The following is a 248,868-nucleotide window of genomic DNA, read 5'->3' on the forward strand; positions in this document are numbered from 1 at the left end:
CCAGGGCGTGGCGGGAGCCGCTTTCCCACCCCGGCTCCGGGGCACCGGGCACTGCCAGCCCCGGGCTGGGAAAGGAGAACCATCCTGCCTTGGCTCTGGGCATGCGGGGCATGTCTCACAAGGATCGTGGGGACAGTGCTGCCCCTGTGCTCTGGTGACCCCAAAAAGGCCCTGGGGAGACTCCCAGGAGGGTCAGCAGGCTGGGTGGAGATCCGCCTGGATGATCCCAAGACAGACAAACTCCCAGGGAAGTGCTGCTTTCCTGGTGGCGCATCCACCCCCAGCCCCCCGGGAAGCACATGGATGTGGGGAGCAGAGGAGAGCCGGGCTTGGGGTGAGGTGTTCAACCTGACCAAATCTCCCCGCGGGCTGAGGGCAGGTGGCTGCTGTTTTCCAGGCTCCATGAGCTGCCCTCAAATGCTTCCTGAGGGATGCTGAATCCTTGGTCTGCAGGAGGGATGCAAAACCAGCCCAAGACGACTTTGAGAGTGCCCGAGGGACTTTGCCAAAATGCAGATTAGAAGGGAATTTAGAATCATGGAATTACAGACTGGTTTGGGATGGACCTGCCCATCCCCTGCTGGTGCTTCCACCTTCCCAGCAGGACTTTTCCTGGGTGCTTCATCTCCCTGCGCTCTCCCAGCCGGAGGATGAAGCTGGAGCACTGCAGAGGATGCTCTTGGTGAGGAGGTGACCTTGCCAGGCCGGGAGGGGCCGTGCCCTCCCTGCGGAGCCCAGGGCACCCTGGGCACACCCCGGTGCCCACGGCACACACCACGGGGCGCGGTGGCAGTGCCGGCGGCTCTCGGTGCTCAGCAGGCCGTGCCAGCGTTGGTTCCTTGGCCCTGCCAAGGCCCGTGTGGCAGTCCCGGCGGGAGAAGCCGGTAATTTTCCACGATCCCAGCACGGGGAGGCACAGAGCAGGCACTGCAAACCTGGCCGGGCTCCACGGCAGGTTCACACCTCTCGCTTTCGCAAGACGCGCGATGATAAAACCCCGAAAGGCAAAGAAAGGCCATTGCTCTGATTCACTCGGCGTGCTGCAAGCTGTCCTGCTTTGTTCCCTCTCCTCTCGTCTGCCTCTCTGCCCCCACGCTGGGACAGGAGAGGGGGTAGTTCACATTCCCAGGCTGTTTTGGGCAGTGGCTCAGATGGCTCAGGGACAGTGGCTCAGGTAGCCCGACACTGCCACCCTGCTCCTCTCCCAGCGAGCCCAGGAGCTGCACATTGCCTGTGACACCTCCTAACTGCTCAAGATAGATCACTTAAGAAAAAATCTTCCATATGGTCCACGGGATTTAAATTTTTTTTTTTAATGTATTTTTTTCTCCCCCTTGCTTCTACAACTGTTACAGGGAGAGATATTTTCCCCCCTGTTTGACATAGATATAATCTTCTTCTGATACACAAATGCCAGATGGCATGGCAAAAAAAGATAATAAATGTGTCTGCAGCCTCGACAGTTAAGTCTGGGAACCTGGAAAATGGCTGTGGAGGAGCTGGGAGTGGCTGGGCTCAGGGCTGGATTTTTTGAGTGGGTGGAGGGGAAGGGGAGGTGGAGCATTTAATGGAAGGTGGTTTGAGGAACCTGGGAATGCTCTGTGACCATCTCATGCCCAGTCCCTGCCAGCCATCCCGGTCTGGGATTTGAGCTGCTGCCAGTGATGAGCAAACCCCAGAAACCTGGGTGGTGGAGGGAGGTTTTTCTTAAATTTACCTCTAGGAAGACACTGTGGCATGCAATGAGAAGCAGGGAAGGCAAATTCCAGAAACCTGGTGACCTGATGCAGGACTGTGAGCACAGTCCTGCCTGCTGCATGGTGCTGAGAAGGGTGAGAGAGAAAGCCCTCCATTTGGTTAGGACAAGATCACAGTATGTAAATGTTGCTTAATGCTAATCTGCTAATGTGCTCTCTCTAATTACGGGGATGAAAAATGGCTCTTGTCTTGCCTCGTGCTCTGGGATAACCTTGGAAACATGGCCTGTCACCACAGTGAGGCATTTCCTCCCCAAACCTGTGTTTAATAAACAAATACAAGAGCAGTCAGGTTGGAAAAGGGCAGATGGTTTTTTCCCTCTGCTCCAGCTGCTTGGATTTCTCCACACTGAGCTTTGCTTCTTCCCTACTGTCCAAGGGGGATGCACGCAGGGATCATGCAGGACCTGGAATGGAGTCACCATTCCTTGCAGGAGTTCAAAAGAGGAGTAGATGTGGCGCCTGGGGACATGGTTTATTGGTGAACCTGGTGGTGATCATTCATGGTGGGACTCAAGGCCTTTTCCAACATCAATGATTCCATGATTCTGAGGAAGCACACCCACCATGAACCTGCAGTGTGCACAAACTGGGGACCCCTGAGCCAAAATATCCCCATTGGTGACCTCAAATCCATTGTGGAGGGTGGCTCCATGTGTGGTGGGAAAACCTGTGTGGCTCTGTGTCCATCCTCCACCCATCCATCCAGGAATTGTCCACTGTATGGATAAGCAGCCACACCATCCCCAAGCCAGCTGGGGGCTTGTGCTTGAGGTTGTGCAACCGTTTTTTTTTAAAAGCTTTACCATAATAATGCAAACTCCATGGGAGGCCAAAGGGCAGGGGAACCTGCTCATGCACGAGGAAATAGAGCTGGAATTGCTTTTATGGTGCCTCGTCCAGAATAACTGCCCGTGCTGGCACGTCTCCTTCAGAGCAAGGGCTCGGCCCACCGTGTCCCAGGGGATCTCTGTGATGGGCACCTGTCCTTGCACCCCAGTGCTGGATTTCCACCTTGGAGGCTCTTGCCCAACACATGTGAGGAGAAATGGAAACAGGAGTGAAGCACCAGAAGGACACTGCCTGCCTCCCTCCACATTCTTGGTGCCACTGTTTTCCTGATTGTTTTTCAGAAAGCCCTGAGCAGCGCTCAAGCTTTATTTTTAACAGAAAAGGTGGGAGATGGCCACAAATAGCATTTTTCAAGCCTCTGGGCACATAAGCCAGGGAGGAAATATTTTCTGGTTGACCCACAGCCAACAGTGTCTGGGCTTTTCCAGAGGCAGCTGCTGAGGTTTGCCAAGGAGACCTTGGGCAGATGCGCTGCTGACTCAGGACACGTCGGAGCGTGGGTGTTTTATGGGAGCTCTCACAGGGTTAAAGAACAGTGGACATGCAGTGAAAAATGAGTGTCTCTTCTATCAGCTAAGGAGCTGTTGAGACAGCAAAGCGATTATTAGATTTCCCCCCCAAGGTTTATTAGGTTTGTGCGTGTCTCCGAGATGTTCCTGCTGCTCCTCGCTGTATCTCTGGACATGTCAGCTCCACCAGGGCACTTCCAATTATCCCCTCACCTGCAAGATAAGGGGGTCTCAAAGAGGACTTTTAATTTCTTGGGAGAAAAAAAAGAAAAAAGCAAAAGGAGAAAGGAAGCAGCTCAGCCATTCTGTATTTTAAATTACTTTTAGATAGAAAGTGGACAGGAGAGCAGGTGATGCTCCCTCACACCTCGCTGCTCTATCCTGGACATTTCCTCCTGCAGAAAAACAGGGATCAGGTACACCTGGGACCCTTGCAGGGCTGGGTTTTTTCAGCAATTCTGACAATCTGGAGAAATTCCCTTCAAAATACACAGGCAGTGGCTCAACAAGTGGGCACCAGCAGTGGGGTTTTGGGGGGAATTCCACTGGGATTTCTCCAGTGTGTGCTCTCCACGCTTTCCCGGGCTCAGAGGCTTTGCCATGTGCAGAAGTGAGCACGGGAAGGTGTGTGCAGCTCTGTTTTGCTGACCTGTGTCTGGGGTGACCCGGGCTCTCAGGAGGAGCTCGGAAGTGCCCGAGGCTGGATTTCACACGGCATCTCATTCCTCACAGGTGGGTTCGGTGCTTAACTTCCAGGGCAGATCTCCCTAACTGGCCTTGAGTGCCTCTGCAGCCTCTCTGAGCAATCTGGGGGAAAGTTGGCTTTTAACAACGTGAGTCCTGGGGAAACTTTGCTGCCGGGAAGCTGTGGCTGCTGAGGAGACAGATCCAGTGACTTCCAAACGCTCCCACCCCTCTAGGCAACTTCCAAACATTATCACCCCTCCAGCCACGCATCCGGGACCAGCCCTGGCAACCTGTTCTGCTCCCACAGCATCAGCGTTTGCTCTCCCGGTGAATGGGCACTCCCCAGGAAAGCTGGGATGGACTCTGGATGTGCAGTGCCATGGGGGTGGGGGGAGCTGGGAGCTGCTGGGGACAAATATTCATCTGACCACGCATGACAAGAATGAGAGGGGTTTAAATTACAGCAGGAAGGGACTTGGGCAAACACCAGGAAGGGTTTTTCCCTGGTAGGAAAAGTGAAGCACCAGCTACAGCTTGGAGCACACTGCTGAAACCAGCAGGCTCTAGAAGGGATGGAGTTGGGGAAGGAGATGGGGATGGATGAGGATGGACAGGGGGATGGGGATGGAGGAAAGTTTGGGGATGGAGATAGGGGTGGAGACAGGAAGAGAAAGGGGATGAAGACAGGGTTGAAAATGGAGTTGGGTATGGGTGGGGAAGGGGATGAAGATGAAGATGGGAACAGAGATGGAGTTAGGGATGGAGATGGATGGGGTTGGGGATGGGAATGGGAAAGGGGATGGGGATGGAGATGAGGATGGAGCTGGGCGTGGGGCTTGATACAGGCCTGGCAGTGGAGATGGGAATAGATGGGGAATGGGGATGTACGGGCCTGGAGCTGGAACTGGGCTGGCCGTGGGACGCTGAAGGGTAGCTGTTGGCCCTGGGGGGAGCCCAGCTCCGTTCCAGCCCCACTGCTCTTCCCACACGGCCCAAGGCAGCCCCTTCCCTGTCTGGCCAGCCTGGGCCAGCCCCGCAGTGACGCTGGCAGCGCTGCCCTCCCCTGCAGCGCTGCCGTACACGGGCTGAGCTGTTCAGAGCCTGCAGCCAACAAGCCTTACAGAGATATTTGCTATTATTCCTGATTGCGTGGACTCCGGGGCGAGCGATTATCATATTTCCCTGTGATCAAAATGTTAGTGATTATCATAAAGGATGCTTTAGGCTTTGAGACAGATACAGACTCTTTCAACAGCATTTATTTCTGAAGAACCTTCATCTTTACTCTCTCTCATGACAGCTGGGTTTTGAGTCATGAGCTGGTTGCAATTACTTTGCCTCTGTAATTCCATCTTTCCCACACTCTTCCTGGCTTCAGAGCCGCTGGAGGACGGTCACCTGTGTGGAGCCGTGCATGAAAATTGAATCCCAGCTGCAAGCAAGGCTAGGAGGAAGTGAACGTGGAATATTTCAATTTAAAGTGTGTTTATTGTGCATTCTGTCACTGATTTGATGTAAAAAAAATTTGCATGCAAATGACAGCAGATTTGCGTCTCTCCTTTCATTGACTGCAGATGTTGAAAAAAAATATATTTGAGGGTTTTGGGGTTTTTTTTTAGTTTTTTTTTCAAGCTTTCAAAACATCTTAGAGGAGATTTTGGCGGCTGCTCTATTGAAGCATCTATGTAAATGTGCTGACCTCTCCTGAAAAGAGCAGGCTGGTGCCAGGGCATGTGCACAGAGATGTTTGCTGCAGCACTCTGAGGGCTCTGCCTTTCCAAGATTTCCAGCAGCATTTTGGAGAGATGTGGTGCTGACACGCTTGGACACGGAACTGCGTCTCTCGTAAAAAGGGAATTTTTGCATGGAAACATGTGGAAGGATTTTTCTGAGTGGTGTGAGGATTCTGGTTGGGTTTTAGAGCAGCTATAATGGGTTGGATAAAACTCTGAGCCAGGGTCCAAGGAGCAAGGAGGCATCCAGAGAGATTGGGAGGCTTCTTCTTCCATCAGCTGGAGCAGGCACCAAGGTCAAGGCAGCCTTGGGAAGCTTTGACTGAAGTTGTTAATTTTCCCCTTGAACTAGGCAGGTGCTCGAGCACAACTTTGGCAGGGCAGGGGTGGGATGGGATGGGATGGGTCCTGCCCACAGGGACCCCAGCTCTGCAGAGCTCCCCTGCCGAGAGCAAATGTGCAGCCCCAGCGGGTAGACAGGGCATGATGTAGGTCCTGAAAACCATCCAAGCAGGAGCTGGATGATCAGCTCATGATCTCCTGAGAGATGAGAATTCAGCCTCTTGCTTGACTTGATTTGTTCCACTCCTTCTTCTGTGCTCCAGGGCATCAAGGACTTGGTTTTTTCCCTCATCAAGGTATTTTCTGGAGCACGAAAGCCAGAAAAATGACCTGAGGAAAGAGAAACAAACAACACAAGCAGCAAACTCAAACAGGAATCAGGCAGCTAATGAACCAAGCTCTGCTGAGGTTGCTGCGACTCCACAAAAAATTGGCAAAAAAGTTGCTCTTCCAAAGCTGCCAGATTTAAATAAGATGCTATCTCTGTATAGGGATTTTTTTTTCTTTTTTAAACATTAGCTCTGCATCTGCCTTCAGCTAAGGGCTATAAATAGATTTATACCTCTCTCTGTGTATGTATCTGGTGTTTTATATAGGTGTGAGTGTCCACTAAGTGTCTGCACGTGCGTGTGTGTATAAAATATGCACACGGGCTGGATGGAGCCATCCATCTATCAAGTTATTGGCCTGTCTTGTGCTCATTCGGGAGAGGATTTAAAAGGAATTGCCTAAATACATAATACATGCTGGCTTTTTTTTCCTTTTTAAGAGACGAGTCAAGTCAAATGCTACGATATAAATTTTTAATACCCCTATGACCTGATTTTTTTCCCGTCTTGTGCAAGGAAGTTAACAATATGAAATGTCTTTCTGTTGTCTCTAATCATGGGCTGATTTGATAAGCTGTAATTATTATTCATGTTCGAGATCTGCATCTAGGGAGATGCAGGAGGTGTGGGGACCATTGGGATGTTTAGGTTTATTATTATTTATTACTGCTATGAATAAAAGAATAATGATTTCAGAGATTCTGCCAAGTAGTTCAGGCTGCAAATTTAACTCCTTTAAAAACCATTGCAATCCATTTGCATCAATGAGAGACTCTTCAGCAGGTTTTTTTGGTTCCTTACTCCGCTGGAGGGGTTGGAACACCAGAAAAAATGGAAGGAATTATTTCTATGGGCCCTACCAGAATGCATTGTGTTTGATGTTTGACCTTGGGCATCCCCCTGCCATCCTGCTCACCTCGGCTGGACCCCTTTTGAAATCCCAGCTCATGAATAGAGATGGAGTGCTGGGTACTGGTTTGAACATAAGGGTGTGGAGATAAGTTCTCCTGCACATCCTCCACACACAAAATGGGATTTAGCTTGAAGGAGGGAAGGGAAGGGCACTGTGCAGAGAGCTTTGTTGTTTTCAGACCCAGAACCAGTGTGCCACTGTCCATAGAATACAGAAAATGTGTCTGTGGGCTCCTGATTCATCTTTCCAGTGAGGTAAGGGCTTTGGGCCTTTGGCATCTGTGGGTGGATGGGAGAAAACGCATTGCTTATTTGTTCCTACTTCCCTCCTGGAATCTGAATTACCTTCAGCCATAACTCTCGCTGCTGTCTCCATAAGTATAGTCTGCCCTTGAAGGAGGAGTGAACACATTTAAGTAACATCCCTTCAGAAAAGAAAAAAAAAAATTAAAAGTGGGTGTAGGTTTTCATGTCGGAACCCAGAGCATCTCTCTGGATGCCCTGGATGTCTCAATGCCCTGGGAGGGGCTCGGAGACCCTGGCAGGAAGCCAAAGACACCTGGAAATTTGATCTTAACTCATGGAGCAAATTGCCAACCTTATATGAAGAATTACAGGCCACAAAAGTTTAAGTAGCATAGTAGTAGCAATCACAGGGTGAAGGGAAAAACTTTGGAACCTTGTACAGGGGGGTTTGAAATTCTGTACATGGGGGTCAGGAGTCCCAAGATGGAGGGATTTGGGAGTGCCCTGTCCTTCTTCTTTCTTCTCCCTGGCATCCATGTTCAGGATGATGTTGGCACGTGTGGATTGGTTCATGGTGAAGGTGCAATTGCCAACAAGGGCGAAAAGTATTGGAAATAGAAGGTAAATATCTTATATGTAGTTTTTACTATAAAAGAGACAACCACCCCGTGGGTGGGAGAGAGTGCCCTTGGCTGTCTTGCTGATCAGACCTTGGCTGGACAGACAGAAAAACTTTGTAGATAAGGAACAATAAACCCAACTGAAGACCGAAAAGCAAGAGTCCAGACTCCTTCTTCAAAGCGCAGCCTGCCCAGAACCACCTTTTCCCGTGCTGGGGCAGAGACAAGTGACAGCCGACCCCGGCAGTTTCAGGAAAAGATGCTTTCATAAAGCTCATAGTTGTGGGAGCCTCAACTATGTGATAGCCAGAAATCCCAGAAGGAAGAGTTCTGGAGGCCATGGCTTGAAAAACACCTGATCAGGAGCCTGGAATGTCAGGGGTGAAGGAGAAGGTCAAGAGCAGCTGCCCATGGCTCCCTGCTGGAGCAAACTGCTGAGCACAGGCCCTGGCAGGGGCTGGTGTCCTTTGCAGGAACCCTGGTGGCCACGTCCTGTCCAGAGGTTGGTGGGAATTTTGAAGGTGGGAATAAGAGGCTGGGAGGGGCAGTGAGGTTTTAGGGAGTGTGTTGCAGGGGGTGAGGACAGTGGTGGTGTTTCAGTGCCATTTTCCCTGCTCTCTGTTTCCTGGAGTTGCATCTTCTTCGTAACATACTCAGAGGCGAGGAATTAATCTGCGAACATAAAATACACAGATCCCTTCCAAGCAACCACACAGAGCCCAGGATGCTGCAGCTTTACATCTCCCTGTCTTCAGCAGCTTTGCACATTAAAGGAGGACTGGAATTTGAGATTGTCCACACCAGCACCAAATCCAAAAACCAGTATGGCCTGGATCTCTCCTTTCCAGCGACGGCAGTGCCAGATTTCACATCTGCCAGCTCTCCAGTCCTCCCACATTTTGCCATCCACCTTCTTTTCTGTAACCAGGGCAGAAGTTTGAAGACATGAGCCACAACATATGCCATTGTGTCCTCCCAGAGATGAACAAAGTATATTGTTATGCTCCAAATGTGATGGTTTTTTCCCCCGTTAAATGTTTTCTAGCTGCATAGACCAACCATCTGTTTCTCTTTCTCCCTTCCATCATTCAATTCTTTGCACATTATTCAAATTAATTATCAATTAAGAACCAGAACGTCTGGATAATCAAATTACAGAATGGTAAGATGGTCAGAGTAACACAGCACCTTATTAAAAGCCTCCAGACAGTTAACAAGACAATAAATTCGTGATCCTTTGTTCTGGAGATGGACCTTCAGCCCAGTAAATGAAAACAAAGTGACACGTATCTCTTTTTGGTCATTTATTTATGAATGCAGGGAAGGACGAACACCCTTTTCATTGCAGATTTCAGATCACAATCTTCTCCTCTCAGATGTCAAACTAACCCAGATAATAAACCAGCTCCAGTCTCGAGACATTCCCCAGGGAGATAAGAAAGTTCTCTGTTATTTTTCCTTTTGTGCTGAAGAGAATCTGGTTTAAAAGGCATGAAATCAGCTGTCCTTTAGGTCTGTGGTCCCTCCAGGGGAGTGGTCCAGTTCTGGGGGTGCAGTGTAGCTGCTGTGCCCTTGGGCAGCTGCAGGAGCAGTTGGACCATGGTTCCCCACCCTCTGTGGAGCGGTGCTCGGAGAGCTGAGGGATAATTTATGAGGCTTGGCAGCAGGGTTGGCACGCAGCGTGAGCAGGGGAAGAGGAGGTGGAGGAGAGCTGATTGTGCCCTGTGTGATACCTGAGAGACTCTGGCTCTGGCCATCTGTACAGTCTGATGTGCCGAAGCCTTGCCCGCAGAAATCCCTGCGGCTGCTTGGCCTCCTCTGGCAGGCTGAACCGCGTCGCAAAGGGGGTGGCGCATCCTCAGCCAGGAAAGCAGAGATTGCCTGGAATTTAGGCCTGGAAAGCACTGGGAGAATCTGGTTACGAGTCCCAGGGGATGAAGCCCACCTAGCCCACTCCTGGTGACCAGGCTGCCACCTCCAGTCGTTGGGTACCTTTTGTTTTCAGCCACAGTTTCACTCGAGGGTGGATTTGCGACAGTGCCAAGAGCACAGATGCCCCATCAGCCCTGTTTCTCTGGAGGAGCATCCTCAGGGGGCTGCAGCCTGTCTTAGTTGGGCCCCTGGGGCTGCAGCAACCCAAAGTTGTGTCATTAACACAGACGGGACGGCGCAGTTCCTGCTGTGACAACTCCTTTTCCTCAATGCCATCCCCGTCCCTTCTCCTCCCTCCCCCAAGGCCCCTCGAGCCCCGTGGCCCCGGCAGAGCTTTGTCCCCACGTTGTCCTCACACGGTCACAAGTAGAGAGGTGGCACATTTCCATGTCAGACAAAACCCCACTGTCCAAGCTGCTGCATCCAGGGAGGGATGCAAATCACGGCGCCGAAAACATATTCCGAGTGGCACGCAAGATCTGTGCCCGCTTTGCCCATTGTGTCAGGAAAACAGAAATGCTTGTCAAAATACCAGCTCGAGTCGGAGCTCGCGGCTTCTGGAGGAATAAAAGAACCATGTTGGCAAGCACAGGACTAGACAGGCAGATGTCCTCCTCTCCACCCACTAGAGTTTTATTGGCAATTGAGTTAACAACCTCTTTGCATATGAAAGTAGAGGAGAGGCGCTGCTGCGGCCTCGCTGGCAGGAGACTTGGCTGCAAAACCAGTGAGACATTTGACAAGGAAGCAATATGTTAGCAACATCCCTCCATCCGTGTTATTGGGGCCAAATTGCCATGGCACTTGCAGCCATGTGGAGGCATTAGATGCAAAGTGTTAGACGCCCTGCCATTCTTCCCTGTAATTTTCTCCTTTCTCTTCTCCCTTTTTTCAGAGCAGCCTGGTCCTGACACTCCCCTTCAAGTGGCTCTGGAGCCAATCCTGCCTTGTGCTGCTGTATATCCTTGGAAAATAGGCTGCCATGTGCTGAACACCCACATTTTGAAGGGATGGCTCATGGTAATAAATGGTTCCGTGGGGTTTTTTTTGTTTGGTTTCTCTTTGGTTTTTTTCTTCTCCCCCCCCCCCCTTTTGTTTCCTCCCCTTTTTTAAAATGTAGAAGCAATTGCATTTCCAAGTTTTCCTTTAAGAGGTCATGTTTCCAAGTTGATGAATGGGAGGAATATACAGACTGGCAAATCTCCTCCCCATATTGAGCACTTGGAATTTGTACCCCACAGCAGTTGTCCCCACTCTCTTTAGATTTACAGGCTCCCAATCTATCCACAATGGAAAAACCCTGTTTCATGAATCTCTGGTGAAATGTGCCATCACAATTCCACATTCTCTCTGCTCAGTGCACTACTCAGCAGAGCACATATGTATTTATGTATTTGCTGCTGTGTTTGTCTTGTGTTGTCATGGACATTTCCAGCCTGGGATCCAGGAGCACAGGACCAGACATGCACAGCTTGAGCCTCCTTTTCTCTGCTGTATAAACTGCAGGCACTGCCTGGAATCCTCTGTAACCCTTCAGCAAGGGGACAACAAGCAGCTCACTGGGAGGTTTCACCTCTGGAGGACCTAGCCTAAAGTGTTGTGCCCACTGTCTCCATGTGTTGATTGTTTAAAAGGCCTTTGGAAGCCAGATTGCAGCTCCAAAGTCACACGGGTGGTTTTCAAAATGGCACCTTCCCACTATCCCAGTGTTTTGGAAAAGCTGTGTTAAGAGAAGCTTGTTGCCTCTCTGCGAAGGGGCTTAAACAGTGAGCAACCAAATTCGGGGAATACCAAAAGGTCACTTGGAGCAAGTCTGGTCTAGGAAAAGCATCACCCAGCTGTGCTGCCTCCTGTCATGACCTCAGTTGTCTGCCGTGCTGCCTCTCCCAGCATGGAGCACATAAAACACTGGAGTGTTGGGAAGTTTGTGGCTTCCCATGGACAGACAAACCTCAGACAAGTTAGGGAACCTCATTTCCCACTTCCCAACCCTGTATCACAAGCCTGCACACCCCCTCACAGCCTGCATTCAACCAGAGCCTCCCAGCATCTCCTGGCAAGAGGGTGGCAGCTCGTGGAGGGCTGGGCATTGCCGCACACCAGAAAAAAGCATTCTGCCCTTTGCTCTCCCTGAGCTTCTCTGCATTCGATTTTCTGCATGACAATTTATTCCAAGTATCAAAAGCCCAAGCCTCTCCTGGTAATTCCTTCTGGCCAGGGAATAGGCATCTGCTCCCTTTGATTTTGGGTCGCTCCTCTCATGCAATGCTCCATTGGGATGTGCACATCAAGGTCAGAAAAGAGGCTGAGCTCATATTGTTCACCTGAAAAAAAAAAAAAAGACAGAAAACAGCAGAAAAAGAGATAGTAACCTGCCTTTTATATGAACAGGGCAATGTGCCTTTTGTAGTGAGTGATTTAATGTAAAGCAGAGTCAACTGCAGCTTTCAATGAGAGTTAATTGCTCATTAGTTGTTGGGTTGATACATTTTTGGGTGGAAGGGATGGAGATACTTGAGGTGAAAGCACCTTATTTGGAAGGATGGGAAGATTAAACGTGTGGAAAGAGAAGGGTGAATATGGTGTGATTGGAACACCAAAAGAGATCATTCCACCCAAAATAAAGCACCTGATTATCAACACGCTTTGCACAGATTGTTGCTCGAGAGCAGCTTTGCACAAACATCCGCTGCCTTCAAAATGCTCTGAGGGGACACAGCAAAGTCCTGTGGCTTTTGGGGCATGGAAACTTGAAGAATCATTGCCTGCTCTGGAAATCATCCCATCCTGATGTGTTCCCTAGGCCGAGAGCAGTGAGCCGCTCCAATCGCCTGACGCGGCGGGCAGGCCCGTCCCCGCATCTCAGGCAGGGGAAGGCATTTCTGGAATCATTCTCTTCTCTTTTGAATGAACTTTCCTTCTTTTTCTGACACACAATGATGGCTCTGATGAACTCTGAGCAGAGCATGGGCCGAGCTCCGTCCCCTTCCCTCGGGATCCTGGAGGCACTGTCACTGCCATGGCTCTTTCCAGGCACATGGGGAACACCCTCCAACCTGGAGCATGCACCCAGCACGCTCCAGAGGCTGCTCAGGAGCTGCCCCAGTGCTTCCCTCTCCTTCCTGACCAGCACTGGAGGCTCCAGCTCCCTGTGCCAGCCAAGATTCAAGAGGAAGAACAGGCCAGGCCTGCACTGGTCTCTCCCGTGTACAGAGAATTCCCCAGGAGTTTGGGGCAATCCCTGGAATCAGTGGGAGATGGGCGAGGAAGGGATTGAGAGCAGCCCTGCCAGCAAGGATCTGGGGGTGAATGGGAGGCTGGACATGCCCTGGTCACAAGCGCTGACCTCCAGAAAGAAACCATGCCCTGGGCCTGAAGGGGCTCCAGGAGAGCTGGACAGGGACTGGGGACAAGGCATGGAGGGACAGGACACAGGGAATGGCTGCCACTGCCAGAGGGCAGGGATGGATGGGATATTGGGAAGGAATTGTTCCCTGGGAGGGTGGGCAGGACTGGCACAGGGTGCCCAGAGCAGCTGTGGCTGCCCCTGGATCCCTGGAAGTGCCCAAGGCCAGGCTGGACACTGGGGCTTGGAGCAGCCTGGGATAGTGGAAGGTGTCCCTGCCCACGGCAGGGGTAGAATGGGATGGGCTTTTAAGGTCCCTTCCAACCCAAACCATTCTGTGTTTTTGTGATTCAGCCTCCATCCATGCTTTTGGTCCCCCAAGTGTTTTAAGGCTGAAGCAACCTCTGGCTTGTGAAGTCAGCTTTGCATGTCCTGGATGCTGCAGGGGCGAGAAAGGAGAAAACTCCTTCTCCAATTGTGTCATCCCAGCTCTGGGGCAGCAGCCAGCTGGAGAGACAGGTAATAGATCCTCTCTGGTCAAACAGCCAGCACAGATAAAACATTAAATGCATGGCTGGGAGCCTCAGCCACGGCGGCTGCCATGCATTTTTCATCAGAGGAGCACGTGTGCCCCTGCAGCAGGGGGGTGCAGGCTGCTGGGGAGGGGCTGCTCTGCACCCCAGCCTTGGGATCACCCCCTGGAAGCAGAGGCACCCCGGAGCACGGCCAGGCTGCAGAGCTGCCACTGCCACCCCTCCCTGGGGCCAGATCTCCTGCTGCTTTGATCTCCCCCTGACCTCTGCTGTTGCAGCTGGGAAAGCTGATCCTATCGATCTGAGGTGGATTATGATTTTCTCTAGATTGCCCCAAAAGCTGCTAATTGTGCATACAGCTATTTATAGCATCCCAGAGCGGGAGTCAGAAGGCTTTGATGGCGTGAGAGGTTATCTGCACACCCAGCCATGGAGCTGACACTTCAGCATTTTCTTTTAAGTGATGGCAAGAGGCATTTCAAAGTAGACATTTTCTGCTTGCTTTGAAAGGCCTCTGAAATTTCCCACCTCCTTTCAAAAGGAAAGACCTCATTTGCTGCTGACCTTCTGGAATTTCTTGCTGCGTGTTTGGGGGGGTGGGGGCTGAAGGATAATTTGGGGTCAGACCTGCTCCCAGCTGGGGTTCAAGACACCACATGTTCGGTCCCTCTCCTCATCATGAGCAGATAGGAAAAGGTGTCAGGTCTGAAAGGGGAGGTTTAGCAGCTGCTGTGTGACCAATCCCACCCCTCTGCATCCCCACCCCGGCTTTGGGACATCTGTGTCTGCAGCAGGTGCTAAAGCAGTCGGGGATCAATGGAGAGAGCACTGGATGGGATGCTCCTGCAGCCTGGGCTCATTTGGTGGCACAGCGGTGGCCTCACCATCTCTGCTGGGTCCCAGCAGTGTGGCTGGAATGCAGGTGTTAAACCAACCAGCTAATGCTGCATCTTCTGCTAAAAAAGCCATTTGTGCCTATGCATTTGTTCCTTGCTTGTCCTGTGCGGGGTCGTGTGTCTCCTTGCCTTTGCTGGGAGAGGAAATCCGTGATTTTAGCTGCTTGGAAAATTAAAAACCAGTGTTTATTGGAGCTGTTGCTGCAGGATTCTGCACCTCCCCAGTCTGGCCCTGGCTGCCTTGAGCTATTTGTTCCTTTCCTGGCTCTTTTTATGCCTCTGCTGTAGGTGAAATTAAAAAGGAGCATCATCACTTGACTGGTTCAGTGTAGCCCTGAGCTGTGCAGTGTCAGTGGATGCTGCTCCAGCAGCACCAATCCCTCGTGCTGAGCCCCTTGTTCCAGCCCTGGTGCTGTGCTGGATCAGCTCCTGCCTCATCACAGATGCAGCCCACTGACTCCTTCAGTGAAAAGAGAGATTTATTTTTTCCCCGTGCATTGTATTAAGTGCCTGATCGCAACAGCCTGGAGCAGTCATTCAGAATATTTTAAGAGTGTCTTTCATGCTGTCTGAAATACCTGGCAGTGCACAAAGGCCGAAAGTGGGAGTAATTGACTGCAGGATTATTCTCTGCTGCCTGAAATAAAAGTACAGTGTCTGCGAGTGTGACACGGAGTCAGAGCCACACTGAGAGGTTCGTGGAGGCTTTGGGTGTAATTAGACACAATTATCCTGGTGCCACATGGTGCTTCTTCCAGAAATCCCACGTTGGCTGGGACATCAGGGGCTAGCAGACAGCAGGCAGGGTCCTGGAGGCTGGAGCTTGGGAGATTGACAGCACCATGGCATTGGTCCCCAGGCAGGGGCTCTGGGAGGGGGATCTTCAGGGAGCAGAAAACCTCCTGGGAGGATCTTACAGGAGTTCCCATGAACTTCAAAGGCTGCTCTGCCTGTGCCACTCCATTGGTTGCTGCAGCTGGGGAGCTGTGCTTGCATGTCATAACCCACATCCTTTGGGACAGTCACCTGGGGTCTTCCTGACCCCTGGAATCTGGATCCCAGAGCCCTGATGGCGTCAGGCCATGCCTGTGTTGAGGGTACTCAGCCCAGCTTCTCAAACAGCCAGAAGTTGTTTTACAGGACTTTTTCCTCTCCCAGCCAGATGCCTGTCTCCATCCCTCAGTCATCTCTGAGAATCCTGTTAAATCAGCCCAGGCTCATAAAGGATTACAAAACCCTGCTGAAAGCCAGAGCTCCTTGTAAAATGGGGACAGGTGTGTGAAAAGGGGTGGGTGTGGTGAGAAAATGAAAAGAGGAGTGTCTGGAGGGGAGAAACCAACACCTCCTCAGCAGCAGAGGTGTGTCCTTAACCAGGAATCATGGACTGGGTTGAGTTGGAAGGGACAAAAAAGCTCATCTTGTTCCACCCCCGGCCATGGGTAGGGACAACTTCCACTGGGCCAGGTTGCTCCAAGCCCTGTCCAGTCTGACCTTGTTACAGCAAAGGGTGCCTTTGAATAGTGAAGGGTCAGAGCTGGAGCTGGTGCAGCTGGGCATCCACAGGCTCTGCCATTTCACAGCCTCCCAGCCGCATTTTTTGGGCTCTGCCAGGTTCAGTGACAGATCCAAGGCTCCCCAGGATAATATCCACCAGCAGTAATGCAATTAGGACAAGTAAAGAGTGGAATGAGGGTAAAGAGGGGGGACAATATGGAAGCAGGCATGCAAACCATCCATGGAGACGTTTCCAAGGACAACTCCTTGGGAACAATCTCCACAAGGCACTCTGGAGTTAAAAGTGCATCTGTCAGGTAGAACACCCTTCAGCCTAAGATATTTCTTCTCTTCTCTTCTCTTCTCTTCTCTTCTCTTCTCTTCTCTTCTCTTCTCTTCTCTTCTCTTCTCTTCTCTTCTCTTCTCCTTTCATTATGTGACTTTAGGGGAGGAGAAATGTGTAAATAAGCCAGATGTGACTTATGTGGCTTGGAAGGAGCCAATACTTGGCCCTGCCGCTTAATCAAAATGCTTTCACTGATTTTTATTCTGTTCTAGAGGTAGACACTGATTGGTGCTGCTGACAGATGTGCACAGAGGCTTTCAGCTTTCCTCAGAGCTCCGAGCTCTCCTGAAAGCAGCCCATGAATTATTAAGGCAGGAGATTACCTTAACTGGAATGGATGTGGCTCTTTCCCCCACAGTGAAGTTGGGGCTCACTCCGAGGGGCAGGCAGGCTCCCTGTGGAGGGTTAGAAACCCAAAATGGGAAAGGCTCTCCTTGCTTTTACGGGAACTTTGCAGCAGTTTACAGGAGCTTCGGCTCCAGAGTGGAGATGGAGTCTTCATGTTGCATGTTTACTTTTTGTGTTTTAAAAAATTCCTCCTTGGTGCTGCTTCTACTTATTTATTTATTTTACCTTTCATTTTGATTCAGAGATAAAAGGTTCTGGATTGCCTCTTAATGGATTCCTCCTGGCCATGGCTTTGGGGTTCCTGGGGCAGCACAGCCCCAAGCATTGCTCTTCCTTGCTCTCCCTGTGTCACAAATTCCCAGTCAGAGCAGGGCTTTGATCCTTCTGGCCTCCCTGATGGATGCCCTCACCAGGGACCCCTGGAATGAAAGGGCTTGGGGGCGAGCAGGGAGGATGGAACAGCAGCAAACCCCTGCCAGGGCAGAGCCCAAAATGCAGCTCAGAGCTCCCCAGGGCAGCAAAGCCCTCCCTGCTGGGACAGGCAAGGCTCAGCCCAGCTGTGCAGAGAGGGACCCACGTGGCTTTGAGGGGTGGCTCAGACCCTGCTGCCCACTTGCCCCATGCCCAGCCTCCCCCTGGCCAGGGGTGGGGGACATTCACTGCCCCCCATCAGCTGGACAGGCTCTGGGGAAATCAGAACCTGGCAGCCCAGAGGCTCCTCTGGGAGCTCTGGAGCTCCCTGCTCACCTTCCCAATCCAAATCCATCACCAGGACAAACATCCGACTGCATTAGGGCAAAGCTGTCCCTTGGGCCTCGTAGGTGGTGATAGGAACATCTCAGCTCCGAGTTTATATTCTCATAAATCTTGAAGAAGGTGATTTTTCTGGTTGGTTTTTTTTTTTTTTTTTAATCTTCTCTCTCGTTGCCTGCTTTAATTACCAGCCGCAGGCACTGAGCTAACGAGCCGGGCACACTCTCCTCGCCACGGATCTGCCAGCAGAGCCCAGGCTTAGGGAACTGCTGCAATTCCTGACATCCACTGCACAGCGTCCCTGGTTCTAAGCTGCAGGAAGAGCTGAGGGGACGCTGGGCACACCTGGGTTGTTCCCTTCCTGCTCCTTCATAGAGGATTCCTGGGATGTGCAGGGCCAGCACTTGGGCTCGATGATCCCTGTGTGGCCCTTCCAGCCCAGGATGTTCCATGATTCTGTGGTTTTACATCCCCTGATGCAGGTGCCTCCTGGGAATTCAGCCTCTGGATGCTCCCAGGGATGCAGCTGCTTCCCAAAGCCTGCTGAGGATTTGCCCTGCTCAGGGAGCACTGGCAGACTGAGAAGCACTCTGTGCTGCTTTGCTCTCCACCTTGCAGGGATCCATTTAGAGAGGGGGATGTTTGATTGCAAACCCATTTAGGATTTGTTTTCATGGTTTCAGGCTCTTCCTTCGCATTAAAGTGCTCCAAGACTGCAGCCAACCACTAAAATGCAAAACCACCCATAAGAAAATATACATTAAATGGAGCAAAACAAAAAAACCCCTAAACCCACGACTTGGATAAATTAAGTGAAACACACCATAAAACAATAGGAACTATTATAAATCACACCTAACCAACAAAATCAACATACCAATATCTGGTTTGCCAGCACATACTTCTCTGATAAAAATAAACTGTTCTTGGAATGAACCCCTGCTTTGATTTATATCTCACAGTCCAAGTACACACAAGGAGGATGTAAAATCTGCTAATATAAATACCACTGGTCTCAGGCTTTTATCAGATGCCTTCTACCAGGAAAAAAAAAGGCTCTTTTCTTTTCCTGCTCAGGCAATTAGCGTGTTCCTTTGAGCCAAGCTCCCGTGTTTCCTCCTTTTTCAAAGCCATAATCCTGGGTGTGGGCCCCACTGAAAATTACCCCAGCTCTCCGTGCCAGGGAACATCTCTGAGCCCTGAGCCCAGCCAGGCTTGCAGAAAGGGTGGGCAGCTCCTGGGGAAATGAAACACATCCACAGCCCGAGGCACAAAGCAGCTGCAGAGGCCCCAGAGTGGGCTTAGGCCCCCCTTGAACAGGCTGAACCCCCCCAGGGCCACGCTCAGTGTGTGCCAGCTGGATTTTTGGGGAGATGCTTGGGAGGCACCTGCTCTCTCCACAGCCATGGTGTGACCATGCTGGTCACCGTGGAATGGTTTAGGTGGGAGGGGACATCAAAGCCCATCCCATCCCACCCCTGCCATGGGTAGGAACACCTCCCACTGTCCCAGGCTGCTCCAAGCCCTGCCCAGCCTGGCCTTGGGCACTGCCAGGGATCCAGGGGCAGCCACAGCTGCTCTGGGCACCCTGTGCCAGGGCCTGCCCACCCTCACAGGGAACAATTCCTCATTCCCAATATCAAACCTTAACCTCCCTTCAGCTTAGAGCTGTTCCCCTTGTCCTGTCCCTCCATCCTCTGCCATGTGGGCGTGTGAACACATTGCACCTGAAGGAAACATCTCCCCATCCCAGTTTTAACCCAGGGCAGGGAATGAGGAGAATATCCTGAAGCCGTGGGTGCCCGTGCCTGCACCTCACCTTTTGGTGATGCAGCACAAACGCTGCCTCCTGTAGCTTTCAGAATGCTCCCTCCTTTCCCACTGATCCTGGGCAAACAACCTGTGATTAATAATTTATTCTGTGAGTTTTACCTTTGTGGCTTAAATCTAATTATCCCAGCTGTGGACTGGCCAGGCTTTGGAAACAGCACATGGAATAAATGGGGTTTGATCCCAGAGTTGCCATTTTCCCTTTTCCATTTGCGTTTTCCTTGGAGAGGCAGCTTGGGTGATGGGGCTTTTACCTGTACTGCGCAGAGCCAAGCTTCAACTTCCATCCTCTCTCTGTGTTCACAGTTCTGAGCTATTTGTGGAGGGGCCTCGGGGAATAATCTCTGTCTCTGCTCCCAATGGGAGTTCAGTGGTCAGAAAGGGCTTTGGGCAGGAGCAGTGCTGGAGACCAGGAGAGCATGGTCTCACAGATCCCTCCTGGGTGGGATAATTCAGTCTGCTGGGCTGTGCAGAGGGCTGCAGTCAGCACGGGATCTGGGAAACCACATACCTGCAGTGCACTAAAAACCACAGCCCAAAACTTGGGGGAGCTGATAAAAAATCCAGCTTTGCCTTCTGCTGTCTGGTTTTGCCTTTGAAGGCTGCACTGCCAGGACATTCAGCATTCCCTTGTCCCCTGCCCCCTCAGCTTTCCTCATCCTCCTGCAATTTTGCTTTCCTCTGAAACAAACCAAAAATATTAATTTTATTCTCTTCCAGTGACTATATTTATTATTCTTATCTATTTTAAAGAACACGGGCCACTTGGGGTACACAGGATTCATTTCTCTTTCACCCCTTGCTCACTCTTGCCATTTCCCCCATGGATTTATGCTCACGATCCAGTTGTTCCTGGAGCCAGGGGAAGGGCTGCGTTGCCTCAGGTTTTACAGCCTCAGGTTTTCCAGCGATGCTCCAGTGACGGCGCTGGAAGGACAAACTCGGGAGCAGCAGGGCGTGCCCAGCCCGGCCGGAGGAGGACGAGGAGGAGGAGGAGGAGGAGGATGATCTCCATGGGCCGTGGGGAGGGATGCCTCGCTGGGGTCAGGTTGTTCTGACATTCCCGGGGCAGCGCTCATCCCGCAGCTCCTGTGATTTGCTGCCAGCCGCCCGTGCCTCCTTCGTGGGCTGAGCAGAAGGAGCTCCAGAAATGGCAGATCTCCATTTCCCCAGATTTTAATCGCTGGACATTGGTTGCCTGGAGATTTTAATGCTCCAGGCAACGATGTCCTGGGACACACATCTATTTATTTATTTGTTCTGCTGATTTTTTTTTTTGGTGTCTCTCCCTTTTTTGGGGATATTTTGGAGCCCCGTGGTTTTCTGCACAAAGGGAGCTAAAGAGGTACCTCCCATGCCTGAGTTTGCCAGCACAAACCACCGTGGCTCTGTGTCCAAAACGAGGAGATGGAGCACACAAACCCAAACTTCCTGCCACTGCAAAGCTATCAAGAGCCCTTGACTGCTTTGAATCCTGTCCTGATTAGTAATGATGTTTTTAATTGAAATTTCAAGGTTCATTACTGAATGCAGATTAATTAAATTGCGAGGGAAGATAATGAGAAACGTTCCCTTTGGAGCCATAAAGGAGCACACGTGTCCTAGCAGGACTTTCCCAGCCCGACCTGCTGCCCATGTCCCCAGAGAGCCTCTCCTGGGGGGGAAAGAGGGGCTGCATCCCCCTGGGCTGGTCACAGCCCTGCTGAGAACCAGGCACGGGGGCAAGCTTGGCACCCTCTGAAACCAGGCCAGCAGCAGCTCTAAGTCAGGCTTTTTCCCAGTCCCTGCTGGAGGAGAAGCTGGAAACCTCTGGGTTTCCCTATGGGAAAGGTTAATTGAAAGCTGAGGCTGGGAGATTTCCTGCTCTGGGCTCGGGGGACTGGGTGATGTGCTGGGCTGGCTGGGATGTCCCTGGGCTGGTGCCACCCTCCTGCACACCCCAGTGGGGCAGGAGGGCAGCAAGTGTCCCCATGGCTTCACTCCCCCTCTCACAAAGTCACCTCCGTACCCTCAGCAAGCTGTGGGCTCAAAGCGAGTTGGGCTGGGGTTCTTTTGGGGTTTTTAGCCAGCCCTTCTTGCCCTGAGGCAAAGCTCTCCCTGGTGTGCCTTTGCACTCTGGAAATAGGGCTGGGAAGGAGCTGATGGCAAACACCCCCCAGACGTCTGCCCTGCAAAGGCACCCTGCCTGTCTGTGTCCTCTGCAGAGCTCAGATGTGCTGGGATGGGCCTTCAGAACACCTGGGGGGAACCAGGACTGTGGGTGCTGGCAGCCCTCAGGTCACCAGGGAGGTGACTCTGCCCCCAGTTCCATGGAAGGGGATTTGTTTTGGGGTTTTCCCTTCTGCCCCCTTGGTGAAAAAACCTCGGTGAGCCATGCTGGGCCTTGGAGAGCTGGATGTCCACAGTGTGCTTGCTTTCTCAGCCCAAAAATTCCCAAAAATTCTCCCCTCCCTACTCTGCAAACCTGGCAGGAAAGGTCTGCTGTCCCTCCCTAAAGAACTGCAGAGAGCTGAGGAATTTCTTGCAGATGTTTGGTGGTCGGGTGGACACCTCCATGTTCCTGAGGGCAATGTGGGGCCTGGAACACACCCCCAGATCACAGCCAGGCTTGTCAGCCTTGCCTGAGGAGGGAGTGAGCACCAACAGAGTCTGCACAAGGTCCCCGTGACTTAGGTACACCACAGATTTTCTGGAGAGGTCCCTGAAACTTATCAAGTTTTAATTGGGCTCATCTGGACCCTGCTGAAATTACTCTCCTGACTGCAGGATGATGGAGCAGATAAAATAGCACTGAAGATATTATTTCCTGGAAGCTTTTCTATTTCTGTCAGCTCTTACTTGCTAGCTCTGCCCTCCCTGGGGGATGAGCTCTGCTTTCACACACTAGTGGGTTTTTATTTTGGCAAAAAAAAAATGTGGGTTTTGGCAGAAAAAAGAGACAGTACATCAATGAAAAGGGGAAACCAATTTTTTTCCAAATTCTTCAAAGCTACCAGTTAAGGGTTTCCAAAAAGCTTTGGCGTGGAAAGTAAGTGGATGCTAAAAGAGATGGGAATTGGCTCCCATCCTGCACAACTTTCATGATTGCTTGAAAAAGCACCCGAGTTTTGTCAGTGTGTTTGTGTAGACCACTCTGCTGAAGACTCCCTGCTGAGCCACAGGGTTGTTTTATCCAGATTTGAACCCAGCAGCTCCTCAGCACTCCTGGGTTCCACTGGCAGCAGCTTTTGGGGGGAAAAGGCAGGAATCTGTGTGGTTTTGGATGAGTGAGCAGCAGGGTGACTCCATCAGGCCCACGGGCTTTAGGGGATCTCCACACCCAGCCAGTGATGTTATCTGGCCAAAAAGATTTCCCTCCTTCATGCCACATATTGATTTCTTTTTCTGCAGGCTGACTGAGCTCGGGATTCCACGGGGCTGAACTCATCCACTGTGCCCAGGCAAAGCCGGGGATGCTGCTGCACCTCCTGCCTGTAGGGCCAGCAGGGACACCCCCTCCAGGAACCTGCTTCTGGAAAACCAAATTCCCAATTTTTCCTGGGTTTTTTCAGCCCCTTCCAAGCAGCATTTCTTACCTTGCAGGGTTCTCCAGCTCATTAGTCAATATTCTAGTGGGAGGGGAATTGGGAGGGCTGGGGTTTGCCAGCCTGGAGGGGAGGCTGATGCCTGCCCTGGGAAATCTTGGTGTAAGGCTCCACCTTCTCCACCCAGAAGGAAATTAGGATGGACCTGTGGCCTGGAAAGGCTGTTCCCAAACCCTGTCTGGGGATAAACAACTGCACAGGTGTCACTGCCCACTGCCACTGGGGGAAAAACCCAAAAGCACCTGGAGCACAGGTGCCAAGGTGTTTTTTCTGTGTGTTGCCTGAAAAGCTGCAGAGCATCCCTGAGTCCTGGAATGCTGCTGAAGATCCTGGAATGCAGGATGTAGCAGGAGCACAGCCTGGGCCTGCACTTTGCAAACAGCCAGCCCAGTCCATAACACTTCAGCTGAACAGGAAACATGTAAAGATGAACTGGACACTGATGCTCCTGTTTGCATTGGGAAAGGTCTTGAGTCTCTTTTAGCTGCCTTGTCCAGGATAAATCCTGAGTGAAGGTGCTGCCTCACCAAACCCTGGGCAGTTTTTCTCCCCAAGTTTGCCTTGTTTCCAGTAGAGTTCCAAATTACAGGGAATAAGACATTAAATGAGAGGATGGCAGCGAGCAGTGGGTTGGATTTGTCAATAACTGGCTGTGATGTGGGCTATAGGACCCGGGGCATTGCTCCAGAAATCCTATTTACACTGAAATAAGGAGAGGTATAAACTGGAGATAGGGCAAAACCTTATCTAGTTTGTGTTTTCTTCACCCCAGTTTTATCAGCCAAGTCTCTTGCTGTTTAAGCAAAGTGGAGTCTTTTCCTGGGGAGGTATTATTGGGATGAAATCCTACTTTATTGGCAAATAGAGTGAAACACTGCAGTCCTTCCTTCCACGGGAATTTGGGGTTTGCTTTCTTTAGAAACCCCTGACCTAAATGGTAATTACAGAATTTTGAGAATTGGCTGGAAAAAAAAAAAAAAAAAGAAAAAAGGGAGAATGTTCTTGCTTGTCCCAGCACATTTTATTTTCCTCCTGAATGCAAGGAAAATGAACGTGGAAAGCCCAAGTCTGGGTTTTGCCTTTTCCCTGTGCCGACATCTGGAATGAGATGCAAATGCACATAAACAGTCGATCTCCAAAACCCACAAAACTAGGGCAAATCCCTCACAAATCAACACAGAATGTCCTCAGCCTCCGAGAGAAGGGGTTTGGCTTTGAGGGGAGACCCATCCAGCTCCTTTGCAAAGCCTCTTCTTCCCCCTCTGCCCATGGAAAAGCACTGGCACAGGGAGATGTACATAAATGGAGAGAGCAGAGCAATTGCCAATTAAATGCTGTTTAAAATTTAATCTGAGCACTAAAGCTAGCAGAGAGCTGCACTGAGGGCTCTGCCCACTGTGGACCCCGTTGTCTGTGGGGCACAGAGGGTTCTAGGGAAGGGCTGCTGTCCCTGGTTTGTAGGGAGCACAGCTGGCTGGGAACAGGGGTCCATGAACAGATACTGGGAAAAATTCCTCCCTGGGAGGGTGGGCAGTCCTGGCACAGGGTGCCCAGAGCAGCTGTGGCTGCCCCTGGATCCCTGGAAGTGCCCAAGGCCAGGTTGGACATTGGAGCTTGGAGCACCTTGGGACAGTGGAAGGTGTTCCTGCCATGGCAGGGGTGGGATGGGATGGTTTCCAAGGTCCCTTCCCACCCAAACCACGCTGTGATTCCATGGTTCTATGGAAGCTGCTTTGTGATAGCCCAAACACGCCAGGAGGGCTGTCTGGAGACTCAAGCTGGCAGGGAGTAGCTGTGGATATAAAAATAAAGGCTTTTTGGAAGCGACAAATCTTCCTTTACGTGAACGTTCGGGGCAGCGACCTCTCGTTCCACAGCTATTCCCAGGAGCTGGGAGCTGGAGGGGTGCGGGCCAGGACACAGCCCCAGCTCGAGCCTGGGAATTCGCGGTTTTCACCCAATTTTTTCACTTCTGCCTCCGTGGTTTTTAAGCTGCGCGGTTCGCAGTGTTGTTCTCCTGCCATTAGATGTCCCTGTGTCCTACACGGAGCTCAGGCAGGAGGTCACTCCTGGCAGAAAAAGGTCACCGAGCCGGGGCAATGCAGAGATCTGTTTTAATTGGGGTTTGCAGCTTTTGCCTGCAGGAAACGCCTTTCCAGCGGGAGAGGCTGCGGGGCGCGGGTACCTTCGGGTGGCTCCGCATCCCTGGCACACCCAGCGGCAGGAAGGATGGATATCCCGAGCTGCACGTCCTGCCAGCCCTCCGAGAGAGGGCCGTGCCCTGACAGCTGCCCAGGGGACACCGGGAGCAGCACAGGGCTTTTTTATCCACATTTGTAATTGCATCTTTCCCCCCTTTTGCTCGTTATTAATGTCGTTCGTTTCCTCAAAAATTGCATCTGTTCAGATGTTAATTGAGTTAATTGTTAGCATTCAGCAGCTGGAGCGGCAATTTAGCACCTGCTAATAAAGATGCCGGGTTTGGAGCTGGGTGCCAATGGCCACGCCGGAGGGCGGCGGCGGTGCCGGGGATGCGCCGGGCACGGGGGCAAACCCGGCACCCAGGGATCGGTGAGAAGCGCTGGAATCACGAGAAAAACCCACTGACAATACAGGTGGCCGGCAATAAACACCGTCCCTCTCTTAGGGGAGGGAATGCAGCAGCTTCCCTGTGCCGGGCTGGTTTGGTGGAGTGGGATAAAGACGGACTGACAGCACCCGTGACACCTCTGGCAGCTCCGGCACCACTCCCCGGTGTTCTGCACTCCATCCCTCAGCTCTGGTGGCCCGGGAGCCGCCCAGCAGCTGCCGGAGCACGGCCCCATCCCTCCACGTGGGGCTGCTCTGTTGGCACGGATGGATTTACCACAGGGCAGGGAAAACCCTCTCACCCCGGGCAGGAGGGTGAGCACATCCCACCTCGCTCCTGCCTGGAAGGGGTTAATTAGGTGCCTCATTACTGACCCAGGCTGTAATCGAGTGCCGATGAAAAACTGTTGAATAAAGGTTTAAAAGGAAGGGCAGGGTGCAGCAAGGCTTTGGGGAGTATTTTGGGGGGCTGTTAATGCTCCTGGAGCTGCAGGAGCCAGAGGTGAGGAGCTCTGCGGGGGTTTTTGGGATGGTATGAGGGGAACAGCTCCCTGAGAAAGATGGGACCTGCTGGGAGGGAGGTGGAGATGGGCTGATCCAGGGGCTTGCTGGGAGAGTGAGGTTTGGGGAGCACAGTGGGGGGTGTTTGCTGCTCGGTGTCTCTGAGGGTGTTTGCCTGGATCTGGTGATTGGGTGCAGTGCTTCTGGGTTGTGATTTTTATTTTTTTTTAATTCCAATTAGCTTATTTCTTGGGGATCTGGACTCTGGATCCCCGTACTGTTGCCTGAAGATAGGTGTGGATGAAATGTGGCTTTCTTGAGACTTCCAGGAGGCCAAGGAGAGCCAAAGGGCAAGCTCAGCCCTGGGCCACCATGGTACAACCTCAGCAGGCTTAGGGGAGTTTTTGGTGTCAAAGAGGTGACCCTACAGCCCAATGGGGTTTGGGTTTTGCTTCCAGGAGCAGCTGACCTGCCACGTCTGTGTTTTCCCACTGAGGGGAAGGTGCTGGGCTCCATCTCCGGGCTGGAAGAGCGATGGTTTGGGTGCTGGGCATGCTGAGGGTGAGATGGTGGATTTTAATGCTCTCCAGCCCCTGGCATTCTGAAACCCGGCATGAAATCCCTGCTTATGTTTAAATAATCTGTATGTTTGAGGGAAGGATTATGAGTCAGTGGAGGAGGCAGAGCTCTCTGTGCTTCCTGCAGGGAGATGCAGAAGGGAGTCCTTGGGAAAAGCAGCTTGCTGGAGAGTAGGAAGGGCAATCCAGGGATGCTTCCAGCAAGCTCCAATGTGAGAGAGAGCCAGGAGACAGCTGCTCACAGAGGCAGGGGAAGCAATAATAGCGAGAAATAACATTTAATTACTTCTCATTCCCACCAGTCTGGAGAGGAGAGCTCTGATGTCTGGTGGAAAAGTGCTCTGGCTGTGGCTGGGTGTTCTCGCCCAGGTGCAGAACCAGCCTGAGGAGAGAGGGCTGGAGCATCCCTGCGGCTGCAGGATGGTCACTCGGGTCCTGCTGCTGGGGTTGGTGCCTGTGGGCAAAGATGTGGCAAGGGGGAGGCTGTGCCCGAGCCGAGCTCCTGCCCTCCCTCCGGTGGGCGCTGGCACCGGGGGCTGTGGCTCTGCAGCCGGGCACTCCCTGGTGTCAGCTGCCACTTTCCGAGGTGGAAGTTTTCCGTGTAATTACCGCCTGGTAATCGCCCTGCCATCAAGTGGTCAGCAGGTGCTGTTTTAAGAGACATCCCGTCCTGGGGCTTAAAATATTCCGGTGTGGTAAAGGCGGGGAGGGGGGAACGGAGGTGGGAAAGTATTGATGGAAGTGTGACGGGTGTGACAACTCTGGCTCCCCTGAGTGCGACGGGGAAACATCCCATTTGTAGGTGCCACCCTGGAGGGCAAGGGGCCGGTGTTTAGCACAGAGATTTTAAACTCCGCGCAGGCTGGATTGATGTGGAATCACGGAATATCCTGGGCTGGGAAGGACACGTAAGGAGCACGGGATATCCTGGGCTGGGAAGGACACATAAGGAGCACGGAGGGGACACGCACTCAGAGGTCCTCAGCGTGTGAGCCTGAGGATGCTCTTCTCGGGCATCCCTCCCGGCTCAGCCCGGTTCCCGCTCCTGTCCCTGCCCGGGGCTGCGGAGGAGCCTTTGGAAGGATCCCGCTCCCGGCTGCGCCTTGTCCTCGCCTGACTCCTGCTACAGCTCATTAGCACCTTGACATTTGCGCAGCCTCGACGCTGGGAGGAACAGAAGGCACATCTGTCTGCGTGCGCCGCTCCGAGGGGAGGAACGCGGCTCCGCGCTGTTTAGAGCCGGCACTTGGGGGAGGAATTAATTTACGAAATTTTTTGAATGAAAACAATTCCAATAGCTCGAGTGCCCTCTCCCTCCCACGTCAGCTGTTTACAAACTGTCGAGTGGAATCTGTCCCACATGTCCCTTGAACCTACCCGGTAACACAGGGAAACAGAATTGAAATGCATCATGAAAAACAAATTTTGGGGGGTGGGGGGGGTAGAAAAAAGAGAAATAATCCTGCCCACGGAGTTCAAACAACTTGTCTTGCTTCAGCGTATACCAATTTTCATGTGCTTAGACAAATGTCACCAGCGGCAGACTTAATTGACTTCATTTTGATCTTTATCCTCATTAAAGAGGAGCGCTGTTGTTCCTCGCTGTTTCTGCACCCGCCCCGTGAAGGTGCTTTGTGTGAGGCAGTGATTAACTCGATTTGTTAAAGACCTGCCGAGTCTGAGGGCATCCAAATGTCACGGTGGGGAGGGGGCTGGGGAATCTCCTCCTGCCCGGGGCAGCACACTTGGGATCGTGGAATGGTTTGGGTTGGAAGCGACCCCACAGTTCATCCAGTTCCATCCCCTGCCATCGGCAGGGACACCCTCCACTATCCCAGGATGCTCCAAGCCCCGTTTCAGTTGCTGTGGAACACCCATCTTCTTAGGCTTGCCTGGAATTTCTGATCTCTCATTCCTTCTTTTAAATGGAGGGAAGCTAATTGAAGGGAAAGGGCTGCAATTAACATGGTTTCTTGTATTTTTTTTTTAATCTTGAGGACATCTCTGCCTCATTAGGGTTGTGTAAGTGTCTCTTGCACGATGTCCCTTGAAGCTTTCCAGACTCAGAGTTAACTCTGCCCTCTGGAATTTGGAGATCTGCTGTAGCCAAGCCACATGGTGAAGCGCGGGGGAAAAATTGACTTCCCCAGCCCTCCATGCAAGGAGGACAAAGGAAAGGCAAACCACTACCCCTGCCCAAAAAACAAATGGGCCAAACTGATGGGGAACCATTTCTATAGGGAGCTGAGGGCTTGCATGTGATGAGCACAAACCCTTCTGAACATGGCAGCATGGCAGGGATACCTGTGACATCCAAGGATCCAGGTTCAGGATGCTGGACAACCTTGAAGAGCCTTTGATGGGTTTTGAATGTGTTTGAGGTGGAGCCCATGAAGGCTTCGTGGCAGTGACAGGTCCAGGCCACCCCACATGCAGAACAAGTCTTCTCTGAAAGCAGACCCTGGGTGACAAAGCTGCTCCTGTGTCCCTGGGGCAGCTTCAAAGGCTCTTTTCACCCCAGGATGTTCCCGGGTCATGGGAAAATGCCCAGCTCTGAAGGTCTCCCTGCATCCTGTGGAATGGCAGCCCAGGGATGGAGGCATGGGCAGGGCTGCTCACAGATCCATAGTGAGCTTTTCCCCCTGCCCCAGCACTCCACAGCACAGCTGCCAGCGGGGCTTGGCTGAGCAGAATGCTTTAATCCCTGGTGAAGGGTGCCCTGATGTTGATGTGTTTGCAGGTCCCAGGACAAGCAAAGATGAATCTGACTCCATATGTCTTAGAAGGCTGGTGTATTGTATAATGATATATTATATTATATTATATTATATTATATTATATTATATTATATTTAAAAGTGCTATACTAAACTACAGAGAGAAAGGAATACATCAGAAGCCTAGGAAAGGAATGAATAATAACTTGTGACAGACCAGAGTCCCAACACAGCTGAACTGTGATTGGTCATCAAGTACAGACAATTCACATGGAACCAATCAAAGATGCACCTGCCACGTTCCAAAGCATCAGATAATTACTGTTTACATTTATTTTCTGAGGCTTCTCAGGAGAAAAATCCTGGTGAAGGGATTTTTCATAAAAATACCATGGTGACATCCTGAAAGGTGCAGGAGGAGCAGAGCTCCTCTTGCCTTCCCCCAAAAGTTGTCTGAGCAGCGCTGGTGCCGAGCATCCCGCCGGGAGGAGGTGAGGGAACTTTCATCCAGCAGGGATGCTGAATGAGAGCCACACCTCTCCTGCCTGTGAATGCAGCAGATTTACAAACCTTCCCCCTTTTTTTATTAGCAGCTTCTCCCCATGTAACCACGTTCCTGTGGGCCGGGGTTGAATGAAGAGAAGCTCCTGTTTTAATTTTTTGCTGTCAGGAGTAACGGGTAAGTGTAGGAGGAGGAATATTAATCATCCCCAGCAGGCATTCTTCAAACTTAGAAACAGCATAAGGAAGGAGCCCAAATGGTTTAAACATTGCGGGGACCATTTGTATGGGAGTCTCATGCTTGGAAACGTGCACGGCACTCTTTTCATTTTTTGCTTTCACCCTGATTTAGTTTAAAGGGGAAGCTGTTGCTTTCCCACCTGCTTCCTGCAGCAGGGACCAGGGCCTGATATGCCTGCAGAGACCAGGGAGGTGGGCAAGGGTCATCAGTGCTGTTGTTAAATTCTCTGTGGCATCAATTAGCTGTTGCTGTTCCAAATTAATTAGCTATCTGGATGCAAGAAGAAAAGGAGAGGGAGTATTCTGGGGCTTGCTGCTCTGAATTTTTGCACTGATGTTGTAGCAGGTGTAGCACTGCATAGGAAAATGGAGATTTTTCCTTCTTTGGGGTGATTTGAGGCACCACTGGAGGTTCAGAAGGAACCGGAGTTATGCACTATGAGTTTTTATGGTTCCACCACTTGAAGACAGGGTGGCTTTAATCCCCTTATAGGGCTTTGGAAGGCCCTCAGACCTCATCCCCTGCCACACAGGTGTGCAGGCTTCCTCACATCTTATCTGTGACTGAGGAGCTGTTCTCACCAGGAGAAATGGAGAACTGCAACATCCTTATGTGACTCTTTCCCTTCTCTTTTTGCTTTTCTCTACCTTTTTTTTTTTTTTTTTTTTTTTTTTTTTTTAGTAATACAAGAAGCCCCTGGAGAAGGGCACAGGGTGAGTTTTTGCTTCCCTGGAGGCTGCCTGTGTTTTCTACCAGAGCTGGAGCCTTTGCACCTCCAGCTGAAGGGTGAGAGCTGCCTGAGTGGCCCCACCACGCTGCTCTGGGGCTGGCAGCCACTAAGGACAAAACCCCCTCAGGCAGGTTGAGGGGCTCTTCCCTGGGGCAAGATAGGAGGCTTTGGGCCTCAGCTGCTCTGCTGTGTTTTGTTCATCCCTTCCAGAAGCCTCTCTGGGGTCGGCAGGAGGCTGCAGGAACGTCCCTGCACCGCTGTGTGAAATTGTTTCTCTCTTGCGCTGCGCCACGGCTGAAATTGGTTAAGAGCCTCTGACTGGGAACCAGATTTCCTCTCCATCTCCTTGAGTACACAGGAAAGATTGCTTGGCAGCCTTTAGCATGCCTCAAACGTGGGTAAAGAAAGGAGGGATGAGTTGCTCATCGCAGGGCTGAGATCCTGTGATGAATCTTCCCAAACAAAGCGCAGCGGTGCCGGTGCTGAGCCAGCTTGTCTCGTGGGGCTCCCCCAGGGCACACCTCAGGATGCTGGGCTTTCCCAGCACGTGCATTCCTGCTCCTTGTCGGGGGTCATCCAAACAGACGTGGATTTGGGGCAAAACTGCATTCTCCCTGACTAACCAGCTTCCCTGCAGCCCTTTCTGGTAAGGCATCCTGAGCGCGGTGCCTGCGGGAGGCTGCAGCATTCCTTGCTTGCAGAGGTTTGGGGCCTGGTTCCACATGTGCAGAATGAGTTTATTCTTCTGCAGCAGCCCGTGTTCCCTTCCAGCCACACAGGGTTTGTTTGGGTAGGGAGCACATCCACCGAGGATGCCGGAGTCGGAGAGCAGGGCAAAGGGAAGAAAAAGCCCTTGTGTGACTGTGGTCAGGCACGGCCTGGCACTGAGAGCTGAAAGAATTGTGGCACCTGGAGCTGGCAAAACCCCCAGGTCCTGTTGTCTTTCCCCAAACCACCCTGCAGGGGGATGTGGGCCCCCCTGCCCCATGTTTGGCCCCCCCCCCCCCCCCGACAGCATCATTCAGTGCAGCAGCACGAGGAGCAGCAAGCTGTAATTTGCCAATGGGGCCGTGTCCCTCAATGAAAGCTTCCTACGTGTCTCTTGGAAGATTATCCTATCAAATCCCCTCCTGCTCTGAAAGGTACGCATTTAAAGCATGACTAACGCCCAGAGATGCTATTATTCCATTTTATTCCGCAGCTTGTGAGTAATGTCTCATTATAGCTGGGGATGCATTCAGAAAAACATCATCTGCCTGCCGGAGCGTGGGCTGCGCGGCACGGGCGCCTCGTGCCACGGGAGCCGGCACGTGCACGGCTACGGGAGGGGTGGCAGCACCCCGGGAGCCCCGAGCCAGCCTCGGGCTCTGCCTGCTGCCCAGGCTGGGCTGGGGCTCTGCTTTGGAGCCCACAGCATCCCAATTCCAGCTGGAACAGTGAGTCACAAGCCCAGGCTGTGGAGCTGGTGCTGCTGGGCAACGAGGGGCAGCGGCAAAGCCAGCAGTGTCTGGCTGTGGAGGGGTTTTATGACCTCCACAAGGTCTGTGCTTCTCTGCTGAGTGCTGTTCTAAAAGCACAGCTTTTCCTGTGGCTGAATATCCCCAAATTCTGGGGAAGTTCATCATAATGGGATGAATGGGCTCCTGCCAGAGTTCCTGGCTCCCTAGCTGGGGCTGTGGGTCTGTCCAGGCTGTGCTACTCCTCTTGAGGTGTAAAAGCTCCTTGTCTAGGTATGGTCACCATTATCCTGCTCTGAAGGAATCCTGTGTATGTGGGAGCTGGCATCCTCTCCTCCATCCCATGGGAAATGTCTGCTGCCCTCTACTTCCTGTATTCCTCCTCCCGCGGTGCAAACCACCAGCATTTTTGGGATGTCCATCACAAGATCAATGGCTGGTTCTACTGTTGTATGTTTTCATGTGGCACACATGTGGAGTGTGGTGGCACTGACCTTCCCCCAGGACTGGTGCAGCCCAATCCCCTTTTCCTGTGCTTCTGCTCGGCATCCCTGCTCCAGCGTCCTCACCGTCAACCATCCATCCTTAATTATTCTCTTTTTTAGGAAGAAATCCTTCCCTGTGAGGGGGTCAGGCCCTGGCATAGGTTGGCCCACCCCTGGCAGTGTCCAAGGCCAGGTTGGACATGGGGCTTGGAGCAGCCTGGGATAGTGGAAGGTGTTCCTGTCCATGGCAGGGGGTGGAACGGGATGAGCTTTCAGATCCCTCCCAATCCAAACCATTCTGAGATTTATCTGCCTCGTGCCAAAGAAAATGAGATTCAATTATTTATTGATGTATTTTTTTCCAGGCGTTGTTTTTTTCTTCACCTCCTGCTGCAGAGGCTTTGGGGTGGTGTTTGTTTTTTTTTTCCCCCTTCCTTTTTGGTTTATATCGACGGATCATTTCTTTCCCCTGCTGTTTTCCTCTGTGCCAGGGGAAGCGGCCCGCGCCCCCTGAGGTGTCATTAAGCTGGGATTTGACTGAGGCACGCTTGCACCTCCCACACCCGTGCAGCCGCTGACGCACGCCCATCAATGGAGAGGGGATGAATAAACCCAGCTCTGCCATCCCCTCAAAGAAGGGCATGAATAAACCCAGCTCTGCCATCCCCACAGAGAAAGGGATGAATAAACCCAGTTCTGCCATCCCCTCAAAGAAGGGGATGAATAAACCCAGCTCTGCCATCCCCTCAAAGGAGGGCATGAATAAACCCAGCTCTGCCATCCCCACAGACAAGGGGATGAATAAACCCAGCTCTGCCATCCCCTCAAAGAAGGGGATGAATAAACCCAGCTCTGCCATCCCCACAGACAAGGGGATGAATAAACCCAGCTCTGCCATCTCCTCAAAGGAGGGCATGAATAATGCCAGCTCTGCCATCCCCACAGAGAAGGGGATGAATAAACCCAGCTCTGCCATCCCCTCAAAGGACGGGATGAATAAACCCAGCTCTGCCATCCCCTCAAAGAAGGGCATGAATAAACCCAGCTCTGCCATCCCCTCAAAGGAGGGGATGAATAAACCCAGCTCTGCCATCCCCTCAGAGAAGGGGATGGGGGAAAGATGGAATGCTGCTCTGGGCATGCAGTTTTCAGAGCTGTTTTATCTACAGCCCCGGGGTGCCAGAGCACTCCCATCCCTTTCTAGGTTCTCTGGCTGGTGGAGCTGCTGCAGGTGTGGCTTTGGTGTCCCTCATCCCACCAGGCTTGGACTCCAAGCCATGCTGGCCTGGTCTAGGAGGTTGTGGCTCTCCTCCACTTCTCGCAGAGGCTGGAAGGATGGGAAAGAGGCCTCCACCTGCTGCATGGCTCCTCGTGGTTCCACTGCTGAGTTCAGTAACTCATTTTTTTGGCTGTAGTGGTCCTCAACAGCATATCCCAGAATGGAGGATTCCTCCTTCCCTCCGTGGCATGCCAGCTGACGTGTATGATCCTGCCCATGAAGTGTGGATGTGCTTAGGCTCAACAGGGTGCAGGTGATGGTCCCACTGACCTGAGGGACAGGAGGTCGGGAATGCTGAACTCCAGGACTTGTGCACCTCCTGCCTGCCTGAAAGCAGACCCCAAAAACAGAACAGAGGACAGGAACCCACCTGGGACCCTCCATGCCTTGAAAGGGCTGGGCTGGAATCAGGTGCTGGGCTCCAGAGACTTCCCACAGCACTGACAGGATCAGGCCCTCCTCCGGCTCCTTGGAGTGTTCTCCAGCCCCAGGAATTCCTCTTTTCTGAGGAGAAAGTAACTGAAACACCGAACAATTAACCACTGCCACTTAGTTTTAAATTTTTTTTTTTTTTAATTCTTTTCCTGCCCTGCTCCTGCCTTCCTGCATGTGCATCATTTCTCTGTGGGACCTCGAGCTGTTCCCTGTGGTGCTGGGAGCTGATGTCCCACAGAGTTATGGGCCTGGAGTAGGACGAGGGGGCAGGAGACCTTCTGCTTCTGGTTCAGATCATGCAATCCACTGTTCAACAGGGCAGCTCTTTGAAAGACAGCAGTCCTTTTTTCCGTTCTCAAGTTCACGGGGATCTGGGCCTAAGGAGGGACGGTGGGATCATCCTCCAGCTGTCCTGGATTATGGGCAGGTGATCCAAGAGATTTCCATTTGCAGGAATTCTACCTCAAAGCCAACATTTTCAAAGGAATTGTTCCGTATTCAGGATTAACCATAAGTGTTTCTGTCTTGCTAACCCCTTTCCCACACGGGCCTGGTAAAGCTCAGTACCCCTGCAGCCCACTCCAGGCTGTTCTTACCGTGTTGGCTGCTTCAGGTGTGTAACCCTGGCAATATTATCCCTTCTCACCCCATTCCCTTTGGAAAATCCTGCCTTTCCATCCTTCTCCTGCTTGTAGCCAGTTCTGTGTCTGCTTTGTGCTCACTCCCTTTTGCAGCAAGAGCTTCTGTGGGAATTCTGTGGTGCTGGGGAGCTGGGCTCTCTCTGCTGTTCTTTTTTTTCTGGTCCTTTAGCCCACAGAATTTATAGGTGTGTAAAAGAGGAGCAGAAACTTCATAGGCCACTCTTTGTAGAACCACAGAATCGTTAAGGCTGGAAAAGGCTCCTGGGACCGAGCCCAAACATTAAGCTAACACTGCATGTTTTTACAGCTAGAACTGGTGTGCTCTTGGAGAGAAGAGCATCCTGAAGATCTGTCTGGGACAGGGATGTCTCCGGGGACATGTGGAGACAACCTCTGCTCAATCAGCTTGTGAGGAACTCTTCAGGTGAATAGTAATTCTGATGGGGCTGAGGGGGAACACCCTTGTGCTGACATGGAAATGTTTTGTGGGCTCATTCTGGCTTCGAGGAACCCAAGGAGGTTTCCCTGGATGCCCACCTGCTTTCTCCCTGCTTTTCTTCTCCTGGCTGCCTGCTGGGCAGAGAGGAGGGAATGGTCCCAGTTGATCTAGGTGTCCATAAAGACCCCATTTCTACTATCTAGTTCTGAGAATACCACCATTACCTGCTGGAAGGTGCTGTGGCTCCCAGTGGTCTGACTGACTGAACTTGTTTTAAACCATTACAGATGGTTTAACCCCATGTGGTGTCCTAAATACACCCTGAAATGTCAGCATCACTGATGGCAGCCCCCATCTCCAGGATGGCTTCATGGCAGACCCCTGGATGTGTTATTTTTCCAAGTGGTTTCAGGTAATAACAGTGTAGGAAGTGTTCTGCTGTCAGTGAAACATCAACACAGGCAGCTCTCAGCAGGTAGCTGGTAATAAAAGAATCAATTGCTGGTGGTTCTAACAATCTATGGATTCACTGCTGAACTGCTAAAACCAAAATGCTAATGTGAAATCTGATTTTTTTTCCCCTCCATATTTTTAGATAGCAGTGTATCTCGTTATAGTTTTAATTAATTTTTGTGGGGAGGGAGTTTTCAGCAGTAAATTGAATCTTACCAAATTCATCTCTTTATCCTTAGGAGGGGTGTCCAAGTACATCAGTATCCATACAGATTGTGTGTGTTTTCTGCTGCTGGGGTGATCTGGAAATGACTTTTTTTTTTTTGAGGTCACAAGTTTTTGTGGCCAGAAGCTCCAGTAAGAAATAGTCAGGGCTGGTGGCTGTGGGTTAAAGAGCTCTGCTGAACGGGGAGCCAATGCTCCCTCGTGAATCCCCTGATTTATCCTTCTGTTCTTCCCAACTGCTGTGGCCAAGCTTCCCGTGCTGGCTGCCAGAGGAAGGAGATGAGCAGCCCCAGCCCTCCACTGTAATTGCCTTGCAGGGAAAGGCTGAGCCTCAGCTGGGACTGCTGAAGGAGCCTGGTTTCCCATGGAAAGCGGGGAACTGTCAAGGAATAACTGATCACAGGAGAATCCCTCTTAAAGAAAGCAAAAGCTGGAAATAAATTAACTGGGAGGGAAGTGCTGCTCTGCAGCTTTCAGCTTCTGAAGAGGTTTCTCTGCCTCAGAGCTCCTGTAACAACTGTGATTGCTGCAGCTCTGAGCGGGGATTAATTTCCAACCTGGCCTTGGGCACTGCCAGGATCCAGGGGCAGCCACAGCTGCTCTGGGCACCCTGTGCCAGCCCCTCCCCACCCTTCCAGGGGACAATTCCTTCCCAATATCCCATCCAGCCCTGCTCTCTGGCAGTGGAAACCATTCCCTGTGTCCTGCCCCTCCATCCCTTGTCCCCAGTCCCTCTCCAGCTCTCCTGGAGCCCCTTCAGGCACTGGAAGGGGCTCTGAGCTCTCCTTGGAGCCTTCTTCTCTCCAGGTGAGCACCCCCAGCTCTCCCAGCCTGCCAAGTTAAAGTCTTGCAGCTCCTTAGTTCGGTCTCAATCCCATACAAGGGATTGATTTGACTCCCTGTCACCCAATTTCCAAGCCCTCTCCCTTCCAGCATAATTTCCTGAATTTCCACAGGCAGTCAGCTGCAGCCACTCTGTGAGGGAATTCTGACTTGAATTGAATTCAGTTTGCTGTCTTGTTGAGGATAGAAGGGAGCAATTCCCTCAAGGGTGGACAGGCTCATTTTTAATTTCTTGGCTCCTGTGGTGTGTCCAGCAGCATCTCATCCTGTGGGCAGGGATCACAGGGCTCCCTGATAACAGCAATCATCCCATCAGAGGAAAAAGGGGTGGTTTTGGTGTTGGTGTAATGGTATCACCTTTCCATCACAATGAAATATAGCCCTGGGATTCCCAGCAGAGCCTCCTGGTTAGGAATAACTCAGCTGAGTGCAAACAAATCTGCACAGCACCCCCCAGTACGAGTCAGCTCTTCAAACAGAACCCAAGGCGCAGCAGTACATCACCAAAATGTATTACAGGTATTACAGCAGCTTCTCACAGGACTAAAATCATCTTCTGGGGGCATTTGGCTCTCTTTGGTTTTTGGGGGAAGTACTCCCCTAGCTGGGATAATTCCAGCTCTCTGATCACTACAGAGAAATGAAGAAATTGGGTTGTGTGGTAAAACATGGAAGGAAAATAATCCAAATGTTATAGTCTAAGGGGGCAGAATCTGATCTCACTCCAGGAAGCTGTGATACCCCAAAAAAGGTTTTTTAGGCAAGGACCTATCCTCTGACCCCTCAGAGCCTCCAGTGAAAAAGACTGGAAATGTTTTTGGAAGTCCAGGAAGATCAGAACAACTGATCCAGGTGTCGACTCCGTCACGGAACCCCATGGTTTGGTGAGGCCAAACCTCCCTTGACAGGAATGATGCTGATTCTCCAGGGCTGTGTCCCTGCTCCTCCATGTGCCCTTTCTTTTTAAATGCAAAATTTGGGAAGAAGAACCAAGCTTAGGGTGACTGCTTACAAGGTCAATAATTTCATCTCTCATTTCCTTTACAGGGCACAAATTACTTTGTTAATGAGAAGTAATTGATTCCAGTGACTTTATTGTTTGTTCTATCTGTCTAAACTATTTTCCAGAACATTTTAACACATAAGGTTCTCTCCAAGATTGTCCTCCAGCAAGAAAGTTGTGTGGGGGGGGGGAAAAAATCCCTTTTCTCCACCGACTCCTTTTCCCTCCCCCAGCAGCATGCCTTGGAGGTTCCACCCCTGTGAAACCCTCTTGCCATCAGGGTGGTTTTGGGAGCTCTGTTTGGAGGAGCTGTTTTGGAAGCCCTGGCTGCATTAGGGATGCATGCTGGACATTCTCTGCCAGCCTCCTGTCCAAGTTTCCCTTCCTGCTCCAATTGGATCCAGAGCTAATCTGTGCAAATGGGAGCAGCTGCCTGGGAGCTCTGCTCCCTGACACTGCCTGCAAGGGATGCTCGGGGACAGAGGATGTTCGGTGGGATAAAAACAGGCTTTATGCTGGCTCCCAGCAAGCTACAGCCTCACAGCCTCTCTTTTAACTGGGCTTTCCCCCTCTCTTTTTCTTTTCTAGGTGATTTTGTTTGGTTCACCTTCCATTATTCTCACTGCCTTTAGAGAGTGCTCACTTTTCTGGCTTCCACAAGTATACATGCAAGCAAAGTCCACAATTTGTATGGGAAAAGGGCTTTCTTTGGGTTTGTAATCTGCATAATTTCAGTAATGTGCAGTGGAGGTGCTGTGGTGCTGTGAGAAGGAGCCACCACCTCACACCTCCTGATTCCCAAGGGCCTGGAGTGCCAGGACACAGGGAATGGCTCCCACTGCCAGAGGGCAGGGATGGATGGGATACTGGGAATTAGGAATTGTTCCCTGTGAGGGTGGGCAGGCCCTGGCACAGGGTGCCCAGAGCAGCTGTGGCTGCCCCTGGATCCCTGGCAGTGCCCAAGGCCAGGTTGGACACTGGGGCTTGGAGCAGCCTGGGGCAGTGGGAGGTGTCCCTACTATGGCAGGGGTGGCATTAGACAATTTTAGGGTCCCTTCTGGCCCAAACCATTCCATAATTCTATGAATTCCTTATGCTGTCCATTCCTTTGCTCACTGTTTGGGCGTGAACTGAGGGTTCCTTTGGATTCTCTTACTGCTGCAGGGCAATAACAAAGGGAGGGGCTCTGGTGAGCTCAGCCTGGTTTTGTGTTACTGCACCTGGGGCTCTTTTATTGCCAGGTCACACAGTCCTCTGAAGTTTTTTTCTAGTTCTCACTAATTTCTGCTACTTTAAGTAATTTTTTTTCTTTATCTTTTGCAAATGGCTCCAAATACCCCCTTTCCAGATCCTTTAGGCTCTGAGAACAACACATGCCACAACCCAAATTGCCTGGGGATTCCCCTGGGATTCCCTCTGCTGTGAAAAATAACCATTTTATTCCCACCTGTCCCTTCCTGTTTCCTACCAGTGTGGAATTCACTTGAGAACTTTTCTTCTAATCCCAGGGGAGATTAATTTCCAAGGTGCCCCTGGTGAGGGAGCTTTTGAGGAACCAGAGTACCTGGTACCAAGTAAATTGCCCCTTTTCTGCATGCATTTATGGCCACAAAGGATTCCCCAGGAACCACAATTCCAGCTTCCAAAAGAACAGTTTCCTTCCATCCCAGTTTTCTAATTATCTGTAATGCTGTTACACAGCCTCCACTGCTTTGCTCGGTGTTAAACTCAGTGATAAGTAGCTCAGTTAATTCCTATTTGGACTTCAAAAAATTTGTTTTATTGTTGTTGTTTTATTTTTTAAACTGGCCACTTCCTTCATTCCGAGGCTGACAGCCCCAGAGCTGATGTCTCCTTTTTCCTGGATCATCCCTCATTTGCCCTGGTGATGGAAAAGGTGACACTTGGATGTGAAATTATGCTTTCTGCAATACCGAGGGAGAATATTTGACCTGTGAATGCTTCAGATTTATGAGAATCACAGAAACAAGTGCTGGAGACACTTCGTAGGCTTCCAGTTTTTGGTGTGAGGTGCTGAGGGTGAGCGCCACATAGCCCTGTCCCTTTCTGTCTGATGCTGCCAAATAATTTTTGATTTTTAGGGCTGCCTTTGCAGAAAATCTGCTGCCACTGGAACCAAAGCTCCCTTTGCAGGCTCCAGGAGCTGCACAAAGGTGCTGTCCCTGGATCGTTCCTGCTGCAGCCTGGGACCCTGCTCCTCTCCCACCAGGAATGGGTTTTCAGAACACACTCTGGCCTGGCTCTGCAAATTCAAATAAGCTGGTCCTGTTTAGAGGTGATTTTTTTTTTTTTTCCCAAGGCAGTGTAGGAATGCTGTTAAGGTTGCTGAGCTATCTCAGCTTGAGGAGCTGAGTTCTCCTTCAGTCTGCAACAGGCAGCCCGCCAGGCATTTTTCTTATAAATATTTTCAGCATTTCTTTGAAGCCACATATTTTGGGGTCGTTTCCACCCCCCTCTCCTCATTCCCATTGTGTCCACCCCACCTCTTTTTTTTCTCTTTCTCCCCCATGGAGGACATCTTTTGGTTTCAGGAGAGATCCCACCGAGGGCTGTAGCCTAGGAATTCCTGCAATCCTGAGCCACTCTCTGAGTGTTCCCAGGGCTGGATTCAATTGACAAGAGGCTCTGCAGCCAACCCCCTTGGACTGCACATGTGTTTATTTAAATGTCAGTGGCCCACACAAGCTGAATACCTATTAGCTGCAGCATGCCTCAAATCCAAAGCAGAGCTCCAGTTCATATTTATTGTTCAAAGTACAGATCCCTTTATTGTTGTCATTTCAGTCCCTTCGTATTTATGGAATTATTCAGCAGCTCTGAGAAGTTAACTAGCACTTTGCAGTGTTTCTTTACTGCCAGGGTATAATATCTGTCTGTAATAAATATATAGGTAAGGGATTTCAGAAACAAAACAAAACAGCAACAACATATTGCATGTGAAAACTTTACTAAGCAAATAAAACATTCCCTGCCAGAGATGCAGAACAAACACCAGCAAGCTGGTACCATCTGAAGTCAGTTAATGAGCAGGAGATGGGTAATTCCACTCTATTCTTTTAACTGTTGTTTTCTGCCATTCTCCAGGGTTCCTCTGCAAAGCACCCAGACAGAATGGAAATAAATTGCTAAGGGTTGCAACAAGAGGTTTTTTAAGGGCTGGTGTGAACTGAGGGTTCTACAAATCCCTGACAGGAGGGAGCAGCCAGGTGGGAGTCAGGTTACAAGAGACAGGACAAGTGGGAACGACCTCAAGCTGTGCCAGGGGAGGTTTGGACTGGATATAAGGGAATGTTTCTTTATGGGAAGGGTTGCAAAGAGTTGGCTCAGGCTGCCCAGGTCAGTGATGCAGCCACAACACTTGGAAGTGTTCAGCAGCTGTGTGGATGTGTTCTAGTGGAGAAGCTGGTGGTGGTGCTGGGTTGACAGCTGGACTCTGATCCCAAATATCTTTTACAAATTTAATGGTTTGTGACCTTAAGGCAGCCGGGCTGGGTGTAAGGGCTACTCTTCTGGTGTTGGGACTTTCTGGGCATGAATGACACTGGAAATGCAGTACCTGGTATGAGCAAAGCAGCCTAGCAGTGACAGGGAGGGTTTCTGCCAGCAAAGCTCATGGGGGCCCTGGGAACAACGGGAGCAGCTGTGGATAATGGGTGTGTTTTGGGCATGGTCACCCCTCCACGACACGAGGAGCTTCAGCATCCTCAATTCTCTAGGCTTAGTTTATCTCTTATGAAGGAGGAATGCAGACAGAAAACATTGTTTGCACTCGATAGCCTAAAAACCTGCCCCACTTCAATTCTAACAGTTGGCTCAGTGAAGAGGCATCCAGCAAAAAAAAAAAAAAAAAAATTCTCTGTTAAAAGCAAAGCTGTCTTAAGTCAGTTTTTAATTTCACTGGCAGCATTCACCTGTGATCTTTCTTAGTTTGAGGAACATTACATTTGATTTGAGAGAATAACAGTTTAATTAAGGGGGAAGAAAAAAAAAAGGACCTTTCTGTTTGGCTGGGGTAGTTGTGCTGACGTGAATGTGAGTTACTCCAAGCGGGATTTTGGGCTCAAGTCCAGAAGAGCAAAAATGCTTCTTTAAACCCAACTGTAAGGCTGCTGTTCTGTCAGGGGGCTGTCCTGCTGGCTCAGTAAAACCCAGGGAAGATGGGATGCCTCGGGAGCAGGGATCCTTTCCCTGCTGGTCTCAGTCCCATCCAGGCTGGCAGCGAGGGGAAGCTGCCAAGCTCCTGTGGCTCCCCGGTGGCCTGGCCCCTGCTCCCGGTGCTCAGATGTGTGCATCCCAAAACCAGCCCTTCACCTGGCACCACCCCAGCACACAGAGCCCACTGGCTCCACAGAACAGCCCCACAATTTTGGGATTCAGCCTTGAAGGCTGCTGCTGAGAAGGGCTGGTGAGGCAGGCGGCTTTGCCCCTGGGGCAGCAGAGGAAATCCAATACCCAGGGCTGTGGGTTTTGCACCTTGGATGAGTGAGGGATTCATGGCTTGGAAATCCATTTCCAAGGGTAAGTTGCCTTGCAGACATGTCAGGAAGTGGTGGGACCACTGTCCCTGGAAGTTTAAAACAATGTGTGGCACCTGGTGGGCTGGTGGTGGGCTTAGCAGTGCTGGGTTCAGGGCTGGACTTGATGATCCTGGGGCTCTTCTCCAACCTTCTTGATTCCATCATTCCAGGAGCTGCAGGTATGTATCCTGTCAAAGGTGTGACCTCACACTCTGTATGGTTGCATGCTAAAGACTGAGGATGCCTTTGAAGAGGTTTCCAGGTCTGACTTCAGTTTCTGTATGAAGAGAAGCCCTAGGAGAGGTTTTTGAGGTGTGACTTCAGAGATGGATTTTTAGACAGTCAGTAACTGAGGCTCTCTGAACTGATGGATGCTTTGGGAATATGTGGGAGCTCATCAGAGAACTTCTTTCATGATGGCACGGGAGTCCACCTTCCAAAATCCTCAGCCTTGTGGCAAGATCCCTATGGCCAAGCACGAGAGAATGTATCACTGCAGATCCCTGTCACATCCAAACTGTATTCTTGTACCTGTGTTGGATACAGCTCCTTCCTCTGGCCTGATAATTGCAGTTCCATTCATTTTCCAGCCTCAGAAATCCTTCTTTTGTTCTTTTAAGGCTATCCAGCTCCATTTTATTTTTGGCTGGCTGTAGAGCACCAGCCTCCAAGCCAAAACTCGATGGTAAATCTGTGACAGTCTCTATCAGGGAAAAGGATAATGATGGCACCCAGGAGTTTTATCAGCCACAGCTGTTGCACTGTTTGCTGGAGAAATTGTTCTTTGAAATATACAACCAAAATAAAGAGCAGAGCATCTGCAGCACTGTGGATAATTTAACAAGTAATCTCCCCTGAAAGAGTTGTCTGGCTTTACCAACAGCAAGGTGATAAAAAGTGTTCTTTTCTACGGAGACAGGCTGGGAGTGTTCACCCTGGAGAGAAGGGAGAAGGCTCTGGAGAGAGCTTAGAGCCCATTTTAGCTTGAAGAGGATCCCAGAGCAGGAGAGGGCCTTGGGACAAGGGCCTGCAGTGCCGGGACAAGGGCCTGCAGTGCCGGGACAAGGGGAAATGCTTCCCACTGAAGTAGGATAGATTTTGATTAGACATGAGGAAGAAATTCTTCCCTGTGAGGGTGGGCAGGCCCTGGCACTGGGTGCCCAGAGAAGCTGTGGCTGCCCCTGGATCCCTGGAAGTGCCAAGGCCAGGCTTGGAGCAGCCTGGGATAGTGGAAGGTGTCCCTGCCCATGGCAGGGGCTGGAATGAGATTCTGTGATTCCTTTGACCAGCAGGGAAAAATAGCCCAAACACTTTCTGTCTCCTCTGCAGTTACTCACAAGCAAATCCCAGTTCTGGACCACCACATGATTTCTGCTCCTTGGTCTCTGTGTATGCGCAAAATATGTCCTGCCCCTCGTCCTGATACAACCTCTGCTGATAACTCAGCCTTTAATGTGCAACAGGCCACCTGACAAGCAGCTCCTGATAAGGATGAATGAAGGACCATGTGCCTCATCTCCTCAGATCACAGTGTGAACATCCTAAACCAATCCCACTACCAGGCTGCACACACAACGCACTGCAGCATCACCTCTAGGGGAGCCTATGGAAACCCTTCCATTCCCAAAAGATGGGGTACACAGCCCTCATTCTGCAGTGGGGGTGTTATTCATCCGTGTATCAGCTCCTCACATTCCAGCTCTGGGCTGGTCCCCATGGCCTCCCTGCTTTTTTAAATCAACTCTTCCATTTGAGTTTCCATCCTGTGCTTGTCAGTCCTGTCCTTGGATCTAGTCCAGGAAACCATGGGGTTTCTGTGATCTGCTCTTTTGCAGAATGGGAAGTCTGCCTTTTTTTCTTTTTCTTTTTTTTTTTTTTCCTTGTGGAATAAAGCTAGAGGGATCTCCTGGTCTTTTGCAGGCCTTGTGACCCTGGAAGAGGGAAGTAGCTCTCCTTTCAGCCTGTGTTTCATAGTCACACAGACATTTCTAGGGCTGCAGAGGTTTTTGACTCCTCTGACCTCTCATCCTCATACATTCTAAACTTTATTTTTGTCATTAATGGGCCAGCACTCACTTCTTGCATTTCTACTAAACAACATATCAGGGCCAGATTCCAGAGTCCACCCAGCTGTTTAACAGGCTCTGAGTGTAACCCTTCAGACTTTTCAGACATTCCTCTCATTATTTTGATGCCACTGTTGCTATTCCTACACTTCTGCTGGCACATCTTGCCCTGCTCTGATGCTTTTTAAGAACTGAGTGAAGGTGCTCATAAGGAACACAAATTTTTAAGATATCACATTTAAGGAGCTTGCATTAGGAAAAGACTCCTTGCTCCTTGATAAGCAGATAGAGAAAATGTGAGGTGTTTTAGTGCTTTAGTGGATTCCAATCCAAAACTGTGGTTTTGGTCTTGCCATAGGAAAGGGAAAACGGGTCAACTGAGGTTTTGTCAAATGCAAAGCACAGGTGCTTTTTAATAGATACTGGTATTAAGGAAATGCTGTGACTCACATGAAATGAGATTAAACAACCCTTAGAGCAGCAAAACAGAGGAGGGAATAATTGGGAATGTGAAAGGTCCATGCAATTTTGTTCGCACACATAATCTATCAGTGCTACTTTAGTGTCAAGTGCTTAAAACCAGGAGATCATCTTGGTACGTTATTATGAAAGCAGCAATCCAGTGGCTTCTGGACTGCCTAACTCCAAAACACCTTGGTGCTCTGCTGCTGGTTCCTTCAAAACCCATCTAAGCTCAGATCATGGGAAGATGATTTAGAAGGAAATTCTTTAGTATGAGGGCAGTGAGGCCCTGGCGCAGGGTGCCCAGAGCAGCTGTGGCTCCCTCTGGATCTCAGAAGTGTCCAAGGCCAGGTTGGACATCGGGGCTTGGAGCAGCCTGGGGCAGTGCAAGGTGTCCCTGCCCATGGAGGAGGAACTCGCCAGGCAGAAGAGGATGTGCACTTGGATCCCCCATACAGTGGTTGTGTGCTCTGGACTCCAATGTGCTGCAAGCTCTGAGCACCTCCACAAACACTCCAGGGCCTCTGATTCAGAACAGGAGAGTGAGCTGTGGGTCCCTGGTGGGCAGCAGAACCTCCCTGCAGGCTCACTGAGAAGCTGTGTTTAAGGCTTGCCCCTGTGCTCAGGGTTCCCTGTGGAGCAGCCCCAGGCAGCTGCATCCAGAGCATGCTGAATCACGGCCACTCCCCATGCTGGCCACTGTGGGTCCCATCCTGCCACATCCTGAAGGTGTTTGCATGCTCCCACAGAGCCCTGGCTTCCCTTCCAGGGGCTGCAATTGTCGGCTTGGCTTTTTATTCCAGATCTGTCCCAAAGTAGATTGGATCCGCGACAGGAAAGACTCCAAGCACGAGCTCTGCCAGCTGCTCCTCGTCTGCAAAATCTAAAAGTTGCTGCTCCTGAAGCCAGGCATTTTTATTTGCATGAGAAAGCTGTAGCTGACTGTAAGATAGTCTGTGATCTGATTTTAAAAGAAAAGGATAAAAATAAGTCTAATTGTGTTCTCGTTCTGCCTCAATTTAGCTGCTGGCCGTTCTCTTTTGTGCTCCCCACATTTCTGGAAAGCTGGTTGACACTTATTTAGGTTGGCACAAACTAAATATAACCAAGTGTGTGTGAAAGAGCATGGACTGGGTCACAGCTTCCAGAGCAGCAGAAAGAAGCACTTTGCTTTAAAATACAAAAAATCCAGCTCTTTCCGAGACAGCTCAATGAAACACACACAACCTGAACAAAAAGTGAGTGCTCCATTCAGCTCCTGAATCCTGCTGAAATTTTTATTTTATTTTTTTGCCAGCTTTTACAGTCCACAGCCTTCTCGTTCAATCCTGAATAATAGCTTTGAATCGGGCTGTAAAAGCTTCCGAAGTTTGAAGTCTTTTGACAAGTTAATTTAGCTGTATGGTAAAAAGTTTTTCCCCCAGATAGAATAAAGCCATCATCTCATGAATGTAGTAGTCAGCCAAGGGAAAGAAAACACCATTAGGATTAGAAATGATGGGCTTTCTGGAGATAGTTTGTGGTTTAGTGTAATCTACTATCAATATTTCAGTAGAAAAATATCCTACTCGTCATTCAGCTGCAAGTCAGTCTCTTCACGTAAAACCAACACCCAGGGGCCAGGCTGCAAATGTTTTTATTCCTATTTTTCTTCCTTCTTTCTTTTTTTTTTTTTTTCCTGGTCATATTTTTGTTAAATTTACTTAGATTTTAATTGTTTTTCATCCTGGACAATGCCCTTTTTTTTTTTTTTTGCCTGGTTGAAAGAGACAGAACAGAAAAATGGATCAATATTTCCTTGAAGGTTCCCATTCTAGAGAGACACACCCCACATTTTTCTCTCAGCAGCTGCCGTGGATGAAAAGAAATATAATGAATTGATACACATTTCTCTTATTTTTAATATTAAGAATTGGAAAATGAGTGCTGATAAATTAAGCATATCCAACAGTTATTCTGGCCTTGACTTCACAAAGATTCCATGTTCATTTTAGACTTATTTCTGCTTTTTATCGCAATTTAAGCCTAAATGTGTTACTGAAATTGACTGAACCAAAAAACCCCAAAAACCAGTTGAGAGGGAAAAGAGATTTCTTTCATACTCTTAATTCTTCAGTTTAATTTGGAGGGATGATGACACACTAAGAACCTTTGGGCAATGGTTTGTAATGGCCACAGAATAATTTTTCTCTCTGCAGCAGGAATGATGATCCTTGTGGATCCCTTCAAAGTCAGGATATTCCATAACATATTTGAGAGCCTAGCTGCTAAATAAATAGGAAGTTTATAGAAATCTAGAAAAATAATGAAAACAAACTTCAGCAAGCGGTTTTATTTTAAAGGTGTATTTTACTCAGTCATTGTAAAGTGACTGCCATAACAATCCAATGTATCTCCATCAGCAAAAATATAGTGTAAATATGGAGAAGAAAGCCAACTTTACATTTGTGACCTCCATTTTGAACTTCACTTGCTTGTTTTTCCCCCCAGGCAGGGGACAGGGACTTGATTTTGCCCAAAACAACAGCAATAACTGTTTCTAAGAGTCTGGCTCTTACTGCTTCAGGATTCCAGCTCTCCAGGCCCTGAGTGCTGCAGGCTTGATGAAGTGTTGGGTGTGCAGACAAGCTGGGAAGCGGCTCCTGCAGCCAGACACAGGCGTGGGGGGCTCAGGAGTGGAGGAGAGCTACCTTGCTCTGGCTCAGAGCGAGCTGTGAGGCCACGAGAGAACGAGGAGTTCCTGCTGAAGCAAGGCTCCCCAGGATTAAAAAGCCAGTAACAACAGAAGAAAACTCCACAATAAGAGGTATGTTGGAGGAAAACACAGGAGGGGGTAACGTAAATTTAACATTCCCTGTCCCATCAGAGCTGTTCTGTGAGCTGTGTGGGTTTGATGGGGTTTTCCTTTTGATGGCAAAAAGGAGTAAACCAGTGTACTGTGGGACAGATGGAGAACAGGGAATGGGAGATAAAGCACAGAAGGGTGATGGGGGGGACAGGAAAACCAAGGGAGGTCAGACTGAATGATCAGGAGGAAGAAGAGGGAGCCATCACCAGGTTGGAAATTGTGTCTAGGCTTGACTTTTCTCCAAGGACCCAAGTGGCACTGTGACTTGGAGTAGATCTTTGGTGTCTAAGCTCCAGAGGAAGTTCCTGCTGGCTCTCTTCCTAACTCTATCCTCCTCTTTTTTAGCCTGTGGCAGGGTTGGAGTGGAAAGCCGAAGCATCCTCTTTTACTTTCAGCAGCTCCCTGTGACTAGCGAGGGAAATTAGCTGGAGTGTTGTGATGGCTGTTTCCTGCTTGAGAACATAAAAAATGGAATAATTCCTGACAAACAAGGAGTTCAGCTAAAGATGAGGTGGAGGTAGGCGGGAAGTTCTGTAATTGCTTTTTATTTAAATCTTTATGAATTAGCTCTGCCAGGGTGTTGGTTTTTATTTTAGATTTTTATTTTTTGCTTCAACAGGCTTCTGAGTAAGTTTTTCAGCTGCAAATACAGTAAAAACAGACTATATACAGCTATAGCCAATATGTTTGATTTAACATATAGCAATAAGCCTTTCCCTTGTGAATCTCTGAGGGCTAATTTCCACGAGCAACGACAAAGGTTTAATTTTCTACCATTATGCACAGGTTAGCCTAGACTGGGTATTAATAGAGACACGTACTCACACCCACAGCCACAGGTACAGCATCAATCAAAACCTGAAGGTAGAACTTTCACTCCATGGCAACTTCCAGGGCACAGTTCTCTCCTCTCATTTCCTGTTTCCAAACTGCTCCAGCAGTGCAGCCAGGGAAGGCAGCTGGGCTGGTTGTAACCCATGTTTAAAGGGTTTGGGACCAAATCCCCCCCTGGCTGGAGCAGAAATGGGGACCACAGGGGAGGACAGACCCCCACCTGGTGCCCTGCTCCAGCCACCAGCAAGCAGACCTGTTGCCTTGGCAAATACTGCCCTGCCTTGGAAACCCTCTGGCCCTGGAGGCCTTCACCCACAGGTCTCTTGGCACTCAGAAATAATTCCTGAGGGTATTGATACACACACTCCCCCCTCCATCCCAGCGCAGGGCTGGCCCCAGAAAGGAGGGCAGAACAACTCTGCAAAACCTCAGCAGCCAAAGAGCAACAAACGAGCCCAAAGAGGCTGCAAATGAACAAAAAAGGGCTTCGGCTTCAGGCAGAAGAGGTGCTCTTAATGCCAGTGGTGCTCTCAGGCGTGCATTCCAGGGAAATGGCACCATTTCCTGGGAGCCTGTGGACAGCGTGGAAAAAAAAACTCCGAGACTTTAAAAGGATGGGATCAATGTGCCAAGGATTTTTTGTAAGGGTGGCCCTTTCAAATGAAAACACAGGTGGTAAATAGGTCCCAAAAAGTAAAAGAGAAAAGGAGCAGTGTTTATATACTACCAGGTACATACAGAATTTGAGATAGGGACAAAGTTGTTAGCAATTCCCATCAGGTCCCAGAATTTATGTAAATCCAGATGGCTGAACGACATGAGGTTTTTTTTTTTTTGTTTTTGTTTTTTCTTTTTTTTTTTTTTTTTTTTTGCTATAAGGGAAATCTGGAAGTTTTAAAAACAATTTAGCAAGAGCCAATTAATCAAACCCACCAGAAGCACGCTGGGATGGCTGCCTGCGAATAAGGAATGTCATGCTTCAGCTTGCCTTAGGCAAGGATGGGAAGAAACTCCTTGCAAGCTTAGCAGGAAATCTCCTTTCCACTGTCCCAGGGCGCTCCAAGCCCTGTCCAGCCTGGCCTTGGACACTTGCAGGGATCCAGGGGCTCTGGAAAACAGAAATAATGGGATGATCCATTGCTGGTGGGGCGTTCCCACCGGATTGTGTCCCACAGGATGAACTTCTTGCACCCAACACTGCAGTATTTTCCTTGCCATCATGTGGAATGTTTGGGAGCAGGACTTGGGGGAGTTTTGGGCGCTGCGTGGACCAACAAAACACGGGTGGAGCGAGACGTGCCAGCTCAACGCGGTAATTCCGCGTACAACTCAAAACCCAGCCGCTCTGCGAGAACGGGGGGAGAGGGAAGCACTGCCGGACAACTCCTTTTCATTTTTTTTACACCCTCCCGGTAATTCGGGCAAATGTGCCCTGCCCTTTCTGTCGTTTTCCCCCCGCTTCAGCTGTCTGCGGCTACAGGCGGTACCCGGCGGAAAACACAGACCGGCCCATGAGGGAGCGGGACCGCGGCTGCGGAAAACCGGGCCGCAAAAAACACCCGAAGCTCCACGTATTTATGGCAAAACCGCCTACACGGCACGGATCGCAGCTGCTGTGGGCTCTGGGGGCGGGGGGAAAGGAACCCGCTCCCGCGATCCCCGATCCCGATCCCTCATCCCCGGTCCCGGTGGGGCTCGGGGCCAACATGGCGGCCCCTGCCCCGCCCCCCGGTCGCCATGGCGACGGGCCGCGCGCCACGGGGCGTGGCCGGGGGCGCGCGGGGCGGGGCCCGATTGGTCCCCCTTCCCCCGCGCGGCTATAAATAACCCGCGCCCGCTGATTGGCCGCGGGGAAAAAATGGTTGCACCACGTGACTCCCGCATCTAAAAAAAATTTCCAAGATGGCGGAACCCGTCACGGGCTGAGTCCGTCGGTGGCGCGCTCCGCGCCGGGGGGGCCATCGCCGCGCAGCGTCCCCGCCTCGCCCGCAGCCCAGGTCAGTACGCGGCGCTCCGTCCCCTCCGAGCCGGGCCGCCCCCGCCGCCGCGCGCGGGCTGCCCGCGGCGCGGGCCCTTTAAGGCCGCTCGCCTCCCCGCCTGGCGGGCTAGCGGCGCGGCGGGGCCGCTCCCGGGGGCCGCTGGTCGCCGCTGCGCCGCGGCCGCGGGAGGGGGCGGTGACGGGCAGCCCGCGCGGCCAATCGCAGGCGGCCTCGCGCTGGTGGCGGGCGGATTTGAGCCGCGCGGCGCCGCAGGCCGCGCGCTGATTGGGCGGCGCGCCGGGCGGGGCGGGGCCGCCGCGCGCCATCGGCCCGGCCCGGCCCGGGCGCGGCGGGCGGGGTGGGCGGGGCGCGGGGGGCGTGACGGGCAGCGCCGCCGCCCACTCAGCGAGCGGGGCCCGGTTTTTTGTGAATGGGGCGGGCGGGGCCGCCGCGGCCTGCGGCCCCGCCCCCCCCCGCGCGCTCGCCCCGCCCCTCCCGGGCGGCCGCGGCTCCGCCTCGTCCCCCCGGCGGCGGCGGCGGCGGCGGCGGCGGCGGCGCTCGGTCCGTGCAGGGCGAGGCGAGGCGATGCGGGCGGCGGTGAGTGACCGGCGCGGCGAGCGAGCGGCGGCCCGCGGGCAGCGCCGCACGGGGGCTCGGCCCCGCGGTTCGGCGGGGCGGGCGCGGCCCTGCGGCGGGGGCGACGCCCGCGGCGGGGCCCTGCAGCGCCGGGCGGGCCGCGGCCCGGGGTCGGTCCTTCCATCCTCTCCCCCCGCGCCTCCTTCCCTTATCCTGCGGATAACGCGGGACTTGGGGAAAGTTTGCGTCCTCTCGCCCCGCTCCCCGCAGCTGCCGGGCTCGGGCCCCGCGGCGCTCACCTCCTCCTGGAGAAAAAGCCCCAAAATGGCTTATTTTGTGCCCGCCGGGAGCGAACGGGGAGCGCTGCCCTCGCTCGCGGGGAGCCCGGCGCTGGCAGCCGCAGGTCGGAGGCCTCGGGCTGCAGCCTCGCCGCCAGAACTCCGCTTTTGGGGTTCCGGGGGGCACGGAGCACGTGTGCCGGCGGCGAGCCCCGAGCCGCGGCCGAATTGAGGCAGCGGGAGCCGGGCTGGGGGCCGGCGCAGGGAGCTGCTGCCCGGCAGCCGCCGTGGGCTGTGCTGCAGCGATCCGTCAGGGGGGATGCTCCGCGCTGCCCCGAAATGGTGCCCAGACCGTGCTGGTGGCAGCTCGGCGGAGCAGATGGATTTACATAACAATAATTCGGCGCTGTCAGTGCTCGGCGCTGGGCAGCGGCTGGAGGGGAAGGGAAAGCAGCACCTTCCCCTGCCTTTCGCTGGGAGCCCTTGCGTAATGGTGTGCGGTGCGCCCACTCCGCGGCAGGGGAAGGTGCCGCTTTCCGTGGGGTTTTTGCCTGTCCATAGGCTGTTTTGGCAGCTTTGCATAAATCGGGCTCGCCGCCGCGAACGCCCGTACGGGAGGATTTCGTGTTCCAGCCTTGCCTCATATTCCGGGCTGGATTACAGCTCTGAAAGCGCTCCCAAGGAGTGGGGATCCGTGTCGGGAAGGTGTGGGTGGATTCAGGGTGTGAAAACGCCTTGTAAAACCCTGGGATGGGGCGTGCGGCGAGGCACTGGCTCTCTCCCGTCTTGCCGCTTCTTTCCCACCAGGCAGCTCGGAGCCGTGCTCGTTCCCTGCAGCTGCATCCCCTGGTCCTCACAGCGCTGCTTGGAGGCCGGGGAGATGGAGCAAGCCTTATCCTGGCCCCGGGAGCCACAGCCAGTGAATAATCCCCTGGCCAAGGCGTTTCGGTTTGCTGGTGTTTTGCCCTGCCAATAAATGGGGCTCGTGCTGCATTTATTCCCTGCCCTCAAAGTGCTTCGCTCGTTGCCAAATCTACCTGGAGTTAATTATCTGAATTGTGCTTTTCTTTCTTGCTTGTTGTTGTTGTTGTCGTTGCAACGGCAACATTTTTAAAAGCTAAGGAGCTCTGAAGTTTATATAATAATCTGGTTCTTGGCCGGGTTTCCTGGTGGGGTGTTTTTTGTGTGTGTGTGTGTAATGCGGTCGGTCGCGGCGCTGAGTTTTAATTGTTTCTGATGTTTCCAGCACCGCTGTTCGGAGTTCTCAGCCTAAAAAGCTGCCGCCGTCGCTCCGCAGCCTCGCTGGAAGAGTTGAGGGCATTGAATTAAAGAAAGCTCAGCTGCTTGTATACAAATATACAGCAATTACAAGGCAACAAAGTTATTGCAGAACCCTGCTGTCGCCATGGCAACACGCTCACTCAATTACATTTGGAAATGTAAAATGCCACCCAGTTAGAGTAAGTTTTAGTGACTGCAGATTTTCTGGGTAAAGTGAAATGTGGAAGATGCAGCTTTCCAGGATTCTCTGCTTTTTCCCTCTGTCCTTGGATGGCATGTGCATCTGACAGATTCCCGGTGTTGGTATTAAGCTCTGCCCTTGGTGGTCTAAACTTAGGAAAAAAATATCTTTAAATCTTCACAATTTTAACTTTTCCACCCTTTTGTTTGTTTTGCTTCAGGACTTAGTTTTAGAAGGGAGACAGATTAGAGAAAGCATTTTGAAAACCAGCTCAGAACACCAGAAGATTTTGTCATTTGCTCAGCGGGATGGAGGCGTGGAAGGAAGGCACACGTGTGGCATGAAAAGCTTGTATTCCCCTGGGAGGAGATGTTGGGTGGGCAGCCTGTGTCTGTGTGCTGCCACCTCCTAAAATTTCCTAAAGGGACTATCCTAAACAGAGGAGAACTGCCTGATGTGTTACCAGGTTCTTGAGGAGCCCAGGGAGTGTCCAGGGCGGGACATAACAGGTCCTGATGTGGGATGCCAGTGGCCTCCATAGTGGAAATTAGTTTCACTTTCTTGCTTGCCTTTTGATGGTGAATCACCAGGAAAATAAAGAAAGGCCAGGTTGGAGAGGGCTTGGAGCAACCTGGGATAGGGGAAGTTGTCCCTGCCCATAGCAGGGCCTTTAAGGTTCCTTTTCACCCAAACCATTCCAAGAGTAAATGAAAACAGTAAGGATAGTTTCTTGCATAATCTTTGTGCTGGTGAAGATGCAACTCTCTGCTGTGCTTATGTTTCACAGGCAACATCCCAGTAATGCAGAAAAGATCAAAAACAGCAGTGCAGTAACAGCAGGAAAATGCAAGAAAAAAGGTAAATACAAGAATGAGGTGTTTTTCTTAAACTGGTGGTGATATGTTTACAGACACCTGGGGATTGATGAACTCCTGAAGAGGTTACCTGGTAGCAGGACCTGGTAGGAGATATTTGGGTAGGAGCAGATGGCACTGGGTCGTCTTGAAGAAACATGTTTTGCTCAAATCTTTAAGGGCTTGAACTGCAGACTGCTTCTTGAGCCCTTGGAGCATCTGGACTGGGAAGGTTTGCACATCCCATGGACCTGTGTTAGCTGAGGGATGATTTTTGGTGGAGGCTTTGCCCAAGTTGTCAGGTTGTTCTGCTTTCAGCACCAGCTTGTGACGTGCCAGCCTCGTGGTTTGCCCACTCCTGGAGAGCAGCAGCTTGAGCAGAGTGACTGCAGCCCCATGGTCAGTGCCTCTTCTTCTCCTGGCCATACAATCATGGAATGGTTGGGGTTGGGAGGGACCTTAAAGCCCATCCCATCCCACCCCTGCCATGGTCAGGGACACCTTCCACTATCCCAGGTTGCTCCAAGCTCCAGTCCAACCTGGCCTTGGCACAGCCAGGGATCCAGGGGCAGCCCCAGCTGCTCTGGGCACCCTGTGCCAGGGCCTGCCCACCCTTCTCCCATGGGCAGAGGTGGAAGCACGGGAGCTGCCTGTTTATAACCTGCTGAAAAGCTGTTGTTGAGTCTTCAACCTTAAACCCCTCCGTGGGACTGCAGGGGTGAGGAGCAGGACTTGTTCGAAACAAAGGTTGAAATTGCCTGTGGGTTTGGCTCAGTTTGCTCTCTTTATCTCTCTTTCAAATGCTTTGTGCTTTCTTGGGAATAGACCTTTTAAAGCAGCTTAAGGTGTATCTGTGATCCAGAGACTTGCTGTGGTACTTGAAACTTGTCCTCGAGGTTCATTTGCAGGTTTCAAATCAGGGGAAGCTGCAGACTTTCTATACATGAAGTGCCCAAACTCCTTGCAAACAAAGTGTTGAGACTAAAACTTGCCCATAATTACGTAAGATGGGAATAAATCAAATATTTCAGGAGTTTTCCTTCATCTTCCAGCATTCCCTCATGCTGGTATGCCACACTGTGCCTTTGTAAGGTCACTGTAACCAGCTGTCCCCATGTGCTGTTGAGGTTACCCTGGGTCAGCGTGGGCTAAGTGATGCTCCCTTCAGGGTTTGAGAACTTGAGTGCTCACTGCTCAGCTGTGCCAGCTTAATCTTGGGGTTAAAATGCTTCTTTGGTGTCCTTCTCCAGCTAAAGAAGTGTTTGTGCACTCCTTGGCATTGTGTATTTATATTTATATATAAAAAAATATGAACCCCAGCTCTTGGGACTGTATTTCACTCATCTTGTACCCGTGGTTGAGTATACACAAAGAAGTTTGTTTGCTCAGTGGCATCTGTTGCTGGCCTGTTTCAAATGGCAGAGCTTGTCCCAAACCACAAGGAAATATTAATTGAACATTTTATTGGGCCACTGGTAATGACATTTGTTAAATATTTGGCAAGTATTCTTCTTGCTGGCTTCTTCAGTGGTATCACATTCTACTTCGTTGCTCTTCCAGTTCACCTTTAGCTTGTTTTCAGTTTTGCCATCACTTTTCCATCATCTTTTTCAATCCTGCTAACAAGTCTACGTGGGTTTAGATTTTATCAGTCCTGCTGGAACCCCTTGAGTTTGTGCTTTTGTAAGGATGTGTTTCACTGGGCAGAGAAGCCAATGAGATTTGTCTTGTCACTGAATTCACAATTGCTTTTCAGTTTTGAGCCTCGTGGATAGCTTCTCCCTTTCATTTACCTTTGCTTCCAGCTTCCCCAGGTCCAAGCATGCCAATGCTCCAGAGCCATGCAAGGTAACAGAGCAGTGCAAGGTTCCCCTCTCCTGCTGAGCTTGCAGGGAAAAACCTATAAAAATATGTGTGTTTGCCTCAAATAGCTGAAGCTGACAAGCAGCAGAAACACTAATGCTTTAATAATTAGAAATGTAGCAATATTGGTAACCAGTAAAAAGGGTAAACAGTCTTTTAAAATATTAAAGTAAAAGATGGGTGTGATGGGGGAGGAAATGGCTGTTAGCATTTTGGGTCAACTTAGGTTGTCTCAAATACTTATATATATGTGTATATATATATATATGTATGTATATATATAGCCTATATTGGATCCTTGGATGAGGGAACTCCTCAGAGCCCTCCTGTAATTAATGCCACTTGCATTTTGATTGTGTTGTGCACAAGCCCAAAGTGGGCCAGGTTTACTTTCTCCTGCAGTGGACCGTGTTGATAAGGCAATATATAACAGATGATTCATGAAGTGCTGCTTGTCATTGCCAGGGCTGCTTGAATAGTGAGCAGATTTTGGGCAATGCTTCTTCACCGGAAAGATTTGGGCAGTTTAAACTGAGAGGAGGAGGAGGAGGAGAGAAAAATCTGCACTGTATTTCTGGCTGTCTTAAAGGAGCTGCCTCAGAGCATTTAGAAGAAGTTGGTGGGGGGAGAATGGGTGAAATAAAGGGGGGTAGAGAAGCAGGAAAGCACACGGAGGTTGCATAATGATGTTGAAAAAGGGAACAATTAGAAAAGGACTGTAAAATCTCTTGGAAAGCTTCTGTGGTTTTTCCTTTGCAAGGAATTGCAGCTTGGCCTTCCCTTCTGAAAACTCAGGCATTCATTACTGGGCACATCTCGATCAGCTCCATGTTTTTTAGCTCATTTTGTATTGGTTATTACCTCAGAGAAGTTTGATTAAAGTGTGCCTCAAAGAGCCATCTCCCAGTGCAGAGGAATGTGCGTTGGCTCGTGGTCCTGGGCACACTCAGCCCTCTGCCCTCCTCGTCAGTGGCTGAACCTTTGTTCATCACATAAGACGCATTTAAACCCCAAAAAGTTGCAATTTGAAAACTGGATCTTTGGGTCATGAGAATCCTTTTTTTTTTTTAGTTTGGCCAAAATTAGGTTATCTTAATTTAGTTTGGTTTTCTAATAACAAGCCAGTTATTTAATCTATCTGTGTATCTATCTGTCGGTATCTGCTGGAAGAAGAATTGTATTTCAGGGGTTTTAGTTCAGGGGCTGAGCATCTCGGCCTGGGTTTTGGCAGCACAGCAATGTGTTGTTTTAAATGTCTTTTTAAGCATGTCACTCCTTCATTCGGGGAGCAGTGACATCCAGCTGAACTGAACTCCACGTATCTTTCATGAGCAGTGAAAAACCCTGATATTTCACACGTAGGAAATAATTCACTTTATTAATTTTTCTGGAGAAGTGGCGCTTTAATGAGGTGTCTGTCAGTGAGACTTAATTACAGTTAAATTCTGGGAGCATTAGTACACTGTGTCTTGTTCCATGTAAAATGAACTTCCATTTGTCACGTGAGCATTGGTTTGCTGATAGAATTTGTGTTAACTGCACTTTGAGGAATAGCAGTTACTCATAACTGGGCTGTCACATCCTTCTCCTGCCTGGATTTTCCTGATGTGCTCCAACAGCTTATGTTGCATTTGCTCAGGGAAAATAATGCTCAGGTTGGTTTTGGGGTTGTGTTGACAAAATTTCATCTCCAAGGAGAGGGTGCTCAATGTGAGCCTGAAATAAGGAATTAATCCTGGTGTGTGCTGTTCCCAAGAAATTCTCAGGAGTATTTTTCAAAGCATTTGAAAGGTTACATTTTCCCCCGTGGGAGCTACAGTTACCTAGTCCTTGCTACTGTTTGTGGTGGATTCTGGTAAAGTCCTCAATACAGGTACTTCTGCTGGAGAGCCAAAAACATGGGCTGCCTTCTGCTGCAGGTCCATGTGCGTGTGGAGTGGTGAGGTTTGCTCCTCTGCTCAAATAATGTGCACAAGAATGGGGCAAAATTGCATTTTTCACACCTTTATAGCAACGAGGATTGTGCAAACTGGAAGAGTCTGTGAGCTCTGGCCTTGGGAGCTGAGGGCAGGGAGGAGTAGGCAGGTAACTGTGAGCCCTGGTTTGGAAGGAGGGGGGGTGAGATGGATGATGGGCTGTTGGCCTTGACTTTGGATGCAGTGGGTCTAGCTGCAGACAGACAGGGATGCAAAGATCATGGAATTCCCAGGAGCACTGGAAAGGGAAGAGCTATGTGCAGCCTGTCTGTCAGATGGGTCCTGAAGGAAGAATCCCTGGGTAAAACCGAGTTTTCCTGCACGCTGGGTTGTGTTTTACAGCACTGCATGTGTGGGACTCATCTCTTCCAGTGAAAGCAGTCATTTTCTCCAGCCAGCAGAGACTTGCAATAAAAAGAAATTGCTGTCCCCAGTGCTGTGGGTGAGTCAGGAGAGGGGACCTGTCCAGGCACAGCAGGAGCGAGGTCCCCAGGATGGTGACACCGAGCTGGCCTTGTGCAGCACGGCGGGGTGTGCGTCCTGCTGGGAAGCCTGGCTTATTTCTTCAGCCTGCCTGGGGAAAAAGGCAGCGCAGAATGCTTCAGAATAACTCAGAGGAACCTGGATCATGTTTCTTGTGGAAGTCTTGCTGGAGGGGATGAAGGCTGGCATGTTTTTAAGAAAGTGAAGTGCAGCTTCCTGCTGCCGTCCCAGGGAGATGGTGCAGTTTGAGTGTGGTTTGTGCTGTTGGAGCATCTTCAGGGGCAGGGAAAGAAACGGACCTGGCTGAGTTAATGGTTGCACTCTATGGTCCTAGAGGTTTTTTCCAACCTTAATCATTCCATGAATGTGAGCAGGGTGTCTGTTGGGTTGTTGCAAAGCTCAGCCTGTCTTTGCTCCCTGTGCAAAGGGGTTCTTCCTCACTACTTGATGCATGGGAAAAAAATAAATAAAATAAATTACTCTGAGTCAAATAGCAGGGCTTTGGTTGGGAGGAAATGTTCTTTACTTATTTATTTCCACAGCTGATACCTGCTGTCAGAGCCTGGTGGAGGCTGAAGGATACAATTGAGTCAGGACTGCCTCTCACAAGATATTGACCTGGAAGCATGATCAAAGGAGAAGGGAGAGGACTAGAAAGGAGTATTTATTCTAGTTGTACATGGTAGGTACCTAATGCTTCCTTGGGGGCTGTGTTTGCCTCTCCTTGTCAGGCTTCTCTTCATCCCCTTGTTCATCCCTTTTCAGCCTCAGATGGAGGCTTTGAGGATGGGCTTAATCATAACAAGTGAATGAAATATTTAGCATTAGGAAAAACACTTCCTGCTTGAAGCTTTGCAAAAACCATCAGCTTGTGACAGGAAAAAGCAGTCTGAGGTTTTGTGTTATAAATTATCGAACCTGCAGAAAAGCTGGAGACTTCTGGGTCAGTGGGCAAAAAGGCTTGATGTGATTTCAGGGCAGAGTGTGGCTCTGTCCCCGGCTGCTTTATGCCTTGGAGAAGATGGCCTTGTCATTGCAGTCTTGTTCAGGAGGACATTCTGTGAGCTGTTGAGACTAGAAAAGCCTTTTACTGTGCAATTTTCTGAGTCATCCCTGAAGATTTTGGGTGGATTTACACAGATTACATGGTTTTGTTCATTTCAGTTGCTGTGACTGGGTGTCTCTTACTGCTGTTGCCTCTACTAAATTGTGTTCTGTCAACAGAAGAAGGTGGTGGTGGTACCTGCTGGATCTGATTCTGTTATTCTATAATTGCACTGAAACAACAAGCTATAGTCAAAAGAGGGCAAATATTAGTATTTAGAACTTGAAAACCACCTCTGACCCCAGAAAGCTGATGATAAACCCGGGCAGGAGCATCACTTTCTACATTGGGGCACGTCTCCTTGTCTGTATTGGTGGTTAAGGGCTTGATCCAGCACCTGGTAAAGCCAGCAGGGATCTCCCCTTTGCCTTGATCTGGCTGTGAGTGGTGACCTCAAACTGCAAACATTCGTGTGGACCTGCAAGGGGGAGGCTCTGGGCTCTCCTGGGCCAGCACAGTTCTGTGTCCCAGCATTTGGGGTAGACGTCAGGAGGAATTTCTCCCCTGAAAGAGTTGTCAGGCTTTGGAAGGAGCTGCCCGGGGAGTGGCAGAGTCACCATCCTGTGTGGCAGCCCAGGGCCACTGGTGTGTGCAGCTGGGAGAGCCCACAGGGACCAGCAATGGTCCTGGGTGGCAGCCACAGAGTCACCCCAGTGTTGTGTGGCCACCAAAGCCAAGTGTCCTCCTGTCAGCTGACAGCATTAGAGTCACAGCTGAATTCTGTTTGGCACTGAAAGTGTGCTGCTTCTGGGCTTTGCTCTAAAAATGCTGGGCTAAAAATAAACTGCTGTGCAGGGATGCTGGAAGCAGGGGAGCAAATGGAGAACTTGAGCATGGAACATAAGGCTTGGCTGACTGCAGGGATGGGATTGTGGAGCAGCAGCAGCCAGGCCAAGGCAGGACAGTGCTGCCCAGGGGAGTAATTCCCTGGGAAGGGGAGCAGGAAGTGAGGGAACTGAGCGTGGCAGGTAGACATTGAACTCTTCTGGCTGCCCCACTTCAAAGGGAGCGGGCCATAAAAGCCCCAACAGCAGTTGGGTGAGGAAAATTGCACCTCAGATAGGAAATCCTGCTCAGCCAGGCTGGCCTCGTGCAGGTCCTCTCAGAAACTGCTGTTTGGGCTGCTCAGACAGTGCAGAAAAAAAAGCACTCATGTTTAATGAGGTGTTCAGCTCATTTAAAATGGCAGCGAACCTGAGCAACCTGAGCTGGGCAGAAATGAGAGCATCTCCTTCCAGCAGGCTTGTCTCCCTCCTCAGACAGGGATATCCAGCCATTGTGCACTTCCCATGCCTGGATCTTCCCAAGTACCAGTATGAATGACATTCCCCACATTCTTTCCTTAGCTGGAAGGATCCTTCCAACCCAGAGGTTGGGAGTCATGCTGGAACTGCAGGGATAGCTCAGGCTTTAGCTGTTGGCCTTTCTCTTCCCTCTTCCTGAGGGCATTCCTGCTGTGGGATGCCCCAGTGCAAGGAGCTGGATATGGACATCTGATCCTCCTTGCTGCCTTTTTGCTCCAGTAGGAAAAATCTTCAGTGTCTGCATTCGCTGGCGGAATGTCTAAGAGGAGCAACTTAGACTATATTTAAATAAATAAATAAATAAAAGCAGCATATTTTTGGCAATAATTTAGACTTTTGCTGTAAACTGTCTACATTCCCTGGGGGATGAGGTCTCCTTTTGAGAAAATCTGTTCTGGATTCAGCATGTTTGATGATTTCTTTGTGTGACTACCTTCAGGTTTTTGTTTTGGTGGGGTAAATGAGCACAATAATGTGTGTGTGCTTCTAAGTGCTCAGCTTGAGGGTTTATTTCTAATTTTTTTTTCTTTAGAATATCAAAACCCTCTCTTCAGGATACTGGGACTGACAAGGTTTGTGTTCCAGTATTGCAACACAAGGTGTTCTCTGTTTCAGACTGTAAATATTTATCTCTTGTCAAAGCAGAGCAGTTACTATTGGGAACTGATCTGGCATGTGAAAAGGTTTTCCTTAAGGAATTTGTTTCCTTTTATTTACAGTGTTATCGTATATTTAAATTCCAGGGCCTCAGCATATAGCTCTGAGGCTCCTTCCCAGTACTGGCAGCTAAAATGGGAATTATGGCAGCCTCGGGAAAGGGATAAGGGAGTTCTGAGCACATGCTGGAGCCAGCCAGCGAGTGTGGCTGTGAAACCCAGGCAAGCACAGGCCAGGTCCCACTGTTCTGCCAGGGCAGTGCTGGGCTGGAAGGGGCATGGACTGAGCTCAGGAGGGCACAGGTGTTCCCTGGAACAGCTGCTGGGCTGTTCCCTCCTCCCGTGGCTCTTCTCTCCTGCAGCAGGGTCTCTCAGCCCTGTCCATGTCTCTGCTTCTCCTCCTGCCAGCAAACCTGCTTTGTCATAACCTTCCTGCTGCACTGGGAGCCTTCTCCAGCCACCTCCTGTTGGATTGCTCTCTGCTGTGTTTGCCACAGGTCTGAGTATCGTTCCTGCTCCTGGGACTTCCTGCTGCCTCCCTGCTGCCTGCAGGTCCTGCTCCTGGAGAGCTGGAGCTTTCATCTCCCTGGCTTTGCTAGGGAAATTGTTCCTGTTGTATTGTGCCACATGTGGGAGGCTTATTCAGCCCGCAAAGGTCTGGATTTTATTGTTTGCTTGAAGTTCTGGATACTCTTGCCTGTGTGCTGGAGTCTCAGGAGAGCAGCCAAGGGCTGCCGAGGAGGGCTGCAGGTTGTGCTGCTTTCCCTCTCTTAGGGAACAGCCTCATCGAATGGAATTAGTTATTGAGGCTGAGTTCAGCCCCTGCTGTGGCAGGGCAGAGCTGCTATTGCTTTTGTTTAGCAATGTGCAAAATACATACCTCAGACTAGAGCCAGCACTGGCCTTTGAGCTCATCTTGCTGATTCAGAGGTGGTAGGCAGATAAAATGGAGTGAAAATAAGAAATGCTTTCTTTGCCTCTGGTGTTTGAGTATACATCTGTTTATTTCACACGAATATACTTCATGTACATGAGAACAAATCATGTCTGTATTTAATATTTTCATGTGTCCATGTTTCTGCGTGGTGTGTCTGTCCAAACCCCAAGGACAAGCTCTGGGTGGATGTCCAGGGAATGCCTTTATCATCTCCTGAGTTTATCATCGCTATCAGGTCACATCAGCTTCAGTTCTTGCTCTGTAATCTGTCTCCAGGGATGCACACTCAGTGCACCCTTTCTTTTTCTCCTCTCTGACATCTCGTGTGAAATTTGCTGTTTGTGGCTTCGGGGCAGCAAGCCCTGTCCTGGTTTGGGGAAGGGTTTGTCACTGGGACTGGATGGATGCAGCTTTTCCAGGGTGGTTTATGGCTTTATGTAGAGTTTCTAATAGCACTTGCAAATCAGACTACTAAAAGGTAAATGGCCAAAGTTATTCATAAACACTGTGATAGTCGGAGACTCTGAATAGAAAGCTTTGTTCAGGATTTCCTGGAGTGAGAAGTAAAGCTGTCTTGGTCTAAGGGAGCTGCTCTGTGTGGATTCAGTGCCGGGCTTATCTCCCTTGTTTAATGCGATATGTTTTAGCAGAATCAAAGTTGGTTCTGAGTGTTACTGGCAGAAATGGCAGCCCATTTGCATATTTACTGGCTTCTGGGAGTCTAGATATGTCAGCAGCCTCTGCTCCTTTTCACTCGATCTTATCTCCCCATTCCATTTCAGGAAAAAATTCCTGCAATCTCCTTCCCCCCCCCCCCCCCCCGCCCCAGCCCTGCAGTGTGCTTTGCATGCCGAGTGCTCTGAGGTAATGGGACTCTGTTTGCTCTGCAGCGGCCCTGCCGTTTGCTTGAATGTGAAGCTGGTGCTGAAATGTCAATGTTCAGCGGCCTGACATCCCGAGGAGGTGTTTGTCTGTCAGAGGGTGCTGAGGCCGTGCATGGTTTCCCTCAGGAAGGGGCTGCACTTGGCTGGAGGTGGCTGCAGGCATTGCCTGTCAGGCCATTTTCCCCCTCTGCCATAATGTAACCTATTAATCATTGTGTTCATAGAAGCACAGAATCATTTAGGTTGGAAAAGTTCTGTAAGATCATCAAATCCAGCAGTTTCCCCATCACTGCCATTAACCCAAGTGCCACATCCACATGGCTTTTAAATCCCAGGGATGGGGACTCCGCCGCTGCCCAGGGACTGACAACTCTGTCCACGCAGAAATTTTTCTAAATATCCAGCATGAACCTCCCCTGGCACAACCTGAGGCTTTCCTCCCGTCCTGTCACTTGTTATCAGGAGGAAAAGACCAATCCCAGCTCAGTGCAACCTCCTGTCAGGTACAGGATAGATCCAGATTCACGCTTACACACAGAGTCTTTGGGTTTGTTTTGTTTTCACCTTGTATTCTTTCCCATTCATTTATTTTAGAGTATCCCAAGCAGCAGGTGATAAGGTGAGAGGAGATCCTGCAGAGCTGAGCTTTGGTGGCTAATGGCAGCTTATCTGCCAGCAATCTGCTGGGAAAGCCCAGCAATTTCTCGTGGTGCAGAGGCTGGAGCTGTTAGCCAGAAGTTACAGGAGGAGGTTTAGGAGCAGGCAAAGGTGCAAAATCCGAGCTCCAGGAAAGCAAATAAAAGACCATGAAGGGTAGGCTTTGATGTTTTCAAAGGCTGAAGAGGGACAAAAGCAGGTGTAAATTACTTTGCTTCATTCCCATCCTGACCGAGGAGCCAGTTGCAGGGAGGAGTGTCCTGTCTGTGCTGTTTAGTGTGAAAAGCCATAAAGGGCTTGGAGGTGTTGGTGGATGAGAAACTCAGCATGACCCAGCAAAGTGCTCTGCAGACTAGAAATCCCAAACCCCCAAATCCTGGGCTGCATCCAAAGAACTGAGACCAGCAGGAAAGAGGGGATTCTGCCCCACTCAGGTGTGACCCCAGCTGCAGAGCTGCCCCAGCCCTGGGGCCCAGCACAGGAAGGACCCGGAGCTGCTGGAGAGAGGCCGGAGGAGGCCATGGAGCTGCTCTGAGGGCTGGAGCCCCCCTGCTCTGGAGCCAGGCTGGGAGAGCTGGCAGGGCTCACTCACCTGGACAAGAGAAGACTCCAGGGAGAGCTCAGAGCCCCTTCCAGGGCCTGAAGGGCTCCAGGAGAGCTGGAGAGGGACTGGGGACAAGGGATGGAGGGACAGGACACAGGGAATGGCTCCCACTGCCAGAGGGCAGGGATGGATGGGGTATTGGAAATAAATTGTTCCCTGGGAGGGTGGGCAGGTCCTGGCACAGGGTGCCCAGAGCAGCTGTGGCTGCCCCTGGATCCCTGGCAGTGCCCAAAGCCAGGTTGGACATGGGCACTTGGAGCACCCTGGGATGATGGAAGATGTCCCTGCCCATGGCAGGGGTGGAACAAGATGGGTTTTAAGGTCCCTTCAAATCCAAACCCTGAGTTAGGGCTCTAAGGCTTCCTTGAGGACAGAGAGTTGAAATCCCTTTCTGACTGGTGACTAACGGTATTGTAAAACATACCTTAAAAAGCCCCCATGGCAGGTACTGTGTCAGTCCTTGAAATATGTCCAATGTTTTGTGTGGCTTTACAGTCCAGTTTTCTTATTGCCAAGAACAATTCCAGTTTGCCTTGCTATGTTCACATTGTTCAAACAGGCAAAATGGGCCATATAAAATGTAAATCCTTAAGTAAATGGAGCTCTTCCTTCACACTGAGTTAAATAACCACTGTGATGTTGGGAGCAGTATCTTTGGGAAAATAATTTCCCAAAAGTTTGCTGGCCTTTGTCAAGGTAACCTGTGGATACTTCTTTAAAGGTTTTTGCTCCTCTTTGGTTTTGATGGTGTTATAAACCAGATAAATATATAATAAACCTCCTGAAGCCTGAGAGGTGCCAGTTGCTCCTTCCTTGCCTTTCTTGCTTGTCAGCTTTTAAGACTAAAATATTTGCCTGAAGATTCTAGTTTTTATTATAGGGTGATGCTGGTCATGAGAAATGTAACCCTGTTCAGAGGGGTACAGCAGAGGAACTTACAGGTTTGTGGTGACTTACTTGGTTTCCTATCCTGGCTATGGATGTGGCTGGAAAATGTTAATTGTGATTTTAAACTGGAAATCGTAGAACCCCTGTGAATATAAAATTATACATTTATTTCGGCTTCCTGTGGGGATTCCTGCCCCTTTAGTTATCAGGAGTCTGAGGCTTGGAGTCTCAGCAGCTTTGGCAGAGGAGTCAGGGCTGAGCAGAGTGCCCAGGACTGCCCTGTGAGCATCCCTGAGGGATGATCCCATCAGCAGAGGGATGCTGTGAGTGGTTACATGTTTTCCCAACAAATAAAATTAAATTATATTGCACTTCAAAGGCGAAGTTGTGAGTTCTTGCTTTCTGTTTGGTGCATTATCCTTCATGCTTGTGTGTAAAATTTGGATTTAGGTAAAGATCCTTTGAGTAAGATACACAAGACATTTTTATTGGATGTAGGAGAACAGGGCCTTTAAAAAAAGAAGTGGCAGAGTGGCACCACACATTGGGGTTTGGATGAGATGCTCTTTCCAACTCAAACCATTCTTGTGATTCCATGATCCCATGCAGCTCACTGGGACTGGACTGTGGGAAGGACAGTGTTTTGGTATCATGATCATGGTATCATTTGGTGTCGTGCCAGACAGGAGGGATAAAACGTGCAGAAATGTAAACTTTGGAGCCTGTGAGGAGGTCCCAAAGCTTTTTTGGGTGAGGGTGTGCTGTGCCCAATGTGCTGGGCACCAGCCAGGGTGAGGGTGCTCGCCTGAGCTCCACACACATTCCTGCAGTGTGGGCTGGGAGCACAGCCCGGTGCTGGGGCCCAGAGTTATGGGATACTAGGGGACAGGAGTGACACGGGATGTCCTGAAACAAAATGGTTCTTTGGAGGTGGGCAGCGTTGGAGCCAGTAACTGAGGCAAGGAAAAATGTAATAAACCCTGAGGTGAGGTGGCTCCTCCAGAGGGAGTGTGTGGAGGAGCAGGTGTAGAGGGGGACCCTCTGCTTGGAAGGAAGGTGAGCTCGTGCTGGGGCCACGAGGTGATCCCAGTCAGCCTCTGGAGCAGGGGGACAGTCCAGGGGATGGCGTGGCACCGTGTGGCTCCTGGCTGTTTGATGTGCTGGCAGAGACTCTGCTGCAGAAGATCACTGCTGTGATCTGTGCCTGTGTCACTGTTTTGCAGCTGACAGCAGAGGGCTAAATGTCCACTCCATGGTGATGCAACGTGTTTGTGGAGACCTTGGGGCATTTTTCTTTCCCAGAGCATGCCAAAGGTCAGGACTGCCAAAGCCATGGGGGCAGTAGGTGGGAATGGCAGCGAGGTTAACAGGGGGCACTGGAGAGCAGCACGAAGCTTCTGGATCAAACTGGCCCTTCCAGAAAAAGACTTGAGGAAATGTCTCACCAGACAAAAGAACTGTACGAGCTGGGTGGCAGGCTTGCTTGAGTGTTCAGACCAAATTATTTTCTCTTGGTAATCAGATAGCATTCAATTAAAAGAAAAAAAAAAGAGAGAACTAGTCTGACCTTAAACAATGTTTGTTCTCTAAAAAAAAGTCAATATTCCTTTTCCAAGTTAATGAAAGTAATTAACAGTGATTGATGACACATGTACTCAGCTATTTTATGCTGGGAGACCAGATGGGTTAGGCGCAGCTAGTGACCAGTAATTCTGATTCTTTGTCAGAAGGAACAAGAAGTTCAAATGTGGCTGGAACAGCTCAAGTACGTGAAGAGAAAAGGTAAATGTTTTTCTCTCTGCCTTTGCCTACCTGAGGAGCTGGAAAACAACCCCGGGTAAAGAATTGCTTTCAGCCAATGAGGTGAGCTCCCTATCTGCTGGCCGCACAGCCTCTTCCTGGCACTGAAAATGTTGCTGGGGGGATTCTGGCTAAAAATAATATGGAATTATGGAATTACAGAAGGGTTTGGGTCAGAAGGGACCTGAAAGACCATCTAGTTCCACCCCCCTGCCATGGGCAGGGCTGCCCCTCCCTGGTTCAGGTTCCAACCTGGCCTCGAATATTCCATTTTTAATCACTTCTCAGTCAAGCATGTAAAAGGAGTTTTGATTTTTCTGCTCCTGAGTATGTGTAGTGAGGGTGATCTGCAAGGCAGGGATGAAGAAACGGGATAAACTCCCCGTCTGCATTCACCTTCTGTCAAGCACTACTTCCAGCTATGTGATTTGGACTCCTTCAAATGTGGAAATAGTAGGATGGAGGAAAGGCATGGAATTGGGAAAGAAGAGGGCCTCAGAAAAAGCCAAGACAGTAGATTTTTATAGGTAGCTCTGCCCAATTTGTGCCGACTCCTGCGAGGCTCCGGTAGCAGCTGGAACAGGCTCCCGAGGCAGACTTTTATCCTTTCTCCCTCCCACGCGGATCCATCTGTGAGACTGCTTGTTCTTGCTGCTCTTGCTGAGAAACTGGATTGAGCTCAGAAGCATCCTGCTCTTTCAGACCCTCTGCCAGAGTCTTGCTAGTCAAGGAGGGCTCTGTATTCCTGCAGATTCGCAGTCCCAGGTTTCAAACAGGCGCTGCCATTTCTGAATCTGCAGCTCTTCCTGCTCGACTCCGAAAAAAATAATTTCCAAGCTGTTGGCCACTTTAAATTGGGGCTCCCATGGAGTGAACATGAGGTGCTGTTTCCAGATTTGCTCAGGATCTTTTGTTCAGAGTTTTGGGTGATGCCTGGGAGGATTTAGGTTCACTCCTCATGCCCTTGGTTGTTCCCAAAGTGCTTTATGTATTTGGGATCCCTGCAGTCGTTTCAACATCAGTTCTTGTCGAGGTCTAAAAACTGCTGAGAGATCTGCCCAGTGGTATTGCTGTGAAATCTGTGGAAGTGGAAATTGTGTGGGTACTCCTGTGTGCTCCTAGCAAGGAAGGAGAAAGGGCACAAAACTTTGGTGGTTTTAGGTGTCCACCAGATTTGTCTTTCTAGGCTGTGGAGGCACGTTTGGTTTTCAGAGCAGCTGTAAGTGCTGGTCAGACTGGTGATTTGCAAAAGTGTCTGTGCAAGGTACCACAAGGGATTTCCTCAGTTTGAAACTTAGTGACGAAAATACTGCCAGGGGCAAGCTCAATAATGTCAGGTTTGTGTTAATTTAACTTAGAAATGGGCATAGGGTGTTTTCACTTTGACTGAGGTACCATGTTTTCAGTTTGGTCTGTTGTCTCAGCACTTGGACTTCCACCAGTGATCAGTCTGAGCACCTGACTTTGAGACACAACTGAAAGGAGCCTGGAAAAAGCAGCTTTACTCAGGGAATCTTTGTGATTCCCTGGAAATCAGCTGTGGAGTGTTCCTTGACAATAAGAAGCAAGAGGATGGGAAACTGTAGAAAGCATTTTCCTTGATTATTTTTGTAGACAATTTCTGTTACATGTAATTACATTAATTATTTCCACCTAGGTTTTCCACCCTTCCATAGCTGTGGATTAGCTCCATGTTAATAAAGCAGCTCATAATTAGTTAATAGTGTCTTGCCATTTGTGGCTGTTCATTTTGTTTCTGACGGTGACTTCAGTGCATGTGTAGCACTGCTTATATTGCAGGGACTTGCTTATGGAATAACGGCAGGATTGCTTATGGAACAATGGCAGGATTGCTCCCAGGGACTGTCCAGGAAGGCACTGCAGCTCCTGGGTGAGCTGGGGAAGTTTGGAGCAGGTTGATCCTGGAATCTTGGTACACACACACACTAAAATTTAACGTGTAGGACGAATGTGCCCAGAGATGGAATCCCTGATGGTGTCACCACACAGAACCTCTCAGGAGGTTGCAGTGTTTGGTGTGAGCAGCAAATCTTCACTGTGTGTGTGAGCTGGAGAGTGGAAGTTTCAGGGAGAGGCGGAAGCAGAGTGTTTGTTCGGCTCTGGGCTGTCATGTGAGAGAAAACCTCTTGTGGATGCCTGGCTGGGAAAAGCCAGCATTTGCTAAACAAATGCACTGGGGCTGATTGCTTGAAGTGCTGCTGTGTTTCTGAGGTGCTCTGTGTGTTTGAATCACCATGCTGAGCTTTTGATCTCAGATGCAGGCACCTCTGGTTCTGGTGCTGCAGGGAGACGACGCGTTTGGCACAGATGGGATGTCCTGGCAAAGAGGGCCGGACTGGTCAGTCTGGATCCTCCTTGCCAGGGCATGTTTGTACCTGGCGTTCCCTTGGAGAGGAGCTCGTGGTAACAGCTGGACTAGGTTGGGTTTCCTGTTTAATTGTCACTTACACAGTTCTAACTGTAGTGAAGGCTTCAGTGCTCACACTGTTTGTGCTCCCTGTCCCTCTTCCATGAGAATTCCTGAGTTTTGTGTCAACATTTCCACTTGCCAGTGTTTCCCTTAACTTACTGAGTGCAGGTGTGGAAACTATAAAGAATCTGATACGTGATTTCGGTGCAATATAGGAAGTTTTACAGAGCAAAATTTATATTTTGTGAGGTGGGGCTGTCATGTCGGTGTGGGACAATCCAGAGCTGAGTTGGTTTGATGACTGTAGGTTGGTGTTCAAATGAGATTTTAAGGTTTTTTAAGGTCTTTAAAAGTTCTTCATTGCCACGTTCTCCAGCAGCATCCAAGAGGATGTAATTTGGGAAGCCTTTCATAGCAGTACATGGCCATGGTCTCACTTCTCAAACGTGACTTGTCTCGTGGGTTTCCTGGCCTCGTGCACTTGGTGTTTCTCCTCTTTCATAAGAAATGTGTCCACTTGCTTTTGGAATTCAGGAGAACTTTTGGTTTTTCCAGCATCCCGAGTCAGTTTCTCAGTGCAGCTAAGGAGGAGCAGGTAATGCAGAGAGCACACTTCAAATTGTGCTTTTTCCAAATTGTGGACCCTTCCCTTCCTCCTGGGTGCACCCAGCTTCTCACCCAGCAAAAGTAGGGGAAAAAGTTCTAGCTCTGACAGAAATAGCTGGAAAGCTGAATGATCAGTGATTTATCTGTGTTGACCATGATTCTGCATCACTGTGATATCTTTAAGTCACTTCTGTCTGGGCTTCAGGTTTATTATAATCTGCTTCTCCTGCATGAGAAATTTGTACCACACCTCTGATGGTTTTGTTGCCCTTTTGAAACTCTTACACTGTGTACTTGGAAAAGGAAGGGGAGCCCATATCTGCACAAAATCCATGTGGTCTTGGAGGAACTGGGCTAACACAGCAGCAGATTCGCTTCTTTTTTTTATTTTTCATTATTCCATGGTAATCCAGTTGCTCTTCTGGCCACAGATGAGCATTAAGCGGAGAGCAGATTTTACAGTGTCACCTGCTATTCTCACAGTGTGTGTTTAGAGGCAGAAAACTGCTTAGAGGCTCCAAACTCTTTGAGGGGGGTGTCTGATGGTGTTTGAAGTTTGCAAATACATTTCCTGGAAGAGGTGTGAGTACTGCTGGAACTGTAGGAAAAGCAGCACTTGTGGGCAGTGCTTGTGAAACCTGCTCTCCTGGCAGAGATCCAGTGAAGCTGTGTTCTGCTGGAGAAACAGGAGTTGAGGGGATGTTGTCCAGGGCTGTGGGGGTCCTGGGGACTGCTGACACTCTTTTTGTCACCTTGCAAAGTGGTGGCTGGGAAATGGAGGTCCCTGGAGGGGACGTGAGCTTGGGAGGCTGTTTCACACTGGCTCTGCTCTAAATAAAGCACCGTGGCCTAGTGGAAGGTGTCCCTGCCCATGCCAGGGGTTGGGAGTGAGGTGGGCTTTGAGGTCCCTTCCAGCCCAAGCTGTTCCATCACCCAGTATAAAGATGTAGTAAATCTCCCTGTGGTCACACTGAATTGTTTCCAGGCACTTCTAAGCCTCTTCCTTCCCTCCTCTTTTCGTGTATGGATCCTGTACTGGCAGTATTTTATAAACAAACCCTGAGAAGCAAAGGCAGCTTCCCCCACCCCCGGTTAAAGTGCAGGATCTGTTGTCAAAGGAGAGATTTAATCGATGGAGCTCTGAGAGAGGCTGTGCCTCCCTTCAGGTTGGTGTGTTTGTGTAAACCCAAGGCTGTTTGCTTCTAAATGGAGCCAGGAAGGTAATTTTGGGGAAAAGAAGAACGATCTCGTTGTAATCGATCTGTGCCAAGGCAGAGGGATCAGAGGTGGCACGTTTTGGAAGGTCGTGGTGGTGCTCCCATGGCTTTTGGAGAGCAAACCCCATGGTGTGGGGTTCTGCTAGAGCAGAGCCAGGATGTGGAAGGCCTTCCAACGTGTGCTCCAGGGGATGCTGGCAGCAGTGCTGTTGCTGTCAGGGAGAGCCGGGGCACCAGAGCTCCTGGTCCCCAGTAACCTGCCTGAGTCAGCCTGAAAGCCCAGCCCCAGGCCAAGATTCTTATCGGGGCTGGAGAGCAATTAAAGCTCTGAGAAATGGAGCTCTGTAACGAAAGCTCTGTGGTGACTGTCAGTGGTTGCTGCACATCTGGACTTGTGATGGCACAGAAGCACATCTGGAAGGAGAAAGGTGAACATTCATGCTGCCACAGAATCACAGAACCATAAGGGGTTTGAAGGGACCTTAAAGATCATCTTATTCTACCCCCCTGCACCTTCCACTGTCCCAGGTTGCTGCAAGCCCCATCCAGCCTGGTATTGAACAGTGCTAGCAATGCATCCACAAGCTCCCTGGGCAGCCTGTGCCAGTGTCTCACCACCCTCACAGTGAAACATTCTTCCTGATACCTAAACTCCCACTCTCTTCAGTGTGAACCCATTATTCCGTGTCCCTTCACTGCAGTTCCTGATGCAGAGTCCCTCTTCAGCTTGCTCAGAGCCCCTTCAGATAATGGAATGTTGCTTTGAGGTAACCAACCACGCAACCTTCTCTTCTCCAGGATGGACAGCCCCAGCTTTCTCAGTCTGTCTTTGTAGGGGAGCTGCTCCAGGCCTCCTATCAACAAATCATTATTGGGGCAGAACTGTAAGATTCCTATGTAAAAAAAAAAAAACAAACAACAAAAAACCAAAAAACAAAACAATACAAAAAACCCCAAACCAAACAAACAAAAACAAAACAAACAAAAAAACAACAACAACAAAAAACACCCAAAAACAAAACAAAAAAAAAGCTTTCTGTTGGGGTAAGAGAAGATCTGGAATTACTTTAAATCCAGGGAAGGTGCCTTGCCAGGCTTGGTGGTTTGCTGAGGCTCCAAACGAGGGAGAAATGAGGTGCTGCAACCCCTCAGTTTGTCCTGCAGGAACAGAGGCCCGTGTGGGGCTGTGACAGGGAAGTGACAGCACTCTCAGACCGTGGCCACGCTCTTACCCAGGGATGTGATGAGGGTACAGCTGCTGATGCACCAGCCCCCGTGGTTTGGGGAGCCTGTGCTCTCAGGTGTGCCCTGCTAGAAGCAAGCTGAAATAAACAGGCATTAAGTGGCTCCTTGTGCTCCTGTTCCTGAGATTTTTAAAATCCAGCAGTGACCAGACTCTGAAAATTCTCCTGCAAGGCAGGAAGCCTGGTGCTGCCGGTGCTGGTTAAATGATGTTTGACAAACCTGCTGGTTTGAGCCCAGTTCTGCCGGGCGCTCCCTGCGGTGCCACCCGTGGCTGCTCTCCCTTGTGCAGCCCTTCCTTTGCCCAGTGCCCAGGGACTGCCAGGCCCGTTCCCGTGGCCATCCTGGGGCTGGTGGCATGCTCTGGCTGGCTGTGCCCTGAGGTGCACCCCAGGATCCAGCAGGGAACCTTGCTGGGACCGTGTGGCCATGGCAGCGAGCTGGGGGTGCCTCCTGTGTGCGGGGTGGCAGCGGGCACGTGGCCCCAAGCCAGTCCCTGCCCCTGATGTCCTCTGCAGTGATGCTCGGGGTGGACTCGCTGTTCCTCGGGACAGAGGTGATCGCCCTTGTCCTGGGAGGCACTGGAGCAGAAGTTAAACAAACTTGATTTGTTTTTCTTTTTAATCTTTTTTTTTTTTTCTAAATGAGATAATTTGCTTGGAAAACCCTCTAGAGCTCCCGATAGCCGAGACATAGAGAGAGACAGCATTTCACTTCTTTTAATTTAAGGAGTGTTTTCCTTGAGATGGTGGCAAAAGGACAAATTTACAGAAGAATTTTTGCAGGTGGAGGCCTGGCGTTGGTCTGAATGGAGATCAGTGTGAGGGCTACCTGAAAATTACAGTTTGGGGGGAGGTAATTTGAGACAGGACTGCTGTGTCCTGGAGAGAATCATTGAATCACAGGGTGATTGGAAGGGACCTTAAAACCCATTCCATTCCACCCCCTGCCATGGGTGGGGACACCTCCCACTGTCCCAGGCTGCTCCAAGCCCCTGGCCTTGAACTCTTCCAGGGATGGGGCAGAAGCAGGAATAGATTAAGTTGGTGGTGCTGTTGAGTGGTTTTGGTGCTGTTCATTCAGTCCAGTTTCTTTGGGGAACTTTCACTGTTCTTGTGCTGGGAAAATGAGGACAGGAAGATCTGGTAACTCCACTCCAAATCCTTCTTGTCTGCAGCTGAGATGGCTTATGCTACAACAGTACCTGCTGGTTTTAATGAAAATAAATTATGTTAGTATTTTGCTAATGCCTGGTCTAAGCTGACCCAGCTCTGTTTAACAGGATGTGCTGATTAATGGGACTAGAACATCTTGAACATTCGGGATGGCAGAGACCTGCAGGGATTAGAAATGACATTTAAGTGATTTTCTCTCAAATTTGACGCGTAACATGGAATGCGTTCCAGGTCTCTAAGAATGCAAGATGGGCAGAGAGGAACTTGGAGAGTGGTGATGCTGAGACACTTGGGCTGCAGAGAAACAGCCAATAAAGGGGGTTTTTAATGAAGCACAGCAAGGGACTGTGTTCAGCAGTGCCTGCCCAGGCATTTTCCTGCACATCAGGGAAGTAACTTTAGAAAGCCCGCCCTGAACAACTGTGCTGATGCTGGAAGTCTCAGACCTGGTTTTGTTTCTTGGAAAGGAGCACTCAAATCCGAATGTGCTAAGAGCTCTTCCAGGAATAGCCAGCACTGCCTGAAATGCTGTGGCACACTGTGGCCAAAGGGTCCCTGTGCAAGGCAGGAGCAATCCCCATGGCAGCTGCCAGCAGCTGTCCCTCACCCCAGCGGTGCTGCAGGGCACCACTCCTTGGGAGCTGCTGCCAGAGCAGTTTGGGGTGAGCAGAGTCAGCTGGATCCTTGGGGATGGGCTGGAGCTGGCTGCTGCCAGCAGGGTGACCTCACCCCAGCGCTGGGTGATGCAGGAGGAGCTCCCCTGGGTGCCCAGGAGGGCTGGGCTGCTGGTTCTATGTGTTTTATGGTGCAAGGAAGGGAGATCACCTGTGGCAGTGGGGTGCTCTGCATGAGGACACAGCTGGGTTCAGTCTGGGTCAGTGGTGCTGGCTGGGAGCTCGTGCCAGTGGCACAGCACAATCCCTGAGACAGCCTGCCTGTAAAACAGGGTTGCTCAGGAGTCCCAGAATGGTTTGAGGGGAAAGGAATCTCAAAGCCCATCCCATTCCACCCCCTGCCATGGGTAGGGACACCTTCCACTATGCCAGGTTTCTCCAAGGCCAGTGCAGCCTGGCCTTGGACACTTCCAAGGATGGGAAATACTGGCTGTCACTTGGTATAGTGCCAAAAACCCCCATACCCCCCAGAACTGAACTTGAGCAATTTCTGTCAGTGTATGGGTGGCTGGTTAGGTCACCACGGGTCTCAGGTGGGGTTTTTCCAAACCAGGGTATGGTTTCTGTACTTCCATATTTTGGGGGTCTGGGGTCAGAGGTTGCTGTGGGGTCATTTCCCCTCTGTTCTCTCTCCCTCCCTCTACTACACAGCTTCAAAATAATTGGGAATGGTGGATTTTTTTCCCCTGGGGCAGTATGGAGCTGCTTCTTGGTAATCTGCTGGAGGCTTGGGTAGAGTGGGAGTGGAATTGATTGTGTGGGTTTTTTTCCTTCCTGCTCCAAGACCACTTCTTGGCACTGAGGAATTTTTCTTTAGACTTCTTTGGGGAACAGATGCGTGAAGTACAGTTACCACTCATACATATGGCTTTTAAAATATGGAAGCTGTTGGACTGAAGTGGCTTCATATGGTGCTGTTGGAGGATGAGAATTAACATGGAATTTTGGGTTTCTGAGACGTGAATGTGTCGTTGGAAAGTTGTTTAATTGTTTTTTTTTAAAAATAATGTTAAGTATTAATTTGCATCTTTATGGTTATTAATCAAAGTAACATTTACAACTCTGAAAATTACTCTCTCTGCAGCCCTTAATGCTTAAAATAGCATTGTAGTTTAATCTCAGGGATAAATAGGTTATATAATGTACAATTTAAATGGCTGTTAATCTTCATTTGCTAACGCAGACATCTTTTTCTTTAATTGCAGGTTCCCATTTTAAAAGCTATTGGAAGACACTCTGCCACCCTCTTGGATTACTTCCCATACGACTCAGCATGTCACTGTGCCCTGGATTTTATAAGGTGGCCATGATTTAATCCCCACTTCCCACTCCTATGTATTGGTGAAGCACTGGAGCTCTTTTGAGCTGCTGTTACTCCCGTGGGAACTGATCTGTCTCCAATCCCTTCTCCCAAGGACTAGACATTGCCAGCAATGAGCTCCCAAAGCCATCCAGGTAAGGGGAAGGCCACTTGGAGTCCCAGCAGCGACCCCAGCACACAGTTTGCTGCGTGAACACACCTTTTAATTGTGCTGAAATGGTCATCCAGACCCCCTCCCTTTCCTGCTTCCTCTGAAACTTGGTGTGAAGGTGGAAAGTGCTGTAGGTGTTACCCAAGAGTTACAGGGAAGTTTTACTGTTTCAGACTTCTGATTGTTCTAAAATTTGGGTTTCTAATCGTTGCATCGGTGAAAATTGGTATTTTCTGAGTCATTAACCAGATATTTAATTTGTTAAATCTGTGCTGATGAGCCTTAATGATATGGAGTGTATTTCCAAGGAGCAGGCATGGTTCTGCTGGTGCCTTTGTTGATATTTAGGAAACCTGTTGGACTTTTTAACAGGAAGGAATAGTTTTGCTGGAACAAAAGTCAATTGATCCACCTCAATGCTGTCTGGGGGATTATCCCTAATGTGTCTTGTAATTTGAGGCATGATTCATCACTACCAAATTGTGCATTTCTGTCTGTCAGGAGAATTTGTAGCTGCTCAGTTACCTGCTTTCCAGCTTAAAGGTGCCTCACACATTTGTTTTTAGGGAGTCTGGGGCAACTTTTGTGTTAGTTAGAGCTTTGTTAGAGGAATTTTAATTGTGCTTGGGCTGTTTCAGTTTATGGTACAGAACTGGCTGCTGGGAAGCAAATAATCCAACAACAAGGCACGTGGAAGGACTTATTTCACTCTGCCTCTGAGAGATTACTCTGTGACTTCAGTTTAATCAGGTTGGGGTTAACAATTAAGGCTGAAGTGCTAAAAGCCAGAGAACAGCTCCTAAGATTTAAGGAACCGCTTGTTTGTGGGGGAAGAAATCCTGCAGTAAATAGGGGAGCTGGAGTCTCCAGGCAGCAGGGGGAGATCTGACCTTCTCACAACTGAAATGAGTTTATGAGTCTCTAAAATCATCAGAATTATCAAAAAGAAAAAAAAACAAACCTGGCCTCTGCTTCTATAATGTAGCAGTCTTTAGATTTTGAAATTTGTTGGTACTATGAGGAGTTGAGAAATGTGTGTTTGTATGAATGCAGGTGTTCACTGGAGACACAAATGCAGAATGATGTTTTTCAGAAGCTCTGTTCTTTAGATAACAGGTAATTGTTGTTTCAGTGTTTCCATGACTCAGGAGTGAGGCTGGGCAGCTGTGGCCATCTGCTTTTCTCTCGTTGTGGTGGTGGGACACCTTAAACACCCACCTCAGTCCAAACCCAATTGTGGGCTTCTTAAGGAGTGCTCTCCAGAGGTTTGGGAAGTGGTGATGTCCTTCCTGGTTGGGCTATTATGCAGTGGAAGCCTGATGCAGGTTTGCCTTGCCGCCTTTCATAATTCATCACTGAACACTTGTTTCTCCTGCCTCTTTCTGCTGCTTTGGTGTTCAGCATTCCTGTCAATCCAAAAATCAGCTTGAGCTTTGTTTTTCTAGCAGCCCTGTCTAGAATGGTGCTGAGAAGGGTAGTCTGATCAAAACCCAGGGTGTGGCAGCTGAGCAGGATGCTGTTGGATACCCACCTTGTGCCCTTCCTGGGTGCTGGGTTCTTACTCTGGTTGTACTTCCAAGGGCTGGGTTGGAATTCTACAGTGTTTCGTGGTGGCTTTTCACCCCCGGTGTTCTTACTGCTCATTTCTCTTGCAAGAATCAGTTGTATAATAAGGAGCAGAAATATTTCTCAAGCCTTGCCAAAGATGACATCTGGACTTTTCATGTCAGTTATCATAGCCATGTTGATTATACAGCTACAGGTAATTATTCCTAATGATGGGCATTGTTTAAGGGAAGGCTCTGGCTTAACTCAAGAGCCTATTAAGCCTTGCTTCAGTAGGTTCAAGCTTTCTTCTCTAATCTTCTCCAAGGCCAGCACTAATGGGATGTTTTAGGAGCCGTGCCATGAAATTGTTGCGGCATAGATGAATGGAAGTGCTTTGGGTTGGGTCTTTTCTGTGCTTTTTTTGATTTTTCATTTCACTCTGCAAAGCTTTTCTGAGAAGTGTTGGGCACCGAGGCCCTCTCGCTGAACAAGGTGGAAAAATACGGAGAAGATTTAAGTTAGCTAAGAAAAGTATGACTTCTTCCCCATCGCTGCCTCTTCTTTTGTGGTGTTTTGGACTCAGATTCTGTAGGGAATAAGAAACAGCTTTTGGAGAAGAAGAATACCCAGGTGGGAGGAAACTTCCTGGGAGGCATCACGTGGCCTTTGGCTTTTGGCAGAGGAGTCGCTGCCTCTTCCAGCGCTGGAAGAAAGCTGGAAAAAAAGACGCTGGAACTGTGCTGTGAAGGCTCAAGTTGCTTCGAAGTATAATTAAGACAATTAGGCTAATTAAGATAACATTTAGGATTATGATAAAGCTTGGGGGGGGGGGGGCGGGGGAAAGCATGTTTAGTTTCACTCCTTAACCTGTTCACATTGGCCAAAATTTAAGGTTGCCTTACATAACCCGTGGTGCTCACCTTACCCAGGCTGACTGGGTTGTGAGTAGGTGTGGGGTGTTTTTGTAGGGTTTTTTAATGTTTTAGGGTTTTTCCCCCTCTCTTATTTACCTTAAATGATTCCTTGCAGTTGCCTTCTACCTCCCCCCTTAATTTTCAGTGGCTTGAGTTTCACTATCGTTCGCTTCTTTAATCAGTAAAGATTGTTCTGCTGATACTAGTTATACATAAAGATTAGTTTTAAAAAACCAAAACACTTAAAGTTAATCACTCAACTGATTTGTATTTGTTTAAGGTTCACTTTCCTTTGTAAAAGCTGAAAATCTCCATGTTCAATGAAGCATTTTGTTTATGAAATGTTATCCTGCAGGAATTAACCAGTCTGAATGCAAATGCTCCATCCTTTCTTCAGAGCCACTCTTGCAGAGATGCAAATTTCAGCTACATTTTGCAGTGCTGAATGTTTGATAATTAGGAATATTGAAGTTTGGAGAATGAGCTGCCTGGCTGATAGGGGAAAATCTGCAGCAGGGATCATTAGGGCTGAGAGGAGCTCCTGGAGGAAGCAGAGAGCTCCAGGATCACATGGCACCGGGAGAACGAGTTGGGGAGTCACGTACTGTGATGTGCTGGGCAGATAAGGACTTCTGTACGGGGCTTTATCTGCAGCCAGCCACTCTCCTGCCCTGCTCCACAGCTCAGTGAGGCATGGAAAGCCATTTCATGCAGCACACACAGAAAAGCTCTCCCCATGAGCATCTCCCAATGTTTGCACCGCCCGATAAATATTTGATGCGTTCTCTTTTTAAAGATTAAGAAGTTTCTGTGGAGATGCATTTCAAGGCGGCTTTAAATGACACTGACCTACTTTCTGGCAGCAGTGAGGCTGTCTGGGGAAGTTATCTGGGGGCAGGAGCATAATTTCAAATAAACACAGGGACTGGGGGGGTAAGCTCCAGCCCTCCTCTAGCAGGGCTGGGCCATGGTGGGTACTTGGTGGCTGTGGAAGAACATCTGGACATGGTGTATCACAGAGTCATAGAATGGTTTGGGTGGGAAGGGGCTGTAAAGCCCACTCCATCCACAGGCAGGGACACTTTCCAGTATCCCAAGTTGCTCCAAGCCCCATCCAACCCGGCCTGGGACACTTCCAGGGAGACCTGCTGCTCCTTACCAGTCTGGTGCTCTGGTTTTACTGGATTATTCTAGACTGGGAATTCAGAGGCTGTTCCCCATAGCAACCTGGTCCCCCAGTTTTGCGAGGGACTTTGGGGTTGGCTGTGTGGTAAACTCAGCAATAAGCTCTGGTTAGAAGAGCTAAAAACTCCAGCAGATGGAACTGGCCCTGTCTCCATTCACTTTCCTTTCTCCAGCCCACAACAGGACACCTTTTCCACCTTCGTTCCTGTTCTTACCCATGTGGGAGCTGAGCCTGTCCTGGATTTCCTCTAGGAACGGTGTCATTTTGAGGTCCTTGAAAGTTTTAAGTCTGCTCCCACTAAACCTGTGAAGTTTTCACTTTCTGGAGCATCAAATAGTTGTGACTTTCTGTGCAAGGGTTTGATTGTACCCTCAAAAGAGAAGAATTTTTGCTTCAACTTGGGGTTCAAGCTGAAGTTCCTGCTAGGTCAGTGTCCCTGCCAAGTACATTCCTCTCATTTCTGCTTTTTCTTTAAATGCAGTTCTTGCACTTAGGAATTCTTTAAAAGCCTGTTTCTAAAGTAAGTTTTTTAGCCTGTAATGCTTCCTGCAGTGCGAAAGATGAGAAGCAGGTACTTGTGATGAGAGGCTGAGAACTCTGGATTATTTTGAATGAAGTACAGGGTAGGGAAAGGATATAAAAAAGGCTGGACTTTTAAAGTCAGGTGATTCTGTGATAATGTTTGAGATAGTCCTTGGGATCTTGTGTCCCACTTGAAAAGGAGATAAACCTTTTTCTACATTTTTGTTACTCACTTTTGGTCAACCCCAGTTTGCCCTGTGTCTCATACTTCCCCAAATTCAGTTTGTTACTGGAAGAGTCCAATGATGTTCCTTCCTTTAGTGTAGTGTTTAGTATATCTTTTTCATCCTCTGACATCTGTAGAAATTGCCTTTACAGTCAGAGGATGGCTGGGAGTGAGTGAATGTGGAGTAGCAGGTGCCTGACTGGAGAACGAACAATTGTGGAATTGGTAATTCTCCCATCTTTCAGTAAAGGTTTTGCTGGTCCCTTTCTCCTTGTAGCTTGCCATGTACCAGGAATTCCCCCCCCCTCCACTTTTATTTCTTTATTTTATTATTTCTATTTAGGCCATTAAACAGGGAAGGCTTTGACACCTGCACCCTTTGAGCTGCCAGGTGGAGTGGTCAAACCGCTGAGAAATGGGGCACACAATTTATTCTTCCACTAAGAAAACTAAAATTGATACGTCAGTAGGCCTTTTAAAGGTTTTGTTTCCATAACCAAAATCAAAGTAGTGTTGTTTCATCAGTTACTGGGAAAATCTAAAGATGCTTTACCTGCAGTGCCCTGGCTTGCTTTGGGGTGCTCAGCAGCTCTTGGGACTCCCCCTGGGGATTGCTGTCACCCTTTGGCTTGATGGACTGATTTGCTCAGGTGTGGAAGCAGATTTTTAGCCTTTCAGAAGGATGAAGCTGATATTAAACTTCATACCTATTGAAAAGTGAACTCCATATGGGAATAACCCCAGGTGGGCTTTTCTGAGACCCTCCTGTCTCAGCTGGAAGCAGCAGTGCTTGTGGGAGTTTCCAGGAGCTCCTGAGTGTGTTTGGGGTTCAGTGGGGCACTGCTGGTCCTGCTTTGAACCCTGGCAGCACAGGCTTTGCCAGGGAATCCACAGGCCAAACTTAATCTTCTCCGTGTTTGTAGCTGCCTTGCTCCACTTTGATGTTGCAAGAAATGTTTTGGAAGCTTGAGTTGCCAGGCGTGAGGAGGTTCTGCCAGGATGGCTGGGCAGGGTCAGCCCGGGGAGTAGAAGCCTGACCACAGCTCCCTGTGGATACCTGGGGAAGGGGGGGAGGACAGGTGGGATTGTGACAACAGCCATTAAATGCACCCTCTCAACCTCTGCTCATGTGTGATGTGGATTTTTTGGGGGGTTGGTAGAGTAAATTTTACTTTTATTTGTTGTTTTGTTGTTTCTTTGGGTTTCTTTTCTGTCATTTTGGTTTTACCAAGGGCTGAACAATCCCAGCACTGAAAAACAACTTCTTTTGCTGACTTGCTTGTAAACAGAGCAGAAGCAGAGTGCCTCTCCTCTAGGAGAAACCTCCAACCAATGTAGAGCTGCTTGCAGTGGAGGGGACTGCTGGAAACCCCCCGTGCTCTGTGGGAGGGCTGGGATCTGCCTGTTGGAGAAATTGCAGTTGAATTCAAAGAAATCACTTGTTGTTTTTTTTTTAAAAATAATCAATCCTGACCCTTTCGCTATTCTGGAAGCTGTTGTGCTGCCAAACCACATAAATAGCTTTATGGGGCAAATAGTGATGGGAGCGAGGTCTGCTTTGGGAGCCCTGAGCTGCCAGCCTTGGCCTCAGGTGCCTGTTTTGTCCTCCAAGGCAGCTGCTGAGGCTGTGTGACCCCACCAGGATCAAAACCACGCAGCACAGGGCGAGGGCCCGTGGGCTCTGCGTGCCCCCCGTGGGCTGTGCTGTGGATGTTGGGTTTCTCTAGCAGCTGCTGCTGTCCCTGAACTCCCCTTGGTGGCTCTTTGTGTCGCCTGTGATCAATGGCCCCGGATCAATGCGGGTGCTCGGCCACGTGGATGCCGCCGGGAGATGGGGAACGCGGCCTCGGGTGGGTTATTTGCTCAGAGATCTGAGGGCAGGTGGGTTTTTTGTCTGCTGCTGGAAAGGTGGTTTCAGCAGTTCTGATCAATTGACAATTCTTCAGGCAGGAAACCCTTAAAGCCTGGTGATGTTAAAATAATCCATTGAGAATTGTATTTTGCTCTTCTGTTTCGGCATTCAAAACTTGCACTTTCTACTCAAACAAGGCTTGACCCTCTCTGTTAACTGTGACCTTTATTTTATGCTGCCTATAAAGAGAAACAGTTTTAAATGTTTTTTTTCGCTCCTGATCTAGAAAATGCTTGAGCTGCTCCTGTGGGAAGACATAAAAGCCTGAACTAGACCAACCCTCTCTTCTCTGGTCATAAAATGATCCAAAACAGTAAAAAAGATCATACATCAAACTCCACAAGTCTGTCCAAGTACTGAATCCTTGACGCCTGTCACTTCAGGAAAAATCTCTGAAACTTCCCAGAACTTGCTTTATTCTAACTAAGGTGCCAGTGGTCTCACAGAACCTCTGCCAGGGGAAAGCATGTGATCCTCACAGCTTACCAAACCCAGGAGAAAGGCTCTGGCATCTCTTCCCTGCCAGCAGCAAGAATCTGATTGGCATTAGATGGCTTTTTCCCTTCCTTTTTTTCCTTTCCAGCAGGTGCAAGGCCTGTTCTGCAGGCTCGTAACTCTTGACAGGTTTATCGTGATGTCTTCTTGGCAGGTAGGGCTGATGCTATTCCTTCAGCCTGCATTAAAGATTCTTTTCTTTTTCATTTTTTCCCCTTCAAAGTGGAGCTCTGTGCAGTAGCTCTTTCAAAGAGGTGTTGGGACTGTTGCCCCTGGTTTCCTTCTTTTTATCTTAACTGCAGCAGGTAGAGCCAACCTGAAGGGTCACTACACCTTCACCACCACCACCTCCACCTCCCCCAAATAAACAGGTTGATCTGAGACAAACAGCACCAAGTCGTGTTGACAGAGGTTTGGAAAAGCTCTGATTTATTCCTCTCATGTATTTTCTTTTTCACCAGGAAAGTTACGCAGGCAGGGTCTGTTCAGGCACTGCCTGATTCCTGAATCTTTCTGAAGAAGCTGTTATGTGGAAGTTTTCCTTTTAATTTTTTTCTTCCTTTCCTCTCTTTTCCGCGGTGTTTGTCATGGGAGACCTTAGCCTGTTGTTTTTAGCAGCTCACCAAAGTGCTTAAGAAGAATTCCTCCTCCTCCACTGATTAATTTCTGGCATGGAGCACAAAATAGCTCTTGCGTCAATAAATCGTCACAGCGCTTGCTTGTCTCTGTCAGCGTAAATACAGTTGGACTCTAACGTGCCCCCAAGCAGGCCAGAGGCTGCCAGTTCTGCAGCTGCAGGGTGGTCAAGTCCAAGAGTGCATGGCTGGAGTGTCAGAGCTGCAGTTCACATTGCAAGCCCCTTTTTCCTCACCCCTCCTTAACTTCTGAGCTTCTGGAATTCTGCTTTAGTTGTAAAGATGCTGTTCTGCAGCTTAGAACAGAATGGGTTTGGGTGCATCTGTTTGATTTACTGGGAAAGCAGGAGTGTGTTTGTGGCTGTGGACAAGGTTTCTGCTCAGTGACTCCCAGCCCTCGTTTCACTGCTTCACCTCCCATCACTTGGGAGGCTCCTTTTCAAGGTGCTTTCTCAGACTCTTTTTTTAAATTTCATTTTTTTTACTAGTAGTTCTGGTGTTTGCTTTTGTTGGGGAAACGTGGATAGCAGTTGCACAAAAGAACGTGATGTTTTGGGAGTGATTGCCCAAATCATTGGGCAACAGGGACTTGATCTTTAGATGTTCCAGCCCTCAGATGAAAGAGACTTTCTGCAAAGTCATTTGCTGGAACAACTGTTATGCAAACGGGGTGCTGAATGCTGCTGGAAATGGGGAGGGGGGTGAGAAACCTGGAAAGTGGCTCATCCTTCTGCACTTGGGATTGTTGCAGGGAAGCTTGAGGGAGCTGGAGGAGAGGCTGGGACCATCCATTGGCAGTTTCAGAGTCAGAGAGTGGGATGGAAACTGCTGGCTTTCTACAGAGGTTTCTCCTTGGAGAGTGCTCTCATGGAATTGCTCTCTGGGCTTTCCTGGAGCACGTTCCTCCTCCCCCTGGCAAGGCTGCCCCACAGCTCCCTGCCTCTAAATGGAGCAGTTGAGCAGACTTGGGAATAAGAATGATCTAGAAGTGTTTCTAAAATATAGATTTTTTTTTTTAAATTGTTATTCTCTAATCTACATATAAATACACACACAAACTGCTGGTGTAGGGGTGGGGGAAAATTCCTCAATATCCCACCTGTGGATGGAAACTGTTGGCAGGTATTTTTGCCAGTTTTGAGAAACCAGCTGTAACTGCTCTGAACCAAACTGTTGCATTATAGACTTCTGCATGTATTCCTTCTGTCCTTTGAAAAACAACCAACCTGTGGATGCCAATAGATCAACACTGGAAGGGGGGCCTTGATGGAATTTGTGTTGGGAAGAAATTCCAGAGGTAGAGCACTTATTTTGGGGAGAGAACTGCTCAAAGGTGACTTGCATTGCCAGAAAGGAGAGCATGGCTTGCTCTCAGCCTCATGTAGGGATTTGATAAAATCTGTATTTTCTAGGATTTCTCATCTTGTTCCCTTGGCCTTCCTCCTCCTCTCTGGAGCTGCAAACTAATATTCACTGAGTGATTTATGTGTTTTGGCCAAAATGCAGTGCAAAGAATGTGTGTAAAGAATATCCCCACTGCCCATTTTCCCCATAAGAGCTCGAGGTTTGAGAGTGAAAATGCAGGTTTAAAAGTGCTTTGCTGATCAGTTTGTTCATTCCTTGGTGTGTGATGCCCGGGGTGGTGCTGGGGCAGCCACAAGGGGTTGAGGTTGCAGGAAAAGGCAGTGGGGGTTGTGTCACTGAGGCTCTCTGGCAGCTGCCTGCCCCTGCCTGTGTCAGGGTGCAGGCTGCGTGGGCTTTTCCTGCTTTTCTCTTTCTTCTTGTTGGTGCCAGAGTGGTGTTTTGGCTCTGCAGCGGGCACAGAGCAGCTCCCCTGATGTGGCTGCTGTGTGTCTGTCCAGGCTCCTTCTGTCTGAACTGGCCAGAGTTTATTCCTTAGGGCCATGCTGGGCTGGGGCTGGGCTTTTCCACAGCCTGGCGTTGGAACCTGCTGATCACACACACACACACACACAAACACACACTCTCATTTTCCCATCTCAGCTGTCTGGTGTGCCTCTGAACAGAGCATCACATGGCGTGCTGTGGGCAGTGAGTGATGCTGAGGTAAACACAGAGCTGCAGTTTGCTGAGTGAAGCTGTGTCAGCTCAGGGTGTGCTTGCTTTTCCTCCTCCTCTGGACCTCTGTGCTGGACAGCTGGAGGTCCCCAGTGATCAGGCTGAGATGTAGGGTGCTTGTTGGTTCTGGGAGCTCTCTGAGATGCCCATCCCACACTGAGGAGTCTTTGACTTCCCTTCTGCCTGAGGTCAATCTTTTTTTTTTGTAAAGCACTGGAACAGGCTGCTCGGTGCAGTGGTGGAGTTGCCATCCCTGGAAGTGTTCAAAAAAACATGTGGACTCTAAAATGAAATATTTCCTTCCTATTTCAGCTTGTGTTTCACAGCTGGGGCTGCTTTCTTCGGGAGAGGCAGGCAGGAGAGTCCCTTCAGGAGCCACCAGTCCCCAGAGCTGGGTTCTGTAGCCCAGCTCTGCCATGGGAGGAGCCCTCCCTCCTGGAGAAGGTGAGCTGGGATAAAGGGGTCTGCTTGTGGTGTCCTGTTTGGCTTTTCAGGCTCCTGCAGCCAGAGAGCTCTGCAGAAGGAGATTGTTTTTATTCAGAAATAAGGATGCAGTAGTTGGTTTAGGCATGTAAACATTTGGGGCTTGAGCAGGCAGAGGTATGAGACCCACTTGTGTTGGGAGATGATTCTGTCTCACTAGAAACTCCTTTCTCCTCTTGCAAGAAACAACCGTGGGACTATTTCTTTTGAACATCAGTGGGTTTTTCAGCCCCCAAAATCTTCACCTGGTTTTATTTTGCAGTAAGAAGCAGTAGGTAGTGTTTAGGAACTGTTGTTGGTGAGATTGTATCTTGCAAAGACACCATCGCACTTACAGCTTTCAAAGATTTTGAAAAAGGCAGAATGCTCAGTATTTGCTCCTTTAATATTTTTTCTTACTGTTTCCCACCAAGCCTGTGTTTCCATCGTGTCTGTGAGCTTCACTGGTTTTGTCACATTTGCAAGTTGTTAATAACATCTTGGTTTGTTAATATATTCTGGGTATTGGCAAATTCTACGTGATTTATCTGCTTAGATCTGTGTTATTTACCACTCTGCCTCTTCCAAGTTAATAATTTTCCTGACTAAGGATACCTTTGTGCACAGGGAAAGATGCAGGGAGGAAAAATCTGCCTGGGATGTTTCTCCTCCCTTCTCTTCCTCCTCCCCCTCCCAAAGTCAAACTAGTGGAGGCTGCTGGCCACTTTTCCCTGGTCTTCTGCTGAGTCCTTTAATTAGAATGCTTCTGATTCGGAGCTTCCACATCTCCTGGTTCAGTCCTTGGATGCAGGCAGAGGCATTTGAACTGCGCTGTGATTGTGATTTCAGCTCAAGCCCTTTCTTAGATGTTGGGAAAATGAATTGAAGTGTGTGGGGTGTTTTACCCCTCAGCACTGGGGGGCTCACGAAATGCTGCTGTGGGTGCAGGATGACAAATGCTGCCGCATCTAATGACGGATCACTCTGAGCATCTCATGCCCTGCTGTGTGGCTTCTTGGAGCTGCTGACCTCTGCCAAGTGCCCTTGGCCACGTGCTGGCAGCTGGGAGATGTTTTGTCTGGCAGCAGGGAAGGCTTGGTGCTGGTGGGAAGAGCTGAGAGGGCAGAACGCGCGGTGTGTGCCAGGTTTGGGATGGCCAGTGGTGCCTGGTGCGGCCGTGGCAGCTCTTCCCTGGTTGCCAGAGGTGCCACGAGTGCCAAAAGCTTGGGGGTGCAGCCCAAACGGGACCGGGGCGCTGGCTGAATTGTCCCGTGCTCTAAATGAGTGGTTGTACACAGAGCAGGCACGTGGCACGGCTCTGCTCTCAGCAGGTGAAGCTACAGCGGGAAAACACCTCCGGCTCTGCAAGACACAATAGCAGAGCGCAGGGAGCTGGGCTGAGGCGTGTGAAGGATGTGGGATCTGTGATACCGGAGGCTCAAAGGCAGAAATAGCATCATTTATAATAGTAAAAGCGAAGGCTCCTGCGTGACGCCTTTGCATTCTGCCAGGCTGTAGTGAATGAAGGAGTAGTTTGCTTACAGATGACAAGCAGGGATGAATAAGCACTTAAGATTTTTGGTGCTGGGGAAACAGCTTTTCCATCTTGGCCCCTGAGCTAGTCAGTCTTGCAGTCCCTTTCCTCAGAGTGTTGCTTGCTGCAAAATACAGGTGTTGGGAAGCATGGAATTAAAGCTCTCTCCACATCCCTTGGCCTCCCTGTGGGGTTCCCTGTTCTGCCCTTGGCATGCTCCAGGACGTGTTTTGACTGGGCTGTGTGCTGATTTTGGAGAGGACCCCTTTGCTGCCTGGTTTGCCCCCCAGCAGCAGGAGGAGATATCCGAAGCACAATCCATGAACTCCTTCACCAGCTATAAACATCCCATCACCACAGACTAAATCCCTGATGGGTTGTAGTGGATGGACACCTGAGGATCTCCTGGAGGGGAAATGGAAGAATAAACACATTAATTTGGATGCTTGAAGAAGAGCAGTGAAGTGTGGATAGGTGTAAAGTTACATCCTGGAGTAAAGAACTGCCGTTCCTTGAGGTCTCAGTGCTGGGGCTGTTGCCTATAGCAGCTCTGCCTCTGCCCCTTGCTCTTGTCCTCTCTGCTTAATTTCCATGGGACACCTTAAGTATTTTAGCTGTTTGAGTTTTGTAATGGGAGGTAACATTGTTTGGATGGGTGGGTTTTTTTATGTTTTGTTTTCTTTTTCCCTTCTTTCTTCCCCCAAGCTGCTGCTTTGTGGGCTTTTGAAGGACCTAGTCCAGGGTGGAAACAGAGGGAAAAACACCTTGTGGTAAGGAGTGGAATGCACCTAGTGCTGTGTGTTTCTTCTAAGTCAATACTATTAATTGCTTTCTTGCTGCTTTATGATAAACTTGTTAAGGCGTGGTTCTCTGGCCAGGAAAATGTCCTTTTTGCTGTTGTGTTTGCCTGAGCTGGCAGTGGATAGATACCTGTAGTACCAGAGGAACAGGCCTAATGAAAACTGGTATTTTGGAGCATTTTTCCACTTGCCTGCCCATGACTAATGCCTGCACCATTCCTGATGTCACCCTCAGTCCACGGCGCGTGGATGTGTGCAGATTTGTGTGAGGGCAGCGTGAGGAGAAAAGCCAGCCACAGCCTTTGGGAACCGGCAGGCGTTGCAGCAGTGGCCATCAGGGCTTTTATTATTTTCATATTTGGCTCCAGCTGAAATGTCAGTGACCTCCTGCTCGGAGAGGTCCCATCTGCAGGGAGCCTTGGCAGGTGCTTCCCAAACACAGCGCAGGGATCTTGTACCCTCTTACAGGACACATTTTACACCCTTGCATTGCAGTGGAGAGAGGGTCCCAGGCTTACTTCCTTCAAAAATAACTTGTGGTGGTGATGTTGGCTAGTCCCCATGGGAACTGGTCTCTCCTGAAGGTATGAATCCAGCCCTAGGCTGGGTTGTACCTTAGGAAGCGGAATATTATCCTGAACAAGTGTCCTGCCTGACAATGAGAAGCACGAGGTGTTTTGGCCTCTAAGAAGCAAAACAGAGAGCCCAAAATGAGAACAGAACATAGAATCATGTGTGAGATGAGTTTATACTTCTGGCTATTTTGGTGCTTGCTAATCTGGCACTTTTGCTGGCCCAAAAGGTGAAGGTAAAGAAGGGCAGGCTGGCAATTAAATGTGCAGTGAGAAACTTGGGGGAGACTTAAAGTTTGGGGCTGCTTGCTGTTTGTGTGAACTATGAAAAATATTTTGTGAACAAAATTTTCCATTAATATGGAGTTTGTGAATAATTCAGGATTATTGCAGATCAAATTTCTGAGAGAAGCACCGAAGCATCATGAGCTCCACGATTTTCCAGTTCTTGGTGTGTTCATTCCTCTGTGCTGGTGTTTTGGGGAGGGAAGGGGGATTCTCTGGGACCTGTGCTCAGCTGAGTCAGCTTTATTAGCACTGCATGACTTCCTGAATTGCTGCCGAGGAAGGATGTGCTGTTGACTCAGAAGAAAGTCTGTGATGTCTGGGGACAGGGTCAACGAAGTGGATGCCTGACTTGCAGCATGCTCTTGAGGCTGTGAATCACTGTGACAGCTGAAGTGAGTGAAAAGTGCCATTTTCTTTTTAAAAAAAAAGCCAAAAGAGAAGGTGGAGTAAGGCCCCAGAGGTCATGCTTGGTTAGATAACAGAGCAGGGTGGAATTTGTGGTTTGCATCATTAAATTTGGCACTGGCTTCACCCAGTGTTTTGCCCGGCTGTAAACTCATGTGTTCCCTGTGGCTCGCTCCTGTAAACTCCATCTGCACAGCTGCGAGCGCCGTCGTGTGCAGACTCAATTCCTGAACTGGATCGGGACAGCGGAGGATTTTCTGTATGGAATCTTCTATTAAAAACACGCCCACACTCCCCAATCAGCCTTACTTTTCCTCTGCAAACTGCTCATTTGTCTCCGAGCGCTCTGTCTGCCTCGAACATGCCTGTGTGTGTGGCATAGCTTGAATTTTTATGCCGAGGAATGTAAACACCAAATCCGCACAAGACTTGCTGAAGAACTCTGGGGCTCTGGTGCATCATCTGTTTGTTATGTAACCTGATAGAATGGGAGTGAAATAGAAACCAGATGTCAAGGCAGAGCAATTACAATTTTTCATCTGCGAGTGTTACAGTAAATGCACTTTGTGTTCCTTCCCCCCCTCCCCGAATGTGGGGTTTTATTTGGGAAAGTGCTGCGGGGGACCTTGGAGCTCTCAGCATGGCTCTTGCTTAAAGACTTTGTTATTCTGTACTTGTATTCCTTAATGTAATTAGAGTCTGTGTGCTACTCCAGATCCATGAGCCAGTGTATTCCCAACTGGAAATGAGCTGGACACAAGTGCTGAGTCCCGGGAGAGCCCCTCCGCATGTCCATGTCTGTGGGTTACACGGTCAAGCTGCACTAAATTTAGCATTCCAAGGGAAGCTGCTTTGCTTGTCATGTTTAAATTTGGCAAGAGAATCCCCTCAGAACAGGTTTGGTGCGGGCTCTGCCGGGGATTCCAGAGCTGGAGGAACATCTGGGAGGGGAGCAGATGGGAGCTGCAGTTAGCTCGTTTGCTCCAATTCGCCGTATGACGAGGAGGATAAAAGGGAAAATGGATAATCATTGATTCTCTGTGGTGGGGAAATGGATTCTTCCACTGCTACTTTATTCCAGAGGTTTATCTCTGCTGTCTTCTATTAAATAAGGCAAGCCCTCGGTTGAGAGAGGCATTGGTGCATGTCTCTCTTGGTCTTCATGTGCATCTTCATGAGCTGAGGCGTGCGTGTGATCTCACCGAGTAGGAGCTGATGGGAATGTTCCTCTTCCCTTGTGTTTTTCATCCCCCTGCACTGATATTTGTTCTTTTGCTGCTGAAGATTTATTTCCTTCTGTCCAGGTAAGCTTGGAAGCTCTCGGCAGCTACTCCTTGCCTGTGGAGTTTGGGCTTGGGTAAGACCACAGGGGCTGGAGATCCAGTTTTTCTGTGGGAGCAGAACCTGTTTTGGACATCCCTCTGTTAACTACAGATAACTTCAAGAAACCCTTAAATGAGCTGTACATTCCAGATGAAGGAAGAATTAAAGGTTCTTGCTCCTCCTAAACAGCCAGTTTCTTCCCTTAAAACCAGCAAACAAGGAGAAGAGATCAATGTGAATGCTTGCTGCCAGCCATTCCCAACAGCATCCAATCCGTGCCACCTCTCCTTCCAAGGACAGCATGGAAAGAGGACTTGGGTGCATGATACGTGGTCACTGCTCAACTCTGCCAACACCCAGCAGTGACTTCTGCATGTTGCCCATGGAGTCTGAGCTGAAATTGAAGATTTAACTGTTGGAGACACTTTCCCCTCACATGAAGCGTTTACAGAAAACTTTACAACTGCAAGGAAGCAGCAGAGCCTCTTGCACCCGTGAAGTCCAGAATCAGGTGTTCCCAGTTTGGATTTGCTTCCTTTCCAGCCCTCCTTCTGGAGAAGATGAGACTCAGGGGGGACCTCGTGGCTCTCTACAATACCTGACAAGAGGTTGTGATGAAGTGGGGGTTAGGATTTTCTGCCGTGCCGCAAGTGAAAGGATGAGAGGAGGTGGCCTCTCAGCGGAGCTTCAGTTTGGATATTGAATATCGGATGTAGAAAAAAAAAAAATCACTGAAAGGGTGGTCAGGCATTGCAGTTAGTTGCCCAGGAAGCTAGTGCAATCTCTGGAAACATTCCAGAAGCACCTGGGGCTGTCACTAGGGGTGATTATGGTGGTGCTGTGTTGATGTTTGGACTGGATGAACTTGAAGGCCTCTCTAGCCTTGAGGATTCTGTGATTTTTTTCTAAATGGAGACCCTGGAGAGCCCAGATGTGGCCACCATGGAGAAGATCCCCTCAGGTTAATCCCGGTGGATGTTTGACCAGCTCTCTTGTACAGGTGCTGATGCTCTTCTCACTGAGCTCTGCAAGGCCTGAAGCTGGGGGAGCTCTGTGCCGAGCTCAGCGTAAACACCACTGGGTCATTGACACCGGCTCCTAAAACCATGGCATGGCAGCGCAGCGCGGGAACGTTGGCCAGCAGACAGGAACGGCTCCCTTCGGTGCCAGTCACACAGGACTGGCTTTGAGAAGGACAGCAGGTCCCTCAAGGAAGGGCTGGGCTGAGCTCCTCCGCCGTGCTGGTGCGGAGCAGGCTCTGTGACCACAGCCGTGAGCTGGGATCCCGGCGTGTGCTGGGGAGACAAATGCTGGCAGTGGCAGTCACATGTCCCCGGCAGCTCCTACTATAAAAACAACAGCTCCGCCGACAGTGACCTTCAGCATGGCTCCCAATGTTCCCCGTGTTATTTTTAACCTGTCTGAGTAAATTTCCAATACAAAGGCCAGTGCCAATCTGATGTGCTCGCTTTTCCAAATCCTTATCTTTTGCTTTCTAGTGCACTGACGCATCAGATGGAACAGCAAGTTTCAGGCTCGGGTAAAGCTATGCTTGTATGGCCACAGCACCAGAGAGAAATAAATATTTCATCTCTGTTTTACTGCTAAATACATTTATTTTTCAAGAGGTTTTTTTGTTTTGTTTTTTTTTTTTTTTTTTTTTAAGATGGGTTTTACCTTTTTTTTTTTCTGTTTGAAGAAAAATACTTGAACTGAGGTTTAAAAATAGCTGAAGGCTGTACTTTGATTAGGTTGCTGTGGCACTGACGTCAGCGGGTGACATTTATCTCTGTATGGATTTGTCGCCCTGTTGACTAAGGCTGTATTTACACAAATGGGGATATTTCTGTCCGCTGTGGGGGGAAGCAGCAACAGCTCTGCCCCAGTTGTGTCCTTGCCCTCCGTATTCCTGAACTCTGCCTCTCTCCCATGCTGCTTCATTCTGTGCTGCAGTGGGGATTTTTTGAAGTGTTAGGTATTCAGGCTGCCAGGAAGGTCCAGGCATGATGATGATGGTGGCTCAGTGGAGACGGATGCTGGCAGAGAGATGCTGAACTAGACTTGGACTTGGTAAAGCATCAGGTATGAGCCTGGGTGGGTCCTGGCTGGATGGATCCATGAATAGACAGGTAATGGATGTTCTCCAAATAGGAATTATGGAAAATGGATCCTGAACAAGTGAACTAAGTGTGAAAAAAGAAGGAAAAGAAGTGAGCAATTTTAACCCAGTGTGGCTTTGAGTACAGTGTATTTCTCTGTCACTTATTGAATGTTTTCATCCAGCGTAGTTGCTGTAATTCACCTTTTTTTTTAAGCTTTAATTATAGCTCTTGGGGTTTCCTTGGCCTCAAATCCCACTGTTCCAACTGCATCAGAAAGCACTACTTTTCCTAGAAGCACTTGTCTACGATCCGGTTCCTGGAACATAAGGTTTCCCAAAAGGAAATTTCCATAGAATACCGGAATGGTTTGGGCTGGAAAGGACCTTAAAGCCCATCCAGTTCCATGGGCAGAGACACCTTCCACTATGCCAGATTGCTCCAAGCCCCATCCAGCCTGGCCTTGGGCACTTCCAGGGATCCAGGGGCAGCCACAGCTCCTCTGGTCAAGTTTTTTCAAATCTGTGCCTGTTTTAGGGGGATGCACTTGGAACAACTTCTAATTTATCCCTGACACAGAGACAATAATAAAGGGAAACCTCTAGAAACAAACTTAATTAAAGGCTGATACAAATTAACTTGCAGACTTTCTCAATTTGTCACACTATTCCAGTCTGTTTTCCAAGGAATCGTGGGTTTAAATCCGTGAGCCTTGTCAGCTCTGCAGGGAGGAGGCAACTGATGCCGGCTGGCTTCAGAAAGGCATGAAATGTGTTTGTGTCTTCTGGAGCTGTGAATTAACTGTGGGACTCCTACGTGATGGGCAGCCAATCAAGGATTTGGCAGATTAATCACACTGACTTGTGCAGAGCTTTTACCTGGCCCTCATCCCGTGGCAGGAGGGAAAGGAGCACTAATTAACATCCTGGACACAGAGCCTGCTGACACAGGAGTACATTTTGGTGCTGGTTTCAGGCAGCTGGTAATGTATGTATGGAATAGATTTTCCCCAAATTCCATAATGGATGAAGCCTGCAGAGTGAAATGCTGCTATCTCTGCTGCTAACCCGTCTGTATTTGGGGACTTTTTTCCAAAATAGCAATTCTGTGGGCTGCACTCACCTGCAGGCTCACTGCCACTGCTGCAAACAATGTTTTCTCTGCGAGCTGGAGCATGGCACTGAGCAAGCTGATTGTTTCACATCTCACCCCAAGGCAGCTGCTCCTTTCTAAACCTCTGTAATCTTCCCTTAAAAAGAAAAGGGAGGTGGGAGGAGCTGCTGTCTGGTGGCATCCATGCTGGGAGGGAGGGCTTGCTTTCATCCTCTGCCACCGTCCCCACAAATTCCAGCTTTTCCAGTGTCTTGCCTCAGAAGTGTCTGGATGAAGACTGTAAGGTCAGTCAATAGTGCAGGAGTTTGATAAATGGGAATTTCTACTGGTATTAAATATGCTTGAATGTCCAAAACACATATTGAATGTGGATATTTATACACAAATGTACCAATGCATATGTGCATTTCCCATGCAGAAATCAGCCTCTGGGTGACATCCCTCTCCATGGCAGGGGGGTTGGAATGATAGGATCCTAAAGGTCCCTTCCAACCCACACTATTCTGTGATTCCATGAGCTTGTCTCCATCCCCAGAGAGGGACAGCAGCCAGCAGTGAGGACAGTACTGGTTAAACACAATATTTTGCATTCACTTGGCCAGGGCTGACTTGAGCTTGCCTTTTTTGTATCTAAAGGAATGAAAAAAGGTCTCCTGGGCACTTCTTGTTAGAATGTGAGGAGGAAAATGCCTTTCACAAGCTGAGGCTGCAGCAGGATGTGTGTAAGCCTGCAGGTCGAAGGGTTTATGACTCTTTGGGAAGGCTCTTCCAGGCTCAGAGGGTGTAGTAATGGATACTTAGGGATTTCTGATGGGGTAGATCTGCTGTTTTGGTGCTCTCTGAGCTCCTCTGGGTTTTACAGCAGCTGCTCAGGTGAAACCTTAGGATCCCTAATGCGATACACTGCTGCCTCAACTGGAAGAGATGAGTTTTCTCCAGCAATGCTCAGCATTAACTTCTGCAGTTGCGACAGAGGTCGGAGCATTGCTCAACAGCCCAGCAGCCCTTTAGGTGAGTGCTGGTTTTGCAATGCACAGCCAGCAGAATTAACCTGGCTACATCACTGGGGGGAAAACAAAGGCTTGCTGGTGGTTTTCCCCCTCTTCTCCAGTGGCTTCTGCTGTAGATGAAAGCGAGTTTCAGGGCCCCGAGCTCTGAGTGTACAGTAAGCAGGCTCCAGCCTTGGCTCTCTCCTCCAGTTTGTCATTAAATTTTAAAATGGAAAAGCGATAAGGAATCTCTGTGCAGGGAACATTCCTCATACCGTAGAGTTAAACAGCAGCTTTTGGGTCCTGCTCTGAAAATCTGATTAACCTGAAAGAGATGAGGTGTGCCCTGGATGATGCCAGATAAAGCAAAGTGCTCACATGTGTGGTTATTGCTTCTCTACCTGTTTATAGCAGCTTCCCAGTCTTTATTTGCTCCGATAGAATCGTTGGAGAATGCTGTGGGGCAGGAGCAAATAACTACTGAAGTAGAAGGAATAGTTTTCAGAGAAATTGGACTTTCCCAAAACAGAAGCTGGATACGGAGCTTCCCATAGAAATCATCCAAAATGCTTGTGCAGATAGGCTTAAACAAGGATTTATGGTGAGTGAAACTGAGAGAATTGGCTTTAGGCTTTTTTAAACAGCAGAAGAATAGCGTGGAAGGAGATTATGGCTCTCCTCTGCCTGCATCCAGCTGCACGTGACGGCTTTTGCAGCTGTATTTTTGGAACATCTTTCCCCAGCTCACCTAGAATCCCCAGCTCAAGGCGTCGCAGCTGCTGCCAGCTCTGCTGCCTGCGAGCAGCTGCTGTATTGACAGGCACGTTTTTACCCCGGGAGATGCCGGGGTGTGGAAATGAGCGAGAAACAACTGTTTATATAATCCGCCTGTACAGATCAATTCCTGGGAAAACAAGCTGCTCCCTGTCTGCAGCAGCAGCGGCAGCACACACCTTGAGCTGCTATAAATAGCTCCAGTGCCTCTTCCAAGGGCCAGCTCCAGGGCCTTTGTGTTCTGCTGGGCTGGAAAACTGCTCAGTAAACTGGCAGTGATTCCCACCGTGGGGAAAGCAGGGGCTCAGAGTCTCCCTGCTCCTCAGGGATTTTTTTGAGAAAGTGCCTCTTCGCTGCCTGGATCTCTGCTGTACTGAATTTCAGGGAATTATGGAATAGGCTGGGTGGGAAGGGACATTAAAACTTATCCCATTCCTCACCCTGCCATGGGCAGGGACACCTTTCACTATCCCAAGCTGCTCCAAGCCCCATCCAGCCTGGCCTTGGACACTTGCAGGTATCCAGGCACAGCCACAGCTGCTCTGGGCACCCTGTGCCAGGACCTGCCCACCCTCCCATGGAAGGATTTCTCCCCAGTATCTCATCAAAACCTGCCCTCCTTCAGCTTAAAGCTATCCCCCCCTTGTCCTGTCCCTCCATCCCTTGTCCCAGTCCCTCTCCAGCTCTCCTGGAGCCCCTTTAGGCCCTGGCAGGGGCTCTGAGCTCTCCCTGGAGCCTTCTCCTCTCCAGGTGAGCACCCCCAGCTCTCTCCTTCCCCTAAATGCCAAATTGGTATCCAAGTATGTAAGTGATTGATCAGGCAAAGCTCTTCAGGAATCATATCCCTGACGTATCTGGAAAGTTCTGTGCAATTTTACAGTAAATATTTGGACTTGGTGATTCTTTAAGTCACAGTGAAAGCCCTGTGTACCAGGAACATGACTGGAGTCAGCCCTGCAGACATTTCCTTGGTGATGGCAATATTTGCTTCATTTGGGTGAACGACATGTTTTTAATCAGCCGGAGCAGCACAGGATGAGCAAACAAACTGGTACAGAGCGTTTCAGCCACACAGAGCAGAGCAGAGCTGAGCTACTGCAGCCTTGAGCCACGGCCTTTGTGTGATCCCTGGGCTTCAATGGCTTCACCCCACGTTTCTCTCGTGCTCTGGTCACTCATTACACAGGCAGTAAAGTTCTGTTCCTTAATCATGCCATGAGCTGGAGTTCCAGGAGAAGCTCCTTGGAGCCAGGGGAAAACTCTGCTCCCTGTGTCAAGGACTCTACTTTTGCTGACCTCCTGTAAATTAGGATTTGTGGTTTTCACCATAATGGAGGTTTTTATGTGAGTGTTTCCCTTGGAGGTGGACGGGGGAGTCCTGGGAGGTGTTTGCTGCGCTGCAGGGTCACATTCTTGGGTGACTTCTCTCTGCAGCAGCATGCTGAGAGCTTAGCAAAACCAGATTTTCTTTACACAATCATAATTCCTTACTCTTTCTCTCTTCCCTCTACTTTCTCTTCTCTGATGCTGGACAGAGGGGCTCAAGCAAAATCTTTTAAGGGTTTTGCATTTTTTCCTTTTTTCTGAAGCTTTCTAACCATCACTTCTGCTTAAAATTTCTAAAAGGAAGCAAAAAGCCATCCCATATTTCTGCTGCAGATTGGATAACTGGAAATCACCCACATGAGCTCTTCCAGAGGTGTGAGCACAGTTCCATGGGCCGATGTCTTTCACCTGGTTTGCTGTTCTGAGATGTCCAGTGTGCGATTAGATCCCTTAGTGCTGCCTTTGCTGTTTAACCACCTCTTAATGTCAATTAAGGTGGTGCTGTGGAACACCCTAAAAAAGATCTGCACCCTGAACAGGCTTCTCATATTTACAGAGGACATGATTTATTGTCTGTAATTTTAAAATGTGGCTGTTACCTAGACTGGTCCTGTGGAATCCCAGAATGGTTTGGGTTGGGAGGGACCTTAAAGCTCATCCCATTCCACCCCCTGCCATGGGCAGGGACACCTTCCACTGGACCAGGGTGCTCCAAATCCCATCCAGCCTGGCCTTGGACACTTCCAGAGATCCAGGGGCAGCCACAGTTTCCCTGGGAAGCCTGTGACAGTACCTCACCACCCAATCCCATTGGGCAGCATGGATCCTGAATTTGCTCGATATTTTTAGGATTTCATGCAATCCAAGTTCTATCATTAGAAGAAGCATCTGAATAGATGAAAGATCCTTATAAAAACATTTCTTTAGGGAACATTGTGTGCAGGAAGATTTTAAAAACAATACCAGGATGAAGAGATTCCTGGCAGGATGAAACCTTTGGGAGCTGCTGCTTCCACTTGGAAAATTGTGGAAGGATTATTGGGTACCAAACAGCAAATTAGTCCAGTGGCCTAAAGCCATTTAACTTTTAAAACTTTTGATTTTTTAAAATTCTTTTTAAATGCCTTAATTCTTTTTTTAACAGTTTTATTTGAGCTGATTCTACATAAATTTGAAGTTTTTGAATGCTTACATCACAAAGTTTAACACTGTTTAAGAATATGTAGGATATTAAGGATATGTAAAATATTGATAGGACAAGGGGTAAGGGATTTAAGCTAAAAGAGGATCGATTTAGATCAGATAAAAAAAAGAAGGATTTTTTACTTTGAGGGTGGGCAGGCCCTGGCACAGGGTGCCCAGAGCAGCTGTGGCTGCCCCTGGATCCCTGGCAGTGCCCAAGGCCAGGTTGGACACTGGGGCTTGGAGCAGCCTGGGACAGTGGGAGGTGCCCCTGCCCTGGAATGAGATGAGCTTTCAGGTCCCTTCCAACCCAGTCATTTTGGGATTCCATGCAAACAAGCTGGACAGTGGTTATTCTTGATGAAGAAAAATCTGTGGCTGTGGTTGTGCAAACTGCGAAACTTCTGATGGAAAATACTAGGGAAAAGCTGAAATACAAAGAGGTGATGGAATTGTTTTGAAATAATTTTTTTGGTCTCTTTTCTTGAGGTGTCAGTGTGTGCATTAAGCATTCTGTGCAGCTGGGAAAAATGTTTTGTTTTTAATTTTAGCCCTGCTAATAAAGTCTTGTCATGTATGTCAATGAAGCAGAAAGAAAATTACTCCAGAGCTAACTGTAGGTTGTCATTAAAGCTGATTTCCTGCATTGAGTAAAAAACAAGGCGAGATTTCATTTCTGGACTTCCTAAAGATGTTCATCACGTTGACAGTTTCCTAAGCCCCAAAGCCAGAGAGTTATCGAAATTTATCCTGTATATGAAAGTATTTGCTCTTGTCTGTCACCTTGTCCTGATCTTCACATGTTGATCTCCTGCTGCCCTCTCTATTTTTAAAATAATTTGCTTCAGCTTCCAGCTGTTGACTCTTGCAGGCAGCTGCTTGTAGGGTCCTGCCTGCAGAATCCCTTCCTGAAATAAGAATAAGAAGTGATCTGTTGTTTGGAGAGCACAGCTGAAGGCACATCCTGCCAGATTCCTGGGCAGCAGTGCTGGGGGGGAAAACTCCTGCCATGACTGCATGGGCACTTCTAAACTTCAGGAAGGTTTTGTCTTTGAGTCGTGTTTGGGGTTTTTTTTCAACGATGACTAAGCCAGAACCTGAGGAGGGGTGACAACTGCAGTGCTGTGGGATTAAACTTTGTGTGCTTCACTCTTTCGTGGTAATGTGTTTCTGAGAAATCTCTCCTTGTGTTCTGCTCCCTCTCCCTCTCTATTTTCACCCTCAGGAGTTAGTTCTGAAATGCTGGAGCTGATGGAATGACTTCTCCTTAGGCTGCTCCAGCTGCAGCAGTGCGGAGATGTTGAAGGCATTTTTGAACCAGGTGGAAGGGTTGTGTGGCACGGGAAGAGGCTTTGTCCTTCATTTAGAATCTCTTCCCTGTAGTGGAGTAGCACTGTTTCCTAGGAGCACAGAATCTCCAGAGCTGGGAGGGACCCCCAAGGATCATCCAGCCCAAGGCCTGAGACACAAAGCCGAGCCCAGTGCAGGTACAGTGTCCCAGGAGGGGAGTCTGGAGTGCACGAGATGTTGATGTGGATGTACCCTGCCTGTGGTACTCTCTGCTTGGACTCTGCCTTCCCCCTGGGTCCTGGATGCTGCTGCCAGCTTGGTTTAGGATTTATCTCCAGCTAACCACGAGGCAGAGGTGGGTGGAGGTGAGCCTTGTGGAGCTGGGAGGGAAGACACTTCCATTGCTCATCCCGGACGGAGCTGCTTTCCCTGGGTCACTGTAGGGCAGCTGGGACAAGAGGTGAGGGGCTGGGAAATCCAGGTGGTGCTGGGAGAGGCTCCAAAACACCAGGAGCCAGAGGGCTGTGAGTGATGCACGGATCAGGGCAGCTCTTTGGGAAGCTCGGTGCAAACATGAACTTGTTCCAGCAAAGCCAGCTCAGGATCCGGAGGCTTTGGTCCGGATTGCTGTGCTAGCAGAGCTGAAGGCTGAGGAGCAGAGGTTTGGTGCAAGCCACTGGGCAGATCTTGACACCCTTTGCTGCCCCTAATCCACTGAAATCCAGTTTTCCACCCCAAGGTGTTCCTTGGATTGATGAGTGACCTCAGAAGTCATGGATGTTAGAATTGTCTTACCTACAGTCACATTTGCCTTGAAATGGTTTATGAGAAAATTAGTATGAAACAATGTCTTCAGTTTGTTTTGTGGTGTTGGCAGGATCTTTGTACATTCTCTTTTGTCTCCTAATTGTTTGCAGGAACATAATGGTGTCATTTTCATGAGTTAATTATGGTAGAAGTTTGTTTGCTCTCTTTGTGTGTGGTGCGAGAGCGGCAGCAGCACAGCACCAGGCTGCTGCTGGTGGCGGGGTCCCTCCTGTGGCCCAGCAGCTCTTCCCCCAATTCCCACTCCTTTCCAGCTAGGAGAACTACTGGTTTGTGATCCATGCTGCTTCTCTTGAATTTGTAAGATTTTGAGGTAAGCCGGACTGAGATTCCCAGAGTGAAGTGCAAGGAAAGCAGGGCCAGTTCGGGGTCAGCACAAGAGCTGCAGTTCGGGGCTCTTTCTGAAGGCCCCCTTTTAAAATGGGGGAAAACTTTCTTGTCCCAGCCCCAAACCAGCCTGGCCCTGGTCTCGAGAAGCTCAGGGGTTACGAAAAGAGGAGGGAAAGTGGAGAGAGAGGCAGTGAACTGGGGTTGGTCATGGAAAGGTCAGAGCATGTCGGTCACGCTGACATGAGCTGGGTGGGTTGTGGCCCTGCGTTATCCCCCAGCTCCGCGGGGATTATGCCTTTACTGTATTTGACACACTAATCTTCCCTGCCGAGCTGTGCGGAGGTACAGCGAGCTGCTAACCACACATTTGTGTCCGAAGATTTATTAGAACCTGGGAAAATCCAGAATGTCTTTGGTGGGAGGGGAGGAAGAGGGGGAATAGCCCCTCCCTTCCCTGAGGGGCCTGGTTTGAGCGCGGCCCCGCAGCGCTGAGTGTCGGGGCCCATCGGCGAGTTCGCCCCGTGCTGGTTTTATGCTCTGACAGCGATGAATCACCCGCTCAGCTCCTGATTTGCGTCAATCAAACCACATTTAAGGGCGCCTTTGTTCGCAGCTTGGAACGCCAGGCCGGGGCAGCGCTGCTTCCAGCGCCTCCTCTCCGGCAGCCCGGGCTCAGCTCCGGGGACAGAGCCCGTGCTTTAAGGGAGAGGTGGGGACTGGCTGTTCCTTCCCTTCCAGCCTTCTCCTGCTGGATGCTGGGTGTATAAATTCATCTTGGAGTGCACGGATTTGGGCTTGTCTTCAACAGGCTGATCCATGCGGTCTCGTGTGGAAGCACAGGGCTTCTGCCCAGGGTTGCTGTGATGGGTGTTCTTGTGTGAAGGGATGCAGGTTTATCTTTGCATTTCATTGCTTGTGGGTTTCAGTTTCTTGTTTTTTCTTAGTAAGAATTTCAATCGAATTAAAATTTCTCCAGGAGTGTTTTGACAACACTCTGAGGCACAGAGTGGGATTCTTGGGGTTGTCCTGTGCAGGGTCAGGTGCTGGACTGGATGATCCTGCGGGTGTCTTCCAACTCAGTAAATTCTGTGATTGTTACAAAATTCTCTTTTTGCCCTAGAAACTGTGACTGCCATGGGATCACGAGCCATGCAAAGGCAGCACCTAGCTCCAGGGGAATTCAAGCCTAGAAATAAAGCCCTGAGGTGGGACACAACTTAATGCTGCTGCTGCTGTGCAGGAGGGCTTTTGGAGAGGTGCTGAAAACCCCTAAAAACAGCCAAACCCCACAAGAGTCTTATCTGCTCTTCTCTTCAAATCTCTGGTACCCTAGAGAGGTCTCCAAGCTGGATACAGAGCTGTTCCTGGGAGCTGGCTGAGGTTTTGTGAGGTCCCTTTGAGCCCGCCTGGTGAGGGCTGCCTTGGGCAGATGGTGCTTCTCTTGTGGTGTGCAAAGTCCACTGGAAATCCTTCTCCTTTCTTTTCCACTTCTAAGTATCCTCTTTCACTTGTCAGTGAGTGTGACCACATTGCCTCCTCTCCTCTTTCCTCCCAGCCTTCAGGGCTGGTAGCTGAGGTCCTGCCCCGCTCCCATGTCCCTGTCCAGGCATTCCGTGCTCTCCCTTGTCCTAAATGCACCCCTGACCCAGTTCGTTCCCAAACCACTTCCCTGCCTCTTCCTCTCTCTGTGCTTTCAGCCCATTGAAGTCTCTTCTTCTGCTTCCCGTCCCCCTCTGGCACAAGTCCTTGTGCTCATCAAAACATTGATCTCATGGGCTGTAGCGTTGCCAGCATAATAAGGCCACTGCTCTTCCAAGCACTTTTTTCCCCCTCCTCTTACAAACACAGAAAAAAAAAATTATTTTTATTTTCTTCGTTTGGCTTGCTCTCACTATTTTTCAGGCTGAAATTAGAGGATTAATTCCTGCTTTCCTGCTGACAGTTGTGAAAACGAGCTAATTTCCAAGTGTCAGGATGCTGATCCTTCTCTCATTCAGTTCCCAAAGAAGGTAATAAAAGAACTATAAGAATAAATCGCTGTAGCAGATGCAGCACATGGGCGTATGGTGGTCTATTAATTCCCCATGTTCCACCCAGCTTTTAAAATAAATCAATAAATGTTGATAAAACACTAGAGAGCATGCAGGGTTTTTCCCCTCCACCCATCTTTTCCTGCTCTGGACTCTCTGATCATTAATTTTGGCAGGTTTTTAGACAACCTCAGAGTTTCCCCATGGAAATGAACACTCACAGGCCTGCCTGCCTCATTCTCCACACTTGGGGATCTTGTTCCCAGCTGGTTTTACTCCTTGGATGCAGTTCCTGGCACAGGCTGTCCACAGGGCAGTGGTGGAGTCCCCATGCCTGGAGGGATTTGCAAGACAAGTGGATGTGGCACCTGGGGACATGATTTAGTGGTGGCCTTGGCAATGCTGAGGGAACAGTTGGATTTGGTGGTCACAGAGGGCTTTTGTTGATTTTATGGTTCTATCAAATAGGTCTTTTCTCTGTTTGGAACTTTGTACTGATCCTTGTCCCTGTTTAAAGGTGTGTCAGAGGTGTTTAGGAGCCCCTCAGGGAGCTGCCCTTCCTCAGCCTGCCTGGGGTGGGAGACAGGACAGGAAAGCCCTCTGGAGTCAGGTGGATCCCTAGGGCAGAAGTTCCACTTGGGTTTGTGGATTTTTAACAAGTTCTAGTTGCTTTATGAAGCACCTCAGTGGATTTCTAGCATCTTCTGACTCACCTGGTCAGGCAGGACAAGTGCCTCCTTAATGCCCCAGTGTTTTCATGGATCCTTGGCCACCTAATGCTGCTTTCCAGGCTGCCCAAGGCTCAGGAATACAGTCCAAGCCTAAGGAGAGCTGGGCACCTGCCCAGACTGGTGCTGCTGCTCCCTTGCCCAGAAGTTCAGAGCTCAGCAGTCACAGCTGCAGGGAATGGATTGTTGTGAAGGCCCTGCTGACCTCTGATTTATGAACAGCTGCATTTTCAAATTGGGGATGGCTGCACTTAAGGCTCAGGAGTGAGGGAGAGGGCAGCCTGCACAAAAAGGCAGGGACACCTTCCCCTGTCCCAGGGTGCTCCAAGCCCCAGTGTCCAGCCTGACCTTGGGCACTGCCAGGGATCCAGGGGCAGCCACAGCTGCTCTGGGCACCCTGTGCCAGGGCCTGCCTGCCATCCCAGGGAACAATTCCTTCCCAATATCCCATCCCAACCCTGCCCTCCTCCAGTTTAAGGCTGTTCCCCTGTGTCCTGTCACTCTGTGCCCCTGTGAAAATCTCCTTTCCTTGCTGTGTGTCCTGAATGAGCTGAAAAGGCAGGAGGGAGAATGCTTTTTCCATCCTCAGCTAAAGGAAAGCTTTTGGCAGTAATTCAGTGGAAATTGAAGTTCAATCTTTCTATTAGCTTGACTTAAGTGGAAATTGTTAAATACTGCGGGATGCTGTCATTCTCAAACTTAGGACTACACTTGGAAGTTTTCTGGGGACGTTTCTGCTTTTTATCGCCATTTTCTGGATCCTTGACTTGCTCCTGAACTTTTTTAAGCTCTTCACAACAAAAAAGTCTTCATGTTGGGTTTTTCATTATTCTTTCACTCTTCTAAGTGCTACTTGTGAGCTCTAACCTGTCAATATTAACACAGAATCCATAGGCCAGGACCTTCTGTTTTATGCTGGTTTAGTGAGTGATGTTCCCTTTTATTTGAGAACTGCAGATGCTTCAAGAAGATGCTTTTACCCTTTGGCAGCAGAGCTGCTGGAGTGCTCTTGGTGGGCAGGCTGGAGCCCGACTCCTTGCTCTTCCCTGGGATTAGACAGACAAAAACTGGTGAAAAATCGAATGATAAAATCTCAGGATATCCTGAGTTGATAGGAGCCACAATGATCATCCAGTGCAGCTCCTGGCCCTGCACAGGACACCCAACAATCCCACCCTGTGCCTGAGGGTGTTTCCCAAACGCTCCTTGAACTCTGGATAAGGTATGTATGACTAGAATCTCCAGCTGGGATTTTGACTTGAAATGAAGATGGTTTATTTTTGAGAATCTGTGCAAAGGCTCTCTGTGCTTTGGAAGTATAAAGTCAGCTTTGACTGACTTGTAACTGGTACTTCAAAATATGGGTTTTAATTTGTATCAGATTGTATTAGATTATGTAGAGTGGAGTTGTTTATTATTATTTTGTTTTAATCAGTTTTTTTGCCGGTCTGCAGGCACAGTTGGTTTCACTCAAAAAGTTATCTCAGAGGCAGAAATGAGATATACAGGAGCAAGATGAGGAAGGGAAGGCTTCTGACAAGAAAGCTGGAGAGGGACTTTTCACAAAGCCATGGAGTGATGGGATGAGGGGGATTTGCCTTAAGCTGAAGGTTTTAATGAGATACTGGGGAAAAATCCTTCCCTGGGAGGGTGGGCAGGCCCTGTGAGGGTGCCCAGAGCAGCTGTGGCTGCCCCTGGATCCCTGGAAGTGCCCAGGGCCAGGTTGGACACTGGGGCTTGGAGCAGCCTGGGATAGTGGCAGGGGGTGGAACACCAGCTCCACTGGTGCCGTGTCTCTTTAAGAGGGAAGATCCCTAAACCGTGGGTAAACAAGAGCCCCTTGGATCTTTGTGTTTCCAAACTGCACCTTCAAAGTCCTTTGTGGTGGTTTTTATACAGAGCATCTGCTTCTGAGGAGAGATGATGATTTTGTGTGTGCAGAATAAGACCCACCAGCTTGTGTTTCTAGTGCTGTCCACAGAGTGAAATCAGCTTTGCCTCAGGTGGTTTTGTTCGTGGTTTTTGATATGTGTTTAGGGAACCTGGCCTAAGGTGCTGCCCCAGGTGGGAGCTGGAATCCAAGATTCCACATTGGAATCCTGGGGTCACTTCTGAACCCCTCTGACAAGAGGGACACTGAGGGGCTGGAGCATGTCCAGGGCAGGGAACAGAGCTGGGAAAGGGGCTGGAGACTCAGGAGGGGCTGAGGGAGCTGGGAAGGGGCTCAGCTTGGAGAAAAGGAGGCTCAGGGGGGACCTTGTGGCTCTGCACAACTCCTGGCAGGAGGGGACAGCCAGGGGGGTTGGGCTGTGCTCCAGGGAACAGGGACAGGAGGAGAGGGAACGGCCTCAGGCTGGGCCAGGGGAGGTTTAGGATATTGGATATTAGGAGAAGTTTCTTCCCTGACAGGGTGATCAGGCTTTGGATCAGGTTTCCTAGGGGAGTGATGGAGTCACTGTGCCTGCAAATGAGAAAGTGTGTGGATGTGGCACTTGGGGGGCATGGTCTGGGGCCTGTCCTGAAAACCTTCATTTCTGTGCCCCCATCCTGGTGCCTTTCTGCTCTGCCCTTCCCCCGTGAGCTGAGGCACAGTGCAGGGCTGGTGTCTCCAGCACTTGTGGCCATGGAGCTGCCTGCATGGTCACAGCTTCATGTCCTGCAAAGCCCATCCTACCCATGAATAGCCAGGGTTTGTTTGAGTGGAAATGAAGTGAATCAGGGAGAGACCACGCTGGAGGACACCAAAGAAACTCAAAACAGCCCCCCCAAACACCCCTCTCTTCTACATCTCCTTCCAAACATGGAGGAAATAATTCAAACTGTCTGAACTAATCTGTAATCTCACACATCTCTTTGGAGCTCCACTTAGCCCCAGATGATGAAATTTGTGGTGGTAATCACAATTTAACAAGCAGTACAATAACCTGGCAGCCTGTTGGTAGTTTGTTCTCTTCTTGGCACACTGGAGTTTTTAATTTCTTGGGGTGAAAAAATCAGCCATCCTTTCAAGACTTTAAGGTGCTGCTTCTGCTTCCTGCTGTGTTTTTTCAGGACATGGTGCTCGGACTGAGAGAACTGTGTGCACAGCATATCCCAAACTGCTGGAGAAACCCCATGCCCTGTTCTGCTGCCTTGGAAGGGCAGGGGAGAGTAGGAGCAGCTGGCCCCTGGCTGATCCCCCCCTCTGGCAAGGGGGACAAAGCTCTGCTGATGGCTTTCACTTCTTTGGCTGCTTTGTTCAAAAGCCTGTGGGTACTGTGAAGTCTCCCTTTCCCAGGCAGAGTTTCCCAAGCAAAGCTGAAACCCAGCTCTTACCCCCAAATAGGACTAGGAGGATGGTGTTTTAACCAACTGTGTCCTATTTTCTTTTTTTTTTTCACCTTTCCTAAAGTTTGTGCTGCCCATCTCTCTTCTCACAGTAATTCCATGTCCTCTGCCCCAGGAGCTGCTTCCTTTGCAGTTGGCTCTCAATTCCTTATCCTCTCTTTACCTTTCTGCTGGGTTTTGGTGGCTGACACTGATCAATGGATTTTATTGATGGTGGACAAAGCAGATGGAATGTGCATAGCAGGAGTATTCTAAGAAATAAAATTGCTGAAAGCAGAGGCAGATGCTTCTCATCTGTAGCAGTGTTGTACAAGCACATTGGTGTTTTGTGCTGGAAATATCAAAAGGTGACTAAATATAAAATATTTTGGATCTCACCCATTCATTATAAATGGCAGATGAATTTGTTTTGAGGCAAAGTTATTCTAGACTGTGCATGTGGCACTTGGGGATGTAGCAATGTAAGGGGAATGGCTGGCCTTGGTCTTAGAGGCTTTTTCCAGCTTTAATGATTCCATGATTTGGTAGGAGACCAGTGACTGGCAGGATGGCAGGTCTGGGGTAGGAGGTCTGGAAAAGTGGCTTGGGGAGTGCTGCCATTCCTTGAACTCTGTCTTTCCTCTTTGTGCCCATTATTTTCCATGTTAAAAATGAGACACATCAGAAGGGGTAATTTGGGCATGGGTGCTCTGTAGCACTGGAGGGTGAGGAAGCCAAAGTTTGTGGTACCTTCACGAGCCAAGGAATACAAATGTCTGAGGAGGATCATTGTTGTCCAGAGCTGGTCATCCTTACCCAAGAGCCTGTTTCTGCTCTCATATGGTCTCATAGGATGGGAGGGCTGGCAAATCACAGAATCATGGAATGGTTTTGGTTGGGAGGGACCTTAAAACTCATCCAGGTCCACCACCATCCACCGTCCCAGACTGCTCCAGGTGTCCAACCTGGCTTTGGGCACTTCCAGGGATCCCGGGGCAGCCCCAGCTTCTCTGGGCACCCTGTGCCAGGGCCTGCCCACCCTCCCAAGGAACAATTCCTTCCCAATATCCCATCCCTGCCCTCTGGCAGTGGAAGCCATTCCCTGTGTCCTGTCACTCCAAGCCTTGTTAAAATCCAGAGCTTTGGGGTTTGGGTGTGTGTTGTAAGTGGTGGATGTGTTAGGAAATGCATGCCTGCCTCCCTCTGGGGGCTGGATGGGAGAGGAAAATCTGCTGCAGGCTGGGGTTCCCACAGCCGGGGAACACACTGAGGCTCTGTGTGCTGCTGAGACAGCTGGGTGGAAGGGATGCACATAAATCAGGGATACCAGGAAAACAAGCACAGCATGTGCAGCACAAAGGAAAGGCAGAAGCATGAGGCTGGATATGTGATGGGACACTTTTGGAAGTGCCTGGCTTTCCTTCCTTCAGTTGGGAATCCAGCTGCTGGGCTGCATTTTTTTTTCCTGCTGCATTCTTCATTTGGAGCATTGTTTGTGCTACCCTTGAACAGTGACTGCCGAAGCTTCTTCACTTGTGTGGGCAGCCCTGGAAGTCTGTTTTCCATCTTTTAGAGGATTCCAGCTAGTTAGGGTTCCTTTGTCAATCAATTTTCTCTTGTTTACCAGGGTATTAGGAAGCTGGAATAGAAGCAGCGTGTGTTTTGCCTTAGGAAACATCAGCAGCCCAGTCACCATTCCAGAAATTCCTCTCAACTCGATTTTTTCTCTGTCTGTAGCAAAGCTCACAAGGATTGTGAACGCTGTAAATGTAAATCTGAAAAGGTCAAACCTCATGTATGCTAGAGACAGGAGTAGAGGCTGACAGCGATGCAGGGGTACAGTGAATTTTAAACTGTGGCTTGAGAACAAGATGTTCAAAAAAACCTGTCCAAGGACATGCCTTGGGTATCAAGGAGGAGTGTGAGGAAAAGCAGTGAGGATTTATTTGTGTTACTCAGTGGCTTCTTAACATGCAGCAGAGAGGGATCAAACCACAGGGTGAGGCTGGATATCAGGAAAAGGTTCTTCCCCCAGAGGGTGCTGGACACTGCCCAGGCTCCCCAGGGAATGGGCTCAGCCCCAGGCTGCCAGAGCCCAAGGAACATTTGAACAATGCTCTCAGGGATGCCCAGGGTGGGATTGTTGGGGTCTCTCTGGAGGGCCAGGGGTTGGACTCTGGTCCTTGTGGTTCCTTTCAGGATGTTCACTGGCTCTTTGAAAGGCTTTGCCTTGGATGAGTCCTTGCACAGAGCTGCAGCAGTGCTGGGAGCAGCTCTGCCTCGATGCATTTCCAATACCAGGAGTGAACAGCCATACCTAGAGCTGAGGGAATCTTATCTGCATTGACAAATGTCAAGTGCTTTCAGCTGCTCCTTTGCTCTTGGTGCACAAAGGATGAACAATTCCTGCTGGCTGGGTGTTGAGGGGGAGGATTGTAATGTGGGCCAGGATTGATTTTTTTGGGAGGCCATTGATTAGCACTGCTGGCTTGATGGGAATGTCAGCACGGCAGTGCCTCTGGCCAGCAAAAGGCAGGGGATGGATTCTCCATCAGTGGCTGGAGGAAGGCAACCCAGAAGTAGCTGTTGGTGTAAAACACTGGAGGGTGCAGCCAAAACTAATGGAGGTATTTGCTATTTAGCAAATTTATAGTCACTGTGGTTTCTTATTTTTAAACAACATCCAGGTAGGATAATATGTTCAGGCTCACAAAGTGCACTGGTTCTAGGGAATGAGAAAACTGAGCCTTCTTTTCTCCAGGTCCAGCACATTTGGTTTATTATGTGGAGCCCACTCCCCTGTTTGCTGATCATATTTTCAATGTTTTTCCCCTCCCATGCTAAGCAGGGACCTCTTGGCTGCAGAAGCTTTAAAGGAATTCTGATGGATTTCTGGGAGGTGCCAGCTGAATTTTGGTTGGGGCACACAGAAGGCTACAGAAGGCATGGCTTTAAGGCGAGAAATGGGAGAGAAATCACTCCAGATTAAGAAAAAAAGCCCTGAAAACGAAACCCAAAATCATCCCTTTTTTGCCTGACTACTTCTGAGTAAATGGTGCCTTAAGGAGTAACTTAAGTAGTAAACCCAAGTATCTTAATTTACTCTTTTCTACTTGCAGTGCTGAAACAAAACCCAACATAATGACACAGAAATGAGTTCAAATGAACTGGAGCAACCTGGGCTAGTGGAGGGAGTCCCTGCCCATGGCAGGGAGGTTGGAACTGGATGAGCTTTCATGTCCCTCCCAGCACAAACCACCTACTCACAATTACATCTGGAGACCTCTGCTGAGTACTTTTTAGAACATGTATTTCCTTTTGTAACACACAAAAAGTATTTCATCATGCTGATTGTTCACTCAGAGAAGGATCCTCAGGGACTCAGAGGTCCCCTGGGTGTTGCAGCTCCTGAGATTCCTGATTCCCTGTGAAGGCTGTCTCCAGACAGACCTGGAGCAATCCACTTAGGGAAGTGCAGATCATGAGGTGGTTTGGTGCTGTTCAGCCCCCTGTGAAGGCTGCACCTTGGGGGTAAAAGTTCTGTGCCCTAAAGGAACAGACAACAATACTCATTAAAATGCTTTTTGGTTTATTTTCTCCTCTTTGTCACATTATTTTGAACATAAAGTCCAGTGTTCAGGCTGCACTTGGGGACGAGGTTTAGCAGTGATGCTGAGTTGATGGTTGGACTCAGTGGTCTTGGAGGGCCTTTCCACCTTTTCTGCAATTCCATGATTTTGGGTTGGCCTTGTGTTAAGACAGATTTGCTTCTCCTTAGCTTGGAAACAGGAGTTGCTCCTCTACACACCAGGAATTAGAAATATCCATTTTCAAAATGTGCCGTTCTCATGTTACTGTGTTTAATGCAATTTAAAATGCTTTTACTAAAGCAAATCCATATTACTGGTATTATCTACTATTACTAGATTAGATCACCATGGAATAATGATCCATTGTGGCAAGGAAAACCCATTATGCATTGCAGGAGCATTTCAGTGTGTGTGAACCCCTTATGTGCCATAGAACCAGAATAAAGGGAATTTTTGAGCACGAGGGAGTTGTGGATTGTGCCTTTCTGGTGGCAGTGGTGAGATTTTCCTCTCTTGGAGCTTTCTGCTGCTTTCCAGCATCAGCATGAGTCAAAGGAGGTGCTGAGGGTGGGTGCTGGAAGCTGTCCTCTGGGTTGGGATTTGGTGGTCTCCATCTGGAGTTCTCTGTAGAAAGTGTCCAGCTTCTTCATGGCTCTAGTTTAAGGGCAGTAATTCCCACAGAAATACTTTGTTTGTGTATCTTACAGTAAAACAGTCTTTTGGATGAATGACTCCACGTTCTTATCTTTAGTTAAAAGTCACCCTTGGTGCTTGGAACTTTTGGGGTGTTTGTTTCTTTTGAGAGTAAAGAGCCAATGGTGAAGTTTGGATTATGGCCACTCTGGTCATGACTGGTTTTAACTGTATTATCAGTTTAATTGCTGTTTGTTTGTGTGCTTCCAGGATTGTTGAACTGATGATTTTGATTTTGACCAAGCACTATCTCCAGTTTTGTTTTGAGCACCTTGAATTAGCATGTTGGGACAGGATTTTGATTTCTGGGTGCCAGTAATTTTTGATACAAACTCTGTGCACAAACTTACTCATTTTTTGTGTGCACCTGCTTGAAATCTGAGCAAAGCAAGGAGAAAACTTGTCCTCCTCCCTTTTTGAGAGTGAGGTGGCACTCAAACATGTCACTGTTGTCTCCAGCAGGCGTGGGGTGCCTTGCAGGTCGGGCTGCTCGTAAGCACGGTCAGCTGGTCTGTGATCCTTAAAACGTTGGACCAAAAGGATTTTTCCCTGATGAGCCACAGATGTTGTGCTGTTACAGGCTTGGATGTGATATTGTATGTGAAGATGAGTTTACCATCCTGAAATTGGTGGGTGTAGCAGAAGGGGTGATGGAGCACTGGGAAAGGTTGGGGCTGAAAGCCTTTGGAGCCTGACAGCCACTGCTCCATCAAACCCAACGCCTGGTCTGTTTGCTGACCATCCTGTTTCCATGTCTCCATATTTATTTTCCTCAGTGAAAAATCCCCCCCTTTTTTCCCTCAGCTCTTTCCAGTTCTGCCATGTGCTCAGGCAGCTCCCAACGCCAGAAGGCATCTGCTTAGTCCTGAAATCTTGGATGGTTCCCCTTGCCAGCAGTGTCCAGGGAGGGCTCCAAGCCTCAGTTTCCTTTGCCTCAGTTCTCCCTGTAGTCTCTGTTGAATCCCGGAATTTTTCCTGGGTTAGCATGAGTGTAGTGGGTTGCTGAATAAGTGTCCTCATGTCCCTTTTCTGCACTGGAAGGGATCAGAACCTTTGGATGCAGCCTGCATTTGAAATAGTCCATGGAATCACGGAATCTCCAGAGCTGGAAGGGACCCACAAGGATCACAAAGTCCAACCCCACACACAGCAACAGTCCCACCCTGGGCATCCCTGGCAGTGGTGTTCAAACACTCCTGGAGCTCTGGCAGCCTCGGGGTCATGCCCATTCCCTGGGGAGCCTGGGCAGTGCCCGGCACCCTCTGGGGGAAGAGCCTTTTCCTGAGAGGCATCCAAAGCTTCCCCAGAATCATCACTTGTGTGGAACAGCCTTATTTAGTTCATGTGCTAGCCAAGCATGGGGCTGAAAGGCAATCCATGCTCTGCTTCCCATCACATCCAGTTTGTTCCCTCCTGGAAGGAGGGAAGCCTTTTCTTCCCATGGCATCTCATTAGCTTGAACATCATGTTCTGGGAGCATGTGGGCAGGAGCTGGAGCCTCATCTGAAGCTGTGGAAGAGCCAGGCTATCTTTCAGCTGGATTTCTTCCTGACAGTTTATTCATCCAGAAAGAAGGGAAAATTAAGCAGGCTACTGAACTTTCTCTCCTGCCTTGAAAATGTGCTTCGCCTCTCTCCCGCTGCTGACAATTGCAGATAATTTCAAGGTGCTTTCCCCACCCCCCCACTTCCCTTGCTTCATTCTTGTATCAGCAATCAGTTTTGAAGAACCTGCTGGAACATTTGGCTCAAAGGGGCATTCTGTCTGTGGATTTGTGGCTCTCCAATGGGAGAGTGTGTTCTGAATAGTGGGTGATTGGGGAGTGGCTGGGTGCCAGCAGCACCTCTCCTGCTGAATGCTGAGGGAGTCCTGGGGAGTTGGCTTTTCTTACTGTGCTGAAGTTCACAGGACCTGTCTCAGCAGATTAAACACCTCACTTTGATAACGCTGATCTCCTGGAGAAACATTTAACTGGGAGGGTGGAATCCTGCCTTTATTCTGTTCGCCTCCCAAGAAGGATGGAAAATTTTATCCACTTTTGTTAAAAGGCTGCATTACAACTTAAAACCAAAATATCCCAGCACCACACAGGGAACAGGAACATTTTGCAGAATGGCTCTGGAAAGAGCCTGTTCGTTGAACATAATATTCCAGAGTGAAGTTAAATGCTTGGACTATGCTAATTTCTTGAGGACAGTCACCTTTTCAGATGGATTGCACCCTGCAGATGGTGGCAGATTGTGCCCTCCTCCACTCCTGCCAGGAGCGTGTGCTCACTGACAGAATCAAAGCAGCAAAAGGATGAAGCTCTCCAGAAGAGTTGATGAATCTCTTGCCTTTAAAATTGAAGTGCTTTGTGCCAGGGAAAATATCTATGAATATATTTATAGTCATGAACAGCGGAGTCTGGGCTCCTTCGTTGCAAGTGGGAAAATTGCTGTTCCACCAAGTCTGTTAAAGTGGAATCTACTTTTAGATGCTTTGAAATGGGAGTCTGTTTTTTTTAATCCAGGATTTAAAAATATCTGAAGTCCAAATTTTAGAAATCTGTACATAATTGCCATGAAGATGATATATCAGACAATCTAAAGCTGGTGGAGAACGGCAGGTGTTATGGAATCACAGAATCCCAGAGGACTGTGGAAGAAAAGGGACCTTAAAGCTCATCCAGTCCCACCCCCTGCCATGGGCAGGGACACCTGCCACTATCCCAGGCTGCTCCAAGCCCCAGTGTCCAGCCTGGCCTTGGGCACTTCCAGGGATCCAGGGGCAGCCACAGCTGCTCTGGGCACCCTGTGCCAGGGCCTGCCCACCCTCCCAGGGAACAATTCCTTCCCAATATCCCATCCATCCATGCCCTCTGGCAGTGGAAGCCATTCCCTGTGTCCTGTCCCTCCATCCCTTGTCCCCAGTCCCTCTCCAGCTCTCCTGGAGCCCCTTTATGCCCTGGAAGGGGCTCTGAGCTCTCCTTGGAGCCTTTTCTTTTCTTCCTCAGCTCTTCCAGCCTGGCTCCAGAGCAGAGGGGCTCCAGCTCTTGTGATAAGGAAATTATGTGAGGAACAGGTAGATAGGGATGTTTTTCCTGATCCTGGTGGCTCTTTATGGGACAAGGCTGGGATAAGGGGGATGTGCTGTGCACTGTGCCAGGCTGATCCTGCAGGCAGCACCTCACCTGGGACTGATGGAACATCGGGACACGCTTTTCCATCCTGCAGATCCTCCTTGAGCCTCGCGGTGCCCTGGGATTTGTTGGGGTTTGCTCTGCCCTGGGCACGGGGAGGTGTTGGGTGGCCACCAGCAGAGGCCTCCTGTCATCCACAGGAGAGAGCCCGGAATAGAGCTGGGTCTGGGACACAGCCCCATGCCTGGGAATGTCACTGCGGGGGTGGTGCCTGCCGGGGGAAAGCAGAGCTCAGCCTCTCCTGCCCAAACTGGGGCTGCCCAGGAGCAGAGCAGCCAGGGCTGGGGTGCAGCTCCTGCCCTTCGGGAATGGTCGGGACACTCCTCTGCTGCAGGGGCCCCCACAGTTCTACGGGAATGGTGGGGACACTCCTCTGCTGCCAGGGCCCCCACAGCTCTGCGGGAGGCTGTTTGCCAGGTGCGTGTGGGCTGCTGGGTGGGAGCACTGCATTCCTTGGGTTCCCATCCCTCCTGAGCCATCCTTGGTGTCCCAGGTGCCACAGGTGATCTGGGTGGTGTTACTTCAGGTGCGTGCTTTAGCTTAGCCCTGATTTTACGTGGCTTTCCATAGTTACTTCCAATGGACCAAATGAGCTAATTTCAAAACCAGCTGCAGTAAAATGGAATGAAGACCGGCATTAAGTACATGGGTATTTTTTTTTCATTTGGAAAAAAAAATTAGGCATAAAAAGTGTTGCATACATTCTCTTCCTTCTCTTTCCTTCCCTGCATTCTTAGTTGGGGGCCAGTGGGAAGGCTGGCTGTGGGGGGCTCTGGCTTTCCTTGCTTGAAGGGGAAGGAGAGCAAATCTCCTGGAATGGGCAGCTCCTGCTTCTTGCTGTAATGATGCCAGGCAGTGTTAACCTCTGTGATGGAGGGGATGGATTATTCCGAGCCTCTGCTCACTTGCATTTGCATGCCAAGGATTATTTTATTCCTGTGGATTTCCAAAGTGACACATCTCCTCAGCTTTGTGCGGATGAAGTCATCGGAGTCTGCTGAGGAGGCTGAAGATTGTCATGTTTAGGAGGAGTTGCTTTATCCTCCCACTGCAAAGAATTAAGGAAAATAACGGCATAGGAAGTGGAACACAATGCTTCCAGGGTTTAGCATTTGAGAAGTGGTGTCTTGTCATTTGGATATCAGTCTGTCAACGCCTTGAGGACCACAGCTTCCTGTTTAAATGCTTCTTAGGTATTTTGGCTTCTAGGATAACTTCCTAGTAATAAATTAAATGTTGCTTTTTGTGTTAACAGCTGCTGAGCATTAGAGTCTCAGGAGGGTTTGGGTTGGAAGGGACCTTCAAGACCATGCAGTTCCAAGCCTCTGCCACGGCCTGGGTGCCACTCACTGGATCAGTTTGCTCAGAGCTCCATCTAGCCTGGCCTTGAACTTCTTTATTTTTCCTTTTATGCTTTTACGTTGCTGTTAACCAATCTGTGACCTGCTGGATTTATCTTTACAAGGTCCAGGATAAGAGAGCAGTACCAAGCTCTTGTAAATGTTGCACCTGGGTATCTTCAGATTCTTGTGAGGTATTTGTGTGGATTCTAGCGGAAAAGAAAGTTTGAACCCCATCCTGTTTCTCTCTAGTGAGGCGCTGGGTGCTGGGGTGGGCTCCTGGCTTTGGTGGAACCCCCCACTGACATCTGGACTCAGGAATGTCTGTGGAGCAATCAGGATTGTCAAGGGCATGAGGGGTGTTTGCTATTCCGCATGTGCCAGTCTCTTCCAGAACTGAGGAAGCCACCAGCCTGACCTACTTCCTACTGCATCCCAAGCAAGGAGTCAGAATGAAGGCAAATTAAACATATATATATATATATATATATATATATATATATATGCACCAGACCATCCTGGTGAGGATGATGCATGATGTCACCCACTGGCAAGGCAAGGTGGCTCGCTTCAATATTAGCTGTAGTTATAATAATCCTAATAATTAAAGAATTACTGCATATGAACTGGATTGAATTAACTTTCATCTAAATGGGTGTTTTGATAACTTGGACAGATCCATCCCTTTTTCACTTGTCTCCTCTCCTCCTGTCCCCCGTTCTGGCCCTGTGTGGCTGCAGTGTTTTTAATTCCACCATCCACCTTTAAAGTAGGAGTGAATAGTGCTTAAACCCGGGTTTGCTGCCGTGGAGTTCCAGCGGCCGGGCGAGGCGCTGGGTTTTTTCAGCAGTCGCAGTCGGTTCCAGTTGAAGCCATAATTGGTATTTCGGCCTAAGAGCTGCTGTAAATCTCTGAGAAGGGAAGAGAAGGATTCTCTCATTTTGTTAGGCTGCCTCTCTTTCCGATGCAGAGTGCATCTTCCAGCTCTCTGGGCTAATTAAAATGCCATTACAGTACATGTGGTGCTACAATACAGTCTAGGGAGACTTCCAAAAATAGATCCTTGAGTGCAGACAAATTAGAGAGGAAATATGCACTGAGCATTTTCTCATAGGTTTAAAGAGAAATAATCCATTTGCTGTCCTAATTGCTTTCTTGTAAATGTTGAAAGATTTTTTCCCCCCCTCTGTAAATTTCGAGTGAGCAGACAAATAAATAACGCATCCATGATAATTAGCGTTCTCATTACTAATATTGTAACTAGTCACACACACTTGATATGCAAGTCAGGATGTTCCAGTGGCCTGTGCTTAACGGTCAGGGGTGGAGGTTTTTTATTCCTCAGCCAGCCTGTTTTAGCTGCCTGGTATCCCAAGGCTCCAAGGACAGTGCATGATCTGGTTTTTAAATTCAGCCAAACACTCGAGCAGAGCCACCCACGGACCCTCCCCAGATCCTGCCAGGAAGTAAGGCAGAGAAATCCTGTTTGCACATGGTCCTTCCCCCAGCCCAGCTCGGGTACTAAATGCAAGGTGCTTTTTATAGCGTGATACACTGTGGGTACTGAGAGCAGGGGGGAAAGAAACCCCACGTTCCTGTGCCTGGAAGAGATTCATGGAATTGCTGTGAGCTGACACGTGTAATGGAGACAGCACAGAACTGCTGAGCAGTGCCAGGACCAGCCAGGAGCTCTCGTGTGCTACGCCCTGGGCCTCTCTGATGGAAAGGGATGAGGCTTGTGCTGGCTTGTAGAATCCCAAAGTGATCTGGGGCCTCAAAGCTCAGGTGTTCCACCGCCTGTCACTGTCCCAGGCTGCTCCAAGCCCCATCCAGCCTGGCTTGGGACACTTGCAGGGATCCAGGGGCAGCCCCAGCTGCTCTGGGCACCCTGTGCCAGGGCCTCCCCATCCTCTGAGTAAATCCCCTGCCTGCTCAGAAGCCCCTGATTGCTGTTGTGCAGTGAGGTGCTGTCCAGAATATTTTTGAGCAAAGGAAACAGAAGCTGGTCGAGTGGTCTCAAACTCACAGCGTTGGCAGAAAACTGCTCATCCTGAAAAATATCTCTGGGCCACTCTGATGTCTTCCCTCCACGGAGAACAGGCTGATGCTGGCAAAACTAAGTTCTGCAGCCCCTCTGTCTCACTTTTTAAAATCTTCCCTCTGAGGTTTCTCCTTGGTTGCCCACAATTCATCTTCAGGTGTTGAAACTAAAGCTCTGGCCACTGACACTGCCATGTCCCTGAGGGATGGCCTGGCACATCCAGGAGGGAACTGGGATCCTCGGTATCCTCACTGAATGCAGAGTGCTTGGTTTTGGAAAATGTTTTGGCTTTTCCTTATTCTGGCCTTGCTTGGCCAGGTATTTCCCATTTGTAGCTGTACTTTTTTTATCATTATCACAGTGGGGAGGTTTTACTCCGCCTTTGTCACTGCATCTCCCATCCTTTTTTTTTAGTTTTAATTCTGCATTTCAAGCTCCAAGGGGACAAATCTCAGTCAGTAATGCTGATTTTGTCTACCTCTTGCTCCTGCCTTTCTCTCTGTCTCTCCTACAGTTTTGCTTCTACAGCTCTGTAGAACTTCTCCTCTACTCTGTCTATTAAAGATAATTTTTAGTTGCTCATTGCTTTGCTCCAGGAGTTCAGGTAGGCTGGGGTGATTTGCATCAGGTTGAAAGATCTGAATAAATGGAAAACCATTTAAATAACCTCTTAGTTCCCAGTTCTGCCCTGCATTTTTAAGCTCATCAGAGTTGATTATAGTCAGGCTGCTTGCAGCTTTCTTTAAGACCTCATTGAATGTTCCAGCCTTCAATTTCTCTTCATTTTTTGTCTTTTTTAAGTGGAGAAGTTGTTTTTCCCTGTCTTCATCTGGTTTGGTTTTGCCCTGGATGGACTTGATGATTTCAGAGGTCTTTTCTAATCTTGACAATTCTGCTTTTGACAATTCCAGTCTTGGTTCTGCTGCTTCATCTTTTCCAAGGGTTTTTATCTGCCATGTTTCTGGTTTATTCTGGACTGAACTTACAAATATTTTGTCTTTGTTTTGCTATTTTAAACTTCTTAAAAACCTGCAAACTCAGCTACTTCCAAACCTGTCCTGGCTATATTTTCTGAATAACTTAAACAACTCTTTGGAACAGATTAAGATAAAAACCAAAGTGTTCAAGTTTCCATCAATGAATTATGGCTTCATTTTGTTAATTAATGAGTAGAAATGCCCATCTGGAAACTAAAATGTTCCCTGACTCGAGCCATGAATCAGCCAGGCTGGTGTCTGCTTCCCTCCAGGCTCCGTGGACAGAGCACTTTGTTGCAGAGTTTTGGAGAAATCATCAGACTGATTCATAGAGAACCAGTTTGAGAGGGATGTTTCCTTGCCAGTTCTGTTTAGTAGCTTAGCACCAATTTGGCCAGCAGAGAGCTGGGGGATATTTTGTAGCTTGTCTGGGCTGTCTCAGTATTCAAACCAGGGTTTGTGGCTTGTGAGGAGAGTCAAACCCTGATTGCATGGCTTGACCTCTCTGCAGTGCTCCAGCAGTTCCACATCCTTGTGCTTGAGGGAGGACTCCAAAGATTTAGAGCTTTATTTTTTGGGTTTTTTTGGGGTTTTTAAAATTTTATTTTATGGAGCTTTATTTGGACAGCAAAGACAGGACCTTGGTCTTGGATAGCTTGCTTTTGCTTCAAGTGTTTCAGGTGTCAGTGCTTTAAAAGATGCTCCTAAATGTCCTGCTGTGATTAATCTAATACTCATTTTGAAACAAAGATTGCAAAGCATTGGTTTGTGGGTATGGTACTTCTTGCAATTAAACAAGTCTTTAAAAATCCCCAAATTGACCTGGATTTGTTTCACAGAGCACCTGGGTGCTGCTACAGGGCTCTGTTTTGTCCATGGGTTCTTCTCCTATGAAGGAACATCTTTATCTGAAACTGCCCAGCAGAGAAGCTGAGAATCCTTTGCTCCCCAGGAAAACTGGGAATTCTCCTGGGCTGTGCTCTCTACTGACTCTGGAGCACCCGATGGCTCGATTATATTTAAAATAGTGATGTTTTGCTCTTCCCTTTCCATCTGGGTATGGTCACTGGTGGTCAACCCAGGCAAGACATGGAGAAGTCTCCAGCTGTGCTTTCTCTCCAGAAAAACAGAGAAAGCAGGGAGAAGAAAACAAATATTAACATTTTTCTAACACTGTCCTTTTCCTGAGAGAGATGGGGTGGCTTCTTTGATGTCTCCAGACAGGGTTTGGCTTGATCCTATCAGAGCTGCAGCACAGAAAGGGGTTGGAGGGGAAAAGTGAGACAGACTGGCAAAGGTGGAACAAATAGGTTTGAGATAAATTTTCTGTATCCCAGGGTTCGTAATTACACTGAAAACATAATTTAGCATTTTTTGCTTTGGCTTTTCTGGGAGGAGAATGGGTGACTAGAAACTCAGGTGTGGCAGTCGCCAACACTGGTTGTTCTGTTTAACTCTACCTGGATGCAAGATACAATCTTGGAAATATTTTAAATAGGGAACTGCTTCAGCAAGATGGATTTGTGCATCTCATTTACAAAGTATGTTTTTAATGCCTTTCTGAAATCTAAACTTATGCAAAATGGGGCTTGTTATGCATGCCTCTGCATTTTAATCTCCTGCAGTGATTTGTCAGTTTTCCTTAACATCTCCCTGGCATATTCCAGCCATTCCTCAACTTTGCTCCGTGGGGCTGCGTCTCTGTCTTAGCTCAGTTCCCCAGCAAGGAAGGAGTCACAGTTTTCTCTGGTAAGGTTTGTGAGCTGACATGCCTATTTCCTCAGCCTGGGATCAGCACCAGTTGTGGACTTAAGGACCAGGAAACCCTGAGTGTAATTCAGGATAGAGTCTCCTTTATTTTCTGCTTTAGCTGTCCTGGGAATGTTCTCATTTCCATTGATTTGTGCTACTTGTGTTTCTGCTCTGCATCGATAATTGGTTGCTGATTTATTTTTTTTTCCTGCTTGGAATGGCTAAAAATAGCTACCCAAAGTGTTGATGTGATTTTATTTTCTTTTTCCCTCCTCTTTCCAGATGGGCTTTCTGGCAGAGACCAGCCAGTGGAGCTGTTGAATCCACCTCGAGTGAACCACATGCCGAGCTCTGGTAAGGAAAAAACCTCCTATTAAACCTCATTCCTGTTCTGGGGGTGCAGGAAAAGGCTCTGCAGCTCTGCCTTGTGAATAGGAGAGCAGAATGCAAATGCAGAGTGCTGGAACAGAGTCTGTTAGGACTTGCACACCTCTGCTTTCCCAGGCTGGGAGAGTGGGATTTCGGAATGGAGCACAGCAGCCCTGGGAGTCTTGCAGGGGGCTGAGGGGAGCCCAGCCTGGTGGGAGATGCTTGGTTTGCCTTAGAAAGGAGAGGACAGGAGAACAAAGCAGCATCTGAAGGAGTCCCTTCCCAGCCCAGAAGGAGGTTTTGGAGCTGCTGCTCTCATTAGGGAGAAGGAGCAGGGAGCCAAGGCCGGGCTGATCAAAGTGTGTCATGCTGGGCTCTGGGCTGTTTGCTGTTCTGCCTCTCCTAATGATCCTGCCACGGCCTCTCCTGGGGCTTGTCCTTCTGCTCCTCATCCTGGCTGCTCCTTGCTGAGCTGGGAGAGCTCTTAGAGCTCAGGGCTGCAGCTCTACAAGTGATGGAAACCAAAGTTCTGCTCCCAGTACATGGAATTCTGGGGGAAACAATCTGCTGCTGGCTTTTATGTTTCCCCCTTCTCTCTCCCTGGTACAAGCAGATATTTTTACTAGGGGTGACAGGATATAGCAAACATTATCTACTCTGCAGGGAGCAGCTCAGATCTTCCAAACCCCCAACTTTCCCTTCTCTGTTACCTTCCAAAATGCCCTCAGGCCCTTTTCTATTAAGGATGAGATCTTGCAGAAGATCTGAGCACTTCTGGTAATGCCAGTTGGAAAAATGTAAACGAAGTTTATTCAAAACAACTTTGGTACACTGGGAGGGGGAGAAAAAAAGTGGGCTGTGACCTAACCTAGATTTTTGTGGACTTGAATGCCTGTTTGGAGAAGGAAACCTTCAAGGAGGTAGAGTTGTTGCATTGGGGGGAAAAAAGGAAGAGATGGTTGTTTACCAGTCACGGGCGTTTGGCTTTGGATTCTGAGAAATCCCTCTCCCCTCTGTGTGCTCCCAAACGTGTCTGTCAGGTAAGGGAGGTTCTATTTTCCTCACCCTCAGAGGGATTCTCATTTTAAAGTCACTGTGGGAGCACAGGTCAACTTACAGGTTTTACTGTGCCCCTCAGTCGTGAGCCAGGCTGGGTTTTGTGGCTCTGTGGATCATGGGCCAGTATTGTGAAGGGGATGGGTCTGAATCTTCTATCCTTTTATTTTGGGGTTGATTTTGTTTGCTGGTTAAGTTTAATGTTTCCTTTTGAGGTATTCCAGGCCAAAGGCTGGTGCTGGTTGAGAGCTTGGGGAACTCGATGGTAGAGTCTGTTCTGGCTGCTTTTTCCCAGGTGAATTGAGGCTGTTTGATGGAGCCAGGCAGGAGTTATGGAGTTCTTGCTGTTTGGACTCCATTTTGAGTATTTTTAATAACTCTCCTCTATAGTTTTGGGAAAACAATGAGGCAGAGATCCCTGGGGAGCTGTGCTGGTGTGAAGTGGATGGGATGAGAGGTGGGCAGCGCTTCTCTTTGTCAAATGGTTCTCCCAGTAAGTGAGCTGGGGGAATGGAATTGAGGCTGGGAGAGCTGGGGGGCTCAGCTGGAGAGGAGAAGGCTCCAGGGACACCTCAGAGCCCCTTCCAGGGCCTAAAGGGGCTCAGAAGAGCTGGAGAAGGACTGGGACAAGGGATGGAGGGACAGGACACAGGGAATGGCTTCCACTGCCAGAGGGCAGGGATGGATGGGATAGTAGGAAGGAATTGTTCCCTGGGAGGGTGGGCAGGCCCTGGCACAGGATGCCCAATGGCTGCTCCTGGGTCCCTGGCAGTGTTCAAGGCCAGGTTGGATGGACCTTGGAGCAACCTGGGACAGTGGCAGGTGTCCCTGCCCATGGCAGGGGGTAGAATGGGATGACCTTAAAGATCCCTTCCCACTGAGCTCATTCTGGGATTGCCATATCATTCTTGTCTTCAGGAGTTTGCTGCAGATCTTTCTGAGAGAAGAAAGGAGAAGTAACACCAAGCATTGCTCTGGAAAAACAAGTTGTGTGTGTGATTAATGGGTGGTATTCCAAGTCTCAGACATGACTGAAATAATGGTTAAAAACAGCATAAGGGAAAAAAATTGCTTGATTGTGTCTTGGGCTATTTTGTTTAAAACATTCTCCTGCCCTGGTCAGGGTAAGGTTGAATAAACGTGAGTGGTCGATGAGCTTTTATGCTGCATTTCTGTTGCAGATAAAATCACTGTGGTGTGCTTGTAGGAAACCAAAATGTTTTCCTCTTCACCACGAACCAAGTGAAGGAGAGGTTTGACCCCTGTTAGTTGTTTTTCTCTGATGTGAAATGGTGAGAAAGTTCTAAAAATCCTCCCTGAAATGCAGAGCATTTCAACTCCAAACCAAGAAATATTTACAGCAATTTTATGAAATGTTTTTTTAGGAGTGAATTTGGTTCAATAGAACTGACTTCAGTCATCAGCAGTGAAAATTATTTCTATCTTCTTTTCTGTATAAATTAAGGATTAATTGGAGGAAGGGAAACATTTTCCCTTTTCAAAGACACATCACCCCTAATTGGCACGCCTGAATTTCTGAGGTGCTCACAGAAGTACAACAAGGCAAATCCCCCCAGCCCACATCCTGCTCTGGGGTACACTAACCATCTCTGGATAGCTCTGCCTGCTCTGCCTTGGGCTCCTGAGGATCCCCCTTTGGCCCGGGGCAGGAAAAGGAATAAATCCACTTCATTGAGCAACCTTGCTTCCCTTAATTATTTTTTATTTTTTTTAATAATCAGAGTCTGGTGAGGCCCTGGTACAGATTTCCCAGAGAAGCTGTGGCTGCCCCTGGATCCCTGGAAGTGTCCAAGGCCAGGCTTAGGAGCAGCCTAAACTAGTAGAAGGTGTCCCTGCCCATGGCAGTGGATGGGTTTGAGTCCCTTCCCACCCAGACCATTCCATGATTCCCAGGTAGCAGAGAAACTGCAGCTTAAAGCTTTGAGAGTTAAAATCAGCTCAAGGTTCTATTTCTTGCAGTACTTATGATTTATTAATATTTGTCTTTCATTTCCAACCCTGAGCTAAATGGACAAACCATGGCCCATGCAGTGACAGTCAAAGGAGTGTTTCGCCTGCTGGAGGAAAGCTCCAGAGCCATTCCCCCAGCAAGGAAAGCCCTGACAGCCCTTCAGCCAGCTCCCCAATTTCCACAGAGGATTTGCTGAATTGTGCTGCTATTAGAAGCCCTTTGCAGTCAGTAATTTGGGGTTATTTATGCAGGAGAAGGGAGGGAACTGCTGCGTGTAGAACAGAGGAGTAGGAAAGTTCAAGCTTCAGAACCTCTTTTCTGGACTAATGCTGTCCCCAAACTCATGTTCTGTTGGTCATGGGATAATTTAATGACCTAACTCTGCTTTAGCACTCTGTGCATGTGCAGGGGTGTATGGAAGAGGGGTGAGTTTTTTGGCCGCCTCTGTCTCAGCTTCAGCATCCATGTTCCACATGGAATTAAACCACTCCTCTAGCCAAGCTGGGAATCAGAGAATCACAGACTTGTTTGGGCTGGAAATTACCTTAAAACCCATCTTGTCCCATGAGCAAGCACACCTTCCACTATCCCAGGTTGCTCCTAGGCCTGTCCAACCTGGCCTTGGGCGTTTCCAGGGATGGGCAGTCCTGAGCTGATCTGATGCTGTAGCCCAGTATGGTAATATCCTGATCCCCGTGGGTTTGGAAGAGCAGGAGCCCACAGCTCCTCAACTCTGCTTTGTTGTCTTTTGTCTCAGAAAACGTATTTATCTGTCATGATTTATCTGTCTCCTTTCTTACCCATGAGGAAATGGTTATCAATTGGAAGAGCTGGCATGAATTATAAATGATTATCCCTCTTTTAACAGCTGAAAGCAGCACTTAAATGTGAAGCACTTGAATGCAGTGGTGGTTTCCTGGATGAAAGGCAGGAAAGTTCGCTATGCTGCAAGCCCCAACTTGCTGGTTTTCTTTCTTCCTCCCTCACCTCACTTAGTTCATTAATTGACACAGATCAGCTCTGGAATTCACTGGATTCCCTTAGTCCTGACTCTTCACCAAGTGTTATTTTCAAAAATAAGAATTCTTAATGATTCCATAGCACAGGAAAGGTTGTTTTGCCCTTTTGATTTATATAAAAGCAGGTGATGAAGGGAAGAGCTTTGAATGCTAGAACTTTGTGAAGAAAACTTAGGGAAGGAGGAAATGGCAGGATGCGAGCAGGCGTGGAAGGGCTCCCTTGAATGATTATTCAGGAATTTGTTCCCATTGCCTCTAGTTTTGCTAAAAATAACAGTACTGTGTGGTGAATGAAAAGTGATAAATGTTCCATGGAAATACATCATGGATTGAGGCCTTCCTTGGGGAAAAAATTCCATGTGCCTCAGAGGGGATCTTGGAGGCTGTCTTGTCTGCCATGTGTGTTTGCAGCCTGGGTGATTTACCTGGGTTTGCAACCTCAGAGAGGTAATTGGGGTGAAATCTCTGCGGTTCTGCTTTGATTTCATTCTCAGTCCCTTCACTTCTGGAGGTAAGGCTCGTCCTGGGCCAGCAGTGGTCCAAGACACCCTGTACTCAATTCCTCCAATGGAAAACATCAGCTTCCCTGCACAGATGGTGCCAGCACTGGCTGCAGGATGAGGATGGATGGTCCCATTATTCCCAGGGGCTGTGTTTCCTTTGTCTGCCTGCCCTTTTCATGGCTGTGCCCTGCACTGCAGAGCTCCCCAGGGTGCTTTCTGCCAAAATTAACCGGGGGTAGTTTATTGCTGAAGGGGAGAGAGCAGCCACCTGCGCTCCCAGGATTTTAGGAATTCCTCTTCTAGCATGACACGCATTTATCACGATCCTGGAGGCTCTTCCCCAGTGTATATTGATTTTCAGGGCTATATTTGGCTCTGCTTTTTCTTTGGACAGTGGAGGGAATATCAGGTGAATGTTTTGTGCAGTGATGCCTAAAATACAACAGCAGTCTCCAGATACTTCCCTGGGGGATTGCTGATGGTTCATTAAAGAGACCTTTCCTTGTTGCCAAGGGAAGCTGTGGATTCCCCATCCCTGGAAGTGTCCAAGGCCAGGTTGGAGGGGGCTTGGAGCAACCTGGGATAGTGGGAGGTGTCCCTGCTCATGGCAGGGGGTGGAATGGGATGGGCTTTAAGGTCCCTTCCAACCCCAACCATTCTATGATTCTGTGATTAAATATCTCCTCCTTTGGCTTAACTAATATCTTGTGATCTAAACCACTTAATCATCACTACTTTTCCATCTGTTTCTCATTCAAGGAATTGTGTCATATCAGATGATTCATTCATATTTGATTAGAGATTTCATTATAAGCTGGCCTGAAGTTTTTTATGATCTAATGAAAGGCTTTGGAATCACTGATTTGGAACTGCAGTTGTAATATGCAGAATAAATGTACTGCACATTTTGATGATACTTTTCCTAGGTACTTTTTAAAGCTCTGACAGTTCTTGCCAGTGAATTGTGTACATTGAATTTTTGAAAAAAGTTTCTGGTGAAATGCAATGATCTTATCCATTGGAGAGAAGAACTCCCAAGCTACTCCAAGTTGCACTGAATGACCAAACAGTGAAATTTAGGTCAAAACTTGCCTTTTTTGATCCATTTATAATGATGCTTATAGACAGTCACACTGTAATGATATTAATGAAGCTTGAAGATCCAGAGTTGTCCTGCTTAAGTGACATATGGGAAGCTTTTTATTTTCACTGAGGACAGTCACCTACCACCTGTGTGCAAATTGTTCCTCAGATTAAATAAATTGATACAATTTTTTCTTCAATTATTTTTTCAAAAAACAGAAAGTGGTTGCAATAAGGTATTTTGAAAAATACTAATGAGGCAGAGTTGGAGGCATTTGCCCGGGGAGTGCTGGGACTCGGACGACAGGGATCTGGCCAGGCACAGGTTGGGGTTTGTCCCTCCCTTTCCGAACCCCTCCTCTGACAAGCAGTGGGGTTTTCTGTTTGTTCCCTGCCGGCAGGAGGGGTGGGACGAGCCCTGGGCTCAGCAGCAGGTTTGGGAAGGTGTTGGTGACGCACTGAGGGGGAAAGGGAGGGCAGCCAGCTCCTGCCCGTCCCAGTAATCCTGGCAGCTGCTGTGCCTGTCACTTAATGGGATCTTAGGGTGGCACTAGGCCTGCCTGTCTGCCTCAGCCAGGGCGGGTCAGAGGGGTTTTGCTGAGCTGAGAGCAGAGTTTTGCTGGTGGATCTCGGCTCAGAGGGTGGCAGGAGTTCCCCTCACACAGCCCTCGGCAGGCTCCCCTCACAGATGTGGCTCTGAGGGGCAGGTATTGAGGACAGGTTTCCTTTCCTGGGCTCCAGCAGCACACCCAGTGGATGCCTGCAGGCACTCAGGAATCACAGCACCCCAGGAGGCTTCGGGATGGGAGGGATCTCAAAGCTCATCCCCTTCCACCCTGCCGTGGGCAGGGACACCTCCCACTGTCCCAGGCTGCTCCCAGCCCCAGTGTCCAGCCTGGCCTTGGGCACTCCCAGGGATCCAGGGGCAGCCAGAGCTTCTCTGGGAATTCCATCCCAGGCCGTCCCCACCCTCACAGGGAAGATTTTCTCCCCAATATCCCATCCATCCCTGCCCCTCCTTCTGCTTAATGGCTTTGTAGAGGAAGCAGGATCTTGGGAGGAGCTCCCAGCTCTGTCCCTGGAGCTCAACCAGACCCTGGTGCCCAGCCTGACACTGAAATGGAATTGTGTGTGTGTGTGAGTGCATTTAACCTCACAAATCATGTTTTGGGCTTCAAAGCCAGCTCAGATGTTCCAGAGGGAACGACTCCTTGTTTCCCTGTCCTGCCTTTTATAGTCTGTGGGGTCTGAAAAGCTGCTAGCTTTTCCTGGTGGGAAACACCAGGCCTGACCTTCAACCAAATGTTGTGCTGGAAAAGTACAGCTGTAATATTATAAAAAAAATGCCCCTAACCACGGTATTAGGTGTTTGATACCATGTTTGGAGGTATCAAACATTTTTGTAGATGGAAAAAATAAAATTCCTTTCACGTTCCATGTAAATCCCTGATACAGGGATTTGTATATACTTATATATGTACATATATGTGTATCTATTTGTATTATGCTTGAATAACCCCTGTCCCAGGGATTTATCATATCTTGAATTAGTGCTAAACAGAACTCATATCCCTCTCCTCCATCCCTGGCTGTGTCTGTAACAAAGTCTCTAAAGCCTCAGGAGTTCAAAGCCCATTGGGTTAGGAGATAACACTGTGGAAAAGACAGAAGGCTGGTACTGAAAAATTAGTAAATTGATTAAAAATTTAAAAATCCCTTTTGGGACCTTGAGGACTTTCCCTTGGTGACCCCATGATGGTGTGGAGTAATCCTTAAAATTGCAGAGAAGTAAATTCTAGAATTCTCTGGAGTTTCCTTTCCAGGATGGCAGCACAGGGAAAGGTTTCACTTCTGTTTGGGCTCTGGACACTCGACCTGACCGTGCCCTGAGGCTGATCAGGGATGGGAGTGACACAGCAGGGAAGGTGCTAGCTGTGTTGACACGAGTATCAGGTGTCCTGGGTGAGCAGCCAGGAACCTTCATCTGGTTCCATGTGCAGCCAAACGTGCGGCGTGTCCGTGAGGAGCTGCTCCACCTCTGTTTGTGCAGCAGGGCACTGGGGAGCCACCAGGAAAACTCCACTTCTTCTTGGTTGGGGAACACACTGCAGTAAAGCAGATTCTTCATTCTCATTCTCATTTTCGTTGTTTATTCATTCTCAGTTTCTTCATGCAGAAAAGCCAATTCTTTATTCACAAAGTTCATATTTATAGGAAGTATCAGAAGGCACTGTGTTAGACCTAATTGACTAACAATACACTGACACTCAGTTTATTGGTCTGTAAGTGGCCAGGGTGTTTGTCTGTCAAATCTCTCTATTTTTGGTTAATTCACATATTTTGTTCACTGATCCCCATAAGACAGATTTCTTGTTTATTACAGGTGCAAATGGTGTCTTACCAGAATAGCTTGTTGTGCTAACTGCTTTCATTCTTATGATTTTTAACATGGGAAGTTACAAGCTAACTAATAGCTTAGCTGGAGTACCAGGGCCTAAACCATATTTTATAAGGCCTTTTTTTTTTATATCTCTACCTGTATGCAACAGGAACATGTGGATTAATCCACTCTGAAGGGGATTACAGTCATTCAAGACACCATTCCCCCCTCCTTTTCCCAAATACTCACAGGTGCCAGCTTTTCACTGTCAGGGTCAATAATGTGGGGTTTACTCATATCCCAAACCCCCCATATTTGTTGGATAATCTCTGTTTTCTCTTTAGTTTCAGCAGAAATTGTGTTCCTCAGCACAGAGGGGGAGCTTTGGAATTGTGCTGCTGTTTGCTGGGTTGGAAAAGGCTCGTTGCAGCAAAGTAGAAAATGCAGTTACTTGGCAACTTGTCTCTGTACATCACCAAACCCCACCAAGTTCCTGCAGCTTGTAAATACTCATATACTCAAATATTCATGGGCTTTTGCCAAAAGGCTTAGCAGTGTATACTTTTCCATGTCATCTGCATGCTTCTCCTTTGTGTTTTAGTTTCATTATTTCTTCAGTGTTATTTGGGAATCCTTTGGGCTTCAATGCAGAGATTGGGCTATGTGTTCTAACAAAGTTACTGCTGCTGGTCAGGGTGCTGGTGCGGGAACTACACCATAGTTCTGTTCCACAAGAGAAAAATGACTTTTCAGGTGAGCTGCATGAGGTGACAGACAAATGAACATTACAGCTGATTTAAAAATCAACATAATATTAAGACAAATTCTAGTCTTTTCAAAGCAGTTTTAGTGAGGGTTTCAGACAGCCCTGGAGCAGGGTGGATATGACATTTTTGTTCAGTTTAGAATGCACTTTACTCTTTATCCCACAAAAGATGTTCTTGCACAGGATGAGAATTTCAGCTTCTGAGGAGCTGTTACATAATTCAGGGTGCTATTTACGCCTTGGAATTAAATATTAGGCTGGTTTCTACCCAAATGCTGCTTTACATCCAAAATCCTGAGCTGTGCATCCCTGGGTGGGCATGGCAGGTATTGAGGACAGGTTTCCTTTCCAACCCATACCATTCCATGATTCTTTGCAGCGCATCACTCCAGGTTCTCCTTTACCTGTCAGCTAATTTGGCCTCCCTGGGCAAAGCAGTCTGAAGGACTGCAGCATTTTACAGGGAGCTGAACTTGTTTACTCTTTAAGCCACTGTAAACCAGATCTCGGCACAAATGCTAATTTTGAGACGCTGATCTCCACGAGCAGCAGATATTTAGTCTTACACGCGCCAGATGGGTTTGCTGCTGGCATCACTTGTGAGATTATGGTCAAAACAAGGACAGATCTGCTATAGAATTCCAAGACCCGACTGAATAATTTTGTGTTTGCCTTCCCAAGGATCAGCTAGTTGTCACAGTGCTTTACTTTGTCACTGTCAGTGTGGTAATGCTCCTTCAGGCATCTGAGATAAGCTGGCAGTGGGAGGAGAGGCCTTGCAGTGAAGGATCTTTCCTACCTCAGGTTTCATTTGCTAATAAGCTTCATATATATATTTTTTTTTTTTTACTGAGGTCATTATAGAATATTTCCAAACTTTTAGGCCTGCAGGAGAGCTGGAGAGGGACTTTTTACAAGGACACTGAGTAACAGGACAAGGGTGAATGGCTTCCCACTGACCACCCCCAAGCTTTTGCTGACCCTTTTCCCATTATCCAGGAGCATTCTGTATTTCCACTGGGATGACACAAAACCAAGCTGCTGCTGGTTCCGACATCTCCCTGACATTGTGTGCGGCACTGAGGATTTCAGAAACAACACTTTCCTTGAGCAGAAATCAAGGCAGATGGTAAAACCAAGTGACCTACAAAACATAACAAGTTTTCTCACCAGAAATGTACAGTACAAACAAATGTACTGTCACCTAAAAATACCGAGATGGCATTTCTGACAGAGTGATGATCGTACGGGGAAGTCAAAGTTTGGGTAAGGTCAGGAATGAATTCTGCATCCTCTAAAAACACACTGGTGATCAAACTGACTGTAACGTGCTTCAGCCTCTTGTTTCCTCCTCCTTGGGACTTGGTTTGCTTGGGTTTGTCTGCTTCTGTTGGATCTGTAAAACAATTATCTGAGACTGCCTCTGCTGAAGTGAACGTCTCAGTGTCTTGTGGCCAGCAGCACTGGTCTGGACAGCTTGTGTTATTTTCCCCTGAAAATTGCCCCATTGGTAATTGCCCTATTGGTATCTCATGGATCTGTCCTCCTATAGGACAGAACCATGGAATCACTAAAACTGGAAAAGATCTCCTGAGTCCAACTGCTCCCCCAGTACTGCCACCACTAAATCATGTCCCCCAGTGCCACATCCACATGGCTTTTGAACAGTTGCAGGGGTGGTGGCTCCACCACTGCCCTGGGCAACCCATTCCAAAGCCTAAGCACCATTTCAGAGAAGAAAGTTCTAATTCCTCCCCTGGCCCAGCCTGGGGCCATTTCCTCTCCTCCTGTCCCTGTTCCCTGGAGCACAGCCCGACCCCCCCCGGCTGTCCCCTCCTGGCAGGAGTCGTGCAGAGCCACAAGGGCCCCCCTGAGCCTCCTTTTCTCCAGGCTGAGCCCCTTCCCAGCTCCCTCAGCTCCTCCTGGGGCTCCAGTCCCTTCCTGAGCTCTGTTCCCTTCCATGGACACGCTCCAGCCCCTCAGTGTCCAGCTCCTCCCTCATTTTTCAAGCATTGCTTCTGGACCCCGAGCACCTCGTGCATGAACAGTGAAGTCCTTAGGAAATCTCCAGGGCTTGGGATCCACGGCGAGGAGCTGGTGCTGTCTCACGGTCCCCACCAAGGCAGGGCTCTGCAGTTCAAGGCTGCTGCCCTGAGAGAAGCAAACTTGAGGCAAATTGGCTGTGAAGTGGAAACATGGGAATGAAAACAGGAGAAATCACAGGAGGATTAGGCTGTGGTGATTTAAGGCAGCTTTATTTCGGGATGGAAACACTGACGCAGGATTGAACGCACGTGGAGTTTGGCTCCTTGTCTCCCTTGCTAAGAGGGGTGGTCTGACACAGGAATCCATCTCTTTGCAAGACCTTTCTATATGCAAAAAGACGGTAATAATGGCATTTTGGAAATGCTGTTCCCTCTGTTGACTCCTTGGGTTGATCAGCTGGGAAGGCAGAGGGGCTTTTGTAGGCGTCATGTGCTGTGGGCTTCTGGAATGTTGGGAGATGCACAACAAATGAACTCGTCTGGGGTTCACATAGAAAATATGGATACCTGGGTTAGTGCAAGGTGTCCCCTGCCCATGGGACAAGCCTCATCCAACCTCGGACATTTCCAGGGACGGGGGAGCCACAGCTGCTCTGGGCAGCATTTTCACTCACGGTGTTCTGTTCTATGAATGTTTCAGCTGGTCTGGCTTTCCCTGGAAGAATGACTTGTTTCTGTAATCTTTTAAAGGAATGGGCTCCTAAACCTGAGGGATGACCCTGCAGAGTGCAGAGCTTCATTAAAGTGCCCTGAAAATCAAATACAGTTAATGTAAGGTGTGGTTTGCTCAGTGGGGAAGGGATTAACTGTGTATCAGGCAGGAGTTTTACCTACAGAAGGTTCTGGTAGTGATTATCTGTATTATTTGGAGCTTCTTTACACAGTTTTGGCCAGAAATGTTGAAGCGAACCTGGATGTCCAATTTCTGTCATTTATTGCTAGTACCCAGGGTGTGTAGTACTTCAGGGAGGCAGCAGATAAGCCATTGCCATCTCTGCTTGCCTCCAGATACCACTGAATCAGATTTAACCTCCTTAGACTTGCTTTTAAAAGCCTTCCTCTTCAGCTTGCCTCCTGCAGCTGCTCCTCAGCTGCTGCCTGGATGTCCTTTTCATCTCTTTCTCCCAACTTCCTTTTGTCTGTGGTGTCCTCCTAAGCCTCGCTGGGCTGAATCCCTGAACCCTCTTCATCTCCTTCCCCGAGTCTTTTATCTTTTCCCAGTGCTCTGAAAAGTGAGTCACTTATTTTGGGTATGTTTAGGAGCTCCATCCTTATATAGATATTTTATGTCTCTCACCTTCGGGCTTCTCACAGCATCCTGTTTCTTTTTGTGGAAGGATCAGGCTGCAGTCGACTCCTTGGCAGGGAAGTTTGGTGCCTGAACGTAGCTGGAGCAGAGTTGTAGCCTCCCACTGAAAGAGGCAGCCACCATTTAATTTGCTAGAATCCCTAAACCCTGTATTAGGTCCAAGTTTCGCAGCTGAAGTGGCATTTTTAATCCAGGATTTATCAGAATTTCTGAGGGAGGACTCGCTCCCCTCTTGCTAGGGTTGTAGTAGCTGCAGTGTAGGTGTGTTGTGGTTTGGGAAGCTGCTTACCATGCTCAGCAGGAGACCACCCAATAAAAGAAGCGGGAGGTTTGAGTCTAGAAGCTCCCAGGGACAAAATTAGGATGTTCTCTTTGTTCATTCATGGAGGTGTTTGTTCCTTAGGAAGGCAAGTTTAACATGAGTTGAAAAACAACATTCAGAGAATCACAGAATGGTTTGAGTTGGAAGGAACCTTAAAGCTCATCCAGTGCCACACCCTGCTATGGGCAGGGACACCTTCCACTAGCCCAGGGTGCTCCAAACCCTGTCCAACCTGGCCTTGGACACTTCAGGGATCCAGGGGCAGCCACAGCTGCTCTGGGCAGCTCCTCTGTGCCAGGGCCTCAAGAGCCCCCAGCCAAGAATTTCATCCATCCCTGCCCTCTGGCAGTGGGAAGCCATTCCCTGTGTCTTGTCCCTCCATCCCTTGTCCCCAGTCCCTCTCCACCTCTGGAAGGGGCTCAGAGGTCTCTCTGGAGCTTTCTCCTCTCCAGGTGAACATGCCCAGCTCTCCCAGCCTGGCTCCAGAGCAGGGGGGCTCCATTCTTTGGCACCCTCTGGATGTTTTCCAGCAGCTTCACATCCTTCTTAATGCTGGGGGTTCCAGAGCTGGAGGCAGCTCTACAGGTGGGCTCTCAGCAAAGCAGGGTAGAGATGGGGAATCCCAGTGAGATTCCTTGTGAGAAATATCTAAAACCCTTTACAGCCATACCTGGATTTAACCTGGTGTGTTGCTGTGTTAAAACTCACCTTCAGGCTGATCCCTGCCTGGCTCTGGCTCTGTTTGAGGAGCAGCACCTGAAGGAAAATGCCACAGGCTGGGCAGATTTTCAGCAGAAGCAGCACTGAGTTTTTGTGCTGTGTCTGAAAGGCCACCTGGTGTCAGTGGTTTGGGGATAAATGCCAAGGGAAAGCTCACTTTGAGGAGAGCCATCCGTGACGTGGGGAATCCTGGTCATGCACAGATCACTGCTGGCATGGGGAATGCAGGGAACATCTGCCCTCATCCTTCTGGGTTTTAATGTGTTCAGTTCATCTGCTGAGTCTTGGGGGGAAAAAATGGAAAATGTCTGTTTTTTAAGAAAAATCTTAGAATCTTAGCCCAGGTGTGTGTTTTGGTGTGTGTACCCAGGTAGGGCAACCCCTGCCTGTTCTGCCAGAATAAAAAGGTGTTTTAGTGCCATTTTTCTGTGCTGTCCAGCGTTTTGAATAAGTTGAGGTTACTTTTTTTTTTTTTTTTTTTTTTTTTTGTATATTAAGGTGCATCCTCATTGTATTGAATGGACAACAAATAGCATCCTGGTCCTAAGGCAGCTGATACCTGAGTATATCCATTATTTGGAAGTAAAGCCCTTCCAGAGGGGGCTACAGGAAGCTGTGGGCTACTTGCCCATTTGGATGGGCTTCTCTTCCACCATGGTCTGGATTTCTACTTAAAACTGCACCCTTTGGGCTATCTATGAGTTTCAACAGCTGTGGAGTAGCATTCCTATTACAATTTGCTGTTTAACTGTTCCTTTTGTTGCTTTATTTTTGTCATGATAGAGGAGATGTTGTTGCACATTTTGGGGCGTGTTGGACAGCTGGGAATCCCTTGGCTGGTGACACAAATGAACTCACTCTCCTGCTAGTAATAACCATTTATTTGCTGTTTGAAATATAGTGGGACAGGAAATTACTCAAAATTTTGTTTCATCTTCTTTTTTGGCAAAAGGTAATGGCCTTAGGCTGAGGAAGGGCAGGGTTAGGTGGGATATTGGGCAGGAATTGTTCCCTGTGAGGGTGGGCAGGCCCTGGCACAGGGTGCCCAGAGCAGCTGTGGCTGCCCCTGGATCCAGTGCCCAAGACCAGGTTGGACACTGGGGCTTGAGCAGCCTGAGATGGTGGGAGGTGTCCCTGCCCATGGCAAGGGGGAATGGGATGAGCTTTAGAACCCTAACCATGCTGTGCCACCGGCTCATCAGCTGGCTTTATTCCTGCCCCTGGAGAGCTCACCCCTTGGGAGGCTCAAGGGAAAACTCCAGAGGACCAGTGGGAATTCCAGGTGTTTGTCTAACCCCACCTTCACTGGGAGTTCCTCCACTTTCCCATCCTGACCCATCCAGGTGGATTTTTTTTTTTCTCATGGGAAGTTTTTCATGTGTAATGTCAGGATGAGACTTTCTGGCTCCTGCTCCATCTCTTCCATGTTTAATTCTCTTCTCCAAAGTGCCATTTTCCCTTGAAGGAAGCTGAGAGTGAGATTAGAGAAAAGCATGTGAGAAATCCATGTGGGTTTGTCTCTACAGAAGTGCAGCTGGGCTTCCTTCAACTCTGCTTTTTGTCCTGGGGATCTGCTGGGGGGAGAAGTTTCCTGTTCTGAAAGCAAGACAGATGGATCAAAGAGGTTCAGTTGCTGGGTAATGCCTGGAGCAAAGAGGCAGGTGAAATTGCATTCCCAGGAATCACAGAATCCTGGAATGATTTGGGTTGGAAGGAACTTTAAACATCATTCAGTCCCACCCTGTGTCATGAGTAGGGACACCTTCCACTATCCCAGGTGGCTCCAAACCCTGTCCAGCCTGGCCTTGGACACTTCCAGGGATCCAGGGACAGCCACAACTTCCTGAGCCTTTTAAGAAGATCTATACATTTATCTTTGTTGGTTTCTGTTTTATTATTTATTATTTATTATTTAGTTAGATGAGGATCTTTTCCAATGGAAACTCAAGTAAGTTTTGCTTATCCCTCCATGCAAGGAAACTGCCAGGAAAGGTTTCCCACAATTGTGTGAAGTTTGAAATGAGAAATAGTCCAAGCCGACTCCTTTCATTGCATTATCTTTAATTTCACAAAAAGCTCTGGCTCCATCCAAGACACTCATTTGTTAGAGATGTCACTGATGAAACTAGCAAGGAGATAAAGTGGGATAATGGTTGAAGAGGAGGTGGAGAAACTGGAGTGTCTCCCTTTGGAGCTGCTCTGTCCTGCACAGGCTCATCTGTTGGAGACATCTCTGTTGGAGACGCCTGTGCCATCAAGGGTTTGGTGCTGGCCTTGAACTCTCCATATTCTCATTAAGGAAATACCTATTTATCCATGGGAGTTTATAATTTTCCAAACTGTGATGTCCTGCTCTGAGTTGAGAGAGGTTGGAATGAGATCCATTCCAGCCCAGGCCATTCTGGGATTGCTTGCAAACAGTGGAAAATGTTACTGGAAAATGTTGTTTTCTGTCTTTGGTGGATGTAGCTTGGTGGGCTTCCTTTTTCTTCCAGTGAAGAGACATTTTTTTAATGCTTTAAATCTAAGATGGAGACAGTAGGATAAGTGGTCTGCTCTTCAAGTTTTGGCTTCCTTATAGAATTTCCATGTAGGTTCCTAATAAATGCTAATGAGGTCTGTTCGGGGCAGGAATTAGGCTCAGGAAAAGTGGATGTGTAGAAATCCAGAATCTCTGTACCCTTATGCTGTCTCCAGGTCTCAATAGTAATCAGGGAGAAGTTTCCTTGCAATGAATGAGTGAGTGACATTTAAAGCTCCATCTGTTGCCTGCGGAGTGCTGCCTCACAACGTGTTTCCATGGCTGATGGGATGATTAATTTCAGTTCCCATTCACAGAGCAGGAAATATTCCCTGAGCAGGGAGTGACTCCAGCCCTCGCCGAGCTGCAGCGTGCATGGAGCTCGTAGGAAACCTCGGCTGCTGTTTACTCCCAGCTTGTGCTCCCAGACAGGATCCAGGCTGCCTTTGCAGCCACCCACCTGGGCTGTCCCAAAATTCCCAGGGGCTGCAGGGTCCTGACCTGCCTTTGGCTCCAGCTGGGCTATGATGCTCAAGCTTGTTGGCTAATTCCAGCCCAGAATACCCTCCCTGGGATTCTGGTCCTTGGAAATGGGATAACAGAGGTAAGAATTGAGTGAAACAGAAGTAACTGTTTCCTCCCACTGTCCCACCCAGGCGGGGTTTGGAACCAGATGATCTTTAAGGCTCCTTCCAACCCAGGCCATTCTATAAATCTGTGATAGTTCTTTAATTTGATGTGGATCCACGGAGGAGCAGGACCGTGCCCTCATCCTGCCCCCATGTGATGCTCGGGATGTGCTCCAGAGGATGTTGGTGTCCTGGGAGCTGCCCTGCCATGACCTGCTCCCACCACCTGCTCCTGGACAAGTCTGAGGTTCCTCTAGTTCAGCTTGGCACAATCCTGTCTAGAGAATAAAAATTCAGAATTGAGTGAAGCTGCTAAGGTGTTGTTTCCCCCCTCTCCTATTACTTTCTCCCTCCAGGTGGGACGTGTGCCATGCTGGAGATGGAACCAGCTCCGAGGGTGCTGTGCCACGGCTTCGTTCTGCTTCCCCACAAAATCCCTGCTTTTATCCCGGCACTGCAGTCAGATACTGCAGTGGCTCAGTGCTATTTATAGCTCTGATCTCACTGTCTCACAGTGTTTTGGGGGGTTTTAGCAGTGTGGGGACTGCTGGAAAAAGATCCCTGGGTCGGCCAGGTGATGGAGGAGATCCCAGCGCTCCAGCCACTGCCGGGAGGGGGGATGGATTTAATTCACAATAATCCAGTGATGCTCGACTGGCACACATCTTCCTGCCAGAATAAACCACCTCAAGTGCTCCCTTGGCTGTGCTCAGAGTCAACAGTAGCTGTTCACCTCCCTTTCTAGGCTGATTCTGAAGGAAAACTGGGGTGATGGTTATAGGAATGGCGTTCGAGGATTCAGAGCCAGCATCATGCTCCCCATATGCCCAAGGCATTCCTGCCAGCAGCAGCTTGATGTTTAAATGTCTTTCAAAACAGGGAATTATTTAAAAATCCAGAACTGTTGCTGGACACTGAGGACAGCCCTGAGGAATAAAGTCAAATGATTTTTTGCTTTTCCCTGGGGAGGAAAGAGCTGGAAATAATGCTGAGAGGGGGAGATCCATGCACACACTTCCTCAGCATCCCGCTGGGTGGTTCAGCAGGATGGGAATGATCTGATGGCAGCAGCCAAGAGTTTGGGATCCTGAGCACATCCTCTGGCTTTGTGTTTGCTTTTTGTGGGTGCCCAAAGGCTGACGTGCTGCTCTTGGCAGAGCCTGGCCCGAGGGCATGGCTGGCACAGCAGTAATTAAAAAGCAAACTCATTAGCTGAGAATAAAGCCCTGGCCCGGAAAGGATGGGAGAGAGGGAGAAGCTGAGTCCATGGGCTCTGGAAAGCCCTGGCTGGGGAGTATCAACCACAGCCAGCCCCAGGAACCTCTCATTCCTGGAGGGCAGTGATTTGGGAGGGCAGCAGGCACTGGAGAGTCACTAGAAGAGGTTGGAATGCTCTTTTCTTGGGATTTTGGGAATCTCCCAGGCTTGCTCTGTCATGGGCAGGTGGGATGTGTCCTGGAGTGGGAACTGATTTCTTCCTCCAGCCTTGACCAGACTCTCATTCTCTGGGGTTTTGCAGCAGGTTTGGGGAGATGATGGGATTTCTTTCCCTTCTCCAAAGGGAATTGTTGAAGAAAGAGGAGCTGGGCAGGAGCTGTTTGTGTTCGGCGGGACTCGCTCTGTGCCGGAGGGAGGGAGAGCTCGGGGAAAGCATTTCCTGCACTTTCCCTTTGAAGGTGATGCTGGATTTCAAATGTGAGAGGCAGTTTTCTGTGCTGCTTAAATTTAAATTTAAAAAAAAAAAGTATAAGATCAAGGGAAAAAAAAAGGAAAGGAAAGAGTAATTTTGGCAACAGCATTTGATATAAAAAACCTTCAGTTTGATGTCTAGTGGAAAGTGTCCCTGCCCCTGGCAGGGGGCTGGGATGTGATGGTCTTTAAGGTCCCTTCCAACAAAACCCCTCTGTGGTTCTGGGATTCTGTGAATATTTTTTAAATTAACCTTAAGTAGAGGTTATGCTGAAACAAGGTTTGAATTTAAATATTCGTTTGGTGCATCTCATACCAAATTTTTGATTTAACATTTTAATGTGCTTTCAGGACTCTAACCTTTATTTCCATCCTTTAAAAACCAGCATGAAAATGCTGTATCAGAGAAGGGGAAGAAAATTCAATTATTACTGTTAGTTTTATTGAAAAGTGTATTCACAGGTTTAGTGTCACCTTCCCCTAATCCCTTCCAAAACACTTGGGACTTATGGAGAAGTTATTTTCCATTTTGGAGTGTGGGAGAATCTACACATACAAACTCCCCTGATAATGTCTTAAGTGAAATATGATGTCTTTATGTGAAATGTTTTTAATTTTTCCAGTGGAGCCAGGCTGGGAGAGCTGGGGGTGCTCACCTGGAGAGGAGAAGGCTCCAGGGAGAGCTCAGAGCCCCTTCCAGGCCCTGAAGGGGCTCCAGGAGAGCTGGAGAGGGACTGGGGACAAGGGATGGAGGGACAGGACACAGTGGCTTCCACTGCCAGAGGGCAGGGATGAATGGGATATTGGGGAGAAATTGTTCCCTGTGAGAGTAGGGAGAAGAGAAGCTGTGGCTGTCCCTGGATCCCTGGCAGTGTTCAAGGCCAGGTTGGATGGGGTTTGGGACAACTTGGGCTGGTGGAAGGGTGTCCCTGCACATGGCAGGGGGTGGAATGGGATGACCTTTTAGGCTCCTTCCAAACCAATCCATCCTGTAATTCCATGATTAAATACTTTCTGTAGGAAGTTCACTTTGCTTACAGGTCAGAGATTATCACTTAATTTCCCTGTGTTTTGGGTTATTCCCCTCGGTGTGTTACGGACGAGCTGCGAGATGTCAAATTTCCAATCTCCATCAGCGACTGAGGGGGACTGAAGTGCTTTAGGTCTTAATTAACGTGCAGCATGCAAGCAGGCTTTGATGTACAGCCATGTTTTATTTATTTGGGAAGGGAAACACCAGCAGAATGGTTCTAACTTGGTATAAAAATCATCGTAACATGACCATGGAATTAAAATCAGGCTAACTTGATCACAGGGAAAAAATAATTCCCTATATCCCAAAGGAGTGGGGGGGATTAAAAAATGGGTGGTTTTCTGTTCCTACAGGGAAGAAATAAAAGCAGGGAGAGACCGTGAGATAGTTTGTTATTCATAATCAGGATCTTGTCTCCTAATTCATGGCTTTGGCATTTCTCATGCCAGCCCTGAATGTCGTCTTTGTGCCTTGGCTCACGTCACCACTCCGATTGTGCTCGTGTGTTCTTGAGGCAGGACCTAGAAAAGCAATTTTCGAGTGTCCCATCAAACACTCTTGGAGCACAGGCAGGTTTTTGTTGTGGGGCTGTGTTCATTGAGCAGGGAGGGCTGGCTGGGGCTCTGCAGGGCTCTGGGGGTCAGCGGCTCCCCACAGGGCCGAGAGGGGATTTTTGGAGCCTGAAATAGTCAAGAGTCAGGGATGACGCAGCCTCTGCCGGAGCCCTGAATGGGAATTGTGCTCCTCATCCTTTCAGCTGTGGGGGGGGTGACTCCCATTGGATAGGAAATGGGAGACTGGTCAAGTTTTCTTAGGACTATTTTCCAGCATGGAATGGCAACTTCAGGCTCCTTTTTGGGGACAAAAGTAGGAGGAATGGGTCTTGAGGCACAACGACAAGTGGTAGGATGGTTCCTTCTGCCTGTGTTGAGTTTTGCATGCTTGGGAGGGTTGGGGGTGTTCAGCCTGGAGAGGAGAAGGCTCCAGGGAGAGCTCAGAGCCCCTTGCAGTGCCTGAAGGGGCTCAGGAGAGCTGGAGAGGGACTGGGGACAAGGGATGGAGGGACAGGACACAGGGAATACATGGGATCCCAGAATGGTTTAGCTTGGAGGGACCTTAAAGTTCATCCCTGCCATGGCAGCGACACCTTCCACTGTCCCAGGTTGCTCCAAGCCCCAGTGTCCAACCTGGCCTTGGGCACTTCCAGGGATCCAGGGGCAGCCACAGCTGCTCTGGGCACCCTGTGCCAGGGCCTCCCCACCCTCACAGGGAACAACTCCTAATTCCCAATACCCCATCCATCCCTGCCCTCCGGCAGTGGAAGCCATTCCCTGTGTCCTGTCCCTCCATCCCTTGTCCCCAGTCCCTCTCCAGCTCTCCTGGAGCCCCTTCAGGCCCTGCAAGGGTCTCTGAGGTCTCCCCAGAGACCTCAAACACAGTGTTAAGGTGAGTTTGAGTGCTTATCTCTGGGTCAGAGTGTGCTGGTCTCCCCAAAATCCCTGGCTGTGGCTTGGGAATCAGTCCTTGGCAAGGAATTCTCGCTGTGGTCCTGCTGGGGAGAGAGGGGAGCAGAGAAAAGGCCACAGGAAGGAAAGCAATAGGGAAGTGGAGGGAAGAGCTTGTGGGTTGAAAAATAGCAACACTTCCAGTAATGTGACCTTTTGCCGAAAATGTTTCCATCAAAAAAAGAAAGTCTCCTCCTCCTTCTGCCTGAGCCTGGTGCAGGGAGGGGTGAACATGCTCCTGGACCTCTGCTCCATGACAGTATTTGGGAAAAACCCTATGAGAACTCTCTCCCTGGGGTGGATAAAATTAATGTCCTGACAGAGGATATGGAGAAAAAACCCCCACCTTTATTTTCCAGTTTTGCTGAAGCTCAGTGTTTCTGAGGGATTAGCCTTTGTTATCCTGTAACTGATGTTCATTCAAAGCTCTCAGCAGAGTTATTGAGGGATTGCCCCAGAGAGAGAGAGAGAGAGCAAATGTTGCTAATACAGAATACCTGTGAAAGGCAGAACTGTCACTCAGGTGGAATTTAGAAGATTTTTTGTCATCTACGGGGTGGCAGTGATTTTTTAAATTTTTTTTAGGAGAAACAAGCTGTATTCAGGTATTGCAAAAGGGCTGTAGCTTGTCACTGCCAGAGGGCAGGGATAGATGGGATTTTTGGAAGGAATTGTTCCCTGGGAGGGTGGGCAGGCCCTGGCACAGGGTGCCCAGAGCAGCTGTGACTGCTCCTGGATCCCTGTAAAGTGTCCAAGGCCAGGCTGGATGGGGCTTAGAGCAGCCTGGGATAATGGAAGTGTTCCTGCCCATGGCAGGGGTGGTGCTGGGTGGGCTTTGAGGTCCCTCCCAAGCCAAACCAGTTTGGGATTTATTATCAGCACATCGTGGTTTTTGCATGAGTTTCTTAAAGGAAGAGCCTCATGTTCCTGACCACAGCAGTCCATCACTTCATCCATCACAAGTCAGGATTAATCCTTTCTGTGAAGTCTCAGATTACTCTTTATCCTCCTTATTTCCCGTGGTGCTGGATGGGTGGAACAGAGCTCTGTGTGTGTTTAGAAGGCATGGATGGGCCCCACATGATGCTCTTTGCTTGTAGCAAACACACGGGTTTGTAGGAGGTGGTGCCTGGTGGAAAACTTGTCGATCCCTGAATTCCTGTAGTCCTTGGTTACCTCTAAGGGAATGGTGTGAGCTCCATGGTGCTGCTCTTGGTGCAGACCAAGGTTGCTCCATCCTTAGCTGGATGAGGCCCACGCTGACCCTGCTCTGGTGTTCTCCCCCACAGTTGACGTGAGCACAGCCCTGCCCTTGCAAGTGGCGCCGAGCTCGGTGCCCATGGACCTGCGGCTGGACCACCAGTTCTCCATGCCGGTGACGGAGCCCACGCTGCGGGAGCAGCAGCTGCAGCAGGAGCTGCTGGCCCTCAAGCAGAAGCAGCAGATCCAGAGGCAGATCCTGATCGCAGAGTTCCAGCGGCAGCACGAGCAGCTCTCTCGGCAGCATGAGGCGCAGCTGCACGAGCACATCAAGGTAAGGGTGGCCAGGGACGAGGGGATGGTGGAATTGTTGAGGTTGGAAAAGCCTTCCAGGATCATCCATTCCAACCATGAACCCAGCAGCACCACCATAGCCCCAAGTGCTGCATCCCACTCAACTTCTGAGCAATTCCAGGTGTGGTGAGTCTACCACTGCCCTGGGGAACCTGTTCCAACACCTGGCCACTGTTTCAAGGAAGATATTTTCCCTTATCTCCAGTCTAAACTTTCCCTGGCACTGCTCAAGGTTGTCTCCTTTTGTCCTGTCCCGTGCTGTCCACCTTCCTCTCAGGATGCCAGAAGGTCCCTCCGAGCCTCCTTTTCTCCAGGCTGAGCCTGTTTCCCAGCTCCCTCAGCCTCTCCTGGGACTGCAGCCCTGTCTAGGTTTGGAAAGCCAGGTGTCTGCTAGGAAATGCAGGAGCCTCCCCTGAAATGAAAAAATGTAAACCCCCTCCCTCTTAACTGTTATAAATCTGAAATTAGGGAGGGCTCTCAGGCAAAGATATGGGAGGAGGAATAGCAGTTCTTTATTAGGGAAGAAAATAAAAAGATAAAATAAACAATGCAGTAAACTAAAACAACACTGACAGAGTCAGAATACAACCTGACACCCTGTTGGTCAGGATGCTGGTAGCAGTCCAATTGGAATTGTGGCTGCACAAGCCACAGTTGGAGTGTCCTGGAGTGTCAGGTATGGTTCTGTTGGAGCAGGGATCCTGTAGAAGGGTGTAGTCTTCCTCTGAAGATCCAGTGGAAGAGGCACCTGTTCCTCTGGGAAATCCAGTGGAAAAGCTGTGTTGGTATTCCAGAATCTCAGATTATATCCAGGCAGGAATGCTGGGCTCCTCCCCCTGGGCAGAGCACCTCCCACTGGGATGCTGTAGTTCTTGTCAGCCATGCAGTGACATTCAGTAGCCTGTTATCAGCAGATGCCCTCCCTGGAGGGAGGAGTGGGTGTGGAAGAGATAAGGAAAACTGCCCACTTCACAGAAGGCAGCTGCCATAGAGATGGCAAATAGAATACAATTTTGCTTGGCAATCCAGGACAAGCCCCTTCCCAGCTCCATTCCCTTCCCTGGACACGGAAGATGTCTCAATGGATGTGACCCTAGCAGGAGGTTACCTGCTACTGTGGTCACACATTTTGGGAGTAGAGGCACAGGAACTTCTCGTTGGACTTTTGCCATCAGCACAAGCTGCAGACAGTGTGGACCGTGGTGGGCCTGCAGGAGCAGGGAGTGCAGGGGCAGGTGGGTCTGGACACATTCAGCTTTTTCAGAGTTAGGCACCAGGCAGGTGCTGTGCCCTGCGTGGGACAGGGAGGGACCAGGCAGGGTCAGTGTGCAGTCCAGTCTGGAAGATGGCTGTTGCAAGTGAAAACATGAGACATTATATAAATATTTCCCAGTGCTGGACTATTGCTATGGCAACGTAAGCTTTCCGAATTGGTAATAGGCTCCTTTTTTCAAAGGGGGATTAGTACTGCACATGGTAAATAGCCTTAATGTAATATTAAAAAGCAACCTTGATTCAACCTTATATAACTTTCATTTCAATACAAAATGCATGTCAGAGTGGGAAAGATGGGATTAAAAGTTAATGGGGTGTTATTTACAGACTTCTTAGTACAGAGAAGAGCTGGGCTTTGTGAGAAGTGTCCCTGTTTGAAGCTGGATTAATAGCAAACACTCCTGTCCCTTGGTGAGTCCTCTGTGCTGTGGCCAGGGCAGAGGTGAGGAGGTGCCTGGGTGTGAATATATTTATTCATGGATGCACAATGTGTGCATCTCTGGGCGTGTATGGAATGTTTACATATCCCCATGTTTCTGTGATTGCACATTTGCCCACGGCTGGCACAAGCACTTGGGGTGGGGGAAGGATGAGGAATTCCTGTGGCAAATATTTCCATTATTCCCTTATAATTGTCCATGCCTGGAGTTATTTGTGTATGAAAAATCAGGCAGGCTCGTTCCCATATAATGGCCAAGCTCAAAGCACTGGTGATAGGAATATATTTGCTCTCATTTATGTCAAAGCTTTGATTTACTCTGCTCAAAATCTGTGTAAGCTGAGATCGAATTTTGAGGCACCACAGTGTATCCAGCCCATTAGGTATGAAGTTCTTCATCTTGTGTGTAAGCTTGACTAAATCAGAGCCTTAAAATAGGGATGGTATAATCCTGTACCAAAGGGTGGCCTGCAAGGTGATCTCTGAGAGTAGTAAGTGTGTCAGTGGGACCAGAGTTGCTTTAAAAATCAAGCAGCACCTCATTGACATAAGCCCTGTGATGCCTCACAAAGAAAAAACCTCCACACACTACCCCGGTGTGTGACTGTGGTGCATCTTCTCTGGGAAAACATCCTGCTTGTCTCTGTGTGCTGGAGTCAGCCCAAATTTGGGTGACTCTTAGAACTGGCAACTGTGTTAAGTCTAGTGGCTGTGAGTGCAGGGAAGCAATTATTTTGCCCAGAAAATTAAAATATATTACTTTAAATTTGGACTTGGAGCTGCCCAGCTCATGAAGAAAGCAGGGCAGGGATGTTAAAGCAAATAAAACCCATTCATCTTTTGAAAGTGAAGCACTGGAGCTGTGCAGTTTGGTAGAGATGCAGTCCGAAGTGAAGATGCAGAGCTCTTTTTGGAGAAATTTATTTGTTTGGTTTTTTGTTGGTTTTTTTTTTGGTTTTTTGTTTTTTTTTTAATCCCATGTGCACACCAGCATGAACACCCCATGGCAGGGGTTGGGACTTGGATGAGCTTTGAGGTCCCTCCCAACCCAAACCATTCTGTGATTCTGTGATAATGTTAAACCCAGAATTGCTTTGGAAACTGCTTCAATGAAGGGGGAAGAACTACTGCATTTCACTCTGTTCTGTGTACGTGTTACTGTCTAGAATTGATTACTTTGGCTTTTTCCCCTATAGCCTGGCACCATTTTAATCAATGAGTGCAAAGCATTTATTTAATAAAATCCCTGAAATCTTTGGGTTGGCAGAGACCCTAAGGATCATTTAATTCCAATCCCCTGCCATGGCAGGGACACCTTCCACTGTCCCAGGCTGCTCCAAGCCCCAGTGTCCAACCTGGCCTCGGACACTTTACAGGGATCCAGGGGCAGCCACAGCTGCTCTGGGCACCCTGTGCCAGCCCTGCCCACCCTCCCAGGGAACAATTCCTTCCCAATATCCCATCCATCTCTTCCCTCTGGCAGTGGAAGCCATTCCCTGTGTTCTGTCCCTCCAGGGCTTTGTCCCCAGTCCCTCTCCAATTCTCCTGAGCCCCTTCAGGCCCTGGAAGGGGCTCTGAGGTCCCCTTGGAGCCTTCTCCTCTCCAGGTGAGCACCCCCAGCTCTCCCAGCTGATGAAGCTTTCAAACAGCTCCTCTGTTTCCAGTGTTGACTCCTTTGCTAGTACAGGAGAAGTCATGCTTTGAGGTTATTTCTTTTATTGCTGTGGTGTTGGTGGGAATAGAGGAACTGGTCTGACTTGACAGGAACTAAGTAGGGGTGAGCCCCCCTCAATCTCATCCCCCAGACAAAGCAGGAGTGTCAGGAACACTTCAGTGAGTGAAGTTTGGCCTGGAAATTCCTGGCATGATTGCCTGTTTTTCTATCCCTGTAGATAACATTTTCCTATTGAGAGCTGAAGTTTTGGCTTTTTGCAGAGCTTGGAATTGCTTCCATCCGTTCAGTTTTAATCATCTGACCTAGTGCAGAAGGAGAAGGCGATGACTGCCTGAACATGTGATCCTTTCCCCAGCGTGTCTCAGTCCTTGCTTTTATAGACATTGTGTTTTGGCCTTCACATAAAAGTGCCAGATTCCCCAAGATGGTGCAAGTTGGAGACAGCCAGGAAATGAGTGAAACAATATTTATGGAAGGGCTCTATAATGGACACAGAGCTCAGCACAGGGGAGAAGTGGGAGCGTAAAGAGAAAACACAGGCATGGAGAGAGATATAGGAGAAGGGGGAATGGCTTTGAATTGAAAGAGAGTAAGTTTAGATTGGGTATTAGGAAGAAATTAGTGATGAGGCACGGGGCTTGGAGCAAACTGCTCTAGTGGGAGATGTCCCTGCTCACAGCTGGGAGTTGGAATGGGCTGAGCCTTAAGGTCCCTCCCAACCCAAAGCATTCTGGGCGATTCTGTGAAAACCCTGACATGTTTGGGGAAAATAAGCCAAGCCTTTTGAAGGCTTCACTGTACAGAGCAGGGCAGGCTGTTTCTTTCACAGCTGCAAAGCAGCTCTGCAGATTGCCCAGGCCTGGCTCCAGAAAGCACCGAGGGAGAGGCTGGAGGCTGGAGGCACTGGCGGCTGCTCCTCTCTCGAGTAGCCACTCACCTTCAGTCAGGTGGGTTTTCCACTCCTCCATGCATTCACCAGATGTGGGACAACATTTACGGCCTTCAAATCTACCTTCCTGAACAAAACCAAGGATGGCATAAGGGGCCTGGCTCTCGGGTGAGATGGTGGAAAGCCTCTCCTCAGGTCTCGCTGCGAGCTTTGCCTGACCTTTGGTTGCGGAGGAACAGGCAGGAAATTTTTTCCTTTGTGAGTCACTCATTCCCAGCCAAGATCAGCTGGAAGTTACCAAAAGCTTTTCCGTTTGCCCTTCTGGTCAAGGGCTGGATGGAAGAGGTGCAGGATGGGCGCTTTGGCAGGGCCAGATGCACCTCGGGTGCCGTGAGCTCAGCAGGGAGGGAAGGACGTCGTGGGGAATGTGGTTCATCTGCTCTGCCTGAGCTTGGAGCAGGGCTCTTCCCAGCTCCGGCTGTTTTACAGCCACAGCCGGAAACTTCTCGGGGATGCTGACGCACGTCGGTGCCGGGGTAACAGCACAGGGAGGCAGCTGAACCTCCCAGCTCCTCATGGGCTGAAATCCTCACCTGCAGATGTGCAATCCCATTCCCAGTTTTCCCACTGTCTGAGAAAGGACTGTGTGCATCCATAGCACAGGGAGTGCTGGGCTGTGAGTCCAGCATAGACAGCATGGGCAGGGAAGCAGCAGCAAGGAAAGGAGCTTTGTGAAGATGTTTGCTGTGCAGTGATCCTGAAATTGTTCTTTTTCCCTTGACAGAATGAATTCCTACATTGAGTGAGGGATAGTAACACATCCGAGGGATCAGCCTTTTGTTCAGAGACACAGGGTGAAACTCCTGGGCCATTCCTTTGGTGTCAGGGAGTGAAAACCTTGCAGGAAATCTTCCAGACAGATTTTGCTGTGTTGTAAAGAAATGTAATTCTTTCCCAAAGATGTCTAGACTTGATAGTTGTCATGCTGATGCCGAGGGGAGAAACTCATGGCTCCTTGCTTTCATGTGGAGCCACTGCCCATGGAATGGCAGGTTTGCCTGCAGGATACCCCTGGAGCTGCTCAAGGCCAGGCTGGATGGAGCTGTGGTGGAAGGTGTTCCTGCACATGGTAGGGAGGGGAACTTTGAGGTACTTCCCAACCCAACCCAGCCCAACCCAACCCAACCCATACCGTTCCATCATTCCATGGTAGCTCACTGGACCCCAATCACATTGTCCTTTAGTGGGGCTGCTCTCAGCATAGCACAGTGCCCGGTGCTTCTCTTTGGTGGCTTCTCCATGTTGATTCCATGTAGATTCCTGCTCAGCAGGGAAAGCTGGGCATGTTTCAGTTCTGCTGCTAGGGTTGGTGTCATCTGCTGATCCCCTTATGGCACGTTCCCCATGTCCCCAGGGACGCTGCCAACAGGCTCCTGCAAAGCACCTGCTTCCCTTGGGCTCTGGAAGGACCAACTTCCATCCTACCCCTGGTATCCCAGCTCCCCTTCCTGGGCCTGTCTGCTCTGTGCTCTTTTCCTGCAGCAGCCAGTGTGGAGGGGCTCCCTCTGCTCATTTTTGTGCTGCTCTTCCGCAGCACACCCGTTCCTCAGAGCCTGCGTCCCTTTCAAGAGGAACTTGAAAAGCCCAGCGATACCAGGTGTCCGCCTCTGTCTGGATTCTGGGATGACAGGATTATTCATCTTAGGAAGCTGCAGCTGGGTACAGTCAGTGGTAAAAGACCAGACTGAACATTTTGTGCCTCGTTACTACTTGAGCGCCTTGCAGCTTGCGCTATTTCCAGACGGCTTCCTGTTCTTTCTCAGTGACCTTGCCTTGCTTTTCTGGCACACTGAGCCCACTCCAAAACTTACACCTTAGATCCTGCAAAACTTAACTTCTGATGGAAGCAACCCTGGGGAAAACTTTTGGAAGATCAGAGCGTTTGCTCCCTTTGAAGGGGGTGGATGGTGACTTTTCCTCAGCCTCAAAGTCAGGATCTTTTGCGAGAGCGGTGAGGACAAACCTGCACACGGAGGGGTTGGTTCTGTCAACAAATCCATGGAGCAGCTTCTACCCCATCTCTTGGTTGAAGGAGTCCTGCATCAGGCTGGAATAATTTGGGCATCTTCCTGCCATCCAAGCACTGCTGGTGGTGTCAGGAGTAAAGCTGGAATGCTCATCCAGGGAAATTTGTCTGCTTTGGGCCTTACAGAACTACTGGAAATTGATAGAAGAAATATGTTTCCTTTTGGTTTCTTCTGAGGTGGGCTATACTTGCTTGGCTGTAAGGAGCACAATGGGAATTCTGAATTTTTCTGGAGTAAAATACATGTGGGGCACTACGGGTATTTTTTTTGTCAGTTTAGAGTTTCAGAGTAAATGGCGGATTTACTCTGAAGAGATATTTTGGCAGTTCACACACCTGAATGTTCAATTCCAATTTTATCTTAATTTTGAACTTATAAAGTAATTGGAAGTAATCAAAGAGAACACAGAGAATCAGGGTAGGAATAAAAAAATACCCCACTGGATCCTGTTGTTATGCCAGGAATATTGACCTGTTAATGTACACCACTGCTGATCCATTCATGTCCAGAAATGTGGAATTCCTGTAATACCCAAAACACCCCACAACAGTTCACAGAGGATGTAACTGCTCCTTCAAGGACCAAGGTCTCATCTCTAATTTAGCATCAAACATGTAGGGCTCCTCCTTTACAGGATTTTATGTGGTTTTTGGTTTACAGGGACTGGTTTAAGTCAAATGTTCTGATTTATTTATTGCCATCCATGCTGGAATGGGCACTCCCTGCTCCTGATTCCCTCCCCTTCAACAATAACCACGTAAAGCCCACCAGAGGCAGACTCAAAGGAGTTTTCCTCAGCTTGAAAGAGGAAAACTGGAGGAGGAGCTGAATGTGCTGGGTACTACAAATGGAGCTTGCTGCTTTCTGGAAAGGCTGTTGGATATTCTGCTTCTGGAGGAAGGGAAAAGTTAGGCTGGGGTGGGAGTCAAGGAGCAAAAGGCTCACGCAAAAGTGCTGAACCTTTCCCAGTGCTGAACCTTTACAGGTATTCAGGGCTCAGAGGGCTTCCAGCCTTTTGGAGGATGTAATGGCATGGGGAGGAGACTAGGGTACAAAATTCCATATCCATATATAAAGCTGCCAAGGTAAAAACATGGGATCTTATCACCCAGAGCTGGCGTGAAGGGAACCTCACCATCATTCCCGGTCCTGGAGACAGTTTAGCCTCATAAACCTGAGCACCAGACGTTCTCAGTAGGATGTGTCTGACTGAGATCAGTCTCCTGCCCAGGGAGCTGCTGGCTGGGAGGGATCATTTCCCTGCAGAAAATTCCCTGCCCATGGGAATTTCTGGCACGGGATTAGCTGGCTGTCAGCTGCCCGATGGTGGGAAAGGGGCATGTGGGCTGCGTGTCCCAGAAAAGAGATGAGAGGTGCTCGTTCTCCCAGATCTTTGTGTCTTGGCTGCTGCTGGAAGTCACAATGTTCCCCCCTCCCTGTCTCCCAGCACAGCTGATTTATTCTGCCCAGTGCTCCAGGAGATATCCCAAATACGCCGCCACGGAGCCAAGAGAGCAGATCCTGAAACTGGAGCCACAGCCCGAGACTTCAGTAAACAGGATGGGGGGAACATGAAGCATGGAGTCCAGCCAGCGTTGGGATCGCTGGGAAACAACCCAAGAGAGCAGTGCTCCCAGAAATCCAGCTCCCAGAAATCCCAGCACCTGTGCTTTGCTTCCACCTATAGCCAAGGGTTTTTCATGGGCTGATTTGATGAGTACTTTCTTGGAGAGTTCTTCTTCATCCTCAGCTACGATTGACTTTATTTTTACAGGGCCTGAGCCCAAAGATCATTTTGAGTACCTGATTTAAACCCCCAAAACAGTAGAATTTGGCCAGGACAGGCGGCAGAAGAACCTTTCCCTGATATCCCCCCTGTGCTGGAGCTGAACTGAGGTGTGGATTGAGATGCAGCTGGGAGCTGGACACAGCAACTTTGCATGCCAGGGAATATCTGTCAGCCAGAAGTGTTCCAACTTCTGTTCACCCAGGCTTGTGCTTATCTCCACAATTATTTTGCTCTCCCTTCCACTAATTGCTGCTATTAAAAATATCTCTTATAAACACCCAGGAGCCAGTCTGAGCTTGGGGGGGGCAGGAAGGATCTCTCTGCTTGCCTTCTTCTTTGGCATCTGGAGGAGTGGTTGTGGAAGTCATAATGCAATGTGTCTCCATGAAATCCATCCTGGTTCTCTCTGGGAAATGGGATCTTGGTGTCAGCACTCCACGCTTCCTGGGAGGGCACTGCAAAGTCTAAAGAGAACCATTTTAGCTGCATTTCCCTTAAAAAGAGGTTTCTCTGTGACAGTTTCTCTACTGCTAAGGTGTGAGTCCCCCGCACAGGCAGACAAGCTGGAGCACTGAAAACAATTGGAGTGTGGTGGCAAAATCCTCTGGATTGCTGAGTCCTCACGGTAGGCTGGCGGTTGATAAATACCTGGAAATGCTCTGCATCCTCCCTGTCACCTTTATTAATATTCATTTATGCTAAAGGAGCACCAGCAGCACTAACTGCAGGTACAATTGAACATTTGTGCAGTTTTCAGAAATAGTGGGAGCAGTGACATTAAACATATGCAGGAATCCCCATAGTTATGAATATTTACAAATATTGATTTTGGCAAGAGCACCTAATTCAGATGTTCCGAGCTCCCTAATGCAGCGTGTGTGTGTCTGTCACACAGTGCTCCTCAGACTCGGGGCTGAGTTAGTCTCAGATCCAGGGATTTCCCTCGGTGAATCACATTGTGATGAAATTTCAGTGTTTGGGAAATACACTTGGGGAATAAAGCCCCTGGCCCAGCTGTGTGTGGTGAACACACAGGGTCTGAGTGGGCAGTGCCTGTTCGAATTTGCCTCTGTTGCTTTAAATGAAGCAGAAACTGATGATTTTCCTGACACCCCAACAATCCCACCCTGTGCATCCCTGAGAGCATTGTCCAAATGCTCCTGCAGCTCTCTCAGCCTGGGGCCGTGCCCATTCCCTGGGGAGCATGGGCAGTGCCCAGCATCCTTTGGGGGTAGAACCTTTTCCTCATCTCCAGCCTAAATTTTTGTCTTCCTATAACATTCCTGGTAAGTGTAGAGAAATAACCCAGAGAAGACACCCGGGTGGGTTTTCTTTTTTTGTTTTCCCAGGCTACAGCAGACACCAACAGTGATTTCTTTTCCTTCTTCATGGGTACAATCAGAGACGTGGCTTCATTATTTTATTTTTTCAAATTTCTTTTTTTCAACTTTGAAACCATTTGAAAAACTATATTAAGAATAGGCTTTGTGGAAACTGGGGTCAAAATGAGCAGAGACAATACATCCCTAATGATACTTCCCTAAACCATCCAGTGACAAATTGGGCTTTTCATTCCCATTTCACTCCAGATGTCAATGAAAGCACAGCTCCTTCTAAAGCAGCCTAATGTATGTAAACCATCGCAGGAAGCAGAGCCCGCAGAGCCTAGGAGACTGCAGATGGAGAGAAAAGGCTCCTGATTCCATAAAAATAACAAAACCTGTTTTACCATATTGTGCATTAAATATTGTTCATTTGCATACTTTCCATGGCAAGGTTCTCAAAGCCCACCATGTGGTGGACTTGTTGGAAGTCGGGAAAGAGACTCTTTCCCCAAATGGAGACGTGTTAGTAGAAGCTGCTGCTTAATTAGAAAACAAAAATAGCTGGTTTCCTCTATTTTTTTCCTTCTTTTCTAGTTTTTTTTTTTTTTCCAGTGTGGATTTTTGGTTGTTTACATATAATTCAGTAGAATTAGGAGGGGAGGCATAGGTGCAGTCACTGCAAAATAACTGGATTGCGGGTGTTTTACAACAGCCTGCCTGCTTGGAACAGGCAGCAGCAGGGATTCCTCCATGGAGAGTTTCCAGCAGATAGCCAGGCAGATTGTAAATACCTCTTAGATTGTTTCTTTTCCATCTTTATATAGAATAGTGTGATTTTATTTGTATTTATTGTGCATCTGTGGCTGAAGCATTGGGCGGTACAAATGTGCAATGCCACAAATTAATCAGGGGAGACTAGAATATCCATAGCTGGAAGAGGCTCACAGGGATCATCAAGTCCAACTCCTGGCCCTGCACAGGACACCCCAAAAATCTCAGCTAAAGGCATTAAAAGGAAAATGTGTTCAAGAAGAAGAAAAAAATGGGGTGGGAGTCTTGTGTGTGCAGGAGCTGGCAGGCTTTGGAGAAAGATGGACTGAGATGTTCTTGGAGAGAGCAGATTCCCTGTCTTAACAGCCACGGCTTGGACCCTGCCCACAGCAGAGGCTTGGAACGGTGTGATCTTCAGGGTCCCTTCCAACCCAAACTATTCCGCAATTCCGTGCTCCCGATCCCTCTGTGCCTCGGGGGTTCTGCGGGAGCGGTGGGTGGCATCCGAGCACAGGCCCCCATTAAGCACAGCCCTGGAGAGGCCGGGCCTTTGAGGCTGGAGGCTGCCAGCTCCGATCAATCCCTTGGTTTATAGGCTGCCAACGTAAAGAGTGCGGGGTGGGCGCCGTGCTCCGGAGCCTCCGGAGGCTGCACCGGGCTCCAGAGGCTCCGCAAGGCCCCGGCATTCCAGGCCTTTGCAGGAGGCCCAGGAGCGGCCTGCGCGCCTGGCCCGGCCCGTGCCCTGCTGGGCAGGGTGCAGATCAAACTGGAAGGTGGGAAATCGTTCTCTAAGCTCTGCTTTTTCAAGAAAAAGCGGTTTTTAGCCCCACAGAGATCCCTTCGCTCCTCTCTGGGCTGCTGGGATGTGCTGTTTGTACACCTGCTTTTCCACAGCCTCGCAGGGCACGGGGTGTCCCCTCACACAGCGCATCAAACTGCTGCCCTCAGTCCCGTGGGAATCGCATGGAAGTCTCATGGGAGAATCCCCTGTGCACCCAACCAGGGAGCTCTGGGCTGGGAGAATCCCCTGTGCACCCAACCAGGGAGCTCTGGCTGGGAGAGTCCCCTGTGCACCCAACCAGGGAGCTCTGGGCTGGGAGAATGCCCTGTGCACCCAAACAGGAGCTCTGGGCTGGGAGAATCCCCTGTGCACCCAAACAGGGAGCTCTGGGCTGGGAGAATCCCCTGTGCACCCAAACAGGAGCTCTGGGCTGGGAGAATCCTCTCTGCTCCCAACCAGGGAGCTCTGGGCTGGGAGAATCCCCTGTGCACCCAACCAGGGAGCTCTGGGCTGGGAGAATCCCCTGTGCACCCAAACAGGGAGCTCTGGCTGGGAGAATCCCCTGTGCACCCAACCAGGGAGCTCTGGGCTGGGAGAATCCCCTGTGCACCCAACCAGGGAGCTCTGGGCTGGGAGAATCCTCTCTGCTCCCAACCAGGGAGCTCTGGGCTGGGAGAATCCCCTGTGCACCCAAACAGGAGCTCTGGCCTGGGAGAATGCCCTGTGCACCCAAACAGGAGCTCTGGGCTGGGAGAATCCCCTGTGCACCCAACCAGGGAGCTCTGGGCTGGGAGAATCCCTTCTGCACCCAAACAGGGAGCTCTGGGCTGGGGGATGCACCCCAAATTTCCCGGGAGGTTGGTGAGGACACGGACACCTCCCAGCTGCTGGGACTTGGGCAGCCCAGGGGGGACTTGCACTGGAGCAGGAGCATTTGGTTCTTCCAGCCTTGAATGTCCCATCTGATGGAAGCTTTGTAAATAATTACCTTAATTAAACAGCATGTCTCCTGATTATTCCCATGAATATGGGTGAGTTGAGAGGGCCAGGGAAAATCCTTCCTGGATAAATTGTTGGGGGAATTATTTTTTTAATCTGTTGGAGCAATTATTTTTATAATTAATCACAGAATCTCCGTGTGGTTTGAGTTAGATGGAACATTAAATTCCATCTCGTTCCACCCTCTGCCGTGGGCAGGGACGCCTTCCACTAGCCCAGGTTGCTCCAAGCCCCATCCAGCCTGGCCTGGAACACTTCCAAGGATGGGGCAACCACAATTTCTACAATTTCTCTGTGCAACAAACAATACTGAGGGTGCCCTAGTCGGGTTTTATTTAAAATCAGGTGATGGAGGTAAAAGGAGGCCAGTGCTTGTCCTTTTTGCCATGAATGAAACTGTTACTGTCACCTGCCTGCAGCATCTGCTGTGGCTCTGGGAAGGCTGATGGTGTTAATTTGCTCCTTTTCCCTGTTCCCTTCTCCGCAGCAGCAGCAGGAGATGCTGGCCATGAAGCATCAGCAGGAGCTGTTGGAGCACCAGAGGAAGTTAGAGCAGCACCGGCAGGAGCAGGAGCTGGAGAAGCAGCACCGAGAGCAGAAACTGCAGCAGCTGAAAAACAAAGAGAAAGGGAAAGAGAGTAAGTGGCCAGAACACCACTGCTTCAGGTGGTGACAGGCAGATGGGAGCCGTGAAGGAGCCTCAGAAAGCTGGAGGAACCTCCTTGAGGGCACGGGGAGCTTGTGGGAATTGAGGGGAAGAGAGAAATGCGTTTCTCTGCTTTATCTTCATTTTTGTCTCACTAAATGCCATTTTAGCATTTTTCAAAAGGAAGCGTATCCTCTCTTGCCTTGATTTAACATTTTTTGAAGTATTTTTGGCAGCATTCCTAATGGAGGCAGAATATTAAGCCCATAAAATACACCAGATGCAAGCTGCACTCCTTTTCTCTTTCTGCTGCTCTGAATTTCACTCTTTTTAAGACATAGTCGAGTTCACAGCTCTCCCCTTTTTGAAGCGTTTCCATTCACGAGGGGATTTTTTTCAGGAGGTTACAGCTTGTGGGTGCCTTCCCGACTCTGTGTCATTATGCACTTGAGGAGATCATTGTGGCCTCACAATGTCCCTTATCAGAGACACTCTGGGCTGCTTGTTTGGGCTTTTTCTGCAAGTGAATGGGGGGAAAAATATCTCAAAATACCTCACCAAGTTGTGCCATCAACTCTTCAGGTCTGGTTTCAGATGAGAGAAGTGGTGGAAGGAAGATGAAATGCTGGCTGGGAACTGGGAATAAGATAAAGCTCTGAGAATTTTTTCAATAAGATAAAATTGGGGTCTGGGAGACCTTTTTAAGTGCTAGAAAGAACAGAGGTTCAGAATCCCTAAGCATTTCCACTTCCCCTGCTGCTCCCATCAGCTGTTGATGTTTGATCCATGTGTTGCTGGGCCTCTCCTCAGAACCAATACCTGGCCATTCTCATTAGACTAATCTAGAAAGAAATTAAAATGCCTGAATCTCTGGAAAAAAGGAAGCAAAGCATCTTTTGGGTGAAACACAGAGGTGTAGAGGAAAAAATCCAGAATTTGGGGATGTTAAGTTGAAGATCCTGTTCCCATGGCTACCATTTTATTTTTAAGTTACTTTTTATTTAAGAAGTGCTGTGGTGTAGAATCATTATCGCACCTCAGTGCTTAAGGATACTTAAGTTATTTTTTCTCACATCACAAAATTTGGCAAAGAGAAGCTAAAATTGTCCTGATCTGAAATATGAAGAGTGTGAGAGAGGTGGAGTTTGTTCTGCTTCCTTGTTAACACCTCTGCTCTGGTGCCAGGCTGGGAGAGCTGGGGGTGCTCACCTGGAGAGGAGAAGGCTCCAGGGAGAGCTCAGAGCCCCTTCCATGGCCTGAAGGGGCTCCAGGAGAGCTGGAGAGGGACTGGGGACAAAGCCCTGGAGGGACAGGACACAGGGAATGGCTTCCACTGCCAGAGGGCAGGGATGGATGGGATATTGGGAATTAGGAATTGTTCCCTGTGAGGGTGGCAGGCCCTGGCACAGGGTGCCCAGAGCAGCTGTGGCTGCCCCTGGATCCCTGTAAAGTGTCCAAGGCCAGGTTGGATGGGCCTTGGAGCAGCCTGGGACAGTGGAAGGTGTCCCTGCTGGTGGCACAGAGTTGAAATTAGATGATTTAGGGTTTCTCCCACCCCAAAGCTCTCCGGGGTTCTATGATATCTTTCAGCTTCCAGTAAAGGAGGTAAACCTTATACTCCAAAAATATTGAACTTCAAGTCTTCTAAGCAACAGGTTTATGCCAACCTGACAGAACACAGCCAGGTTTGGGTGTTCTAAGGATGCTAATGGATTAAGGATGACACATTCTGGAGGGAGAAGGCTTTCAAGCATGGATTTGTCACCCCTTCTGCTACTCAGGAATTTATCTCCATCTCTTCGCTTGAACTATACACCAAACTGGTGTTTGTGAAGCTGGTGAGAAATGCAGGGCTCCAAAAAAAGGGAATTTTCTCGCTTTGGTATTTGAACCATTTTACAGCTCCAAGCAGAGCCTTGTGGGAATGCTGCAGCTCCCTGCTCTTGGAGAGAGCCCAGGAATTGTTCTCCCAGCATGTCAAACGTCACCTCGTCATTGAGCAGGGCGCAGGACACGAGAACATGGCAGGGTGATCTTTTCGTTCTCGTTCCCAGTGGAGCCAGCAGCATCCCTGGCCTTTTCCTTTCCTCCCAGCCCAGATATTTTCCGTTGGAGCTCCTGCCTTACGCCACGGCGTGGATGAACCATCATTTTCCACGTGTCCCCTTGCCAAACTTGGGATGCATTGCTTCGTCAGGGGTCCTGCCTGGGAGTCTGGGCTGTCAACCCGATGATCACTGGGATCCATCATGGCAGGGGAACAGCCTGCTCTCCATTGTGCAGGAAATCATGATTAGGGATTACACAGTTGACATTTTAGCTCTGCAGAATGACTGACTCCCTTTCTTTAATTTTTTTTTTTAATGTTAGGTTTTCTGTCTGAAGCCAGAGATCTGCGCGCTTGTAAATGAAGCAAAATGTTACGTCGGTTGTGGTGTGCACACAGACTTGGGAACAAAGAGGTCCCTGTTTGCAGGAGTTTTCAAGACAAAACCTACACATGAGCCACTGGGCTCATTCCCCTTCTGCTTTTAGATGTGACATTTAGCAACTTGAGGGTGCACAAGACCCCTTTTCTTAAATAACTTTGGTTCAAAGAGAGCTGGGATACCCCGGACAACTGCTTTATTCTGAGTGTGCTTCTATGCAAGTGTAATATCCTCTTCTGGTGAAATAAACCCAATTTCATCTGTGTTTTCAAACATAACTTGTGAATCTATGCCAAGCTAAAGGGATAAAAAGGGAGAGCTCCTTACTGCCAGTGCTTTGTTCTTCTCTCTTTGAAAGCTAAGTTCTTTTTTTTTGGACTGGAAATGAAAGATTTTATTTGGGATCAATTTTCGAAATTTAAAATTCCTTCAAGTACGTGAATTGATTTAATAACCTTTTTTGATTTTTGTTTTTGTTTAATCGCAGGTGCAGTGGCAAGCACAGAAGTGAAGATGAAACTGCAGGAATTCGTGTTAAACAAGAAGAAGGCTCTGGCCCACCGGAATCTCAACCACTGCATATCCAGCGACCCTCGCTTCTGGTACGGGTAAGTGATGCTGGGCTTTCTGCAGGCCTCAGCCAGTGCCACCTTTGTCCCCAGTTCCCTGAGGGAATACACCTGATGTGCCTGTGGGGTGAGCCAGAGCAGTGACAGGATCCCTGTGCATTCCCAACATGTGTAGAAAGAGGTCTTTGTGTCATCTGTAATCCACAATTATTCAAACTCACAAGTTCTACAGTCAGACATCAGCTTTTATAAGTACTCCAGCTTTTCACCCGGGATTTGATCCCACCTGCTGTTATAAAACTTGAACTGTAGTCAAATGAGGAATAGTTTTTATGTTCAGGAGCTGGAATTTGATGATCCTTGTGGGTCCCTTCCAACTCAGGATGTTCTATGATTCAGTGAATTCCTGCAGCTCAGGATACTTAAGCTTTGCTTTTTAAAACTTTTAACACTTACTGGTATTCTTAATATCTCAGACTTGGAAGTTTTGTTTACTTGACTCTTACTGGAAACATCCAGTGGGTCCAGTCTGCACTTCTGATCACAACTGCCCCAACATCTCCATTTTCAACCAAAAATATTCAACTGCAGGTCTCCAGTTTCAATTTCAGAAATCAACTTTTTCATTGTACTAAAGACAGTTAGAAATTTGATGTGACTTGGAAGTTTCCACTGCTATGATTTTGTCAATTAAATAAAAAGCCAAAGTGCTTTGGATGTTGGCTTTAGTGACCTCAAAATTCATGAAATTTTGCGTTACAAAAGTAATTTCATTTTGCCATGAAATTAATGTTCAGGCTGAAGTACTGACAGTGTTTTAAGTCTTAAGAAATGAACGCGTGTAAAGGGAGGATGAGGTCATAGCTAGAAGATGTTTCCAAATTTCAGAAACTGAGCTGCAATGATATTTGAAAGCTATCCCAGCTCTGAGCCAGCACAGAAATGCTGATGTGGAGTTGGCAGAAGAATTCAGATGTTATTGGAGGCAAAGTGAGATTGAGCAGCTTTAATACAACTCTGAAAATCTAATCTGAGACTTGGGGATTTCATTAAAGGTGGTTGAAGACTCTGAGCCTCCCTTTCTTTAAGGGATGGTTAAAATAACAGTTAATGCAGGAGTGGTACAAGGTCAGTTAGAATTCAGGGTGCCCAGAGTACCTGTGGCTGCCTCTGGATCTTTGGAAGTGTCTCAGCCTAGGCTGGATGGGGCTTGGAACAGCCTGGGATAGTGGAAGGTGTCCCTGCCACGACAGGGGGAGGAATGAGATGAGCTTTAAATCCCTTCTAATCCAAACCATCCTGGGATTCTCTGTGATGCAAGGCCAGGGCTGCTGCAGGTTTTTAGCCACGTCTTGTTTGGGGTTTCAGGATGTTGCCTCAGCTGATGCTGAGAACTTTCTGAGCACCAAAGTGTGGTTTGGGTTTGTTGTGGCACTTAGGCATCCTAACACCCCTTCCCCGTGATGCTCCAGAGATGCCACAGGCAGAGACAACACAAACCATTGCACAGAGATTTCAGGTCATACCATCCCCTCATTTTCCATCTGTTCTGTGGTGGGGTGAGGATTGTTATTCTGGATTCTAACCCAAGATGGACAAAGCCTTGGGGCCTCACTGCTCTTTCTCAGTGCTGAATTGTCCTGCTGAGCCCTCAAGGAGGGCAGATGGCAGCAACACAGGATTTTTTAAATGCACCCTTCACTTGTTCAGGCAGAAGTTGAAGATTTTTTTTCCTTTCCATTCTATTAATTTTTATTTTTTTTCAAAAGGAGAATCAACCTTTAAATTCCTGACATATTAGTATTTATTTATATGGCATCTCATAGGTTACCAGCTGAGCTCTGGAGGCATTTCTGTCCCCACATAGCTGTGCTGTGATGCACTTGGGTGGTGGCTGGGTTGAGCACATGTGAGCAGGGCTTGCAGGAGATCCACTCCACACTCCCACTGTGAGCAGGCCAGGCAATTAAGTGCTAGCAGATGCTGGGAGAGCCTCTCGAAGCAACACGCCTGCTTTTAAGCACTTCCCTTGGTCTTATTAAGATTTGTGAATTCCTTTTTGGTGTGGTTTTTTTTCTTTTAATGGAAAGCATTGCTTAAGGAAAAAAAAAGTCTCCTAAGAATATTGAGCACCATGATGGTCTGACGTCAGTGGCTGTGACAGGAAAAATGTTCTGCTGGCACGGAATCACAGAGGTATTAGAGCTGGAAAAGACCTCTAGGATGATATCCCAGCCCTGGAAATGCTCAAAGCCAGGTTGGACAGGGCTTGGGATGGTGGAAAGGGGTGAACAAGGTGGTGTTTAACGTCCCTTCCAGCCCAAACCACTCTGGGATTTTGTGATAGGAAACAGCAGAGGAGGTTCTTTGGAACTGCATTGTCAGACTGTCCCTCCCCTGGATTTTAAACCCACCGGGCAGCCTGGCTCCCAGGAATTTCTGCTCTCTGGGAAACTGTCAGCCGTGCTTGGGAAGCAGCCACTCCATGTGCTAGCAGCCATGGAAGGGAGTTTAACTGAGTATTTGCACAGTGAGGAGGTAGAGAGGTACAACTATACTTTCAATTGCACATGAAATTATGCATTGAATGATCCCAACATCCATGGGTGTGAGCGCAAAACATTCCAGCACAGGTACACATGTCTGAATGTATATTCAGTGCACCTTGGTGAGCATGATTGAAGGATTAAATATCGAATAATGAAATTGTTAAGGTTGGAAAAGACTCCCAAGATCATCACTCCAGCCTTTCTGTCTGTGCACGTGGGTGTTTGAAGGAGCTCAGGGAACAGGGGATGCCTTGAATGAAGGGATGTGCTTTCAGGAATGTCTGCAAGCTCTGTGCAGTGTCCAATTTCCTCTCCTCCCAGAGCTCTGACATTCCTGAAGGGGCATGCAGAGCAGGGCATACTGCTGGAAGCAGCGTCAGACCCCAGTCCTGGAGCCAGGGAATGTATTCCTGTTTGCAGAGCTCAATATCTGTCATTCAGCAGCCCTGGAGCACATCTAAACAGGCCCTTTGAATTCCTGCACATTGCCTGACAAAGGGTTGAAAATAGCTTCAATGTACTCGATTGTGCTGCATAGGTCATGATTAAAAAAAATAAGAATAATAAAAAAGATGAATTAAAAAAGGTCTGTTGCTCATATAGAGCCAAAAACGTCATTGTGTGACTTGATGGGGCTCAGGGCTCTCAGATCACAGCACCCAGGATTCCTGGGAGTGAAACATCATTCCTGGGAGGGCTACCTTGCCATGGAATGAGCAGATCCTGGCAGAAAAAGCCACGTCTCTTCCCAGGAGGGATTTTTTTTAAGTTTGTCTCTGTTTTGATTGCAGGTGAAGATTGAAGTGTGCGTGGGGGCATTCAGGGGTGGGGATGTGGCACAGCATGGGGTGGGTGTGGGAAGCACAGCCCTGCAAGAGCCCCAGAAATCATTTTTCTTTATGTACAGAGAAGTCTGGATAATGAAGAGGGAGGGTTGGGAAACCACAGACATTCATACTTCCACAGCATCCCAGAATGGTTTGGGCTGAAGGGATCCTAAAGCCCATCCCATTCCACCCCCTGCCATGGGCAGGCACACCTCCCACTAGAAGGTCTGTGGGAGTAGAAAACGTTGATGCTCAAATAAAATTTGCATAAGGTTACATTTTTTGGAATTATGTAGAAAATTCAATGTATTTTCCTAGTATTTCATTAGCCCCTTATTTTTGGAAGGCTTTAACTTGCAGTGGAATTGATGCTCTGGATCTCAGCAGCCAACTTCTAAGTTGAGCTTGCACTCAAGGGATTAGTACTGCTCAAGAAATGGTGTGAATTTGTGCCTTTTTCAGCTGGGAATGGCTTCTTTTGGTTCCTTGAAGAACCTTTGTAGGAGAATATTTTCAGCTTGGTTTTTAGGCAGTACAAAATTTCAAATTTTTTTAATTTTTTTTTACAAAATGCATGCTTTCCATTGTCCCAAATCCATTAGTATTTAGAAGAAATATGGGATTTAAATTCTGTTTATTTAAAGTGAAGTTGTGAGAGCGCAGTGAGTGTCACCTGCATGGCTAAATCAGTCGTTCTGCTGATGGAGCTGCTCTGCTGGCTGGAGCCTTCTCCCAGGCTGGTGGAGCTCCTGAGAAACAGCAAAGCTGGGCACAAGTCATTAAGCAGGAAAGATGCAGCCAACAAACTGGTAGGAGGCTGAGAAAACTCATTCATTATTTAATATCCTCAGCAAACAGACTGTAATTTACTTCCAGCAGCCTGCTCAAACAAAGCCATAAATTATCATCTTGGTGAAGTTCAGCTGGAAAGGTGCTGAGTGCTTTGGCCCCGTCTCTGCTGAGCTCCTGGGATGGGAGGACAGGCAGGAGGAAGGGCAGGGGGCCACCTGTGTGCCATGGCTGCTGCTGGCCAGGTGCAGTGCTTCAGCCTTGGACTCTGTCTGCTGAGCCTGGGGTTTTTTTGGGGAGGGAGATGGCTCAACTTGTGCTGAAGTTGAGATCTCACCTGTGCTGAGAGTCAGGAACATGATTTAGCAAAACCCAGCCCAGGTTACTGTCTTAGAATTTATACTTATGGTTAAATACCTGCATGAGCTGAGCCAAGGTGGAATCTTACGCTGAAAACTTAATTACCTTCCTGTGAATTGGATTTCAGTGGGTTTTTTTGTAGGAGTGCCGAGGAGGAGAAAGCCTTTGCCTTTGCCACGTTCCCTACTCCCTGAGGTGGCAGGCACTGCGCTCGTCCCCTCTGCGTGTCACCAGTGTAAAGCTTGTCCCTTCTTCTCTTTCCTTCTGTTGCAGGAAGACCCAGCACAGCTCTCTGGACCAGAGCTCCCCACCCCAAAGCGGCGTCTCCGGCACCTACAACCACCCAGTCCTGGGCATGTACGATTCCAAAGACGACTTCCCACTCAGAAAAACAGGTAGGGCTGCCCTTCCCCCTTCGTGCTGCCCATCCCTGCTGCCACGCTTGGCCCTCTGATCTGATTTTCCTGAAAAAGAAGGGATGCTGCCAAAAAGCTGGATTCCAGGCTTGTTTCCCAAGCCCCCTGTCCATCTGCTTCCCCTTCACCTGTCTCTGTGCTCCCAGTGTTCCAGGGGGCCTGGGGCTGCTCTGGGATGTGTGAGGAGTGCGGGAAACATGTCAAAGTTTGGGAGATATTTCCCCAAACCCAAAGCTCTCACAGAGATCTGCGTGTCTCCAGCCCGAGTATGTTTGCTGAGTGAGAAAAGTACCGAGAAAAAGTTCATTTCTTGGGGGATTTGCATTTTATGTACAAGTTTGTACCTGAGGTAAATAAGGAGTTTTGTGCCAGGGCGAGCACCAGGCTTCCTGCGAGGGTTTGGTTCACACCTAGACAGTTCTCTTTCAGTCTGGCTGCTCCCTGCACGGTGGCTGAGCAGGTCAGTTATTCCTCAAGCCTGTATTATGTAAACCAGGTTGTTTGGCTTGGCTGTGGCCTCAGCTCTGTAGCACATGCCTGAGCCAGCACAGCCTGGGCTCCCAACCCGCCCAGCTCAGGGCTGCTGCCTTCGGGGAACAGCTCAGCTGTGAGAGCTCAGCCTCGCTCAGGGAGCTGTTCTGCTTACTGGCCGTGCTGGGAATCACTTCAGGACAGCAAAAAAAGCTTCTCTGGAAAGATCACACAATCATTAAGGTTGGAAAAGCCCTCAAAGATCATCCAGCCTTCAACCAGCACTGCCAAGGCTGCCTCTAACCCATAGCCCCAAGTGCCACATCCACAGGTTTTTTAAACACTTCCAGTGATGGTGACTGACCACTGCCCTGGACAGCATGTTCCAGTGCCTGACCAGCCTTTCAGTGATGAAATTTTCCCCTTTTGGAAATGTCTCACTAGGAACCATAGCACCTGCCCTGCTGGATGGAGTCCCATCTGTGCAGTTGTCTCTGTTCCCCCTTGGGTTGGTTGCTTGATGAGTAACAAGCACTTCAGCTGCACAGGAACCCAGTCAGAAATTGGCTCCAAGAGATGGGTTTTCCCTGGGAAAGGTGCCCCTGTGGCTTTGGGGGTGGTACTTTTAACTGTGCCCTTTCTGGAAGACTCCAAGAGCCGAGCTTAGAAAACTGGATTTGCTGAAGGACAGAGCATCCTCTCCTCTCTGCTCCTGGGAAATGGAAGAGCTTCCAGGCTTCCCTGGGGATTCACAGCATTTCCGTGCAGGGAAGCATCCCTTTGCACCAAACCTATCACTTAGGCCCTGTGGGCAGCCTGATTCCAAGAGATTTTTAGCTCTTTCCTATGCCTTGTGATGCCAGGTGATCCGTTCCTACCCTGTTAGCATTACCACAATAAAAATGGGCTTTGACATGCTCCCAAACCTGCCTGGCTCGTCACCTCAGGGCACCTTGTCAGATTGGCTTTGAGCAGCAGTCGCCCTTCTTTTCTTGCTCCCAGTGTCCTGGAAGGGAATTCCTCCTGCAGGAGAAGGAAGACATCTGCACATCTCACCCTGTGCTGCTTCCCAAGCTGGGATCTCACCAAAGCTCCTGCTGAGTGAACTCCTGCTGTCAGACAGGGGGAATTAAGGATGATAAATGCAGCTAATCACATTATTAAAGAGTGGAAGCCACCAAACCCATTGTTGTTTTCCAGCAGGAGGACGTTCAGCTGATTTTGGTTTGCCAGAACGCTGGCTCTTGTTCTTTTTGGTCACCAGCATCAATCTCCTGGGCACTGCTCTGGGATACATACAAGTTCACTTTTGTAAGGTTCAGGGAGAATTATTTTTCTTTTTTTCCATTGTTTTCTTTTATTTTCCTTTTAATGCAACAGCACGTCAGGCTCTGGCACAGCAATATCCTGCAGAATTCCCAGTGCCAAGAATGTTAAGTTGCTTGGAGAAGAAAGGCTCCTGAACAGTCTGGTGTAAACAAAAGGCAGGGAAGGCTGGAGCCCATCCTAAATAAAGTTCTTTATTACGGGTGAGCTTTTCAGATTTTTGGCACCAGGCAACGCTCTGGCTTTGTGTTGGTAATTTAAAACCGCCATATCATGTAGTCCAATTTTATTAAATTTGATTAAATATTTGCAGCTCAAATAACAGAACCCATCACAATACAGCTCTGATTACCAGGGCTGGAATCCAACCAGCAGTGTTGCTGGGGAGAGGGCAGCTTAGGGGGTGGTGGGAAGGCAGTTGGAATTAGCATTTCTCCCAGTCTGCAGAGCTGGGAGCATGTCCTGCAGGTTGAGACATTTTTGGGAAGAATAAATATTCTCCATCCCTGGAAGTGTTCCAGGCCATGTTGAACAGGACTTGGAGCACCCTGGGATAGAGGAAGGTGTCCCTGCCCATGGCAGGGGGTAGGAACAAGGTGAGCTTTTAAGGTCCCTCCAGCCCAAACAATTCCATGATTCCATCAAATATGCTATTTCCCTGCATTTAGTAATACTCTGTGTCTTTACTCTTATTTCAAGCATCCTGGTGGTCACAGGTTATGGGAGAGGGAGGATGTGCAGGAAAGGTATCTTCAGAGTGCTTGAAAGCCCTCAGCAGGGGAACAGCCAGCTCCTGCAGTGTGCTCCTGATGCCTCCCAGGCCCTGAAATCCTGCTCTCTCTGATTTGTTTTCCTAAATTATCCTCCAGTTTCTTGGCTGTTTGGTTTCAGCGTGAAATTGTTTTCCTGGTGCAGTTACTAATTGCTTGAATCCTGTTCTTAGCCTGGCTGGGGGATTGATTTCACTCTGCTCCCTCTCTCCAAGCACTTTGGGGCTCTTCCTTTTTTCACTGATCTAAGGTCATTTTGGTTGGTGCTGCTCCTGCCTTTGGTGTTAAATACCTGGATTAGCACAAGGATTTTTATTTCCTCTTCTGGGTAGTTTACTTTGCTCTGTGTGGAATTTAATGTCAGAGTTTTATTGACAGCTCTTGAGAGGGGAAATTCTAAGTGACCTCTTCTGCTCCCAGGTCAAGATTGGTGTCTCCCAAACATAATAACATTCGTTATGTGCTGCACTGGGATCCTCAAGGAGAATCTCTGGAGAGTCCTTATGGAATGATTTTAGACTCTGGGTTGGGACAGCCTGTTTTGGTAACCCCAAGAGCTGTTTGTCAACACCTTTTGTGGAGCTGCTGAAGTGGGTTTTAGCAGAGCTTTTCAGTTTTGCATTTCCAAGGAATCGTGTCCTCATTTTCTCCCCAGGAAAGAGATTGTTGATGGCATTCCTGCTTTCTGAAATTTGAGCAGTGGATGTATTAGAACATGCTGTTACTTAGAAAGCTGACACCACTACCATCATGAAGATTTAAAGGGAATTATTTCACTTCTTAGCATGCTTTTCCTCTTGATGATCTTAGAGGGCTTTTCCAACCTAAATGATTATGTGACTCCATGGTTCTTTTTCCATGCAGAAGAGAGGAACGTGAGAGAGGAAAGCATCCAGCATCCTGTGGTGTTGTTGGTATTGCAGGAAACTGGAGTTGTTTGGGTATTATTTGCTGTCCAATAATTTGCAGCTAAGTAGGTGAAATTGGTGTGAACTTGTTGATTTAGAGACTAATAAAAGGGAAAATGAAAGGGTTTGTCAACAATTATAATGCTGCATTTGTCAAGGAAAGCGTAATGTCCCTCTGAACTGGTTCTGATTATTGGAGTGTTTGGAGTGGTTTGTTTTAGGACAAAAGGTTGTTTGGAAGAAAATAGACTAGTCAGAAACCCTGGTGTAATGTGGGAGTATAATCCAGAGGAAATCTTGGAGCTCTGTGTGGCATGGAGTGTCACTCCAGTTCAAGAGCATCTCTGCCTTCCCACCCACATTGTCCTTCCAGCCAGCATGGAAGCTTGGCTTCCCACAGATCCACACACTGAGAGGAGGCCCTGACTCCCAGAGAAATCCCTGCTGGAAATACCCTGTGCTGCTCCAAGTAGAGGATGTCAGTCTGTCTGATCCAAAAATAACACTTAGCTGGATACTGGGGAAGATTTCTTCCCTGGGAAGGTGGTCAGGCACTGGAGCAGGCTGCCCAGGGCAGTGATGGAATCACCATCCCTGGAAGTGTTCAAAAAATGGGATGTGGCACTGGGGGACAGGGTTTGTGGTGATGATGGATTGATGGCTGGACTTGGTCACCTCAGAAGTCTTGTCCAGACTTAATGATTGTGGAATTGTGAATACACTTCTTGTGAGTGGTGCACCAGAAGAGAAACTTCTTCCAGGAGGAGACCAGACAAAATCTTGTGGTTTAGTGTCACCTTTGTGGGATCCCAGTCACTCAGGGAACCCACCCTCCTCCTCCTTGGTCCTTCCAGCTCCATCTCTGCTTCCCAGGGGCTGGCAGGGGCCTACACTGTTCATGGAATCCCAGGATTGGGGTGGAAGGAAACTCAAAGCCCATCCCATTCCACCCCCTGCCATGGCAGGGACACCTTCAACTGTCCCAGGTGTTCCAAGCCCCAGTGTCCAACCTGGTCTGGGCACTGCCAGGGATCCAGGGGCAGCCAGAGCTGCTCTGGGCACCCTGTGCCAGGGCCTGCCCACCCTCACAGGGAAGAATTCCTTCCCAATATCCCATCTAACCCTGCCCTCCTTCAGCTTAAGCTCCCTCCCTTCATGGAGTTTTCTTATGGATGTTAGAAAGGAGACAAGATCATTCTGTTGGCTTTTGCCTGACTAGTAAAGCTTTGGCTAGAACTTACTACTACTACTACTACTACTACTACTACTACTACTACTACTAATAATAATAATACATCCCTTTCCAGTCCCCACCTGCTGAAATGAACATGTTCAAGGACAGGGAGCAGAGGTTTCATGCTGCATTGTTTGCTTTTATTCCACAAATGTAGATGGGCAGTGGGGACAGTGCAAATTCTGCCTGGGACTTGGTGGGGTTTTGACTTCCACAGACTTAATGTCCAATTAGTTCAGCAGCTTAGGGGCTGCAATTCTAGGAAAAAAACAATGGAAATGACATAAATGTTGGAAGAATTGGATTACATGGGTCCTGCTGCACACAGTGATGTAAAAGAGGGGTAACTTGGTTTGGAGCCTGTGAAAACCAGGGGAGCTTTTGGCTTATGTTCTGGTTATTAATTTACTTGGAGGAAAACAAAATATTCTTTGTATAAATCCTTATTATAGACCAAATTAAGTATGTCAGTGCTAAAGAAATCCCACTGGCTTTGTGGGAGCTGACTTAGATTTGGACATGGGCTTCATTTGCTGGAGGGGAATTTTTCTAATTTTATGGCATTTGTTTTAATACTTCACCTGGAGATGTAGAGGAGAAGTAATTTTTTAACTTAGGTTTGGTAGCTTAGTCTCCAGTTTTTAAATTCACTCCAGTTAGCAAGGCTTTGTTTGGGCATATTGCCTGGCAGGGTGAATTTGGGGAGATTTCCAGTGGAATTGGTGTTCCTGAGGCGGCATTGAACCTGCGTTGACTGTCAGGTATTGATGCTTCTGGGTTGTTTAAATTCCTGTTTTACACTTGTGAAAGACAGCTCTCTTCAGCTTTAAAATATTTTTATTATATAATAGTTTAAGAAACCAGGTGAACAAGCCTAAATTATTTTACTATAAAAGAGGTTTTATGTAAATTCTGTGAGTTTGAGGCTGTGCTGTGCTGCCTGTGCTGAATTTTAATTCACCTACTTTGGGCTCTGGAGCACCCAATTAAAGCCGTGTAGGGATTATGCTCTCTGAGGTCCTGATGCCATGTTAGATTTGGGATTATATCTGAGGGATAAACAATAAAATCAGAGCAGGGCTTTAAATAGACCTTTTGGTGTTTTGAAACTCGATCCTCTAGCAGAAGGAGAAAACACAGAGTGATTTTGCCTTAAAATAGTTTAATCTGACAAATTCCAATACGTTGTTTTGGCAATCACTTACGCTGGAGGTATTTTCTCTTGAAGCTGTCATTTTCTATGCTTGTTCACCTCTTTGTTATATGGGAGGAGATTTTTGTTGTGGCTTAAAATAGGGGGTGTCTTAGGTAATCTGTGACCCCAAATCTTTTGTTTCCTTACCCATTTTTAAGGTGTTTCAAACCGATTCCTTCTGTGTATTTAAAAGCCACCTAATTAATTGTGTGTTCCCAACAGAAACCATCCCTCATCTGAACACCAAGAATTAAATTTGGGCTGAAATACAGTTTTTATTGCCATGTTTTCCTGTGTCAGAGGACAGATCCTTCCAACAGGTGTGGCATTGGCTTAGATTTCCTTGATTTAAAATGGGCATATCAGCATCCAGCTGTGGCACCTTCCCCTTCCACAGAATCCCAGAGTGGTTTTGTTGGAGGGGACCTTAGAGATCATCTCATCCCAGCCATGAGTGTGGCATCAAGGCAGCTATTAATGCTGAGAAATTGGGACAAATTAAAGCTGGGAATGTAGGGATGTGGGATGGGGTGTGTACCCAAACACTGCTTTTAAAATCATGCCAACTTCTGTTTCGAAGAGAACTCAGAGAAGTTGCTGCTTGAAGCCTGAGCTTGTGTTTGAACTGGTCCAGTCTTTAATATTGCCCTGGGAGCAGATTTGCATTCAGTCCCCTGCTATTTTAAATGCAAATTCTCTCTCTGGAAGATAATTCCCCCCTTGCTAATGCACTTCATTCAGCATTTGAAGCATCATCTTGAGGAAGCACATTTTTTTTTACTGCTCCCTTTATCTCTTGCCGGCATTTTTCTGTCCAAAGCATTCAGGAAAAAGCTCTTTCCTTTCTTTTTTAATTTTTCTTTCTCCCCAAAATTCCATCAAAGCGCTGTGTTACTGACTTAACTTCAAACATTTGATCTTGAATTCATCAGCCTTCTGATTTTTCGAGCCCTGCAATTAACGTGGACAGGCTTGATCTTTGATGTGACCCGGTGGTCAAGGGAAACATAGCTGCAGCCAGACTGAGTTAATTCAAACCACTTTGTAAACCCTGTTTTAATTCTCCTAAAGAAATGTAGATCATTGGCCCTGGAGTGTGTTGGTTGGTAATGGAGTGAGCACAGGATTTGCTGGTTCAAAGGGATTAAGCAGTGGGGCTGTTGAGGAAGGGAAAGGATGGGGCTGGTTCTCTCAGCTCTGTCAGGAGCTCTCAAACCCTACAGCAGGTGTTTCACTCAGGGCTCAGGAGATCAGAAAGCTCCCAGAGGAAATCATCTCGCAGGAGGAGTGTTGAATTAAAGCTTTGTGACCCTGATGGAGATTCGATAACGCATGCGCTGTCACCAGCTGTCCTGGCCCCAGGGCTGCTGGGGCTTCCCAGGAGCTCTGCCTTGGCCTTTTGGGATCTCAGGATTCGTGTTTTGGAGGGAGTCTCTCCAAAGCGTGGTGTACACAAGGCTGTGGTCACCGGAAATGCATCCACACCTGCCCTGGGCAGTCTGGAACTTCCCAGGTGTGTTGTATGCTGTTAGATAGGGTTGAACTGTGGGGCTGTGATGATGTAACCCCAAGTTGCTTCTCAAACAAACAAACAAACCTCCTCCTCCCTGGCAGTGGCTTTCCTTGGCCACTCTCTCGTGCCCTTTCCCTTGAGTTGACACTGGCTCCAGCTGACACAAGGATACCAGCAGGAAGACAATCACCTGATTTGCTTCTGGGGTTTGATTTTGGTGTTTTCTTTTCCCCTGCTGTGGCGTCCCTCCCTCAGCCAGCTCACCCTGGGGTTGGATGACTACAAGGGTGTGGAGCTGCCAGCTCCAGCAGCACATCAGAGACAACCAACAGCAGCATCTCAGCTGGCTCAGCCATTCCTCTGCTGGATCCCAGCAGCTGGGTTTGCTGCTGGGTTAGGCAGAGGTGGGAAACTCTGCACTAACCCCGAGTCTGTGTCTTCGTTCAGAGAAGACTTTGCAGGATGATTATTACATTTTTAAGTCGGATGCCTGTCGTTGTTGTTGAATTCAGACATTGCATGAGCTGGGCCCTGTTTGTTATATTAAAAATCTGTGTTCCAAATATTTGTTAGCAAATTACTTAATTTAATTTAGCTTCCTGCAAATGCTTGACTGCAGCCAACTCAACTCGGTTCAGCTCAACTCAACACAACTCAGCTCAATTAAATACAACTCAGCTCAGCTCAACTGCAGGCTCAGTAAAACACTGCTGAGATGCTCCTAAAACTGTTTCCTTTGCTGGCCAGCCTCTGAGCCCAACCTGAAGCTGCGCTCCAGACTAAAGCAGAAGGTGGCTGAGAGGAGGAGCAGCCCGCTCCTGCGCAGGAAGGACGGGCCCGTGGTGACGGCGCTCAAGAAGCGCCCGCTGGACGTCACAGGTACGGCGGGTAAGTGACAATTCCTCAGTCCTTCACCCGCTTCTCCTTTTCCAAAATGCCTGCCTGTCTCCTTTGTGTGCTTCAGCAGTGCTGGAACCAAGCTGAGGGCACTGGAATTGTCCATCCCGGGGAGGCTGAGGTCAGGCCCCCGTCCCCATCCGCAGCTCTTGTCTCTGCTCCCTTTGACTAGGGACACACCTGGAGCTGTGTCAGTTAGGAGGGAAAATAGAAAAAGGTTCTTGACTGAGGAGTTTTATACATACAGCTGTATTAAACTTTTTTTTTTGACTACTCAACTGACAGTTTCTTGTTGAAAAGTCCTGTCCTTCCAAGACCAAAGTTTGCAAGTGGGATCAGAGAGAAGAACGTGATGAGATTACCATAAAGTTAATTCTTAGCACCATCTAGGGATGTCTCTGTGTAAGTACCACCCAGTGACAGCTTTGCCAGGCTTGTCTGGCTCTGGGGCACTCAATTATCACTCCATCAAACTCAAAGTGAGCTCCCTTTAGACAGGGGTTGGGGTTGGGAGACCCTGGGGTGCCTCAGCTCTTCTCTGTGTCAGAGCCTCTCTGTTTGCAGAGGGGAAGGAAGATTTAAAGAGCTAAAAGTTGCGGAATCATAAAATACCCCAAGTTGGAAGACACCCACCAGGATAATCCAGTCCAACCTTAGGCCTGCACAGGACACCCCAAAAATCTCAGCCTGTGCCTGAGAATGTTTTCCATGAGTTCTGGCAGCCTTTCAGACCTGAAAATCCAATTTCCTTCATTTACACAATGCTGTATGGCACATGGCTCCTGGGATAAATCAGCCTCTGCTGGCTGACCATTTTTCCCTGCAATGACTTCAGAAATGGCAGTGGAAGCTCCCATTTCTCACTGGCATGGACATGTTCAAGAAGCCAGACTGGAGCCTGTTGGAAAAGTGTCTGAGTTGTCATGGTAAGAGAGGTCTTTTAAATGAAAAATAAGTTTTAAAAACAGTCCCACTTTGTGGAATAGACATTATGTTTAATCCCTGAAGAGCACAGGGGGTTCCACTTGACCAGGTTGCTCCACCCTGGTTTTGAGCATTTCCAGGGATGGGGCAGCCACAGTTTCTCTGGACACCCTGTGCCAGGGCTATATCACCCTCAGAGAGAATTATTTCTTCCTACAATTCCCTCTAAGCCTGCTCTGTGGCAGTGGGAAGCCATTCCCCCTTTCCTGTCCCTCCAGGCCCTTGTAAAAATTAGCTTTTATTCCTCCTGGAGCAATGAGGAGCCTGCTGCAGCCTCAGCCACTGCAGCTGCTGGGGGATTCTCCTGCTGCAGAATGGTTGGGGATGAGGAAAGTTCAGAAGAAAAGGTTTGAATGTTATTAACCTTCCCCAACAAAAGGAGGAACATTGGCAGCTGTGCCATAGAGCAGGTGAGAGTTTTTCTGAGGGAGGTCTGATGCAAGGAGGTGCCTTTAGGGTTAGAGGGAAAGAGGGGGAGAAAGGCACTTCCAGAAGAATGAAGCAGAACAACTCCGACATCCTCCAGTCTGACCTCTTCAAACCTTCCATGCCTTTTATTATTTTTCAATCATATTTCAAGTTATTAATACACTCTAAGAGAAATCCCCATGGGGAGAAGACTTAAATATGCTGAGTAGGTACTTGGATAAACCATCTGAAAGTGTTTGTTGGTATTTTAAGAGCCCTGGGAAGATACAGGGGGAAGAAGGGAGGGAGGAGGAGGAGGGCTGCTTTCATCCAAAACAAAACTTGAGGGGTTGTTTTCTGTCTAAATACCATCACAGAGATGGTTTCTAATGTTACAAGTTGGTTTGGATGTGTTTTTCAGACTCTGCATGCAACAGTGCTCCTGGATCTGGTCCCAGCTCTCCGAACAACAGCTCCAACAACATCAGCACCGAGAATGGAATTGCAGGATCAGTCACGAGTATCCAGGCAGAGGTACAGAGCCTCCTCCCTCTGGTTTGTAACACCCATCAGCTCTGGGAGGGTTTGAGGACTAAACCACACGAAAGGAAAAGCCTGACTTGTGACTTGGAGCAGACTTTGGGAATTACCTCTCAGCCTGGAGGATGCCTTATCTGTTTATTAAATCTGGTCTGGACCAGCTCACAGGCAGCTTGTGGTAGCTTGCAGTGGTTTTGCAGTGAGGAGAAAGTAAAAATAAAGGGATTCAGCAAGGTCAAAGGCAAGTATTTTAGTGTTTGGGGACTTTATTCCTGTATACAGGGTGAATTTATTGTGTGCAGTTGGCTGGTCTAAATATAACCAAACTATAATAGGATTAAAGGGAATGGATTAAAACTTTTCTTCCACAGCTGGGGATCTGAAAGCTTGGTGCCATGTGCTGGTTTATAATCCTGTAAATTTTCACCATCACTTGAGGCATTGCTGGATGCCCAGGGCAGGGTGAGGTGGGGCTGGATTGAGCACAGCAGCTCCTGTGTTCAGGGATCTGGGAGCCAAGCTTTTCCAAGGGGTCTGGGCCATGTGAGCTGGCTCCCACTGTAAACTGTGCCTCTAGAAAACCGGTGTGGTTGTCTGATGTTACTGGTGCATTTCTTTTCATCCAGCTTCCCATTAGCTGTTCTCCCCATGAATAGAGTCTGTCTTAACACCAGGGCTCCAAAAACAGGCTGGGGCTTGTTCTCCACAAATATTCCTTTAGAATTGAAAAGGCCTTCTGATGGTGGAAATGTCAGTCCTTATTGCTTTCTAGTTTTGTACAGATTTGCACTTTATTTTTATTTCTTATGTAGTGTAACAGTATTTAATATGGGGAGCATGCCTCCTTCTCCACCCTCTGCCCTGCCAAATGATGCAGCAGACATTCCAGCCACTCTAGTCCATAGTAAACCTTACAGATTTAGGTAATTAGTGTGAAGATTAAGATGGTGGGAGGTGGGGGCTTCACTTGCCCCAGGAGGATGAGCACTGAGTTTTGGTTTTGCTGATCCAGGATCTGTCAGTCTTGTCTGTTCTTAGCAAACTGCAAATTCCCAGTTGCTGCTGATGGAAAAACCAGTGGGTTTTGACAATTTTTTTGTGGCATAAACAGAGCAGGCAGCTTCCCCAAAGTCCATGCAGGGGATTGGAATCAGGTGGTCTCTAAGGTCCCTTCCAGCCCAAACCATTCCATGAAGTCAGAGTGAGCTCCTGCAGGTAAATGTGAAGCTGGAGCATCCTCCTCATCCTTTTGATTTTTCAGCTTAATAATTAGAGCTGATCATCTGGGACTAGACCACCAACACCTAATTAAATGGACACTGACCACAAGAAAAAGTCTTTCCATCAACTGCTTGTAGTGCAGTTGTAATTTTTTGACTTAGGCTGAGGCATAAGCTCTACAAATTATTTGGGAAAAAACCCCTGTCCTGCCAAGCCTTTCCCTTTCCCAAAGAAAAATAACTCTGAATTTTATTTCAGCATTCATGTCACGTGATCCCAGCTGATCCACTGGCTTGTATTTGGGAAAAAAAAAACAAACCTGGGGCTTGGTATCTTTAAAATTCCCTTCTTCAGTATGAGTTGTATGACCTGGGAGCTCAGGTCTTGGAGATTCCTTTAATACCAAAATGGACCAGGATTTCCCATGTTCCCACCATTAAATGTTTGGAAATATTTGAGTGTTTCTGAAAAGATAATGCTGTGTTTCATTCTTAGCTTCATGTTTCATTTTAAATGAGAAGTATATCTCACTGCTCCTAAGTTTGCTGCATCAGCCCTTGAACCAGGTGTGTTGGAAGATGGTGCCCAAGTTCATTATTTGAGTGCCTTCAGTGGGGAAAGACTGCAGCCCTGCCTCTTTTAAAGCAGACACTTCCTGTTTTGAAATACTGTTTTTAAAGGTTTTTCCCTCTCTGAAAGGCACACAACATTCATTGCCATTGCAGTTGGTACAAGGCTGTAAAAACTCCTAGAGTATAGCTGCAGACTGTGCATTCAGAAATGGCTGTGTACAATTCAGCCCAGAGATGTTTAAAGTGGTGATAATGCTGCCAAATCCCATATGCTCAGAGCATCAAGCTGCTGTGTTCTTCTCTCCTCTATTTTCTATATCAAATCCCCAGGAGAGGCTTTGAGGCACAACTCCAGAGTATTGATTGTTCAAAGGGAAAATGGATGTAGTTTTGTTTCGTTTATGATATCAGTAAAATATTTCATTCCTTTGCTGACAATAAGTATCTTATTTTCAATGGCACACTGACATTATGTAATTCAAATTAAAGCAAAATTGCCAGGAGTGCTCAAAAATCACTTGGAAGGAGAAGTGTGTGGGTACAAATAATCACATGGAGAGTCACTTTAGATTAGAGAGAAAAAGGAAGTTTTTTTACAGTGAGTCTGTTAAAAATAAGGCAAGACTGCCCAGAGAAGCTGTTGTTGCCTCTGGAAGTGTCCATGGTCAGGCTGGATTTTGGGTTTGGAGCACCCTGAGATAGTGGAAGGTGTCCCTGCTCATGGCAGGGGTGGAACAACCTGCCCTTGAACAATTCCAGGGATGGGACAGCCACAACTTAGGTACAGATTGCCCTATAATAAAATATTGAGTTAAACAAAATCCCCCTTTTTCACAGCAGCACCTGAATTTAACAGGCTTCTGTAGAAGCCTTCTTGAAGTCTAAATTCTATTTACATTGGAAAATCACCCACAGAGACCTCAGGGTGATCAGAACACTGGTTTCCTAACAGGAAAATCAGGCACTTTATTGTAATTTTTATAATGGCTTTTCTAGTGCATATCTCAAATCAGTCTTGTTTAGAAATTAAAGGTATTTTTGCTAAAGTGTTCTTGCTTCAAATGCCTCTAAGATAACTGAGCAAATCCTGCATTTCACCCTGAAAATCAGGAAATAGCTCCATAAATGCAACCTTGAGGCTTTTGGATGAGATTTTGAAGTCTGATTTATGCTAACACACGCTAGTAAATAACATAAATTGTCTGTTATTTGCTAAAGAGAAAAACAATTGTAAAGCTTTTCCTTTTTTTTTTTTTAAGATAATTGGTTTTACCTTTAAAAAGGCAAATGCTTGAGAAGGGCAAGTACCAAGGGAATAGCATGTAGCTGTGTCAGGGGAGGGTCAGGTGGGATATCAGGAAAAGGTTCTTCCCCCAGAGGGTGCTGGGCACTGCCCAGGCTCCCCAGGGAAAGGGCACAGCCCCAGGCTGCCAGAGCCCAAGGAACATTTGAATAATGCTCCCAGGGATGCCCAGGCTGGGATTGTGGGGTGTCTGTGCAGTTCTGGAGACTCTGTGTCCCCTCCTGCTGCCTTGTCCTGGTGAGTGCTGTGTCCTGGGGATGGGCTCTGGAGACGGGCTCTCACCAGGGCCCTGTTCTCTCTCCTTTCCAGACCAGCCTGGCTCACAGGCTCGTGAACCGCGAGGGCTCCGTGACGCAGCTCCCGCTCTACACCTCGCCCTCCCTGCCCAACATCACGCTAGGACTGCCTGCCACCGGCCCTTCCAGCGTGAGTGGGGCTGGGGTCAGCTCTGGGATGGAGGGGTCAGCCTCTGGGATGGAGGGGTCAGCCTCTGGGATGGAGGGGTCAGCCTCGGGGATGGAGGGATCAGCCTCTGGGATGGAGGGATCAGCTTCTGGGATGGCAGGGATCAGCCTCTGGGATGGAGGGATCAGCCTCTGGGATGGCAGGGATGAGCCTCTGGGGTGGCAGGGATCAGCCTCTGGGATGGAGGGGTCAGCCTCTGGGATGGCAGCAGGGTGGGGATCAGCCTCTGGGATGGCAGGGATCAGCCTCTGGGGTGGAGGGATCAGCCTCTGGGATGGCAGCAGGGTGTGGATCAGCCTCTGGGATGGCAGGGATCAGCCTCTGGGATGGAGGGATCAGCCTCTGGAATGGCAGGGATCAGCCTCTGGGATGGAGGGGCAGCCTCTGAGATGGAGGGATCAGCCTCTGGGATGGAGGGGCCAGCCTCTGGGATGGAGGGATCAGCCTCTGGGATGGCAGGGATCAGCCTCTGAGATGGAGGGGCCAGCCTCTGGGATGGAGGGATCAGCCTCCGGGATGGCAGGGATCAGCCTCTGGGATGGAGGGATCAGCCTCTGGGATGGCAGGGATGAGCCTCTGGGGTGGCAGGGATCAGCCTCTGGGATGGCAGGGATCAGCCTCTGGGATGGCAGGGATCAGCCTCTGGGATGGAGGGATCAGCCTCTGGGATGGCAGGGATCAGCCTCTGGGATGGCAGGGATCAGCCTCTGAGATGGAGGGGCCAGCCTCTGGGATGGAGGGATCAGCCTCTGGGATGGCAGGGATCAGCCTCTGAGATGGAGGGATCAGCCTCTGGGATGGAGGGGCCAGCCTCTGGGATGGAGGGGTCAGCCTCTGGGATGGCAGGGATGAGCCTCTGGGATGGAGGGATCAGCCTCTGGGATGGAGGGATCAGCCTCTGGGATGGCAGGGATGAGCCTCTGGGATGGCAGGGATCAGCCTCTGGGATGGAGGGATCAGCCTCTGGGATGGCAGGGATGAGCCTCTGGGATGGCAGGGATCAGCCTCTGGGATGGAGGGATCAGCCTCTGGGGTGGCAGGGATCAGCCTCTGGGGTGGCAGGGATCAGCCTCTGGGATGGAGGGATCAGCCTCTGGGATGGAGGGATCAGCCTCTGGGATGGCAGGGATGAGCCTCTGGGGTGGCAGGGATCAGCCTCTGGGGTGGCAGGGATCAGCGTCTGGGATGGAGGGATCAGCCTCTGGGATGGCAGGGATCAGCCTCTGGGATGGCAGGGATGAGCCTCTGGGGTGGCAGGGATCAGCCTCTGGGGTGGCAGGGATCAGCGTCTGGGATGGAGGGATCAGCCTCTGGGGTGGCAGGGATCAGCCTCTGGGATGGAGGGATCAGCCTCTAGGATGGCAGCAGGGTGGGGATCAGCCTCTGGGGTGGCAGGGATCAGCCTCTGGGATGGAGGGATCAGCCTCTGGAATGGAGGGATCAGCCTCTGGGGTGGCAGGGATCAGCCTCTGACATGGCAGTGGGGTGGGGATCAGCCTCTGGGATGGCAGGGATCAGCCCCTGGGCTGTCAGTGGGGATGGGATCAGCCTCTGGGATGGCAGTGGGGCAGGGATCAGCCTCTGGGATGGCAGTGGGGCAGGGATCAGCCTCTGGGATGGCAGTGGGGTGGGGATCAGCCTCTGGGCTGTCAGTGGGGCTGGGATCAGCCTCTGGGATTGCAGTGGGGTGGGGATCAGCCTGTGGGATGGCAGGGATCAGCCCCTGGGATGTCTCCTAACCCCCTGTGCCATGTGTGTTTGCAGGCGGGACAAGCGCAGCAGGACGCGGAGAGGCTCGCAATCCCAGCCTTACAGCAGAGGATCTCCTTATTCCCTGGCACTCACCTCACTCCCTACCTGAGCACTACAACGTTGGAGAGGGATGGGGGAACTGCACACAACCCTCTCCTGCAGCACATGGTCCTACTGGAACAGCCAACTGCACAAACGCCCCTGGTCACAGGTGAGCACTCCGGGGGCAGCACTCGGGCACCTGGAAAAGAGAGCAAAGCAGCAGGGATCTGTTGGGTTGTTGTCAAGGCAGCCCCTAGGTCCTGCATCACCCGTACGTCCTGCAGGTAGAACATAAAACCTTGGTTTGTTGATTCATTGATTGGTGGCGATTTTTCCACAATCGGATCTCCCATCTCATTTTGGTGAGATGAAAAGAAATACCATTATTCCATCAGGATAGCAAAGGTTGGTTGATAAAAGTTGAGAACTCTATTTGACCAGTTCAGATCAAAGTGAGGGCAAAAACATTGCATCTTAACGACTCCTGTTTTCCATGGATGGTTTATTTTCCATGAAAGTATGAAAGGCACGCACTTAGAAAATCACAGGTTAAAACACTTCCTTTCCATCATTAATATAAATAGCAAAATCATGGCAAAAGCAGCTGCCTCCCAGCAGATTGTATTTGTTTGTGTGCGTTCCCTTTGCAGGATGGTAATTGCCGTGAGTCACTCCCGGTGCTGGGTTTCAGAATGAGCTACCTGTGGGAAGGCCTGTGGCTATAAATAAGCTGGATTTAAAGCATTAATTCCCACTGGGATGCATTCCTGGTTTCCTGTGTGTGGTGCTGGGACAAAGGATGTTCTGCCTCAGTCACTGACGTGTTGGTTTTCCTTCCCTTCCTTCCATTTCTATTGGAAGTTCTTGGGAGGTGTCAGCCCCTGCAGCGTTGCAGCTCATGGCTGGTTGTACATCCAAACCCCAGGAATGTCCACGGAGTTGGGAGCACACAGATATGGGGAGGCTGATGCAGAGAAGTGTGGTGTTTGCTTCCTTCAGTTTCCAGCAAACTGTGTTTGCTTCCAAGCAAATTCCTTCTACTTCACCTGCTCCGTGCGGGGCTTTCTGAGCGAGTACAACGTGTTACAGCCCAGCACTCAGGAGAAGGAGTCAGCACACAGAAACAAGGAGAAATACACGTTCCAGAGGCAGCAGCTGAGAGGCAGCGAGCTCACACGTGGTCCCCAAAGCCTTGAATGCACCGGCTGCCAAGCTGCAGCTAATATTTGGAAACTCCTTGGAAATAAAGTGGAGTTTATTAGGATTCTGCTGGAGAGCCTTGAGCTCTGGAGATATTCCCCTGACAGCTGCAGAATTAGCCGTGATGGCTCTCTCTGGGCTGGAAGGTAGACATGGCCAGTTTGGGAAGCTAGACTAGAATTCTTTAGCTGTGCCATTCCTCTTGGGAATGGTTACTCTGGGTAGTATCCTCCATGTTGTGGTACATGTCCTGATGTTCCTTATTCCTGATGGAACATACGCAGGGCTTGCAGCAGCCTGGGATAGTGGAAGGTGTCCCTGCCCATGGCAGGGGGTGGAATGACATGAGTTTTAAGGTCCCCACCAAGCCCAGCTGTTCCAGGATTCTGTGAACATGGTGTCTACTGGAAAGCTTTCCCAGGAGCACCTTGGCCATTGCCTTGGAGGAAAGTAGTCTTCCAAAGTATCCTCTGCAAGCTCTGCTGTCTGATTTGAACTTTTGGGAGGAGCAGCTGTGCTCTCAGGGAAAAAGAACAAATCTTTCCCAATTATCTGTGTATTCATACGCAGACCTGTGTGTGTGCACACGCCGACATCTGCAGAAACATGCATTTATAAAATCAAATACCCTTTCACATGATCCTTTTCAGAAAAAGCAGAGAGTGGGAGAAACTCTGTAAGCCTGCTGAGAAAAGAGGCTTTCCCATGAGTCAGCTCCTTCCACGTAGGGCAGTTCTGTGAATCGCTGGGAAAGGAGGTCACATCCTGGGACACAAATGCCAAGGTGTTTCTAATCCTCAGCATCCAGCTGGCTGCAGACATCTGGGCAGCTACTCCTACTCCTAAACCAAAGCCTAAGGAGAGCAGAGGGCTTCTTGCCCAAAAGTGGCTGCAGCCCTAGCCCTGCTAGGGAGGCAGCTGGTTCCTGCAGCTTGTATTGAACCTGGGATCAGTCCCTAAACCAAGGTGAGCTGTGAGGTTTAAACTCCAGACCACTGTGGTCTCATGTAGCAACAGAAAGGTCAGTAAGGTGTTGCTGGTTTCAAGAAATCGGATGTTTCCAGAGGGTCTCTGAGTCACCAGGCAGACACAGAACTCAAACCAAGCAAAGCATTGCTCTGTGCAGTGGTGATTAATTTATCTGCTCTCTCTCAAGGCAGCTCCAGCTGTAGATGGCGAGGTGGCTGGGTTTAGCATGGTATCACTGTCACCGTCAGCGTTACTCAACAGCCGTTTTCTCCCTTCCTTTCTTCTTCCTTTTGTTTCTCCTCTGCTGTTTTTTCCTCCATATTATCTTCAGACTGGTATCTTTCAGGACTGCCCCTGCACGCACAGCCCCTGGTGGGTGGAGACAGGGTCTCCCCTTCGATCCACAAGCTGCGGCAGCACCGCCCGCTCGGGCGCACCCAGTCTGCTCCCCTGCCCCAGAACGCCCAGGCCCTGCAGCAGCTGGTGATCCAGCAGCAGCACCAGCAGTTCCTGGAGAAACACAAACAGCAGTTCCAGCAGCAGCAGCTGCACATCAACAAGGTAGGCACAGAGCTTGCAACGTCCTTTTTCCTCCACAGCAGCCTCAAGCGTGCGATTTCAGTGTCTGTAGTGCAGGTGTGTCTGTGGGCTCTACCTCCAACATCCCTGGGCCTCTCATCCTTGGACCTCTCTCAGGCATGACAACACCAGGATGTAGTTGTTTGGGAAGTTACTCAGATACCCTGAAACATTTGCTGAAAGGCTGAGAGGCTTAGGGGTGTTCACCTGGAAAAGAGAAGGCTCCAGGGAGAGCTCAGAGCCCCTTCCAGTGCCTGAAGGGGCTCAGGAGAGCTGGAGAGGGACTTCGGGACAAGGCATGGAGGGACAAGACACAGGGAATGGCTTCCCACTGCCAGAGGGCAGGGATGGATGGGATATCGGGAAGGAATTGTTCCCTGGGAGGTGGGGAGGCCAGACTGGGTGGGTCTTGGAGCAGCCTGGGCTAGTGGAAGGTGTCTCTGCCCATGGCAGGGGATAGAACTGCATAATTTCTAAGATCCCACCCAAACTATCCTGGGATTTGTTCTGTTTTGAGGCTTTCTAAACACTCCTCCCAAGGAGTTCCAGTGGAGGCTTTCCTTAGGACAGCAGTAATTCCAGCAGCAGGTCTGGGGCTCAGGACAAGCCTGTGGCAGGCAGCCGTTCAGATTGCTGCTGTTTCATTTACGGCAGAGGTTCCTCCAAATATTTCCACCGTTCCAGTCCTGTGAGAAAACACAACTGCCAAGGGCTGGATCAAAGAGTGGGAGAAGCCACAACCCCCCCCACATACGCCACCCCCAAACCCTTGTGTATGGGCCGGGCAGAGGCAGGATGATTACACAAGTCACTGACGTCAATGCTGTCCTCCTGGAGCGCTGCCTCCGCGGGTGCCAGCCCTGGCCCCAGCTCAGCCCCGCACATGGGAGCTGCTGCTCCACAGGGATCCCATTTCCTCCCCCCTCCAGACATTCCCTGGGACCAGGGCCATGGGGTGCGGGGCAGCCAGTTGAGGTTCTTTGTTCAGGGAAGTTGTCAGCTGGAGGGATTTTTTGCGTGAAGGATTTTAAAGCTTTTCCAAAGCCTTGGATGTGACGTATCCACTGAGCTCATTCAGACTTTCTCCTGGACCTCCCAGGAGCTGGAGAGCCACTGGAGCACTCTGACTTCCAGCTTTGTCCATCTCTCTCCACAGCAAAATCAGTCAGAGAGAATTTAATTAAACTGATTTCCCTGTGTTTGATTTGTAGGAGTCATGAGTTAAAATCACTTCAGTGCTAGTGCTGCGTGCATGTGGTGGATTTATCCCATGGGATAGCATCCAAGTGCTGACATGGGAAAAGACTTTTCCCACATTGGGGATATTTTAGGACCCTAGTGTGTGTAGGAGAGTTAAGGGCAGGACTAAAAATAAAATAAAAGATTATTTTATTATTAACAGGACTGCTAGCACTGCCTGTTATTTTTTTTTATTTGCGGATTTCCCGTAAATAATACTCCTGAAGTATTTTATATATTTATATACTCATAAATCAGCTTTTCTTAATTCCATGTGATTTTCCAAACATTTAGATTTTGGCCCTAAGCGTTCCCTGTTAGGTGTCTGCAGCAGATGAAATTTTTGAGGGGACTGCAGCCAAAACAAGTCTTGCTGTTTCCAGGAAAGCAACTAAGGAAAAATGTGTTGTTTTACATGAAAATATTAAGAATTATCATCCAAGCAGCTGTGGCTGCCCCTGGATCCCTGGAAGTGTCCCAGGCCAGGCTGGACGGGGCTTGGAGCAACCAGGGACAGTGGAAGGTGTCCCTGCTCATGGCAGGGGTAGAATGGGATGAACTTTAAGATCCCTTCTAACCCAAACCATTCTGTGATTCTCATTGAGCGGATATTCCACCATCAGCCTGTGCTTCTGTTTCCCACCTTTTTTGCACATTTAATGTTTGACAGGGAAGTGCCAGGGGAGGTTTAGGTTGGAAAAGACCAGAAAAAATTTCTGCAGTGAAAGGGTGGTCAGGCACTGTCACAGGCTGCCCAGGCAGTGGGGGAGTCACCATCCCTGGAAGTGTTCAGACAACCTGTGGATGTGGCACTTGGGGACAGGTTTGGGGTGGATTTGGCAGTGCTGGGGGAAGAGTTGGACTCAATGGTCTGAGAGAGCTTTTCCAATCTTAAGGATTCTGTGATTTGTAATATCAGAAGAAGCGTTGCACCAAGCCCCATCCAGCCATGCAGGCTAGTTGTCCCCTCTCCTCCAGGCACAAAAGCTCCACAGCTTCCTGGTCCTTCCAGCTGTAGGACAGGCTGCCTCAGACAGTTGTTTTTCCCCTGCTGTCGCATCACTTCAGGGGAAAAAAAACAGATCAAGAGATTTCTGTAGGCTTTCGCTGCTGCAGAAGGCTCTGCCAGGTACTCTGGGGCCCAAGTTGGCCTCTCCCCATCATCCCTTGTTTCTCCTTAGTCTGTAAAAGTTAAAAACCAAAACTCAAAGGGAGCGTGGGAAGAACCACGTCGAGTCAAATGAGTTCAGCCTTTATCATCCTTTTTTTTTTCCTGTTTTTTACTCATTTTCATCAAAGCTGTGTCTCCAGCTGTCCAAGAGTTGTTTCTTCCTTGAGTTTGTCCTTCACCTCCAGAGGGAGGAAAGGGAGCATTCTGCTGGCTTCTGCACATCCTGGCATGGTCAGGGCTGAGCTGACATCCTGCTTTGCTTCCTGGCTTCTCTCTTCCTCTCCCTTTCTGCCTGTCCCTCTGATGGGGACTGGGGTCCCATCCACCCAAACCATTCTGGGATTCCATTGTTTGTCTGCTGAAGACTCCTCACTGATCTCTGATTTGTGAATAGATGTCTCTAACCTGTTGGTAGGACCTTCAAGGTCTTCAGTGTCCCATGAATTTGCCACTGTGGAGAAAGATGTCCTGGAGGACATGGTATGGACTGATGGGCATGGCAATGCTCAGAGTTTGGATTTGATGGTCTTGGAGGTCTTTTCCATCCTTAATGATTCTGTGGTTCTGTTTATCACATCGACTGGACAAATCCAACACCAGCTGAAATGTCACTAGTGAAAAATGCAGCTGTTTTTCCCCTCATGAATGTTCCACTGAAAAATTATGAACTCTTTAGTTTCCCCTGTATTTATGACCTGACTTTGCTATGTATTTTTTTTTGCTGTGGTGTTTTTTTGTATCTTTTTTTTTGTTTTTCCAGGTTTTGGTTTGTTGTTGTTGTTTTTTGTTGGGTTTTTTTTTGTTTGTTTTGGTTTGGTTTGTTTTGGTTTTGGGGGTGTTTTTTGTTTCTTTTTTGTTGTTTTTTTTGGTTTTTTTTTTTTTAATTTCTATTCTTTGTATTTCAAAGCTATGGAGGAGAAATCTTGCCAGCTGCATGGAGCCTTTTAAAAATGAAAAATGCTTGTGACTAGAGAGCTGTAATTTATTCCGGAGTGAAGTCGTTGTCTGCCCGAGGCTGGAGAGGCAGTGCCTTTACCAGAGGTTTATGGTGGCAGCTTGTGACAGCCAGAGGCCACTGGATATGAAAACAGAGGAGTAACCTCGTGGCAGAGGAAGCCAGAGAGCTAATTAAGGGATGGAGAGGTTATTTATGGTGCTCTGTGCTTACTATTTCAGATATATTTACAAGCCTTCTCAGTGCTACCGTTACAGCCAGCCCCTCGCACTTTTATTCCCTCAGATTTTAAATTGCATGAGCACGTGCTCATAAAACTTCAAAAATGGAAGATTTTTAGGGAGTTTGGATGGGCCTAGCATGCAGATACTGAGTGTTTTATGTGGCATTTGTTGGTAAGAAAGTGTCTTCTCTGCAAAATCTTCCTTTAAGGGTGGGGTTGCAACAACAGGAACTAGTGGCAGACCAGGAGATTCCCTTTGCAGCCAGAATGTCTGAAATGTCCTTGCCATCCACCACTTGGTCTTCTCAGCCTTCACCGTGGTTGTCATTTTAATTCTTACATTTTTAAGGAGCAGGAATAATTTAAAACTTCCAGGGAATTACACTGCCTCTCATTCCCATTAGGTGTGACAATGGCACTCTAAGTTATTTTTCCCAGCAATTACCTTGTGCAGTTCAGAAGTTCAAAAGGCATTAAGTTCAAAAGCTTGAGACCTTCGATCCAAGCAGGGGGAAAAAAAAACCAAAACCAAGCAGCAGATGGTTTATGATAATTTAATTATCTTTAAAACAGATAATATTCATCAAGCCTAAGAGGGCTAAAGAAAATTAGAACTTTTAACTTAATGTGGTTTGGTTATTCAGTGTGTGTTATAAGGAATTAAACTTGGGGGGGGGGCAGGGTGGAACCTCACAAAAATCCTTGAGGGGTTTTGATCCCTGAATCTTTGCAGGGACCTCCTGAGGTCACTGAGGACAATGTCCCTCCTCTAACAGGTTGCCCAAAGATCTCCAAGGATGGAGACTCCAGAACCTCTCTGAAGAACCTGTTCAAGTGTTTGTCCACCCTCACAGGAAGAAAAAAAAAAGTTTTATTGTGTTCAGAAGGAATTTTACGGGTTTTAATTTGTGCCTATGGCCTCCTGTCCCACCACCTGTGAGTGCAACCCATGAGAGTCCTGGGGACTTAGGGATATCCAGGTGTTTTAAGTGGTAGTTCCTTCACCAAGGGAAGTTTGCCTTGTTTGAGACTTTTCCTCTGGTGTCAGAATCCTGGGGTTCTTGAAGGATTGTCTTAAATAAGGCATTTATTCTGTCTCATGTGCCACCAGGTGCCTTCCCTCATTCAGCAGTGGCACCAGGATCTCCTTAGCCTTCTTCTTTTCTTCCTTCATGTCCCTTGCCAGATTCAACTCCATTCCTGCCCCTCTGCCTTGCTTAGGTTCTATGGCAGAGCATTCCTTCCTGCTTTTGGGGGAGAAAAGGCTTAATTCCAGATTGGAGCCACTGTTCTTCAAAGAGCAAGTTACTGACAAATAGTCCCTCCTCCTGCATGTGTTCAATAACCATGTTTTGATTTAGCTTTATTAGATTTAAAATCAATATTGCTTACCATACTGATGACCTAATCCTCATTAAACCTTGCCCTGACAACTTTCAAAGTGCAGCAGTTTCTTTATAAGCCTGTGAAACAGGGGCAGCCTGAGGTCTTTGAAAGGGAGGAAATGGATTAGTTTTCCAACGCTGGAGTTAAAAACAGGTCACATTTGGGGTTTTTTTATATCCCAAATAAAAATCATAAGCAGTCTGAGACAGAGAACTGTGAATTTTATCTTGCCAAAGAACAAAAAAAAGCCTGAGTGAATTACAGTGAAAATTAAATTGTTCCTTTAGGTTTAGGAGCTCCTCTCCAAGACATTTACTGTGTCTGGTTAGGGAGGTCAGGTTAGAACAATGCTGCTCTTGAGGTTTGCTCTCAGCTGCATGTCCTGAGTTTCCTCTTAACCAGCTCCATGAGAGTACAGATTTTCAAGTAATCATTATTTCAGCCTCACAGAAAAAAATCAGGGAGTGATTTGAGGTGATGTTGAGCAAACAGGCAGCAAAAGCCCTGTTGGAGGGTTTGTGTCCCCCCTATTCTTTCAGAATTTAATAGCCAAACATCTCGATGGTTGCTCTGCGTGTTTGTGAATGGAGTAGCATCTGGAGTCGTGCAGGAACAAGAGGCTCTTATTCCTTCAGAGAGAGGATGAAGTGGAAAATAAGGGGGGGTGTCATTACTGGGGATACGGGATTTCGGAGCCCTCGACACCAAGGTTGCCCTGACCTTTCCCTGCATTGTTGTGGATTGTGAGACAGAGTAGCTCAGAACTGCTCCTTCCCGTGAGCCTGGAGAGCAGAGCTCTGGGCGTTCCCCGTGGTGGGAGGCAGCTCTCTGATGAGTTTGGGGCTCTTTCAGATCATCTCCAAGCCGGCCGAGCCGGCGCGGCAGCATGAGAGCCACCCCGAGGAGACGGAGGAGGAGCTGCGGGAGCACCAGGCGCTGCTGGAGGAGCCCTACGGCGAGCGGGCCGCGGGCCAGAAGGAGCCCGCGGGGCTGGCCAGCGTGGTGCAGGTCAAACAGGAGCCCATCGAGAGCGATGAGGAGGAGGCAGAGCCGCAGCAGGAGCTGGAGCCCGGGCAGAGGCAGGCGGAGCAGGAGCTGCTCTTCCGCCAGGTCTGGCACTCGGGTTGTTGTAAGACGTGGATTTGGGCTCGGGAGCCACCTTGTGCTACTCTGAGGGGAAATAGGGTTGGCTGGTTACAGGAACCCGATGTGAACTCAGGTGATTCCTTCCCTGGAGTCACCTGCCAGCTGGCAAACCCCAGGGAGGACAGTCTGTGGGTCACGTGCACAAAACACAGTCACTGTGTTTATTGAGCCACTGAAACGCTTCCATGGGTGTTTCTTTAGGAAGATAAAGTCTGTCCTCACATTTCTGAGCGCTAGCCACCAGCAGGAGACTGTATTTTGGTTTAATGATTTAAAACTGATTTCTCCAGAGAAAGACTGTACATAAGGGAGCAGGGGACAAGTGGAGGGTGTTCCTGCTTCAGTGAGCCTCCAGCCAGGCTCACTTTTGAGGCAGAACACCTGAGGCTTGAGGATTGCAGGTGATAAATCCAATAACAAGGAAGCACAGTGTAATAGAGCTGGTCCATGTCCTTCAGGAATGTCATTGAGATGTTGCTCAGGAACTGCATTTGCCCAGGAAAGCTGTGGCCACCTCATCCCTGGAAGTATCCCAGGTTGAACAGGGCTTGGAGCAACCCGGGATAAGGGGAAGGTGTCCCTGCCCATGGCAGAGATGAGCTTTAAGGCCCAAGCCATCCTGGGATTTTCTAATTCTGTGTTGCTGATGATGGACCATTATCAGTGATACCATTCCTCTGAAGGTGGAACCTCTCCACCTTAATCCTGAATCCATGGTCACACCTCAGGAGTCTTTAAAATAGTATCTCCTTTGCAGCTGTTTTGCCTCAGAGCAGGAGGAAATTTATAGAGGGAATGGGATGGAACAGCCATCCCTTCTGACCAGGAGCCTGTCCAGCTGATGGTGTGCTGCACAGAGAACCAGCTCAGCTAAGCTCTCCCTCTCCAGCCTGAGTGATCCAGTTGAGTGGAACTCGTTCCATGGCCTGGGCTGTTTCACTGTTTATTGTCCCAGAGCAGTGGGGTGGGAGCACAGGAGAAGGAAGATGAGGGAGCTGTTGGGGAGGATGGAGCTGCCCCTGGCTATGACCCTGTCAGTGTGCAGCAGGCTCAGGCTGGGGCTCCGTGTGTTGTGCCTCTCTGACTCAGCCCTAGAAACATCACATCTGCCTTTGCTGCACGCGGGGGAAAGGAGTCCAAGCCTGAGAGCCTTCAAAAACCCTTTTGGGAAGGCCCTTTCAGCAACTGCCTGCTTCTCTCGCCCACAGCAAGCCCTGCTCCTGGAGCAGCAGCGGATTCACCAGCTGAGGAACTACCAGGCGTCGCTGGAGGCGGCTGGCATGCCTGTGTCCTTCGGGGGACACCGGCCCCTGTCCCGGGCACAGTCCTCCCCTGCCTCAGCCACCTTCCCCATGTCCGTGCAGGAGCCACCCACTAAGCCAAGGTTCACAACAGGTGAGCTTTTTGGGGGGCTCTGGGCTGTGGGGGCCTCTGGTGACTGGTCTATTTTACACAGAGCTGTTCTGTGAGGGCACAGAAAAGAGGGAATGGCTTTAGGCTGGGAGTAGTGTTAGATGGGATATTGGAAGGAGATCCTTCCTTGTGAGGGTGGTAAGGTTGCCCAGAACAGCTGTGCCAGCCCCATTCCTGGGAGTGTCCAAGGCCAGGTTGGACAGGACTTGGAGCAGCCTGGGATAGTGGAAGGTGTGCCTGCCCTACCCCTGAGGTGAGCTTTAAGGTCTCTTCCAACCCAAACCATTCCATGGTGATGATTCTCCGACTTTCTTCCCTGTCCCTGCAAATCTGTAAGCCTGGGCTCTGCATCACACCCCCATTTGGGTACTCCATCACATCCTGCCTTCCTCAGGGAGCACACTGAGTCATCCCTGCTGTCGTGCTCATCCCTTCTGCTGGGCAAAAATACCCTGCACACACACACAGCAGCAGCACAGCCCTGGAGCTGTGTGTCCAGGCACACAGAGCGAGTCCCAGGCTGTGACAGAGCTGATTTAGAGGCAAGGCAGGGAAAGCCAGTGCTCCTGAAGGACAGAGTGCCTAATGCAATGCTGGCTCTGTTTCCTCCACCTTCTCCAGCCCCTCCATAACCTCATGCCATCAGTTATCCACTGGGCTCCCTGCCAGCCTCCCCTCCTCCTGTTGCACAGGAGGCTGTGCCTGCAGGTTGGGAAAAACGAGGTGAGCTGGTGATTTCAACTTGTCTTGAGGAGACAAAGAGACCAAAGGGTGTTTGTGGAGGAAAATGATGAGTGCAATCCTGTGTCTGTCCGGTGGAAATCACAAGTGCAAAATAGGTGTTGATCCCCATCCCTTGGAAGTGTTCACAGCCAGGATGGAGCAGCCTGGGACAGTGAAAGATGTTCCTGCCCATGGCAGGGGTGGAACAAGAGGAGCTTTAAGGTCCCTCCCAGCCCAGACCACTCTGGGATTCTGTGATCTCCCCACCAAGATTTAAAGCAAAAAAACTTAATTGTTCTTCCTGTATCCTGACAGCCAACTTTTCTACTCCAGAATCCTCTCTGCTTCTTCAGTGCCCTTAGCAACAGCTGAAAGTTGATTTTCCATGCAACTCCTCAAGCCCTGTGCTGGGTGATGAGGGCTGATTTTGAAGTCCGCCTTCTTCCCCAAATGTCAGGCTCTTACTTTGTGAATGAGCAGTTTGCAACGTGATGTGTTCCCTGGGAAAAGGAAAAGGGAGGTGGGGGAGGGGAATCCACAACACCCAAATAAGAGCGACTCATGATGTTACTTCCCTTTCACTTCTGCTTTTATTCCATTTTTAACCTACACTTCTTGCATCACACAGCTCAGTGGTGTGAATTGGGTTTATTTTCAGGCCCTGGTGGTGTAGTAATAGTGGCATGTTCAGTGTTCCTCAGCTCCTGGCGGCAGGCATGGTGGGAAGCATGTGCTGTCAGTTCTGGGACAGCCCAGGGAATAGCTCAAGTTTTGTAAATCAGCTCTTTAAAGTCCCTATTTGTTCTTAACGTTTAACCCAGAATTTCAGCACAACTGCATTTCAAATGCAGTTGGTTGTGGCCAGATTAAAAGATTTTGGCTTTTGCCAGGGGTGCAAGGAAAAGTCCCCTGGCTCAGGGTCAGAGCAGATGAAACTTGAGTTTCTAATACACTTAACCCCAAACCTTGGGGCTTTAAAAACAAGGAAGCCTGGCCCTGCTTGAAGGGATTATTCATTCCTTCTCTTTCTTCCCTCCTTCTCCTCTGCTGGTATTGAACCTGCCCTATCAATCACATGCAAGACTCTGAACATACAAATAAATAACATTTCCTAGCAGAGGATCTATGTTTGACTCAGATCTGTGCCTCTGAATTTCATTCAAATTTGCAGGCAGCAGTAAGAATGCAGATTTGAGAGCTGTGCTGCTTGGAAAAGATGCTGTTCCGGTATCAGGATTTATTTTCCTCGGAGGCAGGGTTTGAAAAACTAAAAAAAGTGGCTTAAAATAAGAGGTGGAATATCACACTGCTTTTATCCAGCACTGCACAGAGCGATGAGGTGCAGAATGCTTCAGGTAGTTCACCTGTAAAATACCATTTTCACAACGTTTTTCCACATTAAGATTCCAAAGGTTTGACTTTTCTTTTTCCTTCAGTCTCTGCATTTATGCTGGGTGAATGGAGAAGGAAAAACACAATAAAATTAGGCATTCACTGGCACTAATTAAGGTGCAAAGCATAAAGGTAAGGCCTCTGTACTAGTCCTAAAACTAGTCCTAGATCTGGTTTAATTAACCTGCACTGTCTGCATAGGAGAGGCAAGGGAAAAAAGCCCACTGCCCTGGGCATGGAAGCAGGAGAAAGGAGAGGAAAGGCATTTCAGCTGCATGAGCATGTGTGAGTTAAATTGCCTCATGTTTTGTTGGAGTTGTCCACGGTGGCGTGTCGGAGATTGTGTTTCTGGAGGTGGATACTAAAGCTTAATCACCAGGATTGAGCTGTTCTGTGGAAGGCAGGAAATTAAAGTCTTGGGTGTTTTTCAAAAGCAAGTAGTGCTGAAGTGCATCAGGCTTCTTTTTCCCGAGGAAAATCCATCTGGCTGATAAGTGCTTTGCATACTGATCCTAAGGCAGAAGAATGAGGATTGGAATTGGTGTGATGGTTTGGTGAGAGGGCTGCAAGAAGCAAACTTCATTGAATGGCCCTAATTAAGCCAACTGTGATCACTCTGGCTGTGGACATGGCCCTTAAGAGAGCAGTCATTGTCCAACAAAGAAAGGAATTGTTCCTCCTTTTCATGTTTGGTATATTATACAGAAATAATACAGAGAACTGATGCTCTCCCTGGACTGAGTTAGCTCCAGACAGCTGGAAGTTCTGGGGCTGATGTATATTTTATTTTCCTGTCTCTCTCGGTGACCAACACCTGAGGCTTCAAAGGTCCGGGGCAAAGAGCCACATCCTGCAGCTCTCCAGCATGATGTCCATTACTCCACATCAAAGGGAGAGCTGTGCCCTTCCTGGATCCTTCCAGCAATCAGTTTGATGTCCCAAAGCATGACATTTAATTTTCCTTCCTCCCAGAAAGCAGGTCCTTGAACTTGCCCTCTCTAGCTCCAGCAGCCCCTGCGACTTAATGAATACTCATGCCTGCCCTGTTCTGTGCACTTGAATAAGGATCCTCAGGTTAGGCCATTAATTTGCATAGCTCCAATTATCCAGTCTCTGATCTCCTGTAAAAATGGGTCCACAAATTATTCTGATGTTCTGCATTAAAGGGTTTTTCCTTTCTGATGAAGGCATTTATTCTCTCCTAGTGCAGAGCAATATAATTATCTGAACCTCAGATCATATGTTTGCTCTGCCAAGAAAAGCCAGTTGGTTTTGCTTTAGTGCTGACCTTTAAAAATTATTGTTCTTATGTCTGAAAAGAGTCTTGCTTCCAGCACCACTTCAATTAACTTGTAAGAGCCAGTGCAGTTCTGTATTTTGAGCTTAAATTGCCGAGCTTCCCTTTGTGTGTGTGTGTGTGTGTCTGCCAGCTGAGTGTCCCCAGCCACAGTACGGAGCTGGGAACAGCTCCCTTTTCAACTGGGCTGGTTTCTAGGAAAGAGAAATGATGAGTGATTGACACTGCTGTTATCAGTGAACCCCTGGGAAAGGAGAAACCATTGATGAAGCAAGGTCGGTGAACACCAGGTTTGGACTGGGATAGGTTCCTTGAGCAGTTTGGGTTGGAAGGGACCTTGAAGATGATCCATTTCTGTGGGCAGGACATCTTACAGTATCCCTGGCTGCTCTGAGCCCTGTCCAGCCTGACCTTGGACACTTCCAGGGATGGGACAGCCAGGGCCTCACCACCCTTACAGGGAAGAATTTCTTCCATGAATGCAGTCTAAATTTCTTTTAGTTTGAGACCTTGCACTAGTTCAGTTAAACTCAGACTGGAGTGAAAGCTTCTCCTCAGGTGAATTCTGAGTTTGCCTTGGCCCAGCAGCTCCTGGTGGTGTTTGATGCTGTGACTCAAACACGGGAGACCTTGAGAGAGCTTTGCAGCACAACCTCCTCCAGGTGAACTCGGGCTGACCCAAGGGCAGCCAATTGCCAGGGCTCTGTTCTCTCCCTGGAACCCATGGTGGTTTGGCTTTTGGGGGGGCGGTTTTCCCTCTGCTCTCACCTACAGCAGGGCAAGGAGCTGCCAGACACCTCCCCCGAGGCTGCAGCCCTGCAAGAGCCGGGGCCAGAGCAGGGAGCCAAGATTCCCGGTGGCACAGCGTGCCCACACCCAGCCAGGAGGTGGGACTGAGCTGCAGCCAGGTCTGGCAACGTGCAGGAGCACAGCCCCAGCTCCAGCTGCTCTCAGGGTGCCCTGTGAGCCCCTTGGAGCTCCCAGGGTGTGCTGTGTGTCTGTGCTGGAGCTGGGAGCATGGATCCAGCTGTGGGTGTGATTGCCCAGGATTTCCCCGGAGTGCTCTCCTTGGACATCGGGGGCTGGGACTGGCTTCTGCCACTGACTGCTGCCTTCAGGGGCTTTGGATTCTGATCTAGACCTTTATATTCCGTAGAAATCATGGAAAACCTTGGGGTGGAAAGGACCTGAAAGGCTGTCTGGTTTTAAGTCTCTGCCATGGGCACCTTCCACTGTCCCTGGCTGCTCCAACCTGGCCTTGGAAACTTCCAGGGATCCAGGAGCAGCCACAGCTGCTCTGGGCACCCTGTGCCAGGGCCTGCCCACCCTGCCAGGGAACAATTCCTAGTTCCCAATATCTCATCCATCCCTGCCCTCTGGCAGTGGGAAGCCATTCCCTGTGTCCTGTCCCCACTTCTCCTTTCCAGGTGAGCACCCCCAGTCCTCTCAGCAGAGGGGCTCCAGCCCTTGGACCAACTTTCATACAGATACTTCCTGCAAGAAACCCTTTTCTTGGGGAAAAAAACCCAAACCAACCACTTTTATTCTGTTTTCTGGAGCTTCTGGCTGAAGGAAAGCTAGATTTCAACATTTGACTTCATGTCTTTTGCTCGAGAGAAATAATTAAATGTCTTCTGTCACCGGGGAGGACCTGCTGTTTTCCTCCCTTTGGAATATTGGCTATGGAATCCCATCTCCCCCTCCAAAATCGTACCCAGGCAACTCTGGAGTGTGAATCAGAGCCTCCTGCGCTGCTGTCGTGCTGTAAATCCCTGGAATGCCGGGGGATTTAGCTGCCCGAGCCCCTCCTTGTGCTGAACACCTCGGTGCTGCCAATATTGCTGCCCAGTGGGCACTAATGGCTGCAATTAGCAAATAAGGCACGAGCTGCTTGTGAAACACGGCCAGGAGCACTCGCTCCTTCTGGGTTTGCTCCCAAGCCCTGGAGGCGTTCTGGCAGCCAGGGGAAAAGCCCCAGATCCCATTCCTGTGCACTCACATAGGTGCCACCTCCCCCTGGCATTTCATTTCACATCTTGGTGCTGATTTGCCTCTGATACCCCTTGAGGATTTCCGTGGGAAGGGGTGGATGCAGCTTTGGGCTTTCAGTTCTCTGTGGCTCCCACGCAGTTTTGGCCTAGAACCGTTGACTCCATAGTGCAAAATACCCGTTTTTTCTCCCTGGCAATTTGTGGTGGTTTTTTTAACCTGAGAGCAATTCTGTGCCCTGTGCTGCAGGCCTTGTGTACGACACCTTGATGCTGAAGCACCAGTGCACCTGTGGAAACACCAACAGCCACCCTGAGCACGCGGGCAGGATCCAGAGCATCTGGTCCAGGCTCCAGGAGACGGGGCTGCGGGGCAAGTGTGAGGTAAGGGAAACACCACAGCAGGCCACATGGCTGGTTTTATTAGTATTACTAATATTATTACTACATTACTATTATTGTTACTGTTATATTGCTCTTATGCCAAAGAAAAGAGCAAGATATGATGTAACCCTCTCATTTGTTATCCCTCCCAATTATTCCAGCAAAAGCAACAGCTTTTCTGTGCTTTAATAACTTCTTTTTGTACTCTTTAATAAGTAATGGTCAAGCTATGTTTGGGGGTAGGAGGAAGGCACTGAGCACCATTCCATCACAAGAGGTTAAATTAGATTTATTTGCTATATTTTAAGAGCAAGCAAATGGAGAGAAAAAGCTTAGATATTAAACAGAAAGAATGAAGGTTAATAATAAAAATTTGCGAGTGGTTATTAGTTACAACTAACAGCAGTGTTGATAAATGGGGGTATAAGTGTGTGTTCATCAATCCTTTGAGCATCTGAGAGGGCTGAATCCCAGAGCATAAATATTCCAGGAATGTTCCCGGGCCATCAGATAAGACATCCACGTGGTGGCAGCATTGCCATTGCCTACATTTCCCTGTCCTGCCCTGGTTTATCCCTTTCAAACCTCTCTCTGTCTGTGGATACCCATTTAATCGAATTTTGGGATTATTTGGGACCAAATGAACCTTATTGCTAATTGCCTGGCCTCCTCGCTGGGTGTTAGAGATGTTCTCCAATGTATAAGTTGGTGACTGTAAGATCTCCGGCAATATTATTGTCCTTAATTTCCTGTTGATTTCCTTAAAGAAGATTTATTTTCCTTAATTCCCATGCTTACCTTGGTACTTTTGGTTGCTCTCACGATGGGAGCTGTTGTTGATCTTCCCCTGCTTTCCAGCTGTGTTTCCCTCCTGACCACTGGTGACTTTCAGTCTCACCGGACTCTTCTTTTTTCCCCAAAAATAGTAAATTTCTGCCTTAATTCCCTGCTGGCTTTCTTCAAGCTCTGCCCTGCCGTTTCACTCCCTTGTCTCTCTGGTCCCCTTTCCTTCATCCCCACCACTTGTCTGAAAGTTTCCTTCTTTATCTTGAATGGATCTGAAGATGACTTTCCATGTCGAGCAAATAAATGTTGCGAGTAAGGGATTAACCCAAAGCCTGAATTTCTCCACCTCAGGACCCATTTTAGTGTTTTGCTGTCTGTCTTGGTGGCTTGCTAAGGAAACAGAAAAGAGAGTTAAGCACTCAGCAGTGGTTTCACCACCCTTTTCCTTCCCCTTGCAGTGCATCCGTGGCAGAAAGGCGACGCTGGAGGAGCTGCAGACGGTTCACTCGGAAGCCCACACGCTGCTCTACGGCACAAACCCTCTGAACAGGCAGAAACTGGACAGCAAGAAGCTTCTAGGTACTATTCCCTGGGGGCACATCCCCCTTCCTGACCCCTGGGTGAGGTGCTGGGGCTGCCTTCATCCTTAGCCCTGTGCATCTCCAAGAGGATTGTTCCCAGCTCCATGAACAGAATCCATCTCCCTCTCTTCAGGCAGATTTCTAAACCCTAGAGAGATTAAGCCTCTTTTCTTTGATGTCTTCAGAACCTAAATGGATGTTTTCCTGAGGAGGAAAGATAGTTCAGGCAGTTTGTTTCATCCTTGGGCACTCTGGGTGTTAGGTAGGTGTCCATGGCTAGGGAAGGAGCTGGAGCACGCTCCCAAGGGTTTGGATCTGCAGCCCCCAGCCGGCTGTACAGGCATCAACAAACCCCTGCCAGCTTTGGACAATCAGCAAGAGAGATGCAAGGGCCTCTGCATTTGTTTAATGTGGAGTGGAATTGTTTATCCCTTTCACTGGAGACCAGATCTTCCTGAAACAGGGCCGTGTCTGTTGTAAAATACAGAAAAAAAAATACAAAAATAAAAGATATGGAAAATATCAGAAATTCTAAGGGATGGATGTTCAGATAACTAACCCCCCAAAGCAACCAAACAACATGGATTTTAGCATCTCCGTGGAGTAATCATCACCTCCCTTTACTTCCTGCCTTTTTGCAGCAGCAGGCTGGTGGGACAATTTGGGAAGTTGCCACGTGGGGATCTGAAAAAAAAAAATAAAAAAGAAAAAAGAAGACAGCTCTGGAACGTTGAGACGTTGAGAAAGTTTATTTTGGGATTAGCCTGATTTGGGATGATGTAAAAAGAGGCTTAACTCTGTGGCCTTTGTGATCCAGTGGTCACAGCAGAGGAGCTGGAAAGATTTTGCTCAGTGTGTCCATGAGCTCCCAGACAGCGAAGCATTAGCCAGGAGTTAAACACGCAATTAGCACGGTATTTATAGCTCACTTCCCACCTCTTTAAGGCCAGAGAACCCAAAAGTAGACACCTCCAGCTGAATGACAGCTCCATTAGGATGTAAACTTTCAGGAATTCATGATGTCATATGCTCGGGAGTGAAAAACCCACAGCCCGAAAGAACTTTGGTAAATCTTCCCTGGGATATCTGAGATTCTCTTGGGATACTTTTCCACTCCTTCCTTGGCTCTGGGCACGATCTGTCTCAGCAGTGCCACTGTATTTGGATATACAGTTTATTTGGATAGCATTTTGGGGAGACACCCAAATTGCTGAGCCATTCCTGATGGTTTCTGTAGAGAACCTGTGGGGGAAGCAACCCTTGCTCTGCCTCTGCTTCAGTAGTTCTGTGCCCACCGTGGTTTTCGTTACCCATTTTAAAGTGTTTGCAGAGATCAAGTTTAATCCAAAGAGAAGAGAAATTCCAAGGGCTTTCCAGTACAGAACATTCCCTGTTTGGATACAACTTGCAGAAAAGCCCTAGAGCTGCGGGAGGTCAGGTCCTCAAGGGTCTCCAGTAGGAGGGGATGTCCAGTAGCTCTTAACTGGGCTTAGACCCGGTTTCCTAAGCCCACCTGGCACCGTTGTAGCCTGGAGATGCTGATAGTGGCACTGGCTGCCAGCCCACATGGCCCCTTCTCTCCTGATGGCTTCCACAGGGCAGGACCTGAGCAAGGATATCAGGGAAAAGCTCAGTGTGGAGTGGGGAACTAGCCTGTTAAAAACCCTTCCTTCAGCTGTTTTCTCCCGTTGGGGGTTTAAAAGGCTTTTAAATTTACACACCAGCTTGGTGGGGTTCTTTGAAACACATCAGAGGGTGGGTTTAGGGCAGGTTTGAACGCTGAGGGCAAAGCTTTGTGTGAGGTTTAGGGATGCAAATGGGAGTTTGTTGGGGCTGAGTGTCTTGGCAGGTGTTTGATGACTCCGTGTAAACTCTTGGCCTTTGATACCTCTGTGAGGAAGAAAAAAGCCTGAGAAACCTCAGCCTGAAAGGGAAAAGGCTTTTCAGGACACAGGATGTTTTTTGTTAAGCTTCTGCAAATAAAAAGGGGGATGTGCCTTCATGGAATCACAGAATCCCAGAACCGGTTTGTGTGGAAAGCGAGCTTAAAGCTCATCTCATCCCACCCCTGCCATGGCAGGGACACCTTCCACTATCCCAGGATACTCCAAGCCCCAGTGTCCAACCTGGCCTTGGACACTTCAGGGATCCGAGAGCAGCCACAGCTTCTCTGGGCACCCTGTGCCAAGGCCTGCCCACCCTGCCAGGGAACAATTCCTAATTCCCAATATCCCATCTAACCCTGCCCTCTTTTAATTTAAAGCCATTCCTTGTGTCCTGTCAAGGATACAAAGTACAAACTCATCTCTCCTTGGACAGTGGAAATACTTGGAACCTGTTGGACAAGTTGAAACTTAGGCAAATAAGGCTGCTTTTAATTTGTGGGGAGCAATCATAAATTGTTGTCAAGAAGATAAATACGGAAATAATGGGTGGATTAGCAGTGAGAGATGGGACAGGAGGTCTGAGGCAGGATGATCTAAGAACTTACATGTGGATCTAATCAGGGAGGGCATCTCACTTTGAGCTCAGATGAGTCCAGATGCATGAACTCCTCTTTCAGGAACAGATCCCAAATGGTTTGTGTGGGAATGGACCTTAAAGCCCATCCCATTCCACCCCCTGCCATGGGCAGGGACACCTTCCACCAAACCAGGTTGCTCAGGGCCCCGCAGAATTTTGAATGGAGGATAATTTGCTCACACATGAGCCCAGAAAGCGATGTTACATTTCCTACAGATTCAAAATTAGCCCTGCAGATGGTTTTCTCAATTTTTCTCACATTCTCCTTGTTGGTTTTGCTATTTCAGTCAAAACACATGTTTTTTCTTTGCTTGCCACTGGTTTATTTTTCTGTCTTCCTCTTTTATGAAACCCATGCTCTCCAAAGTCATCTAGTAACTGCAGATGAGTGACAGTTGGGGTGTTTTTATGATTTCCTGTCCTCCCTCAGTGGGAAGGGGTTAAAATGCACATCTGAGAAGACGCACTGAGTGATTGTTGGTGTCATCTTCCTCGTGTATAGTCTCAAAACATCAGACAGCACCCACACCTTGCTGAAAAATGAGTGATTTATAGACAGCTTTTGCAGGAGCCTAAGTGTGTACATTTACATATGTGTGTGTTTGTGTGTGTGTGTTGTAACAGGGCTGGGTGAAAATGGGAAGAAAACCCCCAGGAAGAAATGTGTGTGTTTCTGTTCTTGGAAAGATTGCAGAGTTGCCACAAAGTTGGCCCCAGATTGCCACAAAGTTGGCCCCAGATTGCCACAAAGTTGGCCCCAGATTGCCACAAAGCTGGCCCCAGAATCTGGTGACCTCTGACTTCTGACGTTTCGTGTCCCCCACAGGTTCCCTAACGTCGATGTTTGTCAGGCTGCCTTGCGGTGGTGTCGGGGTGAGTACCTCCCTTTAATGTGTAAATAATGTCCTGTTTGTTCTCTCCCCTGGTCCCCTCAGCACCAAAAATTGCTGCTTTGCATTCCACAGTGGGTAATTGCAGCCAGATGCTGCCTGGGGCGCGGGGTGCCGTGGCCTCACGTGCCTTTCTTCAAAAGCAGCCGCGGCATTTCGGGGCTGCTCCGGGGAGCCCAAGCCTCAGGGACACTCAGAGGCATGTTCAGGAGAAAAAACCTCACTTCCCAGGCTGGGATGTTTGGTGGTGAAGGGGTTGCTGTGTTTGGAAGCAGCCCTTGCATTGCAAAGTGCTTTTTTTCTGTGGAAAGCAGGATGTGCTGGTGCTGTGGAGCTGTTCCATCCTGTTCCATCCTCAGTCTCAGGGCTCCAGAGCCTCCTGCCTCCCACAACAGGTGGGAAACGTGGCCATGAAACAGGACAATATTTGGGAATGTACATTTTCCTGCGAATAGCAAGTTTCTCTGGCCTGGAATGAAAGAGCATTTGGCATCTTTTATTCTCCAGCTCCAGGATAATCCGCGTGGATTCTCCAGGAGGTGACTAAAATACCCCTTCATCCCTCATGGAAAAGCTGAGTGTTACATTTCCATATAATCAGGCTTTTTACTGTTGTTTGTTCCCATAAAGCTGAAAAAAACCCAAACCCCAAATACCTTGTTTTGAAGGTTTTCTTGTTTTCCTTTGAAGCCTGAAAGCTTAAAAATTTCCCTTTCAAGTCAGACTTTCTGCTCCAGAGTTTCTGTGGAGGGTGACAGGACAGAAAATCGTGGAGAACAGGAAGGGGAAAAGAATGAGAAGAGACAATAAAAGGCATTGTGTTTGAAAATTCACAGTGGTAGTTCTGCTGCATAATTGTAGCTCATGAGGTTGAATTTTCAAGGTCTGGATTCTGTTATGGAAATGAAACAAAATTGTTTTCTTCCTGAGTCTTTGCAAAATCGCTGCTTTGAAAATTATCCCGTCAGAAGGGGAAAAAAAAAAGAGAATAATCGTCGTTTATTCGTACCGCCACTCGTGGAGATATTTTATTTTGTATTGTAAATATGCTGCAGTCGCCTAATTCATGGCAAATTTTTGGCCAGAGCTTAAAAGGTTTGGATTTACTCTGCCCTGCAGTCAGGCATGCCATTCAAAGCAAAAAAAATTATCATTTGCAAATGAAGACTGAATGGTAACAAGTAGAGACAGTGTCTGAGCCCAGCACGGGCCCAGAAGTCTTGCATTAAATCCCAAATCAGGGCAGGAAACGCCTTGGAGCTGGTATTCCTGATATGCTCCCAATAAAGATGGTGTTTGCTGCTTGGTTGTCTCCACAGACCCTTAATATTGAATATTTGCTGACTCTGGTGCAGTGTTTTAGCAATCCTATCAGCAAAACCTGTGCCAGGGCCTCCCCACCCTCACAGGGAATAATTCCTTCCCAATATCCCAGCTCACCCTGCCCTCTCTCAGTGGGAAGCCATTCCCCATTGTTTGCCAGATATTTTTCAGAGGGCAAACATGATGTCATCAAGTCAAAAGGAAAGGAAAAAGAAAATTAAAAATCAGTAGAATAATGTGGGACAGGTCCTCCTTTGGATTTATACTGGAGCAGGATAAAGCAGAATGATGGCTGATGATTAGAATTCAGGAGCTGAGGATGTTGTGTGATATTATGGACTGGAAAGCTTTGAAACCAGGCTCTTTTCCTGCAAGCAATCAAGTGTGGCTCTCTTCCTTTGGGGACGTTGTGTAGATGAAAAGGGAGGATGGGTCTGGAGGGGAGTGCAGGGCAGTTTTGGGGGGAAGGAGCCCCTGGAGAGCTGTTCTGCATCGGGATAGAAGATGGAGCTTGGGCAGCCATGAGTTCTCCTCAAGAATGAGTGAAATGAAGGACAGGCAGGAGAGTGAATCATAGAATATCCAGAGTTGAAAGCACCCACAGGGATCATTGATCCAACCCCTGGCCCTGCACAGACACCCTAACAGTCCCACCCTGTGCATCCCTGAGAGCATTGTCCAAACACTCCTGGAGCTCTGGGGGTGAAGCAGCAAGAAAATAGTTCAGAGCAAGTCCCTTCATCTCATAACACCTTTCAGACTTTCTCTTTTAATTAAAAACTCAGTCTTGGTGAATTGAAGTCAAGGAGAGAAAGGGTAAATTTGTTCCCAGGTGCTCGGAGGCTCTTTTCCCTTGTTGGTTTATCCCAAAAAGCCTTCCCATAGCTGACAAGCCTCCTCCATTCTGCAGCCTTCTGGTCCTAGCAGGAGAGGAAGAAAGAAAGGACAGAAGCACTGAAATCAACAGGTGTGAACTCTGAGTGAAACATCACTCATTTATTTCGGCTGATCACTTGGGAACTGTGCTCAGCTTCACTCTTCTGCAGCTCACACCCCTTTTTCAGCGTCTGGCCTTCCCTAATCCAGGATGATTAGAAGAGTGTTTTGGGAGAAAAAAAGGAGTTTAAACTTGAAAATCTGCAAGATCATCCCAGCACACTTGTATCCAGATTCTTCACAACACTCAAAGGCTTGATTTGAGGATAGCTGCTAAATTTGTTTTCTTTCCGTGTAGCGTTTTGCTGCGCACATTCTAAAAATAGCTGAATATCTGCATCATTTTTCTGCACGTGTCCTAAAAACTCCAGAGGTGTTTGTGTTGTTATCTTCTCCAGAGGAGGTGATTCTATTTTGGGGTGCAAGGGCTTTGATTAGAGCATATCAACAATTGTAACTGTGCAACTTGCAGAGCAGGGAGCACGGAAAGGACTTCAGTGGAATGGAAATGAGGAGGAACTAATTAGGGAGTCAGAGGAACAGAATGTGAGAATTATTTAATTGAGAGCAGGAGGAGACACGGTGGGGCGTCTTCCTCTCTGAGGGAAGAGCAGAACTCCTTCACTTTGCAGGGTCTGGAGCTCTGGTACAACTTGTGTCAGCCTGTCCTGGTGCTTGATTTCTTACCTGTGTATTTTTTCAGTAGAACTTTATTGTATTTTTATTCAGTAGAATAATTTTAGTGTCTTTTTATTCAGTAGAATAATGCAATCTTTTGTGAGGTGCTCATTTAATTCTGAGATAGCTGCACATTAGTGAATGGGAAAGTTTACAGTGTGAGTAGGAGGAATTTACAGTGTGAGTAGGAGCTTCATCATGGATATTAATAAAAAATCCTTGGGTTTTCTTTCAAGGAAGGAAATAATTGTAAGGAAATTGTAATTTTTATTATGAGGAAAGAAGAGCTCTTTGGGTTTCATTCTGGACATTCTTCCTGGAGTGCTCCTGGCAGGAGCCTGGTTTCTGCTGGGGCCTGGATGTGGCAGTGCTTGGCTCTGGCACTGAAGAATCCTGTCTTTTTTATGAGAAAAACTGGCCCCAGCAGCCATCTGAAGATCTGTTGGCCCTGTAGGACACGTGAATTTGGGTATTTTGTATTTCCATTCCTCCGGTGCCTCATAGGGAATGAAGAGGGCCCATGGAAGGAGCCCTGCACTTGCTGCGTCCAGGCAGGAAGGGAAGCTCTTCCTTGCTGGTGTCTGAGATACTTTCTTCCAAAGACCAAGAAGAATGGGTTAGGTTTGCTTGGAGATGGGTTAGGTGTGCCCAGAGATGAGGTAGATACACTCCTTGGTGGTCAGATCCAGTGACAGGAGGCCAAAGATGGACCCTCACAGAGCACCAGTGCACTGGTCAGTGGGGAGAAGCAGCAGCTTGGACTTCTTCCCACCTCTTTAGGGGCTTTTGGAGAGACCTGGTGAGTTCAGGCCCATCCTCTGCGTGTGTGCAGTCCTGATCCAGGATTCCTGGAGCTGTCGTGTAACTCAAACTCTATCCTGCTGCTGTTCCCATGTTACTGCCCAAATTTACAGGGGTCCAGGGGAGCCCTGAGGCCACAAATAGTCCCTGCAGGGTTCTCCCACAATGCAGTGGCATTCCACAGAGGCTTTTTGGTGTTCTCCAAGTGCTTTCCTAGTTTATTGTGGCTTCCAAAGCATCCTCAGGGTGGATGCTACCAGAAACCATCCATGATCACAGAGCTAGAATCACTTCCAATGGCAGTTTCAGCACGGCTGGGAAGAAGGTGGATCAGTCCCCTGTGGGGCCACTTGTGTCTCCTCACTGCTCAGTGAGCCAGGCACAACAAATGATCTCTTTCGTCCCATCTCTGCTTTTTGCCATTGTTTCCATAGATACACTCAGGGCAGAGTAATATGTAAAAAATAGCTGGTGGTCCTTCCCTTCCCAGTGAGGAATGTCCCGTTGGTCTGGTGGCATGATCTGGAACAACAGCAATGGGCATGCCTGCAGGGTGCCTTGCCTTGCAAAATGTGGCCTGTTTGCACATTTTCAGGGGGGAATATGGTGGAATATTTAGTGTTGAAAAAAATCTGTGTTGAAAAAAATCTTCAGGATGCTGAAGGTCTGTTGTTAGAGTGGGTGAACTCGTGGCTCCCTAGGGAAGCTGCTGTCACTCCTGGGCAGTTGTCTTTTAAATGCCCAACACTAAACATCCCTCTTTATTGAGGATTTTTTTTTTTATTTTAAAGAATCATTGAATTATTTAGTAAACCTTTTTATTCCATCTTGGATCAGCAGCAATTAAAGAGAAATGCTGATTCCATGGTCACAGAGTCACAGAATCACAGAATGGTTTGCGTTGGAAAGGACCTTAAAGACCATTTCATTCCATCCCCTGCCATGGGCAGGGACACCTTCCACTAGTCCAGGTTGCTCCAACCTGGCCTTGGACACTTCCAGGGATCCAGGGGCAGCCACAGCCTCTCTGGACACCCTGAGCCAGGGCCTGCCCACCTTCACAGGGAACAATTCCTTCCCAATATGTGAAAGAAACCCCCTCCCTTTCAGTTTAAATCCATTCCCCTTGTCCTATCACCCCATGTGAGTGATGTCTCTATAAGATAGGGGTCTCTTGATTCCTGGTTGCCCTCCTTGCTCCTAAGCTGGTTCCTGTGTGTCCCACCAGGTCGACAGTGACACCATTTGGAACGAGGTGCACTCGTCGGGCGCCGCTCGCCTGGCCGTGGGCTGTGTCATCGAGCTGGTGTTCAAAGTGGCCACAGGAGAGCTGAAGGTATGGAAGCAGCCCTCAGCTGTGCTCTGTGCAGGGCTCCAGGCTCTGCCATGCAGCAGGACCTCCAGGGCTCAGGGCTCCAGAGGTCAGGGCTCTGCCATGCAGCAGCTCCAGGACCTTTTCCCCCTCCACAATGAGGGAAAGCGTCGTCCACTGCTACGACCTTGTGAGGAATCCATCAAGAGCAACTCCAGAGCTCCCAGGCAGGATTAAGGCTTCTGGCTGCAACCCCTGTGTCCATCGTTATCCCTCTGACCTTTTCCTTTCCTTGTGTTTTGTGTGCAGAATGGATTTGCTGTTGTCCGGCCCCCGGGTCACCACGCAGAGGAGAGCACACCCATGTGAGTATGGGGTTCACTGGCTTCATCCAGGGCTCCTTTGGTGGGGGATCCAAAGCTGGGAACTCCAAAGGAGTTCTGTTAGGTTATCACTGTGGAATTTCTGTTTATTGCTGGATGAGATGTGTGGTGTTCAGGGCTCCCCAGATTCTCTGGAGCAGGGTAAGATCCTCATTGGTGCTTTCAGGGGGGTGTTTCCCAGCAAGGATCAGCAGTGGGTTTGGGCAAGTGTGGAACATTCCCTGTTTCCCTAGAGCCTGCTGCTGGAATTCAGCACTTCCAGTGGGAAATAGATCTAGTGGAAGGTGTCCCTGCCCATGGAACGAGATGAACTTTAAGGTCCCTCCCAACACAAGCCTTTCCAGGGAGGAAAGAAGAGTGAAAGCAGAAGGAACTCCTTCCTCCCGTGTTCTGGCTAGGTGATGGATGCAGTGAGACCACAGGAAGCTGTAATTAACACCTCTCTTTTCCTCTTGTCTCCCCTCTGCAGGGGTTTCTGCTATTTTAACTCCGTCGCAATTGCAGCCAAGCTGCTCCAGCAAAGGCTCAACGTGAGCAAAATCCTCATTGTGGACTGGGTGAGTAAATGCCCCTTCTTTCCCTTTGGGAGAGCAGGTGGAAATTATTCTGGCTGGGTTTCTTTTTGCAATAACAAGCTCTATAAGTCAGTGAAAAACTTCCTGGCTGTTGTCTGCAAGCCAAAATTTGGGGTTTTAATTGAATAAAAGTGTTCTAATTAGAGAAAAAAATTCTTAAAGGGACCAGAATTTTCAAATAAAAAGCTTATTTGGAATTCTGCTGTGGCAGTGTTAAGATTTTTATTTTTTAATAGTCTGGGAAGGCATTGGAGTGACTGAGTATCAGCCAGAAGTTTTGTCTCTGTTGCACAAATCACCCACGGGTTAAACCCTCAAGTTAAAATGCATTTATTTGTCTTTTGGACTTACTGGATGGATGTTTTTTTCCTCACTTCCCACCTGTTTTTCATGTCAGGGAGGAGCATTTGAAATAGCTGTCCTGTCACAGGCTGTGTTTGTGCATCACACAGCAGTTCAGTAGGGGAGCACTCATGAGTTGTGTTGTTTAACTTGGATTCAATAGAACTTTATTTGTATCAGTGCTCGTCCCACAGACTGACTAGAGATGCAGATGTGGGGCAACAAATATCCCAGTATCTCCATCCCCCAAGATTGGTGTAAGCCCAGTTCTTTCCATCCAGGTAAATGAGTCCTCAGTTTCATGGACATTTGGGATTGTGTATATCCCATGTGTTAATCAAGGAGAGTAATCTCAAACTGGGTGTGCAGAACAGGTTATTCCCATTCCACATAAACCGCTTCAGCCAGATTGGAGAAAACAAAGCTCAACAGCAAGGAAAACCCCTCCAAATCCCAAACTGATGCCTTTAATCGGTGTTTTTAGTGAAGGATTAACCTCCCTGTCCCTGCAGGATGTCCACCATGGGAATGGTACTCAGCAGGCCTTCTACAACGACCCCAATGTCCTTTACATCTCACTCCATCGCTATGATGATGGCAACTTCTTCCCAGGCAGCGGCGCTCCAGATGAGGTGAGCACGTGGATCCCAGAGCCCTGGGACTCAGAGGAGCTCCTGCCACCTTCAGAGTTCCTCTGGGTTCTGTGTCCCCATCCAAGGACACTCCAGGTCCCTGTGATGCAGCAGCCACGGGCACGGTGTCCTTGCTGGAGCTGACTGCAAACGGGTCACTGCAATTTAGCCCTCCAGCCCTTGTGGGACAGCCTGCTCCAGAGGAGCCCTCTGCTCTTCCCTCTGCCAGCTGTCCCAGCACTCTCTGTCCTGTTCAGGATTTCCCCTTCCTCGGCAGAAGTTGTTTCTTAGATGCTGAAGGAACAGATTGTCCATACTGCACCACCCACACTTGGTTTTCCTGGCACAGCCATGGAGCCTGTCCACCTCCCCTTCTCCACCTCCCCTTCTCCACCTCCCCTTCTTTCTGCTGGCCCTGCCCAGGCATTGCTCATCACCACCAAGGCTGCATCTCCACCCCACATTTGTGGGATTTGAGGGCCAGTCACGATGCTGCTGGAGCAAATCCCCCTTTCCTGGTGGGAAATCCAGCAAGAGGGCTGGGCCAGTGGGGCTGAGAGCTGAGCTCTGGATGAATACATCCTTCCTTTCCCTCTGGGCTGGCAGGAAATATGGTCCTTCAGTGTGATTTAGCAGAGGGAAGTTTTTTGGAATACTTAGAGTGCTCCGAGACTCTCCAGGTGACATCTGAAAACTCCTTCCCCTGTCAATTTTACATTTTCTGCTTGAGAAAACATCAATATTTCCATTTCAACCTCTAAAGAAACTTAAATGTTATGTGATGCTGCTGACTGTTGTAGGGAATGAACAGCAGCCCTTTGTATCAGGCTTAATTCCTGCTTTTTAGCAATCTGGTTTAAAAAAGGAGTAATTTTTAGATGTGTCATTTTAGACCAAATAAAAGAAAGAATACAAAACAAGTTTGATTTAAACCAATCATGGATAAATAACCCACTGTGGGTAGATGAACCCTTGTGTTTTTCTAGCAAAAATATTTGCACCAGTATGAGGAATAATGTGCAATAAAAGCCATGCAGTTTTATCCAGCTGTGCAACACATTGATTTTCACTTTTTAATTATTTTTTTTTATATGCAAAGACATTCTTGGCAAAAAAAACAGAAAAAAAAAGGCTGGAAAACCCTGGTTTATTTTTCAGTTTTCCCCTCTCTCAGGTAGTTGCAGGCAGGGCAGATGGGGACATTTGCAGTACAAGTGAGGAGAGGGATGTATTTACATCTCCCACCCACATGTCCCTCAAGCAGCCAAAATCCCTTCTCTGTGAATCCTGTTTTTCTCCAGCAGAGGGGGAGCTCACTCTGATTAAAATACACTTTTTCCCCCAGTTGCAACTGTAGTGAAATATAAAACATGCTCTTGAATCAAGCTTGAAATGAATTATGCAAAGGTATTACATGCAGCGCACGCTGCTGCAGGAAAATCAGGAGGGTGCAGTTGATGATGGGGTGGTTTTTTGGGTGAGCAGCAGTCAAACACCACCAGTCCTCAGCTCCCATAAAGTCTGAGCGTGGAGGAGCTTTATTGTCCCTCTTGTTTCAGGGACCAGGGACTAATCTACCTGACTGCTGGATCCAGATCTAAATTTGACTGGGAGAACATCAAAACAGCAAAGATTTGTTGCCAGAATTTGCTAATTAAGAGTTCCATTTCCCTTTCCAGGTTGGCACAGGAGCAGGAGTTGGTTTCAATGTTAACATGGCATTTACTGGTGGTCTGGATCCGCCCATGGGAGACACGGAATATTTAACTGCCTTCAGGTACTACTGAATTTTCCCTCTCACAAATGTATTTTTCACTTCGTCTGGGCTTCTTTCTCCTTGTGCCATTCTCCGTGATTTGCTTTTTATAAGCTTTAAAATTTGGATATTATTTATCCAGGAGAGGCCCTGGCACACAGTGCCCAGAGAAGCTGTGGCTGCCCCTGGATCCCTGGAAGTTCCCAGGCCAGGTTGGACACTGGGGCTTGGAAGAACCTGGGATAGTGGAAGGTGTCCCTGCCTATGGCAGGGGTGGCACTGGATGATCTTCTTTAAGTCTCCTTCCCACCCAAACCAGTCCATGATTTTTCTTGGGCACTGTCCTGTCCCACTCCATGCCTCCCCTGTGCCGTGGGTGCACCTGGCCTCTCCTTTAACAATCTGAAGTGCTTTTCTGTCCTCCTCACACCTCTGGTGGCCTAAATTCAGACACACACACACTTGCCAGAGCACGGGGTGTGAATTTCTGGGACATCACCTTCGTGGAAGGGCATTAAATCCTGGAGCATTATTTTCTGCTCTTCCCTGTTACATCCCGTTAGGCTGAGCAAAAAGCGCCTTTTCCCCCTCTTCATTCTGCCATCATGAAGCCGTCAGAGAACACACATGATTTTAAATGACACCAAATTACTGCCATTTGTGTCATTCCTGGCTCGGGAAGGCAGCACGTTGCTCCAGCGTGGAAGCCTGGCTATCCCAGCCACCCCAGGATGGATCTCTTCATAGCCAGAGCACCTGGAGCTGGGGACATTAAATATTAACTGAGTGTCCAGGCTCCTGGAAAAGGCTCAGGGCTGCACACTGAGGCCTTTGCCAGCCATTCCTGGGGTCTGCTTGCCTGGACACTGCAGCTATTTAGGGAACAGCCTTTGGAGTGGGTCACAGCCCTTATTTTGGGGAGTTTTGGGGGAGCTAGGGGATGCTCCTCCCAGAGTCTGCACACCTTCAGTTTAACCATAAGTTAAAGGAGAAGCATTTTTTTCATCCTATGCCAAGTTTGGCCATGATAGTACATTATCAAGTGACCTTTTTAAATCTTAACCAGCTCCTTTGAAAAACATTTTTCCCCCCCACCCCCCAAATCTTTCTATTGATTTTAATGTAAAATAACGCTTTGAAGTTTGCAATTTATAGTCCCCCGAGAGTTAGAAAGTGAAGGGAATGGGTCATATATCCTATTTTTCCCCCTTCTTTTCTTGCTTTAGCCCCTTGAGACAATACATGCCTTCAAGGCAGCACCTTGTTATTCCACCCCGTCGAATGCCACGTTGCATTTGCTGGGGATCAAACCGAAGATGAAGAAAAGATAAGAAAATTGGCCATAATGAACTCCAGAAGCAGGAGGCATTTTCACCATGAACTTGGAAACTCGCAGTGGAGAACTGAGCTTTAATTCAAACCAGTCCGAATGCCAAACTGTGAGGCTTTGAAGTCTGGAGAGGAATCAGTGGAAATCCTTTGAGCTAGGCAAAGATACTGATAGACTCTTTCTTTTTTTTTTTTTCCCAAGCCTTAACTCTTCACATGCCTGTCTGTTTCTAGGGGGAAAAAAGTCCTTTTTCTGTGTAAAAGGAGCAGATTTAAATAAGCAACATGCTCCTCATTTTTTGTTGTTGTGTTTCAGGAAAAGCCAGTGTATGTGGATTTGAGAAATGAAAGTAACTGAGATAATTCTCCTTGTGAATGAGAGAAATGAGGGAATAAATAAATCCCAGTGAAACCACTCATCCCCACACTGAAAACCTATTTCAGAGTGGGTTTGCTCCATGCAAGAAAGAGATCGGAACTCAGATCAGTGATTTTCATCCTCTCTCCAAATATTATTAAATTATTAGTCCTGGGGTGCCCAAGCTCTCCTGACCTCTGGATGGTCCTTAATGCCATCGAGACGTATCAGAAGTGAAGAAGAGTTAAAAATGAGCTTTCCTCTGCACTTTGTCACTTGCTGCCTTCCTAACCTGCAGCTGAAATCACTGCCTGCCCCAGCTCCAGGTTGGGGTGCACTGTTTTTGTGGCGGGGAGGGGGTGATCAGAAGGGATCTGGCAGGTTTTTGGGAGCCTGGAGCTCCTGCATCCTGTGGGTAGCTGCGGCTGGGCCAGAGTCAGCTCCACAGCCCATGTCTGAAGTCACCCCTCGAGTGCTGGGCAATCCCAGATTGCACAGATCAGGCAGAAATGGGGTCAGTTTAATGGGAAGAATGCAGGGCACGTCGTTCCCAAAGTCCTGAACTGCCCAGAACATTCCCGGTGCCTCCGCTGTTGTTCCGTAGTTACAGAAACAAACAAGTTGTAAAATTCAGAGGGGTTTTTTGGACCAGGCTTTGTTGTTCCCTTACATTTTACATCAGCTGAAATCCTGTTTGCCTCTCTCAATCCTCCTGATCCAGGTGCAAATCCAGCTAAGAGACCTGTAGGAAAAATGGGAAAGCTTCAGCTGGTTCTTTATTACACAGGAACAGCAATTAGTGAAATTTAAAATGTTTTATCTGCAGGAGTTTCCCTCTGAATTTACTGCAAAGAAGTTGTTCCGATGATGCCAGCAGTTGTGTTGTGTCTGAGAATTTCTTCCCCTCTCCCAGTAATTCCACCATAATAATTCCAGCCATGATTCCACATACAGCTTGATTCCAATTTTGACTTTATTTAAAATACCTCAGCCAGAAGGAAAAAGCCAGGACTGCACTTCCCCCTTCCTTTCAAAAAGCATTAAACAAGTTCAGAGACCAATTTTAGGGGCATTTAGGTTTTTCCCTCGATCCATAACCCATTTCAGGAGCGAGGAAGAGGGTGAGGGGGAAGAGATGCTGATGTTTTGCCTGGAACGGTTGTTGCTGTATTTTCAATTTCATGCTCTCCCCACGTCGATTTCATCCCAAAATTCCTAATCCCTTTTGACACAGTAAATGACCATGAAGAAGCAAAGACTGGAATTTTCAGGAAGCTGATTAGCCTGAGGAGCAGTGGATAACATTTTTATTTTATATATGTAAAATATGTAATGTGTATAAAACCATATATAGAAATATACACATGATATACATGAAATATAAAATATATTAATAGATATATAAATAAATGCATAATATAGATATATACACTTAACATAAATAAATTTATACATAGCACATATTAAAAAATATATATATAAAGCATAGATTTGGCCAAGAGTGGGAAAAAGTCTCTAAAAAAGTGTTCTGCCTTCTGAGTTTCACCAATTTACTCACTGCAATTGAGCATTTAAAGCCCAAAATAATCCTCTGTAGGATAGTTTCATTTACCTGTCATTTATTAGGCATTTAATTGGGGAATTAGCTAATGCCAGGCTAAAAATTGTTCATTCAGCCTTCTGGAAAATAGATCTAAAATTGCATTTATTCTTTTTTCCTCTCTCCCAAGCGATTGCAGAACACAATGGGGAGGCTTTGCTGGTTGCAGCCATCAGTTTGCTCTTGTGTAGAGCTGTTCAGCTCAGCTGTAACCAGGCAAATAAAAGGATTTCATTTATTTTAAGCAAGCAAAACAAGCTTCTGAAATTAGGGAAATTTTGGTTTCCTTGTTTTTTTAAAAAATTCTACATGGATTGAATAAGTATTCAGTGTTAGGAATATTCATTACTCAGTGAATAACTTTACAGCCACCTCAGCGATTCCTTAAAAGACCCAACTCCAGGCAGAGCTGCTTATCTCCTGGGTAATAATTCAAATTTCTGGCTTTTTTAGAGTCTCATCAGCAGGGCAAAGCCAAGGGGTTGTTTCCAGTTTAATCCTTGTTTCCCCTTGAGGGTTTGGCTTTACTGAGGTGGATCTGAGTGAAGGGGCTGGTTTTGTCTGTGGACAAGGGAAAATTAAAAAGCAAAAAGCTGAACGAGATGTGTCCAAAACGTTGTCCACAGATGGAGTCTCAGAAACACTCTGGATTTTTGTCATTTTTTCTTACAACTGAAAACACAAAATGAGGGAGTTCTGGCTTTGACCCTCCTGGATCAAGTTTTACATCCATGGAGAACATCAGACAGAGTTTGATGTGGCTTTGGGATGCTGGTGTCATACTGGAATGAGGAGAAGGGCTTTTCTCTCCTCAAACTGCCCCTGGCAGGGCTCAGGGTTAGCCCTGGGGGCTGTGTGGCTGTGCTGGAGGAGTCACTGTGCCACTGTCACCCACAGCCACCTCCAGCTGAGGGTCACCAGCTGCCCCATTCCTCAGGAGCCTCAGGACACCTGTGCCAGGAGCTGGAATGAGATGGTGGTCAGGGTTCTTCCCAGCCATGCTGTGCTCCATGAGCTGTCCCCTGGCTGAGAATCCCCATGGATCTGTGATCCCATGGGTTGCTCAGTGCTGATGGACCATCCCCAGCCCCTGGGGATGCAGGTTTGGGCTGGCTCTGGTGATCCCAAACTTCCACTGAGATCCTAGCAGCTCCCACAGTGTCGTAACTCGGGGAGGGGGGGAAATAAATCTGATTCTTTGAGCAGTTTTCCTTGGGTTAGGAATGAAAAAGCTCAGGGAAAATAAACCTTTGGCTGCTGCACTTGCTCTGGAATTGCTGCTTCAGGCCGTGGTGAGGGAGGTGGTTTCTCCTAAAAATTTCTGTGGGTTCCACCAAACTGTAAACTCACCAGCCAGAGCTGTGCTCTTGTCTTCCTCATGGAATCATCCCCCAAGGGCAAAATAGAGAGGGGCAATCATGTTGTCAGAGGAGAAAATTCAAATTCCTTGTTGGGATTTTGTATCTATTGAGGGGAAATGCTATCCCTTTGTTCTCACAGAGGTTTCTGTGTCTGCACACGGAGATCAGCAATGTTGCAGGAGGCTCTGGGGTTCCTGTGGCAAATAGTTAGGAAAACAAAGGTGGGAGGTGTGTGGGGTGTTGTTTTTTGGTGTCTGGGTGCCTGTTCCTGCTCTGTGGTGGCAGAGGAGACTGGAGGATGGGTTTGCTCAGTGCCTGGCAGAGGCTGATGCCCCGTTCTGAGGGGCATGAGCTCAGCTGGATGTCACGAGCTGCTGACTCTGGCATATGTCTCCTGGCTGTTTAATATCCTCATGGCCAAACCTGGGAGCTTTTATGAGCATTCTGATAGCACTTCAGCCATCTCAGCACAGAACAAGCCCCCCTGGGCTCTGTTTTTAGAGCATCACAACGACTCGACTCAATAAAGTGTGAGGTTCTCGTGTGTGCAAAGATTTACAGGTCCATGCTTTGGGATGTGGGTAAAATAACCTCAGTTCCTGCTCTAGAAAGTTATCCTGGCTGGTGGCTGTTCCTAGGATGGGGAAATGGGGAAATTACAGGTCAGGTTGCCCTAGGGATACATCCAGAATTCAGTAGGTGCAGTTACAATGGAAAAAATGTAATTTGGGAAGTGTGTCTTGATGTGGGGAATGGGATGTTTGCAACCTCCTGTAGGTTTTGAGGAGAATTTGTGGAGTTTGGAGAGAGGGAGAACCCAGAGGGGGAAAAAAGGTCTTTTGGTGAGAAACCGCAGGAACAGACCCCTTGTTTCATTTAACTACAACTTCAACAATCAGTAGGATGGGCATGCTGAACAATTCCATCCATTGTTTAGTGAACAAAATGTCCGAGGATGGGGAACTGGCATTGGGAGGGGTGGATTTGGGTGGGATATTTATATTTACATTCTAAAGCTGTTCTGCCCCATGGCACACTCTAGCCTTTTGTTGTGGGAAATGAGAGGTGCAGCAAGAGAGGAAGGAATCACTTTGCAAAGCCTAGAGGACATGTTTTGAGGATGGAGATAATGCCTTGGGGTGAGGTTTCCCAGGTAGTTTTGCAGCCAGATGCCCTCTTACTTTACCCTTATTCCCATGTATGTAAATCAGGATGAGATCCCAAATGGGAAACACAAGGGGTGACAACTCATTTGCCTGCTCAAAACACGAGGTGGAGGAAATCCCAGGGAGTGCAAGGAGTTCTCCCAGCCAGGCTCTCACCTTGTAGAGAAATAGGTGGGCTTTGCTGCCATGGAATGAGGGTTTGGTGAGAGGGTTTAAGCACCCCTGCCTTTGCTCAGGAGCCCCCTGACGTGTGTGCTGTGGATATTCTGTGTTCCAGGACAGTAGTGATGCCCATTGCCAACGAGTTTGCCCCAGATGTTGTGCTGGTGTCATCTGGTTTCGATGCTGTGGAAGGGCACCCCACACCCCTGGGAGGATATAATCTGTCAGCAAAATGTAAGTGGGGGCTTTACTTCTGCTGCTGTCCTATGAATTAAAGGACAGTGTTCCCAGATTTTACTTTGCGGGGTCTATTTCAGATCTTTCATTACAATGGCAAAGCTTTCATCTTTCTTCTTTGAATTTTCATGGCATTTATCTTTTTATAATGCATATTTTGGCCCAGCTGAAGCCTTAATTTTGGGGGTTTTTTGAAACATTGCATATTTCAAATTTGAAATATTCAATATGTAATATTGTGTAATTTATTTGTAGTCACATCTCTGCTGAATTAGAGAGTTATGCTGGCATTAATATAAAATTGCAGAAAAAGGCCATGCCAGCTCTAAACACTCTCATTGCTACCACAAATCCATTTCTTCCTCCAGGACACCTTATTAAAATTTTGAGCTGAATATCCACCTTTGAATTAATTACAGACATCCACAAACCCTCCTTTTTGCTTTGGGTCTGGGATGTTTTTGGGAGATGCAATGAAATCCCCCCCCCAGGTTATGTGGAGTTTACCTGGCACTCTTTCCTTCAAATTAATCCAGAGGACAGTTTTTCTTGCAAAAAGGGTTTTACTATTATTTTTTAAGAGTTTGTTCCAGCCAGAAAAGTTGTTCTCTACAGTGAACTTTAAAACCTCATAAGGGAGCTGAACCTGTAAACTTTATTTAAGAATAAAGTGAAATAGGTTTACAAGAGGCAAGTTCCTTGAGATATCCAGAAACACTTTGGAAAGGAAAGGTCTTGTTTACCTGCTGGTTGAGTTTGCCATGCTCTGCTCCTCTCACAAAACCAGTTGTGTGCTCAGCAGTGGATGGTTTTCTCTGCCTGTTAATTTGTTAATTTGCCGACTCGCAAAGGGGTTCGCTCCGAGGCAGAAAGCAGGCAGTGGGGATGGAGGGTAGAAATTCCCTGGCTTCTCCTTTGTTTGGCTTTTTGATTTTATTTTTTTTTCCTCCTGGAGGGGGAAGGTTGCTTTGAGGACACGTTTTTTAAATCCTCGCCGCTTGGTTCTGTTTTGTTTAAAGGGGGCAGAAATGTATTGTGTGTCATCTGATCAAAGTGCCGGGTGCCCCTGGAATTTTTATAGCATATTATGGATGGGAAGAGCTGTCTGCTGAGAACGAGATGTCAAACCTAAATCTCTCTGGGGCACTGCGCTGCTGCTATCCCCACCCAAACTGAGCCCATTCCCCTTCCTCCCCCTTCCCCCAAAGCAATATCCAGCAGAAATCCGCCCTTTTCCCTGCTTCCAAAGGGAATGTTGGCTGCTGGCTTTAATTTGGGGTGCTGAGGGGTGGCAAGGGGAGGATGGTGATGCTCTCAGCTGTGGTGGTGCTGGTGGGGGACACAGGGATCCATCCCAGGGAAGCTGCAGCTGGAGCCGCGCAGCGAGCGCATTGCAGCCCAACCTGGCTCGCGTTATGCGCCGAGCCTTTTCAAATCCCCGCTGGCTTTTTAATATGATGTAATTCCTCTCCCTAATTCTTTGATCCTCTGCCAGGAGCCCCATTCCAGCCACCACCTTTGCCCTTCTCCTGCATTTCCTCTGTTCCCTCCTTGCAGGCTTCGGGTACCTGACGAAGCAGCTGATGGGCCTGGCCGGGGGCCGCGTCGTGCTGGCCCTCGAGGGTGGCCACGACCTCACGGCCATCTGCGACGCCTCGGAGGCTTGTGTGTCTGCCCTGCTGGGAAACGAGGTACAGGCACCGCCAAAACCCGCCCCCCCCCTCGCCTTTGGGCGTCTCATCCTCCCATCTGCCAAGTTTCTGCCGTTGTTTTGCATCCTTCTGACACTCGGTGTTTATAGGAGTGTTTGTTTTATGCTTAAAAGCCACCTGTGCTTTGCAGTCCGTGCAATGAGTGAAACAGCTAAGAATGATTTTTGGGTTTGTTCTTTCTCCAAATAATTCGCTTCGTGCTCTTTGAAAAACAGCTCTTTCAATTAATTTCTGAATTTGTTGTGCAAGTCTTCCCTTCTCTTTGCTCCCCTCTCTAGTCTACAGCCTGTGGCTGCTACATGGGGCAGCTTGCTTGACATGGTTTGCAGCTGGGTTTTTTCCTAGGAGTTACATTTTCTATTTTCTGCACGTTGCTGTGTAGGAAAAGCCTTGACTGTGTCAGAAAAATTGACCAGAAAGGTTAGGGGGGGATGATTGCGAGATAAGAGCCAGACAGAGAAATACAGCAAGATGTTGGATTCTGAAGAGCTCAGAGTATTTTCCTGCAGAGAAAATTTTAGATACTCCATCTTTTCTGCTTTTTCTCCCCCACTTTTAGTATCAGTGGGATGAAAGAAGGAACGCTACATCTACACATCTTTGAAATCCTTGCAGGGGTGTTGACTCCACACTGCCCTGGGCAGCCTGACTGAATGCCTGAGCATGCTTCCAGTGAAGGAATTTTCCCTAATATCCAACCTAAACCTCCTCTGGTGCAGCTTGAAACCATGTTTGAGGGCTTTTGGGTACGGATACTTTGGGCTGACGTGCAGCTCCAGAGGAGCTGAGCAGTGGGTCTGTTTCCAGTGGGACCTGATTTCTGCAGAAGGTTGTAGTTCAGTGGCCATCAGGTGTCTGGAAAGACGGAGAAGGAGCTTGGATTTGCATGGCGGTGTGGAGCAGTTTGACCTTCAGCCTGTTGGAGAAGTGTTCTGTCTTGGAGTGTCCACACTCAGCGTTAGGTGGGAGGCTGGAGGAGCCAGGCCAGGAGATAAACCAGCTGGGATTCATCAGGAGCACCTGCTTCCATCATCCAGCATCCCAGCTCCCAGTGTCCAGGGAGCATCCTGCTCCTTGTGCTTGGCCAGGCAGTTCTGAGAAGGCTCTGGGCACGGGGAATGGCTGCAGCCTGCACTCAACCCTCAGAATAGCTGAAAACTCAGGAGGCAGCTGCCATACCAGCATGGAAACAGGGGGGTTCCAGTGGTGGGGCACTGGCACAGGTTTCATAGAGAAGCTGTGGCTGCCCCTGGATCCCTGGAAGTGTCCAAGGCCAGGATTAGGTTTGGAGCAGCCTGGGATAGTGGAAGGTGTCTCTGTCCCAGGCAGGGGTTGGGACTGGATGAGCTCTAAGGTCCCTTGTAAGCCAGACCTTCCTGGGATTCTGTGAGGTGTTTATTGTAGCACCCATATGTTTTAAGTGGTCACTACAGACAATTCCTCTGGCTCCAGCCACCTTTGGGTGCAGGATGCACTTTGAAAGGGAAGCAATGGGAATAACACCTGGAGGATGTCGTTCCTCCTGCTCAATGTGCTCCTAGGAGCACAGGAGGCTGACTGCAACCACCAGCAGTAAATAAGTGCTTGATCCAAGCCATGGGTGTGTTTTGGGAGTGTGAGGTTGTGGGGAGAGCTCAGCACTCAGGATGCCTTGGATGTTGTGAGCTGCCTGATTTCATTGAGCAAAGGAAATATTAATCCTTAAAGATAAAAACCATTGATTATTTTAATCATGGCTACAAGGACACTTAAACGCAGACCTGCTCTCACTTGTCCTAGGTGGGCTGGGCAGATAGGGTAATATTCCCTGGCTTACCCACACATCAGAAAGCAGGAAGCACTCATTTGATCCAGGTCTTTCCTGGAACCTTTTGAAGGCAGGGGAGTCGGGGGGAGCGGCTGCAGCTCTGTGCTGCGGCCCTTTGATGCGGTTTGATCTACAGCGTGTCGGAGGATCCTGCCTGCACACACATGGACAGGCAGCTGTGGCCAGGGCGGGCTGCAGGGAGCTGGGCTGGCTCAGGAGCCATCCTGGAGCTCCGCTGGGGCTGGTAGGAAATGAGGGGAGCAGTGCCAGTCCCCTGAGCACGGCGTCCACCGGCGGAGATCAAAACTCCCGCGTCGGGAGAAGCACGGGGCCAGCGCAGGAACCAGCTCCTTTCCAGCCTGCCAGGAAATTAAACCAGAGCTGGGGCTGTGCAGCTGATTACTACACTGGGGAGGGGGTCAGGGCTGGGGAATGGACCTGCATTGCTGTGCTGGCAGAACTGTGCAATGCTCACAGGGCTTCAGTGGAAATCAGGAGTGGGAAATCAGAGAGAGACTTTGAGACAGTCTGAGAGACTTTGGGTTGTTCCGCCTGGAGAAGGCTCCAGGGAGAAGTCTTCCAGTGCCTAAAGTGACTCCAAGAGAGCTGGACAGGAACTTTAGGCAAGGCTCTGATGGGACAGGAAAAGGGGAAATGGTTTTAATCTATTTTAACCCAGAAGGCAGGGTTAGATGGGATATTGGGAAGGAATTGTTCCCTGGGAATTGTTCTCTGGGCACAGGGTGCCCAGGCCAGCTGTGGCTGCCCCTGGATCCCTAGAAGTGTCCAAGGCCAGGCTGGGCAGGGCTTGGAGCAGCCTGGGACAGTGGAAGATGTCCCTGCCCATGGCAGGGGGTGAGATGAGATGAGTTTTAAGATCCCTTCACCCCCCAGTATTCCATGATTCCATGATTTTGAGGTCTGCTGATGGCAGTCCAGACCAGTTAGCCACCGTTCCTTTCCCATTACTCTGCAGGGCTGCTCAGTCCATCGTGGACATCCCCAGCCTCTGCCCTTCAAACAAGAAGGCCTCATGCCCAGAGGTTTTTTGCTCCCTTTGCCACAGGCTGAGGCTCTTTGTGAATGCTATTTCAGGAGGAGGAGTGACTTCTGGAATCAGGAACATGCTTTGTCTCAGTGTCAACCAAGAGGCCTTGGAAAGCTCTGGCATAAAGACTTATCCAGGAATTGCTTTTGCCTTCACTCAATGTCATACAGAAACCAGTCTGGCGCAGAACTATTTTTAGAGTGGAGAATTAATAAAAAGTACAATCCATAATTACTGAATCTGGAATGCAGCATCCCGTGAAGTACCTATGGAATGGCTGCCATGTGCTCATAAGAGCAGTTTTGGCTGCAGCTTCTCTTGGCTTTGAGCAAAGTTAAACTTTGCCATAGATATTTTTAACTCTTAAACTCTGGCTGTTCTTTGCTGGGAAACATCCCTGGTTGAGCTGTTTTCAGCACAGTTAACAGCAGTGTTGTTTTGGACAGCCCACCTTGGAGGTTTGGGATGAATTCATTCATTAGTAGAGAACCTGGGAGGGCAGAGGTGTCTTCTCCGTCTTGAGTTTTTCTAAAGGAAGTCAAATAAATCCTAAAATATTCCTCCATCAGTGCTTGGCAGGCCTTTCCCTGGGGTAGCACAGGCATGTTCCCACTGCAGAATGACTAGTGGAAGGTGTCCCTGCCCGTGGCAGGCATGGAGTGGGATGAGCTTTAATGTTCCTTCCCACCCAAACCATTCTGGGATTCAATGGTAACATTCCTTTGGTGTTCCTCTCTCTCTCTCTCCAGCTTGACCCTCTTCCAGAGAAGGTTTTCCAGCAGAGAGCAAATGCTAACGCGGTGCATTCCATGGAGAAGGTCATCGAAATCCACAGTGAGTGCAGCCCCACCGACCCAGCTGGGTCCCTGGGGTCCCCCCCTTGGGCTTCCCCACCATTCTGCCAGCTCCCTGCTCCCGTTTCCCAGTTTGCTGGTGGTCACTGCACGCTGAGCTGGGTTTGTGCAGCTGCAGGCTGGTGTTACTGTGGATGGAGCCGTGCCCAGCAGGGCTTTAGCCTTTAGGGGGAATTACAGAATCAGAGCACGGCTTAGGTAGACCTCCAGGAGGATCCAGTCTAGCTGTTAACCCAACAAAAATTAAAAGGTCTAAAATCTCTGCAAAGGACAGACTGTCCTGCCATCAGAGGGTGCTCTTAATACTTCAAAAGCAATTAAGTATCTCTGAATAGCACAAGTCTTATTGGGTGTTGTGGCACCCATTAATTAGGAGTAGATAGACGTGGAAGTGAAGCAGGCTCTCAGGCACAGGCTGGGATTCTTGGAATGTCCTGTGCAGGACCAGGAGTTGGACGCCATGATTTCTCCCAAGGGATGATCCCTTCCAAGGATATTCTGTAAGTTTTGCTGACAGTTGTTGATATTTTAGGTTTATTTAGCTAAGCAGTTTTAAATCATTGCATTGAACTTGCCTGGAGAAATGATTGGAAATTCTTTCCTCTGGAGCCTTCCCAGTGCTCTTCCCAATGCAAAAAGGTGTCAAACTGCCAACATAAAAAAAAACACTTTGGAGGTTGAAGCTTGTACTTGGTGGTCTTGGAGGTCTTTTCCAACTTAATGGTTCTAAATACATCTTGGACTTCTTTAGTCTTCAGGGATTTGCCCACTGAAAGTACGTGGCAGTCAGCAGGTGGATCCAGACCTGGACTGCATCCTTCCCTCTCCTGGATTTTTTGGTAGAGAGACATTTCCAGGCACACTTGTCCTTAGGTCTAGAAGTTTCTGAGGTATTTGAAGTGGAAAAAGGAATTGTTTTTTGAGCACCTAAGGCCCTTAAAGTGAGAGTATGGATCAGATGAGTGTTCCTTGGGCAGTTCCGAGCCGGTGGCTGGGTTTGGGAAAGCAGGAGCTGGAATGGTGCCCTGATGGCCCTGTTGTCACCTCTCCCCCAGGCAAGTACTGGCATTCCCTGCAGCGTTTTGCCTCCACGGTGGGATATTCCCTGGTGGAGGCCCAGAAGTGTGAGAACGAGGAGGCAGAGACAGTGACGGCCATGGCATCGCTGTCGGTGGGTGTGAAGCCGGCGGAGAAGAGGTCAGTGGTTTCCCATCACATTTCCAGTCTGGGCAGCCAGGAGGAGCAGCCTTGCAGGTCAATCCTCTCCTTTCAGCCACTGCTGCTGTGCTCCCCACATCCCCTGTCTTCCATGGGTTCCCAGAAGACCTCCCGGGCGGCAGGAGAGCAGCAGAGCCATGAGCTCTGTGCATGCACCCTGTGCCTGAGCCTTCTGTTCTGAGCGTGGTTTTGGACCACAAAAAGGAATTTTATTTTGCTGGGGAAAATCTTAATGTTGCCCAAGTGAGATGGTCCAAAAACCCTTCTTGGTGGCAAGTTTAATTCAGGTGATCCCAGCTGGCTGGGTGGGAAGGTGATGGGAACATAAAGAGTGAGACTTGGCACCACGAATTGTCCAGCTGTATCATGCCAAACCCTCTTTTCTCTCTCCTCTCTCTGTCCCACCGTGCCTGCCTGCACAATCCCTCAGACCTGAGGACGAACCCATGGAAGAGGAGCCTCCCCTGTAGCACCCACCTTCGAGCTGGAGTTCTCCTGTCTGTTCGTCTTCGTCTTGAAGCTCTGCCAAGAAGCTTTCTCTTGTTACTCCTGCGTCCTGTCACGGTTATTTCCCGAACACGGAAGGACAGCCAGGTGTAAAGCAAAGCAAGCAACACAAAAAACAAATCTCTCTGCATCTTTGAGTCTCTTTTTGCTGACAAAAACGCTGGTGAAGAGCAGCAAAGGACTGACACGTTGGGCACTCTTCCTCTGGTCCTCACTGGGAGCAGAAAGAGGAACGATGCCTGGGAAGTCTTTGGCAGAGTTGCCAAACAAAAACGAAACGCGAGAATGATAAAGAAATCAAAGATTCAACAACACAAATCAAACAAACCTTAACATAAAACTGGTGCTTACAAAGTTGATTACCCACAACTGAGCAATCTCCGCTTGAACCACTCAACCCATTGTGTACTTTCATTTCTTGGATATTTGGAAATGGCTTTTGCCTGCCTGTGAGTCAGCAGCAGCTCTTGTCGGAACTGGAACGTTGGGAGATGATGGTGAATTTTTAACGGGGAGGGACAGGGAACGAGGGACTCATCTGACACCTAAAGCAAAGGGAAGCAGAAGGGGGGAACGGTAGCCCAGATGGAGTCGGCTTTATTGTCTCCAAAGCCATCTGAAGATGAGTTTGTGCCTTTTTTTTTAATTGATGGATTTGGTGCAGCTGGATTTTCTGAAGTTTGAGGAACAATGCCTTAAGTAAAAATTAATTAAAAAAAACAAAACACACATGAAAAAAAAAAAAAAAAGAAAAAGAAAAAAAAAAAGAACACAGCAGTTCCTGAATATTTTTCCTCTGGTTGGGAAAGCCAAGGACTGCAATCAGGAAGGAAGACTTTTTGGCTTGTGCTGGCATGATGGTGGGAAGCAGGCATCAGCTGAACAGAGCGTCTCCAAAAACTGTCGACAAGTTTGGATTTGTTTTGTTTTCTTTCATTGCTGTTTCAGAGAAAAGGAAAAAAGAAAAAAAAATTAAGGTAGTTGCCAAAAAAGTGGCAAATACTGTTGGGTCTTTGAAATTCAACCATTTTTAACAACCAATTTTCAAATGTTTTCTCTCTCTTCTACATTATCTAGCAATTGAACTTACCAATTTGGTTGTTGAAGCATGTATTAGACACAAATGCAGGTTTTAAGACTGGAATGCTTTTTATTAAAAGCAACTAGCATGAGATATTGCTTAAATTGTTAGGTATAAATATATATATGTGTATAATGTATATTCCAAATGTATTCCAAGCTTAGAAACCGGATTCCTATGAATTATTGAGAAGAATATTTATGATGCATTTATAGAAAAAAGAAAACAAATATATGTAATAAATGCATACTCTAACAGTAGCCATTGGAAGCTCCCTAGGGACAGATTTGGGAATTGGAACGTCAAAGGTGCTTTTGGAAAAGGATCTAGGTTGAAACTCGAGGACTTGTCAGGCGACAGGTTGGGAAGTTTTTCAGAAAGCCAACACTTTAGCCACTGGGCAACTACCCTAAACATTTGTATTTTAATTTAAGGTTTTTAGTTGTGATCCTTTTCTAACAAACATGAGAAAAAAAAGTTTTTTATAGCAAAGACACTGAATTTGCTGTTAATTTTTATATGGATATTTCCCAAAACCCTCCAGAAGCCTTGTTTGTGTGACTCTGACATTTCTTTTCCATTTGGCAGGTTTCCTTTCTGAACGGCAATAGCATCTAAACCTTTCTTCCTCCCTCTTTTCTTGCTTTATGATACATGGATTTTCCTTTTATTTTCTTATTTTAATTTTTTTTTCTCTGTATTGTTTTCTCTCCTTTTCCTCAACTCTTTTGTACAGTGAGCAGCTTTCTGCAGGTGTAAGGAACTGTGGGCAGACCAACAGAGATTGTTTTTTTCTGTGAAAGGGCGCATTTTACCGAGGAGGAGGAGGATGAGGGACCGCGATGGGCTCCTTTGTTGTACCGATTCCGCCAACTGTATATTTCCTCAGCTCTCTTGTAGTAGCTCTGTAAAGAAAATAAGGAATTTTCTTACCTGGTAGTGTTCAGCGGGCGATGCCTTTGTCCTGCCCGCGGCTCCTGGTGCTGCCTGCCCTCGGGAAGGCTCCTTGGATACTCCAGGACCGCCGGTGTTTTCTCTCTGCCGGACATACCCGCAAACTCCCCGGCTCCTCTCTCCCTCTTTTTCTCCCCTCTTCTTCTTCTTCCTGATGCTGGGAGGGGTTTTGGAGGCTTTTTTTTTTTTGCCCCCCCCACCCCAGGAGGTCATTGCCTCCCGGGAATGCCGGGTGGGAGAGGCTGCGAGCCCCATCACAGAGCGTGGAGTGTCTTCGGGAGACGGCGCTCCCCGCGTGCCTTCCTCCATAGGAAGCATAGGACAGCACATCCCTCTTCCCAGCACAGCTTCTCCTTAACCACCCTTCCTTCATTTATCCTGCTCCCATGGTGACTGGTGGGGTTGCTTCCAGTAACTTCTCTTCTTTCCAGTTCTCGAAGCAGCCGCTTTCGTTCCGTTCAGGACTCACTCGTGGGAGGAATCGGGAGCATGACCCCATGCTGGAGGCTTTTGTTTCCTTCCTCAATTTCTAGCACAGTTTCAGAACCAGACACTACAGTATTTGAGTTGTGCAAACCCAAGTACGTCCTAAAACCCCAAAAAGCTCCAGTGGCAAGGCCTGTCCTCGGCATATCCTAAAAATCCCCCCGTGTGAGAGCACCACGTACCCGGGGATGTTGTGGTTTGGGTTTTCTTCCCTCTGACCACGCTGCTGCTGTGATCTCAAATCCATCCGACTGCCGAATTTGGTGACAGATGTGAGGTTTTGCTCCCTGTGCCATGGGCAGTGCCTGTGTTTACACCTCCCTTTGTGTTGTCAGCTCTTCCCCGGAAGGTTTTTGACATTTCTGCTCCCGGTTGTGGCAAAGCTTTTTCCTTCCATTTTGCTCTCCCGGGGGCTGCCAGCTGACTGTGCTGAGCCGGTTCCTTTGGAAAATCTGGAGGAGCTTGTTGGGATGACACCTTCCTTCCTTCCTTCCTTTCCCTCAGCTTTTTGCCGGGATGGGAAGATTTTTCCCGAGATGACAGAGCTCGTCTCCTCCATACTCCTGGCAATGTGGATTTGTTTCGCAGCATCCCCCTTTTCCCTGGGAACGCTCTTCCCTGGGCTGTGACCTTCCCTGGGGATGCTCTTCCCCAGGGATGCTTTCCAGGGCCAGTGCAGGCACGGAGGGAAAGGAGGGAGCCCTCGTTTTGAGGCTCTTCAGGGGGATTTTTCACCTTTTTGAGCCATTAAGCTTTCCATTTCAGATGACTTTGCCACAGGGGCGGCCGTGCCAGCGGGGTGGGAGCCCGGGATGCTCCCACATCCCGGCATGTGCTGCCCAGGGCATCCTTTGTACCTGCTTGGGAAGAAAAGCAACATCTTTCAATCCTCTTTACAGTGAAGTGAGGCCCAGTTTGCAGTACACAAGTAACCATTGGGGGTTTTTTGGTTGGTGGTTTTTTTTTGTCTGTTTGGTTGGTTTTTTTGTTGGGATTTTTTTTTACTTTCGATACAAAACATTCCTTTTTTTATTAGTCACGGTCATGTACTCATTCCATTCTTCCTTTTGTAAACTTTTTTGGGCCCATGTTCTTTTACGGGCATTGATATATATAAATATATATATAAATATATATGAATATATTTTTTTAAGTTTCCTACACCTTGAGGTTGCATGGTCTGTAAGGTTGGCATGTCTTTATATTGTATACAGATTTTGCACGCCAAACTTGGCAGCTTTGAAAACGATAATGAGAAAAAGAAAACAAAAACAACAAAAAAAAAAAAAAAGAGGTGGTTTGGGGTTTCTTTGGGTTGGTTTTTGTTTTGGTTTGGTTTTATATTGTTTTGGTTTTTTTTTTCCTCTCGTGGCATTTGTGGAGACTAAAGGTTGGGATGTTGTTGTCACACACACTCACTCACCCACACAGCTACACACCAAGGAAGAAGAGTGGGAATTCTTTTTTTATTTTTTTTTTGGAGTCTTACTGAACTTAATAAGAAGAAATTGTGCTTTTTATTGTTAAAAAGAGTAAATAAATAAAAAAACAAAAAGGACTACTTAAACATTTCTCATTTTAAGAAGAAAAGAAAAAAACTAAGACGTTTATCTAGCACTTGTGACTTACCAATAATAGAGTTTATTGTATTTATGTGGAAACAGTGTTTTTAGGGAAACTACGCCGAACACACCAAGTAAACTGCCTGTGTCATTATTATTATTGTTATTGTTATTATTTTCCTTTGGGTTGGTGTTTTTGCTTTGATTTCTCGGCTGGGTGGGGAGGTTGGATGCAACCCTTGTGTCAACACACAGAGTCATTCATTCCGAGGAGCCGGACAGATGGATGGATGGATGAGGAGGACTTTAAAGAGTTAACTCTTCAGCACAGCTGCGTTAACTTTTTTAAGAAATTACTTTTACATGATGTATTTTTGCTCGGTTTCACTTTAAGCAGTCGTGTACTGTGCAACACTGTGGTTTAAAAACGAGACTTTACAGCAAGAGGCAAAACGTGTTTCTTCATTGTCATGAAGTTGGGCTCGTTCTCAGCTCATCTTCACTTTGTCTTTGATATTGATGATGAAAAAGAAAAAAAAAGTATCCTATTGAAAGAAAATAAATTAACACTTTTTCTGTGCTCCATAGTGGAGGCGCTATTTTCCAATTTATGAGGATGACAAACTTATATATATAATATATATATAAAAGTGGGGGTGGGGATGGGGGGGAAGGGGTTGAAACATTATTCACCCGAGAGCTTATTACAGATATGTAGTATCAAAAAGTTGTAACGATATTATATTCTACTTTATACCTATACATGCTCAGTATGACATCACCATTGGTAGCAGCTACCGGTTTACGCTGTAATTTAGACACAATTTCACTCTTCTTGTATGGACCCTACTTTCAGTGATGGTAGCATTCTTTGTGCTCGACTTTCCGACGGTCCTTTCTTTTAAACTGGTGGAGTTGGATTGTTTTTCTCATTCTTGTTTTTTCTTTCTTTGTTTTTATTTTATTTTTATTTCATTTTTCTCTTTTCTCTTTATTTTGTTTGGGGTTTTTTTGTTTGTTTTTTTTTTCTTTTTTTTTTTTTTTTTACTGGCCAATGGTGTCTTTCTCTGACAGTACCGACTTCAATTTCAACTTTATTAGGAGTCCAGTATTTTGTACCACATTATGACAACTTGTTATTCTTGTGGTGTAAATAAAAGAAAAAAGTTAATTATAGTACAACCCAGGTTTCTGCTGCTGATCTTCTTTCCTTCCTTTGCTGGGATGGGGCATTTCATCTGTTGGGTTCTTGACGTGTCATGGAAGGGGGTCTTGGTGCCAGAGAGGTTTTTTGGGCAAAATATACCCATGTCTACACTGGGGTGTTCATGGAATAGCTCCTGGATTTTCCCTTGTGGCTCCCAGGTGCGTGTTGACAAGCGCCTGCAAAAAACCAGTTGAGTTTCCAGGTGAAGCAGCTCCAGCTTTATACCTTTCACGGCCTTTTTCATCCGTATTTTCCCTCTGATTGGCTTCCTGCTTGTCTCTGGAGCCCCCTGGACCATCCAAAATCCATGTGCTGCACGTGTGTCACCTGGAATTGTCCTGTGGTCACAGGGGAGAAGGCCACGCTTCAGTGCTGGGCTCCTTGCAGTGACTCCCTGGAGCAGCAGCAGGTTGGTGCTCTCCGAGGGCTCCTGGTGGGAGGGGTGGGGAGGGCTCCCAGGGAAAACTCCGGATGTTCCCAATTCCCTCAGCAGTGAAACAGCCCCTGCTGCTTCAGCCTGATTCATGGGAATCATGGAGTGGTTTGGGTTGGAAGGATCTGGGAGGTCCCCTCTCATCCCACCCCTGCCATGCCAGGGATTCTTCCCACTGTCCCAGGCTGCTCCCAGCCCCAATGTCCAACCTGGCCTGGGACACTTCCAGGGATCCAGGAGCAGCCACAGCTGCTCTGGGCACCCTGTGCCAGGGCCTGCCCACCCTCACAGGGAACAATTCCTTCCCAATATCCCATCCATCCCTGCCCTCCGGCAGTGGAAGCCATTCCCTGTGTCCTGTCCCTCCATGCCTTGTCCCCAGTCCCTCTCCAGCTCTCCTGGAGCCCCTTCAGGCCCTGGAAGGGGCTCTGAGGTGTCCCTGTATTTGTGCAGAGTGTGGGTTGGTGATTGCTTTAGGATCAGGATCTGGGGGTTCCAGCCTGGCTGGGAGGGCCCCTGCAGCTCCCAGGAGCTCCTTTCTGGGAGTGAAATCCCACCTCTGGGTGACCCAGCTGGGGCAGAGGCCTTGTCTGGAGGGGTGGGGGCTGTTCCGGGTGCCATCCCAGCCCCAGTGCCAGGAATCATCTCACCTGCAATGCTCCCAGCTCACCCTGGCACAGGGACATCAACCTGAGGGGGGGTTGAGCTCAGTGCTGTGGCACCTGCTGATTTAGCCACAGGAATTTTTACTGCTGATCCCAAAGAAAAGGACATTGTGCTGCAAGGAATGGGGTCCAACAGGAGGTGCTTCCCTTGTGGCTCCTCCGATGTGTGCCCGTGGCTGGGTGTGAGGGATGGATGCCCAGCCTGGCACTGGCACACCTTTCCCAGGTCCCTCACTGAGTTTAATTTTCTTAATTTCACTTGTTTTACTAATATTTTTAAAGGAGGAAGAGGCTGTTTCTGCCTCTGGGCAGCAAGTCAAGGCTTTGTGCTTTTGGTGCATGCCTGTGGCAGTGGGAGCACTGCAGGGGGAGGAAAAGGGTCCAATATTAAATGTACAACCTGAGCACACGGGGCAGGAACTCATTCTGTGCCAGCAAAACATCCTGGATTTATGACGGGATTTGGATCTGTGTGGAGTAGAAACTTTCTCCTAGGGCTGGGTTGATCTCTTAGGGAATTTTCTGAAGCTCACTCAGGCACCTGGCAGCTCATTTGTTGTCCCTGCCTGGGTGTGATGTGTTGGTGCAACCTGCAGAGCTGCCCTGGGATAGAGAGAATGATAGGGAAAATAGCGTGGGCCAAGGCTGGAGAAGGTTCATGGCCACAGGGGCCTGGAAGGGCTGGACCTCTGGAGGCGCCTGGAAAACCAGGGCAGGCTGTTCACAGAGCAACAGAAATACACTTCAAAAATTGTGGTAAAAAGCTCAGCTCCCCAGGCTGTGGGGAAGGCACAGTCTGCCTTTTTTCCAGCAGCACAAGCTGGCAAAGCCAGTTTCTGCTGAGGCTGGGGAATACACTCCCATCCCACAACTGTGCTAATGGAAGGCTTCAGCAGGAATGGAGCAAATCCCATCCTAATTGAGGGAAAATACTCCTGGCTGGGGGACACAGAAGGGGGGCCAGGTGTCTTCTGGATGCCCACGAGGGAAAAGCAAACCTCTGCCCACGTTTACACCAAATTAAATGGTTCAGTGGCAGAAGGAAATGTTTGGGGTTGAAACAAAACCGCCCCAAAATCTCACTGCTGCACAGCAGAAATGGGAAAAACTTTTCCTGTGTAGGTTGGATCACACAGCCAGAGCATCACTGTGCACTAGCCACAGACAGGTGCCCTTTATCTGATTTATTACAGGCCCTTTTGAGTCTTTTTCATCTATTTCTTTATTAATTCATTCCCCTGCCCCATGGAGGGAAGGTTTAGAGTCACAGAATCACAGAAAGGGACTGGAAAGATCATCTTGTTCCAGCCCCCTGCCATGATCAGGGACTCCTTCAAATGCAGTGCAATTAAAAGGGGGGGAAAAAAAAAGGGGGGGGGGTGGTTACTGTATTTAGAAGGATGAGGGTGCAGACAGAATTGTGCATTTGTGCTATGTCAAGGCACAATTATCCAATGGTCAACAGCTTCAGAGTGCCTGCAGGAACAAGAAACCTGTTTCCCATTAAATCGGGAAGGGAAGGGGGAGCAATTCCTGGGCTTTAAAGGCGATTAAAGTGTCCTTGAGCAAGTTTTCAGAATTTCACTCTTCAATTACAGGTTTGAGTTTGAAAGGGGAGGGAATATAAAAACCAAAAATCCCTCCTTCCCCACTAGCAGAGAGCAATTCCTGCAATCCCCCCCAATCCCTGTGGATAATGCAGCCGCCTTTGAGCTGGCTGAGTTCAGCCGCTGGTGAGCGGTGAGAATTCCTGGAGGTGATTTATCCTGGAGCCGGTTTATCCTGGAGCCAGTTTATCCAGGAGCCGGTTTATCCTGGAGAAGGTCCCGGCGCTGCTGAGGGTCCCCAGCGCGGGCAGGGCGGCCTCTGGGCTGCTCCCAAATCCTCCTGTGGAGGAAAAGCGGGACCAAAAGGGATGAAATCCTTTGGGCGTTGGGAAAGGGGGAGAGAGCTCTCTCTGGAAGGGAGGGAGCTTGGAGCAGAGATGGGGAAAACCTCGCTGGGAGCATCCTGAGCCCATCCTGAGCCCTGCCAAGGCTTGGGACTGTTGTATTTGGGGACCCTTGTGGCAGGAAGGAAGGAATGATGCATCTGACTCCATGTTCTCAGAAGGCTAATTTATTATTTTATGATACTCTATTATACTAAAGAATACTAAACTATACCATACTAAAGCATACAGAAAGGATACTTACAGAAGGCTAAAAAGATAATAATGAAAACTCGTGACTCTCTCCAGAGTCCTGACACAGCCTGGCACTGATTGGCCAAAGAGTGAAAACAACTCACACCAGAATCCAATGGAACAATCACCTGTGGGTAAACAATCCCCAAACACATTCCACATGAGCACAACACAGGAGAAGCAAATGAGATAAGAATTGTTTTCCTTTTCTCTGAGGCTTCTCAGCTTCCCAGGAGAAAAATCCCGGGTGAAGGGACGTTTCTGAAAATGTGAATGTGACAGGGGAGTGCCGGGCCAGCCAAGGGAGCAGGGGCTGCACCCCCCAGCTGCTTTTAGGGAATGTCCACAGCCGGGTGCTCACCCCTGCTCTGGGGCATGCAGCTGGGGAGGAGGAGGAGGAGGAGGAGGAAGCTGTGGAATACCTGCACACCCGAACCACAGCTCCGGCTGGAAGCTGACTGTGCTGCCTGGCTCCCCAAGGCTGATGGATGACAGCCCCTGGCTCGCTGGGATGCTTCCCCTCCTTTTAGGGGCTGGGGATGCTCAGCCTGTGGCTGGTGAAGAGGCTCAGTGCCAGGGATAACAACCTGCCTTGGCCAGGTTCATCTGCTGGGCTTGGGCAGGCCATGGCTGTGCCAGACCCTGGGAGTGCTGAAAGTGGGGCTGGGACTGAGTTATTCCACAAGCTAATTCCTCTTTCATCTAAAGCCTTCTCATATTTGACCTCTCTCCCCTTTATCTGCAATGGGAAATTCGATTTCCACTGTTATTCCAAAACAATTCCTCTCTGTTCCCTTTGTGAGGCGAGAGAGCAGGGCTGCGGGCTGGAGTGCCCAGGGCTGCTCCCAGCCCTGCTGTGGAGAGGCTTGGAGGGCGATGGAGGGAAGAGGAATCCAAGCAGGGAAGTGTCTGCAGATCCCATCAGGGCTGGAATCCCCTCTGGGAGGCAGATGGATCAGGCCCCCCTCGTTCCCAAGGTTCCTGGCTCACCTGCCTGTGCTGCTGGGCTGCTCAGCCAGTCCTTTCTCGTGCACAGCCACGCTGGAATTTTATGTGGAGGCAGGGAAGTGACAGAAAGACAGAACTTGGCAGGTGCTAACCTCCCCTCAGTCAGAAAACTTGGAGCCTTGGGTTTATCATGGAATCACTTGGGTTGGAACAGCCCTCTCAGGGCAGAGTCCAACCATTCCCCCAGCACTGCCCATCCCACCACTGAGCCCTGCCCCAGGTGCCACATCCACAGGGCTTTTAAATCCCTCCAGGGATGGGGACTCCCCCACTGCCCTGGGCAGCTGTGCAAGGGCCTGACCTCCCTTTCAGGGAAGAAATTTGCCATAATATCCAACCTAAGCCTTCCCTGAGGGACTGAAGGGAATCCCATTCTGGGACTCTGGTCCTTCTGAGCAGAATTGAACCATGTGGACAACCTGCAGAAGGATTAAAGGCATTTCTGGAGACTTCCAGGTAAGTTTTTGCTCTTCCCCCATGTCCCTCTGTGGGACAGATGTCTTTTCCTCCCTTGCCCTACCTGAAAGAGGTTTTGCCTGTGTCATCCTCAGCTTTGGGACTTTGGGGAGCTGAAGATTCACAGCAGAGCAACTTCCAAGACGAGGAAAGGAGAACTCACAGCAAAAGCTCTCTGAAAAATGCACTGGCCGAACGCTCAGGAGCAGCTCTCAGAGCAACAGCTCTCTAAAGAAACTAAAAAATAATCTCCCAGTTTTGCTTTGGGTTGGGCGTTGGGATTTTTCCCCTCCCCCTTGGGCACAAATAAATCTGTGAGCTGAAAGGAACATGTCATATTTTGGCTGCCTGCAGGAAAAGCCAAGTGGGATGGGAAGGTAAGGCCTGGCTGCCACCAAACCCATCTGAGCAGCATCACCCTTGTCCTGCTGGGTGGCTGGGGAGAGCCAATGTGAGGCTCAAGTGCTTTCCCAACTTTTAGCTGGATTTTCTTCTTTTCCAGACAACTTGGATTTCGTTTGGAACCTGTCTGGCAGCGTTTGGCTTCCTGCCTGCTTGGAGCCAGGGCCTGTGGAGATTAATGACATGGAAAATGAGGAATGCTGGCCATAAACTCTGAAATTGTGGGGAAAAGGCAGCTGAGAGAGGCAGCCTCTGGTGAGAAGGTGTGTGGCTGCTTTGGGGGTGGGGTTTGGGAAGGCAAAGGCTCTGGCAGGATCATTTTCCCCATCCGTGGAAGTGTCCAAGGCCAGGCTGGATGGGGCTTGGAGCAACCTGGGATAGTGGAAGGTGTCCCTGCCCTTGGCAGGGGTGGAACTGAGATGAGTTTTAAGGTCCCTTCCAACCCAAACCATTCTGGGATTCTGACATCTTAAAAAAAGTTATCTCATGAAGGGGCTGGAGTGCCTTGAGCACAACAAATCCTTCCCTTTTTCTCCTGATGGAAATGTGAAAATCCCCTGGGTGAAGGGTGCCTCCCTCCAGCAGGCAGGGATGGTTAATTCCCAGCAGGGGAGAGGAAACCTGTGAGGATTATACCCAAAATTTTCCATGAGCTCTGTTCCCATGAGCCTTGTGGGGCCCACCTGGGCCTCCCTACACCCTGGGACATCCCCTTCACCCCAGGGTGTGCACGGGCTTCACCCCCTCCTGGACTCTGCATTTTGTGCAGAACGGGAATTCTCAGCTATGAAACGGGGTCACCATGGAAAGGGTCCAGGAAACCCCAAACCAGTGGGGATGGCACATTCCTCAGTAACCTGTGCCTGGAATTGGCATCCCAAAGCCTTCAGGCAGCAGAGGCAATGCCAGCACCCACTGAACTCCTGCCGGAGCTCTGCCAAACAAGAGGAGAGAACCCTTCGAGAGCAGCCATGCCAGGAGCTTTTATTAATTACAAAATTCACCTAGAAACATTTCACCGGTTACAAAATTCACCTGGAAACAGATCTGAGGCTTTGTTGTCCTAAGAGCAGGGGCTTGGTGACCTCTTGCTGGAGCAGGGCAGCTGGGCTGTGGCCAGGACAGGAGGATTTGGGGTGGGTGCAGCAAAGCTGGAGCAGCTCAGCGGGCAGGGATTTAGGATGCTGGGGCAGGTCCCTCTCTGATCACGGCCCTGTGAAGGTGTGGGAGGAGGGACGGGGCTGTTTGAAGTCCCAGCCACCCAGCTTCCCTTTCCACCGAGACTGAGCTTGATTAAATCAGCGTTTCCTGGCTGGAAGTGGGGTGAGGACAGGCTCAGTGCTCCTGTGGCACCCACAGAGAGCAGCACCAGGCAGCATCCCACCCCTGGAGGGGATGCATGTGGGGTTTGGCCCTTGGGTTATTTTCTTTAGCCCAAACTCAGGCCAACAGAACAAAACCTGGTGGGTGGGAAAGATGAGGGTGAATGAGTCTTTAGATGGGGAAAGGTGGAAATCACCTGGAAAGAAGAAATGTATATATTTATAGATATATATATTTTTATATGCATAAATATATATAAAATCTGACCCAGCCCTGAACTTTTCTGGCAGGGAAGTGAAATTCATGAGGAAATACAGCCCAGCCTGCAATTCCTCATTATATCAGTGGGAGCCACGTTAGTGGGGCCAGTAAATCTGCCAGATGGCCACGGGGGGATTAGGTGGGAAGGTGGGACCTCGGGAGGGTGCTGTGCCTGCCCTCCCCCAGCCCTGAGCACCCCCACCGCCCTCATTAAGGAATGTTAATCACCCCGGCTCCCAAAAAGCTCCCAGAGGTTGGTTATAATAAAATCTTTATGGTGCTCAGAGGTTTGGTTTTTGTTTTTTCCTTTCCCCGTTGCATGGGATGGGTTGGGAGGGGTGGCTGCCCTGGATCCTGGGAAGTGTTCGAGGACAGGCTGGATGGGGCTGGGACCAACCTGGCACAGTGGAAGCTGTCCCTGACTCCTTTCCAGAGATGTTCAGTGTAAGAGCCTAAATGAGAGATGCGGGACTCCAGGCGGCTCTTCCAAAATGCAGTTTATTCCATGCAAGATGTTAGAGCAGTCCAGGGTCATGGGCGACAGAGCCTGTGCCTACAGCTGTCAGCTGCAGCTGCAGGCAGGCCTGGAGACCCTGAGTTTAGGTTACAAATGCATTATATACTTTTCTTTGCTGAGCATCTTAATACAGTAGAACCAATCTATACCTTAACTTTTATCTATAGCCTATCATAACTAATACAATTACCATATTCATGTTAGTATTCTCCAATCACTAAAGGTTAGTACATTACAGTTTAAGCTAGAAGTTGTTCTTCAGTTTTCTTGCAGTGGAAAATTCTGAGACCTTTTTTCTACTTGCAACATTTGCTGACTTGTTTGCCTGTGCTATCTTTCTGCTTGGTAAAAACATCTTCTTGTTTGAGGTGGGTTTATCCTTTGTTCTAAGTCATAAAAACCCCCTTCTAACTAACATACCCTTTGCCTCCTTGGTTATCCAGTAAGACTGGCTCAGCAATTCTTTTCTTCTGTATCAAAACTTGCTTCCATCTCTATTCCTTCCTCAGCTTCTACATTCAAAAGTCTTTCTGCTAAGCATACGTATCTGTGAGACTTTCTTGTCAAACTTTCATCCTTCCCAACACAACACTTCTGAAGAAGAGCCACAAAGGACAAGATTGCAAACTCTGGGGTCAGGCTGCAGCAAGACAACTCTGACATGGCAAGACAGACCCAGAGCACAGCCCTTCCACAGGCAGATGCTTCCCATACCAAGAGCTCCTTCAGGCACAGCTTTGCCTGCTCTTTCTTTCCTAAAGGAACCAGCCCATCCAGAGGCCCTGGAATCTCCTGCCTAACCTGGACCTGCAGTGGGCAGCAGCTGCAGGCAGAGGAAAGGTCTCTAGTTTTCCCTACAGCCCCTCCAAAGCCAGAGACCACCAAGTGCAGCATGCATGAGCCCAAGTGCTCCACAGCCAGACACTGGCAGAGCCCCCGGCAGCTCCAGTGGGCAGGCTGGAGGGACAGTGCAACTTCCAAGTTGATGTTCTCCTCAGGCAGGTCCAGACCTGGCCCAGGTCTGTGGGACTCACCTGAGGGGCAGTTCAGCCCCAGGAGGGAGGCTGTGCACTCCCATCCCCAGGGGACTGAGACACCACTGCTGGCACAGAGGAGCAGAGGGATTGGGGTGGGATTGGTGCCTGCTCTGTGCTCCTGCAGCTGTGGGCATTCTGATTCCTACCTGGCCCCACACCTCAGACTGCTGGCTCACCACAGGATTACTGGAGGGCTGTGTCTGAAGGGTAACAGGATTATGATGGTGCTGTGTCTGCCAGCTTCTGCTTCTACCTTCTAGTCAAGCTCCATCAACTTCTCCCACATGGTAAGCTTGGAGAACACATTCTGGAGAACATTATACACTTCCTCTTCCCTGCACAGGAAAAATAGCCCTTGTATGGGCTCACATACCATGACCCCAGCATCTCTACACTTACTCTGAGCCAAGAGAAGCAGGGACCATATTTTCCCTGCTGGCCAGGTCTCATCTACAGCTGTAACCATGGCAAGGAGCACAGTTACAGAGGCTGCTTCATCTAAAGCTTAGTTTGAATCACTCATGTCAGCACTGTACCGTATTTTCTTCGGATTTCATCATGCTGTGATTTCATCTCCGCTCTCCTGCGAGAGGCAAACAAAAAAGCCATGAGTCAGTAACTGGTGGTACAAAAGGGAACAAGAAGAGCCAGAGCTCCTTGCTTATTCCCAAACAAGGGAGCTCCAGGCTGGCAGGTTTGCTCAGCCTGCCACCTCAGGGAGGCTCTGGGGACCACCAGAGCCCACACATCAGCAGCCCTCAGGGAGCTGCATACACAAAACTTGTGATGCTACATCCACGAGTCACCCCGGCGTGACACTCCTAATGAGGCTTGTGTGTGAGCTAGGGCTGAAGCAGCCACTGACTGCATGTGCTGAGCCCCACGTGCCTCCTGGCATCACATTTGATGGCACAGACAGCAGCCAAGTCATCCTGCAGCCTCAGGGCCTGTGGTACAAACTCACCTCTCCTCCTGCCACACCCGCCTCTTCTCCCGCTCCCTGGCTGCTCTCTCGTCATCCTTGTCCGGCCTGGTGGACAGAAAAACCCCTTAGTGCACTCAGCACTCAGTCCTGCAGCAGCACACGGCTGCATCTGAGCTGCTCCACAATCAGGGCACCCCCCAATACTTACTTTTTGCTCTTTTTCTTACAACAGCAGCAGCAGCAGCAGACCCCCAACATGATCAGAAGTGTTCCTCCCACCACGGACATTGCAATGATCAGGGCTTCAAAGTTCACTGAAGGATTTGACAAAAACGTGTTTAGCTCACACAGACACAATATAGGGTTACAATATAGGATCACAGGATCATTAATGTTGGGAAAGCACTCAAGGATCATCAAATCCAACTGTTCCCCCAGCACTGCCAGGTCTTCCAGTAAACATGTCCCCAGGTGCAACAGCTCTGTGTTTTTTGAATGCTTCCAGGGATGCTACCGCTGCCCTGGGCAGCCTGTTCCACTGTCTGACCACCCTCTGAGTGAAGAATCTTTTTCTTACTATCCAACCTAAACCTCCTCTGGTGCAATTTGAGGCCATTTCCTCTTATCCTACAGCCACTTTCTCTGATCTTGTTTATGAACATACAGCTACTGTCACCAGCAGCTTCAGTCACTGGGCTGGAGATGTGCAGCCACCTGGGAAAGCAAATGGACATTGTTAGCTGTGGATAACAATGTAGATAAACCTATGTAGACATAACAAGTGTTGGTACCCACAAATAAACACCAGCTGAGCACGTGTCCCTGCTAACAGGAGTGCTCAGTTACTGGCAGGGAGAAACGCACTCAGGTCAAACTCCTCTGGCAGAAACAGGAGCAAAGCTATCTTAATCACTAATCCAGGTAAAAATTGAGGGAAAAAACCCAACAACTGAAGGCTTCAGGGCTAAGGAATCATCTCTGACAGGGAGGAATTACTGTCCATGGGAGCCAGCCTCAGAAGACATCTCTGATGAGATGAGCACTTAGCGGCATCTGAAGTCCTTGGGCAAGAGATAAACTGAAAAAAAATCTGTCAGGTTGGGGCCAGCAGTGCTGCTCAGGCAGCTGAGGGCCAAGTCCTGCTTCCTGCACCTGACTGCCACGTCTCCCCAGGGCTGGGGGGCTCTGCTTGCCCACACACAGAACAAAGCCTGCTGGAACATGGCGAGGCAGCAGCCGTGAGCCCTGGTCCCTGCTCATCCCACTCAGCTCCTGCAGTAATGGCAGTAGAGACACCAGCCAAAACTGACACATCTACATGCCAAGGATTTCAGGCAACAACAAAGAGGAGGTTCTTCCAAGTGTGGTTCAGGCTGTTCACAGAATTGTGCCTGTGGAAATATTTGTTTAGGAGCCACTTTGCACACGACAGCCAGGCTACAGAAATCTCAGAGCACCTGAACCTGCTCAGAGCACTTGAAGGTCATTTAGTCCAACTCCATCTTTCTCTAGACCAGGCTGCTCACAGTCCTATCCAGCCTGACCTTGAACGTTTCCAGGGATGGGGCATTCAGCACCTCTCTGGGCAACCTGTGCCACTGTCTCATCACCCTTATTGTAAGAAACTTCTTCCTTTTATCTGTTCTAAAGAGATCCTCTTTTAGGTACTCCAGCCTGAGCTGACTCCAGCAGTGTCAGTGCTTCTGAAACCCTTTTGGGGTTTCAGGATGAGCCTGGGGTTCAGCTCCCCCCTTCCCACACAGAGAGGTCTGAGGCAGAGCACCAGGCACTCCTCCAGCTGATGACAGAGGCTAAGTCACACACACCAAAAAAGCAGAATCACATAAGAGCTAATCTCCCACAGGACTAATCTTCTCTATAGAGAGTTTTGCAAGCTAAGGAATGTGATCTTCGAAGCTACTCACATCAAAACTAGCACTTCAAGGTCTTACAGAAGTTTCAGAAAAGCATACCACAGGGCTCACAAAGAGGAGATTCTTCTTCCACAAGCATAAGAGCAGTTTGAACTCTTGTGGGCAGACAAGAGAGCCCAGCTTCAAGCACAAAAGGTAACAGGCAACGGCAATTCAGCTCCAGGCTCCTCATCAAGGGGGTGGGTGAGTGCAACCAGGCCCCAGCTTGCTTCCTTCCTTCTCCAGCCCCCAAAAGCTGGCTTCTGTATGAGCATGAACATGCACTAAGCTTGGTCTAAACAAGGCACCAATCTCTCCAGAAATCCTTCAGAAAACAGAGCAGCAGGGAGGAGAGGCAGCTGCCCACCAGAGAAAGCTCCCAGAGGAGACCTGCATGTGCAGGGGTAGTTTTAGAAGAGGTTTTTTCTCAGGTGGGTAAGAGCTGAGCAGGACCACGGTACACTCAGCACTAGAAGCACACACAGGTTCCCAGAGAAGTCATCACACCTCTGGTTCCAGGAGCCCACCTGGGACAGCAGCCACGTGAAGAACCAGAAGCAGTGCACAGAGTCACCTGCCAGCTGCAGAGGAGAGATCTGGGATTCAGACACCAGGAGGGCTGCACAGGCCCACAGAGAACCTTCCACTCCTGTTCCCAGGCGCTAGCCATGTCTGGAGCCTCCATCACACCAAAGCATAAGGGATGTATTTTGGAGTAGCTAAATCCTCACAGGTCCTACTTGCCAGAAGGCAGGGAACTGCTCATACTCTGCTTCCCCGCCCACGCTTCAGGAAGTTTGCAGAACCTTGACTGCCTTCAGCCTGTCACTGCTACACTGGCAGAGAGCTGGGAGGCAGGGGAACCTCCCACAGCAGCAAGCACTGTCACAGCCACCAGCCAGGCTGGCACTCACCCCAGCAGACTCCCCAGCGCGCCGAGCGGAGCTCGCACAGGTCGGCCGGCGGGAGGATTCTTCGGACGGGGTACTCCATGCACCTCCTGCTGCTGGCACACCACAGGCACTAGGACACAGGAGCAGGCAGCACAGCGTTACTGCTGCACTGACAGCGACCCTCGCTTTGCTTGGCAGCCACAGCACAGGGCCACCTCTGCTGGCTCACGAGACAGCACCCAGCAGCAACAGGGCGCTCAGGAGTAAGAGCTGTGTGAGCACAGATCACACCAGGAGAGGCAGGAGAGGGGAGTGCAGAGCTCTAGAGCAAGTAAAGATGCTGAGAATCCTTCTCCTGGCTTAGAATTGTAGACTGTCCTGAGCTGGAAGGGACTGATAAGGATCATCGAGCCAACTACTGACCCTGCCCAGGACAGCCTTAAGAATCCCACCATTAATAACGCAAATCCTTTACGTTTATTTTTGAGATAAGAAGAAAGCCTTTGAGACAATGCGCTCTACACACACAAAGCTGATGAGCAGGAGAGGTGTGCATGTGCCCAGCCACTACAGACCATCTGCGGAGCTTTGCATGCTCCTCTCCTGGTGGCTCCAATCCCCAACCCCAGCATTCAGTAGGGGTTTGGTCAAACTGGTTCTGGCTACATCAGCTGCAAGATCTGACTCAAGTTCAAGTGTGCTGATATCTGTGATAAGGCAGCAGGGACTGGCAGGACACCAGCACACATCCTGCACCCAGCCAGTGCCACGGCCCAGCTGCTGGAGGGGAACTTGACCAGCCAGCCCAGCCCACTCAGTCCCTTCTCCAAGCACATCGTCCATCCATCAGGAAGCAGCTCAGCAATTCCATTACTCTAATCGAAAAGCACACAACAAAACCCACCCAGTTTCTAGCAACCTCCTTCCAGAGCACCAGAGAGGGATTGCCCTCTCACCCTCATAGGTGGGTGGAATTTGCAGCATGTCTGGGACAAGGGCAGGGGACCAGCCCTGCTTCCAGGAAGGAAACTTTTTCAGCATGGTGAGAGGCTGGGAGCCTCACTGCTGCTACTCACAGTGACATTTTTCAGGCATTCTTCACAGCTCCTGTTCGTATACTGGCGACAATCTGCAGGAAGAAAACAAGACACCTCAGGACTTTGAAGAGCTTCAGTGGTTTAAAACTCTGGGCTCCTCCAAGCCTGCTCCTACCCACCACTGGGCCAGCAGCAGTGCATGCTGCTGCTGCAAGAGCCACCAGCTTCAGCACATGCTCCATGTCATGGTGGGAAGCCCAAATGCAAGGCAAGTTCTGCCTTGCTCTGCTGACAAAGCCCTAAGCTGCGAGTTCCTCTCTTGGGTTTTATTTCCCTAAAAGCCTGAGAATCTGCTGTGGCAGTAGGGCAGCCAGGGCACACAGCTAGAGTCGGTCTGGAGGGACCCTATGAGGATGAGGGCAAGCAGTGGCTGGGTGATACAGTCCTGTAGCACCAGATATGGAGCAGCTCAAGCAAACAAGCCCCAGACACAGAAGCTGCTGCCAGCAGAAGCAGAGGAGCACACAGGGACACACAGAGCCACAGATCCTGCAGGAGGCCTCCTGCTGCACACGAGGGCTGTACCCTACCCCAGCCAGTTCATCCAAATCCTCCTTCAGCAGGACACAGTCCAGGCAATGCAGCAGCACTGCAGCCAAAATCTGTGCTGATGTTCAGAACCTGTTTCCACCCCCATCTGGCGGAGGAAGACCCCAGTTTACAGACACAGGTGGCTCCCAGGAGCAGAGCCACCATGGATGCCACAGGACCAGAGCCACCATGGATGAAGGCATCCCCACAGGATGCATCCAGCTGGGCAGGGGAGTGGATAAGGTCTGAACCTGGACACAGGACAAACTGTTATGGTTGTTGCAGCACTTCGTGCTGGAAAATGAAGTATTGAGATTGTCTAAAAGAGACAGTCTCAAGAAAAGGGGAGACTTGAAAAATAACACAGAGACTAGAAATTTTCAGTTCCCCTGAAGTTGCTGAATAAAGCTTTGGGACTAACTAGAAAAAAGACAGAAGGATGTAAAGGTATGCACAAAGGAGGATAAATGTAGCTGGAACCAGTGGAGAAACAGACAGAGGACTAGAGAGGGGGTTTTTGTGAGCTACATAACTAAAACCAACAGTGCATGCCCAAAGAAAAAGTTCAAAGTAAGGTCACCAGTAATACTGAAGCCTTCAGTGAATATGACCACCAGACACCCCTTTAGATGACCTCCAGGACCAAAAAAGTAATTCCAGTAAAAGGCGAATGCATGCAAATTAGTTCTAGGAAAGTGGTGTTTGTGAATTAGCTAGGAGGTACCTTGTAATGAATATGTATGATCAGCATGGAATAAGTACCCTGTTGTGAACTCTCACCACACACATCACATTAAAGGAGATACTCTTCCATGTGTCCGACGCGGATAAAGAATGACTGCTTTCCAATGTTTCAAACGGAATAAAAAACTTTATTTCATAGCTAATATCCTAATATCCTAACATCCTAATATCCTGATGTCCTAATGTGCTAATGTCCTTATGTCCTAATGTCCTTATGTCCTATATGTTCTAATGTCCTTATGTCCTTATGTCCTAATGTCCTAATATCCTAATATCCTAGTATACTAATATCCTAATATCCTAATATCCTAGTATCCTAATATCCTAATATCCTAATGTCCTAGTCTCCTAATATCCTAATATCCTAGTATCATAATAACCTAATATCCTATTATCCTATTATCCTAATATCCTAATATACTAATATCCTAATATCAATATCCTACCCTCTCCCCAAGTTTCTACAACTATATACTTTCCCTCCAAAAGCTCCTACTCTCCCAGTCTTGACGTCTGCCCAAACGTGTAGAAGAAACTAGACGAGGCCCGTCTCAGCATGCTGGTCTTCAGCTCAGACGGGCCGTGGAGGGTCCACATCACATCAGATGGCAGCGGGACGGTGTTGGTTGTCCCCTGCGGCCAGCGCTGCAATTCCCCTCGGTGGCCGCTGTCCCAGCCCGTTTCTTCGCAGGTCATCCTGCTCTCGCGGGGACGCTGGCGGGGCACAGGGCTCGGTGCCCTGTCGCCATCAGCACGCCTTCGGCGCCGGCCACCTCCAGGAGCCGCATCCTCCTGCGCCTCCTGCTGCTGCCGCTGGCGCCACCGCGCCACGAAGGGATGGAGGCGGCGGCGGGGGCGACGCGGGGCCACCGGGGCTGGGTTGTCCTGGCCCTCCAGCACGCGGATGCTGCCGATGGGCCCTTGGCAGGTGGGGCAGGTGGCGGCGGCGTCGGTGGCAGCCTGGGGCTGGATGCAGGCGTGGCAGAACATGTGCCCGCAGGGCTCCACGGCAGCAGCGGGGTTGCGCAGGAAATCCACGCAGATGCGGCAGACACGCACGGCTCGTGGTGCTGATGGCTCCTGTCCCACCTCGGCCATTGCTGCTCCTGGGCTTGGCTGCTCTCAGCCGCTGGCAGGACTCGAAGGCTTGGCTCCCACTTCTGGAATTCAGAGGTTTCTCAGTCACTGGGAGCACTTGGAGGCTCCTCAGTCACTGACAGCACTCAGAGGTTCCTCAGTCACTAGGACTAAGAGGCTCCTCTTCACTCACTGGCAGAACTCAGAGGGTTGTCTTCACTTACTGGAGTCACTCAGAGGCTCCTCGGTCACTGGCAGTGCTCAGGTTCCTGGGTCACTGACAGCACTCGGAAGATCCACAGACACTGGTAGCACACAGGCTCCTCAGATGCTGGCAGCAGTGGAAGCTCCTCAGCTGCTCTGGGTCACAACGTGAGTGCTCCGGCACTACCCAACGCTGGTGGTTATAGTAACGCAAGTGTGTCATAATGGTCATGAGTGGTGACAACACAGGGTTCTTTCTGAGGGACACACCCAGGAGCCCCCCCACCCACAGAGATTCTATGGCACAAAACCCACCTGGCGGTGGGCTGCACCCCTCAGCGTTTGCCCAGATCCCTTCCCTTCTCTGCCAGTCACACCCACCAGGACCTGCAGAGATCCTGCTCTGCAGAGCTGCCTTCCATGGCGTGTGCTGGGGCTGCACCTCCTCAGCAGGAGCACTCTGCTCGGCCCTTGGTTGAGCTTCAGGAGGTTCCATCAGCCCATTTCTCCAGCTTGTTGAGGCCCTTGTGGGTGCAGAGTCACCCGCTGGTGTCTCAGCAGCTCTTCCCACTGTAGGAAATTCAGCAAACTTGCTGAGGGTGCTCTGGGCCCCGTTATTCAGACCACTATCAAGAAGGAAGATGACCGGTCCCAGTACTGACGCCTGGGCTACACTGCTGATGATCAGCCTCTCTCTCAGCTTCATACTCTACTTAAAAACCAGTATCAACAGTTAAAATCACCTCCTCTCAGGGCAGAGCTTATTTGCAAAGTTCTGCCTCCCCCAAGCCTCCTGCTTTCTCCAAACTCATGAGAAATGTCTGATTGTTATAGATGAAAAATGAAAAATAGCCAATTTTAATAAAAATATAAAAAATAAAAATTATTTCACGACCGTAACACAGTCTCGACAGCCACCAATCAATCGGACAGCCGCCCCTGGGAGGTGATGTGGGTGAACGTGAGATTGGCCTCGCTAGCGCCAATTCCTCCCCATCCACACTGGCTGCTCCAAGGCAGCGGTTCTTATACGGTTTATTTCGCCCGCAGCAGAGGCTGCACAAAGCCTCCGTCCAGGAATAGAATAATACACTTCCCTGATTCCCGGAATCCGGCATTCAGATGGAAGGCGTTGATGGCCCTGGTCCTCTCAGATAGGTGTCTTGTCTGGGCCATCATCGCTTGGGGTCACTGGGTGCAGGTCCTTGTGAATGCCCATCTCCTGTGCAGCAGAGTTTCCTTCACATGTAAATGTGGTGGTGCCTCTCTGTCCATCTGCCACGGTTTCACCATCCTGGGGAAGAATCTCTCCCCCGCCTTGTACACCAGTAGTTCATTTTATACATATATATATATATTGATATATCTTTTATTCCCACGAATTACTAACCATATTTATTACACTGACAATTTATCAGCCCCAGTGAGCATTTCCCCCTTCAAATACAGCAGCTCTGGCATACAGCATAGGATCTGTTGAATTGTTTGCTTCTTCCACCACTTTTCCTGAAATATACCTGAAATATACCTGGTATTTTCCTGGAAATACCATTGTAGCACTACACACTGACACCACCACTTGGAATAATTTGTGACCTTTGCAAGGAGACAGGTTGTTTGGCACAGACTCTCCAGCAGCAGGCACTTCAGGGCCTAGCTGCTGCTGCCACCATAGCCCTGCTGTGAAGGGAATGGAAGAGGCTGTGATGACAGCAGGCCGCCCCAGCACAGTTATCCACATGCAGCTGGGCAGCCTGTGCTCACAGCTCAGTCTGCCCCTGGCATTTCGCCTCTCAGAGTGCTGGCTGTTTGTCCCACCTTTCCTATCACATGGTTGGAATTGGCCTAGTGCCAGCTTTTTGTGGCCTTTATGTGCAGGGCTGTAGAAATCTCAGTCTCAAAGCCAAGCTCCCTGTTACATCTCATTAACCCCTTCTTTCCAAGCTCCCAGGGCATGGCCACATTCCATCCACCATCCACCCTGGCTCCCAGCAGGTCTCTCTGCTGCCCTGGCTCAGCAGAGGAGGACAGAGCCAGTCACAAGTGGGGTCTCAGGAAGAGGAACTTGCTTGCAGTTCCCTGATAGGTTTGCAGACATCACTCCTTAGCTCTAGGAGCAGGGCCAGTGGGAGCACTCAGGGTACTCAAAATGAATTTACTGGTCCCAGTTCCAGGACAGGAGGGGGACTGGAGCCTGGTGCAGCCCAGCAGGGGAAAGGCAGCTCAAAAGGCTTTGGCACCAGCTGTCCCTGGACCTTGCTGGCTCTCAAGCAAAGGCCCCACAGCTTTCCCTGTGCCCTTGGCTGGCAGAGGCACCACGGGCCCTTTGGGCCAGCACATGAAGGACCCCTCTCAGCACTTTCCCTTCTCTTCACTGGGCTCCACAGTTCATCCTCCACGCACAAGGGATTCCAGCCACGCCGGGATCTGTGAATCATCACCTCCCTGCCGTGCACAGCCGGACACGGCGCTCTCGGCACCGCCCTGGCTCCTGCCCGGCAGCCCCGGGGCGCAGCCCCTGCCCGGACAGAAGGTGGGAGAGCAGCCACCACCAGAGCTCGGCAGAGTCAGGCCCTGTGTTCCTCCCACCCGAGCCTCTCCTGGCAGTAGCCGGCGACAATCTGGATTAAAAGTCACCCGCAAGCCCTGCCCCTGGGGCAGCAGGCAGGGCTCCCGACGCCTCAGCTCCCCGAGCCCAGCTGGGGCCGCTGTGCTGAGCTCCACAAGCCCGGCCGTGCAGAGGGAGAGCTTCACCCCGGCCCACGGGAGCCTCCCCGGCAGGAGGCCACGGGCAGCTCTCCTCAGCCCAGACTCTCCCAGCCCTGCCCGGCCTGCACACGGGGCTGCGGCTGCTGCAGGGCCGGGCCTGGGCAGGCTCCAGAGCAGGCAGCTCCATCCCCTTCCCACCCAGGTCCTTACACTGCTCGGGCTGCAGCCTGAGCCCCCAGGCCACCCACGCACACAGGGGCTCTCTCCTGGAGAGGCCAGGGGACAAAAGGCCCAACTCTTGCCAGAACAGCCAGCTCCTTCCTTAGAGAGCAGCCTTGCTTCCATCCCAAGCTCTTCCTAACACCTGAACATCTCTGGGAACAGACTGTTCCTTTCAAGGCCAGCAAGAGCCCGAGGCAGCCTTGCTTCTGCCTCCCCCAGCTACCCCCAGTGAGTCAGAGCCACACAACAGTGACAACTCCATCAGCCACTACTCCCGACCTGTGCCTGCTGTGGAAGGAGAATTAAACTCTTTCAGACCAGAACAGTAATTGAATCAGTTTAATATACAGTCAGCATATTGTAAATGCACTTGAAACTTACAGTATTGCTAACAGACGTGGCCATTGAGCCCAAGACCACCTTTCTAGAAAGGCACAGAGAGGTAGGAGAGTTGGGGCATTTCCCCAGATTAGTTGCAAGTGAGAAGGTGCACATAAGACCTTCCTCCTGGAAGCACCAGATCACCAGAAACTTGTGCTCTTTGAGAGGACTGCTAATGTGCTGGGATAAGTGCATGCACCTGGAGTGACAGCCAAAGCCTCCTGCTAGCCCTTACGTCAGGAAACTCTTGCTGGCTTTTGCATATACTAAAAGAAAAAAAAAAGAGGGGGAGGAAGAGCAGAAGAGGCTAGCTCTGTGTGCATTAAGTGTTCTTGGTGAGGCAGGAGTGAGGGAGATGTGTGACGTTGCTTTTGCCCTTGGCTGGGACAAGGACTGTTATGTGCATTGCTTTGGACACCACAACCACCCTGGGGTGAGTGAGGAAAAAATGCCCCATCTTCCAGTATTGTCACCATGGTTTCTTGCACCAGCAGGGCAAGAGCAAAGTCTGGCCAGACCAAGCACCTGGAGTGGGGACAATGGTGTCACCAAGGATTTGGGTCATCTTCTGTGGCAGTTGAAGTGGCACCATGGTGGTGGGGGGAAGCCTGGAGACTTGTGGCTCTGCAGAAGGCACTGTTCACCAGGGTGGGTGGGTGTGTCTGGAGATGCTAATTCTCAAATTTTGCGTAAGGGTTCTCTTCCTTGAACAGGCCTAGAAGAGAGAAGAGATTTGTTCAGACAGCAGCTCCCACAGTGGTCACAGCCAGCAAGAAAACCAGTCCTGGGAAATAACTCTTTGTCATTTAAGCATCCTCAAGCCTCCCAGCTGCAGTTCTCCCAAAACACCTGCTCTTACTTGCGCAGGGCCCACAGTCAGCACTGTTTCACTCTCCCCTTCTGCACAAGAGGAGACATCCATTGAGAAGCTTGACCTGATGGCAAACTCCTCTCCCAGGCAGGCCATGCACAGTCCAGGTAAAGCAGCCTGCCTAATCTTCCAGAGCTCTCCCCTCTACACAGCCCTTCTGTCAGACTGGATTACAAGCAAAGAGCCCAGACCCAAATTAAATTAAAACTGTTCTTAGACTTGCTTCCCTGCTCCTGCATCGAGACTGGGAAATGGCAAGGCAGGGTATGGGGCTGACTTTTGGGCTAGCAACAAGCCATGTGCCATGCTGTTTGATGCTTTCCCAGCTCAACACTGTAAGAGCCTAAATGAGAGATGCGGGACTCCAGGCGGCTCTTCCAAAATGCAGTTTATTCCATGCAAGATGTTCCAGGGTCGTGGGCGACAGAGCCTGTGCCTACAGCTGTCAGCTGCAGGCAGGCAGGCCTGGAGACCCTGAGTTTAGGTTACAAATGCATTATATACTTTTCTTTGCTGAGCATCTTAATACAGTAGAACCAATCTATACCTTAACTTTTATCTATAGCCTATCATAACTAATACAATTACCATATTCATGTTAGTATTCTCCAGTCACTAAAGGTTAGTACATTACAGTTTAAGCTAGAAGTTGTTCTTCAGTTTTCTTGCAGTGGAAAATTCTGAGACCTTTTTTCTACTTGCAACATTTGCTGACTTGTTTGCCTGTGCTATCTTTCTGCTTGGTAAAAACATCTTCTTGTTTGAGGTGGGTTTATCCTTTGTTCTAAGTCATAAAAACCCCCTTCTAACTAACATACCCTTTGCCTCCTTGGTTATCCAGTAAGACTGGCTCAGCAATTCTTTTCTTCTGTATCAAAACTTGCTTCCATCTCTATTCCTTCCTCAGCTTCTACATTCAAAAGTCTTTCTGCTAAGCATACGTATCTGTGAGACTTTCTTGTCAAACTTTCATCCTTCCCAACAGTTCAGGAATCTGATCTCTCCGAGATCGCTGCCCTTGTTGAGCAGGATTACCAGGGAATGAGCTCAGGGGTTATCTGGGTGGCAGGGACAAGGAAACCAGCAGACAGGCACAATCCCCAAAATCTGGTTTGCTCAAGTGACCAGCCCCAGGCTGCCAGGCTGGGCTCAGGCCCAGCTGGGTGTTGGCTGAACTCGTGACACATCCAGGAAAAGCCTTTTCAACAGGCAGAGCTGAAGAAATGATTGAAAATAAAACCCTAAAAATCAAGCGACTGGCAGAGAACGGAGCTGGCTCCTTCTTCCCTGGCTCCGTTTGTTCTCTGCAGTCACTGAGGTCATCCTGGAAAAACCACGGTGTGGTTCTCCATCCCCAGCCTTCCTCCTCTCCCTCTGTGTGCTGTGAAGGAAGAAGGATGGGCCAGGAGGGTGAAGGATGGGCCAGGAGGGTGAAGGATGGACCACGAGGGTGAAGGATGGGCCAGGAGGATGAAGGATGGGCTGTTCCTCTGGAGGCACAGGGGATCAGCAGCTCTTTCCCCCGGGAGCAGCGCGATTCCCAGTGAGTGTTCTTGGATCCATCCCGGCCGCGGGCAGGGCTGTGCCA

General features: G+C 48.9%; 1 protein-coding gene, 1 long non-coding RNA gene and 1 pseudogene across 14 annotated transcripts; 2 read left to right on the forward strand and 1 right to left on the reverse strand.

Annotated features, from left to right (window-relative positions):
- Window positions 1–47,548: 47,548 nt before the first annotated feature.
- On the reverse strand, window positions 47,549–50,844 carry LOC135308462 (uncharacterized). 3 transcript variants are annotated; one of them, XR_010368890.1, is made up of 3 exons: window positions 50,826–50,844; window positions 49,847–50,021; window positions 47,549–48,528 (listed from the first exon to the last, which is right to left on the reverse strand). It is a non-coding gene; the product is annotated as an uncharacterized LOC135308462 (long non-coding RNA). The 3 variants fall into 3 exon arrangements; XR_010368889.1 differs by lacking the exon at window positions 50,826–50,844 and adding an exon at window positions 50,508–50,629; XR_010368891.1 differs by lacking the exon at window positions 50,826–50,844 and adding an exon at window positions 50,419–50,435.
- Window positions 50,779–222,906, forward strand: HDAC4 (histone deacetylase 4). Of its 11 annotated transcripts, none has more exons than XM_064433403.1 (28): window positions 50,779–50,910; window positions 75,770–76,019; window positions 85,866–85,997; window positions 120,786–120,857; window positions 142,714–142,958; window positions 155,496–155,646; window positions 158,571–158,691; window positions 163,451–163,572; window positions 171,758–171,898; window positions 173,721–173,833; window positions 177,245–177,361; window positions 179,165–179,363; window positions 181,695–181,924; window positions 187,769–188,026; window positions 189,271–189,457; window positions 195,126–195,259; window positions 196,504–196,624; window positions 199,976–200,022; window positions 205,006–205,113; window positions 205,399–205,454; window positions 205,942–206,029; window positions 206,902–207,021; window positions 208,701–208,798; window positions 214,869–214,987; window positions 216,548–216,681; window positions 220,307–220,391; window positions 221,467–221,608; window positions 222,060–222,906. In XM_064433403.1, exons 3-28 carry the CDS (start codon window positions 85,970–85,972, stop codon window positions 222,097–222,099), a joined length of 3,276 nt encoding a protein of 1,091 aa, XP_064289473.1. In that variant the 5' UTR covers window positions 50,779–50,910; window positions 75,770–76,019; window positions 85,866–85,969; the 3' UTR covers window positions 222,100–222,906. The 11 variants fall into 11 exon arrangements, with proteins under 11 accessions (XP_064289473.1, XP_064289482.1, XP_064289481.1 ...); XM_064433412.1 differs by having other exon boundaries at window positions 181,710–181,924; XM_064433411.1 differs by having other exon boundaries at window positions 171,758–171,889.
- A 1,490-nt stretch (window positions 222,907–224,396) lies between these two features.
- LOC135309338 (uncharacterized) lies at window positions 224,397–231,167 on the forward strand (annotated as a pseudogene).
- Window positions 231,168–248,868: the final 17,701 nt, after the last annotated feature.

The sequence above is a fragment of the Passer domesticus genome, chromosome 10 (assembly GCF_036417665.1).
Source record: "Passer domesticus isolate bPasDom1 chromosome 10, bPasDom1.hap1, whole genome shotgun sequence".
Taxonomy (NCBI): domain Eukaryota; kingdom Metazoa; phylum Chordata; class Aves; order Passeriformes; family Passeridae; genus Passer; species Passer domesticus.

Coding starts and splice junctions, on each gene's coding strand:
- HDAC4 (XM_064433403.1), top strand. CDS start 85,970: ATGGGAGGAGCCCTCCCTCCTGGAGAAG. Junction 163,573..171,757: donor CTTCCCACTCAGAAAAACAG/GTAGGGCTGCCC, acceptor TTTGCTGGCCAG/CCTCTGAGCCCAACCTGAAG. Junction 220,392..221,466: donor GAAGGTCATCGAAATCCACA/GTGAGTGCAGCC, acceptor CCTCTCCCCCAG/GCAAGTACTGGCATTCCCTG.